This window comes from Heteronotia binoei, chromosome 9 (genome assembly GCF_032191835.1).
Source record: "Heteronotia binoei isolate CCM8104 ecotype False Entrance Well chromosome 9, APGP_CSIRO_Hbin_v1, whole genome shotgun sequence".
NCBI lineage: Eukaryota > Metazoa > Chordata > Lepidosauria > Squamata > Gekkonidae > Heteronotia > Heteronotia binoei.
The window spans coordinates 88,082,067-88,370,424 of NC_083231.1; the positions used below are offsets into that span (position 1 = coordinate 88,082,067).

At 42.8% G+C, this 288,358-nt stretch overlaps 3 protein-coding genes across 8 annotated transcripts; 1 reads left to right on the forward strand and 2 right to left on the reverse strand.

Moving 5' to 3' along the window:
- Positions 1 to 71,892: 71,892 nt before the first annotated feature.
- On the forward strand, positions 71,893 to 218,332 carry LEF1 (lymphoid enhancer binding factor 1). 6 transcript variants are annotated; one of them, XM_060246940.1, is made up of 12 exons: positions 71,893 to 72,389; positions 73,100 to 73,331; positions 76,142 to 76,205; positions 77,840 to 77,973; positions 157,263 to 157,395; positions 176,379 to 176,466; positions 182,104 to 182,187; positions 183,849 to 183,971; positions 185,633 to 185,795; positions 193,391 to 193,498; positions 196,290 to 196,338; positions 217,176 to 218,332. In XM_060246940.1, the coding sequence occupies exons 2-12, from the start codon at positions 73,119 to 73,121 to the stop codon at positions 217,253 to 217,255; spliced, it is 1,239 nt and encodes a 412-aa protein (XP_060102923.1). In that variant the 5' UTR covers positions 71,893 to 72,389; positions 73,100 to 73,118; the 3' UTR covers positions 217,256 to 218,332. The 6 variants fall into 6 exon arrangements, with proteins under 6 accessions (XP_060102923.1, XP_060102924.1, XP_060102925.1 ...); XM_060246941.1 differs by lacking the exon at positions 71,893 to 72,389 and adding an exon at positions 72,814 to 72,934; XM_060246943.1 differs by lacking the exon at positions 71,893 to 72,389 and adding an exon at positions 197,352 to 197,392 and having other exon boundaries at positions 72,977 to 73,331.
- Positions 218,333 to 220,239: 1,907 nt separating this feature from the next.
- HADH (hydroxyacyl-CoA dehydrogenase) lies at positions 220,240 to 241,678 on the reverse strand. Its single transcript, XM_060246948.1, has 8 exons — positions 241,367 to 241,678; positions 236,366 to 236,494; positions 233,382 to 233,539; positions 230,286 to 230,412; positions 228,815 to 228,904; positions 225,587 to 225,659; positions 222,431 to 222,547; positions 220,240 to 220,704 (listed from the first exon to the last, which is right to left on the reverse strand). The coding sequence occupies exons 1-8, from the start codon at positions 241,481 to 241,483 to the stop codon at positions 220,586 to 220,588; spliced, it is 930 nt and encodes a 309-aa protein (XP_060102931.1). The 5' UTR covers positions 241,484 to 241,678; the 3' UTR covers positions 220,240 to 220,585.
- Positions 241,679 to 247,660: 5,982 nt separating this feature from the next.
- On the reverse strand, positions 247,661 to 270,363 carry LOC132577274 (cytochrome P450 2U1). The gene is made up of 5 exons (XM_060246946.1): positions 269,895 to 270,363; positions 263,578 to 264,213; positions 255,171 to 255,332; positions 251,788 to 251,955; positions 247,661 to 249,984 (listed from the first exon to the last, which is right to left on the reverse strand). Exons 1-5 carry the CDS (start codon positions 270,046 to 270,048, stop codon positions 249,806 to 249,808), a joined length of 1,299 nt encoding a protein of 432 aa, XP_060102929.1. The 5' UTR covers positions 270,049 to 270,363; the 3' UTR covers positions 247,661 to 249,805.
- Positions 270,364 to 288,358: the final 17,995 nt, after the last annotated feature.

Below are 288,358 nucleotides of genomic sequence, written 5' to 3' on the forward strand. Positions count from 1 at the left end.
GACAGCCTATGTAGAAGCTGCAGGGAGAGGGAAGGAGATGGAAAGCTGAAGTCAGAGGGGCAAATAAGGGGAAGGAGATAGGTTGCCAACTCCAGGTTAAGGAATTCCTGGATATTTAAGGGGTGGGGTTTGAGGTACAATGCCATTTCCTCCTAGGGAACCACTGGAGATCGCTCAGATTTACAACTGCTCTCTAGATAGCAGATATAAGCTCCCCTTGAAGTGGGGGGAAGTTAATGGGTGGGAAGACAGTAAGGGTGGCAGGCGCTTGCCCAGAGCCTACTTCTAGAGCCATTGTATTTTTTTCACAACGGGCCTTACTCCTCGTATAATATAATATTGCATTGTATAATAGGCAATATATAATAGAGTCCATCCTGGAAATCAGTTGTTATTCCAAGAGAACTCAAGGCCCCATGATGAGTCTGGTAACCACATTTCCAATGAACTAACATTCTTTTGTGCTACAAACCAATGAAGGGATTTTGTTGCTAGATGGAGACTCTGAAAATGTTTGCTTACTGGTGTTCAGGACCCTACATCTCCATACTTGTTGCCAAATCTCTTCTCCTAGTGAAACACTTTAACTTATATAAATCCTGCATTTATATCCTGTATGCTTCCTGCCAGAGATGCCTGAGACTCTCATGAGATCACAGAGAAGGAAATTTTTTTCTGTGCTTGATAAGCCAGGGGTGGCTGCCCTGCTCATCTGGCCTTCAGAATGAAGATGATGGTCTTGGTTTCCTTCATTTATGGTAGAAGGATTTAAGCTGCAGCTGAATCCTGACAGGCACTTCCTGTCCTGCATACACACCCTTGTCAGAAAGCTCTACGGAAGATATCAAAAGAGGATTAGCAGTACTATGTATCTGCCTGTCACTAGGAGTTGAAAATCTCAAACAGCACTAGCTGGGTTTTATTTTAATAAATCTCTAGCCCTCTACAGTGCATCAGTTTCTGGAAGGAGAGCTTCATCATGAATATGGACACGTTCGTGAATGAATCATACAATCCTTGAAGAAAATAATTTTTTAATGGTCAGGTGAAATATCCATTGGGCTCCACTGTTGTCATTTAAATAAAAGAATGCCGCTTAAGTAAGGACTCAGTTTGACTCTCAGTTTCTCAATGGGACCTTGCATAAGCCTCTTGCTGGCATAAACCCTGCCCCCAAGAGCTTCTATTCCCCATCTGACCACCTGACACCATGGTATTTCCAAATGCTATTAAAGTGTCGTATTATTATTACTATCATCATCATCATCGTCATTGTTATTATTATATCACCCATTCCCAGCTCACACCAGGCTCTAAGCAATGTATAACATATTATGTACAACTGTCTGGATTCTGCAAAACCTTTGGGCTCTTCCTCACACATCAGATCAGCCTCTGTGTTGAACTGGTATCTAAATTCATGGGGGCTGTTTAATGGCCTTTGATCCTTCAGATTATAGCAGCATCTGGTTATTTGATACTGAATGACTGGAACTGTGAGCCACTACATAATTATGCTTGATTTCCTACACACCTGGATTGCTTTTCAATCCTATATACCGTACCCTTTTCTTTATGTCTGGGAAGGAAGGTAGTACATTGCCTAAGTCTTCTGAAGAATGGCCCAGTTATTCAGATCGCATACAGATGGTTGATATAGTACTCTAGTAAAGGTTGATCAAATAGATAGTCAAGCACCAGTAACAGGAAGCTGACCTTGTAGGTAAAATGGTATAAAGGTTTAAGTGTTGATCTAAGAGTAGAGACACCAGATTCACACTTCTACGCTGCCATGAAGTTCAATGAATGATTCTGAACCAATCTCTCAGGCTCACCTATAACACAGGGCATATGTGTAATATGCAGATCAAATAGATTGGGGGAGCATAGGCAATTCTGGTCTTCCGTATGGGGCCACTCTGGTCCAAAGCAAAGTGTGGCCTGAGACCTCAGCTGGGAGGGACAACTGAGCTCCTGCCATGGTTGCTGAATGGCCTGATCCCTGGGCATGAATCAGCCACCATGGCAAGTGAGTGGCATAAGCCCCAAATGATGGGACAGTGACTCACCTGCTTGGCAGCAAGCAACTGACCAGAAACCCAGATGGAATGGGTGCAACTCAACTGCCATGGTGAGCAGGAGTCTGGGACAGGGTGGTTGCCACTCAGCCACTGTTGTTGCAAGCATGTAGAAGTGAGCAGCTGCTGTAGGTGATGCCTACCTGCTTTTTCTACCTAGAGGTGGTTCAGCCAATCATGCACTGCTGCCTTGATCTGTAGCAGCATGCCCTTATGCAGCTCCTGCAGATGGCACAGCACCCTCCTGTCTGTACTACCCACCTCAGCTCCCGCAGAGATGACACCACCTCTAGGCACCAACCTGCACCACTAGGACAACACCAAGTTTGAACAGAATACTTTGAACCCTAGACAACAGGGCCAACAGTGGCCTGAGCAACCATTGGATGCTACAAATCCAGAAAGGTTGTCAGCAGCAGTGCCACATCAGCTGGGTGGTCAAGGTGGGCTCTTCCCCTCCCAGTGCAGAGCCTAGGCAGGGCTGGCCCTAGACTGTCTGGCACCCTAGGCAACATTAACTCCTGGCACCCCCCCCACACACACACACACTGATAGCATCACCAAGTCATATGGTGGTGCCCAATTCTGCGCCCTGGGCCTAGGGCAGTTGCCTTGGTTCCTATGGAGCTAAGACTTCCTATAGCTCCTTAGACGGAAGGTCAGATGAAAATGAAATAAATAAATTAGTCCTGCCAGAGTTGCTGTTTTTTTGTTTTGTTTGTGATTGATAGGTCTGGGATCACTATAAGTAGAATCATTCCAAAGATGCCCACATGGATTGTGTGATGTATGGTTCATCTCTGAAAAAGAATTATGTGGTCATGCCCAGCAGCACATTGATTCCTATGTTTTATTCCCAGAAGTAGGCGATTCCTGTCACCTTCCCTCCCATATCTTGTTGATATTAACAGCCATAGCTCCGTTTCAAAGATAGAGGCAGCTGGCCCTACCAAAGCATCTTTCCAGAAGTCAAAGCAAGGCATAAAAGCTCAGCTAATAGGACTGTCTTAGAAAATGTGCTACACAGTGATTATGTCTAAACCATATTATGGCTTGAGGCTCAAGTGCCCATCCCTAACTTACTCTTTCCTTGGCTGGAACCATGCCAACTGGCTCGTAACTGCATACACAGCAGGAAGAGTTGTTGTTTGACAAGAGAAAACACGGTTTTCTCATTTTTATTTTTACAAATTACACCAATGTGAAACTCTTCTTTTTCCTTCCCCCTTTAATGATGAGCCTCTTGGAAGGGACAGAAGTATAGTTTTGTGGTATAAGAGAGCCAGTACTGCATAGTGGTTAGAAGCCTGGCCTAGGATCAAGAGGACCTGAGTTCAAATCCCCATTTACCATGATACTAACTGGGTAACCCTGAGCCAGTCATTCTCTCTATAACCTACTTTACAGTGATGCTAGGATGATAAAATGGAGGAAGGAAGACCCGTATATCCTGAGCTTCTTGGAGAACAGTGGGATTTTGCAGCTTTGGTATGCAAGACTGGAAACCCAGGTTTGTTGCAAGCAGGCCTTGATTTCAGCAGGAGCTCACAGGAGCACAGCTCCTGAACCTTTCTGATGCCCCCCTCCTCCTCCCCATCTACCTATCTTGTCCATTGAATAGTAGGTGCAGCTGCATAATAACAATCCCTGGATTAGGAGAGCAGGCAGCCAGCCAGCCACCAGGAGCTTTGTCATACCCCCAGCAGCCCTCATTAACCCCTGGAGAAGCCTGCACCACCCTTTCTCCACTTCTTATGTGATTCTGGGTGGCAGGTGGCTTGCTGGCCTTTTAACTGGGGGTAGTGGTCAAAGAGAACCTCAGGCGAGCGAAGCATGCTTGAGCTGGCTGGATCTCTCTTTCTTGCATTGGGTTGCTTTTGGCTGGTGAGGGGCACAGCATATGCTAATGAGTTATGGTTATGAGTTCCACCACCTATTTTTCTACAAAATGACCCCTGGTTGCAAGTACATATTTGCACATACTGAAGCTTGAAATATGCATGTTGCCCTGTTCTCATGTAATGGTGACTGCATATAATGAGGATCATGTGCAGTATGCTCTCATGGTACCCAAGGTAGGAGCTCTGAAAGCTTAACATCTGAACATCCTTTCTTGGGGAAGAAAAAAGCTGTACATGGTCAGACATATAGGCTGGACTTCAGGAAAGCAAATTTTGACAAATTTAAGAGTTATGCTGGGTAAAATCCCATGGTCAGAAATACTAAATTGGAAGGGGTATCAAATACAGCAGAAGACAGAGTCAGGATACAGGATGATCTTGACAGGCAGGAAAACTGGCCTAAAACCAATAAAATGAATTTTAACAACGATAAATGTAAAGTTCTGCATTTAGGTAGGAAAAATCCAATGCATTATTATAGGATGGAGGAGACTTGTCTTGATAGTAGTATGTGCAAAACGAATCTAAGTGGACCATACGCCAAACATGATTTTGGGCTGTATCAACAAAAGTATAGTGTCCCAATCAAGTGAAATGATGGTATCACTTTGCTGGGCTCTAGTTTGACCTCACCTAGAGTACTGTGTTTAGTCTGAGGCACCACGATTTAAGAAAGATATAGATAAGCTGGAACATGCCCATAGGAAAGCAACAAAGATGATGAGGGGTCTGAAGACCAAAACTTATAAGGAAGGTTGAAGGAGCTGGGGATGTTTAGCCTGGAGAGGAGACAACCGAGAGGTGATTTGATATGTGTTATGTATTGAACATAAGTTACCCGGCCGCATGGCGATCGCTACTGAAGGCGACCCCCTGGGTCCCCGGATGGAGCTCGCCATTCGCCCCACCCATCAAGATCTGTGGCGGGAAGTTTGACCGACCAGGATTGGCCTGGTCGGATGAGGGGGCTGTTCCGGGTACTGTATATAAGCGGGGCCCGGCCCGCGTGTTCTCTCTCTTGTAATGTGCTACGGAATAAACTATGTTGCCTTCAAACCGTCCCGGTTCTCAGTACATTACAATATGATTCTATGATTCTGTCAACAGGTGGTAGGAAACAATACAAGCCTCTTGGTGACACTTACACAGCCAAGTTTTCAAGCTTCTCTTAATACCAGTTCACTTGAGCCCTGTTCATAAAATCATAAAGTTGGAAGGGACCTAGAGGGTCATCTAGTCCACTCCCCTGCACAATGCAGGAACTTCACAAATACCTTCCCCACAAAAATATATATCCCCAGTGACCCCTGCTCCATGCCCAGAAGATAGCAAAAGCCTCCGGGATCCCTTGCCAAAGTGCCCTGGAGAAAAACTGCTGACTGACCCCAAAGTGGCAATCAGCATTTCCTTGGATGTGTAAGAAAGGGCCCGAGAACTAAGCACTGATGCAACCCTTCCTGCCCTCCTTCTCATGATCTGCCTAATTCACAGAATCAGCCTTGCTGTCAGATAGCCATCTAGCCTGTAAAAACCTCCATGTATGTGCCAGACTTGGACCCACAGTGATGCAAGCTCTGTTTCTATGAAGATAAGGAAAATAGATGGATGACTATCAGCCAAACAAGCAAGATGGATAGCCTTCTCTTCTGGCTCTGAAGATGCAGGCATGTACTTTTAAAATGGATTCATGCCCTTTAATTAAGCAGTTGGAAGGAAATCCTTTTGAACTAATGTTTTTGTTTGCCTTGTTAAATCTCATTTATCAATAGATCAGAGAATGTGGCATCCTCATACATGCAAAGAAAGCTGAGCTGAGAACACAGGGAACATACCCCCAAGCCCCCACCCTTCCAGGTTGGTTAGCCACAAGTCGAAGTTTGTGACCTGTATCCAATCATGCAATCTGAGGGCATAAAAGGAGTGCCAATAGTCAGCACAATCACATAGTATAGTGTCATGGATAGAGACATCCCACACAACTTTAGTCTACCATATTTACCCCCAAAAGATGACCTTGAATGTTACACATCTCCCCCCTTAGGCTATACACAATTTTATTGCTCAGCATACCTTTAAGTTGAAAATACTACATTTAAGACTACCTCCAATTTTTCTTGACGGTTGATAGATTAAATACTTTAAAAAGTTGGCAGCCATGTCAAGTAAGCAATGAAATGAAATAAAAACAGTAAGTATATAAACATTAAATTTGTAGGTAAGCCCACAGCTTATGCAGAATCAGCCTTACTACTAGGTAACTCTATACTGACCTGGCCTGGATGACCCAGACTAACCTGATTTCATTGGACCTTGGAAGCTAAGCAGGGACAACCCTAGTTAGTACTTGGATGGAAGGCTACCAAGCCAGTCCAGGGTTGCTGTATAGAGGCCAGCCATGGCAAACCACCTCTGAAGTCTCTTGCCTTGAAAACTCCATGCAGTCATCAGCTGTGACCTGAGCACTTTCTACACCAACAATATACAGAGAAGAAAAAGAGTTTGGATTTATACCCCACCCTTCATTACCTGAAGGAGTCTCAAAGTAGTTTACAATCTCCTTCCCCTCCCCACAACAGACACCCTGTGAGGTAGGTGGAGCTGAAAGAGCTTTCCCAGAGCTGCTTTTGAGCAGAACAACACTGTGAGAACTTGCGACTGACTCAAGGTCACATCAGCAGTTGCAAGTGGAGGAATAGGGAAACAAACCCAGTTCTCCCAGATAAGAGTCCATGCACTTAACCACTACACCAAATTTGCTTTCTCTGCTGTCTTAGAGTACATATCTGTATTCTGCAGTGGCAGGGTATCACACAGAACTTCTTTCCAACCCAATTTTGTGCTGTTGCTTCTCACAAACAGCGGTGTGTAAAGGAAGGAAAGAAAGAACTAACAAAGAAACAACAAAGAAAGAAAAATAGGTCATAACTGTAAGAAGAAAGTGTCACTCCAGTAGCAAATGGTTCACAGATGTGTCACATAAGCATGCTTGGATGTGCCACACTGATCCATTCTTCGCCTGATTCCATGCCCACACCAATCCCTAATGACTTAGTACTTTTGTGGTATCAGGCACTAATTTATACTGTTGGAACTATTCACCTAGTACTGAAAACCTTAGTCCTCTCCACAAGAAGAAGCTTTTTGTTTTATAACAATGCCAGACAGAAAATTCAGCAGGTATAATTCCCATTAAAGGGGACAGTGACAAGAAAAACTTTTGGGATTATTGAAAGATGTGCTCATACCTCATTGCTGCAGTCCAGACAGAAACACACTCATTACAAATTTGTTTGCGGTCTTAGTATTTTCTACATAATTATTGCTCATCTTTCATCTTAGATATTTGGACCAAGTAGGACACAGCCATGGATCTGCTTGAAGCAATGTTTTATGGGCAGATATAAAACTAAGAAATGAAGGTTTATTATGAAAATGCTGGCATAGTCTCAAGGAAGGTGGGACAAACTGGCGCCTCTTTAATTGTGAGTAAACATATTTTTAAAAGAAATCAATATGGTGCCCCTCTGAATGGAAACTTCAAAGCTATTGGCCCATCCTTCATAATACCATATTTTTCAAGATACAACCTCCACTCTCTCTCTCAACCACCACATACCTATCTTTCCCATCAGATTTCAGGCTTTTATGTGGTTTTCTCCTCTTGCATGATATTCTGAGTGGCCCAAGTTCTTAACTGAGCTTCATAGCTAACTGAGGAGTTGAACTAGGTAACTTCACTCTAACTAGTACATGGCAGAGGCTCTCAAAATAGGCTAACCTTAGTAACAACTGTTTCTTAACATTTTAGCTGGCTCTGAGTAGGGTTACCAGCCTCCAGGTGGGGCCTGGAGATCTGCTTTTACAACTGATCTCTAGCTGGCAGAGATCAGCTCCCCTGGAGAAAATATACAATAGCAAAGGGAACAGTATATTAAGCACAATATATCCTACAAAACCTCACCAGTTGAATTATCACTCTCACACAAAAAGTGTGTAAACAAACATTTAGTGCACAGTTTATAATAAGTCCATACAGCAAAATAATAGAACAAACACCCACATGATGCTCCCCCAGACTGTTTTCTAAAGTCACATCTCAGAGGCACTGCCTTCAACCGCTTATTGCCGTTCAGAATCTGGGTGAAGACAGGGGTGTCGTTCTGCACAACTTCTCACAAAGAAATCAAAAGACCGTATTTCCTGGATTTCCTGTGGTTTTGTTGGTTTTACCCTTCGTCGGTCTTCTCTCAATGCTGTTTTAACTGGAGCCACAGTACAAATCATGGATCAATGCATACATGCTCAAGTCTCTGCTACTGGCTCTCCAGTACTGTGTTATGTTTTGTGTTTGTGTATTTTTCAATCACTAGCATGAGGATGATGTATTATACCTTCAAAATTTCAAGCTATCATGCTCAAGGGATGGCAAGCTCACCCACTGTATCTCCCTAGTATTGTTCTCTAGATAGTAGGACTTAACAGGCATGGTGTGTTTAGATCAGGCTTAGAGCATCCAAAATGTAAGAACATTTAACGAACAAAAATAAAAGGGGTACACATGGTCATCTCAAGCATCAGGCTGAGCAGGGATACAAAGAAAAGGTGAATATATGTAATCCTCTAAACCTTACACCCTATACTCAGGGCTTTTTTTGAGCAGGAATGCACAAGAACACAGTTCCAGCTGACTTGGTGTCAGGGCCTGTGGCCTAATATGCAAATAAGTTCTTGCTGGGCTTTTTCTACAAAAAAAGCCCTGCCTATATTTATCCTAACAATGCTTAATTAGGATAGGCTAATAAATCTTAAAGCTATAGCATTAAAAAGTCCTCCATTCCCTTAGTTCTCAGAGTAGGGATTTCTCCCCTATTGTCCTTTGTTACATGGATGAGGTTGAGTCCCTAGGCAAAGGTTTAGCTCTTCATGGCTTGCACCTTCTTCATGGCTTGCCCAAAGGTAAGAGCAAGCTTCTTCATCATGCCCTGAGAATTTACAATCCTTTCTTTGAGAGTCCATCCCCTGGAATGGTCACTCCTGGTCTTCTTGCCTGAAGAGGGACAAATTACTATCTGACCTTTTGGCTGTACCAGTCTCAGTCTCCTTTACTTGTGACATACCAGCAAGATGAGGATGCAAACCATTTGTTCTTACTTAGGCCAGAACTATTAGCATAATCAAGAGCTGCAGAGCTTAATGCTCGGAAGAGATATATGACTCATCTCCTGACGTTTTCCTTTTGTCAGTGTTTTACTAGCATTGTAACCTCTGGAGCACCTGTAGGCTGTGGAACCAATTAAAAAAATACTGAGGTGGATTGGAGTGGGATTTCACCACATCTTGCATAAATAAGTTATTTTATTTAATTTCTCTCGACTTTACTTGCAAGCAATTGTACTGGGTAACCTTGATTCCTGAGACTGTACAATGAGAATAATTTCTTTGTTTGTACTGTTTATACAGGGTCTGTAATTTTACAAACTGCTTGCCATGGAACAGAATGATCACTAATAAACTCTGGCCCAATCCAGTTCTAGTTAATGGGCAACTAGTTGCACAGGAAAGTAGACGGTGATGCACATTTGAATACATATTTGAATATGCATCTCATTCAACAAACTGCAATGACTCCATGCATACACAAATGCATCTTTGAATGTGTATTCCTTGTTGTGCATATGTAACCAGATCAGGGCATTTGCTTTTAGGTTTGGGAGTATACTTAAACTAGAAGATAATTTAAGTTATCAGTGTGCTGTTGAATTGAATGGCCTCATCCTGTACCTAACAAAAAGTGGTCCACAGAACCTAAATCAAAATTTGTCTTCTACAGTTTGCATGGGATTGGTAAGCTATTTTTTTTTACTACTATAAGTTTGGGATCAGTCCCCCCCCCCCCAGCATGAATCTCCTTTCTCTCTCTTTAGATGTCTTCCTCATAAATTTAAAAAGCTCCTTGCTTAATGCCCTTGGGAAAAGCGAAAGATGAATGAGGTTTAAAAGTAACGGAAGGTGAGGATATATCTTCAAAATCATGGTAATACTAATTACTCTTTAAGTATGGTGTCTATAAAGCACATGTGTTTACCCGAGGCAACTTAATGCCCCCCAATACTTGCACAGATTTCCATTAGAAAAGTGCTGGAAGTTAACTTTCTGTGCCCTTCTGTATGATTATTTTTAAAATTCCAAGATGTATCCATAGGTTACATGGGTTACTTCGCTAGCAGTGGTAGAGTCATATTATCCCTCCTTCACTTGAACAAATTAAATGAACAAGAGTAAGTTGTCCTTTTTTATCATTACAAGTCTTGTAAATTGATGCCATGAAAGTTGAAATACATATCAAACTTTAATTCTGCACAACTATAACATCTCAACATATATGCTGCTCTTTTCTCAATTTTCTGCTGGTATTCACTAGAAACTCTGCCCTCTGGGCACCCATTCACAGAACATATTGGTCCCTACTATATCTCCTTTGCCTAGAAAATATAATTTGCTGTATTTGGTATGTATTCTTATTCATAAGAACATAAGAGAAGCCATGTTGAATCAGGCCAATGGCCCATCTAGTCCAACACTCCGTGTCACACAGCGGCCAAAAAACCCAAGTGCCATCAGGAGGTCCACCATTCTTTGGCGTCCTGATGTAATTATGGTCATCTCAGCATCCAAAACTTTCTCTCAAGAAATCATTGGCACTTTCTGCTTCTTTCTGTTACATTATATCTGGAGAATCTAGCCTTTCTGTATCTGATATAGGTCTCTCTACATTGTCAGGTGTTTCATATGCCATTGATTCAAGACTTTAATACTTTACAGATTTCTTCTCCTCTCGGAAACAGCTGCATCCTCTGTCTAAACCAAATATGATCTTTGTTTTCATTCATTTGGGGAGAGACGGAGGCTCAGTGGTAGAGCATCTGCTTGGGAAGCAGAAGGTCCCAGGTTCAATCCCCAGCATCTCCAAAAAAGGGTCCAGGCAAAATTGTTTACATATATGGTGTTCAGTTATTTCTTTGCTTTATCTTTTATGGTTCTATGATTTTGACATTTTAAAAATTAATATGCCATGTACCTTTGTCTCTTTGTTTTCATGTGGCAAGGATCTCTTTGGAAATATCCCCTCCAGCATTTTGTAGTGGTTAAGAGCAGGGACTTTAATCTGCAGAACTGGGTTTGGTTCCCCTCTCCTTCACATGAAGCTTGCTGGGTGACCTTAGACCAGTCACAGAAATCTCTCAGCCCCACCTACCTCACAAGGGGCCCATTGTGGGGAGAGGGTGAAAACTCTACGGTAAAACTGGCTTTTGCCAAAGAGTTTTTGCCCAAATACCAGAGCATCACCTGGAAGTTGCTGTTGTGATGACATCATTTCCTATAGGATGCTGGCAACATGGCCTATGTCTTCTTTCTACTGATAAGTCTTCCACCCCCCACTGATCAGTGGCTGGGGGGCAGGGTCTGACAATGGGGGACTCCCACCTCCAATGGGGGGTGGGTCTGGCAATTCTAGAATAATAAGACATTTTGGACATCATTAAATCACAGGGTCGCCACAAATTGGAAGCAACGAGACAGTATATAACACACACACATGCTAAAAGATATTCTATTAGGAGTGCTTTGTTCATTAATCTTCAAAGCAGGATCATTTCATTATTTTTTTCATACCTAATTTAAATGAATCACAGTCTTTGACCCAGTACAGCTTATGCATTACAGTCTACTGCCTGAACTCCAGTGGAATTGCTTTGTCTTCCCAGCTTTAATTCATGTTGCATTTACTAAATGCCTGCACTCCTTTCCAGAATATTACTGATCTCATATTTGGAGACTGAGGTGGTTCAGCTTGCAAAGCTTTGCACATTTTAAAAAGACATTGTTTGCTTCCCCTCTGTTAATTTACAGTTTCCTGAGTAATAATCACTTGTGAGAAGATCTACATTGCACTCATTTTCCAAATCTCAATAATTTAATGAGATCCTGAGGATCCTGTGGATTTCCACCTGTTTCTTTGCCTTGAGAGTCTCTGGTTTTTACAAATGATTTTGTTTGCTATGTTTTCTGTATTCTTTTCTAAAGGCTGAGTAGGAATTTATGCTATGATGTATACAACACAGAGGAGGCCTTTGCCACTCCTGCAATCTGTATGGTTCTTGTTTCTGTCTGAGCCAAGAGCATCATTTCCTTCAAGGCTGGCTGTCTTTCTGTTTTTGAAAAGTATGTTTGGACTGTAGGGCATGATCCACCTCTTTTTCTCTTGTCCAAGCAGTTTTACAGTTATCTCCTTTACCTTGCATATATCTACTGTATATTCCAGGATTAGATTGTCTTTTTTCAGCAACATGGCTCTCAGTTTCACTGACTTTAAGCAATGTTTATAAATAATGCAATAGCTTTCCAGATTCACAAGTTCATGAGCCAGTTTTAAATCTGTCATATGTTGCTTTCAATTTTATTCTGAACACTGCTGAAGGAATTGAGTATGTATATGCAATATTTTTTCCTAAGGTGTCCAACAGATGTCAAATTTATTAATCAAAATATGATTTCTCCCCCCCCCTTTATCTGACACCCTGGGGTTGCCAACTCCAGCTTAGGAAATTCCAGAATACCTGAGGGTAGAACCAGGGGATGGCAGGATTTGGGGAGGGGAGGGGTTTCACACCATACAGTCTATCCTCCAAAGTAGCCATTTTCTCCAGAAATCCCAGCTGGAGATCAGTTGTAAAAGATCTCCAGGCCCCACCTGAAGCCTGGCAACCATACTTAGAAAGCAACCATTTTTCTCAAGGGGATCTGATCTTGATTGTCTGGAGATCAACGGTAATAGCAAGAGAACTCCAGGCACCACCTGAAGGTTGGCAACCCTATAATTCCGGGAGATCTCCAGGCAACCTTTAAAAGAATTAAATATTTTTCTTGCTTCTTTAGCTGTCTACTTACAATACAGTAGTGTACACAACTAACATCCTTGTTTGTACATTCTTTAGTATCTCTTTCAAATACCAACTTTCCTGAAGTGAGTTCATTTTTTTTGCTTCATTGTTTTGGTTTCACTTTCTCTTCTGGGACATTGTAATATTAGTTGCTGTCAACTCTGGTGTTATTCATTCTCTATGAAGGCAATCCACTTCTCTCTTGTGGTGGAACCAAGAAAATTCACTTCTCTCTGGTGGAACCAAGAATGTTTTTTCTCGAATTTTCATCTCTAACACCAATAAAACAGAGGCTGTCTAATATACACACAGAGCAGCAACAGTAGCACTTTATCTCAAGAAGCTGATCCATATAATTTACGTTTGGGAGGAAACTAAATGAGCATTAAATGAATTCAAGCTCCTGGGCTGTTCCTTTGTGAGATAACATCAGACATTAGACATAAATGCTTGGCTCTTGTTATACTAATTCTGACAGTAATCAGTTTCTTTAAATTGCATACATCTCCATAACAGTGTTAAAAGAAGCACAAGGCTTTCCAAAGCATGATTTCAGTCTGGGTTTGGGAAAGGTCTTCTCTCTGCATGACTTTTATTAGGAATGCCAACTCCAGTTTAGGAAACACATGGAGATTTTGGGGGTGGTGCCTGCAGAGGGCGAGTCTGGGAGGGGAGGGACCTCAGTAGGCTACTATGTCATCACAGAGACTTTTCTAAAAATAAATGTTATTCATTTTAAAAGGGGTATAAAAAAGGAAGGGGAAAAACAGGAATAACTACCATACAAATTAGACAAAAGCAAGCTTTAAAAGAAACCTTCTAGATTACCAACATAAAGAACAAAATGATAAGAAAAATACATAAAATACAAAGAAATATTGTTGAATCAAAGCACTGACAAAGTCAACTTTCCAAAGCAGTCATTTTCTCCAGGAGGCTTCACCTCTGTCTTCTGAAGATTAGTCGGAATTCTGGGAGATCTCCAGACCTCACTGAAGATTGGCAGCCCTATTTCATGTACCATCAAACAGCCCCAAGACCAATATGTACATATAGAAATGTAAAATATCAGCATTAAAATAATACAGATACACACTGATCTGAATTTTACAGCTAAAAATATAAAATACCACATCCCCAGAAATATTTGTCTCCAGTTCAAATCCATACTCTTACCATTTTTAATTTCAAATGCCCATGGATAGATTCCTTAAAGATAGAAGACTTTTCCTTGCTCTTTGTCCACAAGTTCAGAATTATACCCTTTCCAAACACGGGATTCAATTTAGGAATCATGACTGATTAAAAAAATAAGAAATTCCATCTAATCCTCTATTCCATTTCACACAATGGTCAACCAATAAATAAGGCATAGAGGCTAAGGCCTTCCTGCAATGCTGCCTCTTAAAACTGGTATTTAGAGATTTACTGCCTCTGAATGTCCTTCTCTCTCCCAGAGTTGTTTCCCTGGGTCCTAGTACAGAGCCAGCTGGCCTGCAAGACAGAACACAGGCGAGAGCTGCTGGGAAGGTGAGGGGTTTTGTTTTGGTTTGGTTTTGGGGAGGGTTTTGCCTATAAAGGCCGTCAGAGTTCACTCTCTGCACACTTAACCACTACACCAAGCTGGCGTGAGTGAGTGATGAGCCAAGATACTTGATGTTTCCAACATACTGCATTTATAACAACAAATACCTCCATGTTACTGTTTTCATATGCTCTTTTTGTTGCTGTTCAGTTGCACAGTCGAGTCCGACTCTTTGCGACCCCATGCGGGTTATTAATTGGTAAGTGATAAAAATGAGGATGATGATACTTTGGAATTATACTTTGCCCTTTGTTGATGATACTTGGAATTATTGAGTTTTACCAATGGATAAAAAAAAAGTTATAAGGATCATTTTCAGCATTTATGTTTAATGTGGTTTCTGTGATGTGTGTTTTACTAACCACAAGAGCAAGAATTTAAAAAGTATGTGTTTGTTTTATGCTTCACATTTTAACTTGCTGGACATTGAAAGGTAATATGGATAGCCATACCCTGAAGGTGAAGTGGTGTCTGTTACATATGAAAAATGTATGAAGAGTAAGGTTTTAATAGATTTGTCACTAAAAGTTAGGATATTTATATTAGCTGACCAACAGTTCCCATTGCATCATCTACTCCCCTCCCCACTTTTGAGATGAAATGGCATTTTCTCACATCTTCAAATGGAGGTCTCACTTAAATACAGCTGTTTAGAGTGGGAGGAAGCTAGCCTAAAGACAAGGAGTTATGAATATAGCTCTTCAAGACATGTAGATAGAAACAATGGGCCCTATTCACACTGGCCCAAACTTGCCATCAGAGCCTTAACCCAGGAAAGCCGAATTATGAAAGACAAGAGGCCAGACAAAGTAATATGGATGGTAATACTGATACAGTCTTTGCTTTGTGGTTGACAATTCTCAAGTTATGTCCTGAATGTCTCATGAAAAGGTCACACAGATGTGTTCTGCCTCAGCAGGTCAAGAGAGCAAGAGGCTCCCTAAAGCAGCTGGATAGTAATTACCACAGAAAGTTCATGAAGGACTAATATATGTTAACATCTCAGGAAAAATATGTTTATTTTATCTTGTTTTGTTTCACCAACAATCAGGTTTATGTTCCTTATTTGTAGCTAAATTCATGAAGAGGCTGGGCTGGGAGAATGGAAGGAGAGATGCATTGGTGCAAATTTAGCAGCATTCAGCGGAACTAGCTTTTCTTCTTCAGTTCACTGATAGCTCCTAACCAGGGTATTTTTTGTAGCAGGAACTCCTTTGCATATTAGGCCACACACCCTTGATGTAGCCAATCCTCCTGGAGCTTACAATAGTCCTGTAAGCTCTTGGAGGATTGGCTACATCAGGGGTGTGTGGCCTAATATGCAAAGGACTTCCGGCTACAAAAAAAGCCCTGCGTCCTATCCCACAAAAAAAGGTTGTAGCCCTGTTATTCACATGGGAAAAGTTTAATACTGACCATTACCTGGAAATACTACCATGCCACTTAAGACAAATTCAAACAAACCTGAAGTTGTACATTGGGTAAGATACAGTGATCAATCACCAGAAGTGCACTATAAGTGCACAAATTTTATAAAGATGGATTTTCCAGAGGTAATCATAAGCCCAATCAAATAACCTTTTAGAAGTGGCTAGTAGTTGTGGGTTTCTCTCCCCCCCACCCCACCCCACCATTCCTTTTCTGATTTGTGGAAATTTGTTCCTGAGGTCTTGAGACCTATGTGGAGCTCTGCTGATGGAACTGAGAGGAATAACTTTGCCTTCACCTCTTCACTTCAGACACTGATCCACGTGCCTATGCAAGTCCCACAAATCCAAAAATAAAACTTACTGGGCTTGGAAAGGAATACTAGGTTAAGGAGAAACTGGTGACAATCCATTATTTTTCTGCTGGAATATAGCTGTTATAGCTACTTTAATGAGAAGCATTTGTGTGACTAGGTAAGCATTAATTAATTAGTTATATTAACAATCCTATTTGATGTCTTCTATCAGTTAATTTACCCCTGTGGATTAGTGTCTTCAGAAATAAGTGCTCTGTATGTGCTCTTCTTTTAGTAGATATCCTCTTTGATCACAAGCTAGCAAACTATAAGTGCACAAATGCTATAAAACTGGATTTTCCAGAGGTAATCATCAGCCCAGTCAAATGACCTTTTAGACAAAGGACACATTTTATAACAGGACTTTTTTTGTAGGAAAAGCCCAGCAGGAACTCATTAGCAAATTAGGCCCCACCCCCTGACACCAAACCAGCGGAACTGCATTCCTGTGCATTCCTGCTTTATTTTATTTTTTTTTTAAAGCTCTGGTTTACAGTATCCTAGCCTAGGTTAGGGTTTCAGAGTGAGGACAAGGTTATCATTGGTGCCCATAAACCATGACCATGACCGTGTCATGACTGGTCAGAGTACAGTTGAATCATACCAGGACAGTTCTACTAAACTGACTTGAAACAGGGTGAATCCAGCCAGCAGTGAAAATGGATAGAAATGCTGGTAAAATATTATTCGATTCCATTGAAAATATTAGCGAGATTCATACTGAGCTTAGCATTTTATAGAGGAAAAATTCTGACAACACCCATAATCCATCCTCATGACTAATTTGCATGACCTGAGCCTTTGTGGCTTGTAAGATCCATAACATAAGAAACGTCCTGATGAACCACACTCCAGTGTTCCATCTAGTCTAGCATTCTGTTCCAATGACCGTGACCAATGAGCTGCTCTATCGCCCACCCCAAACAGGGCATAGATTCCAAGGCCTTTCCCTAATGTTGTCACCTATACAATTCCCTAATGTTGTCTGCTAGACTGCTTCTGGATATGCACATTCACCTTGATCACTTTGACTAGTTGCCATTGATAGACCTGCACTGCATGAATTGGTCAAATCCATTTTAAAGTCACAGAGTGCAGTGGCCACATTGAATGCCAGAAATAAATATAAGATTTGGCTGCAGCATAGGATGAATTACTCACACTTCTATTCCAAAGTATTTATTTTATTTTAATTTTTGCTTCTTTTATAGTCTGCCTTTCTTCCTGAGACTCAACAGATTACAAAATATTTTTTAAATGATGAAACCGCATACAATTTCCAATAACCAATGCAGTAAGACTAGGATTACAGAACTGGAAATTTATCTAAGGCATGACATAACATAATGCGGAAAGTGGGTCGCAAAGGTAGAAGACAATGAAGTAAAAGCCAGATAATAAAGTGCAATAGGCTGCTATAATCCCATTCTCTTATAAAAATGACCTCATGAGCGCTTCTATTCCGCTACAGGTGTAATCCATTTATAAAATTACCCAACTGAACATTTCCCATCTGAACAATGCCCACATAAAAATGCCCATTTACATGCTGAGAAATGATAGAAAAATGGGAGCCTTCCTGACTGTATTGGACAGGCCATTCCTCAAGGTGGAAGCCACCAGTGAGCATGTGCGTGAACAGGCAGTTGCTGACGGAGGAGGGTGGAAGACAGGAGGGCCTGGCGTGACTTTGTCCATGGGGTTGCAAAGAGTTGGACTCGACTGTGCGTCTGAACAACAACAACAAAGTTGAGCCATTATCTATCACTTGATTCAGGGTCAACGCCAGGTTTTTGGCACCCTAGGCTAGGCCCTGAAACCACTGCCACCCCCCCTGCCTCCGCTCAGCTCCTTCCCCACTGCCACCCGCCTGCAGCACTCCTGGCCAGGCTGGATGGCAAGGTGGAGGAGGGCAGCAGAGAAGTGGGTGGCTGTGAGGGTGAGGGTAGTGGCAGGGAACAGGCACCAGAGCAATGCAGCATGGGGGGCAGTCTCCTCTGCATGGGTCCTGAACTGAGGGCACCCCTGCCCACCTCTGCTCTCAGGTGGCACATGCGGGGAGGAGGAGGAGGAAGAAGAAGAAGAAGAAATTGGATTTATATCCCGCCCTCCACTCCGAAGAGTCTCAGAGCGGCTCACAATCTCCTTTATCTTCCTCCCCCACAACAGACACCCTGTGAGGTGGGTGGGGCTAGAGAGGGCTCTCACAGCAGCTGCCCTTTCAAGGACAACCTCTGCCAGAGCTATGGCTGACCCAAGGCCATGCCAGCAGGTGCAAGTGGAGGAGTGGGGAATCAAACCCAGTTCTCCCAGATAAGAGTCCGCACACTTAACCACTACACCAAACTGGCTCTCTGGCACAGGGGGTGCTCTCTGTGGCCAGGGGGCATCCTAGGCAGCTGCCTACCTGGCCTTCTGTATAGTGCCAGCCCTAACTAGTTTACAGCAGACAATGCACTTATGATGAACAACACATTGCGAGTGCACTGCTAATGATGCACATCAGGAGTCTCCAACGCGGTGACCATGCAGGCCCATAGCTAAGGTTTCTCGCTCCCCACACCACTCCCTTTGCTGGCACCCCCAGCTATGTTTTTTGGCTTGATGACATCGCCATGACGTCATCGGCCTGCATGCACAAAACTCAAACACTCAACCTTCTGGCTTTTTTTTCTCAATAAAGAGGGAGAAGGAAAGGCAATGGATGGGCCTCCCCCCCCCCCCTGCAAGCACTCCAACGTTGCTGAAAGTCGCTCCTGAACTGCATTCAGAGCGGTGGATGCCAGAGCCCCAGAAGCCGGCTCCCTCCCCCAAGAGCGGTTTGAAAGTCCTGCTCCTGCTGCTGTCCAGCAAAGTTGAGCAGCGTTCAGGAGGGGCAGATGCCAGAGCGCCGGAGGCCACCTCCCTCCCCCCCAAGAGCGGCAGACTCCTCCTATCCCTCAAAGCTGAAGGAACACTCAGCCTTTCCCTTCCCCTGTGCCCTCAGAGGATGCGAGGGGAGGGAAACATGGCTCTTTTGACTTTGAGGGATTGGAGGAAAATCCTCCAATCCCTCAAAGCCGAAGGAACAATGTGTGCTTTCAGTCCTGGGCGTTTGCTCAGGACTGAAAGTGCCATTGTTTCTGGGCTCTGAGGGGCCGGAAGAGTTCCTCTGAAACAAAACGCCCCCCCAAGAGCCGGTGCCCCATACAATTGCTGAATATTGCCTAATTGACGTGCTGGCTCTGTGACCATGGGTACCAGCAAAGTGCTGTCAGAAAGAGGGCCTAGCTGAGGGTGGGGGAGATCCTAACCTGTAGGGCTTCTGATTGGCCACTGGAGATCTGATTGGCTATGCAGGTTAAAATAACATTGTTTCAGTAGCAGCTGCCACCACAGTGTTGGTTTAATTCTCTATCTCAGTATATTCAGTATATTTTTAAAAATTATTCCACATTTTCCTTGCACTTAGACTTTTTCTGTGTCTGTGTGTGTCACCATCTCCCATGGTGGCCATTTTGTGGTTGTACCCACATGTCCCTGTGTCAGAATAGATATGCCCACAAGTTCAAAAGGTGGGAACCCCTGAAGTACATCAACCCCTGAAGTACATCAGCATGAGAGCCAGTTTGGTGTAGTGGTTAGGAGTGTGGACTCTAATCTGGAAGAACCAGGTTTGATTTGCTACTCCTTCACACCTCCACATGCACCTGCTGTTGTGACCTTGAGTCAGTCACAAGTTCTTTAAAGAGCAATTCTTCCAGAGTCCCACCTATCTCACAGGGTGTCTGTTGTGGGGACGGGAAGGGGAAAAAGATTGTAAGCAGCTCTGAGACTCTGAGTGAAGGGCGGGATATAAATCTAATCTCTTCCTCCTCCTTTTCTACATAGAAGAGGTGGTGAATGATGCATCTAGCATCTTCATCCCTTGCAGCTTGACTGAAGAAAACACAGAAGCAAACATGATGTTTAGATATGTATAAATAATGTAACTGAAATACCTACCATTAAAAGCTGGAAATGGAGGGAGAATAAATGCTATCTTTTCATGCACTGTACGGATGGCAACCTTTAGCTAAATATAATTTCAAAGTGATTTTTGGCTCAATCTGATATTTAGCTCTTCTAAGGAGGGTTGCTGGATCCCACTTAAAAGCCTTATCCTGCCAGCGGAAAACCACTTAACCACAAGTGATTTAATTTTTAAAATATGTTTCCAACTGTAGAATATTATACTGTGTTACGCCTGACTTACTTTGCAACATAATATTAACTGCTATACACATTTTCATTTATTTATTTAAATTCTAATTGTCATATCAGCTGTTGTCTCACATGGATATTTATAGGACAAGTCCTTGCATGACCATGATTAAAATGATTATTATGAAGGCTATTTAAAAAAAAACTTGACCAAGAACAGGGCAAGCCATGTGCATAGAACAGAACACATAGGAGGAGGAAGAGGAAGATGATGATATTGGACTTATATCTTGCCCTCCACTCTGAATCTCAGAGTGGTCACAATCTCCTTTACCTTCGCCCCCCCCACAACAGACACCCTGTGAAGTAAGTGGGGCTGAGAGAGCTCTTACAGCAACTGCACTTTCAAGGACACCTCCTACGAGAGCTATGGTTGATGCAAGGCCATTCCAGCATCTGCAAGTGGAAGAGTGTGGAATCAAACCCGATTCTCCCAGATAAGAGTCTGCTCACTTAATCACTACACCAAACTGGCTCAATAGGTTTGAATTTGTAGAATTTTTAAGGAAATATAAATGTAAATCCAAGGAGTGCTGATAAGTTTTAAACTGAAAAACAAGAGAAGGTGAGGTATATATCTATGTAAGCAAGCTGTAATGTTTTTTCTAGTTGGTTGCAGATTTTTTTGGTTGGTTGCAGATTTTTTCTAGTTGGTTGTAATCTGTTGGTTGCAGATTTTTTTCTCCCCTTTTTTTGCGGGGGGTGGGGGGAATGCCTAATAGTTTTTTTCCCCTGAACATTAGTTTTTCTAAAGTTACAATCTATGCCCAAGACACAACTTTGCTTTTCAATTCTGCCCCAAAGCTTGACAGACAAGAATATTAATACTGGTCTTGTATCTGTTAGCCAAGCCACATAAATCTTAAAATTCTAGCACTTGGGAGATGAAAGAGGATTCCTCAAAACCAGAAATACAAAGATAATGTTACAACTCTCTCTGGTTTAGGAGGAAAGGGAGACGAAGCAATGGCTGTTTGCCAATCAAAATGAAAATCTGCTCAGTACAATAGAGGAAAAGTGTTTATGCAATTGAACATAATAAACTGTGGAAAGTCCAAAAGATTCTCTAGCCCCCCAAACATGAGATCACTCAGTCCTAACTTTTGATCAGTCTAGACCACATAACAGCCTGTCATGGTGAGGATGAGTAAAAGGCAAACAACCTGCAAGCTGGACTTCAGGATGACAATATATTAGTGATGCCCAACATTATCCATGTAGAACAGAAACTGTTCTGGGATGCTTCTGTTCACAATACAGGTTATCTCTTATCCTTAGGTGAAGTAATTTAGTTTGTTTGTGCCTAAAACTTTAGAGCAGGAGTGTCGAACTCATTTGTTATGAGGGCCGGATTTGACATAAATGAGACCTTGTCAGGCCAGGCCATGAGTATCATAAAATGTAATGCCAGGTAGTGGACATATAAACTTTATAAAGACCACAGACGCACAATTAAAGATTTTTTTTTTTACTTAAAATACAACATGCTTAAAATATTAGCACGCTTGCAATATTTTGTTTTAGTCTCTGATAAATGTCACCTCTTGCTATGAATTATTGCATCAAAAACTGCAGACAATGTCTGTGCTGTACCAGTCTTGACTATGTGCTGTTCAGGGGTGCACATCTGTAAGTTGCAAACTTACTTTTGATTAATTGACATTCATTACAGAACATCTCATGGTCAATGCTTTGAGCCTAGGAACCAGAGGAACATGAAGCAGCTGGGCCTTGCGAGCTTTTGTACAGAAGTTGCTTCACATACTAGTCAAGAGCATGTGAAGGCACCATGGCACAGACTGAGGGCTATGTGCTTGTCTACAAAACTATAATTTTGTAGGAAAATGACTACAACTCCAGGAAAATGACTACAACTCAACAAAAAATACAACTTCCCCCCAAAAAACAACTACAAGAAAAGAGAGATGGCCATGTACAGTGGTCAGTGTCAGCCTATTATCTGGGAAGTCTAAATTCAAGAACCCCAATAAAAAAAAATGTGAAAGGAAAATTAAGGAAAAGTTGTTGGGTAAAACGGGTGGAACACGCTCTCGGCCTAATGCTGATATTTCTCTTCTAAATAGTTCACATGCTTTCCTATTGAGCAAGACTGGAGGGCATGAGTACAGTGAAAAAGAGGAGAGGAACCCAGTTACACCCATAACACGCCTAACAAATCTCTCTCTCTCTCTCTCTCTCTAGCAAGACAAAAAGCTCATACCTTCACTAAAACTTTGCTAGTCTTAAAAGCACTCTTTGTAGCTCTCCTGATGGTGGGGACTGCGCAAAGGAAGCTCTGGCTCTTTCTTTCCTTCCCCTGGGCCCAAGGAATGGGAGGAGGAGCCTCAGCCATTCATTAGAAGGAAGAGCAGCTTGTCTCAGTAGCTCTGCAGGGTGATTAATTGAGCCTGGCAAACTTAATCACCCAGCAGAGCTATAGAGCCAAGCTCCCTTATTGGCTGAGGCTGCTCCTCCCTCCGCCTACCTTTGGGGAAAGGGAGGGGGGAGAGGGAAAGGCTGCTTTGCTGCTCTGGTTTATCCTGGGAGAAACACAAAATGGTGACCGACAAAAGCAGGCAAGGGAAAATGAAGCAGATGACAGCCAGTTGCTGGAGGGCCTGATTGGAGCCTCTGCGGGGCTCATCCGGCCCGCAGGCAGTATGTTTGACACTCCTGTTTTAGAGGATGAGATGCACTCTGGAAGCAATTATTGCCAGAGTGGAGGTTGGGAATTAATGAAAAACAACTGCCTCTGATCAAGTGCAGAGTGCCTTTCCCTCTGTGCTGTCTCTCCTGCTGGGTCAGAAGGTGTCATTTCCAAACTGGAAAATGCTAAAACAGACATAAGGCGGGGCTGCCAACACTGGGTTGGGAATAGGGTTGCCAGGTCCCTCTTGGGCATGGGGGTGTGGACTTTCAGAAGAAAAAGCAATGTCCAGGCCTCATCACTGGCATCACACAGGAAGTGATCTCATCATGCTACAACTTCGCCATGACACTCTGGTATTTGGGGGAAACTCTATGGGGAAACTGTCAATACCAGACTGTCAATTGGACATCACTGGTGTGATGATGTCACTTCCTGTGTGATGCTGGAAACTAGGTCTGGGCATTTCTCTTTCTCCAGGTAAGCCCCCTGCAGACCAGGTGATTGGCAGCTGGGGGCTGGGCATGGCAGCAGGGGACCCCACCTCCACCAGGGGGTATGGAAACACCAGTTGAAAAATACCTTGAGATTTGGGGAGGTGCCTGAGGACCAGGGCAGGGTTTGAGGGGGGGGGACTCAAGGCAATTGAGTACACCCTCCAAAGTCTCCATTTTCTTCAGGGAAATTTATATCTATTGTCTTGAGATCAGTTGCAATAATGAGAGATCTCAAGGCCCCACCTGAAGGTTGACAACCATAGAATAAGAAATAAAGTTGTAAACTTCAGCTTGGGAAATTCCTGGAGATCTGGGAAGTGGTACCTGTGAAGAGGGGAGTTTGGAGAAAGATTACAGCCTCCAAAATTGCCATTTTTCCCAGGGGAACTGAACTTTGTGGTTTGGGGAGCAGGTGTAATTCTGGGAGACCTCTAGGCCCCACTATAATAAGGAAGGTAGTTCAAGCCAGCATTTACAATGTAGGAAACCACAGAATAAATCTGTTAGACTCTTCAGTGCCTGAAGCAGTTTCACTGGTGCCATTATATAAAACTGCAGTCGGCAGAAGTCTTCTCCATTCCTTGTTGTACTCTTTGCACTTTTCTGAATGGTTTACATTATGAACATGCTATAGATATAACCTAATTAAAACAAGCCACTCCTTTTGCTGATTGTTGGGCAAGTCTCTGACTCAGCAGAAGCTTCTAAAGCTATTTAAATGAAATACAGTCAGCTTGTTTAAATCCTAACCAGTTAAGTGGTATATCATTCAATACTATGTACAAGACCTCAAATGGGTATTTTGAGGTAGATAGCTTCTTTGTATCAAGTATCATGCTAACGATTCAGTGTCAAGAAGGATTAGGAACAAAAGGTTGTTGCTTACTTTTCGTGAGTGGTTTTTTTTAACTCAGGAAATTATATATTACAGTTCTAATATTTGAATAAATATCATTAATGATCACTTTCTCCATGACCAGTTCCACAATTTAGGCCACTGAGAGCAAGACTTGCAGCCCTGTCCCAAAAAGGCTTGCCTTGTCATCCAAAGGCACAATAAGTACAAGGAAGAGGACCTGTTCAGTCATGGAGCCATTTCTAAGGAATTTGGGCTCTAGTCAGGATAGGCAACCAGTAGCAGAGTAAGGGGGGGTGGTAGTGGGGGAATTAAGCTGCCAGGCCTGGCCACTAGGGGGGGTAGGGTTTCCAGATCCTGGAGATTTGGAAATGGAAACCAGGGTGGGCAGGGACCTCAGTGGGATTCAATGCTATAGAGTCTACCTTCCGAAGTATCCTGTCATGGATCAGCCAAGCACAGGCAGCCTTGAGGAGGCAGAGGCCTCGGTGGAAGGGAAAAGTGCAGCTGAAGCAGGCTCCAGCCCACAGTCAGCTACAGATAGCCGACCACTAGAAGTTACTGCTACTCTGACAAATAAGGAGCTACCGCCAGATAGCAGCATCCCAACTGTCCAGGTCCATGATTCAGGATTAGACAGCATTCTACCACCCACCTTGCCTCCTCCATCTCCAGAGCCAGTGGAGCACAGGTGGAAGAGGGTCCAGCAGGAAATACTGGAAAGAAGACATGTTTAGCAGCCCAGAGACACCTGGATCTAAGCAGTAAAGAGGAGCACACACACATGGGCCAGATGCAGCCCAGATGCAAAACTAGTGCCTGAGCTATAAAGGATGAAGAGAAAGAGAGACCTGCTGTGGAAGCAATGAGTCAAACTACTTTTGACCCTGCTGCCCCAGATCCTGTCTCTACCTCATTCCTGACCTATTGGACTGTTTCTGGACTTTGACTTCTGGACTTGCCTTGAACCTGCTTTAGTGACAACCATCTGACTCTGTGTATGACCTAAGGACTGAATTCTGACCATGCTGTTCTGGTTTGCACCTCTTTGCTTGCCCAAACAGTAATGCCTCTGAACTGCCTAGCACCCAGAAGGAACTGATCTCTGTAGTCTCAAGGTGAGCTGTAATTCCAGGAGATCGCCAGGTCCAGGGCTTTTTTTGAGCAGGAATGCACAGGAACACAGTTCTGGCTGGTGTAGCCTAATATGCAAATCAGGGGTGTGGCCTAATATGCAAATGAGCTCCTTTTGGTCTTAGGCTCAAAGCATTTACCATGAGATTTCTGTAACGAATGTCAATAAATCAAAAGTAGGTTTGCAATTTAACAGATACACACCTGAACAACATCTGAACAGCTTACTCAAGATTGCTACAGCACAGACATTGTGCAGATTTCAATAATTCAGAACAAGAGGTGTCAGTTATCAGAGATAAATAAACAAAACATTGCAAGAGTGCTAATCTTTAAAGCATGCTTTAAGTTTTTTTAAAAAATGTGTTCTTGTCCTTTATAAAGTTTATCTCTGTTACCTTGGCATTACATTTTATGACATACATGGCTTGGCCTTACAAGGTCTCCTTTATGTCAGATTCGGCCCTCAGTTCTGGCTGGCTTGGTGTTGGGAGTGTGGCCTAATGTGCAAATAAGTTCCTGCTGGGCTGTTTCTAAAGGCCTGTGTGAAACAACGGTGATGTCAGGGGGTGTGGCCTGATAGGCAAATGAGTTCATGATAGGCTTTTCCTACCAAAAAGCCCTGTGAGAAACAATGGTGAAATTTGGGGGTATATGCAAATAGGTTCCTGCTGGGCTTTTTCTACAAAAAAAGCCCTGAACAATTGAACATATGAACATGTGAAGCCGCCTTATACTGAATCAGACCTTTGGTCCATCAAAGTCAGTATTGTCTTCTCAGACTGGCAGCGGCTCTCCAAGGTCTCATAAGAACATAAGAGAAGCCATGTTGGATCAGGCCAACGGCCCATCAAGTCCAACACTCTGTGTCACACAGTGGCAAAAAATGTTATATACACACATACACTGTGGCTAATAGCCACTGATGGACCTGTGCTCCATACACTGTGGCTAATAGCCACTGATGGACCTGTGCTCCATACACTGTGGCTAATAGCCACTGATGGACCTGTGCTCCATATTTTTATCTAAACCCCTCTTGAAGGTGGCTATACAGTCTCAAGCTGAGGTTTTTCACACCTATTTGCCTGGACCCTTTTTTTTGGGGGGGGGGGGGGGAGATGCCAGGGATTGAACCTGGGACCTTCTGCTTCCCAAGCAGATGCTCTACCACTGAGCCATTGTCCCTCCCCTGAGGGAATGAACTGTATGCCTAATTCACCCTAATATTTGTTGGAAGTACCTGGTGCAATGCCCCTGTGCCTCAGATCCTCAGAAGCAAGTTGCCACAAAGTAGGTAGAGCAGTCAGGCCCACACTAAGCTTCCTGTTTATGCTCTATTGTAACCTTATTCCTTTGAAGTGCAAATGAACACTCTGAGGGAAAAGCAACTTCCTTCCTGCTCTCTCTCTCTCTCTTCCTCCTTCCACCCACACAAGATGGGGCTGCAGGATGCTTCCCTCTACATCCCTCCCCTTCTGCCAGATAGTTAGCACAGAATCTTTATCTCTTACCCTGCACTCAGAGGTGTATTTCTGTAACAAAGTAGATATTGTTTTGTTTCAACTAGAAATGGTGACTCTGTGTAACTTTGCAACTGCATGGTCTGTTCTGATTCAGTACAAGTACCTCTGCATTAAAACCTTGTGTGCTCTGCTAACTAAAGGAGGATCTGGATCACCAGACCCAGTACCCTTCCCAGCTAGGGTTGCCAATCCCCAGGTGGGGGCAGGGGATCCCCCAGTTTGGAGACTCTCCCCCCGCTTCAGGGTCGTCAGAAAGCGGGGGGAGGGGAGGGAAATGTCTGCTGGGAACTCTGTTATTCCCTATGGAGATTTATTCCCATAGAAAATCATGGAGAATTGATTCAGGAGTATCTGGGGCTCTGGGAGGCCCGTTTTTGGGGGTAGAAGCACCAAATTTTCAGTGTAGCATCTAGTGCCTCTCCCCAAAATACCCCCCAAGTTTCAAAAAGATTGGACCAGGGGATCCAATTCTATGAGCCCCAAAAGAAGGTGCCCCTATCCTTCATGATTTCCTATGGAAGGAAGGAATTGAAAAGGTGTGCCATCCCTTTAAATGTGATGGCTGGAACTCCCTTGGAGTTCATTTATGCTTGTCACACCCTTGCTCCTGGCTCCGCCCCTAATGTCTCCTGGCTGCACCCCCAAAGTTTCCTGGCTCCACCCCCAAAGTCCCCAGATATTTCTTGAATTGGACTTGGCAACCCTATTCCCAGCAATACCCACCCCTTATTATACTTCTTTAAGATACGCTGTCTTTAGCAATCCAGTCTTTTTTACACAAAGAATGTTAACATAGATAAAGTTAGTCCATAATAAAAACAATGTAGAAAATTGGGTGTGAATCTACCGGTAACCTGGATGCAATGTTATTTTTATTTATTATAATATTCATCTACAGTCCACCTTACTCCTGGAACTCAAGGTGGATTACCAGTATGATAAAAACTTTTCAATAAATCAATGAACGGATTATAAAATATGATAACACTTGAATCTAGCAGCAAAGATTCCTTATAAAACAAAATAACGTACTTGGGCTGGGATTATAGAACAGCATGGGGGGGAGAACAACACAAGCAAATGTATCTGTTTAAGGCAGCAAGATCATCAGTGTAGGAAAAACTTTATCCTAATAAAAGTCACCTCCTGAGCGGATCCATTACACTGCAGCTTAGGAGCAGCTTTGTAACAGGAATAGCAGCTATCTAAGTATGCTATCTTGTCAAAGGCATTGTACTCCATTTTTCTGCAGGTTGGTCAGATTATGCCATTATAGTTGGGCATTATGCATCTTCCAGAGCCTTATAAATAAGCCTGCTACAAACCTGCATAGGAAAGTCTGACTTTGAGCAGTGAAGACCTCATATTCCTATGAAGAACAGATGCAGTTCAGCCATAAGAAGAGACAAGAGAAACCCAACCGTGGATAGTTTTGAACAGCGATGTTGTCTCAAGAAAGCTGTGTGAGTCCGCAAAGTTCTACAGACCACAGAGGGAGTGTCTATTACACATGTCCAATGGGTTGAAAAGCTTTATTCTAATTTTGTGTAACTAGATGCATAGTCATTAATCTCTCCTAGTTCTCTCCAGGCCAAAAGCCCCAGTCTTTGTGTGGCTTAGGATTCCAGACTCCAGTTGTGTTACTTGTAGAGTCATGTCATTTCCATTTTAATTTCACAAACAGATTCAAAAGACTCTTTAAGAAGGGGGGGGGAATGTGAGGGGATTCCTGATATTGAGAATGTTTCCAAAAATGACTATCCAGAAAACTCCAGTGTTTGAGAAACTTTGGAGACTGGACAGTGATTAATGTGTTGTGCTACGACCAGGGAGCCTATGTTCTAGGGTTGCCAGGTCTGTGTTGGAATACCTGGAGATTTTGGGGAATGGATCTGGAAGACAGTGAGGTTTGGGGAGGGGAGGAGAGGAGAGGGGCCTCAGCATGGTACAATGCCATAGAGTCTACCCTTCAAATTAGCCATTTTCTCCAGGGGAGCTGATCTCTGCCAGCTGGAGATCAGTTGTAAAAGCGGGATATCTCCAGGCCCCACCTGGAGACTGGCAACCTGGAGGCTGGCATCTTCAGACCCTCATTTGGCTTGATATTTAGTGAGTGACTTTGCTCCAATCATTCTCTCTCAGGCTAACAGAATACACAAAGTTGTTGAGTGGATAAAATCGAGATAGGGAAAGCCCAGTATGCTGCCCTGAGCACTTTAGAGGAAGGGCAGGATAATGATGCTTGAAATAAGCCGGTGCTTTTTTGGCTTGTATCCTATGCAACATGAGCTGAAATTTGCTGCATAAATGGTTACTTTCCTGCCTCCTCCTCCTGCTGCTGTAGTGGGTGCTCCCTAGACCTGTGTCCTTATGAGTCAGAGGACCCTCTGGAACATCACAAGGGCCAGTGGGGACTGGAGCATCAGCAAAAGCCATCTCCCTTTACATGGGCAGAGGTGTCTGCCATAGGCAAAAAAAAAGGATGTTTAGAAGCCACACCTTTGTTTTCACAGTATGCTAGCAAATGCTCTATTTAACAATGACTGCCTACCCACTGGTTATAATCCAGCAATACTGGAGAAGCAATGATGATTAATGAATGTTGCGAACAGTTGTTGACATCCTTTTTTTGACTGGTGCTTTCAGGAGTTAGTAAAGTTGGTGTCTGTGATTAGTACCTGATGATGTGTGCTGATCGAAGCGTTGGCCAGATCTGACAAGCCGTGTCTGGACCGTCTTCTAGTGGATGGTGTCCTTGGACAGTTTTCAAGCAGACGGCGTCTGTGGATTTAAGGAATGTCTTGTCTTTTGCTGAACTCTGAGCAGCTTCAAATAATTAGCTAAGCCCATTGGACTTCACCAGTCATGTACTGGCTGTGTTCCATTTGGTTGACTGTACCAAATAGGGGGCATGTATGTCCATGTATAGAAATATTATATATTATGGTGTATGAAACAGTGAAATTGTCCTACACATAAATAGGTAAAATATAGAACTTTTTATTGCACACATTGGATTGTGACACAGTTTATAATGACTTCTTGATTTATTACAATCCAGCAATAGATTAATCTGAAGAGCCAATTCTTGTGTGAAACGGGATAAGAATATTTTATTTATTTATTTATTGGGTGGGGTTAGGCCCCCTTTCCCTGCAAGCGGGACTCAGGGTGGCTTACAATAAAGGAACATATAATAAATAGTTAAAAGTAAAATACATGACAGATACATTAGTAATATAATCCACTCCAAGACGGCATTAAAAAAATTCAAATTTCACAAGCCTCCTGAGGTGGGGTTGGGACTGCAAAGAATGGAGGGTGTAACAGTGCTGGAGTACATGTTGTAGTCTGAAGACGACCTAGATGCACCCACGGTCCAAGCATTGGCACCTTATTGACTACATTCTGGTGTGCCAGAGAGACCTTCGAGATGTCTTACACACCCGAGTAATGCCCAGTGCAGAATGTCATACGGATCATCATCTTGTACGCTGCAATCTCCGTCTTCACTTTAAATCTACACCCAGGAGAGGCGGTATCCCCCGGAGGAAGTTTCAGGTTGGCAGCCTTCAGTCAGCCGAAGTTAAAGCTGCCTTCCAGGCAAAACTCCAGACAAGAATTGAGGACCCCAGTTGCCTCACAGATCCTTCTCCAGAAGCACTCTGAGAACACCTAAAAACTACCATCCTGTTGACCTCTGAAGAAGTCCTCGGGTTCTCCACAAGGAAGAACAAGGACTGGTTTGACGAGAACAATCAAGAAATCCAAGAATTACTGGCGAAAAAGAGATCTGCCTACCAAGCACATCTTGCTCAGCCCTCCTGTCCCGGGAAAAAAGCAACCTTTCGCGCTGTATGTAGCAACCTCCAGCGCAAGCTTTGAGACATTCAAAACGAGTGGTGGACCAAGCTTGCAGAGAGAACCCAGCTGTGTGCAGACACTGGTAATTTAAGAGGGTTCTACGAAGCCCTGAAGGCAGTATATGGTCCATCATATCAGGCTCAGAGTCCCTTGCGTAGTGCAGACGGCCAAGTGCTCCTCACAGACAAGGCATCCATACTGAACTGGTGGTCGGAGTATTTTCAGGTTCTCTTCAGTGCCAATCGCGTAGTTCAAGATTCAGCAATCCACCTCACCCCACTTCAACCAGTGAAAACAGAGTTGGATGAGATCCCCACCCTAGAAGAGACTGTTAAAGCCATCAAGCAACTGAAAAGTGGCAAGGCAGCGGGAGTTGATGGAATCCCACCAGAGATCTGGAAGCATGGGGGCATAGTACTACATAGCACACTTCACAAAGTACTTGTCTCCTGCTGGGAACAAGGCAAACTACCACAGGACTTTCGCAATGCAATCATCATTACTCTATATACGAACAAAGGGGAAAAGTCAGATTGCTCCAACTACCGGGGGATAACCCTGCTCTCCATCACAGGCAAAATCCTTGCTAGAATACTCCTGAACAGACTGGTGCCCACCATTGCAGAAGAACTCCTCCCAGTGTGGCTTCAGAGCTAACAGGAGCACCACCGACATGGTATTTGTTCTCAGGCAGCTCCAAGAGAAATGCAGGGAACAGAACAAGGGTCTATGTGTGACTTTTGTCGACCTTACCAAAGCTTTTAATACTGTTAGCAGGAACGGCCTGTGGCAAATCTTGGAACATCTAGGATGTCCCCCAAGGTTCCTCAGCATGATCATCCAGCTACACGAAGACCAGCGAGGCCAAGTTAGACACTGCAATGATCTCTCGGAGCCCTTCCCAATAGGCACAGGTGTAAAGCAAGGCTGTGTTCTCGTGCCAACTCTCTTTACGATCTTCTTTAGCATGATGCTTCAAAGAGCCGCAGTAGATTTAGATGATGACGATGGTGTCTACATCCGCTATCGCACCGATGGCAGCCTGTTCAACCTGAGGCGACTAAAGGCCCACTCCAAGACAATGGAAAAACTTAACCGAGAGCTACTGTTTGCTGATGATGCTGCACTTGTCTCCCACTCGGTATCAGCTCTGCAGCATATGACGTCCTGCTTTGCAGAGGTTACAAGCATCGAGGCACTGCTGTTGAAGACACAGCTGCGCTGGGCAGGGCATATCTCCAGGATGGAAAACCACCGCCTTCCCAAGATTGCCCTGTATGGCGAACTCTCCACCGGCCATCGAAATAGAGGGGCACCAAAGAAGAGGTACAAGGACTCCTTGAAGAAATCCCTTAGCACCTGTCACATCAACCATCACCAGTGGTCTGACCTAGCCTCAGATCGCAAAGCATGGAGGCACACCATCCACCAGGCTGTCTCTTCCTTTGAGAACGCATGCATAGCTGGTCTTGAGGACAAAAGGAGATTGAGGAAGAATCGTACTGCTACAGCACCAACCCCAAATCAGACTTTTCCCTGCAGCCACTGTGGCCGGACCTGCCTGTCCCGCATTGGTCTTGTCAGCCACCAGCGAGCCTGCAGCAGATGTGGACTACTGCACCTTTCTTAAATCTTCGTTCGCAAAGTCAAGCCGAGAGAGTACATGTTGTACTGTCATTGCTCTCAACTAAATGCCTGGCAGAACATCTCTGTCTTACATGCCCTGCAGAAAGGTCACACATTTCCCAGGGCATGGATGTTCTCTGTCGGAGAGTTCCACCAGGCATTCCACCTTGTTGTTCAAAGATAGCCAGATCTCTCTTGGGCCAGGGGCCACCAGGAGGTTCTTCTAGGGGCATACAGTCCTGAAGGTATGTGGGGCCCTGACCTCTAAGGGCTTTAAAGGTCATAAAGATAGAAGAAGATATTGGATTTATGTCCCGCCCTCCACTCTGAATCTCAGAGTCTCAGAATGGCTCATAATCTCCTTTACCTTCCTCCCCCACAACAGACATCCTGTGAGGTAGGTGGGGATGAGAGGGCTCTCACAGCAGCTGCCCTTTCAAGGACAACTCCTGAGATAGCTATGGCTGCCCCAAGGCCATCCAGCAGCTGCAAGTGGAGGAGTGGGGAATCAAACCCGGTTCTCCCAGATAAGAGTCCGCACACTTAACCACTACACCAAACTGGCTCTCTTCTGGACAATTTCAGAAAGAATCTGAAAGTATCAGAATGGCTTTGGACCTCCAGAGGTTTGAATCCCTGTGTGCCAGTTGCTGGGGAGGGGGAGAGAAACAGCAAGAGGAAGATTTGGCTGTAGCCTTCTGGGGGAATCTGTGTTGACAACGGGATGCTGGACCACTTGAGTCTTCAATAGATGAGGGAGAGAGAGAGAGATCCAGCATTCCCTTTAAAAGTATCAACTTATTCCAGAGGAGCAAGTATTACAAAAAATGCTCTTATTTTAGATATACTCAGGGCTTTCTTTTGTAACAAGAACTGCTTTGCATATTAGGCCACACACCCTTGATGTAGCCAATCCTCCAAGAGCTTACAGGGAACTTACTGTAAGTTCCAGGAGGATTGGCTGCATCAAGGTATGTGGCCTAATATACAAAGGAGTTTCTGCTGGAAAAAAAATAAGCCCTGGATATATTACTGAATTCTGACCAAGGAAATAAGAAAGCATAAAGGTCATGCATGTCTTAGCATCTATGCCTATTGGATGACACAAACACAGGGGCTGAAATCAGACGCTATAACAAACAAAGGTTTGTCCCTGATAGCCATTAACATAGATAATCTGATGATCCTGCCCTTGTGCACAGTTGGAATCTACTGAGTTTGGAAAGCCTTCAATCACCTACCAATACACTGTGCCATCCAATGCAGGTGCTGGGGCAAATTAGAGTTTGTTTCCATCCCACAAACTGAGATAAGGACAGACCTTGCTTTCTCCTTCACTTGCTGCAGCCAGGGCCAGCCCTGCCACTAGTCAAACTAGTTGATTGCCTAGGATGCCAGCCTTCTGGGGGCGCCAAACTGGGTGCCCCGCATGTGTCTCAGTGACATTATCAGTGCAGAGGGGGGTGCCAGAAGTTAGCCTTGCCTAGGGTGCCAGACAGACTAGGGCCGGCCCTGGCCACAGCAGCTTCCTCAGCCTCCCCATCTGCAACCCAAGAAGGAAAGACAGGCAGCTGCCTCTCCTGAGCAGCATCAGTTCCTCTTCCAACACTCAAGGTGAGTGTTGGCCTCAGCTATCATTCACCTCCTCCATTGGCCAGCCACACTCACTGCTCCTGGCTCTTGCTTTCCCTCCAGAGCAAGTGGTCAGGAACAGCATTCTCCTCTTCCTCTTCCTCTGTGCTGCCCTCTTCCTCATGGTCGGTCCAAAGGCTTCATACTGCCCGCCAAGTTGCAAGGGCGGATGTTGCCCACTCGTATTCTGTTCCTGAGAAAAAGGCTTTGGAGACTCAAATCCACATCACCAGCCAAGGTCTCCACTCAAAAACATTTGGTTCTCAGCTTGAGCCCCCTCCACCCAACAATATTAAAGAAGGGAAAAAACAAATGCTTTCCATTGTTAAAGATAAAAGTGTTCTCGTTTGATTTGATTGAAAGCTTTGAGTCTACCCTTTAACTTATTCTGCAGTATAGATATATAGAGATATACAAACATGCACACAACACTTTTATAGATTCCAGCAGCCTTGGTGAAAAATAGGATGGCTGGAAGGATTATACCATCTCCATATTCTACATTTATGATGACAGGTCTGCCCCCTCCCAAAAATGAACAGGATCTGGGCAAAGAGTGGAAGGCTTTAGCACACCAATCAAACTCTCCCTGTTTTATCATCTGAAATAGGCCTCTCTGGAGCCAATTTACTGGGACATAATGTATACCAGACATTTGCTGGAATAAGTCACGCTCTCTTCTCTCCTCTGATATCCTGCCAATAGGGAGCTCTTTCTAGCTTGGTACGTTTTTATTCAGAGATGCAAATACAAAATTCAACATCCGGAGACATTACGTGCATTCATGACACTCCTTTGAAAAACATTTCATGATCCATAAATCAATAGATGGACTAGGCACATATCCAGATCTCCCCTACCCCCACCCCACCCCTTATATGTGAGAGATAAAAGATGTTTTCAACATTCAGCAAACATTTATATTACAGAATCTTAGGTTCAAAGTGCAATGAAGGTGGCCCAATATGCTGAAACGTGTATCTGTCCCAATCACATAGCAAACGTCCAGGGCCTTTTTTGTAGCAGGAACTCATTTGCATATTAGTCCATATACCTCAATGTAGCCAATCCTCCAAGAGCTTACAGGGCTCTTAGTACAGGGCCTACTGTAAGCTCCAAGAGGACTGGCTACATCAGGGGTTTGTGGCCTAATATGGAAAGGAGTTCCTGTTACAAAAAAGCCCTGCAAACGTCCAATTTAAAGAGCAGAAGGGGTATGCAGATGATAAATGCACTCTTTCCACTATCCCCCCCCCCCCTTTTACCACTGGCCACCTTCAGTTGTTCTTCCAATTGTAGTCACTTCTAATACTAGAACTCAGCTGTGAAAGTTGTAGAGCAGAACAAATGGAGTGAAGGGAAAGTTGAGCAATTCCATTCAATATGGTCCGTTTTATGTTAACCTAGACCTACCATGCAGATCCTATCATGACGGTTATGTAATGCAAAGGTTTTTGCTCAAATAAAAGCCAATAGTTCTAGGACACCATCTGCAAGTCCAAGTGTTGATCTTTCTCCCTCCCCCAAAACGCATGAGAGCATTAAAAACAATTAGGAGATTGTGCAAAAAGGGATCTGTACATCAGAACCTAAAAAAAATGTGCGGAGGGGCTGTGGCTCAGTGACAGAGCACATGCCTGATATGCAGGACCACCAGATTAATCCTGAACATTCTTTCATTTCCATTAATCCCTAATTATCCAGTTTAAGGGTGGCAGGTGGGTGTAGAGAAGTCCTTTCTCTACTTGATGTCCTAAACAGCCATTATCTGTCAGTCTGTCAACGTCTATTGTGGTAGATGGACCAATGGCCTGACTTGGTATCAGGCAGTTTTGTATGTTTAGATATGGTGTACACATATCATGGAAAGAAGTAAAACTTCAGCATAGTGCCCCATATCTGTGCAAGGTGAATCCTACTTCAGTGTGTTGATTTCAGTAGGTAGTATAAGTATAGATTTCAGGTTTGTCCTTATCTAGTGCCTGTTATTCTGCCATGTACGTAACATGTGCCCTATGTTGTTGTTTTTGAAATAATTTCAGGTTATTTAACAGTAGCAGAGGGGCTTTCATCCCATCTTGTTGCTCAATTTGTACCTGCAGCAATGCATCAGTACCTCCACATCAGCCCCAAATTGCATCCTATGTGCTGCTGAACAGCTGAACTCAGCCTTTGTGCTCTATAGTCAAAGGGGTGTTTTATCACACTTTTACTGATACCAAAAGCAGCAAGGAAACCTGGTAAATCTGTACAAGGAAACCGTTTATAACATGAGACTGAAACCAGGTGACTTCAAAATGAAAACAGAAAACCACAAAGAGCTTAAGCGCCAGGTCCAGGGAGGTAACTAGGAGAATTTGGGGCGGGGGGCAGAGACTCACCGTCTCTCAATATTGTGATGTAATTTTTGGCCCCGTAACTGGAATTAGCATAGCATTTTGGGTAGATGCTGGAACATCTGGCAATGTGATGACATCACTTTCACTTATGCAATCAGAAATGATTCCACAACATCACACAGTGCTGTTCCAGCCCTTGTATCCCCCTATCACTTGCTAAAACAAGACCAGGAAACAGAGGGGGGTGGATCCCTCACTCTCACATGGCAAATGGCAACTCTGAAAGCTGTCATTCCTAGCAAGGTCACTCTGCAAGAGAGGCATGGGCAGAGCAGACTACAGCTGAAAAGAAAATGTCCTCTCAAGGCTGGTTTTATAATGAAATTATATGAGAGAATCATATCAGGCACTATGTGTGAGGGAGGGGGAGGGTGCACCCTCTTGTCTCATTTGCCTAGTTCCTACTTCTGTTGAAGATATGTCTCCTTAGCTCTTCACTCCACCAGGTAGGGTTCCCAGCTAGCAGCTGGCAACCAATGGGAGTTCATGGGGATAGGGCCATTGGGTAATGGGATAACACCACTTCTAGGGAAAACTCAGAAGAGGCACCATGCCTTTCTGGGAATCACAAGAAACTTTGTGGTAAACTTTAGAGCAGGGGTGTCAAACATGCGACCCGAGGGCCAGCTTTCAGAGTTGCCATTTGCCAGGTGAGAGTGAGGGAACTCCCACCACCACTCTCTATTTTCTGGTCTTGTTTCAACAAGTGATGGAGGGGGGATGCAAGGGCATATATCGTGTAGACACATGAAATGTTGTATCAAGCAGAAATTAGCAAGTGGTCAGAGCCTAAAACAGCTCAATAATGCTACACAAATTGTATCCATACTACATGGTTCTCCAAAGAATCAGGGTTTTAGCTCTGTTCACAGTAAATGCATGTGCATCGTGCCTCTATGTGTATACAGCTATTTGTAAGAAAGAGCCAACATGTGTTCACTTTACAAATGAAACCAGAGACTGGTACCTGGATAAATGTGGCAGCCAATGCACATACAAAGGGCAAGCAAAGTGACCAAATAGCAAGATTGTACATGTGATCACTGTAATTTATGGACAGGGCTTTTAGCTTCCTGACAGCAGAAGTTTACATCCTGCTTTTCAAAATTTCTTTCAAAAAGAAATCAGTGTCTTGGCTTTTTATCCAATAGGTTTTAGTGACAGAAAACCTTCCTTCACCCCCACTCTTGAATGAGAAAGGAACATGTCACCCTCAAGCAGTTCCATCAAGGGATGAAATTTTAAATCACATCATGTCTCACACCCATTTCTTAGTGCAAAATAAATCATTCTAACAGAGTGCAAGCCAATTTTTACTTTAAAAAATGTTGTGTCCTAAGGCTGTCTTCTTGAACTTCAAAAGCACACTTCATAATTACTCTACCTATCAAAGGAAACTCAATATTTCACCTCCAACCTCATTCTACTTCTGTTATAATTTTTTAATTGTTAATCAATGATATTAATTTTAAAGTGGTTATTCTGTCTTGAAAGTACATGTTTTTAGAAGCGTAGTCAAACTTTAATCAAAATGAAAACATCTCCCACAAAGTTATACAGCAGTGAGTTGTTTATAGAGTTCTTCACCAGGTAACTTCTGTACTGAGGTTTTTTAATCTCACATTATTGGAATGATTCTTTTCCCTATTTTTCAAGCGACATGTTTCATTTTCAAAATCATTCGCTTCCAGAAACTGCAGGTCTTTGTAGCTTTTATTTTTATTTTTGCATTAATGTTTCAGAGTAAGTTATCTGGAAAAAAATTTAGATGTATGAGTACTGAAAAAAAATGTTAATAATAATTTGTTTTTTGGGATGTGACAGAACTCACCAATGACCTAGTATTTGAAACAACTGGAATACTCCCATGGGCCGTCTGTGGTCTTCAAACAGTCTCCATCTTGTGGTACCCTTTTGTAGGCTTGTCTATTTGGCAACAGTCAGGTCATGGACTTTTTCTGTGGTAGGTCTAGTCCTTTGGAATGGTTAGAAGAACAAATTGGATTTATACCCCACCCTTCACTATCAGAAGAAGTCTCAGAGCAGCTTGCGAACTCCTTTCCCTTCCCCTCTCCACAACAGACACCCTGTGAGGTAGGTGGAGCTGAGAGAGGTCTCCAAGAATTGCTGTTGAGATCAGCTCTGACAGCATTTTGACTGACCCAAAGTCACTCTAGCAGTTGCATACGGAGGACTGGGGAATCACACCTGGTTTTCTCAGATAAGAATCCATGCACTTAACCGCTACACCAAACTGGCTCCAATTTCTCCTCCTCTGGAATGATTTACCAGAGTGAGTATTGAGGGTGCCTTCATTTTCTGCATGCAGAAAGGCAAAATAAATTGCTTTATTTCAGGGGACATTTGGTGGAAGGGAAACTCTTTGGGCAACTCTAAAATGTCTTTTATTCTTACGATGAGTTTTCATTCTGTGCAGACTTTATATCCTGTTGGTGGACTGTTTTATATGCTGGCAACTTGTTTTGTTAGCCACCTTAATTCTAAGGAGATAAAGCAGGGTATATATATTTTAAATATACCAGAGAATCTTGAACTGTGGGATCTTGTGCTGTTGCTTATCTGTATGTGTTTGTGCATGAATACATAGCACATGTGTAAACAACAGCGGTAAGCAGCAGAGCTTTTTTGTAGAAAAAGCCCAGCAGGAACTTATTTGCATATTAGGTCACACACCCCTGATGCTAAGCCACCTGGAACTGCCTTTGTGTTCCTGCTCGGAAAAAGCCCTGGTAAGCAGTGAGTCTCTTTGGTGTAGTGGTTAAGTGTGCAGACTTTTATCCAGGAGAACCGGGTTTGATTCCCCACTCCTCCACTTGCAGCTGCTGGAATGGCCTTGGGTCAGCCATAGCTCTCACAGAGCTTGTCCTTGAAAGGGCAGCTTCTGGGAGAGCTCTCTCAGCCTCACCTGCCTTACAGGGTGTTTGTTGTGGGGAAGGAATATAAAGGAGATTGTGACCTGCTCTGAGATTCAGAGTGGAGGGCAGAATATAAATCCAATGTCGTCTTTTTCTTCTTGACAAAAACATTACAAGATAGATATTGAATACCTGCACAGCAAAGGAGTCAACCCTTCCCTTATGCACCAACCTATCCACTACACTCTGTCCATCCATGGATGTGGCATGCTTCTTTGCATACTGTTAAGAGAAGAGTAGTCATGCTCACATCCCTCTGCTGTTCTGATCTTTTAATGGGGGCATTGATTTAATTGAGCAGATACTGAAAGGGCTGGCAATATTAGCTGTATCTACTAATTAAGGCCAAACTATACAATACACTTTTCCCAGGTGTGTCCCTGGGTTCAGTAGACAGATATAGTTTAGGAAAGATTCCCAGATTTGAGTTGGTGTTGAACGGTGTAGGACAGGAGAGTACAAGGTTACTTAGCCCCATAAGAGCAATCAAGGAAGCTAAGGAATGACAGAGAAACAGGCTATCACAATCCATCACCACTGTAAAAAGAGAGGAAGAAAAGGGGAGGCAGTGGTTAGATTTCAACCCTTAGCCCTATTATGCATGCACAGCTTACTGCAGATTTTCCAAACAATAAGCCTTTAAGTTTGACTTCATATTCTGGGCCCACCTTGTATACCATTCTTTTTGCTCCGGTATATTTATTGTGCAGCTACAATTTTTAAAACACACTTTTCTCAATCAAGGTGGGAACATCACTTGTGATGTGTGTGGAGGTGGCATCCATTTTTAAAAAAAAATTACACAATTGCCCTATCACAGCTCTGCAGTAGTATCCAGCAAGCTCCTTCCATATAAATCCTCATAGTTCAGATTTTGCGCATATACTTTAGCATTAGTTTGTTGAATGAAAGGGGACACAAAGGAACTCAGGCAAAGGGGGGAAACATGATGCTGAAACTCACAAAACTATTTTTGAAACTAACAAGCAGCTTGGAAGCCCTGTTTTCCATATTGCCAAGCACTACTAAGGGATTTTGTACTGCATTATTGGCCACTGTGAAAAATGGAAATCACATGATCTAATAGTATGAAGGAACACTCTGAGTGTACAGAATGCATGGTAGAACGCAATGACACCGGCACTACAAGCTTTGATTATTGGCAACGTGTGTGCACGTACATGCCTGTACAAAGCCAGCTACAACTTTACCACATTTTGCACAGGGCTGCAATTTATATTTATTTATTTATTTATTTATTTATTTAAGATTTATATCCCGCCCTTCCCACAAGTGGCTCAGGGCGGGAGAGGAGTCCTCTGGCAGAAGCTCTGGAGAATTTTTCGCTCTGGAGAATTAGTGCAGCTGCATAGTAATGCTAATTTCCTGTCTTCCCTTGCAAATTTGCATGATTTTTCTTTGCGATTCTCTGATTTGATCCTGCACACTGGTTGTGATCATGACAGTTTTTTGAAGCCTCTCCTGTGCCGATTGCATTCTTTCTTCCAAACAGATCAATCCCAAGCAATTCTTAAATCCAGCAGTTTGCAGAAGGTCCATGTGGCTCAGCTGCCGTTTTAATGTTAGGCTTCTAGAGATTGCCAAAATTGCACACACACGCATATCTAGCTTTGTTCACTAGAGCATTTAAGGAATTTTTTCCCCCAAAGCTTTAGGCCAGGGGTGTTGAATTCATTTGTTTTGAAAGCCAGATCTGACATAAAACTCACTTCGTTAGGCCAGGCCGGGCCATGCGTGTCATAAAATGTAACACAAGGTACTGGAGATATAAACTTTATAAAGGTGATTTTGGATGCCAAATGGCAATAGCAGGTGAATGATAACAGCAGATTTGATTGGATTAGGTGTGATATGCAGAGTAGTAGGAGTAGAGATACCTACATTGGTAATAAGATCTGAAGCCTCTCAATTTGGTCCAGGAGGATTCATTCCAGTAGGATGCAAAGAATCTGACATTAGGGCATGTCTGACATTAAAAAACAAAACATTCAAAAACCAGTGGGTGAATATTTAACCTTCCAGGACATTCAGTTGCTGATCTAAGAGCAACCATCCTCTTACAAAGGAATTTCAAAGGGAGGTTAGAAATAGAAAGACTGTTGAACTGCAATTCATAATGAAGTTCAATGAATCCTTCAGGACTAAATTGAGACCTAGGTTTCCTGTCTCATTACCAAAACCTATTGTATTGTCATTATAACTCCACTCTCCAATATATAGGGACCAAATGACTCACATTCTAGCTTTATCTGAAGAAGTGAGCAGTGACTCACAAAAGCTCATGGCTTGCCACAAATTTTGTTAGGTGCTACTGGACTCCTGTTGCTTTCCAGTAATAAAGATTGCTATTAGGTTTCTTTTTTTCCCTTCTTCATCTGTTTAAACTGTAGACAGGCATCTCTCCAAGTGAAATAATGTGTTGATTTCAGACTGGGCAAAATCAGTGCCAGTGCATCAGTGCTAGAAAGGCAGCCAAAGAGGGAGACATGTTAAACTGGAACATATGGGACCATAAATGTATTTTTAAAATACTTAGTCTTCTACTTCCAGTCATTAAATTATGGAATCATATCCAAGTGTTCTAATTCCTAATCAGAGTCTTTTTCAAAGAAAATAAAACCCCAGATAGGCACTGAGAAATCTAAACTTAAAAAAAAACAACTTTTCAGATAATGCCAAAATAATTTTTAATTCTCCTGTCCCTTTATCCCAATGTGCCTCTTCCTTTTAACACACCTACATGTGTATGTGTGTATGAGTGAGTGTGTGTGTGTGTCTGAGAGACCAAGTCTCAAAGAAAACAGCAGAGCACAGTGATCTCAGTGTGAATTGTGCTTGAGAGAAGAATCCATTCATCCACCCTCCCTCCCTCTGAAGAGTAAGAACAAGAGTGAAAGCTAAGATAAAATGTTGTCATTCTTAATGAGCCATGGGAGTAAGGCTGTGCCCTTTTTCTGCTGCACCAACACTGGCTTTCACTTTCCCTCCCCCTGCCTTCCTCCCAAAGGAGGTGAGATCAGCCAACAGAGGGAAGGGAGGTGTGACTTGGTTTGGTGTAGTAGTTTATTTATTTTATTTATATATTTGTAATTTATATCCCGCCCTTCCCACCAAGTGGCTCAGGGCGGCTTACAACATGTAAAATCTAACATAAAAATATAAAATTATGCATAAAAATTAATCATTCACAATGTACCTACTAAAAATCTAGACATCACATAGTTATACTTAAAACATTCAAGACATACGGCGGTCTTACAGCTACACTCAGTTTCAGTTTCAGTTTCAGTGCTGGTTAGTTGTAGGCCAGCCGGAAGAGGACTGTCTCCCACTTAGTTAAGTGGGAGAACCAGGTTTGATTCCCTGCTCCTCCACATACACCTGCTGATGTGACCTTGGGTCAGCCACAAGTTCTCTCAAGGCTGTTCTACTCAAAAGCAGTTCTGGGAGATCTCCCTCAGTCCCACCTACCTCACAGGGTGTCTGTTGTGGGGAGGGGAAGGAAAAGGAGATTTGTAAGCAGTTATGAGACTCCTTTGGTTGGCAAAAGGTGGGGTATAAATCCAATCTCGTCTTCTTCTTCTTCTCCTCTCCTGCACAAAACAGGAACCAGGAAGATGAAGTAAGTAAGAGGGAGCCAGTTGCCCCGGGGGCTAGGTGGGAACCCTACAGGGGCTGGATATGTCCCACAGGCTGCATGCTTGACACCCCTATTTTAGGCTTCCCATCCCAGAGTCTCTCTTTCTTTGCAGTTCATGTCAATTTCATTCCCTGATTATTATTCCCCCCCCCTCTATTTTTTTTGCAGGCAGCACTGAAATATTTTTGCTGCCTCCCCAGAAACCTGATCAATGCAGCTCACTACATAAAACAAAATAAAACAATGAAAGCATGCAATTATTAACGGAACCATTAAAAAAAAGAATATGCAAGTATATAATAACACAGAGCATAAAACCATACTGAATACTGAAAAGATTATACTGGGTTAAATCCAGTCAGTTTTTTCTCTCAATCACTTCTTTTCTTTATGACAGTCTCTGACCCATGTGGCTTTTGTCGACAGAGATCCCATGATCTCAGTGACTACATTTGGATTGTCACAGGAGATCCCCTTCTCCCTTTTCCACCAGCAGAAAAGCTTGCTTGAATCAAACCCATGGGTTCTTCCTACAGCAGATGCCTTCCAGCAGGGATAGCAGAGATACAATTATTGCTATTATTGTACATGCTTTATGATGCCTTCCTTAAATTCTATATCAAGGAAACAATGTTGAAAAAACATTTGTATATGTGTTATTGTTTTACATTGTCTACTCTACTTCTTCAATAAAGGACTTTGATGAACTTTTTAAACTGTTATTTAGACCAGGAGGGAACTCTGTAGATATTGTGGATAAATTCACTGTAGATGTGGTGTCCAGGGAACAGAAGATATGCAAAAGGAACAAGCATACTTTAGTCTCCCTGACCCTGAACAGTAGATGCTCTGTTCTGCCTTTGCTGTTGAAATTTCACTGGGCACAGCCTACATGTTTACAAGGGCCAACCGTGTGGTTTTAAATCAAGTCTCTATAGGCAGCTAAAGAGTAGGGAGGCACATGGGCCTGACAGCTCCAACCAGCATGCAGTCCAAACTAATAAGCAGTTGGAAGGAACTGAGACAAAACACAGGTTCTAACTCTTCAAAGAAAAATTCACTTCCTGTTGCCTTATGAGACTATAAAGCAATGAAGCAGTGGCATGGTAGTTCTCAGCTTGAACTATATTCCAGTAGTTCTCCTGTTTAACAAGCAACGTGAAACATTCTTCCTCAATCCTTTACTGCCGGTGGCTGAAGCAACAGATGTGGCATACTCAGGATCCTGAAGAAAAAGAAAACATCTGTTTGTAGTAGCTTGTTGGACTCTCAGGATAGAGTTTGCCTTATGGAAAGCCCTCAGATACTTGTAACCCTAATTTATTCACTGTTGATTTATTTATACTTCCTTATTAAAAAAAAAAAAACTTCAATAGCTCACATATTCTAGAACAAAGATTACAAGTGAAGTTATCTGGGAAATCCCTCGTTCAAGTGCCACTTTAGCCACAAATTTGCTGGGCAACCTGATCAGGCCATTCTCTCTCAGCCTCATTTCCATGTCTCTAATAATACAGCCCCATTTTATTAGGTTTATGAGAAGATTTTGATGTGATGGATCAACAGTCATGCTAGGATCTGAAAGATCAGGCTCATGGCCATAAAGCTTGCTGGGTTACTTTGGCCAGTCACTTTTTCATAGCCTAAACCTACTTCACAAGACTGTCATGAGGATGAAATTGGGAAGGGAAAACCAGGTACATTGTCCTGAGCTCCTTCATGAAAAGGATAAAAAGGTATAAGGTATGTATGTGCTACGTTTTGAGCACTTAAGATAATGTGCTCTGTCTACTAAATATCATTATTAAAGCTGCTTTCATCTTATAAGGAAATGGTCAGTTTTATTAATTTGATATCAATACTGCTGGAAGCCTACCCAATATAGGGAAGAAACAGATCTGGCAAGATGTAGGCTGACAGTCCCAATCTCTAGTGCGTCTTTATGTTAATAAAACAAAACCCAACAATTAGAATTCAGGTCTGCTTACAGCAGAAATAACATACTTTGATGTTGGGTCAGTGTTGGTAATTCATATACATTTGCCAAAAAAAGGTTAATCAACTTAGTGCAGCAAATTAGGCAGAGCTAACCAGAAATCTATTTAATTACCATTGCTCCGAAAGAGTTGGCAAAGCACAACTGTTTCATTTCTTTGATACACACAGTATTTTTTCTTCTAACCACAGCAGAGGTAAGATGGATGATTCAGCAGTGGTTAATACACATATGCAATTGTAATGAAGGGTTAGCCAACTTTGAAGTCAGAACTCTGTATCCATTTGTAATTTACTGACTTTTAAAAAGTACCCATGATTGTTTCAGAGGTTATTGATAGCAGTTTTCCCAAAATGCCTTAGTATCTAGATAGGTACCCAAATTCATCCAGCTCATAATGCTTGGCTGCATTCCAAACCCAGTGCCATTTGTCTGAAAAGTTGTTTTTTTGGCTTGGACTGTAAAATTCTGAGTATATCCATATTAAAACCAGGCATTCAAAGCCAACTGTTTTGTAGGCACATGCAATTCTGTAACAGTAAGCACTGTCAATGGAACTTGTTGATGCTGAACTTCAAGACCATCAGGCCAAACATCCTTTGGCTAATACCTTCACTGTTTGGGCCAATCAGCTATCTTGATAGAAAGCCAGTTTGGGGTAGTGGTTATGAGCGAGGATTCTAATCTGGGAGAACTGAGTTTGATTCCCCACTCCTCAACATGCAACTGCTTCTGTGAATTTGGGTCACGGCCCCCCAAATTAAGATACTATCAAATGAACTGGAACATTCCTGTTAGTGACCTTGGATCAGTCACAACTTGTGTTAGAGCTGTTCTCTCAAGGCCAGTTTCTGTCAGAGTTCTCTCAACTCTACCTACCTTACAGGGTGTCTGTGGTGAGGAGGCAAAGGGAAAGGAAATTGTAAGGCACCCTAAGACTCCAAGGGAAGGGTGGGGTGTAAATCCAAAATCTCCTCCTCCTCCTCCTCTTCTTGCAAATGTTTTATATTATTAATGTTCCCTATCCAAATCTAAAAGCTCTTTGTTGTTCTCACCTGAGTCTGGCAGACAAGGAAGAAGCAAAAATTTGAATTCCCATGCATTTGCTGGAGAGTGTTGAAAGAATAATAATTAAGTGCTGTGAAGTGACAACCAATTTATGGCAACCTCAAATGGGGTTTTCAAGGCAAGAAATGAGCAGAGGTGGTTTTGCCTTCTTCTGAGCAACAACCCTAATCTTCCTTGGTAATTTCCTATCCAAGCATTGATCACAGCCAACCCTGCTTCTCTGCAATGGGGTCCCAAAGCTGCTTACATCATTAAATTCTCCTCCATTTTATCCTCACAACAACAACAACATGTGAGGTCAATTAGGCTGAGAATGTGTGATTTGCTCAAGGTCAGTAAGCTTCCACAGCAGAGTGGTCATTCAAATCTGGATCTCTCAGATCTTCATCTGACACTCTAACCACTATATAAAACTGGGTTTTGTGGGCTAGCTGCTGTTAAACAGTAGCAAGTAGCCAGTCCTGGATGAGTCGCATAAGTCAAGTGGTAATTCACCCAGTGGTTGCTGACAGGCCTGGCCCTGATTAGTCCTCCCTCAAAGGCCAAAACAACCCTGGAAAAGGCCCTGCCCCCCCCCTTGCCTTGACGGAGATCAAGCCTGTGACTTCGGAAACACTGTTGTGGTTGCCTAGCCATGGACACTGAGGGCACCCATTTCTTAAAGTACTCCTTTTATCCTTAGTTGTTGTAGATTTTCTGGGCTGTATGTCCATGATCTTGGCATAGTAGTACCTGATGTTTCGCCAGCAGCTTTGACCAACATCGTTAGAGGTATAGCACAGAAAGACAGAGTTCTCTCTGTGTCAAAGTGAGAGGAAATAAAAAGAAAATAGTAGGAATTTATATCTACTCAGGAAGGTGGGGTAGGGATTTCAAAGGTTGTGACATGGTAATGGAGGAGCTTTCCTGATGAGGTTCTTTTGTATGGAGTTTCCCTGAGGAGGTTCTTTGCAACTGGAATGGCTGTTGTAAGCTGTACAGCATTTTGTGTTTTTCAGGATTGGAAATCATGGCCTACTCCTTTTATCATTTGAGGGTTTTTTTTGGGGGGGGGGGGGTTCTAAACACCTAGGCAGTTTTCGGGTTTGTTGAAAGATTTGTCTGACCAGACCATGGCTTCAATCTCTGGATTTATATTCTCCAATTTGACTGAGCTGATAATTAGATATACTGATACAAGAGGTAAATTCTGAACAGAGTAATTTGCTCAGTTTTCCCCCCTCCCAAAAATGTGCTAAGTATGTTTTCAGCTTCTGCTTTGATCTGTAGAGTTTGACTGGCTGTGCTGAGAACCTGTCTGATCAAGCAAAAGCTATCAAAGTTCATCCTGCTGATATTTTAAATAGTGCCTAAAATCATGTTCCCCACTTGTAAAATATGTGGCGTGTACAGACTGTATGACGGTTTGTATCATATTGGCACTCATTCGACAAGGCCGCCATAACTCAATCATGAATTCACCGCACCTGGGTGATGCCTCCATCTCAACTTCATGCCAATAAAAACTGAGCACACCAAAGTTGCATTTATTTTGTGTTATACCTTTAGGCAGAGTTCTGTAGACTCACCTATTTGTAATTACCCCCTCCTTTTTATTTTAGTTCAAGAGATCATGAGGTTTCCCACCAACATAATCAATCTTTTTCTGTTGTAAAAGGAAGAGCTGACACAGATTTTAATAAATTCTTGTGGTGATCCTATTTGTTAAAGAAAGACATCTAACTAAAGCACCAGGCCATTTTGATATCCATCCTCATGATAAGGTAGAACTCCAACTAGGGCTATGCAGAATAGATAGGAAATAAGTTGTGCTGTAATACTGATGTCCCCAATGTGGTGCCCATGAGCACCACATCACCCACCAACATCATTCCTGGTGCCCACCAAGTGTTTTTAGAAAGTGGGCATGGCCATGTGGGGCTTTTGCCCAGCAGGGCTTTCAGGTCTCCATTAGAAATTTGCTTGGCTGTGCAGATTGTTAAAAATGCTGCTTTGGCAGCAGCTGCTGTAACAACACAAGGATCTTCACAGCATGAATGAAGGTAAGCTTCAGCAGCCATTTTGTGACAGACATTCAGCAGCCTCTGAGAGATATTTTTGGCAGTCATTTTGCGGCTGCACCCACCACACTGCTTCAGAATTCCAAAGGCACCTATAGCCTGAAAAAGTTGGGGACCCCTGCTGTAATGCAAATGCCTCCTTTATGAGCATACCTGACCACTATGGTAGTCTTCAGAGGCCCTGCTTTGGGTGCTCCCATCTTCTAAGATCAGGTGGATAGTAACCCAGGAGGGATTGGTCACAGCCCCAAATCTCTGGAGCTCTCTCTCCAGGGAAATTTGTCTGCCCCCTTTTGTTCATATCCTACTGAGCTCTCTCCTCAACTTCCAACAGTGGGGAAAGACCTTTTTTGTTTCATTCAGCATTCCCTCAGCTTTCCCACCCAATGCTTTGTCTTAAATTTTTATAATTTTATTTTAATTTAATAATTAAAGGCTTCACTTTTTTTGTTTTGTATCTATTTTAACTCTTTAAATAATTTAATAGATTTGCCAGGTTTGTTTTGGAAAATACCTGGAGACTTTGGGGGTGGATCCAGGAGAGGGTGGAGTTTCAGGAGGGGAGAGGCCTGAGCATGGTACAATGCCATACAGTTCACCCTTCAAAGCAGCCATTTTCTCCAGGGGAGCTGATCTCTGCCAGCTGAAGATCAGTTGAAAAAGTGGGAGATCTCCAGGCTCCACTTGGAGTCTATTAATACAAAGACACAGGAGAACACAAAAAGAAACCTCAAGTAACAAAGTAGTACACTCAATGTTCTAAGACTCTAGTCAAGGTTCTAAGCAATATATTTCACAGTATTTCTTACACAGTGTTTCACAATATTTAACAACGAAATGTATCTAGAAAAATCAATCGGGAGCATATAAAATGTTTTAAAGGTATAGAAACCTTTACAAAAACAGTTCATCTTAAAGAGGTTGCTGAAATGCTTCCATGAAGAAAGAAGTTCTAAGCAGTATATTCCACAGTATTTTTTTCACAGTATTTTACAGTATTTCGACACAATTTCCAGATAAGTCAGTGTTTCAGGAATCAAGCCAAGGCCCTTCTTCAGGCTAGCATCATAAGAAGAAGAATATCCCCTTTCCATTAACAACTTTACTTCATTTAACGAGGTCCCAACTGTGCTCTTCAGTGTGGCAAAGCTCAACTGATTCAGAATCTCAGGTGTAAGAAATACTCGGTGTAAGAAATACTGTGAAATATATTGCTTAGAACCTTAACTAGTATCTTAGAACATAGAGTGCTATATTAGTGATGGCAATACAGTGGATCTTCTTCAGATATTAAACATTCATATCCTCCAAATGCAGGTCAGAATGAAGGGCCAGGCTCTATGGTGACCAGTTCAGTTTGGTTCAGACAGAGGTTCCAGATTTAGCAATCAAAGGCTTGGTGGAACAGCTCCATTTTACAAGCCCTGCGGAATTGTAGAAGATCCTGCAGGGCCTTAACATCCTCGGGGAGCTCTGACAAAAGGAGCTTTGATTCTTAATAGCTTACACACTCAAAATCTTGTTGGTCTCTAAGGCACTATTGGATCCCAATCTAGTTTAACTATCCCTATAGTCAAGGCTTTTTTTGTAGCAGGAACTCCTTTGCATATTAGGCCACACACCCCTGATGTAGCCAATCCTCTTGGAGCTTACGGTAGGCCCTGTAAGAAGAGCCCTGTAAGCTCCTGGAGGATTGGCTACATCAGGATGGTGTGGCCTAATTTGCAAAGGAGTTCCTGCTACAAATAAAGCCCTGCCTATAATAGGCATAGATATCCAGCTGCCACACAGCAACTTCAAGCTGTCTGCTTCTTGCTGGAGAGCAAAAGTAAACTCTGTACACTGCTGATTAGGAAAGGCCTGGGCAGGAAGCTGGTGAGCAGAATGGAGGCAAGGAAGACAACAGAGCTTGCCTGCCCACCCAGTAGGGTTGCTAAGTCCAATTCAAGAAATATCTGGGGACTTTGGGGGTGGAGCCAGGAGACTTTGGAGGTGGAGCCAGAAGCAAGGGTATGACAAGCATAATTGAACTCCAAGGAAGTTAAAAGGGACAGCACACCTTTTTAAATGCCTTTCTTCCATAGGAAATAATGAAGGATAGGGGCACCTTCTTTTGGGGCTCATAGAATTGAAACCCCCTCACCGATCCAATTGTTTTGAAACTTGGGGGATATTTTGAGGAGAGGCACTAGATGCTATACTGAAAATTTGGTGCCTCTACCTCAAAAAACAGCCCCCCCCCGAGCCCCCGATACCTAAGTTCCCATTATACCCTATGAGAATCGATCTCCACATAGGGAATAATGAAGTGCCCAGCAGACATTTCCCTCCCCCCCCCCCCCGTTTCTGGTTGGACTCTGAAGCGAAGGATTGGCATCTCTACTCACAAGTTGCTGCCAACTTCTTCAAAGTAACACAGACACACCATCCCAAGAGGAAGACTTTCCAATCGGAGACTGAAGCCTCCGGAGGTGGAAAGGCACATGGTCCTCTGGGGGCGGTGCTTCCCCCCACCAGCCAGCTGACTGGGGGCAGGAAGGAGCCTGGGAAAACAGAAGAACCCCCGCTGGGACCTGGGGATTGGCAAGCCTACCAGCCAGCAAGGGTGACACAATAACCTCTATGAATGGCTCTCTATCTGGAAGCCATAGCTAAAAGGCAGGGATTGCAGCAGAACAGCACATGGAGTTCTTGGTCCACCATGCTGCACATACAGAAAACAGGACTGGACCCCCAAAGTAGACTCAGATGGCTTTCTATGTTTAAAATGTCAGTCACAGTATAAGATGTTTTTCAGTCTAATCTAAAAGCAGTGTCTGGTAATAAGCAGAGTGGCCATATTCAAGTTTCCCAGATCTGGGCAACCCAATATACATATTATTCAGATTGTCTGTAAATCAAATACACTGTATTATCTGCATTTCCTTATCAGCTACCACAAACAAAGTCATAGACAGTATATCTTTACCTCATCTTCTGGTTTATGCCAAGGTTTGCTTCCTTCTGAGACAACTGCAATCTCCAAAGGTGTTGCTCCTGTGGTAGATGGCTCTGCATCTCTTCAGTTCACTTACTAGTAGAAATTCTAATGTTGGATATTTCTGTTTGCCCTGAACATCCCACAGCTTGTCTCATTTAGTCCTGCCCCCAATTAGTAAAAATTGAAAGCCCTCAGTCAGCTGAAGTAAAATTTAGGCTGCTGTTCTGCACAAGCACTACGGTTGCCAGCTCCTAGTTGGGAAATTCCTGGAGATTTTGGGAGCAGAGCCTTGGGATGGGAGCTCAGTAGGGATGTGATTTTGGGAGCAGAGCCTTTGGCACAGGAGCTCAGTAGGGATGTGATGCCATAGAGCCCACCCTCCAGAGCTGTTCCATTTTCTATATAACCTGGAGATCAGTTGTAATTCTGGGGGAACTCCATCCCCAACACAGATATTGGCAATCCTAGACTGCACATCTACTGCCTATAGATTTGAATGGGGCTTAATTTGTTTCTGTGAAACTCGCTGCCAATGGAGTTCAAATGAGACCACAACCTTAAAGTCTAATCCTACCTTATTCGGAAGTGCATCTTATTCTTTTAAATGTAACAAACTTCCAGACAAGTGTACATAGTAATGAAGCCTTAAACATCTTAAATACTTTCCAACAACATGCACTGATATTGAGTCTTAGGAGTTTCTCAGCACAAATAATTAAGAACTTAACTTGCAGACTTCAAGACAAATATATCAATCAACCACCTTATTTAACTGAAGCCCCAAGAGTGCATTCAACAGACTCATTGCCAACAGCAGGCTATATTGCTACTCAGCCATCACTCCATCTCCAAAACCTGTCCTGAATACTTTCTCCAACCATTGATTTTGGCTCTTTTGGATTTGTTAGTGTACCACCTCCTCACAGCATCCTGTTGTATTCCTTGAAAAGCTGTTACCACAAATTGGAAGACTCTTTGGGAACTGTATTTTGTATGCATGGGAATAATCCTTAGAAGTTGACAAAATGTTGTATGCACTGAGATAATTCAAAGAAGTTGGCAAATCATCCCCTTATGCACAAGGGTCCCTACATCCAAGCCATTGTTTTAACCTTTGGAAATATTGTTGACATACTTTCCAGCCTAAAGAATTAAACTTTAATGCACCTGTGTGAGATCTTGTTAGATGTTGTCTCCTCTTCTGTAAAGTCCATTCCTAGGTTCTTTTGTTGCAGAGTTTCCATTGCCTGACCTCTGGTAACCTAGCAGGGCTGGGAAAACCCCAAACATTTTGACATCCAAGGCAGAAACGTTATTTTATGGGAACACCTTGTGAAAGATACAGAAAATCTGCTATCATAAACAGTACCTGAAAATCTACCACCTGAGCCAGCCACCTCACCTTGTCTCATAGTAAGCCCAGCTCTGAATCTCTCTTGATATCCACATAGTTGGGTATGTATATTGCTTAAAAAGGTAAAGGTAGTCCCCTGTGCAAGCACCAGTCGTTTTCGACTCAGGGGTGACGTCGCATCACGTTTTCACGGCAGACTTTTTTACGGGGTGGTTTTGCCGTTTCCTTCCCCAGTCATCTACACTTTCCCCCCAGCAAGCTGGGTGCTCATTTTACTGACCTCAGAAGGATGAAGGGCTGAGTCAACCATGAGCCAGCTATCTGAACCCAGCTTCCACTGGGATTGAACTCAGGTCGTGAGCAGAGCTTAGGACTGCAGTACTGCAGCTTTACCACTCTGCGCCATGGGGCTGCTTATGTATATTGCTTACTTGAATCTAAGTTTGCCTGTTTGGGCTTGGGAAATTCCTGAGATTTGGGGATAGTGCCTAGAGAGAGTAAAGTCTCGGGAGCTCAGCAAGGATTGGATGCCACAGGTTCTGCCCTCTGAGCTGCCATTTTCTCCAAAAGAACAGATTTCTATAGTCTGAACACCAGTTGTAATTCCAGAGGAACTTCAGACCCCATCTGGAAGTTGTCTATAGCTACTGGCCATAACATTGATGTCATTCCTTTATTAATTTGGGCACAGATGTAGCAATGAGGCTGATCACTCCAGATCTTCAGCTCATAGCTTTTATAACATTATTGTGTTGTAATCCACCCTGAGTCCATCTTGGGAAAGGGCGGACTATAAATTCACAAAATAAATAATAAATAAATAACATAAAAGTAACCACTATAATAATGCCTCTCATTAATACTCCTCAAATAACTGCAAGAGGCCTGAAATGGACCCATTAGAATGCTTTTCATAAACATATCTGTTCTCCAAAGTGCTTGCTTATCCAAGTGCACTGTGTGTCCACTATGTAAGTCAAAGTCATGTGCAACATTTGTTTTCAAAAAGGAAATCTTAGTAGATTTGTAATGTGTGAGTTTCTTTTTATAAATGTCCACAGAGTATTCCATATTTATCCTCCCATGTCACCAAGAGTTGAACATCAAAGAGCATCTTTGCATTTGTATAATAGATAACAGCTTAGGCTCCAGGGTTCATACAAACTATAAACTGAATTAACAATCTCACATTTGTATACCATAAAGATTAGGCTAAGGGGGAAAAAAACTTGCCACAGGTGAAGGAATAATTTTAAAGCCTTTCCAATGCCACATTTTTATGGTTACAGTATGAATCCAAGAGAGCAATATACTGCTTTCTTTAGCAACACTTTCTCTCACAAGCCCAAAAGCCAAAAAAAATAATCCTAGATTTTATTATTCCATTATCAGAACCTTGGGTCATTTTTACATTTGTTATAATCTATATTTCATTGACTATCCCTCACATAGCAGACTGGCCCATAAGACCTTCTGGTTCTCTTGTACAGGTCCAGCTAACAACAGAATGTAGATACAAAAGTGTAACAGGTCACAAGGCAACCCCCTCAAAACAATCTCCAATCTAATTGGGTTGCAGCAAGGTCAGCTAGGATTGGCTGCTCAACTAGTTAATACGGAGGTTGCCCAGATCTCCCTGCTCTGTTGCTGTTTGCTTGCCACCAGTGGGGTCATGTTCTTGATCCTCAGGAGCTGAATGACAACTGTTTTATTCTAGTGTCATAAATGCAAAGCAAAAGAATAAGTTGGTTCTGGCACTCTGGCACAGCTATCAATCTGTCATTATATCCTGTTGTACTCACAGCTGTTATAACTGAATGCTCAGTTTGTGTTAAAGCCACAACTACATATTTATCTATTTAGAAAAGGTATATTGTGCTTCTCCAGAGACCAGCTCAGCTTGGCACTAAAAGAATAAAACAAAACAAGGCAATAAAGACAACTCAAGATCATAAAATCAAGGCAAGGTATAAAAACAACATAAAACAAACACTGATCAATCTAAAATGATCATTGTAAAATAGTCCTAAGGCTAGAAGCAGACAATACAATAGCTTAAAACGATGACAATCTGAGTAAAAAAAAAATAACTAACTTAAGATCTCATCAGTGTTATTTCTAGGAATGTTTAGCCCAGGGCTTTTTTTTTTCCCCTGCCAGAGCCCACAGAAGCAGAGTTCCACCTGGGCTGGCTAGGGCTCTAGCTGGCCCAGCCCACTATGTGGCAGCCACATACTCCCAGGCCAGGCGGCATGGCCTTATATGCAAATAATCTCCTGCTGGGCTTTTTCTACAAAAAAAGCATTGGTTTAGCCCAGTGCTTAGCATAAATGACCTGCCTGAGTACACCCAAAAGAAGCCGACTGGCCCCTATTGGAAATGAAATGCTGGGCTAGATGGACCTCCTTTCTAAAGTACCTAACAAGTGGGAGAGACAGAAACACATCAGAAACTGTTTGTGTATCATGTTTTAAAATGCAAACTACGGTAATTTGCATTTATCAATTTTTAAATTATTGAAGACACAATATCAAACAAATTGAAATGAATTTTATCACACCCATTGTAAAAGCCCTGGGCATTTTGTAATTCCCCTATAGGATGGATAACTTGGCACAGAATCTACAGGGAGATGTTGCTGGCAGAACAAATACTGGGTCTCTGACAAGAACATGGAGCAGTAAATGAAAGAAAACAGAGATATGGTGTTGATGGGAAATGGTGAAAGAAAAAAAATTCATATTAGTACATAGCAGACTAAAACCCTACCCCCATACCCATTTCCTTAGAAAGAAGGGCATCACTGAAATCAAGGATATGTTTAATAAAACAGATGGGTCAAATTCATAGAAGAAGGGTGTTTTAATAGCTATTAGACAGGATAGCTGAATTTGTGCACACAAGTAGAAAACTTTGAATGACACAAGTCAAGGCAAAAAAAGGATGGTTATTAACTTCAGGATATGTTTCTAAGGGTGCAGTCAGACGTACCATTAAAAGTGGGTGTGTAGCGCTCAAATTTGAACCGGTGAATATTGATTCGATGCAGGGCCATTCAGACGAACATCCAAGAATGCGACTCATTCTGTTGTTGAGTGATCAGACATCCAATACTATCATGCTCTTTTCTTGGAGCATGCATGATCGGATGGTGATTTCTGGGAGGGGGGGTCCATTGAACATGCGCCCAACTGTTTGGAGGTGGGAAATCAAACATTGCTTCAGAAGCGGGGGGGGGGGGAAAGTTTCCGGAATTAATGTTGCCGATTCAAACCAGGGAACTGCCAGGAATTACTTTCCTAGAAATTGGCAGTGACAATGATATCTGGAAATCCTCCACATTGAAAAAAAATATTTTTCCCCCTTTTCTGAATAGTGGGATAACGTTTCCCACCCCCCTCCGATCCTGTGGGAGGGACGGTGGCTCAGTGGTAGAGCATCTGTTTGGGAAGCAGAAGGTCTCAGGTTCAGTCCCTGGCATCTCCAAAAAAGGGTCCAGGCAAATAGGTGTGAAAAACCTCAGCTTGAGACCCTGGAGAGCCACTGCCAGTCTGAGAAGACAATACTGTGTTGATTGGAGAAGCAGAAGCGTCACCTCAGATTCCCGGATGATCTGGCAATGTGCATGTCTGCTGGGGCTTTTAAAAAAAAAAAAAAAAAGGTGGGAAGGGCGGTAAACATTCCAAGGGGCAGTATCGCGTGTGAGCTGTCCAAACAGGAAAAAGCCAATTTTGTGCCGCTTTTTTGAAAAAGGGCCGGACTTTCTGCACTGTCAAATTAATGTGGCATTGAGGCGCAGCAAGCTGGGATGGTCCTGGATAACACTCGATTGCCAGAAGTGGATGTCTGAACACATTTAATCCATCAGCGAGACGGAGCTGTGTTGCCACTAATGGTACGTCTGAACACACCCTAAGGTTATCAGCTCAGGTGCATCTGACTCTACATCTTGGAAGACAATTGTGGATCTTGGTTGGTTCAACAGTGATTGGCCATGTTATGATAGACAGGTGTCCTTCATTTTTTTCAAATGACTATAGTATGAGCACTAATAAACTAATAATAATTACCATCTATAATTTCTAGCATACAAATTCTGAAGAGAGGACCTTTTCCACTACAATGTTAAATTTCTAGGACAGTGGTGATCTACCTCTGTTCATCTCTTGCCCTGGACGCCCTATAGGGTTGCCATAAGTCAGCTGTGACTTGAAGGGCACTTTTTACTGCCACAGTGGTACTTTACAGTGGTAGCCCCTCACAGAGAGCCACATATGCAAGTACTATTAGGTGTACATAAGAAAATACTTGAGTCAAAGTTATATACAGAAATTGCAGTTTGGGTCATGACTGTGATGTTTCAGAATGGTATTAGAAATCCAGGATTCTTAGTGAAGAAATCTCTGTTGTTTTTTAGCTTTGGGTACTGCAGTGGTAGCAAGCAGCATGTACTCATGTCCTTCCTTGATTCCTTGAGCAAAGGCATTTCTGCCTTCCAATCAGATCCTTGTAGAGGAGGCAAAGAGTAACATCATTGCATCACCGTTATACATGACGCTCTGGATTTTGGCTAAGACTCTAGGGTTGCTGGCCCTCACAGTTCTTTTCTTTTACTTTTGTCTTCTAGTCAGCATTTTCTCAGTTTTAGCGTTTGAGACTGCCTGCTTATTGCCTGAATAGAAATAATTTTTGTTAGAGTAACCAGCATTGTGCGCACCTGTGGCTTGGAAAGGAACACATACTGTTCCTAGGTGTAACATGCATAATGCTCACCCAAAAACTTGACAGTCTTGACAGACTATATACCGACCCACTGATGGGTACGCAGAGTTTCTCTTCCAGTCCAGGCTTGCTCGTCCTTTCACCAACTGATCTTCTGTTTGACGCTGAGGGGGATGAGTGCCTGGGATTCAGATGGCTGACTCTGACACACTTGCAATCAAATTTTGGTAGTAACAACAACACTGTTGGAGGCTTCGGTGACCTCAAACTGCACTGACATGCAAGATGAATTAATGAATCAACTATTCATAGCTCCCAGTGGAGGGTCTAGTAATTAAGATGTAATGTAAACTACCCGGATAGTAATAGTTAGTGCTCTAGCATGATGGCCTACAGCCCCTTTGTTATAATTGGTCTTCCTAAAGCAAGACTGCTTCTGATTTTTTTTCCAGATCTAAAAATGCACTAAGAAAATAAATTCAACCCTTTCCTTTCTCCAGTGAACTGCCTACATCCTACCCTCCTCTTCCATTTTATCTGCAGAGAAAACCTATTAGGTAGAGATAAGGTTGCCAATTCCAGCTTGGAAAATTTCTGGAGATTTGGTGTAAGGATGCTTGCCAACCTCCAGATGGGGCTTGGGGATCTCCTGGAATTACAGTTTACCTCCAGACTACAGAGATCTGTTCCCCTGGAGAATCTGGATGCTTTGGAGAGTAGACTCCAATGTCAGTATGCCACTGAGATCCCTGTCCTCCCCAGGCTCCATTCCCATATATCCATGAATTTTCCGACCTGGAATTGTCACACGTGCCTCCAGTTGCCAGGGGGGACCTGGCAATCCTAGGCAGATGGGAAGGAGGGAGATTTGGAGCTGTTGGAATTTGGGAAGCAGAGGGAACTCAGTGGATATATTATGCATAGAAACTACCCTATGAAGCTGCCATTTCATCCAGGGGAACTGATCTCTGTAGTCTGCAGATCTGTTGTCATTCCTGAAGAGCTCCACACCACACCTGAAGATTGGCAGTAGAGGTATGGCTGGAGAGTATAAAAGCATAAGAGAAGCCATGTTGAATCAGGCCAATGGCCCATCCAGTCTAACACTCTGCATCACGCAGTGGCCAAAAACCAGGTGCCATCAGGAGGTCCACCAGTGGGACCAGCATAACTGGCCCAAGGTCACCAAGCAAACTTCATTGCAAAGTAAGAATTTGAAACATGGTCTCCCAGAGCATTTCCACAGACAAAAGGATTTCCATCCATCGAGTATATCTTTCCTGCTTCTTTAGGTTGGCTGTTGTGGGAAGGAGATTTGAGGGGAGAGGGGAGCCCAGGGAGGGTGGGTATAATGCCATAGACCTCTTGCTCCAAAGCAGCCATTTCCTCTGGGGGGACTAGGGTTACCAACCTCCAGGTAGGGGCTAGAAATCACCCAGAATTACAACTGCTCCGCAGGTGACAGTGATCAGTTTCCCTGGATAAAGCAGTTGCTTTGGAGGGTGGATTCTATGGCAATATATCCTGCTGAGGTTGCTTCCCTCCCCAAACTTTGCCCTCTCAAGGCTTCATCCCCAAATCCCCAGGAACTTCCCAACCTGGCCCTGGCAACCCTAAGGGGGAACTGATCTCTGTAGTTGGGGGCTCAGTTGTGATTCCATGAAATCTCCAGCCCCCACTTGGAGATTAACAGTTCCCCTAACCTGAAAGCCCCCACAGCTTCTCCCCTTTTCCTCCTTCAGTCAAGACAGAAGGAGGGAAAGGGCAGAAGCTGTGAGGGCTTTCACAGAAGGGGAAGAGGAAATAGTGGGGGAAGGGGAAATGAGATGCCTCCCACAAATCCTTGCATGTTCCCACTTGTTACATTACTATTGTCTTCCTCCAATAGCTTTTATGGTCTATTCATTTTTATCCCACCCTTCTTCCAAGGAGATCAGGGCAGCATAACAGGCTGCTGCTTTACTTTATTTAACCCTTACAAAACACCCCTACAAGGTAGGTTTGACTGAGGGACAGGATGACTCACCCAATTAGCATCATGGGTGATTAGGAAAGACCTCACCCCATCATCTCATCAACTTCCTTTGACAGAATCACAGTTGTCTCACCATTTCTAAAATCTCTACAACTGAACATGGAAATAAAGCCCACGCAGCTATGCTGACAAAGTTATCAATTCTATAGCTATATCTAACTCTAAATGGCAACATCTGATGCCTACTAATTTGTGAGGCTCACACATACACAGGATTTATAGAATGAAATATTCTCGTTTGAATGCCTGGTAAAATCAGCTAACTACTTCTTAAATATTTCAGATTGTCATTTGCTTCCTACAGTTTAATGCTGTGAACATGCTGTATATGATGCTTTCCAGGGCATTTTTTATACTTGAAGCAGAAAATCTAGATTTCCTTGGCCCCATCCACAAATGCATGTAAGAAAAACAGTATAGGCAAAGCTTAATTTTGACCCTGCCATTGAAATCAATAGTACTTAATATTGCTCAGATCATATCCTTAATCAATGTGCCACCTTTTCACAGAACCCCATATCTGCTGGCTGTAGGACTGGGGAGAAATCACCCTGTCCCTTCAGTAGAGGCTTAATCGTGTATTATTTCCCAGATGATATTTATCCCAGTGACATGAAAAGCTTCAGCTGCCCATTTCCACACAATAAGTCTCTATTAATGGTGCAGGAGTTTTCTTTCTTCAAACCGTTGGCAACTGCAGCAGTCCCTCACACTCTTGTTGAATCATAACATCAAAACGAGGCTGAATTAGCCACAGACAGCAGCCTTGATTTGTGTTGCTTTATGTTGTTTTCTCTTTGGTGCCATCTCCATTCTAGTCACTGTCAAGCAGCCCATCTCTGGAGCATTACCAAACTTCAGGTAGAATACCTGACATTACAGAGATAAGAAGCCATCTGAACCATGCTACAGACCTGAAACCAATATTGTTCATGGCACATTCCTTTGGCACGTGGTTCTGCTTCCAGCCAGCATCAATTGCTTCCTATTCATTTAAGACCTTGGTTGAAGAAATTAGGGTCAGTTATTTCCATCAGGATGAAGAAAGGAATGAATTCCTCTCCCAAAGAAAACCAGCATCTCAGCTGTGGCTTACTCAGGTTATACATACTTTTCTCACACACCAGTTCTGCATTTTGCCCATGTGCAGAAGTCTAGATCGGAAACAAGTTCCAGGAATCTCAAGGGGGAAAACTGCTAATGGGGAGGTGATGAGAGGTCACAGATTCAGAGGAAACATGCAGATTCCATCGCACTGCATTGCTGACTTGCTTAACAAGCACAAGATTCCTGAGTTTTCATGCCTTCAAGGAGGCAGCTGCATCCTCTGTCGTTAGCTTGCTGTTTCTCATGGCGCAAAGCAGAGAGGCAGAACTGAACAAATTAGAGCAGGGCGGGGGGACCAGGTTTGGGGGCAAGATGACTTCCAGCATCCCCTCTGTCACAAACACATGATGCTCCAAGAGGAAGGAGTGGAGCTTGAGTCCTTCACACCCCTTGAAGCTTCTTTGGTGTAGGCAAGGCTAGAATAAAGGCATGAAGAAACTGCAATCCACAATTTCCCTAGGTGTGTGCCCCAGAAGAAGTGGGAGGTTGCTATAGAGCCACAACTAAACCTCCTACAAGGACAGGGAAGACAGCAACACCTGCAACTAACCATTGCATTCCCATTTTACAGAGGAAGAATTCAGCCTCTTACACACACACACCTTGATAAGTCAGTCTTTGAGCTCCATGGACTCAATGAAAATCAAGTCTCTATGTACAGAATAGGGGTGGCCAGACTGTGGCTCAGGAGCCACATGTGGCTCTTTCATACATACTGTGTGGTTCTTGAAGCCCCCGCTGCCCCGATGGCTGGCTTGGAGAAGCATTTGTCTCTTTAAATCACTGCTCTAAGCTAAGCCAGCTGGCAGCTTGGAGACTGATTTAAAGTTGCTTTCTTTCTATATTTCCCTCCCTCCTTCCCACATCTATTTGCTTTCTTTCCACCTTTCCTTCCTTCCTGTCTTGCAGCTCTCAAACATCTGACATTCATGTCTATGTGGCTCTTACGTTAAGATAGTTTGGCCACCCCTGGTATAGAATCACACTGATTGTATTAAGAGGGAGGGAACTAAGGCAAATTAAGCTTTTTGGGGTATTAAGAGCCATTATTAATTTTCAGCATTTGCTCTGATTTCTGGAACATGATTTATTTAACTTCTGAAGACATCCTCCATTTGACCGAATTCCCATTCAGCCACTACCACAATCTATTTTTGACACAGATGGGTCAGTGCCATTCTTCATGCCAACTGACTTGCTGATGAGCCTGTGTGTGTTAAAACAGCTTCCTTGTTATCTGAGCTCAGGCCAATTTCAGTTCAAATCAAAGAGTTTCACATTGGCTAGCTTCCTGCTTCAGATGCTGCCTGTCACCTCCAGGTCACAGGTTCAAATCTGCCCCACCTCTATGGTGCCAGGAAGCTGCTATCATCTGGTGACAGCTCAGAGATCTGTGTGAAATGAGTGAGGAAGCTGAAGTTTTTTTTCTTTTTTCTTTTGCAAGGAAAGAGGTGTTATAATCACACTGAGAAACACCAGTTGGTACTTTTGGTTGCTAGATTGAGCAGAAGAGGCCAAGCCTTCCCCTCTCAGAGTGCTCTTGGCAAGGGAATATTTAAAAGTGATGTCAGTAGTGGGTGAAAGGATTTTTTTTTAATCACCACTACAAATAGCACAGCAACAACTGCAGTTTTTAAAGAGGAGACAATGGGACAGGAGGCTGAAGACACCTGCAGGCAGTGAGGTAACCCAGAAAGCAGATCCTAGGTGACTCCAACCTTCCTGAGATTGGAGGAAGAACAAGTGGAACAGAGCCAGAGAAGGAGTACTAGGAGGGTAGCTACACTGTGTTCGCATGACACTTCACCCACAGCTCTATGATAAAACCAAAGAGTGCTGGAATCTTAAAGCAAAATGGCATGCTGATGTGATAAAGTCATTTTGGGTTATTTACCAGAGATTTGTTATCAGCAGAACATTTTAAACAAAAAACAAACAAACAACCCATCCCTCTTCCTAATTCACATCCAGAGATAGTAAACCTCTGAATATCAATGCTAGGAGTCAACCGTAGGAGAAGGCCTTGGTATCTATGTGACGATGCCCTGTTTGTTGGCCACTGTATGAAACAAGGGATTAAATGGACAAATTGTCTAATCCAGCAGGATAATTTTTTTCTATAGGAACAAAAGTGTTAAGTATATTTGTATGGCATTCCTTTGGCATTTGTTAGTGGGCCAGTTCGTCAGCCCATTTTGCACTTTGTGTATTGGTCCAAATTAGTCATCAAAAGCACAAATAAAGATTTAGGGAGGATAGGAAGATTGTCTCATCTTTTGTAGATCACAAGTGATTATTTTTCTGTTACATCTATGTTTATGATAATTCTGAGATTATAAAGTGTAACTTCAACAAATGCTGTGTATATAAACAAATCTTGACGCTACCCAAGACCAGGCCATTAACCTAATCTCCCACCCCGTCACTGAAATCTTCCTCTCTCCCTCCACCCCCTTCCTAATTTGAAAGGTCCCTCCAGCTTCCTAATGCAGGTTAAGTAGTAGCAAGCAAACTTGTGATTGGACAATTTATGTTATCACTGCAAGCTAGGATAAGCATCAAGCCAGTGTCTTTGTGCAGAGCAGTTGTGTAAACTAAGCCAAACATTCTGGAATCCAGTTTGTTTTTTTCTTTAGGGGCTGCCTTTCCACCTGACATCAGACCTCTAAGGCAAGTCAGAAAAAAAAATATGATGCAGTAAATGGAATAACGCTTAAAAATTAAGAGGCTTATTGGCCAATCCTAAGAACAATTTCTGGTGAGTAAGCCACATTGACCAAAACGGGACTTACATTTTTGTAGACCTTCTTAGGAGTGCTCTCTAAGCAGCACAGTCCTCTCCAAATTCACTCAGAAACAAATTCGACTCAGTTCAGTGGGGCCTGTTCCGCTGTGCATCATGTGACTACAGAGTGATTTACATTGCCAGGCTGTAATTCTAGACACACTCAGTTGAACACATAATATTCTACATGCTAGGGCTTTTTCTGTACATATTAGGCCAAACACCCCTGATGTAGCCAGTCCCCCAAGAGCTTACATGGCTCTGAGTACAGAGCCTACTGGAAGCTCTGGGACGATTGGCTACATCAGGGGTGTGTGGCCTAGTATTCAAAGGAGTTCCTGCTACAAAAAAAGCCTTGCGCTAAACTGATGCTCTACTGTTGAGCTACAGCCCCACATGGTAAGCTCCATTAAACTCAGGGCAACTTATACTCAGCTCCACCACAATACAAGTTGCTGGGGAAACTGCTATTTTGCTACACAGTGATCGTTGCATAACAACCCACAGACCTCAGCACAGGCATCTATTGTGTTTAGATAAGCCACACCCTCCTTTTTGTCAAATGTAGATAATTGCCTCCCAAATACAAGACTTTGGTGAATATAATAAGATAACATATAAGATAACCAACCCTTGCCTGAAGTCTTAGGCGTAGGGTAACTAAAATCACCTGCAGCTTCATCCAGCTTCCCAGGAAATAGGACTTATTCCCAAGCGACAGTACATATTACTGCAGCTTTGGTGGCGGAAAGGGCCATTAAGTCACAGTTGACTATGGCCACTCCACAGGGTTTTCAAATGAAGAGACAAACAGAGGCCGTTTACCATTGCCTCCTTCTGCAATAGCAATCCTGGACTTTCTTAGTGGTCTCCCACCTGGGCTAACCTTGCTTAGCTTCCAAGATCTAATGAGATTGGGCTAGCCTGGGCCATACAAGTCAGGACACTGTAGCTTTATCCTAGCTTGATGAAAGTTTCATTTAAATTCAGTTTATGATTCTTCACTTTTATCTACCTTAATTACCAATTTATTTCACAGTATTCTATTCATTTGAAAGTTATTTTGAGAGGATTAATTCTATGAATGTGATACTCATTCTCTCTCTCATATAATTATATTTACAAATCATTTCTTATTCAGACAAAAGCTTACATTGCTCTAGTGAAGGACTATTCAGAGAGAATTTACAACAATGCCTCTGCGTTCATTTCAGATTAGGGTATGTATTTATTGGAGGGGGGGGAGAGAACTATATTTTAGTGCACCCTGTGTATAGATGCTGCACTTCCTTAGTGGTCTCTTATCCAAATGTTGATCATGGCTAACCCTGCTAAGCAGCCAAGAGTTGACCCTGGGCTATCCAGGTCAGGGGTTTTGTTGTTGTTGTTGTGCTGTCAAGTCAACAGCTGCCTTATGGCAACCCCATAGTGTTTTCAAGGTGCTTTGCCACTGCCTGCCTCTATGACACAACCCTGGTGTTCCTAGGAGGTCTCCCATCCAAATACTAACCAGGGTTGATCCTGCATCCATTGATTCCAGTAGGTCCTATTCCCAGGAAGCATGCCTAGAAAAGCCACCTCACTTTGCGTTCCAGACATTCTGCCCAATCAGGTACTAAAAAAAACAATCCCCAGGTGGGTGAACTACTGAGGATCCTACCCAGGTCTACTTGGTTGGTGTGGGGTATTCCAGGACTATATATTTTAGGATTGCATTGCAGATCTCTGGCGGTCCAATTCATGTATTGCAATTTTTTTTAGCCCACATGCAATTGGAAAGCAGTGTTAGAAACCGTGGATGAATTAAGACATTGCTACAATTTTAAAATCCATGTTATCCAGAAAACACATATTTCTATGGACATTTTTAAAATCATAATATTCCCCACGGATGCCATGCACAATAGAGGTCAAAGCCAACTAGCTTCCCAGGTTTGTAAAGTCTATGAACATCAACAACGTTCCTGGTTGCATGGCTAAAAAAAAATTACTTGCCCCGCTCTCCCCCTCCCCTGTTTTTAAAGGGCTGTTGCTAGATGGTCTTCTCAGACTCACCCCACCCCCAATCGCTGCAGATCTGCCAGGGTTTACTGAGTCTGAAAGGAGACTCCCTAATTAGGGATTAATCCGGGAGGCAGTTTTCCTTCCAGCGTAGTACTGTTATGATGAAGGTTTTTGCAGTGAGTCACTGGGAAAGGGGGGGGAGGGGTATAAAACGTCGGCACCTTTGTTCTGATTGTTTCAGCTGGAGAAAAAGAGACAGGCAAGGCATAGGTTTGCTGCTAAAATAATATTGACAGAGGAAGACACTGAGCTACACGGAGTGCGAACTGCGGAACAAGCCGTTCTTCTCCTCCTAAAATAATGGCCAAAAACGCCAAACAGAAATCTGGAAAAGGAGGAGGGGAGGGGAAAACTCGCCCGTTTCCGCTGATTGCTTTTATTTTATTTATTTATTTTTTTGCACCATGTGCTCCAAGCCCCCTCCAGTACGCCTGTTCAGGGGCTGGAAAGAGTCCAGGTTTGGGGGGGGGGGGGGTTCTCTCTCTCTTTTTCCAATTCACATTTCAGATCCAACTCCCCAAACTCTTTGATCTTCTTTTCTGTCTCCTTACCCGGAAGAGAACCCTTGCCTGCTCAGCTGGGAGCTCGAAGCACACGTGGAAAACCTGGCCCGGCTCCATGATCTTGCCAAATTTAGTCATACAAAGAGGCCAGAAAGGAGAAGAAAAAGAGGATGAAAGAGACAGCCGGCGGGACATCAAAGGGAGCCGCCGCTCCGCCCCTGCGCGCCCCAGAACCCCGCCCTCTGCCTATATAAGGGCAAGCTCGCCGCGGGGGCCTTTTCTCACGCAAGCCTGCGCCGCTCGTCGCCTTGCAGCCTGCGATTCTCTGGGTTGGTTGTACTTGAGTACGCTTTTCTCTGCCTTCCGCAATTAAAAAAAAAACAAATAAAGCTGTTTGGTTTAAAATATTTTTTTTAAAGCTGCAAGAAGATGGAGCGCTGGCCATTACATTTGTTTCACAAACTTATTTCACCTTTTTCATCTCTCCCCCGCGTTTGTTTTCTCTAAAAACTGTGCCTCCGGGCAGTCCTCTGTACATGGTAACTTAGTTCGAAGCGCAGCTGGATTTAACGCCCACCTAAATATGCACACAATGGGCATCCGTCCTAAAGAGTAATAGCCCACTCCTTTGCAGAGTTCCTGCGGTATAAACCCATTAAAATCGCCGGGCTCAGTCTGAAGGAACTCCGCCTGGGATTGCATTACAAGTTCCACTGAAATCAAGAGTGTTTCACCCTAACGCACCCTCGCAGCCCTCCGCGTCCCACTGTTCCCCCACCTTCCCGCTCTGCGTATAGTCAATCCACCACCGTGCAGGTAAAGCGATGAGAACCCTTCTGGGCATGTGCAGAAAGTTCGGGCCCTAACAACTGCCCACCCTCCCCAGTTGCTCGTTGGCTTCCGGGCAGCACCTCTCTCTTGAGAGATGGAGCGTTTCTTTTTTTCTCATCTGCCTGCTGAAAGTCAGAGTCTTTCCAACTTTTCCCTCCTTGATGTTGCCTTGTCTGTCTTACAGCAGATTTAGTCACATCCTGAGATCTGCCTGTGGCTGCGATCCTCGGCTCGCTGTCCCCGAGGACAGATCCAGTGACAGGAACTTCGACATCAGGGTCGTTAAATGAGCACCGGCCCAGTCACTACAGTGAATCTGCCCAGTGGGTCCATTTCAGGGACTATGACTCACCTCGCTTACAAAACAGGGAGCAGTTCCTTCCCTGCCCAGGACTGTCCTCCCTTTCCTCCCACCCCCCTGCGGTTTCACAATTTAAAGCGGCCCAAACAGGCATTTGCCCAAATGTATCCTTTGCTTCAGTTTCTCTCGCCAAGGAGCATCCCAACCCGACAGAGTTGCTAATCTTTAACTGGGGCTGCCTTCTTTTAGCTGAAGAATCTCTGCTTGATGGGAAGTAAAAACACCAAGACGTCGCAGGTTTGCCTGGTTTGTGTGAAGGCGCGATCTAGACGATTTACATACTAACTGGCACTCCTGCTTTAATGCCCCGGCAGATGTAGATGGCGCCTAGATAATGCATTATTAATATCCCAAAACTCAACCACCAGAATTCGGCGGCCTCCTCTCCTCCTCGATTTTACGTGTCCTCTGCTCATGTGCAAAAGCCCGCTCGCACTCTCTTCGGTGGTCCGCGGGTCCCTTGTTTAAGCGCATTTCCTACCAAGGTCCATGAAACTGGCGCCTAGCAAGCGCGCTTTAAGGCCCCAGCGGCACACTTCCCGCGAAGAACAGGTAGTTCTGAGTCCAGGAGTCCCTTCGAGACCAACCAGGGTGAGACTCTTCCAGAGTTAGACATACAGTAGAACAGAAGTGGATATCTTCTCCCTTTCTCCTACCCCATGACATTTTCTTCCTGGGGTGAGAGAGAAAAAAAATCCCATTGAACTCTGTTGGTAGGACCATTGGGGGGGGGGCGAAGGGGCGGGGAAGATGCTTCATTTTAGGGGTTAGATCAGCCGTGGTGTAGGGGTTAAGAGCACAGACCTCTAATCTGGAGAACCGGGTTTGATTCACCAGTCCTCCTCCTCTGAAACCAGCTGGGTGAGCTTGGGCCAGTCACAGTTCTCTCAGAGCTCTCTCAGACCCACCTACCTCACAAGGTGCCTGTTGTGGGAAGAGGAAGGGATGGTGTTTGCAAGCTATTCGGAGACTTCTTTGAGTAGTGAAAGGCGGCTATAAAACCAACTCTTCTTCTTACAACCTTGAGACGTCAGAGCACCTCAGACCCCTGTGCAGCCCAATTCCAGTAGGCTAGAGGATGCTTACTCTAAAGCAAGCTATGGCAGATCAAACCCTAGGCATCTTTACTACGCCTAGTCCTATGGAGTTGTTCATTCGAAGTCGATTACATTCTTTGGTACCTCTGTAATCCGCCTCGGGCCTCAGCGGGAAAGGCGGGCTACAAATGAACTAAATAAATCCCCCTTCTGAAATTAGCGGAAGAATCAGTCCCGCAAAGTCCAGTGGGGCTTGTATGCCCCAAAAGAAAGGCACTCTGCTTTGCAACAGCACCTTTTCCTTTCTCATACGCCACCCCCCTTCTTCCCTTTCTCTGCTATGGGGAGTTCCGGCCTTGGAAACAAGACTCTCCTGCTTTTTCATTCCACCTTATGAACCCAGAGTCCTGACAGCTTCGCCTTGTCTCCAGTCAAATCTGGTGTTGGAGATGAGGTTTTGCTGAGTTTAATCGCTTGTCATAAATCTTTAAGCTTCTCTTTCCCTCCAGCCACTACCCCCTTTTCTCTCTTTGGAAGACTCCCCCCCTCGTAAAAAAAATGGTTTTGGAAAAACCTCCAACCCACATGAAAGGGAAGAGGGGATCCTTTTTGGCTTCAATTCAAAAGAAAAAACAACCTAGGAGGGGCCCGGCTCTTTTCTCTTTAATTAAACACACAGTTTATTTGGCTGGCAACTAATTGGGCAATACACCGCTGCTGCTGCTGCTGAGATTGTGGCCCTCCAAGGTCCATGCAGAAAGGCATCTCTGCAACTCCCTGTTACTTTCCCAATTACTCCTTATCTTTAAAAAAAGAAGCGTGCCATTTGCAAGACATGATGGTGGCGGAGGAAAGCAGTTTTTATCAGTCTGTGGGTATGCAAGCGAAGGAGGAGGGAGGAAACCACATACATTCAGGGCAAACTTCAGAAACAGGCACAAATCCTTCCCCTAATTGTTTTATTAGAGGGATCAGATTAATACTAAACCTCCGTGTGAACAGAATTCCCTGGAGGAAGCGGCTCCCCCTTCCCACCTCCTCAGGGCCAGGGAACAGTAAACACCACTGAAATTGACGCAAATCTCGTTGGAACTGGAAAGGATTTTGCCATCCCGTCTCGATTTTTAATGGCAATTCCAATCGATTAGACACGTGCTAATTGGAGACTCAAATGCTAATCGTTGCGGCAGCTAAAGAGTTCTGCCACCTCTTTCTTCTCCTAGGGCATTCTAATTTTTGTAGGTGTTCGATCTTTCATAAAAAGATTTTCTGACGAGTATTGCACCCCCCCCCCAAGACGTTCCCTTAAAAACCTACTTCTGTTCTCTCTGGCATGCCTAAAAGTGGCCCCCATCTAAATGGCAACGTAAACAGCAAGAGACAAAAATCACGTGCGCCTGCAAGAGAAAATCCTGAGCTCATCTAAAAGGTCTTGCTCGGTTTTCCAAGGCAAAAGAACTCTGCTAGAAGACATCAAATGGAGCCTCTCCTTTATGCACTAATTCTCTCCCCCCCACCACCCTTCCTTAAGTGGTTCCCATTAGGTAGTTTAAACTACAATAATCTCCAGGGCAAAGGGAGGGATTCTGCAAATGAGAATGGCAGTCCAAACAATTAACATGAAGGGGAAAATAGGATTCGAATTAGGCGGAACAAGATCAAAACTTCACAAATCGCCCTTTAAACGTCTCCCTGTTCCAAGGAGCAACCGAGTGCTTTTATTCCACAGGAAAAAACCAAGTGGTTTTACACAGCAGCCGCACTGCCCTGTCCCGCACACACCTAGGGGGGAAGTCTTATTGCTTGCTACACATTTGCAGCCCATACTCGCAATGGGTGTGATTCTAAGAGGAAATTTCCAAGCGAGTCTGCAGCATTTCCTTGGGAGTACACTTCACAGATCTCAGTAAGACTTACTTCTGAGTAAATGCGAAGAAGCAGATCGGCCTGCAATTTGTGCCATGGGGGGTCTCAGACTTCGGTTCCCCCACCCTTTATTTCCCCTTTAGAAAGCGGGGGCCGGCATCTTAGGGCACCGCTTCGCCCCCCCCCCCCTTTCAGGTGGATTTTGCTTTTTGCATTTCAACTTGATGTTCGAGTTGTGGAAGGGAAATGATGTCACGAAAACGACTCAGGTGCTCATTTCAGTCCAACTTTCATCTTGTCACAAGTAGCCGCTCGTTCTCCATATCAGGCCGGATTGGATGGCTCCCGTTTCCCCCTCATTCATTTATGCACGCAAAACAGAGGCTGCAATCCTAAAATCACCTCATGGGAAATCCTCAGTGAGGATCAGTGAGACCTACTCCCGAGTAAATATGAGACCTTAAGAGTGTGTTCTGTTTCCTGTCCCCTCAAAGCTAACGTTATTCCGCTCCCCCTCTCCCAATGTAACATGTTATATACCACTTTTCCAATAGGATATTTAAATAATATGGTTTTTTCTTGTTGGTATGAAAGTATTCGGCTGAATGCACAGGGCCCACAGCAATTTATTAGCGCAGCCCGATCCTACATGTTTCTCAGGCAGCAACGCCCTCTTAATTCAGTTTGGCCGTGCAGTCAATATGCACACGATGGCGACCTTAAATTACAGAGGAGGGTGGAGTCCCGTTCCCAATTTTCTGCTCCTCCTTAATCAGAAATCTTCAATACATTGACCAGAAGTCTGTTTTGCTCTGTCCAGGATTTCTTTGTTGCTTCCTCCGTGTTTTTAAATGAAAGCCCCCCCCCCCCAGTTGGAATAGTATAAACAATCCACACACACCCCCACACACATTAAAATCCCTCTTTTCAGATCAACAAAACAAATTTTCCTGTGTAATTCGCTCCCCCTTCTCTCCGAAAAGGGGGAAGTCTGAACAAAGCAGCGCTAGAAAAACATCCTTGTTCCAGATTTGTATGAAGATGTTTCGATAACTATTATTTGCCCTCTCTGGAGAGGTCTCCTTGGGGAAGGGGCGCGTGAATTAGAAACCTCCACCCCTCGGAATGGCAATTCCCTCCCTTGACTCAGTCATCTAGAATAATAATAATATAATAAATAATAATAATAATAATAATAAACGATGCCAGGAGAATTGGACGGCGGGGGGAAGGACGCGAGGGGCAATCATCAAAGGGATTCAAGTGTAAACAAGAGGAGACTTTCTTGAGCAGGGCGGAGAAAAATACATTTTTGACCTATTTTCTGACTTTTGATTGTATTTTATTTTTGTTACACGCAGCCGACCTCTCCTGCTTGACGACTCTGGCATATACCTATGCCTTAGGTGGGACTTGTCCGGGGGGTGGGGTGGGGGCTTGTTTTAACTTCGCTCCCTTTTCTGTGGCCGAAGGGCTCTCCCTGCGCCAAGGTCTGCGGTGCGTTTAATCAGCGCGCTGCCATCCCAGCCTAAGCTGGGTTTGGGTTGTTTTCCTCCCCTTCTTCTTCTCCTCTGCGTGGATACATTTCCTTTTCTCTCCCTCTCTCAAGAGCGTCTATCAATGCGCTGTCAATCAGAGCGTCGGCTTCTCTTTCATCTTCTTTCCTCCCGCCCCCACCCTTTCAACCGAGCCAGCAAGAGCGCGAGGGGGGAGAGAGGAGAAGGAGTGGGTGGAGGGGATGTTAAAGTTACATTGCTGGTGTGCGGGGAGAGAGAGAGAGAGAGAGACGCACAGGCGCTCTCGGCTGGCTTTCCACTTCACGCAGCCCGCGCAGCAAGCTCAGTCAAACTGCGCCCGAGGTTCGGGAGCCGCCGCCTCCGCCTCTCTCCCCGGCGCGCGCGCAGTCTGCCCAGCCGCCAGCCGCGCAAAGCAAGCCAGAGGGCGAGAATTCGTGGCCCTCGAGAAGGCGCGCGGAGCCAGAGCCGGCGTTTTTTTTGGCGGCCCCGGCGTGCGCGCCTCGGTGGATTGCGATGGCGCGCTAATTGGATGAAGGAGAGCAGCTGCGTGGCTTGACAGGCGAGAGCGCGGCGGGCGGGACCCGGCTTGGCCGAGCCTTCGGGGAGCTCGCTTCATCTTTGGTGAAGTCACCTTTCTCCTGTCAAACAAGAACTTTCTTTTTCACGCGTCTTCCTCACCTGAAGGATTTTCCTATACCGTTTGCAGCTACTGCTTCCCTTCTTGGAGACAGCCGGCGACCGAGCAGAGTGGAGCAGAGGCCAGCCAAGAAGAGAACTCCTGGCCCAGAGTCCTGGTGTGTGTCTGCACCCTTCCTCTCTTCTTCCGCCCACAACACCCCCTCCCCCCCTTCCCCCGGTGAAGTGCTCCTCTGTTGGCATGGCCCTTCCATCTCGGAGGTGTCGAGGAAAGGGAAGCCGCGTCGAAAACCTCCAGCCGCACATCCCCCCCCCTTCCTTGTTTCCAGAAGGGGATCAACGACGCTGAGGAGCTTCTCCTGCTGAATCCTTCCACTCTTGTGGGAAAGTTCTTCTTTTAAACCGGACATTGATATTTTCTGAACTTTGCAAAAGAGAGAGAGACACACACACACACACATTGGGGGGGGGGGGGGATAAAAGAAGAACCGGCAGGCTGCTGAGGAAATTGGTCGTCTTTCAAAAGCCGAGAGAATAGAGACAAAACAAAACTGTGGAAGGGACACCAACTTGCCCAGACTTTGCTGCTCTCTGCTGCTCCAGACACAACAAAAACCGGGAGGGGGTGGCGCGTGTGTTCCTTTTCCTCCCCCCCCCCCTTTTACAAAAAGCAGCCCACTCTTTCCTCTCTCCCCTCCCCCAGGTGTTTGCATATGGAGAGGGTCGTGGGGCGGGGGGCGGTGTGTTCAGGCTGCGAGGTGTGGGGCTGAGAGCAAAGCGATCGTAGAAAGACTTTTTAACTTCCATCCTTCCTCCCTCTCTCTCCTTCCTTGCCCGCCCTGCTTTCTCCCTTCGCGGGGTGGAGCAGCCTCCGACGAGCAGCTACCATGCCTCAGCTCTCGGGGGCCGGAGGCGGCGGCGGCGGCGACCCAGAGCTTTGTGCCACCGACGAGATGATCCCCTTCAAAGACGAAGGCGACCCCCAGAAGGAGAAGATCTTCGCCGAGATCAGCCACCCGGAGGAAGAAGGAGACTTGGCCGACATCAAGTCTTCGCTGGTGAACGAGTCGGAAACCATCCCCAGCAGCAACGGGCATGAGGTGAGGAGGCCGATGGGATGGGATGGGGAGACCCTTCGGCGAGAGTTTATGTGAAGGCAACAGCTGATGGAGTGGAACAAACTTGCGGAATTAGCGACAGCCCAAGTGTTAGCAGCTGGGAGCACCGATGCAAGAAAGCTGTGCTCAGAGAAGAGCCCGCTTGCGCTCTTTGGGTGGGCTTGGGGGAAGGGTGAGCGGGGAAGGAAACCCCCGGTGCCGCAGCCTCGTGGCTGTGTAAGACTCCCTTATCTGAAACAATAAATCAGATTTGTTGTTTAGTAACTTGGGAGCTCTGCGCGCCAGTGGGTGGCTGTCACATTTCTGAGGCCATACATGAGTTGGCTCTTGAACGTTCACTTAGGGATTTCTTTTTGAGTTTGTTTCAAGTGCCGCCGACAGAGATTTCAGGCAAGCTGGAGAGGAAGGGTGTGTGCAGCGTGGAAAACGGGAAACTGTAAGCCGCCAAGTGGGATACTGTTTTGACCACGGCGCTTTGAAAGCCGATACTCCACAGTTCCCCATGAATGAGTAGCGCTTGGCGTGTGGAGGAGGAAGGGAGTGGAGTCTGGCACTCGGCTCGCGGCAGCTTTTCTACTCTTTTTTCCTTTGGAATGGGGGGGGGGGGAGCAGGCATGCAGGCTGAAGAGCAGCGGTTGTATTGTTTATCCGAGGCTTTCATCTTCCTGTTCTCCCTTCCAAGTTTAAACATATTTTGGCAGATATTCAAGTCGGCTTCTCCCATCTACCTCCACAGGGCTCCTTGTTTTCTTGTGCATTTGCTATCAAGGTTGGAACGTAAGCCTCCAGCCTGGTCCAAGATTAAAACTTTTAATGCCCTATAATGAATATTATCAAGGTTACTCCAGGAGGTGCCCTTGCCTGGATGTAAACACTAAGCAAGGAACAAAATACATAGCAACACGTGTGTCTCCGCCAGAGCTCTCTAACTCCAGAGGGGGAATGAATGGGATGAGGGCATTGGAGCAGGGTGGTGGTGAACAGCTGGAAACATCGTTTTCCAAAGGAAAAGAGGGTCTTTTGGTAGGACATTACAAAACTTTAAAAGCGAACCCCCAAATAGATTTGCTGAAGCCAAATTAGCTCCAGGCAGGCAAACCACCTGGTTGCCAAAAGAAATATCTGCAGACTGAGCTGACTTGTGCATTTACAGAACTTTCAAGTCAGAAGTGTTAGGGCTTAGCTTATTTTGCTGGGGTGATAGGTGAACTGGACAGCATCAGCAGTTTTACTCTCTCTCCCTTAGTCTTGGAGCCTCAGATGGTTAGAACTAGCAGCAGCTGCTTGTTAGGAGGGTACCCCTTTTTGTTACCATCTGTTATGTTTTAAAGTTCTGGGAAAGTAGATAAGGTGGCTGCTGGTGGGAACAAGGGTAGTCAGAGCAGGGTCCTGAACAAGCATACCCGAGCAAAGGTCCACTAAAAAAGAGATGATGTTTACAAACAAGGGTCCTGTTTTGAGAATAAGCCACATGGAATTCAAGTAGGAATCTAGAGTAACATTCTGCAGGATTAGGCTGCAAAGGTGCCTGTATTTGGATTGCTCATTAAACATCTAATGCTTAGATTTGGGTTTCCTGTTTTCACAGATCTGGGTGCTTCTAGGTTGCATCTTGCCAAAAGAATGAAAAGAGGCACTTTAAAGATTAATTAATTATTATTTTAGCAGGAACCTTTGTAACCCCATTTTGGCAGCTACATGTTTTGGGCCTTACTGAGAAGATACATGTATTTGAGATTTGGAAGGAAAAAACAATTGTAAAGAACTGGGTCAAAGTGTGATGAAATATAGAAAGTTCAGGATGAAATATAATTATGTAATAAGGAACTATTAATTTGCTGAACATATTTGGTTTCTGTTACTAATGAATGCATATCAGTGTGCTGCAGTTGGCTTGTACTTGTGTAACTTGATACACAAATGCTGTAATGCATGCATTTTTTTCTTATGATGATAGAATTTAGTGTGAGAGCTCTTTTCCTCCTAAATCAGGTTTCATGGCCCAGGAAAAGGCAGGTTTGTATGAATCACAGGATCATATAATAGCATTAGTCCAGAGCAGCCATGAAATTTCTTGGGTTAAAATCAGCAAGGTCAGAGCATTAGTCGTAAACTCTTTAAAGGATTAATACAAACTGTTAGGCAATTTACCAACATTAAACCTAGTTAAAGGAGGATTTTTTTTGGAAGTTTAGATAAGTTTACAATGCCATTTTTGATTTTAAAATGAAAAAGTTTCTTGTGTAAAAATAATAATTTGAGCAAACACTATTCTGTTTTATTGGAAACAGTGATTGCAGCCACAGCATTCATTTGATAGAAGGGATTTCCATTTGTATTAATGGGGGTGGCAGTTTCCATCAATTCCCTCCTACTTCAGACTCCCAGTTTGCTCAATAAATAAGTATGTAAAACTGAATGGTAATTATATGTCATAGTTTATAATTCAGACCCCCCTGTTTGCTTCTTATGACCCCTGGAACAGACCTAAGGGTCTGCTGACCCCTGGAACAAAATTGAGGGGGGCTCAATGGGCTACAGAAAGAGAGGAAATGTGAAAGTCTTATTTGGGGAAGTCTGTAAGGTAGCTAAATACACATAAGTGATGTTTTGTAAGCTGAATTCTTTTTTAACGCAATCCTCTCCATCCTTGAGGGGGGGGGGGAAATAACATTCTAAAAAGTGCTTCTGCAGGATTTAGTACATTAGCCATTTTATCATGGAAAAACATAAGATATGAAATATGTAAAACTGAATGGTAATGATATGTCATAATTCATTTTTTAAACTAGGTATCCGGGCAAGGCCAAGCTCAGGAATCCTACCACGAGAAGGGCAGAGATCATCCTGAAGAAGGTGAGATGGATAAATTACTTATTGCTATTTTGCTCTTGTGGAGATTAAACTATAATGTTGACTAATAGATAGATACAAATGAAGTAGGTTTTGGGATTTCCATGTTAAATGTTCAGATTATAATCATGCAGCTGGCATTCATATGTAAAACCATTGTGCACATCATTATTATATACTTTGGCAATCTGAATATGGGTTATTTGATTTTTTTTCTTACCTGAACAGAATTCTCTGTGGCAAGATAATCCTGTGGGTGTGTTCCTTTTCTTATGTTATTATGACATAAGAATACTTCCACCACTCATTCCTCTATTTAAAACATTTTAAATATAGCATATGTGGTTTAATGTGTATACTTCTGGACCACCAAGGATGACAATGGTATGTATCATCTCCATGTTAAGGTTGTAGTATTGTTGATTTTAAGTTCATAAAAGGAACAATTATATCTCTTTCAAACAGCATGCTGATTATACAAACTGCTAATTATACAAACGTTTTGGATGTCCCTCAGGCTATTTGCATAGGATTTTTCAGTTAGGCAGTTTTACTTAAGGATGCGATTTTTCAGCGATGCTGGTGAAGCAGTTGTTAATGTAGAATGTACCAATTTAGAGTTTCAATGTGAAATGTTCTCCATTGGCTGAGAATTACTTGGCAACGAGAGTGAAGGGTCAGGTGACCTTTTCCTATAAATGTAACATGAACTCAGCATAAAACTCAGTGCTTCAGTTAGTATGCTTTCAAAATAGCCATTATTATTTAAATTGGATATTAAACAGATTAAAAATGGAGCCCCCTGAATTGAATAGGCCTGCCACTACCAGCAGGGTATTGTTGTACACTATCCTGGACTGATTCCACTCCCCCCCCCTTAATTGCCTCTAATTGGCATGACCAGAATGAACTTGTTCATGCTGCATATATATAGATTACCAGGAAGAAGCTGAAAACAAAAACAGTAGGGATGTTCCATCTTCTCAAGAGCAAACTGAACATTCTGACCACACTTCATAAATAACTTCTTTTCTTAGATATGTGAGTATATCAACTAATTTTGAACTGTCAGTGTTGTAAGATGTCAGTAGAGCAACCTTTGTAGAAACTGTCACTGCATACCAAAATTTTATGTCAGAATTCATGTACTGAAGAGCATGCTGAATTGCAGAGTAGATCTTGCATAGGCCACTTTCCTCCCAGAGATACATTTAAGTAAATGAATAAACAAATGCCTACCTATTTTAATGTGCTCCTTTTGGGGTTGCCAGGTCTGTGTTGGAAAATACCTGGAGATTTTGGGGGTGGAGTCAGGAGAGATGGGGTTTGTAAAGGGGAGAGGCCTCAGCATATTACAGTGCCACAGAGTCCACCTTTCAAAGCAGCCATTTTCTCCAGGGGAGCTCATCTCTGCCAGCTGGAGATGTTGTAAAAGTGGGAGATCTCCAGGACCCACCTGGAAGCTGGCAACTGCAGCTCTTTTGTATATGTCTAAGAACGTTAACGTCAAAAACACTGACAGCAAAAACAATTATTTCCCCTTCTTGAAATGTAAATATTAAACTTTTTGTGTTTTTGGTTTCTTGTGCATTAGAAACTTAAGCAGCAGTTTGATTAACGCCTTTTGTTTTTCACAGGGAAACACACAGATGGCGGTTTATACAGTAAAGGACCTTCTTATTCCAGTTATTCTGGGTATATTATGATGCCAAATATGAATAATGATCCATACATGTCCAATGGATCTCTTTCTCCGCCCATCCCTAGAACAGTAAGTGTTTTGATTTGTGTATCCTTATTGAAAGGGCTGGGGAACTCTGCAAAGACCAGCTTTGTTTACAGATTAGCAATCCTTGGATTTTGGCAGGATTTGAGAGGAATGCTTACCTCTAATTAAGGTACTGACAGTGCATTCCTGCTGCTCAAGCTAATTTCTAACTGTGTAAAAGCTTTCTAGGAATTTTGCAAACCCAACAACAGAACAAATGGGTTGAACCAGCAGCAATTCTGAATCATAGGGAAACAGATCTTTGACATGATTTTAATGGCAGGTTTGATGAAGGGGGGGGGTGACTTTTGTGAAAGTGAGGTCTCCCTAAGCAGATGCCAATAGTTGCAGAGGCTGAGTTACTTGTAATGGATACTGTTGCTGCATTAGAGGCAGCAATGCAGTCCTAATCAGTACCTTAAATATGTTGGTGTGAAGAGAGAGTAACCACTGAGGCAATTGTTTAGATTTTTTGTTTCTCTGACCACTTGAAAGCAAGTTTTGGTTTGCTCTGCATCCCTTTCTAACGTGAAGAATTTAAGCAATATCATATATGGAAGGTGATTTTGAAGGCTGGCTGCACTTAAATGGTATTAATAATAGCCCATGTTTCTTTCCAATATTTGCGAATGTTTCAAGGTCCTAAATGTTCTTGATCATACTTCTATGTTCAGTACTTACTAGTAGGGATTTATATTTCCTCACTTAAATAACATGAATGTGTTGAACTGGAAGACTATCTTATCTTAGGAATGTTCTCATATTTTAGAGCATTGCTCTGTAACTCTTGAGTGAAATAATGCACAGCAAGTGCTGTAAAGCAAAGAACATGCCTTTGCGTCCTGATTGCATTAGAAGAGCCCTGAAAATACACATTGCCCAGTGTTTATACATTTGTTTTTAAAGGTGTATATGTAAGAGATTTTCAGTAGACTTGACAAGATGAACTTGATAAATTTCTTGTCAGTGATTATCTTTTAGAGAGGGAGTTGGAAATGGATAGACCTATTACATTTGCAAAGCTGATGTCAAACTTATTTTGCCACCTCTTAATGTTTAAAATGACCTTATAATGAGTAAATTATGACTTAAAATGCCATTATTACTTTGAATTATACGGGCAGATAAACTTGGCTGTGTAGTGATTCTCTGTAAACCTACCCTGTTTATACATTGTAGGCTTCTTAATATGAAGCTAGCATGCTAAAAGTTTGTAAATTCTTGAAATCATTCTCATTTAGTCTGTGAAACAGCTGAGGTCCAACATTGTATTGAAGTTATTTCTTGGTTGAGTGTTTTTTCATTTTTGTCATTGGCTTACTCTAGAGTTCAGTAATTGCTTTAGCTAGGTCTGCTTGGCATTTGAGATTAGAATGAATTTTAGTTGAGAAACTGGAATACTTGTAAACTGAATGATTGTAGAGATGAATTTAGTGCATAAGGCTATTAGTGGATATTCAGTTGACAGAATCATACCAGACAAACCAATGTTTCTTGGTGTTCTAAGCATCTAGAGTTGTCTTTAGCATCATAAAAAGGGGAGAAATGTTATTAATGCATATGAATATGTGTGTGTGTGTGTGTGTGTGTGTGTATGTTGTTAATATATCCATTGCCGACAAATACATACATGTAGGTAGAAACCGTCACAGCTAGTATTTGAGGAATTTTCTTCAGTTAAAGATAGTCATCCCAAGATGTGAGTTGGCTTTTTCAAATTTCTGCAATCATAAAATGGTCTACAGTTTTAAAAATTGTTATTTAAAATATGATTTAAATGAAAAGGCAGATAAGTGATAAAATTGTATGCTTTGGCATTCTTAAATGTTTTGAAGGGCATTGTTTATAACAATGATGAATGCATAAATGAATTTTGCAACACTGTTTTTTATATATTTCTGTCCTATTTACATCACTTTTGTTTTCTGACTTTATCCACAAGGCTACAAAGGTTGTGCTGTGAGTCTGGTTATGCAAGCACTGTGTTAGAAAGCCCAACATTTAAAGAGGCTTATTCTTGTTCAGTTTCCTGTAAATACAGATATATGTGGGGCACTTGAAGAGGTAACTATGAGAACTATTGCTTTATTCTGACCAGCAAATTGCACTGACCAACTTCAGCCCTGTGTTTATTTTTCCCCTGAGCTTCTTCTGCAGAGGTAAGCATGGCTGAGCTCTTGTGGTCTGCAGAGATGTTTAGGATGGAAAATTGGTTAGCAATTAAGCATCCATCCTCCAACCAATCCTTTTCCCCCCTACATCCTTGCATTTGTTTTGCCTTGGCAAGAATAGGTTTGGCAACACACATTTGCCAAGGTAATGCAAGTTCCACCTTTAGCACTATGGTTTTTCAGGTTGGTTTCATTATTACAAGCTCTTAATTCTCTAGTGTTAGTCTTGTGGTCTCTGAAAAGCTAATAATATTTTATTCCAACATAAGATTTGGTGAACTAGAGCCTACTCCTTCCTTCCTTTTTAATTCATGTTATGTAGTAGGGCTCAGGCAGGGTGAGGGGACAGCAGGCCCAAAGAATCATGAAAAGGAGGAAATACAGAGTAGTAGAACATGCTTTAAAGTTCATATCTATTTCAGAAGAAATAGCAAGTCTAGGTATGGGCATGAACCGGGGAAATGGTGGTTTGATTTCCTGAACTAGTTTGTGGTTTGTTTGGTTCATTTGGTTTAGATCAGCCCTCTTGCGTTCATATCTATTTCAGAAGAAATAGCAAGTCTAGGCATGGGCATGAACTGGGGAAATGGTGGTTTGATTTCCTGAACTAGTTGTGGTTTGTTTGGTTCATTTGGTTTAGATCAGCCCTCTTGCGAGTTTAGAGGCAACAAACTCACCAGGAGTCTCCTCCACCTGCCCTCCAAAGATTGGATTTGGAATGTCCAAGTTATAGCCCTCCAAAGAAGGTGCCACCAGGAAAGCTCAGCTTCAGCTCTAACAACAACTCTTTTCTCTTCATGCTGCAAAGTGAAAGCAGCTGAGTCAGGGTGTCTTCTCCAATAGAGCAGAATGGGAGTTCCATGTTTGGCTTCCAGAGCTGCCAAGCAAGCGATGGCTAACTGCTGTGGGTGTTTTTAGGGCTCTCAGAAGTCTACCCCCCGTGTTGCCTAGGAATGGACTGAATCATTGCCAGGCTGTCTGACAAAATGAGCCGCAAAAACAAAATAAACCACCAAGGAAAAAAAGTGGTTCATTTTCCAGTTGGGGCATGGTGTGACCAAATGAATCAATTCAAAATGAACCACAAATGGCCTAGCTCCTGTTTGAGTTGTGGTACCTTTCTTTGTTCATCCTGGTCCCTAATCAAAACTACTTTATAGTTAATACCTCTATTGTCACAGGTTTTGTTAAGATTCTGACAATTACAGTGTGATAAAAATCCTATGTCTCAGTTCAACCTAGGAAGGAAGGTAGTGTGAAACTGGTGATTAAATCCTAGTTCAGCCTTTCCATGCTATACAGTTTTCCTCTGAAGTTTTTTTGTTGAAGAATTGTCACTTCTGGGTTAGAAATAGCACCTTGGTAGACTGAAACATTCTCCTATTGTCTCTTAAGATTGTGGCTTTTATTGTCACATATGTGTCTATTTACTTTTAATATATCATTTGCAGAGACATTTACAGGGTGTTGTTGAAGATAAGTCCATAATGGCATAACTGAAGTTATGTCCTATAGTAGTATTGCCTGTATATATGAGGATAAAGTTGGCATCTTGGTTTCAGCAGGGTTTGCTCTGAGGATACTCCATTGTTGAATGAGTTCTTTTAGATTAGGGGGTTGTAGTTCTGTTGGTGTTCAAAGTCAGCCATGAATGTAGTTGCATTCTGTATTACTACGTGGGTACCAATGGCTTTATTGGTAACCTGAAGGCTTGAGATGTTGCTGAATCTGAGCAGGACAACATGACAAAGTGTGGCAGCAAGGTGTACTATTATATAGGGTATAAATTATAATGTTCTTGATGGAGTATCAATTGTCTTTGCGGGGAATGTTGCTGTTGGCAAGTAAGTGGGGGTGTTCATAGATAGGACAGGAGGATAGAGGCCATATAGCTGCATGCCCCTACAATGATTGTGGTGATTCCTGGAACTACTGTTCTCAACAGTATTTGTGTGGTGTTAAAAATGATTCCTGGGGTGTGTCCATATAGTTTGTATATATTTAAGCTTTCTAGTTATTCCTTCATGTTGTCTGACATTAATGATTTATAAAATGTGCTATTGAAGAATTGTCTCCTGTATATAGTCCAACTTGATAACGAAAACTGTCTGTTCCTTGTTGGCCTCTGATTATGAGGTCACAATTGCTTTTGAGCTTTTTGCATGTACTTCTGCACTGCTGAGGTTGCATTGTAAGCAGGGATGTAGCCAGAAAATTTTGGGTGGTGGGGCACTGGGAAATCCTGTGGGGCAGGGGACCCAGGGAATGGAGAGAGAGTAATAAGAGTTGGAAGCTGCAGACAGAATGGCTCCTCCACCCACAACCAGTAGAAGAGGAAGAAGACTTGGCTTCAAAGGGGCAGAAGGCTGTTGTCCACTCCTTCCTTCTGCTGCCCTTGTGACTGTACTGGCTTTCCCATCTACATGAGTTGAGGGGGGGGGTCTCGTCCTACATGGGTAGGGGGGATCTTTGACTTTCTATTTTGCAATTTTATTTTGTTTTGCATTTTTAAAAGCCTATTTATTTTTGGTCTGGAAAAAAATTAGACTGAAGATTCCCTTACTGCACCCAGGGTCAGTTCGGAAACCCCACACATATCTTACATTTTTAAATATATATATATTATTATTTTCCCCATTTTTCTGTGGTGTTATGCTCATCTGTGTGTGGGGGGGGGATTGACCCAAATGCCCCCCTCTGTTGCTGTGGGTCTGATTGTGAGGATGCTTCAGCTTGGGCTTGATGATGAAAAGCAGAAGAGTAGCCACCGGCCCACCGCAGCAGTCTACTGTAGCAAAATGAAGCCAAAGGTTCAGCTGCACTTTAAAGACTAATGATGCTTATTCCAGTATGAACTTTTGTGAGTGAGAGCTCACATCTTCAGAAGCAATTGAGATAAAATAATTTTCCTTGTGCTTATCAGAAATCTAACAGAGTGGAGAAAGAAAGAAGAGGGCACAGAGTGACCTGGTGTCATGAATGAGGTGTTAGGGACTAGAAGAGATTTGGTGATGCACAGTGGATGATGAGTGAGGTTAGTCTTTAAGGTGCCACTGGATTTCTGTTTTATAATAATGCGCTGTGACCATAAAAAGGGATCCGTGTAGCATTGGAGGGATGGCAGTTGATGCACTCTTCATTGCTATGTTCTTCTGTACAGAACTGTAGCTTGTCTCCTTTTGGGAAAGTCCTACCAAATGCAAAATTGTGCAGAGCGTTGTTGTTTTCGATTGACTCTTGTCTTTTCCTTTTTAACATCTATTTCGAATGAATGTACAGTCCAGGTTAACTCAATGTCTGAAGAAGTAGGCTCTAGTCCACAAATGTTAGTGTTGGAATAGAATGTTTTCACTGCTGAAGGTGCCAAAAGACTGCTGCTTGTGTTTTTTTGTTTTTTGTTTTTGCTGCAACCAAACTACTCCTCTGGACTCATTTTAAAGAAAAAAATTATAACTATAGTGCTAGATTTAAAGGCAGGCAACTCTTGTGCAATGCATTGAACTGGCCATTTGTTTATGGATGTTCTTTATGGTAAGTAGGTGTGGAACTCCATATTAGCATAGCAAAGTATCTTGGCTACATTTGTAGCCCAAAGGTGTTAGACAGGATTTGAACCACCTTGGGGAAGTGAATTCTCTCTCCCTGACATTCCTTTGCAAGGAAAATGATGAATTTCAGTTCCAGAGGAGTAGCCATGTTACTATCTTGCAGCAAAATTAAACAAGCATCCAGACAAAATTTATTCCAGCATAAAATTTTGTGAGTCAGAGATCACAAATTAAAATATAAGAACTGAGATCTGACTCACAATAGTTTATGCTGGAATAAATTGTTAGCCTTTACAGTAATACTTGACTCTTGTTCAGTTTTGATGGATATCAGTATGTATTTAAACAGATTAGAACATTACTAGATCATGCTTGTATAAGTTTTTTCCATGTGCACACAAATTGCTTATTAACTGCCAAAAATTAAATTATGATCACTCCCTCTCATAGGACAATCCCATATTCAGTCCTACTGACTGCTGTGGCTTCAGACTTGATAGTTAGAGTGGGGGAAGCTGCTATAATAATGGAAGTATCTAGAAAAATGGTAGAATGGCTGTTCTTCATAACACCTCTGCTAACAAAAGATAATATATATGTAGAGGATGAGACAATTTGTGAATATAATGTATGCATATTATTTGGTGGTTTCCATCATAGTATATGTGTTTAATACTGAAAATGCTAGAGAGAAAACTAATCTGAATTTTGGAGTTTCTAGGCAGATTGTAGTCTCTTATGGAGCATTTTCTGTCTGGATTTCTGGAAAATTTCCTTTAATGCTGATTGTTAGGCTATTATACATATCCCCATCATAAACATGTGTGTAGCATTTAAAAAAAACTGTTTTGCTTTGCTTGGAAGCATCTTGGGTTAGGTTTCCAGTTTGAATGAGTGAAATGAACAAAGATTATTGTAGCAACAATGAAAGAACCTCCTATGTTCTACTGCTAAGAAAGTGGATGTGAAAATAAACAGCAGTTTTGACTTACGTAAATGTAATTTGTTACTGATATTGAAGCAGACTTCCTACCTTATGGCTTTAACAGTTTTAATGATGCCCTAATGTTTTTGGCTTGTGATTGTTTTTTTAAAACAGGAGTCTCATAATTTATACTAATTATATTAATAGTGCATTTTGTTTGGGAGGTCTTCACTTCTCTTGTTTCTAGAAAATCTGTAGCCAAGGAAAGGGAAAAATATCTTTCTTCCTTGCAGGCACAATAACTTGTGCATCTTTTTTTATCCCTTCTTGCAATGGTCATAGCATGGGACCCTGGGGGAAGCTGCCCCAATGCCTATTGGCAAAGACTATTGTTGCCAATCTCCAGGCAGTGACTGGAAATCTAGGATTACAACTGATCTCCAGACAACAGGGGTAAATTCAGACAGAGAAAATAGCTGCTTTGGAAGGTAGACTGTATGGTGTGATGCCTCACTGATGTCCTTCCCCTACCCGAAACCTACACTCCTCAGGCACCACCCTCCAGATCTCTAGGTAGTTCCCAGCCTGGATTTGACCACTCTTGCTATCTTTTGGCCCTCGTTCTGGAATGAATGTCTATGGGAATATTGCTAACTTTTCCAGCTAGGAGATGCCTTAGGGTCAGTTCATCTTAGTAAGTTATATTTTTTCCCCTCACTTCAGAAAGTTGTGAACATCAGGAAGTGAGGTACTAGAGTAACTCTAATTTCTGAAAACTTATAGCGGTCATTATATTTAGCGTATTGATATATTGGTCGTATGGAATAAGTATGATTTTAACTAGAAATGTGCATCCCTGGTCTGCAATTACAGTGCTTTCTTTTTACTAATCTATAAACAATAATGAAAGGATTATAACTTTGGTGGTATGTCCAAATGTTATTCAATGGGTCTCCTTGGCTTGCTGTTTCATATGACTGGACATGAGATTGGTCAGTGATGGGTCAGGATGGCTTTTGTATAAGAAGACAAGAGCTCTGTGAACTGGCCCTATATAGTTTGCATAGAAATCAAGTGTGTTTTTATGAGAGTGGGCATAGTGATACTACAAGAACTGATTTATTAGTTGATGAACCATGAGCTTGGCAGGCATAAAAATAATAGTTGCTATGTTGAATCTTTACTGGTATAATTTTAAAGTAGAAAATATGCCTTGAGGTTGGCAATTCCTGGCATGTATGCCAAAGTGTGGCATGGCAAACCATTGCACTTGGCAATCACAACTGCTTCTCCACTTTTAGGGTGTGGGGAATCTCTGAGACACCAGCAGTTCTGTAGAAACTTGGCTTGCTACTAGTGAGTGTGGCCAAGGGCAACCCTCATCTTCTGTTTGCCAGCATCGCAACATCTTCACAGCTAGACATTGCAATATTTAGTTGGGCCAAACCTTTGCCCTACTTGTGATGTAGCTCTTCTGTGGTTCTCCATTCGGATGTGTCAAATAGCAATGAACAGCACAATACCCTGTGCATGAGCGGGGTTGTTTTCTTTAGCGAAATTGTTTTAAAAGCATGCACCAATGAAAAAAAGCATAACTTGTACAATTCCTTTGCATGGAGCACTTGTACTTTTAGCATTTATACATGTATAATTTTTTTTCCTGAAGTTGTTTTGATTAATCTGTTTTCTGCAATATTCTTACTACAGTCCAAGCTGCTGGTGCTTTTCCTATTTTTTGATAGTGGTTTTAACTGTTTCAGACAATCAAATGTATATTTCCAATTATTCTTCAGGGAGAGTATTAACCTTGTAATGGTTTCACTTGGACCAGAACCAAAAATATGTGCATGCTTGATGTATTGAACTTCTTCTGGCTGAGGTTTATAAAGCTCCACCAGCATACAAAGGAATACACTTTGTTACTTTCATAAATGAAAGCCTGGCAGACACTTGCCAGTGGTGAAAACCATTTCATTCCATGGAATTATGTTGGTCACTTAAGTATAGCAGCTTGCAGCACTTAAGTTTTCCCCAAATCTACAAAACTTTATACCAGCCTTCACACTGGCACTTATCTAAAAGCTTGTTAAAAACAAATGTGCAAAATTATATTTAGAAATAACACATAACTGTGTTTTAACATGTTTTTCACTGAGAGCCAGTGTGGTGTAGTGGTTAAGAATGTTGGACTAGGATAAAGTTGCCAGGTCCCCGGTCCAGGTGGGTGTTCTCACTTTTGTGGGCCCCTTTCTACTGCCAGCCAGCTGGCTGGTGAAGAAAAAGTCTCCCCACCAAATGCCCCCAAACATGACATTATAATGTCACCGGGAAATGATGCCATCATGTTGCTGACATCAGGGGGTGACACTCTAGTTTTTGGGCAAAACGCTATGTTGAAATTGGGCTCCAACAATAGTTTTCTCTAAAAACGAGAGCGTGACCCCGCCCCCAGCATTGGCGACATGATGATGTTAATTCCAGGAGAAGACATTGTGGTTCACATGCAAGAATATCCCAGAAAGGACAATGGAGCCCCCCACCAGCAGCACAAGGTAAGACCTGGCAGCCTTAGACTAGCATGCCATGGAAGCTCACTGGGTGACCCTGAGCCAGTCACACACTCCCAGCCTAGTGTACGTCACAGGACTGTTGTGAAGATAAAATGGAGAAGGCAAGAATGATGTAAGTTGCCTTTGGATCCCCATCAGGGAGAAAGGTGGGGTATAAATGAATTTAAATAAACAGAAATGGAGCAGAAGGTGCCACGCTAGATTCCAGGTATGTGGTAGATTTAGTGGAATTATGAACTCTAATGAGAATGGCTAGAGCTAGATCAGAGAATGTTCCTGCGCCTTTAATGGTTATAGTGAAGAAGAAATTTTGTGAGTGTGGCTTTTTATGCAGGAAGGAAAATGCAGCACCTGACTTAGAACTTCTGGTTCATGTGTCATCTCTTTTTTGCTTCAAACTGCTATGAATCTTACTGTAAACAATGATAGGAAAAGAGAATAACTTGCAACAGAATTGCCATGTGCTCTGAAACTATGGGGTAAATAAAAAAGGTCCTATAACACTTTTTTTTAAAAAAAATTAAAAATTGCATAAACCTAGTACGTGTTTTGTTCGCATTTAGAGTTGGTCAGAGACAAGCAGCCCCATGCCAGGTGGCCAAAGTGTAGTACAAGTAATGGATCAAAAGGTTAACAAACTCTCTAGGCTGGTTCATGCCACATAAAACCATGGTTTACTTTGACTGGGGTCTGTTTTGAGAAACCAGGGTTTGGCTTGCATTTGATGAATGAACCTCAGGTTTGGTAAAACCTGCTTCAGTGGCTTTGTTGTTCCCTTTCCTCCCCACCAGTTCCATGGCATCCAACAGTAAGTCAAACTTTGCCATAGGAGTCCCTTGTTATTAGCTGGTGGCAGTGTCAGGGTGGGGAAGCTACACTAGGAAATCTTCAGCCATTGAGCCACATGTTCCTTCTGGAATGGTACCAAATAAAAGTAGTAGGCTTTTTCCTCACAAAAAAAATCCAAGCAAAACAACTTCTGCTGCCTGTTTAGTACACAGATATAACTACAACCAAACACACCCTCCTAAGCATCCAAAACCTGCTCCATGTTGCAGAAGATGCTTGCAGCAGATCCTGTTTGCCTCAACCCCCACCCTCCAAATTATTCTGCAGACGCAATGGACTTCATGGGAATCAAACGAATAAACAAGGTGCTTGTATATACCACTTCATTGTTGGCACGTAGGTTGTTAAGAAAACCAAGGCTTCATAGGCATTGCTATCCTCCTCCCCTGTTATGCATGGAAGGGTTGTGCCACATTGCTGGACCTTTAAGAAGATGGCGGTGGGAAGATGAGTCTGTTGTGAGTAGGGTTGCCAGGCCTGTGTTGGAAAATACCTAGAAACTTTGGAGGTGGATCCAAGAGATGGCAGGGTCTGGGGAGGGGCCTCAGCATGGTACAATGCCATAGAGTCCATCCTTCAAAGCAGCCATTTTCTCCAGGTGTAAGTTTGTGCACTATAACAGGTGTGATCAGAGAACTAGTAAATCTATTTCAGCTGGAAATCAGTTGTAAAAGTGGGAGATCTCCAGGCTCCATCTGGAGGCTGGCAACCCACAGGGAGAGGAAGCTTCTTAGTGAGAAGTGGATAAATGAAGGACTGATTTCACTTTTGAAGTGTTCTTACCAGGTGTGGCTGTAGCCAGGAGTAGTGTGGAACAACAGCAGGGGAAAAGTATTTATTTAGTATATTTTGGTCCTACTTTTCTCCTCAATAGGGATCCAAAATAGCTACTAATACAAGGGGAGGTGGGAAATACGATAAAAAGGAAAAGTGATTTCAAAATATCAAGCAGGTCCTCTCTCTAGGTGATATCCTCAAACTCTCAAGACAAGAGTTCTCTGGCTCTCACCTCTGTGTATGCCTGTGCTTTAGACACCTGTGCACAAAGAGGACAAATTCAGTGAGATGTTACTCAGGTGCTGCTAACTAGCAAAATCTTCCCCAATCCCGTCTCTGCCAAACTATGATTAAACCTGGAATTTGCATTTGTACATATTGCAAAACAATGTCAAAGGCTAATAGTAGTTAATAAGCCAGCTTCACATCCTAATTTTATTGACCTAACTAGGTATAGTTAGTTTAGTGGTCCATGTTCAGGTGATTTGCTTACTATGATTAGTTCAATTGTTCTCTTGTATCTGAACTAACCTTAATCTGTAGGACAAGAATATTGTAAACCATTTGAGACCAAGTAGGTGTAAGTCAGTTTGTGCACTATAACAGGTGTGATCAGAGAACTAGTAAATCCCTTGCTTCATGAGACAGGTTGCAGATTAGAGGCATCCAGGATTGGAGGAGGTAGAAGTATAATGCTTGCAGGTGCAACAGCTTTGAAACTGTAACCTGATTGCTAAGAGGTGGAGACCACATGGCAGGTGAGTTGAAACTGAAGGCTAGATAGCACCTGACTGTTGGTAGATGCAGCTCCAAACACAAGTGTTTCTGTGGTCTGGAAATTTAACTTGATTTTAAGTTATTCTTTCTGATTTGTTGCTAAACCTTTGTTGTTACTTTTTTGTATATGCTATTAACAGGTGAAATAGTGTTAGTGTAGCTGGGAGATCTCTTGTGTAATGTAATGTAATGTAAAATTTTATTTGTATCCCGCCCTCCCCCGCCGGAGCAGGCTCAGGGCGGCACAAGTTGTGGAGGAACTTGTGAATAGTCAGATAGTGCTTTGAGGTGGGATATAAATATTTTTTAATAAATGTTAGTCTTAGCCAGTTTTCAAGTAGAGAAAACTAATATAAATATCCTGGGAACTCTTGAGCAGGATCTATATTGCACCCACAAAAGATGAATGTATTGCTGTATTTGTATACATAAGTGAGATTGGGTTTGGGTTAAATGGTTTCTGTAGGGAGGTATCCCTCTACCTAGCCAGAAGTATACTTTAAAAGCTTTAGGCCCTTTCAGAAGTGGAAACTAGTATGGAAATACTTAATCATCATCATTCTGACTCTCATATCTATTCCGATGAAAGTCACAAACATAATTTTGTTTCCTCAAAATGTGCATAAATTTCTGGTTATCTTCCTGTTTGCTATATTATTATGTCGGGGAAAGCCATACTTTAAATAAACTTATATTTGTTGTGTTTGATATAGCTACTATGTTTTTTTAAAAAAACTTGTTCAAGTATATTGATTTTTTTCCATAGGCATATACTCCCCACACAGTCCTCAGAAGAATACACAATGGTTATTAGAGTTGGAAGGGACTTCTAGTTCAATCCCCTGCAAAATGCGGGAAATTCACCTCTCCCCACACCCCTAGTGACCCCTGCTCCAAGTTCAGAAGATGCGGGGGGAACCGCTATCCTGGATCCCTGGCAAAACTGGCCTGGAGAAAAATTGCTCACTGGCCCCAAAGTGGAGAACAGTATTTCCCTGGGTGTGTAAGAAGGGGCCACTGATGCACCCTTTCTGTCCTCCTCCTCATCTGCCTAAGTTCACAGAATTAGCATTGCTGTCAAATGTCCATCTAATCTCTTTTTGAAAACCTCTGAAGGAGAGCCCACTACCTCCTGAGGAAGCCTGTTCCACTGAGGAATCACTCCTTAACTGTCAGGAAGTTCTTCCTAATGTTTAGTTGAAAATTCTTTTGATTTAATTTCAACCTGTTGATTCTGGTCGAAACTTCTGGGGCAACAGAAAACAACTTCACACCATCCTTTATATGACAGCCCTTCAAGTACTTGAAGATAGTGATCATATAACCTCTCAGTTGTCTCCTCTCCAGGCTAAACATACCCAGTTCCTTCAACCTTTCCTCACATGACTTGATCTCCAGACCCTTCACCATCTTCGTTGCCCTCCTCTGGACATGTTCCAGCTTGTCTATATCCTTAAATTGTGGTGCCCAAAACTGAACACAATACTCTAGATGGGGTTTAACCAGAGCAAAGTATTAGAACAGGCAGTTGGATATGTAATTGTTCATTCTGTCATTCTGAAACTGAGTCGCCTTAAACTGAGATTTGCAATTGTTACATGAAGCAGGATGCTTAAAAATTCTTTGGTAAAGAATTTTTTTGTAGACTTGCTCAGTCAAGCCTGCGTTCTGTGCTACAACACCGCCCCCCCACAGCTCTTTATGAGTTTTTTCAATGTGTATTGGTGACTATTGTTTTTTGTTACATATTTATTTATTTTTATTTTAAACATTTGTATGCTGCCTTTCTACCCTGTTGCCAAAGTGGTAAACATTCAAACCATTAAAAGAGCAGTTAAAATACAGATAAATAAATATACTTGAAACAATTCAAATATAAATACAAATGCGCAAAGAGAGAAGAGGGCCAATGAGAGTTACTGAGGGAAATAATTTAATTTTACCAATGTGGACTATTTTAAATATATGTTAATTTATCCGGTGCATAAAAGTGTTCTAACATCCCCCAGGGGATTAAACAAGAATTAATTTGTTGTTGAATAGGTTTTTTTTTCTGCACAGGTGTCTTTCTAAGTAAGAGTTAGCATTTTTATTGATCACTTGTAATAATTTATAATGGTAGTTCTGTATAGCCAAGAACTGCTCTAGATCTTCCACAGTTCTATTTTGCCTTCAGGAAATGTTTTATGTTTGATATCACAAGTGGGCCAGGAGCAGAATAAAGCAGGAGTCCACAGAGCCACCACAGACAGTTCCTTTCAGTATAATTTTTCATGAGTCAGAACTCGTTTCATGAGATACATGAATCCACAAATGGTTGCTGTCTGAGCTGATAGTTTTATAGTCTGGGAGAGGCTGGGTCATTTTAAAAAATAGGCAATAATAATGTATGAAAAAAGTAGTGCCAAAATACTACTTTGCAGGGGAAGTCCCCCAAAATTCATAGCCTATTTCATAAATGTTATTGTCCTCATATGTATGTTATGTCCAGCTATCACAATTAACTGAAAGACTTTACTTGCAGTTTACAAATATTTACCTGTTAGGAGGTGATTGTTGCTCACCTTGGGAATAATGAGCCTTTACAATCTTGACCTCTAGTTTCCAGGAAAAATTGAAATAAGATGTTAGTCCCTGACTACCCTTGCATGCAAGCACCATGTGCCAGACTACATTTCAAAATTTTTATTTGTATGCTAATTTCTCTTTAAATGCTGTGACTTGCATCAGTAGACAGTGCCCTCATATAATCATGGTAGTTGGCTGTGGCTAACAACAGATATCACCATATCAATAGCTGAAAGCTATGGTAAGGAAGAGCAGTAACCATGAAATGGATAAATGGGTGGTTCTTCCCTTCCTGCTGTGGAACAAGCTGCTGAGTTCCCTTCATGCTCTGTTTGTGAGCATCTTGGAAGCATCTGGTCAGCCACTTTTGGAAACTCGATGGTAAAGTCAAAGGCCTGTCTAGTCTAATTAAGCAAGGAATGTTCCCCCTCCTTGCATTATTAATCTGGAATAAGTGAGTGAGTTTGAGCTGAAATGGTTTGGGGATCTTGATATAGCAATTCATGACAAATTCAACATAGATAATCATAACCTCAGCTCCACACTGCCATTTTATTAATGTATTATCAGTAACAAAGGTTTTTTTTAATATACTAAATTTCTTACTTGGGGAATCCTGTGTTATTCTTTGTTCAAAAACCAGGCACTCCCAAGGCTCTAGCCCTCAAGTGTCCAGAGAAAACCTTGGAGTTGCATGAGATTTCCAATTTAATTGGGGGAGGGGGGAATGTTCCAGTAGCAATGCCTGTTGAAGTTCTTTGTCTGTCTCCTCTTGCCCCACTTCTCAGTATTTATGCATACTTATTACTCCTTCCAGAATGACTAAAATTTTCTTCCTTCTCAGCTGCACTTTCTATCTGCTTAAAAGCAGACACACTGACTGCTAAAATGAAGCTGCATAAAATTTTTGTCAAATGCATCTTCTAATATTGTCATGAATCCCTAAAGGCATTACTGCTCTAGATCCCCTCAACTTCAATACGATGTTCTGGTAATTGTACCCTTAAAAAAGAGTGGTTATAGCTGGATAATTTGTGAAAAGAAATCTACAGAATCTTAAACTGAGATGTACCACTTTGCATTCTAAGCTACTGCCCACCAGCTATATGTAGCTCTGCTCACTGTACCTTATTCCTCATCTGAAGAGGCTTACATTCTGAATAAAACTTTGTTGGTCTTAAAGGTGCTACTGGACTAATACTTTGTTCTATTGCTTCAAACCAACACAGCTGCCCACATGGATCTCTGAGATGTCACAATTACTGAAAATGGGATTATCATAGTCTTATTATTTAATTTATTTAAGATATCTGCTGATTTCCTATGAATTTCGCACTCTGTGCACTTGTGGCATTTTTTGAAAAACTGAGAATTTAATTGAGCTGTATAATGTAAACATCTTCACCACTGGAAAACTGTTCCCTGAAAGACTTAACTGTGGATTTAGAAGGAGGTCTATTAAGAACAGTGGCAGAAGTAATGACAATTTTCAAAGAATGGAAATATTGAAGGTAAGAGAATAAACAGTTACTAAATACGTACTTAAGAATAAGACAAAAGGATGTGAATTCTGTATTTCAGGTGGACATAGGTGTCAAAACACTAGCAGTGCAAAACCTTATGTAGAGTTACTGTGGATCAAGCCCATTTATTTAAAGTGTGGTAACTTTGTATATGACTGCACTGTAGGAGACATTTGTTGAAAAGCCAAGTTACCTACTGAAGTTATTTGATTGCTTTCCTAAGAAGATACTTGAAGAAATACTTGTAGGCATATGTTAATTTTTTTATGTGTAAGGTGTCTTGCCTTTGGGCTGGGGACCGGTCTAGATTATGTCATATGAGATTTTTTTTTAAAAAAGTTTGAACTATCACAGGTTATTCTTTATAATACTGAAGAAAAGGCAGTTCAGAGAACCTGGTGCAATTTGGTATTCAGTTAGATAAAATATTAATTTATGGCTGGTAGAAATTCACTAATGTGGTCATTCTTAATACATTTTTGCTCTTTTGTCCATTAAAATAGAGGAAATCTGACTTCAGTGAATGAAGTCATCTTGAGCTGAGCTCTGAATTTTTGCAAGTTGTGACAGATAATAAACTGTACTTATAGGAGATCTGCTGTGATTCTGAGGTGGAGGTTGTTAGCACAAGTGTTCTTTGGTAGTGTGCTTTTTGAAGGTGTTACTTCGGCATTTCCCCTCCTGTTACAGAAGGAGGAACTCCAGAGAGATTAGGTGTGGAGAGACTTTTACCTTATGTGCCCACAGCATCTCCTAGCTTGCTCCATCACCGAGAGATGAACCATCTGAAGCCATGTTTTCTTGTGTTGCATTAACCTGTTATAAGACACCTTGGAGATAAATTGATTATTGGAAAAGTAGAGTATAAACAAAGATAGAAGAGTAAAAAAGACTTGGAATGCAGCTGTAGATGCTTCTTCCACAAGAAATTGTCCATGGTGTCCAGATCTACTTTACCTTCTTGGCCTATTTAGCAGTATTCAGTAGCTACGCTAGAGTTGAAAAGCAAAGGCAATATTATTAAATAGGAATATTACATTGCCACCATGACATAAATACAATCAGAAGAATTTGTTGCTGTTGCTTTGGGAATTTAACTTTTCCCAGTCTTACCAAGAAATAGTCTTTCCTAAGACTAATCATTTGGTTGTCTTAATACACATGCAATAATATAAAAAAAGAAGTTACAGCATGTAGCTTGGCCACTTCATAAGGCTCCCTTCACAATTAAACTACAAGCCCACATCTGTTCCCTGTTCCCACTTGGTCACTGCTGCTGCCCCCTTTTCTTCCACCAGAGAATGACAAACAAAGCACCTCATAGTTTTGTCTTCAGCACTGAGCTGCAAAGTGTTCTGTTTTCTTTCCCCAGGTGGAGGAGGGAATAGTATTGGACAGGAGAAAACAACAGCTGTAGAAAGTGAGACTGCCAAGTGGGCAGGGCTGTCTGACAGTTTCATTGTCAATGCCCAAGCTCATTTATACAGTTGTAACATGCTGTAAGTTCCTCATCTGTTGCATCCATCTCCAGTCTTGTACAGACAGTGGGTTTTTTAAATGCACATTGGAATGTTAAGTGTGTTTTAGAGTTTGCATATTTCGATTAATGATAACATGACTGCAACAAATGTATAAACTAATCTCCAAGGTGTTGCTACTTTTTTAATTAGCAAAAGTAAATGTGTTCACTTACAGCTGTGTTCCCAACCAATGTCAGTAGCTTTGGCGTCTGCCTGTCCCCCCTAAGTAAAAAAGCTGGAACTGTGTTATATTGGTGTGATGCAAAGTAGCTAGAGACTGTACAAAGTTTGAAGGGAGAACAGAAAAATACTCTGGCTGTTAAAGGCCGTGGTTGATGAATAGGAGATATGAACAGCTGGAATAAAGCCCTGATAATGATGATGAGGAGGAAAACCACAGCTAGCCCTATAAAACATATTTCAAACATAGCACACAAGAAACGGCCTTGGCCTGGATGGCCCAGGCTAACCCAGTCTTAACAGATCTCAGAAGTGCTAGGGCTTTTTTTGAGCAGGAACGCACAGGAACACAGTTCCAACTGGCTTGGTGTCAGGGGGTGTGGCCTACTATGCAAATGAGTTCCTACTGAGATTTTCCCACAAAAAGCCAGCTCAAAACAATGTTGCCATCAGGGGTGTGACCTAATATGCAAATGAGTTCCTGCTGGGCTTTTTCTACCAAAAAAGCCCTGAGAAGCGCTAGTATTTGGATGAAAGACCTCTAAGAAATACCAGTGTCGTGAATGCAGATGCAGGCAATGGCAAACCACTTCTGAAATCTATTGCCATGAAAATTCTGTGGGGTTGCCATAAATCAGCTGTAACTTGATGGCACTTTCCACCACCTAAGGGATGGATTGATGAAGCTAGTACTCTCCTTTCATAAAGTACAAATAAGCATGCAGAAAAAATCACTGAGGAAAAGACACAGGATTGGGTTTTGTCTGCTCTAGTTATGCATTGTATTTTCTGGCTTCAATCTGTTTGAAATAATGATAAATGCTTAAATTCAGTAAATGTCACATGTCTCCAATGTGTAATCATTTTGGGAAGTAAATTTCACTGAATCAAATATTAATTGCTTCAAAAATAATTTGTAGGGTTGGGTAAGCCCTTTCTGAACAAAACTGATTTTAAAGGACTTATTTGTTAGAACACTTATACCCCAGCTTTCCTCCATGGATAAGTGATGAGCAGGATTTCAGTCTTTGTCCCATGAGCGAGGTTTGTAACTCTCCTTGTCTCTTTCAGCAGAAACTCAGGCTAGAAGAAACATAAAGGAAATTGAAACACGTAATTGTGGGGAAAATTTGGAATGTTGTTTTATAGTGTCAGATGTCGGTGTAAACAGGCTTTTAATACAAGTACCATTGTAGGTATTCCGTTTAATTCCCTAATAAAGTGTAGGTATTCCCTGCTTAGTAGCGCAAAGAGGCACTAAAAATCTCTGTTTTGCATTTGCAAATGAGTGTTTGGTCCTATGAGAATGTGAATTTAGTTATTTTATAACAAGGAGTGTTTTCTTGCTACAATGAAGGTGCCCTTTTAGGAATCCCTATTATTCTACTGTAGTCAAGATGCTTGAATTGCACTGGATTTGGATACTTTAAAACAATGGTCCCCTCCCCCTGGCCGTTTGACTTTCTGTGTGCAGTCATTCTTTATTTTACTCTTAAAGTCACAAAATGCATTTGTATAATATGCAGTTCATTTTGTGTGGTCCAGGCAATAAAAATGCCCCTTCTGTTCTTTCCATCCAAAAAAACATGTTTTTCATTTTGTAAAATTATAAAAATGTTGTGTGCTCACATGCTTTTTCTTCTGTATTATTTCAGATTGAAAACAAATGCTTCCCTCCCCTAACTTTGCATGTTCCAATTACTGAGTTGTGAAAATAAGTCATCTTTCAGCTTTTGTTTCTTTTAAAACAGCTATCGGTGATGTCAGAGTCAATACTAAAAGCATTAAGAATGCTGGCAGAATGTAATGCAGCTGCAATCCAACATGATGTTGGAAATGGGGTTGAGAACATAAAGGCTTTCCATATTCCCAGGGCGCACAACTGCTTGCGGCCTTGGCTTTGATCTCTTCAAAGGCTGCTGCCTCCTCCTAGATGGAGAGACTTGGCTGCCACTCGCTTGCATTGAAAAAAGGCAGAGGTCTCTATTCAGGCAGAAATCAATCACTGTGCAGAAACAATTATGTGTAATTCAACCATCATGAAAACAGGACGAGATTATGGGTTTGTTACCTGAGTGACTGTGTAGAGATGAGGGAACTCTGAACACAGGAGTCCTGCTGACATGCCACATCTTGATGACAATTATAGACACATGAATGATGTAGCGGGTGGGGGAGGCATGATGACAAACGCTGGTCAGGCTGTCCAGCAGAGCAGAAAATGAGGTTACAACTGGGAGATAATGTTTGCATATGTAACCATATTTCATCAAGCTGGGCAACTTCAGGAAACAGACAAGATAGGCTGCAGTTAAAAAGTGTGTGTGTGTGTGCATGTCTTGGAGAGAGCGCCCCATACTTGCTATCATTTGTTTTATGCACTGGAAAGTACTGGTGAAAAATTAGAATGGCAAATATCCGAACAGTTTTTAAAGGTGTGAAGTGAAAGAGGGAGAAAGTGGATCTAGAAAGTTTGATGGGATAAGAGGAATCCTGAGTAATTTTTATGAAGATTATATCTGAAATATATTCCTAAAATGGACTTCCTGCTTTCTCCCCCTACCACCAATGCTAGCAGTGCTCTGATAAATTGTAGTGTGTTTGAATTGTATGTAAGGGCCTCCCACTGCTTTCCCATCCAGGATGGACATTCAGAGAGCTTCATAACCATGACTGCATAGAACAGAGCATTTTTTTTAATGTGTGGGAGGCCTTGAAGTTCCTATCAAAATATTTCATCTGTGACACTTTAAAATACAGTGTGCATATTTAATATAATAAAAACAAGTTGCATTTGAAATGGTAAATACTGATAGAACTATGTAGCAGAATCTTTTAAAAAAGAATATTCGCAAAGAGAGGGGTTTTTAAGTATTGCTTTACCCTAGAATACTTGCTTCCCCCTCCCCTCCTTGGAAGAAAAATAAAATGCAAAGACATGCCTGATTATAAATGGCATCACAGCTCAGTTTGCTACACAGGACTAGGTTTACCTTTTATGCTGCTCATGCTTTAGACATCAGAGGCGTGAGAGCTGCTTTGAGTTACAGATCTTCAAACAATAAGTCAAAACAAAAAATCAATCCCTCCGGTCCCTGGCTGCAGTTATCTAAAGATAAAAGAGAAAAATAAAGTTATGCTAAAGCAGATAGAGGAAAGGAACAGATATGCCAAGGAAACACAGAGGACAAGTGCAGAGTTGAAGTGGGCCCAGTGTGAGCCAACTTCAATGCATTTTTATCTTATCAAAAAAGTTTTAGTGTTGCCAATTCTTTTCAATCTGGATCTAGTCTGCTCCAGGGCAGCCTGAAGCATTGGCTTCAATAAAGTCGCTTTCTTCCACTCTCTTAAACATAACCACAGAGGAATTATAGTACACTTCATTCAAGTTATAAAACTTTGCCATAGCATTCAGTGGTAAATTAGAGATTGGAATATTCTATCCTTGCTGTCCTGAATATAAATGCATATCTCAGTTTAAAATGTTTAGCAAAAGGGGTGGGCTAACCAGGGCAAATATGTATGTTCTCTTAAAATAGTTGTAGGAAAATTCTCATCAGTTTGGATGGAAAATGGTCTTTTTAAAAAGTTAACTTGGAGGGAAAGGTTTATACTGCAGCTTTTAGAATTTTTAAAACAAAGACTTTCTTCTATAACATTCTTGACCTGTTAATGTGTCTGGTGCTGCTCAAGTAACTTATCACTGACCCATGTTTTGTTACCTTTGCATCTGCATGCATACATTACTATCACAACTATGGAATAAACCCTTGGTTGTGCTGTTGCACTTTCCTGGGCAGAATTATTCACCTATGAACTCTAATTTCTGGGACTGGTGTAGCAGGATCCATATGATACCACTTAGTATTTGAGAGTGGCAAGCGCAGCATAGAATTGAGTGAACTTGCATGGTGTAAAATTAAACACATACAAATGTATATAAGACAAGACTTCATATTGAGTCACAGGTGACTTATGATAACTCATAAGGGTTTCAGGACAAAAGACAAACACAGGTAGTTTGCCTGCCTCCCTGTAGTGACCCTGGATTTCCTAGGTAATCTTCCATCAAAATAATGACCAGGGCTGACATTGCTTAGTTTCTAAGATCTGATGAGATTCATTTAGCTTGGGCTAAAAAGACAATAGACATAACATTTTCTCTGTTCATTTTTGTGAGCTTGTATGTACAGGGTTTTCTTTTCTTTTTTTTTTGTACTTTGCATAGGCTAAGTTTAATTTTTGTCCTAGGCTGATTTGCATAATAAGAGAGATGCTATTCTGCAGTTTGTACTGCTGTGAAGTAGTGGCTTCTTAAAGGTAGGCTTGTGGTTACCTGGATATAAAAGCTGCAGTTGCCTCTTGGTATTGTCCCTCTGAGTAAAATACATGTGAACCAAAACCAGAAACATAGTTTTGTTTGATGTGTGTTTTTTCAAGTAGGACTAAAAATAACTATTAAAAGAGCATATACTTTCCTTTCAAAATTGGACAAGACAAAAACAAAACGACATTCAGTCACACTAATGCAATTAAAGATCGTGATTGTCTGCTGCTTAATTCTTACCCCATGCAGCCTGAGAGTTGGCATAGTTTCAAAAGGAGGGAGCAATTATGGAGGCATAACCTTAAGAGTGTGTTGCTGTGCATGTACTTGTGATTGGAAACCATCAGATGAACTGGAGTCTTTTGGCACTTGAAGACTAACAGAATTTTATTTCAGCATAAGCTTCTTTTAAAATACTTTTAACGATTATATTCATTATGTTTTATCTTGTATTTTCTTTTAAATCCTACTGTATATTTTAATGTGGTCATTGACTATAAATAAAACTAACTAGCATAAGCTTTTGTGAGCTGAGTTCACTTTGCTAGATGTATGGAGTGAACATTAATTGGCATAGGCTTGCTAGCCCCCAGGTCCTGGCAGGGGATCCCTGAGTTTTACAGGCTCCTCCTCACCACCAGCCAGCTGGTGGGGGGGGGGGGAGCTGTGCCCCAACAACCATGATGGGCCTTTCCATCTTAGCAGGTTTAGAAACTGCAAACTAATTGTGGTTTGGAAGGTGTGTGTGCCTTTAAATCACAGCAAAACTAAAGCTGGGGGGGGGGGTGAGAAGGCAAAGCTGTGTGGCTGTTCCTGCTGAGTGTGTGAGAGAGGAAGCCCAGTTCCTCTGTTTGTTTTACATTCCTTTCAGAAGCCGTTGGGATAGTAAAGAGTTAACCAGAACCTGATATATGGGATGGAGGAAAACTCACCCCTTAGACAGCTCGGCTTAGTACTTTCATTTTCCTGTGTTAGTATGAAGAAGTCAGTTGATATACAGCAGATTGCTACATCCAGCAACTCACATGAGGAAACTGTCCCAGTGAAATCAGAAAAGTGTGGGCTTGCAAACTGTTTATTTTGGCTGCTTTGTGAGTGTGTGTGTGTTCACTTATATTTAATGGAAGTGCAGCTGCTCAGGAGCCCTTTGAAGGCAAAAAAGAGGAGGAAATGAAGACTGTATTGAGAAAAATTGAACTGCTGTATTTTTATTTATTTGGAATGGGAAAGACTCCCGACATCATCCCCAACGTCCCCTGAGTTGGACCTGGCAACCCTAACTTTGCAAAAATGTTTATAGTCAGAATTACCACATTAGTTTAAATCCTGCAGATAGGGACTGTCACCTGATTTTTACATGATTTGTTTAATTGCAATTCTCCATCCCTTTGCCTTGTATAATTCTGGATATAAATGTTGCTGACAAGTAAATATTCACTTCATGCATCTGATAAAGTGAACTGAATTCACAAAAGCTTTTGCCCAAATTAAATTGTTAGTCTTTAAGATTCTACAACACTCCTATTTATTTCTGTTGCCACTATGCCTAAAGAAGTGTATAAATTATGTTTTATAAAGTGTTCTTAAACTGGGCTTAGCATTTGTCTGAACAGCACATTCTTTGCTTCTACCCTCCATGCCACCAGCCTAGTCATCAGATGTGCACTCACAAGGCGGGTGGGGTGGATTATGTGAACCTCGATATACGAACATGTGAATGCAGTAATTTCTGTGATTGCACTTTCTGAGGGAAAAATAATGCTGTTTAGTTTCCCACATGTGATTACAGAATAGCTGCAGGCAGCATGTGTGTAGAAGGAAAGTTCTGGGTGAATTAATCCTTAAAAGTTGTGATGGTGCAGACAAATATGTTAGGTCAAAGCTTTTTAGGTTTTTATGGGTCAAATAGGGTTGGCAGCCTCCCGGTGGTAGCTGGAGATCTCCTGCTATTACATGTGACCTCCACGAAACAGAGATTAGTTCATCTGGAGAAAATGGCTGGCTTTGGAAGGTGGACTCTGTGGCATTAAACTCCCATTGAAATCTTTCTCTTCTCCAAACCTTACCCTCTTCAGGCTCCACCCCCAAAATCTCCAAGTATTTTGTAACCTGGAGCTGGCAGCCCTAGAGTCATGCTTATGACACTATAAATCCAGTCAGGTGCTGGAGCAGTAGACTTTAGTTGGGGCATTGTATTTGGCTGGTATTATGAAAAGGATGAAGAACAGCCTCAGGTATGACTGTTGTTAGGCTATGCTAACCTTAGTTTTATGGATAGTGGATATTTGGGACTTAGTTTATGGGAAAGGAATTTATCTGGAATAGTCTAGACTTTAGCAGTAGCAATGGGCACAAACTAGCTCACAAACAAAAGTTCATGATGAATTTTGGGTGGTGTGTGGTTCGTGAAATGAAGTTCGTGACACGTCAACCAGCATGAACTTTCCATGAATGTTCAAGTTGTTCATGGTAGTTTATGAATGGATACATTTTCTGATTGTCTGCTCTCATTCTAAATGTTTACCAAACTTCAAAACAACAGGGGGCCGGAACTTGAAGGGCATGTAGAAGAGCATTTGGAGGAGGTCCCCTGCAACTTTGATGTCTCTAGCTTCCTTGGGATCTGTTCTGTGCACTCCTGAACCTGTGCCTGTCATTTGCCCAGAAAGCATTTTTCTGGGGACATCTCCTTTAAGGTCCATAACTTCATCTCTATAAAGACAATCCTTACCAAACTTAGAGCAGGTAGAGAAGAGTCATCCAGAGATGCTTTGCAAGATTGGTGACTCTAGCATGTGGGAGTGCCATTCTACTGCATCACAAACCAAACCAATTCATTTAGTAGCTAAACATTTGTGACAGTTTGTGGTTCATGAACTAGGCACACCATGAACTCTGAACCACATTTTCCTGGCTAATGCTCATCCCTACTAAGTAGACTCATTGAATAATTTTCTAGGTTCATACTGGTTTATCTTAAGTATCTGATGTTGACTCATATATACTATGGCACATTTTTTTAAATGTTGTGACCTTTTGCTAATTAAAATTCACCAAGTTTTTCTTCAGTATATATTAGAGACTGTCATGCTAAAGTATCAAGAGAATAGTTCTAAGTAATGTTTTAAATCCTAATTGCTATTGTTGAGTTGGTGCAGAAGGTGTAAGGGCTGCATCCACACATCATTCGAGAGTCAGTGTGGTGTAGTGGTTAAGAGCAGTGGACTTTAATCTGGAGAACTGGGTTTGATTCCACATTCTTCCATGTGAAGCCTACTAGGTGATCTTGGGCAAGTCAGAGATCTCCGAGAGTGCTCTTAGCCCCACCTCACAAGGTGCCTGTTGTGGGGAGAAGGGTAGGAGTTGCAAGATACTTTGAGACTCTTTAGAGTAGAGAAAAATGGGATATTTAAATGAACTCATCTTCTTCATTAGGTCATGCACTGTCATTACACTGTAGCAATAATTTGCAAACGGATTGCTTTGCTCACACAGAAAATTCCAGTTGTGAATGGTTGCTATAACACAATATCTGCCAGTATGTGTATGTTTGTAGTGGTATTCATGGCTTAAAATGGGGGATTTCTAGTCTACCTATCACTTTCAGGCCCTGCTTATGATTTTCAGAGGCATCTGATGGTCAGTGTTGGAAACAGTATGCTGGACTCGATGGAGCTTGATTTCATCCTTCCATGCAATTGTTATGTGTAACGGTGCACTTCACCAGCTGGGCATCATGTAGGAAAAAGAAAATCACTACAGTCAAGCAGAAACATAAACAGACTTAGTGTAGTTCAAATTGCACAAGACATTGTGCAACACAGCCTTGTCAGGCTGGGCCATGTGTGTCATAAAATGTAAAGCCAAATAGCGGAGATATAAACTTCATAAAGGGCAGAAACACAATTAAAGATATTATTGTTCTACTTAAAATACAAGCATGCTTTAAACAGAAACACTCTTGGGATATTTTACAGTCTTTGATATCTGACACCTCATAAACCTTCCCCTGCTCTTAAAAAATGCCTGCCTAAAATGGAAAGGTAGGGGAATAGTGGGATTTGGCAATGTGATTTTTTAAAATAAAACATCAAAAAGTATAAGGGTTACAGCAGAAACTAAAAACATAAAATGCCATTGCAAACTTCTCTCTTCCCTTAAGTTTGCAGAACTCTATTTTAACTGTGGTTGGTCCCAATCCCCCCTCACCAACCCTTAAAAGATGCCTGCCTTAAATAGAGAAGTAGGAGAATAAGGGGATTTGGCAATGCAGTTTTTAAAATAAATCAAGAAAAAAGCACCAAGATCACAACAGAAAATAAAAATATAAACTAAAAATGTTTTTAATGTATTTCATCCTATGTGTCTTATCTATGTTTGTAACATGCCTTGAGCTCCATAAGGAAGATGGCTAATAAATGTTTTAATTGAATAAATATAAATAAAATCTCTAGGCTTCACCTGGAGGTTGGCAGCTCTAGGTTCCAGGTTCAATCCCCTGGGTTCCTCTACAACTTGATCCTTCAAAATGGAAATGTTAAAGACCTATGCAATAAGTCCCTGGAGAATCACTGCCAGTCTGAATGGACAAGACTGACCTCGGTGGATCTTCAGTCTCATTCGGTGTAAGACTGCATTATTCAGTATAGAAACCAAGTTATAGGACAGGCGTGGCCAAATTTGCTTGAAGTAAGAGCCACATAGAGTAAACTTCAGATCTTTGAGAGCTGCAAGACACAAATGTCAGATGTAGGTAGGTAGGAAGGAAGATGAGAGGGGGAGAGAGAGGTAGAAAGAAGGCAACTTTAACTTTAAATGCATTCTCCAAACTGCTGGCTGGTTTGGATAAGTTATTTAAAGAGAGAAATGCCTTCTTCAAGCCAGCTGATGGGATGAGGGGCCTTCAAGAGCCACACAATATGTGTGAAAGAGCCACAGTTCGGCTGCTCCTGTTATAGAAGGAACTTTGCTGAAACTGCTGCCTGTGACTACAAGTAATCTCAATATTTGTAGGATCACTTTTGGAGACTAGGACCCCTGTGCTCTTTAATATTTATATGTGCCCTCTCACCCAGTTAGTCAAGAGGTTCAGGCTAGGGTGCCATCAGTATATTGATGACACCCAGCTGTTAATGGATGGATGGCAAGACATCACCCCAGAACATCTGGTCAGTTGTCTGGGAGGCATGGTGAGATGGTTAATACAGAGCCTCCTGTATCTGAATTCAGTGAAGATGGAGGTCCTGTGGCTAGCACAGGGGAAGCAGGGCTGTGATTTCAGCTTCCCACTCTGGATGGGGTACAGCTAGCACCAGCTCCTCCATCAAGAGTTTGATACCGCTCTTACTTTAGAGGCACAGGTCACTTATACTAGGATGGTGCATTTCCATTATAGCCAGGTCTGGCATCTGGTCCCCTATTTTTCCCATGCTGATCTGGCCACAGAAATCTATGCAACAGTCGCCCTTTGAGTACACGTGTACAATCTGCGCTCCATCAGCTGCACTGGCTCCAGACTGAATACAGAATCAAGTTTAAAGTTTTGGTGCTCACCTTCAAAGCCCTAAACGATCTGGGACCATTTTATTTGTGGGACCTCCTTTTCTTATATACCCCTCAGAGAGCTTTACACTCAATAGGTACCGAATTGTTGGTAGTCCCTGGTCTCTAAATAGCCTGGCTGACCTTGACCAGGGTCTGGTCCTTTTTCAGCCCTGGCTTCAGCCTGGTGGATCTCTCTTCTTAGTGAGAGGCAGACCTTGTGGGACTTGACTAATAGGGTTGACAAGTCTCCATGGGCATGATGACGTGAGGATACTCTAGCAATTTTTTTTGGGGGGGGGGACTCAATAGTTTTGTGTGGGGAACACACTAGCAATATGGGGCAATATGGCACTAGAGTTTCCCCTCCCCCCCCATTTCTAGATTATCCGCACACAAAACCACTGAGTTTTCTCCTAATTGCTAGAGCATCCTGGTGCAATGTGCCCGGCACAACGATGTTGCTTCTGGGTGATGTCATTGCACCATGTGCACCGTGCATGAAGGAGCTCTTTGGGGGTGGGAATTCCCCCAGCAGCCCACTCTGTGCTAGTGGGTTGGGGACACTGAAATTGGGGGAAAACCCACCCCCAGCTGGAGCTTGGAAAGCCTAGTTTCTGAGGACTATAAGACCAAGATGTTTCACTCGGCATATGGTTGAGAACAGCAATGGCTAGTAAGATCAGTGGCCTCCAGGGTTTCTTTCCCCCCACCTTTTTATTCTCATACTTCCTGGTTAAGAACTTTTCTATCAGTGGAATATGATGTTACAATAGCCACCCCAGTTGCTTGCAAGAGAGATGTCATCTAATTATGCTGGAATCTGAATGTATTTTTGTTTTATTCATATTTATTATATGCTTTTACTCTCTATTGTTTATGTGTTGTGTGCCACCTTAAGCCCAATTTCAGGAAATGATCAGGATAGAAATTAAATTTATTATTGTTAGTGGACACAGAGGGACCTCAAAAGTCATCTTCTTCAATCTCCTGCACAATGCAGGAACTTCACAAATACCTGCCACACACACATCCCCAATGATCCCTGCTCCATGTCCAGAAGATTACAAAAACCTCCAGGATGCCTTGCCAAACTGGCCTGGAGAAAGATTGCTGACTGACCCCAAAGTGTCACTCAACATATTCCTTGGCATGTGAGAAAGGGCCATGAGAACTAAGCATTGATGCAACCCTTCCAACCCTCCTTCTCATGATCTGCCTAATTCACAGAATCAGCATTGCTGTCATGTGGCTATCTAGCCTCTGTTTTAAAACCTCCAAAGGAGAGCCCACCACCTCCCAAGGAAGTCTGTTCCACTGAGGAACTACTCTGGAAGTTCTTGCCAGAAACTCTTTTTATTTAATTTCAATCCATTGGTTCTGGTCTGACCTTCTGGGGCAACAGAAAACAATTCTGCATTATCCTCTATATGATAGCCCTTCAAGTACTAGAAGGTGATCATATCACCTCTCAGTCGACTCTTCTCCAGGCTAAACATACACAGCTCCTTTAGCCTTTCCTTATAGGACTTGGTCTCCAGACCCCTCAATATCTTTGTTGTCCTCCTCTGGACACTTTCAAACTTGTCTATGTCCTTCTTAAAATGTGATGCCCCAAACTGAACACAATACTCTAGGTGAGGTCTAACCAGGGCAGTGTAAAGCAATACCACCACTTCACTTGATTTTGACACTATATTTCTGTTGATATAGCCCAAAATCACACTGCCTTTTTAACTACCGCATCACACTGCTGACTCATGTTCTGTGTCCACTAAGATCCCTAGATCTTTTTTTGCACATACTACTGCCAAGACTAGCCTCCCCCATCCTATAATTATGCATTTGATTTTTTTCCTAGCTAAATGCAGAACTTTATATTTATCCCTGTTAAAATTCATTTTATTTGTTTCAGCCAAGTTTTCCAGCTTGTCAAGATCATTCTGTATTCTCACTCTTTCTATTGTATTTGATCCCTCCTAATTTAGTTTCACCTGCAGATTTAGTAGGCATTCCCTTTATTCCTTCAGCCAAATCATTTATAAAGATATTGAACAAAACTGGTCCTAGGACAGGTCCTTGAAGCACTCCACCAAGTTACAGTAATGCCTATTAAGTCATAGTCCCTTTCCTGTGTTAGGGCTTCCAGTTCCTCCTGCATGTTTCCCATACTCTGCATTAGTGTACATACATCTGAATCCATGTTTTATGCACACTGCAGTTTTCATTTCCACAGGTACCTGCAGGTTAATGTTACCTAGCATACGTGCCACTCCCCACAAAATTTTAGCATTCTTATCTCTAGTTATTGGCATGATACTAGGCTTTGCATTATTGTCTCACTCCCCCGTACAATTAAGTTTAAAGCCCTCCTTATTAGGTTAGCAAGCCCTTTTTTCCTACCTTCATGAGATGCAAATCATCTCCTGATAGAAAAGCTTCATCTCAAAAGTGTAAGCCATGGTCCAAAACCCCCAAACCTTCCTGATAATACCATCTATGTAGCCCATCATTTATTTGCAGTATTCTTCTTTCCTGTCCTAAGCCATGGCCTTCGACAGGAAGAACGGATGAAAGCACAATCTGTGCTCCCAGCTCCTTCACCTTCTGATCCAGAGCCACATAGTCTCTTTTATTATGTTCCAGGCTGTGCTGGGCAGTATCATTTGTTTCCACATGGACAGAAATGATCATAATCCACGGGCTTGATGAGACTTCCTACTCTTTCTGTCACATCCCAGATGTGTGTACCTGGTAGACAGCATACCTCTCGAAATGACAAGTCTGGTCAGCACATTTTGGTTCCACCCCTCTGAGTAGGGAATCCCTAATTACCAGCACATGCCTCTTCTTATATTGGGGAGCAGAAGCTCAAGTCTTCTCATCTGCTGGGTCCTGAGAAACTTTCTTCAAGCTTCATGGAGTAGTTACCTGGATCCTACATTTTCCGCTTCTTGAAGATGGGGACAACATTTGCTTCCAATCTTCTGGCACCTCACCTGTTCTCCAAGAATTCTCAAGAATAATGGACAGAGGCTTGTTCTAGTAGTTCAGAATCAGTATCTATGGGGAGATCCTGGAACTGACTTTTTAGCAGCAGAGCCTCAGAATGTCTCTTGATTTTCCTGCTCGTGCAGGTTACAATTTTCCATATGCCCTCTTCCTGCATTGGGTTCTCTTCCATTTACTAAGATACCTTTTCCTCTTTCCTCTCAAGAGTACTTCATGTGTTCCAGGGCTGACGTGTGGGAGTCGGTGAACTAGGTGATTGCCTAGGATGCCAGTTCCCGGCGGGGGCCCCCTCCCTGCTCGCACCATCCCTGAGCCTCCGACTCGGCTCTGAGGGGTCGGAGTGGCTCCCCTGGCCTCTCAGCACCCAGAAAGAACAGCACATCCCATCCTTGGTGCCCTCCAAACTTGGAGAGTGTTGGGGAGGGGAAGCGCCGTATGTTCTTTCTAGGTGCTGAGGGGTTGGAGGAGCTCCCCCGGCCCCTCAATGCCCAGAAAGAACAGCGCTTCCCATCCTCACCAACCTCCAAACTTAGAGAGTGCTGGGGAGGGGAAGCACTGAGTGCCCAGCATGATGACGTCACCTCTGCTTGCATGTTTTGAACATGTGCAATAGCTTTTTCCCCAGGGGGTGGGGGTGGGTATGTGTTGGGGTTCTGCCTTGGGCGGCAGAACCCCATGCACCGGGTCTGATGTGTTCTATCCATGAAATACTTCCCTTCCCTTATACATTGTAGTGTGGACAAGTGTGCCGTATGTCCCCTTATCTTCACCTGTAGGGCTACCAACTTACACTTGTTGTAAGTGTAATTGCTATTACCCTCAGGTAAGAATGCAAACATCCCACAGACTTTACATGTCACTTCCTCAGCTCCTTCACCAGCCATGCTGCTACAATCCATTTCAAAATTAGTTCAGTTTATCTTGACTTTCCTGAAAACTCCACTGCCAAACTGCCTCTTGAGACTATTTGAGCTACTCACTTTCCTACAGGGCCTCCAGGCCAGACCGGAAGGCTAAAAGCCACAGGGCAAGAGCCCTTGAACTCTTGCCCTTCAGCTCACACTTCATCTTGCACCAAAGGGTCATGCCTCTGGCAAGAGGGAGTCTTGCAATTTAAAGGTTCAGAGCCTCCACCTCTGACTCAACAGCCAGAGCAACAGTAGAGGGCAGGACCAGCAACTGCCCCCCAGGCAAACAGCCCCTCTCTCTCAGTAACAAACCAGAAAAAAGGCACACAGAAGCAATCAGAAGTCCCTCTGCAGCAGGCTCCAAACACTCACACAATTCATTAGGGTTTGTAGTATCTTTCGGGCTCAAGTGCCTTGTTCTACTGAGCCCGAAAGATACTACAAACCCTAATGATGTTACCAGCCGTAAAAACCTGAAAAATTTGATACACAATTCTCTCACACAGCAACCTCAGTTAATGCTCTCCAGCACTTTAGGGAAAGTAAAATTAAGACTCACCTTGCCAGCAATTCTGTCCCAGTTGCTAGCACCTTCCTCCAACCCAGCTAAGTTGTAAATGTAAGTAGGAAATATTAATGGCATAAGTATTCTAAAATCCTAATCAATGTATAATTTTGAACTTTTGCCCGTATCTTCAATGCATTCCGCTTGTTCGCCTAATTTTTGTCCTCTGTGCTTTGTCTATAACAGGACATCACTTTTATACTAGTTCTTTTTACCCAGAGACTTTGAACTGAACTGCCATTGCTATGACATTCTATAATGGGGGTGGCCAAACTGTGGCCCGGGGGCCACATGTGGCTCTTTCACACATATTGTGTGGCTCTTGAAGCCCCCACAACTCTTGGCTGGCTTGGAGAAGGCATTTCTCTCTTTAAATCACTTCTCCAAGCCAAGCCAGCTGGCAGCTTGAAGAATGCATTTAAAGCTGCTCTCTTTCCATCTCCCCTTCTCTCTCTCTCTCTGTCTCTGTCTCTCTGTCTCTGTCTCTCTGTCTCTGTCTCTCTGTCTCTCTCTCATCATCCATCCATTATCCACCCATCCACCTTCCTACCCACCCACCCACCCATCTTCCTTCCATCTTCCTACCCACCCACCCATCTTCCATCCTCTATCTATCATCTATCCCTCTATCTATCTATCCCCCCTCCATCATCCATCCATCCATCCTTTCATCCTTTCTTCCTCGCAAACACCTGATGTTCATGTTTTGAGGCTCGCAGACATTTGACATTTATTCTATGTGGCTCTTACGTTAAGCAAGTTTGGCCACCCCTGTTCTACAAGGTCATATTACACAACTCCTTAGTCAATCTTTTGAATGTAATTAAAGCCTAAGTTGTCCCTTCTTTAGCTTCCATCCCTCTGGTCCCCTCTACAGCTTCCTAAGGCATCCAGGTTGGTCATTTAATTACTGTAGTCAGTCTGCCAGCAAGCTATTATACGCTGAAGCGATTTCAGTTTGTCATTTCTCCACAGTGTGCAACAAATCACAAGTATAAACTTGACTCTGAAGTGAAATGGAATAGTTTCTGTAATGAAGAAGTTTAAGCTCCAAGTTTAACTGTGAAAATGAGCTATTTTTCCTTTATTTAAATAATTCCCAGAGTCCTATGAATCTGGTGTACTAGAATTTTTCCAATTTTGTTTCTATTATACTTTTATAACCATTTGATATGCATCATAAATCTACTTACCTGAGGTACAGGGAATAGCAAATCTTTAGGAACAAAATTAATAAAATAGTGATCATTCATGTTCGTTCTAAACTTTTGTGCACCAATTATTCTTTAGAATCCTTAAATGAGGTGATCTGGATAGTCAGCTGTGATAACTTGCCTGTAACTTTTTAACGTTTGGTGAATGCATTACTGGAACATGCTACACTTGACTGTGCCAATAATGTAGCTTGAAATATTATTAGTCATTAGCATAACTGAGCTAATAGTATATTGTCTGTGAAGGGAATAGGGCTTGAGAATTAAAAGATGGTATGATGGAGCCATCACAGTTTTGTGATATGCATCCTAATGGAGATGGAGTTATTCCACTGTACAAGCATGCAAGCTGAGGCACAGTACAGGGATGCCTGTATCATGACTGACTGCTCAAAACTGTATGATGGGGAAGAACCATAAGCATATGTTGGACAGTAATTTATATTATATGCTTCATTTAGCAATTGTGAGAGTGTCAAGAGTCAGATCGTTTTGATAGCTTTGCATTCTGAATAGTATTTGTAAAGTCTATTGGGCTATATGCACTGCCCTTATATACCTTACATATATGGACTCATGCTGTGAACTGGCTCCATAGCATCAAATAATGATAACTGTTTACAGAAGCCTCAGGGCCACAATTTCAACTGCTATAATCAAATGACTGTTATACTTAGGCACTTGGTATAAAATGGAATGGGACAGCAAAGTAATTAAGAATTGCTACATTGCCAAAGACACTGGAGAGGGTTGGAAATTTTTATTTTATATAGTGACTTGCCAATTGCTTTCATTTATTAGGTTTTATGCTTGCTACTTTTAAGCCAGTTAACGTATCCAAAGAGCCTATCTGAGCCCTGCAGTTTCCTTTGTAAAGAGAACAGCTACAAGTGTAAAAGCAATTCTGCACTAAGGTATAAAGAGAGACTCCAGGTGGGAACACTTGAGATACACTTCATTATCTACATGGAGATAAAGCCAGCTGGTCTCTTGTGAATGGCTTTGTACATTGAATGGATGCTGTAAGACAATAATACACTACAGATGCAGTGCCTGTTGTTTTGGTATGGCTGCACCTTCTAGTTGCACTTCTTAAGAAATGGATTGTAGGATTCAGAAATGGTTTCTGGTTACTTTACAAAATGACAGATGGATAGCAACATCTTACAGGTGCTGTACTCAAAGCCACCATGTTTGTCAGTTACTAATAAGCAGCATTCTTTGACTTAAGTGATTACAGAACGTGTAAGGAAATATAGCTAGTTAAGTAGTAATATGTTTCCACAAAAACATGATTTTTTAAATGTTGATGTGATCTATTTTTTTACCCTATTTTTTAACCTCATAAGTAAAACATTATTTTAGTTTGAGGAGCAACTTCATCTAAATGTTGGCTTCCCTAACTGGAATCTTATCTGCTGCCCTTCCTCCAATGACCTTCGAGTAGCGTATACAGTTCTTGCCCTTATTGTGTCTTCATAAAGAGTTTAAGCTGACACTGGGACTGATTCCGGCGTTGGAGCTCTCCCCACCCCCCACCGATGCTTCTGTCCAATTTCACACAAGCTGCTGCGGGGGCTGCAACTTGCCACACCTCTTTCCCCTGGCAAGCATGAACTGGTTTTCAGAGGATCTTGTTTGCCATGGGAAAGAGGCATGGCAAGTTGCAGCCCTGCAGCAGCTTGTGCAAAATTGGATGGAAGCATTGGGGGTGTGGGGAGAGATCTGACACCGGAACAAGCCTAGTGGGAAATCGGTGTGGGTAACTAAGTGAGCCTCTTAGTCTTGCATCTTCTACTCTGACCCTCTAATTGCTACAGTATACTAGTTCTCCATACCAGCCTGCTGAAAACAACAGTAGGGGAAATCCTGTCAAGGAATCTTTAATGCCTTGGTTTATTGTTTCAAGAAACCCTATGTAATGTGTGACTTCACCATTTATTTTATGCCTTTGGCACAGTCCCCTAACTAAAAAAGGAATTCTAATTAGCTTGAATGAATGCATATTATTTTCATGTTTATCCCCACCTCCTTCCTCTCCATTTATTGTTTCCATCATGTAAAATTTTAGATTGGAAGCTCCTTGTGGCAGAGACTCATTGTGTCCTGCACTCTATAAAATGCATTAATTGCACAATATAAATAATGAGTCACCGGTGCTAAAAAATAGTGTTGCATATGGACAAAAAATTGTTGTGAATGTCAGCAGATAGATTTCATTTTCATATTTTTCCACTTGGGACTTTGCTACAGTTATATTTTAAGCCAGATATTGCTTTTTGCTGTTGTTAATTTTATCCAAAGAGAGCCTGCTTGATGTAGCAGTTAAGAATGGTGGACTCTAATCTGGAGAACCAAGTTTGATTCCCCACTTGAAGCTAGCTGGATAACCTTAGGCAAGTTGTGTGTATAAAAAATAGCTACAGCTTTGGCAGCCAGACCCTTTGGGATCTCCTGGCTATTCCACGTGCAATGCCATATGATAATTTCCATTTTAGCAGTGTCCATCCTTTCTTTGGATAGGGAACTTACCCTGCTGCTGCTGATAATGAATCTGACTTCATAAATGGGCCCAGCTATCTTCTGGATGTCTAGCCGTTGTTTTGATTCAAATAGTTATTAGATCAGGGAAGAAAAATGCAGCCTAGTCACAAACTATGAGAAAGAAATGGCATTTGGTGGCAGCATTCTATAAGTTTGCTACCAAGAGAGGGTTGATCAAGAAACAGCCTGGAGGCTAAGAAATGCCGCTATTAACAGGAAGAGAGGAATGTGCAACAGCATTATGCTATTATGTGCATATCTCAAGCAGTCTCCAAAGCCCATTAGAAACTGATTTGTTTTGTTATTATTGTTAAGCCAAATTGTACTTGCAATATTTGTTCTTCCTGGGGACAGAGCACCTAGGTGTTTGTGGGAATTGCAGCACCACTATATTTAGAATATATGCAGCGCTGGTTCAAGGTTTCGAGGAACTTTCAGGCAGATGTACACAGTAGGTCCTACTTCTTCCTTATGGGAGTACATAATCTTAACACTAATTTGCTCTCTCTCTTTCTTTACAACCACCCATAGGAGAATATAGGGCTTTCAGTTCTGGCTAGGGAAGGTCCTGGAGATTTGGTGGCAGTGTCTGAAGAGAGAGCTCAGTAGGAATGATTCCATAGCATCAGCTCTCAGCAAGTACCATTTTCTCTGGGCATGCTGATATCTAGTCTGGATATCAGTCATAATTCTGGGAGAATTCCAGGCCCTGCCTGGAGTCTGGCAGCACTAGAAGAGGAAGGGATGAAAGCTGGTAGCTGTCCCTTCCTTCATTTGTCACTGCTCACTCAAAGAGGATAAACAAGTGGGAACAACTGTAGAAAAACAGCAGCAGGGCCAAGGAGCTCCAAGGGTTCACAGTGCACCTCCTGGGACAAGGAGCTTTGACTTACTAAGCCAGTCCCGCTACCACCGTGCCTCTGATCAGGGGTGGCCAAACTTGCTTAACGTAAGAGCTACTTAGAACAGACATCAGAAGTTTGAGAGCCACAGATCATGAACATCAGATGTTTGAGAGCTGCAAGACAGGAAGGAAGGAAAATAGATGGGGAAAGGAAGGAGAGGTGGAAAGAAAGCAACTTAAATGCATTCTTCAAGCCACCAGCTAACTTGGATTGGAGAAGAGGATGATGATGATGATGATGATATTGGATTTATACCCCGCCCTTCACTCTGAATCTCAGAGTGGCTTACAATCTCCTTTAGCTTCCTCCCCCACAACAGACATCCTGTGAGGTAGGTGGGGCTGAGATAGTTCTCTTAGAAGCTCCCCTTTCAAGGACAGCTCTGTAAGAGCTATGGCTGACCCAAGGCCATTCCAGCAGCTGCAAGTGGAGGAGTGGGGAATCAAACCTAGTTCTCCCAGATAAGAGTCTGCCACAACCCCTACACCAAAGTGACTTTCCAAACAAATGCCTTCTCCAAGCCTGCTGATGGGGTGGTAGCGGCTTTGAGAGTCACACAGTATGTGTAAAAGAGCCGCTTGTGTCACCTGATCCACAGTTTGGCCACCCCACTTCTGATTTTGGATACATACAATCTAATAGGTCAAAAGAGGCCATGGGCCTGTAAAAGTTTTTCCTGTAGCATAGTGGTTCCTTGCCTTTTTGGTATGGTGGCCCACAAGTCCAAATGCCAGAACGGTGACCCAGCCAGGGCTGGCCTGAGGTTTTTTGGCACCCCCGACAAACTATGACCTTGGCACCTATCTAGTTCAGCATTCCATTTTCTAGTATTGTTAACTGGTTGTTTTTGAGAAACCAATAAGCACTGTGCAAAGTGTACAGCACCCCCCCACACACACACTATGAACACAAAGCAAGTGGCCTTCCAACATACACAGCCTCTGCATATGTAAGGTACATTTCAGACTTTGACCACCCTCTCCTTCTCTATTACTCTCCCCCTAAGATTCATTCTGGTAACCATCAGGACACATTTTACTTGATACATTTATATGCATCACACTGCTGACTCATTCAGTGAAGGGTCTTAGTAGGCAGCCATTAGGAAGATCTGGCCTGTGACCTACTTCCAGAGGCTTTTCAACCCACTTCTGGGCCCTGACTCACAGGCTGGGAAAGCCTGCCCTAGCATACACTACTGCTGCTGTGGGGACTTGAAACTGCTGACACCACTTCAGCAGACAATTAAGGTAATGCTTTTGAGCTGTAGAGGCGGCTTTGGGTAGGCTCTGTGCAGGTTTTGCCTTTCCAGCCCCTAACTTATTTAGAGCATTTATATAAAACAGAACTTCTTCATTCTCTCACAGTCAACTTTTGGCTGGAGGGGGATAGACATGTCTGCCACTTGCAGTTTGCTTGCTGACGGGTCCATTAAAATGGGCTAATAAGAAGAGGCAGGGGTGACACAAACCAAGGTATAAAAGTAGCAACAGTAGTGCCAATGCAAATAGCATTTGTGCTAGTAGGATCCTCTTTGAATTATGCCCTATTCAGGAGTTTTTATTAATGCTGGAACTTCTGCCTGGAATGCCCTTAATGGTCATGCTACTGAGGCTAAACTGACCATCAGCCACCATTATTGTGCTTTGTCTAGCTGGTTTTCAAATTAAACTTTGCAAAGAAAATCTTTATCAGACTCCTGCAACATGCTTACTGTTTCTTTTTCAGAAATAAAATATAGGCTTCCTAAGGAACATACTAGCTCAATGTGTCCGAGGATGTTGGTGAGAGTAGGCTGATAGCTGCAGTCATCCCCTGCTTATGATGTAGTGAAGTGGTTCTCAGTTTGGGGGCTGGGGACACTTTGGAGTCTGTGGGGTTATTGCAAAGAGTCTGTAATTCCATATGCACATTCAGCATAGTTGTGGAAATCTCTGTCATTATGTTTTTTCTCAGTGGCCTGGGCTAGCCTAATCTCATGAGATGTTGGAAATTAAGCATTGTTGGCCCTGGTTAGTACTTGCATGGGATGCCACCAAGGAATTCCAGGGCTACCGTAATACTTCTGTGACTTGATGGCACTTTCTACCACCATTTCACCAATCAACAGATACTGAGAATACAACTACTATCAAAGTTGGTGTGTGGGTGGGGGAAGCACTGTGAAATTATTTGATGCTAGAAAGGGGTCCTTATACCAGAAAAGGTTGGGAATCACAGGTATTATTTAGGGGAAAGGGGTGGAAGAGTCCTTCTTGAAGAAATTTCCAAGTTTGAATGGAGTTTTCATGTAGCAAAAAGGAAAGAGTTGAGTGGTAAAGTGCCTACCTTTATTTTCTGGCTTGGCTGAAAATGGCTAGTGCTGATTAGAAAAGGCTCTGTATATAATAAGCATCCACTTTCCACCCCGTTGCAGTCTTTAAAAGTAAGAATTCTGTGATACTGATGTGGCAGCACAGATACATCATTATTCTGATAGGCATAAGAGTAGCATTACTGTGCTTTCAGTGATGTTTGGGTTTTTGGATGTGTGTTCTGTGGCTAGAGGAGTAATCACAGGAGCAGATGCCTGCCTATGCAGATCACTTTTCTGGCAGCTGGTTAAAGGCAAATGATGAGCAATTGCCTTAGAATCCAGCATTTTGGCCATAAAGCCATCAGGAGATAAGCCTGCTGATACACAATGCCAGAGCTGGGTCTGACTTCTCTCTCCCTGTTGTCCTTTGGCCTAAAGAAAAATGAGTGCTTAAACTGGAACCCACACATTTTTTCCCCCTATCCAGAGAGGATGCATGCAAGAAAATGTTAATTTAAAATTTTTAAAAAGCAAATTTGTATGCATGGTAAACAAAGTTTTTTTCATTAAAACACACCAGTTTGTTCTGTTTTAATGTCTGTCCTAATGTTTATTGTAGCTTATGGCTGGGAAAGACATTTTTTAAACTAAGAAAAAATTACTACACTCAGCTTTATACAGCATGCTAAATTGCAGTGCGACATCCCTTCTCGTGCCCTTAGATGCCCCTGCATTTCTCCACCCAGTCTTTCTCTGCTAGTATTTCATTAAAATAAATAATGTGCCAGTCTAATTAAAAAAAACACACACACAAAAGCAGTATTTTTAAATGTGCATAAAAGCAGTACATCAGCAAACACAGAAGTAATACAATCAGCCAGTTAACTGTGGAAGATTGGGTGGGGGGACTTTCAATATCCAGTATTGTAGCTGGTATTTTTTATTATTTGTTGTGTGTCTGTAATCTGTGACTTTTTTATGCTGTAAATCACCTTCTTAAGGTGGCAGTATAACTTTAAACATATGTGAGGAAAACTGCAACTAAGAATTCAGTCATAGAACATTATCAAACATAATTTAAAAATAAAAAATAAAGAGGATTCCTTTCTTGTGTTCTGATAAAGAATGATCTCAGAAAATATATAGGCTACCATTCAAGTTAGAGAAAACTTAACACAATTTAGACAGCAGCTATTTCCGTATCTTTTTCAATAATTGCATGTGCTTCATTTAAGTATCCATTACAATTGTACATCTAAAATTATGTAGCTGGAAATTGCCATCTGAATCTATGCACAATGCATACATGGCTTCTGCGTAGACAAATTATTAACATGCAGTGCTCTAGACACACAAGACAGACGCCACCAAGAACTGTAAAAGCTACACTGTTTTGCTGAATTGATCTCAAAGAGAACTTTGTGAAGCCAACCCAGACATGAAACGACTGCACTCAATGTGTTGGGTTGTGAAAAATCCTTTCTGTAAAGTTCCCTGAGAACATAACCCAAAGAAAGACTTGAACTTGCACTCAGAGTCTGAAAGTGTGCATTGGCATTATACAAATTACAGGATTGTTCATTCTTTAGACTTACAACCAGAAACACATCTACAGTATATTTTCAATTTAATTAGAACTAGGCCTAATGGTGCTGGAGGAGGAGGGGAATGCAATGTATATGTACTTTCCTTCCTTCAGAACCAACCAAGAAGAGACAGCAGCTTTGCCTGGCTTTACTCAAAAGTCTAATCTGCAGGTTCACCTGGTAACCAGATAAAGGGCTTCAGTAGGTGCCGGGCTGCAGCTTCTGCTGTGAGAAATGTAGGATGGGAGAGTGCTTGCAGGCATCAGTGTCACTCCGCATGGAATGCCTGACCTTTTGTGGAGCTTTGATCATGCAGGCTCGCAGTTTGAGATAATGAGCCCTTTGCAGAATCTGGAAGGGTATGTGTGTGTGAGGGAAGAGCGTGGCTTTTTTTTTTTTTTAAAGCAGCTTTGAGGGCTTTTTTATCTGAATGTGTTACCTGTGTAACCCCTTATCCAACTATGGAAATATTCTGTCTTTGGCAGTGGTTTTCTTTCAGTGAACTCTTTTGCTAAATTGTTATGTATACTACTAGGTAAGCTACTTCCAGAGTATCTTGTGAGACTTTTAAATATATATATTTTACAGATATATTTAAATATATATATTTGACAAGAGGGAACCTGCAACAAAATGTTGCATGCCATGTTGCACTTCACTGCCCCTCACCCTTCACATTCACTTACCCCCCCCCCCCCCACTATTGCTATCTTCTCACCTCCCCCAACCTTGGTTTCTTCCCACCTCCCTCCCCCCTACTCTTGGCACTCCATTGCCCCTTCATAATTTCCTTTTTCCTTTCTTTGCGTCCTCTCTCCGTGTCACAAGCATGGAGGGGCTTTCTACTGGCTGCCACCACTCTGGTAAGGGCCTGTATGGTAAGGCCCAGAGCACCCATCTGTTCCCTGTCTTCCTTCTCAATAAGCACCTTTTTTCTGTGACTGAAGAGGTGTGCAGACCCAGTCAGTATAACAACAATACGTTTATTGTAAGTGCTCAAAAACAAACTAGTGGTTGTAATTTTTTAGAGTAATAGTGAAACTGTAAAGGCGATGCAAACAAAACAACAGCCCTAATGTGACTAACTAAATGTTTCCTTCCTCTAATGCCTACAGACTTACCACTTGGGTGAGGGAATCCTCCTGCTGCAGCCTTTCCAGAGAAAGCCCTCCTGACTACAGCCTCTCCAGAGACAACACTTTTCTATCTCTAGCTAGGCCTTTTATTTCCTTCTTTCCAGGTCCCACCCCTCTGGTGTCCACTGGGCAAGTTTTCCCTCCAGCACTGCTGCCCACCCAAGCAGAGGGACATAAGGAATCTTGAGAAATGTATGCCCTGTAGCTACTTTAACACAGGCTTCCTTGGAGCCTGTAGATCACACCAGGATCATGACACCCTGTAACAAACTTCTCCTTCTTTCTTCTCCCCTTCCCTTATCTGTCAGTGTTCCTTCTCTCTATTATTTCTTCCCCTTACCATCTTTGGCAATCATCCCATTCCTCTAGCTTTACTTATTCCCCTCTCCTAACACCTTTTCTCAATCTCTCTTCTTTCTTCACCCACTCCTTCTCTTATTTATGTTTCCATTTCCCTCTTTCTCCATTTCTTTTTCTTCTCCCCACACCAAGTCCCCCTTTATCTTTCCTGACTCCCCATGCCAGTTCCCCTTTCTTTGTCTCTCTCTCTCTCCAAAGCCAATCCCTCTCTTTCTCTCTCTCTCTCAACCCAGTCTGTCCTCACTTCTCTGTCCTACCTCAGCTAATCCTCCCTTCTTCCTCTCCCATCATTTTTGGCGGTGGCTCCAGTGGTGGCTTGAGAAGCCATTGTCCTGACTTCCTGTATATTGGTGGCAGTCCTTGCAGTGGCAGGGAGGGGTCTTGCAGCAGTGATGTAATCAGCAGCATGGACAGTAAATTGTAGGCATACATGTTGGTGCCAATCCTGGGTGCAGCAGGGAAGGGTCTTGCAGTAGTGGGGACAGGTTTTGGTGAGGAGGCTTTCCTTGTGCCTGCAGTGTCTTTTTCTGATGATCCCAGCAGGGACGGTTGTTGCCATGGCAGCTGGAGCAGTGGTAGGGATGGTTAGGGCCACAGCGGCTGACCACATGGGTGCAGTGGCTGTTCCCAGTTCTCGTTGAGTGAGTTCTGTGCACGTGCTGAGAAAGCAGTTTTAGTTTGCATGGAATTTAAGCATCCCCTATATAATTTTTTAAAAACATGTAAGATTTTTCTGCACACCTGGGAGTGCCCCAAGTGCGCAGGAAAATCTCTTTGCCCTCCATTTCCCCCTCCATGTGTTTTGTCCTGGTAGCTAAAAGAAAGTAAAATCGATGTTTCAAGAGGGAGGGTGTTTCAGAAGTGATGTGCTGGCACAGAACACTTTGTCTCTGGTTGCCACCCACCTAATCTCTGAAGGCAGGGTCACAGAGAGCAGAGTTTGTAAGGCAGGCTTGATAGGATGGGAGGAGACAGTCCTTCACATTCTGGATTATTGAAACGACATTGGTCTTGCATGAGCAAAAGTGTCTCAAGAGAAATGATTTGTACCATAAATTTTGTCCTACTTTAAGATTTGTATCAGAAAAGTACATAATCACAAAAGGACAGTACTGCAGCTAATACTCTTTAAAATGTTTACAGTTCATCTATGAAATATTAGAAAAACATGCAGTGAAAAAAAACACAACTTGCTCTTATTAGCTATAGTGACTACTGTTTACACAGCTAAAGCAATGCAAGACCTAAACTTCAAATAATGTCCTTTCTACCTGAAATACGGGTATATCCTTAGGAATAATAACCGTGTATTTTAATGTCAGCTCCTGCATCTAAGTATTACTATGTTTCCAGTTGACAGCTCAGTCTCTCACTGTAACCAAGAAACTAGAATCACAACAGTTGTATTTGAAAGAGAAATTCCAATATTAGGCTGAAGTTACCAACGTCGTGATGTGACATCACCCCAGAGTTGAAAACAACTGGTGCTTGCAAAGGGGCTACCAACTGGTACCTTCAGAAAGGAAAACAGCTGCTGTTACAGCATCTTATTAAATAACTAGAACTTGAGGGTATGTAATTTTTTTAAATGCTAATTGTCTGTTTGCCAAAGAAAATCTTACAGCTTGAGCAAGATTGGTCTCAAACTGGTCGAGACATGAAAAAATTGCTTTTAATGTCACAAAAAGTGCAGGAGCAAAATTTTAAAAAAGAAAAACATTTTCAAAGGCTGAGTTTCTAAGTGGCTTTAGCTAGACTTTAGGAAAATTAGTCAAGATCAATGCAATGAGAACATTCCCGCCAGCCAGATGTGAAACACTCATCTCTGTTTATGTTTGAACAATAGCAGTGTGACTAATTGTGATGAACAATATTTAACATACAAAGATGCAATCAGATGTTAACAATCGGAGATGCTTGTCCTATTCCAGAATGTCATAACTAAACTAAAAGGAACAGTAAAATAACTTTTTGATTTTCAAATTTTTATTAAGTTTGGGTATAAAAAAGAATAATGTGGGGATACAGAAGCAAAAAAAAAGAAGCAAGGAGGGGAGGAAAACAAGGTAGAAAAACAACAAACAGAAAAAAGCAGCAAATATATCAGTTACATCTCTACCTCAAAGTATAATACCAAATTCTTTCTACCTGCAAGTCTTTAAATTTTAATCCAATATAACCGTTAAGTTCTACAGTCTTATTATTTCCTTATACACTTTTTTACTATTCTATTGCTTATGATATAAATTCAAGCTATTCATCTTCAGTACATACAAATGAGAAAAGCAAAAAGAGAGGGGAAAAAACCCAATCATAAGATATAATTAACCCGTTAACTTTAGAAATTTTAAAGATAAGAACTAATTAGTTAATTTGACAATGTTGAGAATAAACATGAACAGAAAAGATGAATATAATTTCTTTATCCTTAATACTAATTTAATTATTTCTAGCAGGAGAAAAAAACCAGACAGAAAATACAATACTTTGTCTATTTCATTATAAACTGATTCTCAAGTCAAAAATATCAGGAGCAGATCTTAAAAATATAAAATATCTATATTGTTTACCTTATTATAAATTGACCCAAATTACTTGTTTGTCTGATTTGAATATTTAAAATTCTTTAAAAACTTTTAGAGATTATAACTCTTATTTTCATATCACTCTAAGAGAAACAAGCTTGATAAACAGTAACAGCCTCATCTCCCACACTTGTTTATTTTTGCCTAGGGAAGAAATCATACAGTCTCTATAACCCACTCTCTATTAAATTACTCTATTTAGCTTTAAAAATATACGATCCATAGATGAAAGTGACAAACAGAAAAGAAACATCCAGATTCTAAAAAAACCTTGCTTGCCATTTCAAAGTCACACGCCAGTTCCCTTTTATTAGTTCAATAGTGACAAGTTACATAAAAAAGAAACAATTTATAATCCTTTCTTTTTGAAAGCTTTCCAGGTCTTGATCTTCTTGATAAAGTCTGCCTCTTCTCCCTTTGGCACATTCATCCGTTTTATTAAAAGATGAGGCCTCCACGCCGTCACTTCCTCCTGTAAAAACTTTAATCAATCTTGATTTTCGCCGCCTCTTTGTAACTGCGCATGCTGTCTCCATTTTGATTTCTTTCCGCTCCTTTCCCAACGGATCCTTATCCACTTCTCTCGACTCCGTAGACATCACTGGGGTCTCTTTACTACTCCGCTCAGGTAGATTTTCAATTTCGCTGTATTACAAAACAGGATGGAAACTTTTATTTTGAATCCGCTCTGTCAACAAACTGATTTTCTGCTTTAAAGAGAATATGGTAACCAAAATATCTTTTTTATTAGTCGCTTCAGGTTGCAACGCCATTTTCTCAACAGTATAACTCAGTCTGCTAATCAAAGTTGAAAAATAACTCAAAGTCCCAGATAATCTATCCTTCTAAATCTCCTCCAGCTGTGTGCTTTTCTCTTACATTCTGGTTGTAATCATTTCAGTCCTGATCAAGTATCAGATGCATTTCTCTTAAAGGTATATGCAGCTTTTATTCAGACCGTATTGTAATAAAATAATGTTCTCGTTATAGCTTGTTTTGTTGTAAGCCAAATCTGTTTGAAATATCTATGTTTAGTCCAATTTAAGTCATTGAAATTTCTTAAGTATGTTCTCTGTCTTTTTGAAGTCTCCTTTGCGGGGAAGGGGGGGAATGGCCTCCTCTTCCCCTTTTTTGAACAGTCCCAATTGATGTTAGAGTAGAAGATCCATTAGTCGGTAGTATTAGAAAATAGATTTACTTGCATGGTAGTATTTCAGTGATTAAGGTAGAAGAATGATGTATTAGAAGCATGTTAGAAGAAAAAAGCTGTTGGGCATTCATCTCTAGCTGCCATCATGGCAACCATGGTGGTGGAGCATCAGAGCGAACAGGAGGAACAGCCCACTGCAACTCAAAATCTTTGTTTTTGTTTTTCAGCACAATTAAGTTGCCCTTTCACCTCCTCTGCTTGATTCTAAAATTTGTGATCCATAGACTTGCACTTTCCATAAGCCCAGTGCCACCTTTTCTTCTTTCCTTTCCCATTTGTATTTTTGTTTTGCTTGCTGCCTCCTGTCTGAAGATGTTAAGATACTGAGATCTCAAAAGCTTGTTCATTGCTTTTTAAAGAATCAAAACTATGTGCTCCCCATAATAATATGCTTGGAGGGGACTACTTTGTCCTGATAAAAAGTTATTAATTTACAGACTTCCGGATTTTGGCATCTTGAGCTCAGTGGAGTCCGCAGAGCTCGCCTTCTAGCTCTGCGGACTCCACTGAGCTCAAGATGCCAAAATCCGGAAGTCTGTAAATTAATAACTTTTTATCAGGACAAAGTAGTCCCCTCCAAGCATATTATTATGGGGAGCACATAGTTTTGATTCTTTAAAAAGCAATGAACAAGCTTTTGAGATCTCAGTATCTTAACATCTTCAGACAGGAGGCAGCAAGCAAAACAAAAATACAAATGGGAAAGGAAGGAAGAAAAGGTGGCACTGGGCTTATGGAAAGTCCAAGTCTATGGATCACACATTTTAGAATCAAGCAGAGGAGGTGAAAGGGCAACTTAATTGTGCTGAAAAACAAAAACAAAGATTTTGAGTTGCAGTGGGCTACAGGGACAAAGGTACAATGATACTTCTTCCTCTGAAAATATAAAGTAGCAGCAATTCACATCTGTCTGCAGAACTGATCAAACACATGCTTTGTATAATAAAGAACCCCAAATATTTAGTAATCCGTATGCTTAACCTGACAGATCCAGAGGTCTGTGTGTTCCATCCCTCCCACTGAAGTATGTGTTTTGATCCAGGGAGAGGTGAGGACTTAATGCCAATTTAAGCTTTAAAGGAATGTTATCAACAGAGTTGCTCCCCGTTAAATATGAGTTTATTCTTCTCTCTTACATTTAACACATGAATGATGGAGCACTTATCAATGTAGTGAATCAGACTGTGATCTGAGAGACCCAAATATGAATTCCCACTCTGCCATGGAAGCTTGCTGGGTGACCTTGGGTCATTCGTGCACTCACAGCTTAAACTTACCACACAGGTAGAGTTGCCAACTCTGAGTTGTGAAATACCTGAGATTTGGGGGCAGACCTTGTGGAATGTGGAGTTTGGAGAGGGTAGGCAGTTCAGAAGAGATGTGCTGCCACCCTCTGAAACTGCCATTTTCTTCAGGTGAACTGATTTTTGTAGTTTGGATATCAGTTGTAACTCTGGGAGAGCTCCAGCCCTCACCTGAAAATTGACAATCCTACTCATGGGGTCATTGTGACAATAAAACAGAGGGAGGATGATTCTGTAAGCTACTTTGGAGGCCCATTAGAGAAAAGGTACATATTAACATATTATCTAAATAAATAAATTGGTCTATAAAGTATCATACAACTTTCAAATGGCAAAACATGGTAACTTATATGAAGTTGTTCATAACTACTAGTATAAAGCTGCCAGTGCTTAAATTTATTGTTTTTTAAAAAATAAGCAGGGCAATAATTTGAATTCATTATGAGGAAGGAATGCTAGAATATTATGAACATTATGAACAAAAATCTTCTTCATAGTGTAAGAAAGGAAGCATAAAGAAAATAAGAAGAGTTCATCTGTTTCCATCCACATCCCATGGAATGCTATCCCTGTAGCCATTTTTTCCATTGTTGGACCTTGTTTATTTCACCTGTTTTATAAGTAGGATTACCAGCTCCAGCTGGGGAAATATCTGAAGATTTTGGGGGTGGAGCCTGATGAGGGCAGGATTTGGGGAGGGGAGGGACTTCAGTATAGAGTCTACCTTCCAAAGAGGCCATTGTTTCCAGGTGAACTGATCTCTGTTGCCTGGTGCTCAGCTATAATCTCAGGAGCTCTCCATCCACCACCCAGATGTTTTGAACAACAGTAATAGCTGGTGAAAAAGTCTTAAAGACCACTTAAATCCTTTACGCATCAAATTCTGTTATATTCATAGAACACATCAAAAGAGCATATTGTGTTTCTCATGTTACATACATAATTTATATCATTGCATTTGAAACATAAATTCTTATCAAAGTTCTTAAAGTTACAGTCCCATGCACTTGCACGCAGTGTATCCTGTAGTCATCACTCCACACTGAATATCCAGCACAAAATTCAGTTGCCAACTTTTCTTCTCTGATGGGTGATGTTGTCAGATAGCACTAGCAGACTGTAAAGTAGCTATATTTCTTTCAAAAAATAAGCGGCAACATGAATCCTAGGTTGACTTCATGTTTCTGTAATCCTTCTCGGCCGCAACTAAGATTGGAACCAGTGCTTTTTACTTATAAGTGGGACAAACTACTAAGCCTTTTAGAGAAAAGACATTGGGTGGAGCCAGGAGCAAGGTTCTGACAAGCATGATTGAACTCCAAAGGGATTTTTGGCCATCACATTTAAAGGAACTACACACCTTGTAAATGCCTTCCCTATATTGGAAATAATAAAGGATAGGGGCACCTTCTTTGGGGACTCATAGAATTGAACCCCTGGTCCAATTTTTTTGAAACTTGGAGGGTGTTTTGAGGAGAGGAACCAGATGCTATGCTGCAAATTTTGTGCCTCTCCCTCAAAAAACAGGGGGGGGGGGCAGAGCCCCAGATACCCACAGATCAATTCTCCATTATAACCTATGGGAATCAGTCTTCATAGGGAATAATGGAGTGCCCAACAGACATCCCCCCTGCTTTCTGATGACCCTGAAGCGACGGGAGGGCCTCCAAACCAGGGGATCCCCTGCCCCCACCTGGGGATTGGCAACCCTAGTGTTCTGGGAAGGTGCTTTGGTTTGGGGTTCACAAACTGAGAAAAGTTCAGCCTAGACTTTGGCTTGGATTTGGGTCTGTACCCATCCTAGGGTTGCCAAGTCCAATTCAAGAAATATCTGGGGACTTTGGGGGTGGAACCGGGAGCAAGGTTGGGACAAGCATAATTGAACTCCAAAGGGAGTTCTGCCCATCATATTGAAAGGGACCATGCTGCTTTTAAATGCCTTCCCTCCATTGGCAATAATGAAAGATAGGGGAACCGTCTTTTGGGGTTCATAGAATTGGACCCCCTGGTCCAATTCTTTTGAAACTTGAAAGGTATTCTGGGGAGTGGCACTGGATGCTGTGCTGAAAATTTGGTGGCTCTACTGCAAAAAACAACTCCCTCAGAGCCCCAAATACCCACAGATCAATTCTCCATTATACCCAATGGGAATTGGTCTCCATAGGGAATAATGAAGGGCCCAGCAGACATTTCCCTCCCCACTCCCCACTCTCTGATGACCCTGAAGCAGGGGGAGGGCCTCCAAAGCGGGGGTTCCCCTGCCGTCATCTGGGGATTGGCAACCCTAGCCCATCCCTAATGAACTGCTTCAAGTGCTAAATATTACAGTTAGCTGAGTTACGAATTTCTTGATGACACTGATACCACACACAATGTTCACATTTATAACCATCTGTAACAATATAAATTTTTGATTCAGTGTCTATCATACTGAATGGACTACTCTTTAAACCAAATTAAAAGTCCTATGAAAACTGACAAAAGGATGAATCTCACATCCTGAGCTAGGTACTAGAGTTTGTGAATAATGGGTTTAGTTAGAGCATTAATTAATTTCGATAGACCAAAGTAAACATGTCTGAAGAGCTATCTGAAAGAACAATTATCCTGTTTCTAAGACCTTTTTGATCTAGATTGTTAAATCACCCTGGGAAACCCCAGTGATGGAACTTGTGGCAAAAATTGATCAGCATACATTTCATTAGAGTAATTACTCCAATCATAAAAACTGACTGAAAGGTAAATTGTCTTTAAGAGGCTTGGGATGATAGCTGCCATAATTAAGAATGGGGTTTCTATTTGTGGGTTTAGAATATCCTTTAGCACATGTAATAATATATTGACGCACCATAATAGCAAGAAAAGAAAAAGTGTATTGAATAATGTCTAGCCCATATATTTATATCTTGACATGGAGTTTTGCAGTTGTGGATAGTTTGCAGTTGGACATGCAGGTATGTCACTCCTTTTGTAATATGTGTGAAAATGGCTGCTGCATACAGTTGTACACGAATCTGCTTTATATAATCAGACTACTAGTTTTTCTCGTTCAGTATTTTTTTTCTGAGTATCAGTGGGTCTTGAGCAGGGAAAGTTATTTCCCAACATTTGCTGACAAAGATCCTTTAACAGGAAATTCCAGAGGCTAAACTTGGGAGGGGATTTCTGTATGCAAAGCAAATGCCTTATTTAGGCTTGTCAACTCCAGGCTAGGAAATTCCTGGATGTTTGGGGAGTAGAGCCTGAGGAAGGCAGGTTTTGAGAAGGAGAGACGTCTCAGTGGCAAATAATGCCATAGAATCCACTCTCCATAGCAGTTATTTTATCCAGGGGAAATGTTCTCTGTAGGCTGGAGATCAGTTGTAACTCCAGGAGATCGGTTAAAAAGAAACCATTTTCAGATTTGAGTTTCTTGGCGAAGAACTTTATTCATTAGCTGATTCTTTGAGCAGTTTGGGTTGAACAGTATCTTCAGCCTATGTACATCCCTAAGAAATATATTTTATATAATAGTATAGCATTAATATTTCAGATTGGCTCATGATTAATACTGTTTCCTCTTGGGGGCTTGAATATTTTAGTCCAGGGGCGTCAAACATGCAGCCCAAAGGCCGCATCAGGCCCGCAGAGGGATCCAATCAGGCCCTCCAGCAACTGGCTGTCATCTGCTTCATTTTCCCTTGCCTGCTTTTTTCGGTTGCCATTTTGTGTTTCTCCCCTGACAGGCCAGAGCATCAAAGCAGCCTTTCCCTCTCCCCCCTCCCTTTTCCAAAGGGAGGAGGAGGGAGGAGCAGCCTCAGCCAATGAGGGAGCTTGGCTCTATAGCTCTGCTGGGTGATTAAGTTTGCCAGGCTCAATTAATCACTCTGCAGAGCTACTGAGACAAGCCTCTCTTCCTTCTAATAAATGGCTGAGACTCCTCCCCCTCCTCTTGCCCTGGGAAAGGAAAGATAGAGCCAGAGCTTCCTTTGTGCAGTCCCCACCATCAGGAGAGCTACAAAGAATGCTTTTAAGACTAGCAACGTTTTAGTGAAGGTATGAGCTTTTTGCCTTGCTACAGAGGGAGAGAGAAAGAGAGTTTTGTTGGGCTTGTAACTGGGTTCCCCTCCTCTTTTTCACTGTACTCATGCCCTCCTGTCTTTCTCAATAGGAAAGCATGTGAACTATTTAGAAGAGAAATATCAGCATTAGGCTGAGAGTGTGTTCCACCCCAGGTTTACCTAGCAAATTTTCCTTATTTTTTCCTTTCACATTTTCCTTTGATTGGGGGTCTTGAATTTAGACTTACCAGATAGTAAGCTGACACTGACCACTGTACATGGCTGTCTTTCTGTTCTTGTAGTTTTTTTGGGGGGAAGTTGTATTTTTTTTTTTTTAGTTGTAGTCATTTTTCGGGGGAAATTATAGTTTTGTAGACAAACACCTAGCCCTCAGTCTGTGCCATAGTGCCTTCAGATGTTCTTGACTAGTACTTGAAGCAACTTCTGTACAAAAGCGCACAATGCCCAGCTGTTGCATGTTCTTCTGGGTCTTAGGCTCAAAGCATTTACCATGAGATGCCTGTAATGAATGTCAATGATTCAAAAGTAGGTTTGCAACTTACAGATGTTCACACCTGAACAGCACATATTCAAGACTGGTACAGCACAGACATTGTCTGCCGTTTTTGATGCAAGAGGTGACATTTATCAGAGACTGTAAAACAAAATATTGCAAGCGGGCTAATATTTTAAGCATGTTTTATTTTAAGCAAAAAAAATCTTTAATCATGTGTCTGTGCCCTTTATAAAGTTTATATGTCCACTACCTGGCATTACATTTTATGATACACATGGCTCGGCCCGACAAGGTCTCATTTATGTCAAATCCAGCCCTCATAACAAATGCGTTCGACACCCCTGCTTTAGACAAACTAACACGTTAATGGCCACAATGTTGACTAATAACATAATGGGAATATTAATTACCTGTGCCTCAGGGTTGTTGGGCTCAGAAACAGTAACATCCATTTCCCCATGTGGACTCTGCTGGAGAACTACAAGGAAAACATGCATGTTGTTTTCTGTATGCTTTAATAATACTAATTGAAAAATTTGTTTTAAAGAACAAAAAGACATCATAGACTGTAGATTTTCCATTAGTTCTTTATACTACCTGTTGTTAGGAGCTCCATCCTTCTTCAGCAGATGAGTACTGTGCCAATATTTCTACAGACACAGCTCTAATCTGTAATATAGGATGGGGGAATACCTTGACTGAGTCATAAACTGACTTTTCCACTTCCTGGATTTCTAAGTATTATATAACTGGGCAGAATGAGACCCTGAAGAGCAGATGTCAGTCTGTATAGACAAATACTGACTTTGATGGACCAGTATTCAGTATAAGGTAGCTTCATGTGCTCATGCTATTAAAAAGGTGACTACTCTGTTTTCTGTCCTCTTTGATTAATGAGTGCCTCGTCATAGAATTAACAGTAATTACTTGCAGGCATCTCTCTGCACACAAAGGATTGCTTTGATGCAAGCAGAAATAAAGTGAGAATTACAGATAGTGAGATGATTTTGAGGTGCTTGTGTGAGATTGGGTGGCTGCAGACAATGAATGGACATGTGATGGATGTTTTAAGTACTTTCCTTTTGCCAGCTACGTGGCTAATTAATGCGATAAATTGAAATGTTGCCCTAATTTTCCTAGTAGTACTGAACTGGGCTTCTGTTCCTTGTTTGTTTTTAACCAGCATTATCTGTAAACTTTTGTGCATATGAGCACCGCACACAGTAGTAGTACTAGTAATTCTGCCTAAGTGAAAATGTTTTACTTAACATTTTTGAAATGGGAAGTTCTGTGTAGCAACACTGGTTAGAAACAAAATCTTTTGATTTTTATTATCACCAGGCAGAACAATATATGAGCTTTAGAGTTATTTAGAACCCTTCATCAGGTTGTGTTTTTTTTTAAAGGCTCTCTTTTCATAAGTTCTTCTTTGAAGAGACTTGAAGACCTAAACAGCTAGAGCACAGGGAAGGACATAAGAACACTGACAGGACAGCACCTACTATGATATATTAAATCAGATTCAGACTTCGCCCCCCAACAATACATAAATATGGGCTTGCCTGAATGTGAACCAGGCTTTGTTTTGGGCCATATCCTCACTACCAGTAGTCAACCTTGCAACCAGGGCTTTTTTTGTAGCAGGAACTCCTTTGCATATTAGGCCACACACCCCGATGTAGCCAATCTTCTTGGAGCTTACAGTAGGCACCGTACTAAGAGCCCTGTAGGTCTTGGTTACATCAGGAGTGTGTGGCCTACTATGCAAATAAATTCCTGCTAAAAAAAAAAAAGCCCTGCAATTTATTCTCCTAAAATTGGTGGTGGTCTTACTTTTTCCCCTTGGACAATAGGTAACAGTTCCAGGTGAATGCCTTCATGATTCATATTGTTAGAATAAGATCTGAAGGGTCCCAAAATTATTTACATAACAACAACATAATTTTGTGTTGTCTTGTGTGCATGTGTGTGGTTCAGATACTCAGATGAAAACGTACCTTATCTCCGTTAGACTTTTAGGTGCAGAAAAAATTGAGTTTTGCCACTTAAACTCCTCTTCCACAACTGCTTTAAAAAACCCTTTCTGATCCTAATGAAGCTTTTTCAGCAGATAGAGCCTCCTGTACTTTTTCTAATTTGCACCTTTTTAGATGATTTACTTTTAACATACTGTACATTAAACCATTGATCATGCCCACAGCCACTCACTGATATCTTGGATGGATTTTTACCTTTTCAGCATGTGACTGTATTGTTTATACTGATGTATGCTAAAACCTGATTTGCTAAATCTTTAGTAATTAACATACTTCCATTAGTATAGAAGTCCAAATCTCTTGGAGCTTAGATTTTTAAAGTTTTTTTTTTTAAAAAGAAACCCAATTTGCAAAAGGATGGATAAAGTTCTTAATACATTTAATGGATGTTTCAGTTAGCCCAGATAGATCATAAACTTCTACTTTTTTGCTTTATGAACCAACTAAACCAAACTAAAATTTGTGAATTTGTTTCATCTGAAGGAGAATTGAACTTGGTATGGAGCTAGTGATCATCAGTAACGTAGTTTGTTGGTAGTACCAGTATAATGTTGATAAGAGCTGAATGGTAAATGTAATCTCTGTTCTGAATGAAGGCTGTTCCAGACCTCATTTGCATATTAGGCCACACCCCTGACACCAAGCCAGCTGGAGCTGCATTCCTGTTCAAAAAAGCCCTGGTTTTATTATTTCAAAGAGCTCTAGTGTGGCAGAGATAACTAGAACTCTGATGGCTTATAGATAGATAGCCTATGAGAGGTAGATATGTGTTAGCTATGGAAAGCAGAACAGTGGTGGAATGACTGCTTTCTTTAAAAAACACACACACCAAGATCTCCAATTATTTTTCATGGTTTCTTCAGCAAGACATGGCAGCAGGACTCTTGTCAGTGACTTATTTGACCATGCACATGTACAAAATTACTCATCCGTTCAAATGAAAATACACTTTCAAATGTTGGGAAGTTTGAATTCAGCAGCACCTTTAATGCCTTCAAAGTTTAATTCAATTTAATAAAATTGTGTGGGTCTTAAAGGGGCCACTGAATTCAAATATTATTTACAACTTCAGACCAATACAGCTGCCCAGCAAGGTTTTCTTTTATTACTACAACAATCAGACACAAAATTTTCATGCTGTCCTTGGCTAAGCTTGGAGCATAGGCAGAGATAGATGAGAGCATCTTACTGGCTTTAATAACAATTAAAAGACTTTATCCAAAATATTGCTGCTGTCCAAATGATTAATCTCCAAACTGTTCTTTCAGGAGTTGAGTGAGGATAGTACCCTTGTGATGCTGTGGTTCTTAAAGGGTGTGGTGGCTGCTGCTGTAGTTTCAGAATGTTTTACCTTCCAGGTTTTATAACTTGCTCCTTCTAGAGTTCTACTAACCAACAATGCTAATAAAAGTTGCCCATTTTTTTGTTTCTCCATTTATACTACAGCATTCAATAGTTATGGATGGGCTGATTCCCTCATGAATCCTGTGAGCAGGCAATGTATGCTCTTTGAATCTTGAATAATCTTAATACAGTTTGTCAGTCCAGTTTCCATAGCTGCTCTGTTTATTATCCCTGCTGCTATGTACAAGTATTCAGAGTTGTGAAGATTGCCAGATTTTGCCCCTGTATGGGCTGGTTCCATGAGATTCAACACACAACTCTGAGCTCAGGGTAGATGCAGCTTTATGGTCAGCACAGACTGTTTCTTTCATGCATGGTCATAAGATTGAAAAGGTCATGTAATGCTTTGGCCTTTGTTCCTGCATACACTCTGAACTCTCCCTGGACCAGCCAGTCACAACTGTTAAGGTCAGGGCTGGCCCTAGGCTGTCTGGCACCCTAGGCAAGGCTAACTTCTGGCACCCCTCCAGCACCAAGACACATGGGAGGATGACCAGTTTGGTGCTCCCAGAAGGCTGGTGCTCTAGGCAGTTTCCTAGTCTGCCTAGTGGCAGGGCCAGCCCTGGCTAAGGTTGTGGGCAAAAGTTTTGCATTGTTTCTGAAACAGGATTTTTGTACTTGCCATGTTATCAGCAGCCTTCTGTGGCCTGCTTTTCTGCCTGGCTCTTAGGGTTGTGAATTCCAGTTTGGAAAATTCCTGAATATTTGGAGATGGAGCCTGGGGGGTGCATTAGGGAGGGGAGGGACCTCAGTGGGGTATGATGCCACCAAGCCCACCCTCCAAAGCAGCCATGTTTTCCAGGGAAAACTAATCACTGTTGTCTGGAGATCAGTTGTGATTCTGGGAGATCTATAGGGCTCACCCGGAGGATGACAAATCAGCTGACTTTGCAAGCAAGTTCCCCTTCCATCCTTGAACTCCTGATTTTTGCAGTGCAGGAGAAGCAGAACGGAAATATTCTGTTTCAAAAACAGTTGAAGTACACTTGTGTAAAACTGTATAAATTGTACACATGATTTGCACAATTCATTCTAATGTGGCAGGAAACTTTAGGGATTTTTACTACATTTTTCCAGGTGACTGACCTTAAATTTTCAATTTTCAGCTGAAATACTCTTTTCTAACTCTTTGTTTTTTCTCTTGAAAAGAGACTCTTAATAAAGTAATTTTCCTGTGTTTATTAGGATGAACCTTCTTCCAAAGTGGCTTATTATGCATTTCAATGTATGCAACTACTTTTGGGTGATGTTATATTTCCTCTGAGTTTGGCCAGGCAGCTTCTCCCCTGACTTTTGGCATCTGTACTTTGGGTCTGAGATAGCGTGTGTGGAGGATGCATTTATGTGGCTCTTGTGTTCTAGGGCATCATGTGGCACAAGGTAACTATGGGATTCTAGGCTGTAACACTGTTCATGAGCTGATCTGTGAACTATGAGCCACCATTTTGGAGGGGGTATATGTAACATTTATATCAGCATTTGTGTTTCATTGCTTCTGTACTTTCTCTTAATAGCGCTGGTGCGGGTTAACTTGTAAGGCACACATACAATGTATGCATACAATGATGATTTTTGGATACAAAGTATGATGGCTGTCTTTTACAACTGGAAGATACAATTGTTTGAGAGTAGCGCGCCGAATATACAAAACAGCAAGGTCTTTAGTTTGGCTGCTATGTTCTGTTGTTTAAAAAAGGAATGAGCTTGCCCCATGCTCTTTGTACAGAAAACTGCTGCTAGCTGCCCTGAGCCTATTAGGGGAGGGTGGGATACAAATTTGATAAAATAAATAGAGGCCTGAAAAGGCTGCATTAGGAATTATCTGGAATCCGTTATAGTCCCATACAGGACTTTCTTTGTTGCTCTTTATTTGTTTTATGCTAGTGAAACGATTTGGGAAAAGTCAGTGATGTTTTTGGATGACAGTACATTCAAAGCAGATAGTGTTGTACGCTTATTTTTATGCCAAACACATTGGAGAGTAATTAATACCAGTTTGTGGTGGGTAAATTGTGCCATTTGTTGTTGCCTCAGTCACCTTAGTTTGAACTTTTGCACAAGGTCCTAGGCACGTGTTCTGATCACTGTGTATGTAGGAAAGTCATGAGGTAGGCACAATGTTCCTGTCTGCTTTTTTGACCATTTCTACATATTGTCTTATTCACTTGAGCCTCCTAAGACTTGTTTTATGTATTTTTACCTCCTCTAATTTGCATGAACTCAGGGCTGGATTCAGGGCTATACATTTACAGGGGTGTCAAACTCAATTGTTATGAGGGCCAGATCTGACGGAAATGAGACCTGGCTGGGTCATGTGTGTCATAAAGTGTAATGCCAGGTAGCAGAGATAGAAACGTAATAAAGCACACAGACAAACACAATTAAAGAATTTAAAAAACGTAAAACATGCTTTAAACATTAGCACTCATTGACCTTAAAGGTGCTTTCTTTATATCTCTCCTGTGCAATCCAGGGAATTGGGCAAAGGACACTCTGGCTTTCCTTCCTTCCCCAGGAGACGAGGAAGGGGAGGAGCCTCAGCCAATAGCAGGAAGAGAAACTTGGAACAGTAGCTCTGTTGTACAGTTGAGAGAGCCTTGCAAAGCAAGCTATCCCTCCCCCCATCTCCCCTGAGGAGCCTCAACCAATGGAAAAAATAGAGGCTTTGCTCTGTAGCTCCTGTGGGACTGAGCAAGCCTGGCAAAACAAGCTGTGATGCAGAAGGAAGCAAGAGAGGGAGAAGGAAGCAACCAGTTGCTTGCAGGCCTGATAGGAGCCCTCCAGGGGACTGCTTAGATCCCTGGGCCGCATGTTTGACACCTCTGATGTAGGATATCTGTGATTCAACCTCTTAGGAGTGTTCATTAAAAAGCACCCTCACAAAGGAAAGCATTTAGAATGACAGCCATATTATACCTATTTCTGATACCTACAGGAGGCTAATAACAACTAGGGCTGCCAACTGCAAATTGGGAAATTTCTGGAGATTTGGAGATGCAGCTTTAGGCAGAGTTGGGTTTGAAGATGAGAGGGGCCTCCTCAGCAAGGTATAATGCCATAGAGTCTACCCTTCAAAGCAGTCATTTCCTCCAGGGGAACTGATCTGTGTTGTCTGGAGATCAGTTGTAATTTCAGGAGCTCTCCAGGATCCACTTGGAGGCTGCCAACCCTAATAGCAACCCAGAGAAGCTCAGATTTGATTGTGGACCTGAAAATATTGGTAGTGGATGGAGAGCAAGAATACAAAATCCTGACTCTGAAAGGTTGGTCTGTTGCTAAATTTGCAGAGACTTGGAGATTATTTGCATGCACTGGAATAATGGTAGAAATTATCAGGATGTTCAACAGCAGGTGTTTGAATTTGTATGGCTTTGTGCATATAGAGACTGGTAAAGTATGGATGGCAATATGAAACATCAAGTTAGGTTTAGAATTTTGTGGTGGGATTACAAAAGTTATTTAGAGGGCTGGGCATGTTTTGTCATATACTGTAATGTATGTTTAAGTAAATTTTAGATAAGAAATATAATGAGCCTATAGTTGTGTTGTTTATTTATCATTTTAATAAAGTACCCAGCTTGCTGGGGATAAAGTGTACATGACTGGGGAAGGCAATAGCAAACCCGTAAAAAGTCCGCCATGAAAACGTCATGATGTGACATCACCCCAGAGTCGGAAACGACTGGTGCTTGCATGGGGGACTACCTTTACCTTTTTAATAAAGTGGTAATAATAATAATAATAAACAAATAAAACAAAAACAGCCACTAGAAACTTTAATCAGGAATAGAGGATGGATAAGCGAGGAAGGATCAATTAACCTTTCCCTGTTGGCATTTTCCCTTTTCTGTCATCTCTCCTTCAGGATTATTTTCTTCCTGCAAGGGAATATATGGGCAAATCTGTGTGTTTTCCCTTGCAAGGGAGAAGGTCAATTTGGGGGTAATGATTTTGAGCACAAAAAGAGAATGGGTTAATTACCTGATGCCTGGCCACCCTTTACTCTCAGCTGAAGCCTCCCACAGTTGCATTCATTAGATTTTTTTGAAAGTTGGGATAAAATTGTACAAAAATTATTGGCTGAATGTAATTAACAAAAAGAAAAATTAAATAGCAGTAAAACAAAAATTAACACCTTATTTACTTGAGAACAGCACAACAAATAGTAGTAGCAATAAAACCAAATGGAAGGATCAAACCAAACTTTCCTCTGATCAGAGCAGTGACAAATCTCTCACCAGGTCCTGAGTCATCTCCCCTCAATCATGACAAACTATACCGAGGCACAGTCATTTACAGTGTCTGTATATTTTGTCTCTTTTTTCATTAACCCAATCAAAGTGAGAATAAAGTTTGAGTCTAGTGGCACCTTTAAGACCAACAAAGTTTTATTCAATAAGTGAATAAAACTTTGTCGGCCTCCAAGATGCCACTGGACACTAACTTTGTTCTGCGGCTTCAGACCAACATGGCTACCCCCCTGAATATTTTATGTTAATACACAACTTTATGTTCTGCCTTAGTATTTCCTCTGTTCCAGGATCATTTGATAAGGTCAGCAGTTATAGGCTCTAAATACTAATTGTTTTATAATTGATTCTGGCGTGCCACAGAGTATGCAATATTTTTTAAATTTTTCCCTAGGCCACAATGCTGTAATACTGTTAATAAAAAAATAAATAAAAATAAAGCAAATGGCACAGCAGCAAGACTGTGAAATCTTGTGCAAGTAACAAAAAACATTTGCTTGCCTCTGAAAATATGGCAAATTGTCCCAAAAATGGCAAATTATTCCAAAGTTCAGGGGCCACTGATGGCACTTCACATAAGATGGTACTTCAATTTAAATTTTTAGCACTGGGATCCCAAGGTATGGAAATACATTTGAAAGTTTAGATGAAGACAACAAGTTCTAGGACAGCAACCAGTATATTTGAACTGATAAGTGGAGATTAAATTGGAGGCAATTCTGAGTGTTGAATTGCATTTGAGTTGCTCACTAAGGTTTTCCTTGAGGCAACTGAAATAACAATTACCAGACTCACAGGACTGTCATCAAGGCAAGACGGTAAAAGCTGTGAAACAAGGTGTGTCACCCTCTATTTGGAATTCAAATTAGCCTCTCATTCTAATTCCATTTGACCATAAAAACCAATTTAAAATGGTCGCTAAATTTGGTTAACAAAGCCTCATTTTAAAAATTAAAATGTTTAAACATACCAAGAAATGTTTGTAGGTAGGGTTGCCAGCCCCCAGGTCTCAGGGGGGGGGTTCCCCTGCTTTTGGGGGCTTTGATCCCTGATGCAATGACATCACTTCCAGGTGATGTCATTGTGCCAGGGATGTCCTGCAGTGACACTCTGTTTTGGGGAGCAACCCCCCCTATAGAGTTTTGCCCCCAAACCAGAGCATAATATCCCCCCAAACCAGAGCATAATATGCAACATGATGCTGACATGATGATGGTATTTCTGGGTGACATCATCACATTGGGGATGTTGTGTATTACGTCCAGCCCACCCCGGAATACTGTGAGGGGACCTGGAAAACCCTATCTGTAGGAGTTCTAATTGTGGGTAGGGAAGGGGAATTTGTTGCTGTGAAGGGCATTATTTATTGGTCTAAATGCAGGGTGCTCATAATTTTTTTAGTCTCTGATATTCGGAAGAGCCTGAGATTTTATGTAACAGAAAGCGAGAGAGAGAGAGAGAGAGAGAGTGCTAGATCCATTACTACTTAATGTGCTAAATGCCTCCTTTTCAGCCTGGTCAGTGGGGCCATTATAGAAACTTTTTTTTAGGTTAACAGCCTTGAGTGTTCCTTTTCCGTTAACCTTTAATGTTCATAATACATTATGACATCCGTGTGACAAGGTGCTTTAAAGCATGACATGGGGCCATTTAGTTTCATCGACCTGTGAAGTTTTGCAAATTTCTGCTGCTTCTGCTTTGCTCATTGGGGTCTGAATGTGCAGTGCAACCTGTAGCCTGCACTCCTCTAGATATGAACGGGAGAGAGTTTTTGTTTACCTGCAGTGCTTTTGAAATGGGCTGTTTAAAGTCCATATTAGTGAGATGGGTGGCAAACCGACACTTCTTTCTTGCAGTTCTTAATTATCTTTAAGGCACATGTGGGCACTAACTTCTCATCCTGCTGTGACTGTTATAGCCAGAGATCCTGCAGTGGAGATTGCTCTTTTCCTCTTTCACACCTGAATATGGCAGTGGGGAAGTTAACAGACTCCTGTTGTTCAGTGCTATCACCCTGAATTGAGGACACTGAAATTCACACAACATAACTTCTGTATTTGGGGGCGGGTTGGGGGGGGGGACTGAAAAACAAAACTTGTGCAATACATTTTGTTCAGGGCAGCCAAAATATTACAAAATGCTACAGAAGCTTTTCACTTTTCCCCAAAACTATCCACAAGGCCAGTTGTTTACTGCAAAGCAAAAAAGGGGGAAGAAATAGGTATGATGGCTTCCAAAATGCAGGATGTGTTGCAGGCTTGACTCAATGTTTTGATGCAAATAGAATTTTGGTAACATCAGGACAGAACAGGAAAAAAATGGTCACATTCTCACTGTAAGTTCAGCAGTTAATCCATAGAAGGAATTCAAACAGATACATTGCTTGTAACTGGTTAACATTTAGGGCTGATAATTTTGTTGGGTAGGAGTAGTGTTTGATTCCCCTGTATGCCAATAAAGGAACTGAACTGAAATGATTCCATAATGGAATGTGTGCTCTTTTAAAGGAAGGATATCTATGTTACTATTATGGAGGGCTGTGCATTTGTTTTTGCAAATGGCTGGATGTCCAAAGACTCTTTATTAGAATTTTGAATATGATGGCTCTGTTACAGTTGGGGTTACTAACAGGCCTGGAGAACAGGTCTCTTTTACAGAGGCTTAAGGTGTTGCTGAAGCTTTTCCTGGCATTGAGGTGAATAACATTGACTGATATATAACTAGGATTGCCATCTCTGTGATGGGAAATACCTGGAGATTTTGTGCCTGGGGAGGGTGGGATTTGGAGAGGGCAGAAACCTCAGCAGGGTACAATGCCATAGAGTCCACCTTCCAGAACAGCCATTTTCTCTAGAGGAACTGATCTGTATTATCTGGAGGCCAGCTGTAATAGTGGAAGATCTCCAGGCACCACCTGTAGGTTGGCAGCCCTAAATATCTATTAAAGGGAAATGACATTTTTCTCTGAGTAATTAGCAACACTAATTACATGCTGCTATAAAGCATCTGAAGAGCCCCGTGCCACAGAGTAGTAAAGCTGCAGTACTGCAGTGGGAGCCCTCTGCTCACGACCTGAGTTCGATCCCAGCAGAAGCTGGTTTAGGTAGCCGGCTCCAGGTTAACTCATCCTTCTGAGGTCAGTAAAATAAGTACCCAGCTTGCTGGGGGGAAAGTGTAGATGACTGGGGAAGGCAATGGCAAACCACCCTTGTCTGCTATGAAAACGTAAAAGCAACATCACCCCAGAGTCAAAAACGACTGGTGCTTGCACAGGGGACTACCTTTGCCCCCCCAAGTCGGAATAAAGAGGCAGACACAAATAAATTGGTAAAACTATGGGCCACTTTATTAAAATAACACAGCAACGGCAAGGGCAACTGAACTGCGGCCAGGTCAGGGCCAGGGGTCTCCTCAGACCACTCTCCTGCCTTTTTCAGTGGGTGAGAGACCCGCCCCCCAGCCGGAGATGTGCGTCACAGCTCCCGTCAGGCAGGCCTAGCAGGGAGGCTCGCACCGGAGGGCCCAGACGCGCGTCTCAGCGAATGGCACCCGTCCAATTGAGTCTCCAGGACAGTCTGCATTCACACACCTTGGGTCACAAATACCCAAAGGTTGTTCCTGCCAGACTCCTAACTCCCCCAAAGGGGGAGGCTAACCGGTCCTCCCCAGGCCGCATGGCACCATAAACCCAGTAAAACATGCCCCCAAAAGTGACCGATCTATAAGAAGGCATCATCCCGAAGCCAATTCCTCAATCCACTGATATGCTATGCAGGGTAGGCAAAAAACACCCCTCGGTCATAAGCCAAACAGCCGGGGAGTAAAAAATTCCTACCTGGCCCCTCAAAAAAGAGGCGACCAGCAATTGCCTACATAACAAACAGGGTGGGCGGAAGGGCCGAGCACCGCAGGAGGACTGCACAAGAAGGGAGCGGAGGCTTCAACAGGCACGCTGAAGCTCCGCCCCCTAAAGACGTGCCTAAACGCGCGCCAGAATTCCTGCTCTTCCTCCGGGGGGGGGGCAAAATCTCCCTGGCAGCCAAGCCATGATGCAGCAGGCCAGAGGTTCCATTGCCCCCCCCCCAAGTCAGAATAAAGAGGCAGACACAAATAAATTGGTAAAATTATGCTCCACTTTATTAAAATAACACAGCAACGGCAAGGGCAACCAAACTGCAGCCAGGTCAGGCCCAGGGGTCTCCTCAGACCGCTCCCCTGCCTTTTTCAGCAGGCGAGAGACCTGGCCCCCCAGCCAGAGCTGTGTGTCACAGCTCCCGTCAGACAGGCTCAGCAGGGAGGCTCGCACCGGAGGGCCCAGACACCAGACGTGTGTCTCAGCGAAAGGCACCCGTCCAATTGAATCTCCAGGACAGTCTGCATTCACACACCTCGGGTCACCAATACCCAAAGGTTGATCCTTCCAGACCCCTAACTCCCCAAAAGGGGGAGGCTAACCAGTCCTCCCCAGGCCGCATGGTGCCATAAACCCAGTAAAACCTGCCACAACTAAGGCCAAGTCTCTACTTAGGGCTTAGCACCCACCAAAAGGCCCAAAGCCAACACAAGCCCTTGCCAAAGATCCCTCAGGAAAAGCATATTATCCTTTTCCGAGAGATGCACCCCATCCCCTCTGTAGAGGTCAAGATATTCCGTAGAAATATCCGGATGGGGCAAATAGTGGCCCAAACCCACCCTCCAATGCCTTACGAATCTCCTTATTCGCTCTGTAACGAGCACTCTCTATCCCATCTGGAGTCTAAGCACTGCGCCACACCAAGCGCGGAATCATGGCCGACCAAACTACAATGGTACCAGGCCATCTCTTCTTAATGTACTTGAAATCATCTCGAGCTTGCAAGATCAAAGCCTTGCCTTTAATCAGCCCGAGATCATTCCCCCCCAGGTGAATAATTAAAACCTGAGGAGGAGGGCCCACACACCCATGAAATAAAAGCGGGAGCAAGCCAGGCTACTGAAGACCCCGGCGCCCCCGCCATTCAACCGTAACATATTTGCTGAGCCCCAGCTGAGAGCCAACAGCAGTTCTCAGAGCTTGATGTGCCGCCCAAAACACATAACTGTGCCCGCAGATGAGAACTCTGCTCCTCCGGCCGGGAACAACAGCATCTAAAAAGAGAAACAGACAAGTTATAAAACCCAAACCTTAAACTACCCCAGCTCCTAATAACAAAGCTAAGAGTGGAGCAAAGGGCGGATATAATCTTTATAAGCCTGAGACCGCCAACGGCCAAGACGCTGGATGGATGAAGAAGAATAACCCAAGGCCGTGGCCGTAGAGGCCGCCCCAATTCAAAAGGAGTGAGTACCAAACCTCACTCCAGACAACCCCAACAAAGCTAAAGCCCTAGACGTTACTGCCCAAAACTGATGTTTTGTCAGAGGACTGCCTCCAAAATGACACAACAACAACCCTTCACAGCCTCCCCGCACGGCCAAATAATCGGCCAATGCGGAAACTGGGCAAAGCTCCACCTCTGAACACGTGCCCAACTCCACCACAGTCCCAATGCCCTGTTGATCCGTCTTGGATCGGCGGATGGTAAGAGCCGCCTTACCTCCCATTAACCTAATATCCCTTAGTGACAAGGCCCTGCCAGAAACATCATTCCTGGAGCCTGCCACCAATTCACTAATCCTCAGCGCCCCAAAGAAGGCCACCAAAGAGGCTGCATGAAACAAAACAGCCTCAAAATGAGATGCACAGACTGCTCTCCACACCGCTTTCAAGCCCCTAAGAATCTCAGGAGACATAGGGTTCCTGGTATCAGGCTTAGGCCCAACTTCTCTGGACCACCCTTCCAGCATCTTTCGAAAATGAAAATCTGTTATTTCCTCCTTATACCCCAACGACTCGCTAGCAAAGGCCAGCGCAGACATGCGTCCTCTAATTGATTGCATGGCCAATCCCCTACCTTTTAATGAAACACAATAATGGAGCAACTGCCCCACCGGGAGGGGCCAAACCATGCGATACCCTGCCTCAGCCCTAAAGTCTTCAAACTGCTGCATAGCACGTTCATAAGACTTCCTGGTGCTAGGCGCAATGGCTAGGCCTATCACTCTGCAGGCCTTGGCTCTCCAATCAGCCATAGCTCCTGGGGCATTGGCGCTGCCTCCTGATTGGTGTCTGGGGCCAACTGACGGAACCTCTCCATCTGTTTACGAGAGATAGCGTCAGCCACCCCGTTATTCACCCCAGGAACATGCTTGGCCAAAACCAAAACGTTAAGCCGCAGGCAACGCAGAGTGAAGGCCCTCACCAACCTCATAACCTGTTGCGATTTGGATGAAAGGGACTTAATAACATGAACAACAGCCATGATGTCGCACCAAAAATGAACAGTGTGATCGACCATATCACTCCCCCACAACCAAACCGCAATTAAAATGGAAAAAAATTCCAAAAACGTGAGATCTTGGCTCAAACCAGCCTGCACCCATGAATCTGGCCGCACCTCCATGCACCAGTGTCCATGAAAGTAGACCCCAAAACCTAATGACCCAGCAGCAGCGGACATGACCTGAATCTCAGCCTCAAGCCTCATGTCCTCTCTCCAAAAAGAAATCCCATTAAAGGATTCCAAAAACTCCTGCCACACCCGCAGGTCCTCCCTCATGCTGCTAGTAACCCTGGTCCTGTGCTGGGGCAAGCGAAGGTCCGCCATAGCGTCACAGAACCTATGAAGAAAAGCCCTACCCGCGGCAACCACTTTGCAAGCAAAGTTAAGGTGCCCAGCTAACTGCTGAAGCTCAAGAAGCGTAACCTTCTTTTTGAGGAGGAAAGTACTAATCCTAACCCTCAAATCCTCCAGCTTCTGGGATGGGATCCTGGACGATTGCGCTAAAGTGTCCAGCTCAGTCCCCAAAAACACAAGGCAAGGAGCCGAGCCCTCTGTTTTTTCCTCAGCCAATGGCACACCCAACTCAGCAGCCAGCTCAATAAAGCCAGACAACAACTGAGCGCAGTGTCCAGAACCTGCAGGGCCCACAAACAGGTAGCCATCCAAATAATGAACAACATCCTGTAAACCCACTTTCTCACACACAGCCCATTCGAGGAGTGTGCTGAAACATTCGAACGCAGCACATGATACAGAGTAGCCCATAAGCAACGCCCTGTCCATGCAAAATTGCCCTGCAAAAGAGAAACCTAAAAGCTCAGGGAGAAGGCAAAATGCAGATTTGATATCGCATTTAGCCAACTCAGCCCATACCATACCAAACCTTTAATGGCATAAAAGATTCAGATAAAAATACACAGAATATAAAAATTTAAACATTGGAGATAAAATCAAAATAAAAGCGAGCTTACAGATGCATTCAAACATGGTCAGAATTAAATTTGAGGATGTCAGCCAGAAATTTTGCCACAGCCTCACTAACCACCCCCTCAGTATCACTCAATAAATAATAACAGGGTGGCAGAATAGACAAATCTGGAGAAAAAGAAAGCTTGCCAAATAAATCTTTACGGAGGTTATGGTATAAAGAACAATCAAGCAATATATGCTGGATTGAGTCAGGGGTATTTGCTCCACAGGAGCAAAGTCTGTCGGCTAAAGGGACTCGCTGATATCTCCCTTGTAAAACTTTGGAGGGAAACGCGTTTAGTCTAGCCAACATAAATGCCCTGCGATGACTTGGAGTGGTTAGGTCTGATAGATAATTGGGCATTTTGCCAACTCAGCCCCCTGACCACAGCATCGAATGACGCCCACGGATTGATTGAAGGTAGTATACCTAACTGAGCATAGTTCCTCAGGTATCCCATCATTAACGGAAGAATCCTTGGGGTAAGAAAGGTGGTGAATCAAACGAAATTCACCAGGCGCCTTCTTTGGTACCACCCCTAAAGGGGAAACCCTAAGGTTAGCCTCTGGAGGACTAGCAAATGGGCCTAAAATCCTGCCCTCCGCAAGCTCCTTGGCAATCTTAGCCTCCACTACGTGCTCTAAACCCTTAACTGAACTGAAGTTCGGAGACCAAGTTGGTACCCGAGAACCCTGAAAAGGAATTCTAAAACCTAACGTAAAACCGTTCAACAAATATAAACTGTCAGCCCTACGTGGATACCTATGAAGCCATTGTTCAAGAGGTCCCACCTTTATCGGGCTGGGGCCCATTTCCTGCTTGGAAAGGACCACCACCCTGTCTTTTCTGACCCTTACGTGGCCGAACTCTTGGACAGTTGTTAAACGAGTGTGGGCCAGCACACAGGGGACATTCATGCTTGAACTGGCAAGCTTTCCGACTGCATGCCCCCTGAGACCCAAACTCCCAGCAAAGCAAGCGGGGTTGAACTGCCTGCCCTGCAGAACTGCGAGAAGATGATGATGAAATAGAAGGGGAAGAGGAACCCTTAGCAACAAAGTGACCGCTGTCAGAGCGGTCCCCCAGATTGGGTCGCGCAGGTGACATCACCTGCAGCCACAACTGTTGGTGAATCCGATCTCAAGGGAGGGAAGGGTACAAAGCGGCCCTCATCCTGAATTCCTGGTCGTATTGAATCCAGGCCGGACCGCTGAACATCGTATACCCTTTGTATATGATGTCTATGTACTGGATCAGTGCAGCCGCCCGCCAGGGCTGAGCATGCGCTATCACTCCCGCATATATAAAAAACCCTGGAAGCCAATTGGCCCAGGTCCGATCAACCTTCCTCTTCTTAACCTTCTCCTTCTCTTTATCATCAAGCTCCTCCTTATCCTTCTTTTCTAATTCCCTAAATAAAAGGGAGAATATGTCAACATATTCCCCCTTAAGAATTTTGTCCCTTGTGGCAGGCATCAGGTGATCGCCCAAAGGTAAGGCAACCTCACCAAAAGGCATAGCACCAAAAGGGACCACCCCTTAAGGAGATGGGAAACCCCATCTGCCAGTTAGAGCCGCAGCTGCCCCCTGCTGCCCTGCCCCAGGCCAATTACCGAATGGGCCAAACTGACCATGTGGCCACATCCAGTTATTCTGCTGTCCTACGCCCAAAGTTGAAGGAGTCCAGGAACCACCTGAAGCAGCACCAGCCCCATTAGGTGCGGCAGATCCCCAAGACCCCCAGGGCCACACAGGCCCAGTATAGGGCAAAGAACCATCCCCCGACTTACTAGGAGGTACAGCAGGCACCAATTCTGTCCCCGCACCAGCCACATCGGACGATGGGCCCGATCCAGCATCTGAGCCACCCAGCCCAACAGCTCCTCCATTAGCAGTCGCAGCAGACCTGCCCTCTAAAATAGACAAACGGGTCACTATATCTGCCTGCAAAGCCAGCTTGGGAACCTGCCCTTTTCTTGGCGTCTGAGAAGGTGGAAGTCCAGATGCCCGTTCCAGGGCCTGCAGCCTCTGGAAAATGACTGCATTCTTCTCGTGCTCCCCCTCCTCATCTGAAGACAAGGGGGGCGGAGGACGCTTCTGGGGCAGTTTAGGAGCCTTGCATGCAGGCTGCTTACCCTTTGATTTTCCACCACCTTTACGCCCCAACATATTCACAACCCTAAGGGATTACGGCACCAGAAAATTAAAAAGAGCTTGAACTGCAGTAAAGCAGCTTTACCACTCTGCACCAAGGGCTAGGAATTTCCTCGCCTAAAATGCCTGAAGCCCACCACTAAAATGGCTGCCGCCTCAATAGAAGTTAAAATGGCCACCAAGGACAAGATGAGAGGAAGAAGAAAAGCACCCGTGCCTCCCAAAATGGCCGACTCTAACACACCCAATGGCTGCTGCCTAAACCCCACTTAAAATGGCCGCCAAGACCATGAGGCCATGCAAAGAGAGGATAGATGCATAAAAAGGGGGGAAGGGGGGTTAGCTAAGCAAATCCCCCAAACGAGGCAGCCCCCCGCTGCCCGTGAAAATGCCCCTGCAATTCCCCCCTCAAAAAAACCACCAACAAGAGGAGAAAATAAACGCCCCACCACGCCAGTAGAGACTCCCTTAAAAGCACAGGTCCCCCAAGCAAAGGTCCCCCGACGCAATCTCCCTTAAAAGCACAAGGTCCCCCGACGCGATCAGCCACAATGACGACCAGCGGCCTCCAAAAAGGTGGGGGGGAGGCCTAATCTCCCCGATGCGGGCTACGAGCGTCAAAGAACGCTCCCACGTAGCCGAGCACCGCAGGAGGAAGCACAAGAAGGGAGCGGAGGCTTCAACAGGCACGCTGAAGCCCCACCCCCCAAAGACGCACCTAAATGCACACCAGAATCCCCGCTCTTCCTCTCAGGGGGCAAAATCTCCCTGGCAGGCTGCCAGAGGTTCCATTACCTTTATAAAGAAGTTGAGAAGCAAAATGCCTATGTAGAAACAGCCCAGATCTATTAGCTGGATATATTTCCTAAATGTATGTTTGAAGGAATCCTCTCTTCTGTTGGTAGTAGTTCTCTAAATTACATACTGCACTTGGGTAATTTTTATTTTTGATATACCTTCCAGGTAAAACAAAATATTTTCATAACTTTGTCTATACTAAGATCGTTCTGGTCTTTGGGCTTTGGTTAAGCAAAACCCAGTTAACAGATATCTTTTAGAAGGACAAAATGCTATATTGTGTGATTGGTTAGCTGAAGAAAGATGGTGGTCAGTCTGTCTGTGGTTCTGGCCTCCATTCTTCTCCCCCAGAATAAGTAACTCAAGCTGTGTTTCAGTTCAAGGGAGATAATATGCAGAGGAAAGAAGTGCAGTCTTTGCTCAGAGCTAATTCCAGGCAAAGACAGCTCTCTGATTTGTACACCACTGTGAAATTCATTTGAGCTCTCTGAATTGGTTCCTAAGGGAAAGTTATGTAATCATGCTCCTGCTTCACGTATAGTGGAATACAGCAGAAAAGGTGGTTAAACAGGAACAACCTGGTATGGGATGACTCTTAGCCATTGCTGCTTTTGCTGATCCCTGCTGGGATGGCCTAGCATTTGACCCTGAATGTAATGCAGTCCCTTTAATATTAAATGTGCGTCGTCTGATAAATCTCCATTGTCATTTTCATCCATGCAAGTTCAGTTGATTCTGACCTCTTTAGTATTCTGGGCAATGCTAAATGTGATGATATTTTCATATATTCGATTGGCACATCAGTCAGAGCTTGGAGAGGTGGGGTGGAAGGGAGAATGTTGCTCATTTTTATATCTGAATTCAATACGAATTTTAACCTTAAATAATGTGTAGTCTTTTGAAAATGAATAATAAAATCTATGCTACTGGTTTCTGCTCCATGTACTGACAATGCACTCTCTACACACACAAAATGTATATTTGCAAAACTGGAAATACCTTAAATTTAGAACAATCTTTCCTTTTCTTTTCTGAATTATGAAAAAGATATGTTTGGCTTTTACGTTGAGATCTGCAGTATTGTGTGACTGAAATTCAGGGTGCCTGCCTTGAATTATTTTCAATTTTAGTCTTTCTTTTTTGTACTTCCGTCTTTCACTTGCTAATAATGAAACTAGGTTTCCCAAACCCCCTGTTTGGGACCCCTGGATTATAAGCTTCCTCCCCCGGCAGGGGACCCCTGGATTATAAGCTTCCTCCCCCGCTCTCCAAAAATCTGGAAGTGGGGGGTGGGGAAACGGCACCGTGTCTCTTTCCCTGCCTGCCTCCCTCCCTCGCAGGCTTTAGGCTTCTCCCTTCCTCCGGGTCACAAAGACCCGCCCACCGCCGGCCTGCTATTCACTCCAGTCCAGCCTCCCTTCGCGAGGTGCATGCTGGGACTCGTAGTCCTTGCATCCTCTCCGGCTAGCCCAGGCGTCTCCTCGGGGATTCTGGCTGGTGGAGGGAGGGGGGGAGCTCCGTCCCCAGAGGACCATGTGCGTTTCTACCTCCGGAGGCTTCAGTCGCTGATTGAAAGGCTTCCTCTTGGGATGGGGTGTCTGTGTTACTTTGAAGAAGTTGGCAGCAACTCGTGAGTAGAGAGGCCAATCCCCCTTCAGTGTTGCCAGAAATGGGGGGGGGGGGGAGTCTGCTGAGTACTTCATTATTCTCTATGTGGAGATCAGTTCTCATAGGGTATAATGGGGAATTGATCTGGAGGTTTTGGGGGCTCTGGGGGCACTGTTTTTTGAGGTAGAGGCACCAAATTTTCAGTATAGTATCTAGTGACTCTCCCCAAAGTACCCCCCAAGTTTCAAAACGATTGGAACATGGGGTCCAATTCTATGAACCCCAAAAGAAGGTGCCCCTATCCTTCATTATTTCCTATGGAAGGAAGACATTTAAAAAGATGTGCAGTCCCTTTAAATGTGATGGCCAGAACTCCCTTGGAGTTCAGTTATGCTTGTCACACCCTTGTTCCTGGCTCCACCCCGCAAAGTCCCCAGATATTTCTTGAATTGGACTTGGCAACCCTAAATGAAACTTGTCTAGAGGATACCCAGGAATTCTAGGGAATACAAACAAAATGACCAGACCTTAATGAAAATGGTAAATATCTCTGAAATTGCTTTTCTGGAACACAGTACTGACTTTTCCATGAAATGGTGGGAAGGAATTCCTACAACTAGTGTGAGGCTGGGCTTCACAGAATCTTAAAAAAACACTTGAGGAACTTAGTGTTGTTGGTCTGTTGGACTAGATAACCAGTAATCCTGGGTTGCCAGCTCAGGGCTGGAAAATATCTGGAGATTTTGGGGGGGAGGAAGTTTGAGCCTGTGGAGGGCAGGTTTGGGGTGGGGAGGACTTCTACGAGCCATAGAGTCCACCTTCCAAAATGGCCATTTTCTCCAAGCGAGCAGGTATCTGTTGCCTGGAAATCAGTTGTAATCCCAGAAGATCTCTAGTCACCATCTGGAGGTTGGCATCCCTAAGGTACTGCTTCATCACCTTCTATTCTTCACAGGCCACATCTAAATATGGATGAGTGAGAGGCTGTATCGTAGTGGACTTAAAGATTGTTTCTGTGCTCATGATACAGACTAGGTAACTTCTTGTACCAATCCAAATTTAGTATACAGTAGCAACCTGTACAAATGCTATGACAGGCATGTTTGGAGGGCCTGGTCTGTTCCTTATTCCCCCCCCCCCCCTTCCATAGTTCTAGAAACACTGAGTTCCTAGTAGTGACTTGTGTATGTGAATTTTCCCCTTGAGTGATGGATGAGAAAAGTATTGTGAATTTATGTTATCCATGCTGCTAATTGCTGGGTGCTGTTTTTCCTCAGAAGTCAAAAGTATTGTATTTCAAAAACATAAGACTGATAGAGTTGCCAACTATTACTTGAAATTCTTGAAGATTTGTGAGTGGTGCCTGGGAGAGTAGAGTTTGAGAAGTAAAGGAGCTTGGCAATGATTTAGTGCAGCAGAGTCCACTGGCCAAAGTTGCTATTTCATCCAATGGAATTGCTCTCTGAAGCCTGGAGATCTGTTGTAATTCTGGGAGAATTACATCTGGAAGTTGGCAGCCCTAGTTTTAGGGCATGTGACATACAGTGTTTGTGCTATATATTAACATTGTGGCTTGTGAATGTGTACTGAATGGGCTCACCTATACAGTTACACTCAAAAACAGCATGTATCTTTAGCATGGTCAGTAGCTACCGTATGTGGCCATCCCCTAGCATTTCAACTAATATGTCATCATTTGTTCTGAAGTGTATCTTTGTAGAGCCAACATCACACCTCACCACATTTGCTCTAGTCATAGTCCAAGTTGTTTATATTTGTGAAGGTATGGCCCTTGGAACTGATTGTTTAGTTTCTCTTCCCATCTGCTCAGCACTGCTCTGGATAAGCACCTCCAGAGACAAAACAATGACCTTTGTTATAGTGGCTGGCCCTGCCACTAGGCAAACTAGGTGATTGCCTAAGGCACCAGCCTTCTAGGGGTGTCAAATTGGGTGTCCCCCATGTCACTAGGTGAAGTTATCAGTGTGTGTGGGGGGGGCAGAACGTAGCCTTGCCTAGGGTGGCAGACACCTGTTGACACCTACTAACATGGGGTGCCAGACACCTGTTGACAGAGGTCTTCCTCAGAAGCTCTTATCTGGATCTCCTTGCCACCAGAAGCCAGGTGAATGACCGAGAGAGGACCATGTTTATAACGGCATCACATGTTTTTTTTAAGGGGGGGAGTGGGTGGGTGGGTGTTTTGCTGGACTGTTATGCCAGGACTCTCCTGAAGGCAACTGGGTCCCCTTCCTTTTTTTCAGTGTTATTTATGCCCTCATGTTCCTGTCTTTCTTAGCAGGAAAGCAATGTAGACTATTTAGATAAGGAATAATAATAAGCCAGTGAGGTGGATTAGACTGAGAGTGTATGTCCAGACAAAGTTCACCTTGCACATTTCCTTTGTAGACTGAGGGTATTAAACTTAGACTTCCCAGGTAGTAGGCTGATACTGACCACTATGCATGGCTGTCTCTCTGTTCTTGCATTGCCACATAGGAGTTGTAGACAAACACATAGCCCTCAGTCTGTGTCATGGGGCCTTCATATGTTCTTGACAAGCACATGAAGCAACTTACGTACAAAATCCCCAGTTGCAATGCCCAGCCATTTCATGTTTTCCTCTGGGTCTTAGGCTCAAAGCATTGATCATGAGATCTCTTTAATGGATGTCAATAAATCAAAAGTAGATTTGCAACTTAACAGAAACACATCTGAACATCATACTCTGGACTGCTACAGCACAGACATTGTCTCCATATTTTGATGCAATAATTCAGAGCGAGAGGTGTTGTTTATCAGAGATTGTTAAATAAACAAAACATTGGAGAAGTGCTAATGTTTTAAGCATGTTTTATTTTAAGTTTTACAAAAACCTTTGTGTTTGTCTGTGTCCTTTATAAAGTTTATATCTCTGCTTCAAGACATTACATTTTGTGATACACATGGCCTGGCCCAACAAGGTTTCATTTATGTCAGATCCATCCCTCATAACAAATGAGTTTGACACCCCTGTAATATTGGCTGAATGGGGGTGGGGTGAGCTGGGTTTCCTGTGTTAGTCTGAAGAAGTTGGTGGAGATACATCAAATTCAGCAATTCCCATGAGTAAATTGGCCCAGTGAGATCACAAAAGTGTATGCTTGCAAATTGCATTTTGGCTGCTATGTGAGTGTGTTCACTTTTATTTAGTGGAAGTGCAGTCAGCTACAGGGGGGTGAGGAACTGAAGATTGTATTCAGGGGAACTGCACTGCTGTATTTCTATTTATTTTAGGGAATGGGGAAGTCTCCTGAATCCACCCCCAAAATCCCCAGGTATTTTCTGTGTTGGACCTGAAAACCCTAATGTGAACTGTACTGTTTAGTGTGGGGGAGGGGATTAGAGGGTAAATTCTTACAGACTCTGTATTAAACAAACAACTCAGTTTCTGGAGTCACAAACAAGGATGTAAATATTTCAATTTATAAATTCCTGCATTTCCAGCTTTGGTTTGGGAAATATCTAAAGGTTTGGGCGGGGGGGGGGGTAGAGCCTCTGGAGAGTGGGGTCTGGGGAAGGGAGAGACCTCAGCAGAGTATAAGGTCAAATCAAAGCAGCCATTTTCTCCAGGGGATCTGATCTTGGGATCTGATCTTGTTGTCTGGAGATAAGTGTAATAGCAAGAGATCTCAAATTGTCACTTGGAGTTTAGCAGATTACGTGTACTAGAACTGCAGTTACCACTGTATGGGAAACAGAAGTGTTTTAATTCAGACAGCACATGAGACATGGTTGAGGAAGCTTGTTTGTGGTTGGTAATGTTTTATAATGTAGGATAAAATGTTAAGTCAAAAGGCAGGATATGAGCTCTGGAAGTAGTAGATAAATGATAACTTTTGTCTTCTTTTATAAACTTGCAGGTGAAAAATAAAGGTTTATGTAACTTTAAATTGCCTTGAAGAGTCTTAAGCTACCTTGGTATGAAGCATGTGGGCTCCTTTTCAAAAAGTACCTTTTAAAATGACATTTTGATTTGATCAAGGATTGAACGTTCAGAAACATTGGCTGCATCCATCAACTTGTTTCTGCTCGAAAAGAGACACAGGCAAAGAACTCTTTAAAGCACATTCCTTCCTAATACGAGCAATCTTATTGTACACCTCCGTGCTGCGTGACCCAAGCGAGGGGAATTGGACCTGAGAACCTAGAAGTGTGTAATTGGAGAGCCTTGCCTGTATAGAAGAGGAAGGAGAATAAAATAACCCTTTGCTTTATGTCTCAGCTTAGGCAGAGGAAAGCAGCTAAGGTGCATAACGTGTTTTCTTGGTTTGGATTTTTGATGCACCCCCACACCCTCTAGCAGTCTAGTCCTAAACTAGCAGATTTAACAATGAGGACTCATGTGGTACTTTAAAAATTAATATATTTTAGTGTAGGTTAAAGTTTTTGCAAAATATCTTCCATTCGAAACTGAGTGTGACAGCCATAAATCTAATAGTCTTCAAGGTGTCACAGGGTTCCCTTTCCTGTTTGTTTGTGACAAATATAACATGGTTGCCACTCTGGATATCTCACACTGTGAGATATCACTGAAGGTTTTGTTTTTTTCATGACACATTTTGTTGTGTTTAAAGTAGTGGCGTAAAACTTCAGTGCTCGTTTGTTGATGTAAGACTGAGGCCGTAGTTACAAATAATGAAAAACTCCGTATCCATTACTGTGCATGGTAGAAGAAAAATGTGTGGCAGTTTGAGCTATCTTCCTTGGAAACAACTCCTATATCTTAATGGGAATTCATGCTACTTGTATTTGGTCACAAATAATGGCCCTAATGCTTGTTGGCTTTAAAACACCTATGAGTACTGCTGCTTTTTCCCCTCTCCTCCTCATACTCTCTCTCTCCCTCTTGCAAAATATAAGACAAGGCCAGAGCTTAAATTAAAATCCTCAGGTTCTTATCTCCTTCCCACAGGAAAGCAAATCTGTGTTGAAAACCGTAAAATTAAGAGGAGAGCAAGGATAGCATAATTTAGCAGAAATTCATGGAAGAAGATTCTGAGCTATATGACTGGAGGGATAGGTCAGACACTAAGATGATACCACTTGCTAATGCAAGTTCCTTAAGGTGGTGCTCTAAAAACAAGGGAAAGTATGCAAAGGCGGGGGGGGGGGAGGAATGGCGTCTAGGAGGAGACATGACACACTGGTTTCTTTTTGTTCATTCGAAACAAGAAAGGCTTATTGCGTACAGACATTTTTGTATCATATTAAATACAGCCCAAGAAATTTATTATCACATTGGTACTCAATAAAACCTGGACGAATTAAAATTCATCTATTTCCATTTTTAAAATATTTATATGTTGAACATTTGTAGAGCAGTTCACTGCGCATTGGCTAGAATCATCATTGTCTTTTATACAATGTTTTATTTGTGACTTTATTTTTTGCTGAAATAGGCCAGCATGGACTCTGTGTGTGAGGATCCCCCTCCCCTTTTTCATAGTGCAGCCCATCCATGGAAAAAGAATTAAATGATGGCACATGGAGTAATAATGCAAATGAGGCCCAGCATTTCTTTTCTTTTCTTTTTCTTTTTGCATAGACTGATGCTGTGAAAAAAGGAGTAGGAATTTTTTTGGTAACTCCAGCATTTCTGTAGCTTGAGGGAACTGCTATGTGTTACAATAGCATGGGAGCATTTTGGGGGGAGGGTTGGTAATGTATCTGATTTGATCAAATACTGAAGTCAGTGCTGATTTTTTAAAGCTATGTTTCACCATAGACAGGACAGCAAAGAAATAGCCAGGACTTTTTTTGAGCAGGAACACACAGGGACACAGTTCCAGCTGGCTTAGTGTCAGGGGGTGTGGCCTAAAATGCAAATGAGTTCCTGGTGAGTTTTTCCCACAGAAATCCCTATATGAAACAATGGTACCATACAAAACAAGCAGGCCGCCCCCCCCCAGGCTTATCTGACTCAACATTCCCTACCCTCCTGTAACTCTTTTCAGTACTTTTCCATACCTCCTGTCTCCATGCATTATCAGCTTCAGCAAGAAGCTTCTCTAAGGCCTCTTTGTTATCTAATACACATCCAGAGGCCTCAATGAGGTCACTGTCTTGAATCTAATTTACAACCTTGAATTCGCACCCATTTGGGCTGCGTGGCTTCTAACGAAGGGTTGCATCAGACATCCTCTTTTTGAAGGCATAAGCATGCTTTATTCATTATTATAGGGGTATTCATTAATTATTCAGGGATCCCCCTTCATTAGGTGGAGCTGAAGAGCTCTGACAGAAACTGCTCTTGAGAGGATCAGCTATGAAAGAAGTTGTGACTGACTCAAGGTCACATATACAGGTGTATGTGGAGGAGAGGTGAATCAAACCTGGTTCTCCCAGATAAGAGTCTGTACACTTAACCACTATACCAAAGTGGGTCTCATAGAGTTGCCATAGGCCCAACTCATACTGTCCAAAACCTTAGGGTTGTTAGGTCCAACTCAGAAAATATCTGGGGACTTTGAGGGTGGAGCCAAGAAATTTTACCATTCTTTAAAATAAATTTAAAAATACAGTGGTGCAATTTCCCTGAATACAGTCTTCATTTCCTCATTCCACAGCAGCTGGCTGCATTTCCACTAAATGAAAGTGAACACACCCAAAGCAGCCAAAATAAATGCAGTTTGCAAGGACATACTTTTGTAATCTCACTGGGGCAATTTACTCATGGGAGTTGCTGAATGTAACTGTCTACTGTATTTCCACCAACTTCTTCAGACTAACACAGGAAACACAGGAAACAAAAGGTTCTAGTTCTAGTGTACAATGCATGTGTTTCAATAACACTTCTTTTAAAAAAAGCTTATAAATTGATTAGCAGTTTCCAGTATTCTAATGTACAAGTTGGGATATTCTTAGGTATTTCAAAAGTGTGATGTAAATCACTGTATTTTTCCTATAATATAATTCTCCAGATAGACTGGTCACAATCTCCCATTGGCTGAGCTGACTGTCACTTAGTCTCAATGGAGAACAACCTCCCTCCAGTCGTTGACCGAGCTTCCTGTCACACAACCTTAATGGAGAGCAACCCCCCACCCTCCAGTCATTGACTGAGCTTCGTGTCGCTCAATCTCAGTGGAGAGCAACTCCCACCCACCATCCCCAGGACAGACAAGGATTGAGCCACTACTTCATAAAGGAGAGAAAGAAACCCATTCCTCGATTAACTGAGGGAAGAGGGAAAGAGCCAGAGAAGATCTTTCCTTGATTGACCGAGGGCTCTTTTCTCTCCTCCTCTGGAAGGGAAACAGCCAGACACAGGGGCATCCTGTGGCAGCAGATCAGTTGAGGGGGAGGGAAAGCAAGAGAGAGAGAGAAGTCCTGTGCTTGAGACCAACAACATTATCAGAGAGAGTGTGTTGATCTGAAAGGTGTAACTAAAGATCTCTGAGGGAGAACTCATTGGGGTCAATCCTGATTAGGGCTGCCAGTTCTAGGTTGGTGGAAAATTTTATGGTGCAGTTTGAGGAGAGAAGGGTTTGGGGAGGGGAGAGGCCTCAGCTGAATAGAATGCCACAGAGTCCACCCTCCAAAGCAGTTATTTTCTTCAGGGAAGACAGATGTTGCCTGGAGTTCAGTTGTTATACCAGGAGGTCTTCAGGCTCCACCTGGAGGCTGGCTACCCTAGGCCTGGCTGCTTGCTCTTGTTCAGCAGCAGACCCCTGTGACAGCCATAGGAGTAAGGGCTTCAGAGCAGGGTCTGCCAGGGAGAGAGAGAGAAGGTAGGGTTGCCAATCCCCAGGTGGGGGCAGGGGGATCTCCCAGTTTAGAGGTCCTCCCCTTGCTTCAGAGTCATCTGAAAGTGGGGTGGGGAGGGAAATGTTTGCTGGGCCCTCCATTATTCCCTGTGGAGACCAATTCCCATAGGATATGATGGAGAATTGATCTGTGGGTATCTGGGGCTTGGGGGGACTGATGGACAGCTGAGTCAACCTCAAGCCGGCTACCTGAAAACCCAGCTTCCACTGGGGATCGAACTCAGGTCATGAGCAGAGCTTAGGACTGCAGTACTGCAGCTTTAACACTCTGCACCACGGGTCTCTTTTTCTGAAGTAGAGGCACCAATTTTTCAGCATAGTATCCAGTGGATTGCTATAAATCTGCTGTGACTTGAGGGCAGTTTGCATACAACATGAATGTGATGGCTTTTCTTTGGTTTTGTGCATGCACAATGGTTATCAGTGCTTTTGTTTTGGTTGCAGTCAAACAAAGTACCAGTGGTCCAGCCTTCCCATGCGGTTCATCCTCTCACCCCACTTATCACCTACAGCGATGAGCACTTTTCTCCAGGGACGCATCCTTCACACCTTCCCTCAGATGTCAACTCAAAACAAGGTGGGACCTTAATTTATTTCAGTCATGGAAAGGGCATTAGCACAACAGCCATTCGTGTTTGATGTGAATCCTGCATTGTCAAGGGAAAACACTTTTTAGTACTATTCTTAAGGGTTTTTTCCTAATCAAGAAGCCAAATACCTGGATTTTGTCAACATTCTACCTCGTTGATAAAATTTGTTGATGGCTAATTAATAGGAAACAGAAAGTGAGTATAAATGGGCAATTTTCGCAGTGGAGGGTGGTAACCATTGGGATATTAGTTGAAAATCTGAGACTTTTATGGTGTAGATCAGAGAGCCCATTATCTTGGATTCTGAAAACATTATGGCTAGATCCCTACTCGCTACTGGGTCAATTGCTTTTTAACTTGTTCATTAATGATTTGGAGTTGGGAGTAAGCAGTGAAGTGGCTAAGTTTGTGGATGACACTAAAATGTTCAGATGGTGAGAACCAGAGAGGATTATGAGGCACTCCAAAGGGATCTGTCAAGGCTGGGCAAGTGGGTGTCAACAAGGCAAATGAGGTTCAGCGTGGCCAAGTGCAAAGTAATGCACATTGGGGCCAAAAATCTTAACTATAAATACAAGTTGATGGGGTGTGAACTGCGGAGACTGACCAGGAGAGAGATCTTGGGGTCATGGTAGATAATTCACTGAAAATGTTGAGACAGTGTGCAACTGCAATAAAAAAAAGGCCAACACTATGCTGGGAATTATTAAGAAGGGAACTGAAAACAAATCAGCCAGTATCATAATGCCCTTGTATAAATCAATGTTGAGGCCTCACTTAGAGTACTGTGTACAATTCTGGTCCGCACACCTCAAAAAAGATATTATAGCATTGGAAAAAGTGCAGAAAAGGGCAACTAGAATGATTAAAGGGTTGAAACACTTTCCCTATGAAGAAAGGTTAAAACGCTTGGGGCTCTTGGAGAAACATCAACTGAGGGGTGACATGATAGAGGTTTACAAGATTATGCATAGGACAGAGAAGGCAGAGAAAGAAGTACTTTTTCCCTTTCCTCACAATACAATGGATACTCAGTGAAATTGCTGAGCAGTTGGGTTAGAATGGATAAAAGGAAGTACTTCTTCACCCAAAGGGTGATTAACCCATATAATTCACTGCCACAGGAGGTGGTAGCAGTTACAACCATAGACAGCTTCAATAGGGGATTGGTTAAACATATGGAGCAGAGGTCCATCAATAGCTATTAGCCACAGCGTAATTGATGGAACTCGCTGTCTGGGGCAGTGATGCTCTGTATTCTTGGTGCTTGTGGTGGTGGTGGGGGGAAAGCAGTGGGAGAGCTTCTAGGGTCCTGGCCCTACTGATGGACCTCCTGATGGCACCTGTTTGTTTTGCCACTGTGTGACACAGAATGTTGGATTGGATGGGCCATTGGCCTGATCCAACATGGCTTCTCATGTTCTTATGTTTGTGAAGCTGCAGTTTTAGCCCTTAGCATCCCTTGTTGTACCAAAGTATTACAGCACTGATTGTTTATAATAGCTGTGTTTTGGTGGTTCTTCAAAGAAGAGAGAAGGGTGATATCACCTTTTCTTAAAATGTGCTTCATATTTCAGTATTATATTAAATGTTAAATTTCATCTACAGTTTGTTTGTTCAAGAGTAAATCTGATGTTAATTATTGACACAGTATTAGTATATCTATATGGACCCTATTTTTGGATACCTAAATTCAGAGACTGAAGCTGTGACCAGACAAGACAGATCTTTCTACGAACCAGAGAAAACTGCCAGGTTTGCAGAAAACTCTGAAATCTACAAAAAGGGTTGGGGAGGATCAAACACTCCAATATAATAGAAGCAGACCCTGTACCTTTAAGAAATGATTGCCATCTGAGATCTTGGTGTGGAGGTTGTAGAGGTTGCTAGGCAACCACAACAATATTCAACAATATTGTCAGCTTTCAAACCTTAGGTTCTTTAATTAGCAGGCAAGGGCCTTCCAAAGGCTGTTTTAGCCTGTCAGTCCACCCCTGCTCCCCTCCCTTCTGTCTTGGAATGAGGAGCTCATTGGGGCCATAGCAGACAACTTGCTATCATGAGATTTGCACAATTTACCCAGGTTTGGTGGTGGCCATTAGATTACATAATGTCCCACAATGCTTCTGGGCCCAACAGTAGCACCTGCCTATTTGAGTGACTTAGGAGGAGGGAAGAGTTCTGATTGTCAGAGGTAGTGTAAGGGTTAGAGTATCAGCACTGGCAGACCCAGGCTGAAAACTCCCTGGCTGACCTTGGATCAGCCATTCCCTCTGACAACCCAATTGACCTGATAGGGTTGTTGTTGTATGATAAAGTGGAGGAGAGGAGAATAATATAAGCTTCTCTAGGTTCTCAGTGGGGAGAAAAGTGGGGTATAAAGTAAAAATAATAATAAACCTGAAGACTGGGGAAGACAGATAAAAGAAAGGTTGGCCGGGGAGTGGGAGATGACAAGGAAGCAGGAAAGGGGAGAGGATATGGGACTGCCAGGAGGAGAGAAGGAAGAAATAGTGTATGGAAGGTGGCACAGAGGGAAAGTGACTCTTGCAAATCCTTGTGAGTTCTCCACTTGTCTTAACTGTATATCTAAAATACACTCAAAGTAATTTTGACCACTTCCTGACTTCAAATATGTCCACAGAAGTAAGAAATCAGTTCAGATTAAAATCCTGTTGGCTTATAGAATTTGCAGGTTAGCACATCTACAACCTTTATTTCAAAATGCATGCACCACTCTTTCCCCAAAAAGGACTCAAATGATCTTGGAGCTGTTATGTTTTGCCAGTCATCCCTGTCCATTAAAATTCCAAGAATAAGAGGAAAGTATATCAACCTGGGTTTTGCAGCATTTGCTCTATATGCATACCAACATACCTGTGGGACTGACATATTTGTAGAACCACCTCTCCCCATATGAGTTCCAGAGATTATTGTGATCAGCCATCCAACATCTTTTGGCTATCCCTGGCCCAAAGGATGTCCGACTTGCCTCAACCAGGGCCAGGGCTTTCTCAACCCTGGCCCCGACCTGGTTCAGCTCCCCATGGAGATTTGGGGACTTACTACCATTCCGTAGGTAAGTCCTTACTACCATTCCGAAGGACATGCAAGACGGAGCTATTCCACCAGGCTTTTGGTTGAGGCAAGCGGGCGTCCTCATTTCACTGTTTATACCATCTATTGTCCTCCCCTACAATGAATATTAATTTGCCATCTTGACTATTAGATTCGGGCCAACATCTATGAGATCTATGTTTTAATCTGTAAAATGTGCCTGCACCGCCTATGTGGTATTTTATCTTGATGTGTTTGTTTTTGACTATTTTATTATTTTAATGTTGGTTTTAACTATTTTATTATGCCTGTAATCCACCCTGAACCCGTTATGGGAAAGGGCAGAATATAAATCTACAAAATAATAAAAATAGTAATAATACAGCGGCCAGTCAGTTGAAGATCAGCTTCTACTTGGAAATATCAGTAGGTCAATTTGCAAAGTTACCTGGTTTGGAAAAAAAACCCAGATTCTGTGACCCTGGTTTTGGCTTAGCTTTCTCCCTCAGAGGTTGTCGGACATCTCTGTGGGTTATTCCTACTGTTCCTTCAGGGAGGCAGGAACACTTTTTTCACCTTCCTGTTGGCGCCTTCGGAATAACCCCGCCCTCAGTTTTGTTCCTGCCTCTACAGGGAGCAGAAGCACAAGGCTAGGCTCAGCCTTTTTTCTCTGTTTCTTTTTCTAAATTTCCTTCCATATCTCTCTTTTCCACATCTATTTGCCCCTCCTTTCCTTCTGCCTTTTACTGGCCAAGACTTCTGAGGAAACTTACCCGGGTCGTTCAAAATGGCCTGCAGTAGGGACGGTTTCCTATCTGACGAGGAGGGAGAGTCGCGCGCCGCGCTTCTAGCAGCGATGACTCACGCCGAAGGAGCCGACTTGCCTTCGCGGCTTGTTCGCGCCCTTCCCGACGCGGCCGCAGAAGACTCAGCTGCTAGCGCCAAGAAACGGCGCGTAATGCAGGCCCAGGCTACGCTCCTCGAGGCGGCAGAAAGCAGCGGCGGCCATTTTGGAAGTGCGGAGCATCGCTCTCACACCTTCCACCCCCCAATAGCAGGCACTCCGGAGGATCGGAACTACCTGCACACGCACATCGACGGCTTCCAGGCTGGGGGTAACGTACAAATGGGCAACCCTCTGAACCCAGAGGCTATGCTATTTATTAGAAGAGCCATGCAGGAAGAAATGGGCTCCTTTTGCGCCCGTATGGGGCTTCTCCCTCAGGGGCCAACCCTTTCTTCAGAGCTTCCCCATTCCTTCTCCTGGCCCACCAAGGCAGCGCGGAAGGCCCCAGTGCAGTCTTCCCAGTCCCTATCCTTTGAGCCTGAGTCTATGGCATCTGGCTCTGACCAGGAAGACAGGGAAGAGGGGGAATGTTTCTCTGAGGAGGAACAGGAGGAGGTCAAAATTCCTGAGCAGGCTAGTCGTTTCTTCCGTCAGGAAGATTACCAGTTTCTACTGGCCAAAACGCTGTCGGCTTTAGAAATTCAGGAGGGGCCCATAGACGAGGAAGCTAAGGGGGCTAAGTCTAAGAAGTTTAAGTCTAGAACCAGCGGAAATTCTGAGTTCTTGCCCAGGGGGGAAACGTCTGAACAAGTCTTCCCTTTTCCAGAATACTTTGAAAAACAGGTTAGAACAGAATGGGAAAAACCAGCTTCTCTTAAGCAGTTTCCTCACTTAGTGAAGAAGTTATATGCCCTGCCTGCTTATACCAACGAGTTGTTACAAGCTCCAACTGTGGACGGACCAGTAGCAGCTTTACAGTCCTCGGGACTGGTTTCAGAGGATGGCCAGGGTTCTCTTAGAGATCCCCTGGACAAAAAAGCTGAGGCGACCTTGAAAAGGTTGTATGAATCTGTGGCCATGATAGTCAAGGCGTCCTCTGCGGCCTCCCTGGTTTCCAGGGCATCCATCGTCTGGGTACGCAAGTTAATCCAGATGCTACCAGAGGATAGCAGACGCATGTTAGAAGGTGCCTCACGCATCCTTAAGGCAGCGTCATTTACAGCTGATGCTACGTTAGATATTCTAACATTTGCTTCCAAGATCATGGCCTCTACCACTGTGACTAGACGCCTTCTGTGGCTTAGGGCCTGGCAGGCTGACTTCCTCTCTAAGTCCACGGTGGCAGCTTATCCTTTTCAGGGGCACCGTCTCTTCGGGGACGTTTTGGACAAGATCCTAGTAGAGACTAGGGATAAAAAGAAGGCCATGCCCAAATCCATCAGGAGGAATGAAAAGAGGGGCCCTCAGTCCTTTCGGACCCAACATTCTTTGGCCAGATATCGCTCTGAATCCAAAAAGTTTAATTGGGAAACACCAAAGAGCTCCTTCAAAAGAGGTTCATTCGGCTCCAAATTCAATCGCAATAACTTCTCCAAGATGGACAAGCCTGACAGAGAGGCCAAGTCCAAGCAGGCATGACTACAGTCACTTACCGGTGGGAGCTCGACTACTCCACTTTGCAGAGACCTGGGAGACCTCCCAGGCAGACCAATGGTCTTTAGAAATCGTGCAAGAGGGGTATTCAATAGAGTTCCATCGCATTCCACCAGACAGATTTGTCAGGTCTCCTACCCCCAAACAGACACACAAGCTTCTCATCACCACAAAAGTGATTCAACATCTCATCGACATTCGAGCAGTCGAGCCGGTCCCAGGGTTGGAGAGGGGGAAGGGAGTGTATTCCATCCTTTTCACCATACCCAAGAAGAATGGGGACTGGAGGGCCATCTTGGATCTCAAGTTTCTAAATCGCTACGTCAAAGTATGTCACTTCAGGATGGAAACTTTGAGGTTCATTATGGACTCTCTCTTGACAGGGGAGTACCTCACTTCCATAGACCTGACCGAAGCTTATCTGCACATACCTATCCACCCTTCCCATCGTCGATTCCTAAGGTTCGTGGTACTCAATCAACACTACCAATACAGGGCCTTACCTTTCGGTCTGTCAACAGCGCCCAGAGTTTTCTCCAAGATGTTAATACATCCGATAGCCCAGCTGAGGAAGCAGGGGATCCACATTCACCCCTATCTGGACGACTGCTTGGTCAGATCCAGCAGCAAAGAGAAATCTCTTCAGGGTACATCCCTGGCAATTCAGTGCCTTCAGTCACACGGGTTCCTGGTGAACACAGAAAAGAGTTCACTTCACCTGACACAGAGACTGGAACATCTAGGTGCAATGATCGACTCCACCTGCAATTCGCTGTTTCTGCCTCTGTCCAAGGCCAAGTCCATCAGGGATTTGGCTACCAAGGTCATCCAGAGCAAATCAGCACCACTGATGTTGCTTGCCAAACTAATGGGACTTTTGATATCGACCATAGACATGGTTCAATGGGCCAGATTCCACTCCAGACCTCTTCAATTGTTCCTACGACCATTTCAGCTTCAGATAATGGAGAGAAGGGTCTTAAATCTGTTAATTCCTTTAAAGGTCAAGAGGAGTCTGCTATGGTGGACGGATCTGTCTCACCTTCGCCAGGGCAAATTGTTCCATCCTCCTTCTTTCCTAGAGCTGTTCACGGACGCCAGCCTGGGGGGCTGGGGGGCCTCTCTTCAGGACAAACCAGTCCAAGGCAGGTGGTCACACACCGAGAGTCTACTCCCCATCAATCTTCTGGAAATCAGAGCCATACCCCTAGCTCTGGTGGCCTTCAAGACCCAAGTGTTCCAGAAGCATGTCCTTGTCAGAACGGACAACATCACAGCCAAGGCGTATCTGAACAGCCAGGGGGGTTCCAGATCCTCGCAATTGCACCGGGAAGCATCAAGGATTCTGACATGGGCAGAAAAGAATCTGGCCTCTCTCAGGGCGGAACACATCAGAGGCCAGGACAACATACAGGCAGACTGGTTAAGCAGACAGGAAATCTGCGAGGGCGAGTGGGCCCTCAGCTCAGACATATTCGATCTCATCTGCCAGCGTTGGGGTCAACCAGAGGTGGATCTGTTCGCTTCAGATACAAACTCCCAGTTACCAAGGTACTTCACAAGGTTCTTCCATCCAGAGGCCGAACAGACAGATGCCCTGTCAGCCACCTGGCCTCCAGGTCTCTTGTATGCGTTTCCTCCGGTCCCTCTCATTTCTTGAGTTCTGCGGAGGGTGAGAGTGCTTCAGGCGGAAATCATCATGGTAGCTCCCTATTGGCCACGGCGTCCGTGGTTCTCAATGTTGACAGAGCTATCAATAGACCTCCCGATGTCGCTACCAGTTTCTCCCGACATGCTCCATCAGGGTCCGGTGTGGCACCCCGACCCGGAGTGGTTTCATCTGACCGCGTGGAGATTGAGCGGGAGACGTTCAGAAGTCTAGGTTACTCACCGGAGGTGACGGATACTATGCTAGCGTCAAGAAGACCCTCCACAGTCCGCATATACAACACTACCTGGAAGGCCTTTGTCCGGTGGTGTCGTAGAAAAAAGGTTTCCTCGCTTAATTCCTCAGTGGTGGAGATACTAGCATTCCTACAGGAGGGACTAGAGGCCAAGTTAAAACCAGCTACGTTAAGAAGGCAGATAGCTGCCCTGTCCACGGTTTTACCGGTCGTGGGAGGATACAGACTATCTCAACATCCTCACATTCAGTTGTTTTTGCAGGGGGCAAACTTGAAGTCTCCTCCGACGGTCCATCGCTTTCCATCTTGGCGGCTCCATACCGTTTTATTAGCGCTTACTAAGAAACCATTTGAACCTCTTCGAGAAGTGGACTTAAAATGGGTACGAATGAAAACTCTCTTTTTAGTAGCCATTACATCGGCTCGTCGGGTTTCGGAACTGGGGGCCCTCTCAGTGAAAGCGGGTCTTTGCGTGTTTCACAAAGAAAAGGTGGTTTTGCGCACAGACCCCTCTTTCATTCCCAAGGCTGCTTCTAGGTTCCACCGAGCACAAGAAATCTATTTACCCACCTTTTGTCCAGATCCCAAACACCCAAAGGAGGTAGTCTGGCATACTCTAGATGTGCGCAGAGCCTTGAAGATTTTCATTCTAAGATCGGAGTCAATTAGAAAATCTGACTATATGTTCATTAACATTTCTCCTCCTAGAGCTGGAGACAAGATGTCTAATTCTTCAATTAGTACAGTTTTGAAGGCCTGCATTAGCGAAGCTTATAGGGCATCAGGGTTACAGGTACCTGGAGGAATCACGGCACACTCGCTTAGGAGTGCCTCCACAAACGCGGCACTGCTGAATAGGGCTTCAGTCGAAGAGGTGTGTAGAGCTGCTACTTGGTCCTCTCCGTCTACATTCATAAGGCATTATAAGATACATTCCATGGCATCAGCAGATGCAGCATTTGGAAGAAAGGTATTGCAACATGTCCTGGGGGAAGTCAGCGATGAAGACGCACCCGATTAAAAGGGGACTGCTCTGGTAGGTCCCACAGAGATGTCCGACAACCTCTGAGGGAGAATGGCCCATTGGACTTACCGTGAGGGGCCCTTCTCCTCAGAGGTTCGGAGGACATCTCGCCACTCCCAGGTTCATTTCATCGCTTAGGTTTCTTTTTACAGCCTATCTCCCTTGTACTGTGTTTCTTTCAGTATTATTGGAGTTCAAGTTTACAGTTTGCATTTTAGTATGAATTGTTAGTGTGTTTATAGTCCTTCTAGTTAGAGGGAAGACGATACTGCTTTCGGAGTCCCACAACTGAGGGCAGGGTTATTCCGAAGGCGCCAACAGGAAGGTGAAAAAAGTGTTCCTGCCTCCCTGAAGGAACAGTAGGAATAACCCACAGAGATGTCCTCCGAACCTCTGAGGAGAAGGACCCCTCACGGTAAGTCCAATGGGCCGTTCTGTTGCCTGTTAAATTTGTAATCTTGTAAATTATCATCCACTGCATCAATATTATGAAGATAATTTATTTTCAATAGCCATGAGTGTTGTACTCTGATTTGTTTCTCTTCCTTGATGCTAAGTGGAAAAGGTCTGGCAAAATAACTAGGGTATCCAAACATGACTGAACAAAACTGATTCTGCTGGCATACGTGCATAATCCTGATAGTATCAGCCACATCACTTAGGGATTCACTAGAACCAGGGCTTTTTTTGAGCAGGAACACACAGAAAAGAAGTTGTGGCTTGCTTGGCATCAAGGGTATGGCCTAATATGCATATGAGTTCCTGCTGGATTTTTTTCTACAAAAAAAACCCCTTTGTGAAACAACAGTGATGTCAGAAGGTGTGGCGTAATATGCATATCAGTTCCTGCTAGACAGTTTCTTTTTTAAAAAGCCCTCACTAGAATGTGAAATGGCAGGCTTGGTGTGTGATCTTGTAGGTCGAGTTTTGAGAAATTAGATCTGTAGAGAGCAGGAGGAAGCAGGGAGCTGTTGACTTGACACACTGAGAAAGCAATCCTAAGCAGGTCTACCCAAAAGACTTCTCATGTGAATTCAATGGGTTTTAATCCCGTTGGAAGTGTTCCTAGAATTGCATTCTCAAAATATTTGTGCTGGGCATAGTTAGCTAAGACAGCACAGATATTTGAGTGTTTGTAACAAACATTTCATTTTGGAAGCTTTAGATAAAAAGAGAATGAGCCACATGCATAAGTAAGCAGTAGAAATTGGTCCATTTGACATTGTTATGTGAACACCTTACAAATACAAATAACACACTTGAGAGAACTAAGAAGAGAATAAGAAGTCTTCCCCTGCTGAATGATAAATCTGACCATCTGTCAAGTTCTTGCGAGTTTTAATCCGGATTCATCAGCAGACAATTGACTTGATGTTTTATCGTTGTTGCCCACTGAGAAGAGCTTTCTAAAACTGGACCTTTCCCCTGAGTTTCTCTTTATTTTATAGTAGAGGTAGCTGAAACCATAGGTGGTACACCAGAGCGCCAGTACTTGATGGGCATATTGCGTTATATGTGTTTCAGGCCTTTTGTTGTGGGTGTCTAATGGCAGAGGCAATTTAATGCAGTGATAGAAGTTGTATGGTTTTTGAGTGGATATTGATAACATTGGATGGCATCATATGTGGTAAAACAGATCCGTCTTTTGCTATTATTACCCAAGACATTCCATAATTAGGTAGACAGTGGGAGATTGCTTTTTTTCCTCCTAAAGAGGAAATAGAGTAGGTTAACAGAAATGGATCTTCCTCTTTTAATTCATGGTGCATCACCACACGGGAGGACTGCTGACATTGAGCTAAAACCCTTTTAAAAAGTGGAGGTGGAAATAAAGATTACTAAAATATAAATTGACCATTAGTTTCCTTTTAGCTGTAAGCCAAACTAACACTTAGAAAACCCCAAAAGGAAATAGGAGCAGACCCCAGGTAATAATGTCAACTATCTTATTTTTGCTTGGCTGATAAACTGAAAACCAACCAAAGAGTATGTAAATCTTCATGTCTATTTGCCCTGATAGCTTGAGTTCCAGATGAAATAGTTATGTTGACCATTGCTTTTGTGTGGTGCATATAAGGAGATGGGAGATGGAAGTAAAGTGGGTCAGAATTCAGATGATTCTTTTTTAAAGTGAGCGACAGGAGTTGGTGAAGCAAATTGTTCATTGCTCAGTAGCAAGCAGACGGGTGGCTATTTCAGACCTGTTCTGTTTGCAGTGTAATGTGGGTATTGTACTGTTCTGTAATGTAAATCTTTTAAAATGACTAGATCTCTTGTACAACTTCTAATTTCAAATAGCAGGCTTTTCATATAAAGCGAGATCTGTATATTCACTAAATAAATCAATGGTTTAGTGGTCTCTGTGACCATAATACTGTGTGTCTCCTTGGGGTATGAGATTTAGGTACAGCATGAAAACCATGAAGGCTCATCTGGGACTAGGATTAGTTTTAATCCTTGAGGTGGCTTTAGAGTTTGTACCGGTTTTTGTGTTTTGGGGAATGAGAGCTGATGGATCATTTCCAGTGGGACTCTTAGCCCATTGCAAAAAAAATACTAACCAGTACAAAAGACTGACCTTGGCGCCCACAAGAGTCAACTTGATGAGAAGCTTAGTTGGAGCTGGAGCGACAATCAGAGGCTGTATGAATCATATCAAGTGTGACCATTACAGGCCTGAAAACGATTCTTAATTAACCACCGATCCTCTGTGGTAGCAAATTTCTAAAATCTATGAGTCACGAGGGAACCACAGAAAATGTACAAGTAGCAATTTACCTAATTTAATAAATCCTGTGCTGCTTGCTGTTTGGACTGCTGAAGCTCTCCTCTTCTTCCAGTTTCTCCTTTTATATGATTTATTTCAGAACAATTTCTCGAAGACTTAATTGCAATAAACTTATATTTTATATTTATGGATTGTAGATTCTTTCTCTCTTTTTAAATGTTAAAACACTGCGAACAAATAACAGTGAAATGTTTAAAAAACAATGAATTTCATGGCTAAGATGCAAACAAAACCAAACCTTGTGACATAAGCTTTTATACATGAAGAGTTCACTCAAGCTGGAAGTCTGTTTATGTGCCCTGAATCTGGATACATAAAATTAGTTTGGTTTATAAACTGGAGCCCAGAAGGGGTAGCACAAATGAACACAGATTCTAGTCTGATTATCATCCTGATCAGCAAATTTTTGTTGTTCAGTTGCACAGTCAAGTCCGACTTTTAGCAACCCCATGGACCAAGCCACGTCAGGCCCTCCTGTCCTCCACCATCCTCCTCTGAAGTCTGCTCAAATTCATGTTAATTACATTAGTAATGCTACCCAGCCATCTCATCTTTTGCTGTCCCCTTCTTCTTATGCCTTCTGTCTTTCCTAGCATCAGGGTCTTCTCCAGTGAGTGCTCCCTTCTCATTTGATGGCCAAAGTATTTGAGCTTCAGCTTCAGCACCTGACCTTCCAGGGAACAGTCAGGTTTGATTTCCCTTAGGACTGACTGATTTGCTCTTCTTGCAGTCCAAGGGACTCTCAAGAGTCTTCTCCAGTACCACAGCTTGAAAGCATCTATTTTTCTGCGCTCGGCCTTTCTTATGGTCCAACTCTCACAGCCATACATTACTACTGGGAATGCCATTGCTTTGACTATATGGGGAGGGTAGGATTAATAATGTCTTGTGTAAAACTGATATGCCACACAAATGAGCACTTGCCAGAATTTCTCAAAACAGGACAAACCATCTACAGTGCACATTTTGTTTTTCTATAATAAAAGGTTTCCCACAATAGTGGTATTCTTAACTGTCTCAGCAATATTGCTAATCGATCCAGTCACACACTGAGCCAGGAAAATCTGCCTAGTCTTCACAACCCTACTTCTGTTCCCACTCATCTACACACATGATACCATTCTTCACAGACCAGAAGGCTTACTTTCTGGTCTGATTCAAGAAATACTAATATTATCATCTTTGTGTTTCAGCAAGGAGACATTCCACATGGAATGTAGTTACAATTCCAGCCTTGAATATTATACTGACTGTATCTGTCATAGTGCTTATGTTGATATTTAAAAGCAGTTTTATAAACTCATTGGTGCAGAATATAATAGTATCCATAGCATCAAACAGTTTTGATGTCTCATTCCAAGGCTATCAAGGGGAATGCTGTGGTCATCGCAAACAGCAGATTCTATATGGGAGCCTGGGTGCTCTCTCCAGCCCTGTTCTGCATGACACCAGGTTTCGACTCTCTCATGAGGCCCAAAGAAATTAAGTGACCTGTTCAGACTTTCTAAAGAATTTCGGCAACAGGTCTATGTCTACCTGAAGGACCGTCTCTCCCCGCACGTTCCCCAGAGAGTACTGAGGTCGGGATCACAAAACTTCCTTACTGTCCCTGGGCCGAAAGAAGCCCGCTTGAAAGCTACAAGAGAAAGGGCCTTCTCTGTTATGGCCCCTACATGGTGGAATCAGCTACCGGAAGAGGTGAGGGACCTGCGGGACCTTGTTCAGTTCCGCAGGGCCTGTAAAACAATCCTCTTCCGGTTAGCCTACACCTAGCTTGAGAATTTTAATGCAACCTGCCAGATCTCTGTATATATTGGAATATTTATTAATTTTTATGGTTTTATCTGTTTTATCTGTTTTAAAGTTATTCCCTTACATGTTTAAATATTGTTTAATTTATGTTGGATCTAATGCTGGAAGCCGCCCTGAGCCACTTGTGGGAAGGGCGGGATATAAATTCTAAATAAATAAATAAATAATACAGGCCAGGTTTGAATCCATGCTCTGACATGGAAGTTCACTGTGATGTTGGGCAATCATACTCACTCTGCCTATATGGAGGAGGGGGGAATTATGTAAGCTTTGGGTCCCCTTCATAGAGAAAACAAAATTCTTTCAGGATGTCTGGAAGATTCCTTTTCTGGACTTCTCTGTATAGCTGTGTGATGCCATAATACCATTTTTTATACTGGCAGCCAATTAACTACTACAATTATCTATATCAGGGGTGGCCAACAGTAGCTCTCCAGATGTTTTTTGCCTACAACTCCCATCAACCATGCTGGCTGGGGCTGATGGGAGTTGTAGGCAAAAAACATCTGGAGAGCTACCATTGGCCACCCCTGATCTATATGCTTCCAGAACTACTACAAGATTCATTGTTTCCTGCCAAGATATAAGTGTATTTGGTCTTGCATCAGGAATTCTGATGTCTGCCATACTCACTTGGGTAACTGAAGAAACAGATGAACAAGGCCAGATTATTATTTTGGAGCATCTGCTCCATGACAGGCCCATAACAGTATGCTACTCATCACCTACAGATCCCAGTGAAACCTCTCCAGCACATCATGAAGGCTCTACAATCCATTCTGAAAGCTGATCATACCTTCTCACAGGTCTTTTATGGGAGGTCTGTTTTTGCTTATAGTCAGTTTTCCTGTCCAGTGTAGCTCATGAACAACACTGGGCCGCCTGTTGAACAAGATGCTTTGCCATTTATGTAGCCCATATTTACGAATGAAGATAAATGGATCCATTCTGTGAATTACAGTGAAGTTAAAGAAAATGGGAGGGGGAGTTTATTAGGCTCCCAGGACATTGTTGCAAAAACTGAAGTTTCCAAAGACAGGTTGCCAAAGGGTGTTCTTTTGGGAAGCTACTGAAGCTATTGTGATTCATTGTCAAATTTAACACTATGGAATTTTGTCTTGAAAATCCTAGATAGGTCAATAAACAAAGTAACCATTCCTTTTTAAAAGCATGTTTATAAAGTTATGTTGTGCCTATTCATCACCAGTTGCCACTAGCAGCTGTTACATCCATGCTGATTCGCTCATGCATTAATTTTATTAGATTCATTGTTTATTACTCTGTGCTCTGCTTTGCACTATGGTGCACAGCTGTCCCTTGCTTTACTTGACATTTTGGACTTGCTTTGTAAACCATGCTCACTTCTCACTTCCCAGTCACTTCTCTCTCTGAACTGAGGTTATGCATGTTACCCACTTAGCTTTCATGCATTAGAAGAATAGGGTTGTGGCAGGAGAAAGCTTATGTCACAGTAAGTCTTTACATCTTTAATATGTCACAGACTGTGTCTTGTGTATGTTACATCCCCTCTAGAACACGAAACAGAAAACCTGGTGCTTAAGAGTTTATACTAGCGATTTTTACAATATGTTTTAACTGAAAAACAGTCATTTTATTTGTTCTTTGGGTGTGTGTATTTAAACATGTTATCATATATAGGAGAAACCCTGGAAGGCACTTGCACAACTGCATTCTGTTCTGGAACTTAATTCTTTCTACTTGCCCCAATTTATCATGACACCCATTCTTCTTCCTCCAGTAGACTTCTTTCACCCATATATTTCACAACCTTGAAATCTGAGAGCCACACTAGATGAAATCCATGTTCGGAGATCCATGATCAGATCTTCTGCAGGGTGTTTCTTCCAGGGGTGGAATTCTAGCAGGAGCTCCTTTGCATATTAACCCACATCCCCTGATGTAGCCAATCCTCCAAGAGCTTGCAAAAAAGAGCCCTGTAAACTCTTGGAGTATTGGTTACATCAGGGGTGTGTGGCCTAATATGCAAAGGAGCTCCTGCTAGAATTCCACCCCTGGTTCCTTCCATTCAAAAGAGTCCTGGCATAAAGCTATGGCTCTATGGGAGGGGTGGGTGGCAAACTGTATTGTCTTAACTATAGAGTTTTATCTTTATACCAGGACTTTTTTTGAGCAGGAATGCAGTTCAGGCTGGCTTGGAGTTGGGGTGTGGCCTAATATGCAAATAATTCCTGCTGGGCTTTTCCTACAAAAAGCCCTATGTGAAACAATGGTGATTTCAGGGGGTTTGGCCTAATATGCAAATGAGTTACTGCTAAGCTTATCCTACAAAAAGCCCTGCTTTATACTATTTAACCCTTTGCTGTAATGAATTTAAACTAATGTTCTGATTTCAATAAAACTTATAGCTTATATGTGAGGGCCAAAACAACCTAGAAGTGCACAACCTTGATTTGGGGCAGGGGTGGGAGCAGAGGGGCTTTAACTCTTCAATCCTTACTTTGCTGTGGTAATTGAAGCTGCCTCTCCTCACATTGGTGGTGCTTCAAAGGTTTAAAAGTGAGGGATTAAAAGCTGATAATGGTGTGGGGATTCTTTCTTTTTGTTTAGTGAAGCAGAATAATTAAACTCTATTTCATGCTTCCACATAGTCTGGATCAGGGCCATGCATGCTTGGAGTTTACTGCTTATTTTCGCACTGACCTTCAAGTAGCGCGACCACCCTCTTCACACCGGAGGATCTGCCCGGATTTCGCACAAGAAGCGCCGGCGCACCCAAAAGAGCCGGCTACTTCCGTCGCGAAACCCGCTCAAACGGAAACCGCCAAGAAGCAGGAAAACGTTTGAGCGGGTTTCGCGACGGAAGTAGCCGGCTCTTTTGGGTGCGCCGGCGCTTCTTGTGCGAAATCCGGGCAGATCCTCCGGTGTGAAGAGGGTGGTCGCGCCACTTGAAGGTCAGTGCGAAAACGCCCAAGATCATCATGCCTGCTTTGGTCCTTCATATGTGGAAATATGTATCAATCCACTCCCAGCACTGGAAATTCTTTAATTTAGGAACAGATGTTTCATCCTTTGTCACTAGAAAAACTTGGTATCTTTCTTGACTTTAACTCTTCCTGTCTGACAAACAGCTGAAACTCTCCTCAAAAGATAATGCGATTTGCACCTTTGCTTTCCTTCCAGATCTCTTGTGTGTTATCTGCCTTAATTCTAGCTTTTCCCAACAGAAGGTTAAAGTGTAAATCCTAGCCCCTCAGAGGTGATCTCTTTAAATATAATCCACCCCAAAATATAGTTCTTGTTTTTGTGGAAAAATCTTCTCTACTCAAACAGAAAGCTTTCTTTCAAGAAAGCCAACATTTATTCTGAAGCAGAAATTTAGCTTTGGCAACAGGAAGGGCTGAGGAAAATCACCAGGCCCATCATGATGGCTTAAATGTGATTTCCTGTTTTAACTTGCCTATTTTGAGTTATTTTTTCCTTTTCTTTTGTATTTGGGTACCAGAGTAGACTATCTTGAACTCTTGTTCTGATTTGCATTCCAGGAAAACCTGTCCCAGAAGCCTTGTTGCTTCAGCATGATTTTAGAGAGAGGGAAAGGTAGCTTGTCCGACAAGGGTCTTGTATATGTACCCCCAGTTCTTTCTTTTTAAAATTTCTTCAGTCTTGGGGGGAGATAAATGAGTTGCTGACAATGTATTTTAATTAAAAACTGTGTGGACTGGCCTGGACCTTGGCCAAGGTGATTCTGATCCATCACAGGTTTTTAACCTTTTCTTCTTGCATGATTTCCCTGTTATAAATTATTCCCCCATCTGAAGATATTTGGCCTTTTGTGAGAGGAAGGACATACACAAAACAGATCTTAGTTTGACCCTGATTATCTGCACAATTTGATTTATCATTCTTCCATTCTTTCAAGCTCCCACTGCAGGCACTTACATTGGTGCAGAGGAAAGCCACACTTCAGTTTAAAACGTGCACCGAAATCACCTTACAAGAGACTCCTATGAGGCCTCTAGGCTGCCTTCAATGAGTATCGGGAGTTACTGTATAAAAAAAAGCTCCTGGCACAGACATCACAGTGTTGTGTCAACTTATAATATATATGGGATAATCTGACCTCAAGATGTCCTGCAGTTAACAGCCTGGACTGGTAGTGTTTTGCACGCATGGAGTTATTGACGTAGTATGCTTAATTCAAACAAAGTATGCTTCCCCCCTCTTCCTGACACCAGGTTGCAAACACCAATGTAACAGCATGTTTTGAATTGACTTCAAATGTGTGTAAATTGGAAGACATGTACCTCCTAACTTCTCAAATAAAGCTGAGTTTTAACAATGGTAAACAGAACTTTGCCCAGGTTTTCATGATTCCAAGCAGGCTTCGTACATTTAATCCTTTCTGAGCAATCATTCTGTTCCTTTCTTATGCTTTTTAATTTTTGCAGTTGTTAATAATCTCTCTAGCCTTCTAAACACAATGAAAACAGTGAGGGATATAGGTTAAGAGTTATGCCTTGATCTCTGTAGAGCTGGCTCACACCTCCTGTGAGACTTAGAGCTTGCTGGATTCCACTACCACTGCTGCTTAAAGCAGAGGCTAATTTAGGAAACAGACAATTTTTAAATTGAAATATGTAGTATTTAAGACTGTGACACTGTTTATTGAATGAACTGGATTTAAAGCAGTTCCTATAAAACAAATGACTTTAATTATTGGTACCCAATAAATTTATTTTCTTGAGGTTTGGGTAGACCAAACTTGTTTCTGTCCAGCAAAAGTGCTCCATTTTGCATGGGCTGCATCCCAAGTTTAACTGCTGCTATAAAATAGTAGAGTAATTCAGATAAGCCCACAACAAAGGATTTTTGTTTGTTTGCTTAGAACATTTCACTCCTGCCATTCAACAAAATAATTCCATAGATGAGAAAAACAAGAAACATGATTAACACCCAGAAAATCAATATTGGAAAGTAATAAAAACAGTAGAATGCAGAAATTAAAACAGTCAAAAGGGTGAGGAGGAGGGAATTACCTCCTGCCCAGTGTCTGGGAGAATAAACCCTGGGCGTTTTCGCACTGACCTTAATCAGCAGCGACGCCCCTCTTCACCGCTCAGCATCGGCGCGGATTTCGCACTAATTGCCGCGGAGCACCCGGAAGAGCCGGAAAGTCCCGCGGCTTTTGCGGCGCAAATGGAAACTGGTTTTTGGCGGTTTCCGTTTGCGCCGCAAAAGCCGCGGGACTTTCCGGCTCTTCCGGGTGCTCCGCGGCAATTAGTGCGAAATCCGCGCCGATCCTGCGCGGTGAAAAGGGGCGTCGCTGCTGATTAAGGTCAGTGCGAAAACGCCCCTTCATTCACTACTGCCAGAACTTAGAGAAGATAACAGGTAAACAAATGTCAAGTGGGAGTTTCAGACTTGGGTGCTGTAACAGAGAAGACACCTCCCATATCCTCCTTGCTTCAGAGGACATTAAGAGAGAGTAGAGCCACCATCAAAGATATTCATAACCAGGCGTATAGGAGGAAAGCCTGGTTCCAAACTAATTAGGGCTTTAAAGGTAAAAACCAAGGTTTAGGATTGATCCTAGAAACAAAATTGGTGACCAGTTTCTCTGAGAATTGGTGAAATGTGTTCCCCATAATATATGCCAGTCAGCCTTGATACCATAATTTAATTTAATTTGGATTTATATTTGGTCCAGTTATTGTTTCTTAACAATCTTCAATGGCAGTCTAGAAAACAATATAGTAGTTTAAGAGTTAAATACTATTTATAGCCTATTTATAGCCTGAGTGGGGTAGAATAATTTTGAATTCGAATATTTGAAAGAAACAGTGAATGCAGTTGAAAATTTAAAGATAATCCTCTCTCACAATGTTCTTAATTTGTTGGACTGATGATGGACTCTTTTCTCATAGTATATGATATGTCGTTTTACATTCTTTCTTTTTTAACAGGCATGTCCAGACATCCTCCTGGTGATATGCCCACCTTCTATCCTTTGTCTCCTGGTGGTGTTGGGCAGATAACACCACCTCTTGGCTGGTAAGAGCCTCCTACTGCTTTTGAAATGTGTGTGCATGCTTGCATCTGTTTTTCAGAAAAACGAATTGTAGCATTTTCCTTCTCCAAAAATGGCTTTTCTGAATTTTGAAGAAAAAAAGTACACCTTTGCAAAGGAATTTCAAATTTTAAACAAACAAAATAGCAATTGGGTGCAATGAGCTTTGAAGTTCAGATATTGGTGGCTTGACTGGGATAGGAAATAAGTGTTAAACTATCTCAACTGGTATTTTGAAGAGTAATGTACAATTAATGAACCATATAGCTTATCTGCTGGCCAGTGGGGGAGATTTACCCTGAAAAAGAATGATGCCCAGTCAGTGTTGCACTGATGTGTGTATCACTTCTGATGTGACCCAGAAGTAACATCATCACGTCAGTGATGTTGGGGCAGTGCTCTGGTATTTGGACAAAAACTCCATGGCTGAAGTCAAATTTACTCTAGAGTTTTGCCCAAATACCAGGGCATTGCCCTGGCATCACTGTGTTGACATCCTGTCTGGGTCATGGCGGAAGTGATGCAGACATGTCACTGTAATTTTGACTGGGTCTCCTTCCTGCTCCCAGTAAGTCCCTCCCATCCTATCCCCTGCCAGTTGCCAGGAGGGACCTAGCAATCCTAGCTGGAACACAGAAAGAAAGATATAGCATAGAGCACTTTCTGACCTGATAGTTGCGGTTGGCTTGCTCACATCTTGATTTATGTTGTTGGCTTCTCATTTGAAAATACAAACTCCAACTCATCACTTGCAGTCAACTAAGACCTTTGTGACAGATGGTGTCAATAAATGTTTGCAGGAGTGAAGCATTGGGGAATTGGAGGATATTAAGAGAGTAGAGCTTCCATCAAAGATATTCATAACCAGGCACATTAGGGAATAGGAGGAAATTTTCTCAAGCCATTAGTCAGCCTGCACTATGGCCGTTTTCGCACTAGCGTTTGCTCCGTCGTAGCGCCCCATTTACCTCCGGACTAATTTGCGACTGCTTGCCAGACCTACAGATAACCTATCCAACAGAGTTGCCAGCCTCCAGGTAGTAGCTAGAGATTTCCCATTATAACAGTAGATCTCCAGGTGACAGATCAGTTCACCTGGAGAGAATGGTTGCTTTGGAAGGTGGACTGTATGGCATTATACCCCATTGAAATCCCTTCCCAAATCCCAACTGTATCAGGCTCCACCTCCAAAATCTCCAGGTACTTCCCAATCTGGAGTTGGCAACCTTAAACATATAATACAACGCAACCAGAACTTTAAAAACAGATTGTTGACTGCTTGGGGAACAGCTGTGTGTATCTGACTTAAGTAAATCATCTCCCAGTCTTGTTTCCTATCAAATCCATCCCTAAGAAGAAATTATCCAGGGGACAATACAGAACTTTTTAGGGGAGGAAAGTGATCAACTTCAAGGTGGAGCCTGCAGTTTTTCTGGTGGTACAGTGCCCAAATCAGGAATTTCCCAAACTGGAGTTGGCAACCCCAGAAGGAGATCATGGCATCTTTTTGGGGGGTCATTCTGGGAGAGGGCACATTGTCATGCCACCAACTGGCAGAACTACAATAATGCATCTGAAATTAAAATTTCTTATCTGTTAGGTTCGCATTTTTAAACATTTACTAAAAGGTAAAGGTAGTCCCCTGTGCAAGCACCAGTCATTATTGACTCTGGAGTGTCGTTGCTTTCACAGCAGACTTTTTATGGGGTGGTTTACCATTGCCTTCCCCAGTCATCTACACCTCCCCCCCCCCAGCAAGCTGGGTACTCATTTTATCGACCTCGGAAAGATGGAAGGCTGAGTCAACCTTGAGCCAGCTACTGGAAACCAGCTTCCGCTGGGATCGAACTCAGGTCGTGAGCAGAGGGGTCTGACTGCAGTACTGCAGCTTTACCACTCTGCGCCACGGGGCTCTAAACATTTACCACATGTGTGTTTTAGAAAGGAGCTACCCACACAAGGGGGAAGGGGCAAAATAGAAATAAACTAACAACAACAACAACAACAATAATAATAAATGTGTAAAGAAAAAAAGTGCAACTTTTCAAAACACATATTGGGAAAGAATTTTTTTAAAAGAATGTGGCTCCCATCCAGAAGCAGGCTGCACAGCCTTGCTCCTGGGGATCGTTTTGCCTCCTTGCAAGGAGGAGGAACGGACAGGGCAGCATCAGAGGTGGAGGCGGAGCAGGCACACCTAAAGGTGGGCTCCACTCCCTCCTCTCAGTCTTCACCTCGTGCTCGGCCCTCCCTCCTGCCCTTGATGCAGTGTGGGCAACCGCTGGTTGCTCAGTTTTTGGGGACCGGGTAGGAATTTTTTCGCCACTTCTCTTTCGGCTGTAGGAAGTGGTGTTTTTCGCCTGCCTCACACTGCTTGTAGAAGGGATTGTGGAATTGGCTGGGGTGTGGCTGGTTAAATAGGTCGGTCACTTTTAGGTTGGCTGGGTTTTGGCTATTAGCCACAGTGTGTGTGTGTGTGTGTGTGTGTGTATATATATATATATATATAAATTTTTTGCCACTGTGTGACACAAGAGTGTTGGACTGGATGGCCATTGGCCTGATCTAACATGGCTTCTCTTATGTTCTTAAACTTCCGTTATGCAGCTCGGTGAGCACCTGTAGCACCCCAGTTTTGGGGTACGGGGTCTCGCTAAATCATTCCTGGACTGTGCGGGACGGTTGAGTGATGAAGCGGACTGCCTTGGGTTTGCATGGATTGATTCGCCCGTTAGCCATGCGGCTAGGGGTTGGAACTCCAGGGCATAACCTTTGCTAGGCCACCTGGGTACGAGCCGTGTATTTTGGCCAGACCTAGGGGCAGAGTGGCTCGCCTGTCATGCGGCAGGGGAGGGGTGTTTCGTCCCCTGGCCCTGCCGTGCTGCCTGTTATGTTATAGCCCTTGTGTTAATGTAATAAAGAAAGAAAGTGGCCCTTTAGTTACCCAAACCCTCGTGTCAGACTCTTCCTTCTGTCTGGGGGAGGGGGGGGCAAAAGAATGATGTCTTTTTGATGCTGCTTTTCGATGAATTGAAAGATTTTTGCTGGATTGTATTCCAACTTTTTGGGTTGACTTTGTCCTCAAATGAGTTCTTAATGCTAGGATTTTTGCAAAGAGTGACAAATGGAAGTGGGGGTGGGGAGAGATACAAATAGAGAAATCTTTGATACATTGCTTTTGTGCTGTGCTTACCTAACTAAACATGTAATTCAGGATTAATATTAAGTTTTTTGCTTTTCTCACCTTGGAGTACTGGCCTTCTCTACTCGCCCATGCACAGAGCTTTATTTAAGTGTGGAGACTGTCATGGTGAGCATAATAAAGGGCCAGCAGCTTTGGAAATGCCAGTTTCTTAAAACATTAAATCTGTCGATCAATAACTCTGCTTGAATTGAATTGAACGTAGTCTTTCAAGGGCCGATCAATTATTCTCTCTGAAGTTTGTTACTTAAGTGTGTTAAATCCTGCTCAGAAGTTGCATCAATGCAAACTGCAGGAAAAGACAATGTAAACTAAGCAGAAAAAGTTCAAAGTAGCAATCAATTTGTGCAATAGGGATGACATTCTGTACAAGCAAACTTCAAGCTGAAGAGTTTTTCTTTTCATTTTTGCTCTTTTAATATTATAGCCAAGATATTTAGGTATTTATTGTAAATAAAAATTAAATGTCTAGTCTTCCTAAACTGCCACCATCTTTGTGTGGAGACAGGTGATATGCCCCTCTTTTTTTCCAAAACAATTTTGATAAAGAGGGGTTTTTTTTGTAAGGTCTGGCAGAGTTTTGCTGTCATCTATATAATATTTTTAGGTTGTAGAGCAGCCATAGTTAATCCCTGTCATGTATGCCAAATAGAACACTTCCGGCCATTTTGCTTAGCACATAGGCTTAAGGAACCAAGGTCAGAACACAAAGTGCTGACAGCACCTTTAGGACTCCGCTTTCTCCCATTGTGGCTACCCTTAGCCCTTAGTTTTCTGGCACACCAGCATCTTCATATTGTAACATCTTCATAACATCTTCATGTTGCAAAGTGGTATAGAGGGGGAAGGCCTGGACTATAAAAGTTGCCTATTCTGGTAGTAGATAGAGAAATGGCCAGTCAAAATAACATCTTATGAAGCTCATAAGAACATCTGAACTGCCATGGTTGCACTCCAATGACTGTATTTAGGAATGTAACATATGTGTTCCTTTGCCTGCCAGGTTAAATTGCTACTTTCCTTTTTGGCTACTTCAGTGCCAGCTTGGAATCCTTCCTGGATCCTGATTAGAATTAATTTCATTCTGAAGTCCCATGGACATACACTCCTGTAATTCCAAGATTCAAGGATACTGGGGAAAGTGCTCCATGTTTTGAAACAGAAGGATAACAAAATAGTCTTTCAAAACTAGTCGTTTGTATGATGCAAAGCAGTGGTATGCAAGAGGGTAGTTTTGAAGAGTTTATTTTTTATCTATTTTACAATATACAAATGTGCATTTCCTGGGATCTCTGAATCTCATGATTGCTGTGTGCACACCCATGGACTTGAGGTTAAACCCCCCCCCAATGTTTGCAGTCCATGATGTGACTGGAAGAAAACAAGGAGTTTTGTTGTTGCTGTTGCTTTAAAGTCACAGCCTACTTATGGTGATCCTGGTGGGAGTTTCAAGACAAGAGATGTTCAGAGGTGGTTTGCCATTGCTTGCCTCTGTGTAATGATCCTGTTATCCCTTGGTGGTCTCCCATGCAAACGCTAAGCAGGGCTGATCCTACTTAACTTCCAGGGTCTGATGAAATTGGGCTAGCCTGCGCTGTCCAGGTTAGGTAGGGAAATTAATAACACTACAAAGCAAACATAAAATTGGACTGCTTGTCAAATTTCATGAAGATTAGGTTTCAATACAAAGAACACTCTGATGATAGAGGGCCAAGATTCAGTTGCAAATCCATTAGTAGTGTTTTACTCCTTTGACTTGCCCATCCCTATTATTATCTGAATCAATGACAGTATCTTTAGGTAGAGGCTCAAGAGAACATTGTGTGTGTGTGGGAGGGAGGGAGGAAATGTTAGTAGCTTTGTGAATAAGAATAACGAAGGTAAGGCAGAAGGTAATATTGTACCCCCATTTGGTGCCATGGGGCGAAACTCTGGTTCAGCAGGAGAAGATATGGCCACTTTAAGGGTATTCTGCTGTTCACCCAGAGTTTTCCCACAGTACCAGCTGAAGGGTGTCATGTTTATAAGCTTCATGTTTAGCAGGGGATGCTGATACTTTTCCATAAAAGCAGTGTTAGAGCCAAACTAAGATGCTATCCTGTTAATATTTCAGACATCTGATTCTCTCAGTGGGACAATTTAACCTTAACATAAAGGAAATTTCTACTGATTTGAATCCATTCCTTAGGAGATGTTAAGTTATTCAGTTCTGATAAATCTTCCAGAATTCTGTTATTAGTTTCTAATAAATCTTAGAATTCTATGTGGTGATTTTTTCCCCTTCTCCTAAGAGCAGGTAGGGAATCTGCCAGACACAATAAGAATATAACATACTTTCATTAGGTCATTGGTGTTGGTAAAAGGCAAGTTCACGTCTATTACAGTATTATTGATGGGTTCCTTTCTTCTGTGACCTCAGGCAAGGTCAGCCTGTATATCCCATCTCAAGTGGATTCAGGCAACCCTACCCATCCTCACTTTCAGTCGACACTTCCATGTCCAGGTAGGTGTAGGAGCTGAATGACTGACTGGCTGGGAAGTAACCACTGGAACTAGAGGGGCAGTTTGCTCTTCTGCTTGCATCCTGGTGTATGCCTCTGCTTGCTTTTTTCAGTCAGCTAAAATGCATTTATTTATAATGCTGCTGTGCATCTACAGTTTGCCTTCATCTATTTTCTGAAGTCTCTAATTGACAAAACAGCCTTTTAAAAGTCACTTGTATCACACTAATATAGTTTACATATTGTAAAAAACTCACTGTGGCTGTAACTTCAGTCATTTTAGAATGTTTAAAAACCCAGTGTAATTATGGCAGCACAAGGAAATATTAACGTTCAAACCTGCTTTAAGATAAAGGCAAAAGCTGTGTACGCATGGTTCTATCTGTACTGGTGTGTGAATGGGATGTTACTGTTAGTGCAGGGAAGTAGCACTAATTGGGACCTGGCAACAGAGACCATTTTCAAGTCAGTCTATGTGGTGATTCTGCACTATGGAAAGATGGGTTCTAGATATTGTGCTTGCCGTATCCAAAGTCTGCATTGTACCTGTGTGTTTTAAACAACAGACTTATGCATACACAATCAATCACTCAGGTTTATTATGGTCAAAAGACCAGCAAGTGCATAGACAATCAAAAGCATACATGTTAATTGCCTAGATAAGGGTTTGATTTTGGTGGGCTTCTATGACATAATTGATTTTTAGTGGCTTTCCGTGTATACCCCCACATTCTTCCAATTGTACAAGACACTATTGAATCTAATATATTACATTCTGTGGCAGCCCCTGTTCACTATGATATAAGTTTCTTGGTGGACTGTGCAATTGGTTAAGCTATACCAAGCAGGCAAGAACAATAGAAGGAAAATAGAAGAAGACTTAGACTAGCATTGTTCAATTCCACTATAAGTACTCAGTGCAAACTTTATGTACATGTGTGCCTAGGACAAAAACAAGACACATGGTATTCTTTTGATTTCAAAGGATACCTAATAGATTGTCATGTGATCAAACAGTGCTGACAAAACTTGGGTCACATTGTGTAGGCTATATACCCTATCATGAAAATAGGATGTTATGCCTTTGTGTAATGATATACAAGTTTTCTGGCTGATCTAGTTACAGGTTTTCTTTTGGGTGTTGTTTATTGGCTTATTCTTCCAAATAAAATGGCCTAGGATTTGGAGTCCTGTTCAGCTGAAAAGCAGTAGATTCTTTAGTCAGTATAAGCATATGGAAACTGCTATTCAGCTTTTAATTTTCTGCATGATGATTCTCTCCTTTTGGCTGGTGGTGGATTCTTTTTTTTTAATGTCTTCTGTACTTGTGTGGAAACTTGTTTTGGTTAAGAGCTATTTGGCTTTTGAATTTAGTGATCCTATTAAATTCCCTTGTGTCTTTCCCCAGAATTTTCACAAGGTTTCTAAAGACGCAAAACAATTGTTTCCCCACACAGATTATATAAAATAAGAACCATACTTAATAAAAAGGTCTTAACCAAATTGTTTCATACTTTGGTATATCACCGTATGTATGACTCTTGCAAGAACTGTATGAATGAATTGACTTCTAAGGAATATGCTTTAGTTTCTGCAGGTTTTCTCTTCTGTGTCCAAGTTGCCATGATGAAGAAGGCTGCCTTCTTCTGTTTTCTTTCTCTAGGTTTTCACATCATATGATTCCTGGACCCCCAGGACCTCACACAACTGGGATTCCTCATCCAGCTATTGTCACGCCTCAAGTCAAACAGGAGCATCCGCACACAGACAGTGACTTAATGCACGTGTGAGTGAGTCTTCTCTGGGATAGTACTTAATCTGCAGTGCTTGGATAAATAAGGCAACTATGCAAATGTGGTGTGACCATGCTGTTCACTAGTTCTAACATGCTCAAATTTGAAAGGGCAGTAGGTTGAGTACTAGTTTATGAAAACCTTTAGTGCCTGGTTTGAGTGTGATATATACAAAATGAGACAATGTCTGTATCCCTCTACTAAGCAGTGTATAATAGTTCTTCTCTTGCATAATTTTGAGGTTCAGTCAAGAGGAGGCAAACAAACTGAGGTTGTATTAGGGTTGCCAGGTGGGAGGCTGGAGATCTCCCGCTTTTACAACTGATCTCCAGCTGGCAGAGATCAGCTCCCCTGGAGAAAATGACTGCTTTGAAGGTGGATTGTATGGCATTGCGGATCCCCCTGCTCTCTCCCAGATTCACCCCCAAAGTCTCCAGGTATTTTTCAACACAGACCTGGCAACCCTAGGTTGCATACAGAGGGTGTACATAGAAACAAGAATGAATGTGGAATGTATTTACTGCAGAGTAAGCTTTGCTTTCCCACTCCATTTGTTCTCCTGTCCTCATACTCTAGGCTATTGCTTTGTGCATTTATGTGCACACAGTCAAACACTGAATTTTGTGTGTGTAATTTATTTCCTTTTTCAAAAACTTTGAAATCTGATTGGGCAGAAGGCTTTTTAATTGATGCAAGGCCTGCCAGCCAGTGTTGTGCAAAGTTCTGACATAAGTGCAATCCAATCTATGCTCTACAAATCAGAGTCTACTTGAATGAAAAAAGGGTTCCTTTCCTAAGCCCTTTCCTAAATATGTGCTTCAAGACAGATTATGGCACATACCCACTTAAAAGTAGCATCAGAAACAAATAAAGTTGCCTTCAGTGATGATATTCATAAACCCTCTGGGCTTAGACCATCATACTCTCTTTAACACATATAGAACAAAATGTTACAGTAAGAAATAAGTCATTTTTAAAATGTAAATATAATCTAGGGTATTGGTTGATTCCAAAGTAGATGAGTATTTCATGCTTCCAATATGGTACTTGCCAACTTTTAAAAAAAGAATGGGTGCAACTATTAGACCTGTACTCATTATCTTGAAAGGTAGAGAGAATGATGTGGAAAGGTGAAAACACTCATGTATTTAAAAGGACTTAGTGGAAGCATATTTACCCATCTCATTAAGGGTACTAGGTACCAGATTTTTGCAAGTTATGAGTCATTACAGGAAATTCTGTTCCTCTATAACTTTGCTGAAAGCTGTTTCTAGCTCAGCTGTTTATAGGAGTGTTCCAAAGTCTCTTGCTCCTGCGATCAAATTAGTGATTCTGAAAGGTCTGAAACTACTCTGTGTATACAGATCAGGCATGGGTATGTCAAGAATCCTGAAAATGGTTTGTGAAAGAAAATAGCTTGTATTGGAAGTGGCTCTGAGGCTTACTGCATAATACACAGAGGAGTAATGCCATGCATGATATACACTGTGCTTCTAATTCTCTCTCAAGGCAGAAACACTGCAATATAATCGAGTATAAAACTCAGAAGCAGGAAACACTGATCATCTGCAGCAGATACACCTTTCTTGTACTTAAGCTGGTAATTGTAACAAGTGCTCTCTTTCTGTGTTTTCTTTCCTCCTGCTACCTTCAGGAAGCCTCAGCATGAACAGAGGAAAGAACAAGAGCCCAAAAGACCTCACATTAAGAAACCTCTGAATGCTTTCATGTTATACATGAAAGAGATGAGAGCGAACGTTGTAGCAGAGTGTACTCTGAAAGAAAGTGCAGCTATCAACCAGATTCTCGGCAGAAGGGTATGGCAGAGCAATGTGTGTGTTTGTATGCATTCATGTACAATATTCATCACATGTTATGTCCCCTCCTTCCCTTTCCTTCAAATGCAGCCAGGCAGCCTATTCTTTAATGCATTTACTAAACAATTCTTAATTAGCCAGTAAAACTGACATCTGATATGACAACTTAAAATAAAGTTGAGTTGCTTTGTCATGCCACAGGCCTGGTGTCAAGTGATCAACCAGGGGTGGCCAAACTGTGGCTCGGGAGCCACGTGTGGCTCTTTCACACACAGCGTGTGGCTCTCAAATCCCCCATCACCCCATTGGCCAGCTTGGAGAAGGCATTTCTCTCTTTAAATCACTTCTCCAAGCCAAGCCAGTTGGCGGCTTGAAGAATGCATCTGTAGTTTAAATCTTCCTTCCTTCCTCCCTCCCTCAAACATCTGTCATATCTTCTGTGTGGCTCCTACATTAAGCAAGTTTGGCCAAGTTGCAGGGCCCAGGCTTTGTCCCCAGCCACTCCAGACATTAGGGACCTGTTGCCAGTCAGAGGAGGCAGTCACAGAAATAGATGGACTGATATTATAAGATAGTTTCATACACTCTTTTTACATTTAAAAGTGCTTAAACAGACCAGTCCCACCTAATTAGTGCCCTCAAGGTAGCAAACAATTGAAAACAACCAATTTTAAATACTTTAGGTTTTTTACTATCAAGCTGCAGCAGACTTATGGTGACCCCATGGGGTTTTCAAGGTAGGATACATTCAGAGGTGGTTCACCATTGCCTGAAAAATGATTGTAGAGCTTTGGGGATGTTTGCTGTTTGTCCTTGTATCCAGTGCCTGGGTTATACAATATATGTATATAAAACCAACAATTAAAGACAAACGAAAAGGAAGATCAGTTGGAGTATGCCAAACAAAACAGAAGTCTCTAGCTGCTGGCAAAAGACAGATGAACCTGTCTGGGAAGGGAATTCCATAGTTTTGGTTTCATGACCAAGAAGGCATTTTCTCAGGTTGCCATTCACCTAATTGCAGATGATGGAGGCACTTGCAGCAGGGCCCCCCGAAGATAATCATAGTTGTTGGGTAGGTTCATATGGGAGCAGGTGGTCCTTAAATTTTGCAGGTCCTAAGCCATACAGGACTTTTAAAGGTCAGTGCCAGTACATCTGTGCTGATATATTGGCCATGTCATATTCTGATGTGAAATGGTATATAATTTTTATACTTTGTCCAAACTGAGAATTGCCAAGACAGACAATAAAATCATTGCTGAAAACCATAGGTACTATAATGAAATTCCTAGGTGCTGTGATGACCTGGCACCTGGCATAACCAAATGGTTACCTGAAATAAGTTGCATTTTTTGTGCCAGCACTGTTTAGTTCATGTAAATTTCCATGTTAGAGCTAGTGAAGTCTCCTATTAAAAAATCCCTAAAAGTATGCTCTGTTCACACCTAAGCAAGAACAGGGAGTAGCTTCAAGAGCAACGCAGAAAACAAAAGCGATGCATAGGACAATAGTTCTGAAGTGCCAGGACTGAGTGTTGTGGTGTGCTTATGACTAGTATCAGTAGTTTATCATAGGCAACAATTCTGCAGCACTGTAAGAACCTGAAAATATCTGCCTGCTCGTTGCTTAAACAGACCACTTCAATCTGCCTGTGTAGTTTACTGTGAAGCAATTGACCATAACATAAAATGAATTAAGTTTAAATTTAAATAGATTCAGGTGGGTAGCTGTGTTGGTCTGAAGCAGAACAAAATCCAATGGCACCTTTAAGACCAGCAAAGTTTTATTCTGGGTAATCATTTATTCTCTCTCACACAGACACAAATAGAAAGAGGCTAACAGATGATAAATGTACATTACAGAAATAAAATGGGAAAAAAACCCATAAAGCATTGGAGGAAAAGACTCAAGAAAGCCAGTTTGAAGCTGCTGTCAGGGCAAAGGCACTGTTCTGGATCCATTCTTCTCGTGTGGAGATCTTGGAAGGTGACCATGGCCTCTCCAAAATCCTGATCCATACATCAGAGCAGCTTCAAACTGGCTTTCAATCTACCTTTCCCTTCCTAATGAAGCCTCCCCCTCCAACTCCTTCCATAAGCCCACACATGTGAGATGGGGAACACCTGGGGTCATTGAATGTGATTTCAGCTGGATGGGTGGGCTGCAATGATGATAATTAGCAGATTCCTTCCACCCTGTTCGCACATTCTTGCATGAGCTTTCATTCTGTTGGCAGAGCTTGTATAACTTCTTTACAAATGGGAAGGTATATGAGTGCTCCAAGTAGGTTCAGCTCATTGTGGTTGAATGATCCCACTTTGTAATTTCCATGAAACTACAGGCTAGTAGATGAGCACAACAGTAAGACCAAATAGACAATTTATGGTGGTAATGGAAAGTGCTGTCAAGTTTCATGCCGCTTACAGCAACCCTGTAGGGCAGGGGCACAGCCAGGATTTTTTTAAGGTTGGGGGGCTTTTTAAAAATTTAAGGGGGCACCCACAGTTTTAAAAAGTCTCCCCAGCCTTAAAAAAGACAGGGTCTACAGGCCAAGTCTTCCTGCTTCTCACAACTGGCGGACTGTGAGAAACTTAGAGACCTGTCACCTCTTGCTATCCCTTCCTGCTTGCTGAGCAGGAGGAGAGAGAGGTGGGGCCAGCTGCAAGAAGCATGGAGACCCATCACCTCCCATTCTCCTGCCATCCTGCTTGGCTGAGCAAGAGGGGAGGAGAGAGAGGCAGGACCAGCTCGGGGGCTCTGAGTTGGGAGGCCTCCACAAGAAGCCAGGGGCAGGGCCCCCTGAGCCTGCACCCCCATAGCTATGGGCTTGCCCGTAGAGTTTTTAAGGCAAGAGATAAACAAATGTGGTTTGCCATTGCCTGACTCTGCCTAACAATCCTAGACTTCTTTGGTGGTCTCAAATCCAAGTACTAATCAGGACTGACCCTGATAAACTTCTGAGAGGCAATGCATCTAAAACTATTATCTTCACTTTTCTTTAAAATACAGTAAACACAGGCCTCCAGTACAAATTTTGAAATTCCTCCAACTTGAGTATCCAAAGGTCAGAGATCTTCCCCACACCATGACCAAATTAACACTTTACAGTTCTCTCCTGTGGCTCTGCTCCTTTCAGGATGAAGCCAAGGGTATGGATTCCTACTGATGGACTCCTACTACAATGCTAGTAGTGAAATCATTCACATGTCACCTAGCCTTATTTATAGGTACCCACGAAGCTTAAAGCACAGTGAAATTATCAGTATATAGGTTTATAAATAAGGCTCAAGTAAAGATGTCCCTGGAAGGAAAAGCCTTCTCCTTGGGATAAGGCACAACACTAGTAGCAGGGTGGGGGTGGGGAATCACAAGTCACCTAGCCTTATTCATTGCAAAAAATCTCTGCCATGAACTCACTGGTTTGCAGAAAAGTTGGATCCAAACCATTGGTAAGAACTTTGAAAAGCTTGACTCTGTCACTGCCTTTGGGGGAGTAGGGAGTTGGTATTTGCTTTGCTAGAAGGTCCTAAATTTAATCCCTAGGATCTTCAGTTAAAATAATTGGGTAAGAGGTAATGTGAAATACCTCTCCCCAAGAATTTGGATAGTAAGAGAAGGCAACTGATCTTGATAGATCATTTTGTCTGGCTCCGTCTAAGACAGCTTCATATTTGCATGTAATGTAAGGACTTGGAATAAGGCACAATACTGGTACTGAAAAACATTCACAAGTCACCTAGCCTGATTCATAGGTACATATTAATGTACCCACAAAGTTTATGTAGCCTAGAAATATGGCTTTCATGTTACATGCCTCCTGGCTCTGGGATTCAGAGGCTAAGTGTCTCTGAACAAGGAGGTTCCTCTCACCATGGCTAGTAGCTACGGATAGACCTATCCTCCATTACCCTAAAGACTAACAAGTTTGTATTCTATAATAAACTTATTGGTGTTGAACAGGAGTTTTATCATACCTGAAATTCTGATACAGCTTACACAGCTATCCTCTGTAAGTATCCCTCTCCATTTGGAATGTGATCCTTCTCTCCTTCCAGCCATTTCTACATATGATGGTTACCAGTGGTTTTTACTGTTACGCTCGCACTACTACACTGTTAGAGAACTGAAATTCACAGTTAACATTCCAATATTTGAAATTCCTTAGCAGCCAAGGCACTGTTCCAGGCTTCTCCAACACAAGACAATTTTAGGACAAGTGAACTGTGCTTCTCTCTTTCTCTCTCTCTCTCTCTCTCTCACACACACACACTCATAAACATATCCTTTTCTTAGCCACAGTGACTTCTGCCTCTGCTCCCAAGTAGCAGATCAGTCTAGCTCTATCCCCTACAGCTGCCTCTCAGCTGTTTCACAGCAGGAAGCAAGGGAAGAAGCTTGCTTCTAAGACTCAGGGGGAGGGGGGAGAGAGGGGCCAGATGAAGCACAGAAGGCACATTGCTTTTTCAAAGGGTCCCTGGCTTTTGCAATGCAATTAAGAGTTTGAGTTTCAGAGGAATCTCTTTCCAAAGGTTAGAATATCTCCTCTGCATTTTAGTACTTTTGAGTTGTGTGATTCTGAATAATTTGCCATGATTGTCCAACATAGGGTTGTGATCTCCTATTTTTGGCACTTCCTGGATTTTTTACAAGTTGCTCACTCTCAGTTGCTGATAGACAGTTGTAAACATGCACAGATTTAAAGTATGATTTCAATAAGTAGTTTTAAAGGTTGTTTTTTTTTAAAGCAGAGCAAGGTCAATTCTAACCCAGGGATTTTGAAAATATGAAGCATGGCTAACATTGGCTTCTATATTGCACAGACATAGCTTTTATACATTGCTTTGTTGAGTTCAGAGTTGAATGGATATGAGTTGTTGTCACGGGGATTTCAGTTATGTCCCTGCCATTCAGCTTGTGGCAAGCCAGTTGTGTACCATCTGCCACCATATTCAAGGTTGGACTTTTACCATACCATTGCAAATACTAGAGAAGGGATATTTTATATGGCATGCCAGCAGCCAAATCCTGTAATGTTGGCAGATACATACAACCAACTGGCCTTGAGCTGAAGAGAGACAAAAGTTTTTCCTGTGACTGCTGTGGACTCAAAAAGCAATTCAAGTGATCCAACAGTACACAGTGTGATTTATACACAAACTACTCTATGAATATTACATCTGTTCAATGGCGCTAATAAGTGTTGGATCCACGTTACTTGTGCAGACCATGATCCATAGAGGGGTGTTTATGCCTGAATGTGGAATCTGGAAGATTCCTTTTCACAGTTATCCCTAACAAACTCCTCAAACTACACTGTAAACTCTCATAGTAAGAAATAAAATCAGCAATAAATGCTAGTACACTCTCAAAATGTTCTTATTTCAAATCCCTAAACAGTTTTTTCAAATATAAAGAGACATTTGGAGTTTCTGCAGGAGCAACACTCAACACACAGCAAAACTCAGAAATATGTGGGTGAGTGCATGGTAATTTGGTTCATGGTCATGCTCTTGATCCACAGCTGTCCCACTTAGACTCTGGCCTACGTTCTATCCTAAGTATTAAATTATGAGACTACTACACTCTTCCATGAAGGACACAGGAATTACTTTGGCAGACAAGAGGCAACTGAACTTTTAAATAATGGAGAAAGCTGTCAAAGTACAGACAAGCGTTTAAGCTAATTCAATGTTTGTGGAAGTCAGAGCAGGAATTTTCCTTCCTATGGCACATTTGGACAGAAACATAATCAAACACACAGACAGTGCTTTGGTGGAGCCAAGCAATAAACTTCATAGTATTCCTTTGCAAATAGAACCCTAATCACTCTGACGCCAAACCCCATTTTAAAAGCCAAGGGTTTAGGTAGCTGGCAAGCACAGCCTAAGCTAAAGAGAATGAAAACCCAATCTTAAAGAAAAGGTTTCATCTTGTAAATAGAGAAGAAGATTACATGTAATGACAATATGTTGAGACTCATATCCTGCTATGAAAGTCTTGAAGGAATAAAAAGGAAAGATCTACCCTAATTAGTAACTTTAGCATCTGAGACATGATTTAAATCTGCCTTCTTTGAAACCTTTCAAATGCTGCAATGAAGAACAATACATAGCTGATTCTAGATAAACAGGTAACAGAATATCAATGTACCATCTCCAATAGCTGACAATTCTATCCTGGTAGCAATCATTTGGGTACACTACAGCCGACCAAGTATGGACCCAGATTAGTCACCTCTGTTGAGAACGGTTCCCTGACTTGCTGGAGAATGGCCCTGTCTGACACTCTTTTTTAGCTCTTGTTTTACACTAGAGTCCAGATAAGCCTGACCTTAACTGCACAAGGCATGCCAGAAAGAGCCTTGAGTTCGCTCTCTACCTTGAAAGGGTGTTCATTATATTTTACATTATGTTCATTCCCTCAGAAAGTGAAATCTATTTTTCCTTCTTCTAACATTATTGCTATATATATATACACACACACCCCCCCCATAACTTTCAGTTCTTGAGTGTTAAGTGTTGTAGCTACGCATGAGATGTTCTGTCCTTTTTGAATCTTATATTGTGATTTCAGGTGTCCCTCAACCCTAGACTGTCTGAGGGCAGCCTAGATTTGAAGGTTCAACAAGGTCCTGTAATATTCTGATTTTGTAAAAGTTCATAACCTAGTTTTAATTGGAATGCATTTGATGGTGCTGTCATTCTGAGCACATGTGGTTGACTTTCCTCTCATGTCATATGGAAAACCTCACCTTGTTCACCTTAACAGTTCAAGAGCAAATCCTGTGGCATTATTTAAAAAACTGGACTTTTTAGTAGAAGAGTTTAAAGGTTTGAACTCTGCAGAGTTAATAAAAACCTGTGCTGTGCTGTATCCACTTCTGTATAATAATCTTGGTAGCAAGTTACTGCTCAGAACGGAACTGGCAGGGTGAGGAGGCAACTGGATGCCAGCTTGGGGGTCCAGAGCACATGGACACCTATATGCAGTTTATAGTGTAATAGCAATGAATGCTACCGAAAAAGAACTAGCACTGTCTGCATGAGTGAGGTTCTTCTTTGATCATAAACTTCCTGAATAGAGACAACTGAACACAGTAATGAGACAATCATGGGTATACCAACAAAGGAAAGGAAAGGTGCCCTGTGCAAGCACCAGTTGTTTCCGACTCTGGGGTGACATTGCTTTCACAACAGACTTTTTACGTTGTGGTTTGCCATTGCCTTCCCCAGTCATTTACGCTTTCCCCCCAGCAAGCTGGGTACTCATTTTACCGACCTTGGAAGGATGGAAGGCTGAGACAACCTCAAGCCGGCTACCTGAAAACCCAGCTTCTACCGGGGATCGAACTCAGGTTGTGAGCAGGACTGCAGGACTGCAGCTTTAACACTCTGCGATGATGGCATTAATCCCTCTACTTACTTCAGTTGTAATTTCATGAGTGGTCCTGTTTCCTTACTCTTGGCGACATATTGAACTCTTGGAATCGTTGAAGTGGCTTTCCACTCACCAGTTAGACCTCTGCTGCCCATTAGGTTGCCTTATGTGTATCATAATACAACACTGACTCTTTTTCTCACTTTTATTTGCAGTGGCATGCACTGTCCCGTGAAGAACAAGCTAAATATTATGAACTAGCTCGGAAAGAAAGGCAACTACACATGCAGCTCTATCCAGGCTGGTCTGCAAGGGACAATTATGTAAGCACCCTATTTGTGCTTTATTCAGTTAATAGTTGCTGCAGCTGAAACAGGAAGGAAGTGAGGGAACAGGTACTATGTAAGATCCAGCTGTGTCTGCTTTGAGAAATTATCTTACATTCCCACCTGTTTAAATAACATTTCCATAGCTCAAGCATTATCCCAAGCCATCTCTGGATGCATTTCTAGTCCAGCTTTGTGCCATATTGTAAATACATCAAAATGGCACTTCGGTGTTGGATGGTTTGCAAACATCTGGAGCACTGGCCTCACATCTGTCCTCCATCTGATCACTGTTCTGACATGTGTTTATCACATGGTTAATAAATGTCCATGGCAGTATTTGTTCTACTAGAAGCCCTGTTGGGTTACTCTAAAACTCATATGGTCTCTGTCTTAATTCATTACAGTTAGAATAGGGTGTGGGGTAAATTTCATGTCTGGATTTGAATGAAATAAAATCTTTGTCTTAAAATCTATTATGAAGTAAGCAATGAAAAATTTAATTTGCAAGTTTTTAATTTCTGGTTATGAGTTTCAATTGTTAAAGATTTTAGGTAGCCAAGTTGATCTGTCAAGGAAAATAATCCTTCAAACAGCAGCAGTGTAATACCTTTCCTCTGGAACCAACCACATTTTTATGGAATAATAAACAAACTTTCAGGCACACAGAACACTTCATGAGACTAGATGTTCAATACAAAAAGAAAGAAATAGGGAGGGGGGCAGAAATATTCTAGGTCATTATGGAAAAGTCTAAAGTTTGCAGATGGTAGCCTTTTAAACTGAGACTGGCCACTTTTCCTTCTGGATCCCACTGCATTCAGAATTTGTTTTTACACCCAGTGCCATCTAATCTAATCTGAAGCATCTCCTGCTCTTCATTTCAAAAGGCTACAAGCTGTAGACCCTGGGCATTTCCCATCATTTATTGAAAGTAGTCTTTATTTCTCTTTCTGTCTTAACCCCCTGCCCCACTTCCTTTCTTGTGAACATAGTGAACATCCAGTTTGAAGATTTGTCGGAACTTCAAAGTATGTAACGGTTATCCCAATAATATGCTTTTGTTTTAAACTGTAAATCTTAAAGCAGAGTTCTTAACAGAAAAAAATCTAAGTGTCATTCAGCTACAGTGAAACTCAGTTGACATTTACACTTGAAAATTTTCTCTCTTAAAAAATAAGTTCCATACTGATGACTGCTCAAGAACTATTTGCATGGGAGTTAGGTAAGGTTGTGCCATGATTACTCCTACATAAAAAATTAAAGGAGACGTCTAATCCCAGTCCCAGTTCTTTGCTTTGAGAATCTAGAGTGTCTTGCACACTCATGACAGTTTCATTCAGCAGTTGGCTAAATCCATAAACAGTTTGCCTAGATAATGCCAGGTGTAAACAAACTTACCTCTAAAACAAATTTCAAGGAAAGTTGCTTTTTTATAAACCTGCAACCATTTAACAACCCCTCTTTCGAGCATCCTTAAATTTAGTCCCATTTGAAAATACTGTTCCACTTTGATAAATTATTCTAAAATAGAAGGAAGGTGGCAGTAGCCCATCCATTCATATTCTATTCATCACATGTGTAGTCCTTTCAGTTGGCTATATGAGCAGTGAGAAGTTTGTAAATAGAGGGGCTTCAAATGAAGGTAAACAGATATTTGTTAATTTTAGATAAGTTTGTCTGTTGGCTGTTTATTTGTATCCCACCTTACCCACAAGTGTGCTCAGGGTGGCTCATAACACAGAATGAACCATTAAATAATAGTTCATAAAAACAGCATAGCACTTCATCAAGATAAAATACATTAAGTTAATACCTAACAGCAACTTAAAATTCCTAACTACAGTGAAATCCCGTGACAATGTCAGGTGGGACATTACATTTTCCTCAGAATAATTTAGTGGCTGAGCCCACACCTCAGAACTGGGTCTTGTAGTGATCCTTCAGTAAATCCTCCTACATAAGTGGCCTTTATAGTTGATATAAACATTATGCATCATTTCTTGCAGCTTCTCTAATCACTGCTTTCTGGCCTAGTCTACATGTACAGCAAAACAAGGTAAAATTTGTAGGTTGCTAAGTGAGCAGACAACTTTTAAGTGAGGAAAGAGTCACATTTGTTTTAAAATGCCTCTTAATGTAAAAAAAAATCCTTACAAATAAAAAAAAGAGCCCGTTGGTGAGAGAATTTCTAGCACAGCCTTTTATATGCTATAATTAGTTTCTTCCATAACAAAAAATCATTAAAGTGGGGGAACTTTGAAGAATGTGATCTTTCACCTGCAGTCTGAAATTGCACAATCTGTTCTACTGCCTTGGCACTGTGCCACCTAATTACAACCTCACCTGTTGCATGTCTAAACTAGGTGATAGTTTGCAGTAAAGAGGACTCACAAATACAGGTCCAGAAGTTGAACATGGCTTTAAATATTACCATAGTTTGGCTAATAACCAATATAATTAGGAATTGCTACATTTTTCTGACATATGTTCTTCACAGTTTGTCACACTGAAGTAAAGGGTGTTAAGAGTCCCTTGAAACATTTTTGATGTCCTTTGATCGACTGGAATTTGTCCCGAAAGCAAACTTCAGTTTCATCTCCTTTAGAGTTCAGTAAAGTTTGCAGGATTCAGTCTTGTAAACACTTTGAGGATTATTAGAATGCAGACAACTGTCCAAAAATCTGGAGGATCATAAAATATAAAAAATATTTTTTGGTTTATTGTCACCTATCCACAGAGATGATGCAGGGTTTTTAATGGGCTCTTTTTGCCTCCCTCTGTGTAGGGAAAGAAAAAGAAAAGGAAGAGAGAGAAGCTACAAGAATCAGCATCTGGTATGTTTCATAACTGGATTAGATATTCTGTGTGTGTGTGTTCAAAATGCAACACTTTGTGTCAGTGCTTCATTCTAACATTACACATAAAATCCATCACAGAAACAGCTTCATAATTGATATATTGAGTCTCATGTTAATTCTGTGATTGCTTGTCTTCCAACGCCCAGCAGAGTGTCAAATTCTGAGTCTTACTCTCATGGTGAGAGAATGTGTGGAATCAAGCTCCATGCCACCTGTTTTCAGAATCTGGAAGAAGGGAACAGACTCCATTCCTTTGGAGGCCACAATGGCTGGGGACTGCTTGGTAGTACCTGTGACTGTAGGAGTAATTCCCAGCAGCTGTTTGGCAAAGCAATACTGAGCTAGAGCCCAAAGTGGGGAGGAGTGGGGGGGGGGCAGTACAGGCTCCATAGTGGCCCTGGCAACCAAAGATGGTTTTGAGCAGCTGTTGAATCACTACCTCCTTGACTACACATATAGGCAGGCAACCAATAATAACCAATGACAACTCTTTTGCTTGTCCCACTGACTCTGCTGGTCCTGGCCTGGGCTTCAACAAGTAGCAGCTGGGAGTCTTTCTCCTGACACTTGTAGGTGCTTTGAGTGAGTCTCAGCCCCATTGACCTCTGGAATAATGGAGAAGGTTTGCTTCTTGCTAATGAAATAGGTGGTAGAAAATTTGAATCCATACATTTATCCCCACAGTGAGTATAGTGGGTAAACTCTATGTGGGTTTGTTGGGAATATTTCATTGACATTCCTATAAACCAGTGTGTAAACTCTTCTTTAAAAAAAAATGATACACTCAAACAGCTCCCTAGTAGGTTGGCTCAAAGCATCAGTGAGGTCTTTTCCACTTATTATTATTAAATACAAAATGGCTGGTATAAGAACCATGAAAGGCAGAGGAAACAAATCGGCATACTATTCTAGCATAAGACTTCTTTTTATTTGGAATGTGGAAAAAATTCTTCAGTGGAAATTTGTTAAAGAACAACAATCTTCTACAGGTGCAGCCCCAAGAATGACAGCTGCCTACATCTGAAGCATGGTAAGAATATTTCTAAAAGCCTTTCTGCTAAACTAAAAAAAAAGACATTTGTAGGTCTTTCTAGCTTTAAACTCTTGAACAAAACATGACTTCAGCACACATTTTTGAAGTGCTTTCTCCTCGAATGAATGCTCTTGTGATTGATGGTTTTTATACCGGCTGTGTTTTTAGCCTCTAACTATTTTTCTCCTTTAATTTACATACAATCTGACCATACCTCACTGAGTAGCTGTAAGTCTACCTGTGATGCACTAGAATGATTTCACTAAGCAGTCAAACCATTTTGGCCAGTAGTGTGATGCAAAAATCTTCATTAAAAGAAGCTAGAATTGTTTCTCAGCACCTGAGATAATTTGCACTAATTACTACTCACCTAGTGCTCTCTGGGCAAGGGGAGAATTAATTTGATTCCCTGGTACATTTTTCCATTTGAATTTCATATTCATGGAAGTGGGGTTTTATTTCAACTCAAGACTTTGTTTCTGTTGTCACTGTTCTAAGTGTTGGTTGTGTAAATCTTGCTACAAAAACTAAAATATAATAATAATCTAAATGTTTGCTAAAAAAAGGATTTTTAGATTTGATACCACCATTCAAAGCTTAATGGTAGACATCAACTGCTATGTTTGCAAATTCTCTTCTGCCTAGTTTACTAGCAAAAGTTCCGCAGTGGCACCTTTAAAAAAGATACTACAGGAATTTGAGGAAGTGTCAGGGTTAAAAGTGAATTTTTCAAAATCTTCAGTGATGTGTGTTAATGTAAAACCAGGGTTACAATTAGCAGCTTCAAAAATTTTGGGTATTCCCATAGCAAATAAAATGGTGAAATATTTAGGGGTTAATATTCCTAGGAATATTAAAAAAATATTTGAGTATAATTATAAAAAAATCTGGAGTGGAATTCAAGTTAAAATGAGAGACTGGAGGAAGAGGAAGGAGTCAATTAGTACAAGGAATGCCATGGTTAAAATGTTTCTAGTTCCTAGGTTGACTTATTTATTTTATGTATTGCCTTGGCATATACCAGAATACGTACTGAAGAGATGGCAAGGAGATATAGATAGATTTGTTTTTGCATCAAAGAAACCAAGGACAGCCAATAGGTATAGATATTATGGTATTAAAGATGGGGGATGGGGGATTCCCAATATAATTTACTATTATGATGCATATCAATTAAGGCACTTAATGATTTGGTTGGAGGGAGAGTTAGGAGAAGAGCTGAACGGGATAGAAAAGGAAAATTTAGAGGTAGTAGGAGGAAAGGAAAGTTTATTTGATAGAACGAAAAGGAGGAAGAAGATAGGTGATAAATTATCAACCTTTATAGGGCCCAGTAGGGTATGGGAGAAGTGGAAGAAAGAACTCGCTCCGGAGATATCATCTATTATTAAAATGTGGTACTATGATAAATTTGCTCCATTAAGGGGATCACTGTCAAAGGAAGTAGGAGATAAACTGAAGAGGATTACGATTCAAGAATTGAAAGAGGTTTGGGGTACTGATGGGGTGAAGAAAGAGGAGTATAATATTTTGAATAATATTAATTGGTTGTTAAAAAGTCAAATCTCCTCATTGCTGAAGGAGGAAGAACTTAAAAATATTGGTAAAAGAATTAATACTCCCTTTGAAAAATTGGTGAAAGAGTATAGAGAAGATAAGTCAAAAATAGTTTCAAAATTGTATAAGATTTTATTAGGTACAGGGAAATCCCCGAGAGAATTTTTGAAGGAACATTGGGAAACAGATATTGGAGATAAAATTTTAGATGAAGATTGGGAGAGGATGTTTAGATTACCTCCCTTTGTTACAACATCTAGGTTAGTGCAGGAGCAGGGATTGAAGATGATACAGAAATGGTATTATACACCCATTAAGATGTATTATATTTCTAAATCAGGGAGTAAAAATTGTTGGAGGAAATGTGGAGAAATTGGATCTTTCAGTCACATGTGGTGGGATTGTCCCTTAGTGAAAAAATTCTGGATGCAGGTTGGCATAGAGATGACAAAGATTATGGGATGGAAAATAAGTATATCCAAAGCAATGGCAATTATTAATTTGGATGGTGTGGGATTAAGATCAAAAGAGGATAGTAAATGGATTAATTTGATGTTAGTAGCAGCAAGACAAGTGATAGCAAGGAATTGGAAAGAAGCTGAGGAATTGACAATTAATCACTGGAGGGATAGAATGAATAATATAATTATTTTGGAGTATTTAACGATGAAGATACGAAGAATGAACGGATTAAAGGTTAGGGAACAGGAGGAGGGGTGGTTTAGGAAGATGGTGAGATATTTGGAAAAGTTTAAACAATTTAAGACGATTGGTTGGTTAATAAGAAAATGAATGGATAAGATGTTTAAATAGAGTGACGGAGTTGTATTTGGACGAAATGTTAATAGTTATAAATTTATGGAATATTATAATGTATCTGGCCTGGGACTCTCACAGAGGTGGATTGGTGGTGGAATACATAACAATAAAATTTTTTATAAAAAAAAAAAAAAAAAAGCAAAAGTTGAAAGCTATTGCCGGCTGTTCTTGCAGGGTCTGTCTTAGATACAAACTTCTAAAATTGTTCTAACATCGTGCTGGCATTGAATATGTTGATGTTGGGAATTAACACAAGTTCCTCCACTCCCCCCCCCCCCCCCCGATTATCTTCTGGCTGTCTTGAATAGTATGTTCTATATAATCAAACTTCAGATTTTAAAAAGCAAACCAGCTTTTTAAATAGAAACAAAATGAGAGAAGTTTTTTGCTTACTAAACCCCCAAAATATTCTGTTCCCAGCAGGCAGGCATTACCTTAGTTTCCAGTATTTACTATGGGAAACATGCATAGTTTCAATTGCCATGAGAACAGTCTTTGTCAAAAGGGAACTGGCAAAGGTGTCATACATAATTTAATGATACAAGAAGTTGGCCCCTTTTTTTCAAACAGAAATGTCATTAGTCTCTTACAAGAGAAATGCATGTTGTATTCATTGCATGTGGCTCCAGATAGTGGTGCCTAAGAAAAACATCTTGGAGGAATCATGTGTTTTTCCAGCTACAGCTGATTGCCATTTGGGTTCTGGGAAAATGCAGCATCCTGTAGGAGAAACTGTTCTCTGAAGATCTCAACAACAGATGAACAACAACTGTTAGGATTTGTGTGTGCGCGCGTGTCACATTGATAATCTAAACAACCCTCTAAGTTTAGAAACCAGATGAGATCCAGATTGAGTTGCCAGGGAGGAAAGCATTAAGCTTCCTGGATAGCTCCCTAATACTCTGCTATTGCTTGTCTTTCTGACCTTGCTGGGAAGCTAACATCAACCTCAATTCCCTTGTCTTTCCTCCATTTCCCAGTGCCATCTTTCTCCTACAAAAAAAAATAAAAAATCCCAGGGTTTCAAAATTCTTCTGAATCCTGGAAACAGATAGATTATGCAAAAAGGAAGATACATGCAAATTGACTTGATTTTCATAATCCTGTTCAGAGTTCAGATTTTCTTGGCACTCTATAGACACAGCTGTTATAGCTGGCCTCAAGCAGAGAACAAGACTAAGAAGTACCCCCTGTATGAAAGAGGGTTCTAGGACAAATTTAGCAGTATAAACACAGATAGAAGTCTACTAGATGTCCAGTGTGTGTGTGGTTGTGGGGGAATCCTTCCCTGATTCTCTTCTATTTCTGTTACTTGGGTTACTCTCATTCTGAACCTTTGAAACCTAGATCCAGCTGATACATGGCATAGTAGAATCATAGTATAATCTTATTTGTAAACTGCCTCTGGAGAGGTAGTGTATGATTTTTTTAATATAACTAAATAGCTTGGAAGAGGGGAAAGGATGCTATGGGACTGTAGGTGAGACAGCTTTTAGGTCATGCAGAGACAAGACAGCACAGTTGTGAATTATTTTGAGTTTCTTCTTTTTCTGCTTAAAAAACTACTTTTCTGAAATCTGGTGCAGTACCTGCATGTGCTCCTTTGTTTTGGCAGCAACAGAAGAGTCATCTCTAGAGAGATAAAATCTGTGGAAATTTTGAACCCATCAGGTTATGGGAATGGAAAATTCAGACAACAACAAAATAAAAATATATGTGATACTTCCTTTATTTATCAACCCTAAACTTATTTCACTGCTGTAACACTGTAATATTTATTTATTTGATTGATTGATCAAGCAGGCTCAGGGCAGTTCACAACACATAAATAAGCAGTTTAAAGGATAAAAACATAATACTATAAAAATTAAAATTCAATTCCATACAAAAATCACAAGATGGTGACAACATAATTAACTATCAAAGATTTCAGGTTTTCACGGCTGGTAACATCATTAGGGTTTGTAGAATCTTTCGGGCTCAAGTGGCGACCCCCACGAGAGCCGGGACTGCCCGTACCACAACATGGATTGCCGAAGTTGCGGGAAGACAGGCCACATCGCTTGGGCGTGCCGGGCCAAGAGCAGCCGGCGGCGACAGTCAGCACATCACGACTCCACCGAGGCTCACATGACGGCGTCAACCAGCCTGCAGGTACTGAACTTGGTCCTCATCGAGGGCAGCCCATGCATGATGGAAGTGGACTTGGGTTCCTCCATCTCAATAATATCGGAGGAAACCCTTAAGAAACTGTGCCCCCACTGGCGCCTCCAAACCAGGCCGGCCGACTTTGTTCTGAGGGACTTCCAAAAAAACCCTGTGCACATCGTGGGCTGGGCCCGGGTACGGGTGGAGAGAGGGAAGTTCAGGGGGTCTCTGGACATCTTGGTGGTCAAGTGGCAGCTCACTACCTTGCTGGGACTGGCCTGGTTCCAACCCCTAGGGATCCAGTTAGTGGGGGTGGATCAATGCAGGCAGGTGGTTTTGAAGACGACTGCCGGGAATTCCCAGCTGTTTTCGATGGGACCCTGGGGAGTTACAAGGGACCACCCATCACCCTGCCGCTCAACCCCATGGTCAGGCCGATTTGGCTTACGGCAAGGCGCGTCCCGTTCGCCTTAAAGCCAAAGATCGAGGCGGAGCTGGACCGCCTCACAGCTCAGGGAGTCCTTGAACCGGTGTCCTACGCGGCCTGGGAAACCCCTATAGTAACGCCGGTCAAACCAAATGGGGACGTGAGGATTTGTGCTGATTACAAGTGCACAATCAATAAGGCTCTCCAAGACAACCCCTACCACGTGCTGGCGGCCCTGGCCGGGTCCAAGATTTTCGGCAAGCTGGATCTAGCGCAGGCGTACCAGCAGTTGCCGGTCGACGCCAAGACCGCTGAAGCCCAGACCATCATGACCCACAAGGGGGCTTTCAAGGTGCGGAGGCTTCAGTTCGGGGTTAGCGTGGCTCCGGGGATCTTCCAGAGTATAATGGACTCTCTCCTTAAAGGGATCCCCGGAGTGCAGCCGTTCTTTGATGATGTTTTAATCACCGCCCCGGACGCCAGGAGTTAAGCAGCCGCCTGAGAGAAGTACTCCGTCAATTCCAAGCGGTGGGGCTTAAAGTCAAAAAGGAAAAGTGTTTACTGGGGGTGCCGAGGGTGGAGTTCCTGGGGTTCGCCGTAGACGCAGCAGGGATTCACCCGACGGAAGACAAGACCAGAGCTATTGTCCAAGCCCCAGCCCCCACATGCAAGGCAGAGCTCCAGAGTTTTTTGGGGTTACTGAATTTCTACCATTCATTCTTGCCCCACAAGGCGGCCATAGCGGAGCCACTCCACCGGCTGTTAGACAAACAGGCCCCGTGGGTTTGGGGGAAGAGACAAGCAGCGGCGTTTCAGGCAGTAAAAGACCTCCTTGTCTCTAATGCAGTCCTCCACCATTTCGATGAGGCCCTACCGCTAGTTCTGGCCTGCGACGCTTCCCCATATGGGGTGGGCGCAGTCCTGGGGCACCAACTCCCAGACGGGAGGGAGGTGCCGGTAGCCTATTATTCAAGAACCCTGTCACCGGCTGAGCGCAACTATGTGCAAATAGATAAGGAGGCTTTGGCTATCGTGGCGGGGGTACACCAATTCAATGATTATCTCTACGGTAGGCGCTTCACCATCGCCACTGACCACAAGCCACTCCTGGGTCTCCTTGCTCCGGACAGACAGACCCCACAAATCGTCTCACAGCGGGTCCTGAGGTGGAACCAATTTTTAAATTCATACACCTATGCCTTGGTACACCGGCCGGGTAAAGCCATGGGCCACGCAGACGCACTCAGCCGCCTACCCCTTCCCTCAACAGAACCCGACCCTGCCCTGGCCCACATGATAATGCTCCTGGAGTCCCTGCCGGAGCGGCCCCTCCACGCTGCGGAGGTAGCTCGGGCCACGAGCAGGGACCGCACACTCGCACGGGTTCTGGACTGGGTGGGCAAGGGGTGGCCAGCGGGCAAGCTGGACAGCGTGTTCTGGCCCTTCGCATTTCGCAAATACGAGCTATCCTCGCATAAGGGGTGCCTACTCTGGGGAAGTAGAGTGATGATCCCTCCCCCGCTGCGCAAACAGGTCTTAGACGCCTTACACGAAACCCACCCAGGGATTGTAAGGATGAAAGCTCTGGCCCGCAGCTACGTGTGGTGGCCAGGCATGGACAAGGAAATTGAGGGGTGGGTGAGACGGTGCCAACCGTGCCAGGAGTCTAGACCCGATCCGCCCAGCACACCAGTCCACCGCTGGGAATCCAACCGCCGGCCGTGTTCCCGCCTCCACCTAGATTTCACCGGGCCGTACCAGGGGCAGATATTCTTTATCCTGGTCGACGCCTACACGAAATGGCTGGAGGTGATCACCGTAGCATCCACCTCCACAGCAGCCGCGGTCAAAGCCTTGAGGAGGGCTTTTAGCACCTACGGGATCCCCGATACCCTGGTCATGGACAACGGGACCGCATTCACCTCTAGGGAATTTAGGGAGTTTCTCAGCCGGTACCTGATACACCACATAAGGTCCGCCCCTTTTCATCCGGCCACCAACGGCCAGGCCGAACGCATGGTGCGTACCACCAAGGAGGCACTAGGTCGCATCATACAGGGGGACTGGGACCGACGGGCTGCCTTCTTGTTCCTCAATAGGGTCACTCCCAACACCGCAACAGGGTCAAGCCCCATGGAGCTCCTTATGGGACGTAAGCTAACAACCCGGTTGGATAGGCTCCACCCGGACCGGGCCACGGATGTCCGCCGCTCACCAGAAATCAGGGAAGCAACGCGGGGGTTCTTTCCGGGAGAACCAGTGTTCACGAAGAACTTCGCAAGCGGCCCTGAGTGGGTAGCGGGCAGGGTACTGAGAGTCACGGGGTCTAGGTCGTACAAGGTAGCGACCGAGGGGGGTCAGATCCTGCGAAGGCACATTGATCAGATGCGCCGCCGCACCTTGCCCAAGGAACCACCTGGGTCGGGGGAAGCGGAGAGCAAATACGGGCCAGCAACGGACACCCCAGCCGCGGCATTGCCGACCCTACCAACCTACGATGCCCCGAGACCGGCCGATCCCGATCTGCCAGCAGAACCGGCCAGTACCCCGACGGAAATGGAACAACAGGGGGAAACCCCCTCCACGGGGGCTGCCCCGACACCGCAAGTGGCCCCAAGACGATCGACGCGGGAGCGCAGAGCCCCCGCCTACCTACAGGACTATGTACATTAACTAGGGAGGAGTGTAGTGTATCGCACTCAATGAAGCACCGCGCGGCACAGGCGACCAGGGGAAGTCCCAGGTCGCCTGGCGCAGCGCGCGAGGGCTCTCCGCCAATCACGATCAGTGGCGGGAAGTTTGACTGGCCAGGATTGGGCTGGCCAGTCTGGGGGCCGTTCCGGGGTGAAGTGTTTATAAAGCGGGTCCCGGCCCGCGTCCACCATTCTTGTGATGTACCAGCTAATAAAGGACATTGCCTTCAACACGTCTCGTCTCCGAGTACATTACAGTTATCTTTAAAAAATTCAATCCAAAAGAAAAAATATTATTTAAAAAATTCCAAAGAGGAAAAAAATAAAATTTTTGAGATCTCTTTTAAAAAAATTCTTCAGGGTAAAAAGGAAGCTACCCTTCCTTTCAGCCCTTCATACTTCCAGTGCTATGAAAAGTTTAGATGATCAAAAATTGTTGTAGCATAAACTTTTTTGTGTTTGAGCCCATTAAAGCTTGTGGTGTTGAGAATGTGCAGTGTATAATCAAATAACCCCATACTATCATACTAAACTTTAGAAATATGGATCCAGTAATCAGAGCCATGTCTGTGTATGCAAGCCATACTTCTTTCTGTCTATTCCCTATCAGCAAATTTATTTTAATTTATTTAGCAATTTATATTCTGCCCCACCCACAAACAGGCTCAGGGCAGATTACAACAAAATTGAACAATTAAAAGCAATAAAACCCAACAGTAAAGCATTTAAAACCACTTATAGCTATATCTACTTTCTGAATAAAACTTTGTTGGTCTTAAAGGTGCACTTGACTCCTGCTTTGTTCTACTGCTTCGGACCAACACGGCTGCCCACTTGGATCTAGCTACATCTACTGTCTCTGTTCCCCCCTCCAATCTGTCCTGCCTGTCCATCTGCCAGCACGTACAAGCAAATTTTGCAACTGCGTAGTAGCTGCAATTCATGGACTGGAATAGGTCACACAGGCATAGGAATCATACTTGTACATAATCTGAAATCCCTCCCAAAGTCACTGAGAAGGTACAGTGATTGGCTGGAAAGGGAAATGCTGTTTAGAAATGTCAGTCAGGACAATCCTGTTTAGTAGGAAGACTGACTGACATTTCTAGTTGGACAGCGTCATGCCAGGTATGTGTGTATCTGCTAAATCACACTGTCTCCTTCGTTCCCCACAGATTATTAGACAGTGAGGCACCAGAATAACTGTAAGATCATGATGTTTCTAATTACTCCCAAATATTGGGATGGTTTTGTATGGATTCAGAACATTTATTATATTTTACAATGGGCACGGTTAGACCAGATCTTGATTAGTAAACTGCTGACTATATTCTTTGTCAGACAGAAACACTACCAAACTAATTAGGTATTATGTGAATCAACCCATAGACTATCTTGTGGGTATGCAATACTACAGTGTGATTCATATATAATGATAAGCTATGTTTTGTCATTATAGGAATGAACCTTGGAAATCTTTTGCCTCAGAAAATAATAATTTCCATTTTCACAGCAAACCAGTTCATCATAACTGAACCAAAGACTACAGCTTGTCTTGGAAGTCCAGTTAGGGTTAGACCATGGTTTGAAATCTAAGTCACTGTTTGAATAGGGTAATACTATGAGCCATCTTGAGCCATGGGAAAAGGCAAGATGGAAATATTTTAATAAATAAAATGATTTATTTCCAACCTGTGTGAAATATGTGCATGCTTGAGGATTCTTAGGCATAATTTCTCTCACAGCAAACCATGATTGTGATTGTTTCTGGCATGTGAATTCTGCCTATACCTCAGTGTTGTGCTTCAATTTAGGTCAGATTATATGTTTGTATTCCAATCAAATACTCTCAGAACAAAATTTCTGTGGTAAAATCTTACTTTGTGACAACTGTGCATCAAAAGATTCTAGTGGCAAGACTCTGGAATTGACTATACCATGGTATATTTAAGTGTATGTTCAAAGGAAGAAATGCTTTTGTAAAACTGTGGTAAAAGCACATTTTACCACATTAAAGAAGTACAATGTGAATTGGCTCTGGGTAGGAAGGGGAATCTACTAAGAAGCTGGATGTCCCATAATACTTGTGTCTTTTTAAGGGCCAGTGATTGCATGATATACAAGTAGTCAGGGAAGAGTAGGATCTTTCTTTGAACAGCTGAAAGATGTTCTTAATCTCCATTGTACAAATGAGCTTCAGGTTTTGAGGTGCCTTGTGACAACAAAAATTAGTAAATTAAAACTGTGCTTACTGTGACTCAGCATAGGATTGCTGAGTGTGAACTATGATTGTTAATACTTTTATTAATACTTGTTTTGAGAAGAAATCTGAAGTGCAGGAAGAAGCATGCTATAGAAGTTCTCCTCAGCAAAAGTTGAGCAACTAGCTCCCATTATTAAAGTATAATGCCCCAGAACTACCCAATGTGTTTTGTTCATGTATAGCAAGCTGAACCTGCTGGGACGAAGGGGAATGGAAAACACCATTAGTATTGCAATAAGAAGCATACTGCTTCCCCACATGCGCACACACACAGTATAATAGTGCTAAGGCAAAAATTGAAAAACAGTCTTTCATGTTGGTCTTCAGTTGAACAGCTAGATTCAAGTCCAGTAGCACTGTAAGAAACTGACAAGATTTTTGGAGTATGAACTTTCAAGAGTCAAAGCTTCCTTTGGTATCTGACAAAAGGAACTTTAATTCTCAAAAGCTCAAACCCCTAAAATTGTTGATCGTTAAGATAACTATATTTATTTGCCAGATCATACCAAATCTGTCTGATCCAGTTAAAATAACAGACACCAGATCTCTTCCTCTCTCCCCCTCTTAAAAGTTGCCTGCCATTCAAATCTCAAAAGCCCTGGCAAACAAGCAGGCCTTGCAGCACCTCCTGCCCTCTTCAAGGAGCCATTCCACAGAGCCATAGCCACAACAGAAAAGACCTTGGCTCCTCAACAGAGGTGTTGAACTCATTTGTTACAAGGGCCAAATTGGACATAAATGTGACTGTTGTGTCATGTGTGACCTTAAATGTAATGGCAGGTGCTGGAGATATAAACTTTTTAAAGGACTGCAGCTGATAAATTCTGAGTTGTTGTGTCCAAGGCACCGTGGGCTGGGAGAGGGGATTGCAGAGGTAAATCATCATGGACAGACTGAGAGCCAGTGGTGCAGCACTGGGCAGATGCTCCTGTGCTGCCCGGAGGAGGGGAAAACCCCTTCCCCAGCTTGCTTTCACCACCAAAGGTGTGAACCCCAGGCCCCAGAGTGAAAAAAGCAAAGCATCTGGGTGTGCACTCCCCCTGCCCCCAAGACACCATGGAAGGGGACTGGAAAGACAAGTTGAACTAACCTCCCTGCCTGCAGAAGTGGGGAGACCCAGGCCAAGTAAAGCCTGATAAACCAGAGACACCCATGTGGCTTGAGTATGACAAGTCTTGAGTGTGGCAGAGGCCCAAGGCCTCCAATAAACAAATATAACCAGAGCTTGCCAACATCCTCCTCTCAGCAGCCACTACTTACAACTAAAGGCCTCTGGCTGAGCCATGAAGAAGGGAGGACCAGCTACTGAACTGCATGCTTGGCAGGACTAGGCCTCTGATATGTGGAAGAAATGCTGAAGAATGCTCCCGTATGGGCTAAAGCACACCTCATAAGAGGGTCAGATTCAGATTTATGAGGGGGTCCAAATACAGTGGCAGTGCTGGCTGCCTTCAGGCCCAGTAAAGGATTGTCTGCACCCCATACCTTTGGCCATCTGGGACAGCATCCCTGGAGTCTGCAGGCTGAGAGGAGAGGCATGCAACCTTGCCTTAGAACCCTGAGCTGGCATGAATGCAGCAATGGTGGCTCTCAACTTACCAGCAGGGTTGCCAATCCCCAGGTGGGAGTAGGGGATCCCCCAGTCTGGAGGCCCTCCCCCTGCTTTAGGGACATCAGAAAGTGGAGCAGGGGGAGGAAATGTCTGATGGGCACTCCATTATTCCCTATGGAGACCAATTCCCATAGGGAATAATGGAAAATTGATCCATGGGTATCTGTAGCTCCAGAGAGCTTTTTTTTTTTTTAGATAGAGGCACCAAATGTTCAGTATAGCATCCAGTGCCTCTCCTCAAAACACCCCCCAAGTTTCAAAAAGATTGGACCAAGAGATCCAATTCTGAGCCCCAAAAGAAGCCCCCCCCCTATCCTTCATTATCTCCAAATGGAGGAAAGGCATTCAAAAGGAGTGTGGTCCCTCTAAATGTGAGGCCAGAATTCCCTTTGGAGTTCAGTCATGCTTGTCTCCTGGCTCTGCTCCTGGCTCTGCCCCCTCAAAGTCTCCTGGCTCCACCCCCAAACTCCCCAGATATTTCTTGAGTTGGACTTGGCAACCCTACTTAACAGTGAGGCTATCACTGAAGCAAAGGAGTTCTGCTTGATTGCTGCAGATATGAGGTTCCACTGTGCTGAAGTCAAAATCAGCTGGCTCCGCCCACTTCCCCAACAGCCTCCTGTTCCCTCCTTCATACCAGGTCGGATAAGAACCCCGGATAGGCTGGTTCTGTCCTTTGGGCCTTATGTTGGATACCCCTGCTTTAGTCAATGCCAGATGGGCCACCCTAAGTGGTGAGACAGCACACAGATGGCTGCCTGGCAACTGCAGTTGGAGCTTAAGGGCACATGGAAGGAGATGGCCCTGTTGCCATCAGAGGCCAAACAGATGCCTCAGGGAAGCTCACAAGCAAGTTATGAAGGCAACAGTCTTTCCTTGTTCTTAGTCTCCTTTCCACCATTTGTTACTTGAAGGCAGGCCTCAAATTCAGTAGGAGCTCACAGGAGCACAGCTCCTGAACCTTTCTGTGGGTTCCCTCTCCTCCTCCCCACCTTGTCCATTGAATAGTAGGTGCAGCTACATAACAATCCCTGGATGAGCTCCATCACCTATTTTTCTACAAAGTGACCCCTGCTTAAAGGTATGGTGTATAATTGCCTCTGAATGCGGAAATCCCACTTATGTTTTGTGTGCTACAGCTGTTCATCCATCCATCCAAATTAAAATTAATTTTAAAAGAATGCAAATCATGCTGTTTTAAGCATGGATTACTGTAACACACTATATGTGGGGCTGTTGTTGAAGATATTCACAGAAATGTGGAGGTCTGTCTCTTATTGGGGTAGTCCATTAGGACATTACACCAGTCTTGGGGCCTCTTCACTGGCTGCCAATTTGTTTCTGGATCCAGTTTAAGGTACTGGTATTAGCCTTTAAAGACGCTCATGTCTCTCAATATCAACCTGTGTGGCAGTTGTGCTCCTCACAACAGGGTCTCTTACCTCTCAAGGATGCTAACTGTTAAAGCCCAGGATTTTCCTGCTGTTCCTCTGCCACTATGGAATGGCCTCCCATAAAGGGTGAGGCAAGTACATATCCTTGGGAACTTTGGGTGAGGTTGTAAAATGGAGCTATTTAAGAAGGCTTGTGGGTTAACTTGAAGGCTATGGCAGTAAGCTCTCAATTAACTATTTTAATTAAATGTTTTAATGATTTTAATACATGTGGGGGGGTTTAAACTGTATTTATTTTTGCCACTTGTCTTGGGTTCTGGCTATGCCAGGAGAAATATATTAAATAATAAAAAGCTTATAAGTTGTTGTAAATTGTGGCAAGAATGTCCAAAGGAGGGGAAATGTCACATATTTACAGATGCCTCTGCATATACAAGCATATACAAGTAAAGTATGATCAGCTATGGGCTTGAGGGAGAGTTGCAGTCTTTATTGTAGGGATTGAATGTTAAGTGTCTGATGGAAAACAGCTTTTGCCAATATGTTGTTTTGCCACACCTGTCGTTGCTGTGAGAGCTATGTAAACCCAGTCCTTTCCAATAGGCCAGACCCATTGAGTTTAATGTGCCTTGACTAAACTGGGCTATTTTTGGTTCAGCTAGCAATAATGCCATCATGATCATGTTACTTAGTTCTGACCTGGAAATAGTATGGGTCAGCCAGAGTCCATATAAATAAACCCATTCAAACTTAACTTACTTCAGATACCATGTTATAGGAATTATTTAAAAAAACCCTATACATATTGGCAAATAGTCTTTCAGCTAGATATCTTGGTTTTGATCAGAACCTTTTTATTCTTTATGTCCTGCTAGATATGTGACCAAATGTAATTTTTCAAAAACCCTATACTTTACAGCAGTTAGTGTGTTGGGCTAGGATCTATAGGGTTGCCAGCTATTGGCAATGTTGGCTGGCAAACAACAGGAGCGGGAGGGATGGGGAGAGGGAGGGATGGGGAGAGGAAGGGAGGAGGATGTCACATTAACAGTACAGTGTCACTTCCAGTGTAAACCTAGAAGTGTAGGTCATCCCACCCCCCACCAAACCTCTGTTTTATCATAGCATTTGGGGTATCCTAGATAATCACACTGACCTCATTTCCAGGTTTATACTGGAAGTGATTATTCTCATTTCCCCCTGTTGGTCACTGGGCAGAGAGGGTCTTCTGCCACAATGGGACACTTGGTAAACCTAAGAAGACCTTCTGCCATGGAAGCTTGCTGGGTTATCTTGTGCCAGTCACACACTCTTGGCCTAACCTAACTCACAGGGTTTTGAGAATAAAATGGAAGAAAGCAAAAAATGTAAGCAGCTTTTGTTCTCTATAGCAAGGGCAGCCAGTGGTAGCTCTCCAGATGTTTTTTGCTTACAACTGCCATCAGCCCCAGCCAGCATGGCCACTAGAGACGCTACTAAATCATCAGTTTTTAAGATTAAAAAACCAGGGGGAAGGCGTAAAGGATGGCAGTAATTATTACTTTGGAATGCATAACAAATAAGGAAATGTTGGAAAGAATTTCCTTCAGATGTGGAAAGGTTGGTCTGCAGCAGTTCTTAATATGTGTAAGAGTAGGCAATAGGTAATAAAATACCCCCAAACCCTGGATATGTTTGATTATTGATAAGCCTCTACTAGAAAATTGTAGAATGTGATGTGTTGCCAGGGGAAACTAAAGAATACAATCTGAAGTCCTTAGACAAGAGAGGATGGTTGTTCAAACTGAGATTCCTGCCATGGGGAAGATTGGTTAAACCTACTTTTCCTTGTCCCTTTGAGCTCAAATTCATCCATACATGTTTAAGACAGTACATATTTATTCATTAGCAAATCCAAGTTACACAACAACAAAATGACCCTGCACTGGCTTCTGCGTCACACACACCCTTTCGTAATTCAGAGTGCAGAAAAGAGCCATTTCTGGGGAAGGGGAAGGAGGAATCAACTCAGTCTCTGATCTCTGCATGTCAGAAGTCATCTTAATGCCAAAATTTCAGTGTTACCTAATAACTTGAGAGCATTTTTTAAAAAATACTCAATTTTTTTTCCTGTGCACCAATTTCTTGTTTCTTTGCGGCTGGCAGATCTGTGCTCTAGCACAAATGGCAGAGACGGCGGATCTTGTGGCTCGGGCTCAAGGCTTCGCATATGTAAAATGTGACTCCCAGCGCTTTGCTTTGAAGCCTAACCACAGCCAGGGAGCTGTAATTGCCGTCTTTGATTGCGCCGACTTCACTTGCGGGTTGGGCTTTGCTCGGGCATGCCTGGCTTGGCGAGACTTCAGCTGCAGCCCTCCAGTGAAGCCTTAGATGTGGGAAGTCTTCAGTCTCTGAAGCGCATACCTGTGGTTTCTTGAAAAGAATCCTGGCTTGACCTGTTTTATATCTGTAAGGCAACACTAGAGCTGTTCCTTTAAGGCTCTGATCAGCTTATTGGCAGGGAATGGAAGCAACTTCCAGTTTTTTAGCTCATGCTTGCAGAGACTTGGACTTTTAAAGAAACAGTTTTTAGAATAAGGAAGGTTTTTACTTCAGAGACCACTGCATCAGCATGGAAGTTATGACACTGCATGCCTTCCTACTGAGCTACTGTAGAACAGGGTCATTGGAAGCAACATGAGGGCAAAACCTGCAGTGAGAATGGGTGTCAGCAAAAAGCCACCCTTTCCTCTATCACTGTGGAAGTGGTTATCACCAGCAGGGAGGAGGTTTGAATCTAGCTCACTAATATTTGATAGTCAATATAAAGACTAAAATAAAGCAGTACAAAGGAAATCCTGAATCTCACACTGCACAAATTTGCAATAATATTTGCAGCCTTTTTTCAGTCTGTGATAGAAAAATGGGGCCGTTATTAACGTAAAAGTCTAATAAGTGCTACAGTAGCACTTTGAGGGAAAATTACTTTTTGTTTTTAGTAGAAAAAAACTGTCCACTTTGAGGACAGAAGGCCAGAGCAAGGCCGTGGACATTATTTTAACCTCCTCACTTCAAAGACAGGCTGCTGGTAAGAGAAGAGGGCGGCAGTGGAGAAACTGGAACCATCTCAACAGAAGGGCATTTCATTTCCTTCGGCAAGGAATGCATTCCTGGCTGGTAATGGAGAGTCAGTCTGAATTGCAGCGCTTGTGTCAGACCGCTGTGAACCACTGGCCTGGCGCCTCAAGGCCGTTCCTCAACAGGAAACAGAATGTTTTAATGTAGGACTGAGAGGAAAACCTTCCCAGGAAGAGCAACCTGGACCAAACCTTTGAAATTCTGGGATGAAAAGGCCCAAAGTAAATATAAATCGGCAGGGTGCTCTCTCCAGTGTTCCTTCACTGTTTGCTTGGCCTCTCCTTCATGCTCCTTGGAAAAGTAAAGCCCTTCATGACTCTTTGATCCCAGTCTTCTCGAGGAGCTTAAAAAAAATAAGGCAGGAAACCAAGGGATGCTTTAAAAAAAATAGAAAACCTGGGGGTAGGGTAGCTTTATGAGGAAATAGGAACTAGATTAGTTAGCTGCAGACGACCACCTTGGTTGAAAGCAACTCTTTTCTAGGGGCACTTGACTTTGTATTTTGAAAGGTCATGGAGATTTGAATGGAAAAGGGAGGACAGGAATTCCACTCTACTCCCCATCACATAGGAACAGGTGTACGTTTCCTCTTCGTTATAAAGGTGTAGAGAAATGGAAATATGCTCCCTGTAAACTCAGTCAGTGAAATGTGTTTGTTGTGCAGCGGTTTACCTGAAGTACTCCAGCTGGCCTACATACACAGCTTATTTGACTCAGAAGTTGCCACTATATTGGCAGTTGTTCGTGTTATTATAGGGATAAGGCTCATTGTGAGAATAAGTACAATGGGCTCTAGAAAGAGACTCTGGCTGTGGGCACTCAGCATCAATTTGCTGTGGCATCATACCATGACGATGATCATGCAGACACTGAAGCTCAGCATTCCTTTCATGTGCAGTAGGTTGTTGCTGCCTTTTCCTGTGGTATTCAGCCATGCAGCTTTTAGCATCAGTGTGTGCTTGTGGTGTATCCTGCCTTTTTTGACCTGGAATGGTGGTTATGGTATGCTGTAGAGTGTACACTTGAAGGCAGCCATTTTCTGTAGGGGAAGTGATTTGACTTCAGCTTTCCATCTCCTCCCCTCTTCCTGCAGCCTCTACCTAGAAAAAGTGCAGTTTTTCTCCGCAGTGGGGACCAAAGCAAGGAGGGAAGCAACTTCAGCAGAGTATAATGACACAGAATATACCATTTTGTGCAAGGGATCTGATCTCTGCTATCTGGAGAGCAGTTGTAATTCTTAGTGATCTCTAGCCCTTACCTGGAGATCGGCATTCCCTGGGAGGAAATGGCTGGTTTGGAGGGTGGAGTCTGTGGCATTATACCTGTCTGAGGTCCCACCCCTCCTCAAACACCACCTTCTCCAGGCCCCACTCCTCGCATTTCTAGGGATTTCCCAACCTGGAGTTGGCAACCATATCTCCTTCTCAGCCAACCACCAACTTACCTTTATCTGCCCCTCTGACTTCAGTTTTCTATCTCCTCCCCCTTCCCTGCAGCCTCTACCTAGGAAAAGTAGTATTTCTCTGCAGAGAGGACCAAAGCAGCTTACATCATTCTCCTCTGCCTCTTTTGATCTACACAAGAACCCTATGAGGCAGGTTAGGCTGAAATCACCCAGTTAGCTTCCACAGCAAGAACCTGGGTCTGGCAGACCCTGCTCTGAAGCACTAACTGCTATGTCATACTGGCTGTCATAGGGAGGCTGCTGCTGAATCGGAGCAAGCAGCCAAGCCTAGTTATATCATTCCAGTCAGGCGGCACCAGGTCACCCAGAGGATGCTGCCAGCCCTAGGATAGCCAATCTCCAGGTAGAGCCTGAAGATCTCCTAGTATCACAACTGATCTCCAGACCTCTCTCCCCCTGGAGAAAATAACTGTTTTGGAGGGTAGATTCTCTGGTATTATATTCAGCTGAGGCCTCTCCCCTCCTCAAACTCTAGCTTCCTTAGAGTCTACCACAAAATCTCCAGGAATTTCCCAACCTGGAACTGGCAACCATAGTCAGGATTGGCCCCAATGAGTTCTCCCTCAAAGGCCAAAATAGGCCTGGAAAGGACCTCCTCTCCTTACCTTTTACAGACAGAACCAAGCTTGGAATACTAGCAACAGCCACTGAGGGAAAATGGAAGATCTGGTGGGGCAGGCCAATAGGACATGAAGACAGCTTCCCCAGTGGCCCAATTCTCGTTTGTCCTGGGGCTGGAGGAATTGAGTGACACACAGCTCAGTCAAAGGGAGGGTCGGTGCGTCGTCACCAGTATGGCTTGGCTTTTATAACTATAAGATGATGGCTGCAAAGCATGGAGCTTGGCAGGGGAAGACAGCCAAACTGTTTAAATAACTTGGGATACAAATATACAAAACCATTATCCTCACATGTGTGGTTGTGCAAATAGGTTCATGAGGATCTTGTTTCCCATTCATTGGCTGTTCCTCACAAAAAACGTGCAAAAAAAATCATTGAATTGATACATGGATTTGAAAACATCAGGATTCTTAAATGCTTAAAATATAATAGGAGCCTTATTAGGCATCTCACTAAAATCATATGGAGACCTTCATTCCCCTCCCCCAGTAATACCTCTTGTGCTTAATTTTGAAGGGAGAGACCAATGTAGAGAATGTGCAAGCCATTCAGTTCTGGGGCTTGACACTGGACAGTTGTGGTGGGGCATCTTCTAATACTGTGTTCTGCCTCATCAAGGCTGGGCTGGTGGCAGATCATCACTTCCCCCGTGCCCATCAGTTATAGCTGTTTCTATGGTGAATGAGGGTAAGGCCCACATCTCAGTGGAAGAGCCTCTGCTTTGCCTGAAGAACATCCCAGGTTCAGTCCCTGGCACTCATCAGAGTGTGGATGCTAAGCAGTGTCCATACTCCAGCTGGCCTACATACACAGCTTTGGATAAGACACCACTAAGGAATACTCTACCAAGGAAGGCAATGGCAAACCACCTATGCTTCTCACTTGCTTTAAAAGCTGCTTTCTGGGGTCACCGTAGGCCAGCTGTGACTTGACAGCACACATGGTAGTGACAGTAAATACATTTCTCTGAAAACCTGGAGAGTCACTGTCTTGGACAGATGGTCTGATTCAGTCTAAGGTAGATTCATGTGTATTCAAGGCATTTTTAAAGGAAGGAGCAACTGCTTGGTGGGAAAGTACATGACTTCCATGCAAAAGGTTCCAATTCAGTCCAGTCTCTTGAATTAAAAGGAGAGCTGGGGAAGATCTCTTGACCTTAGAGAGCTGCTGCTAGCATAGGCAACATTAAGCTAGGGTTGCCAGCACTGTCTTGGCAAATGGGGGATTTTGAGGGTGGTGCCTGGAGAGGGTGCAGTTTTGAGATGATGTTATTTCTGGTTGAAGGGTAAAGACCATAGAGACACAGGGAATTGCTATGGAGGTCATTTTTCATCTACTTTTTCTCCTGCTTAGTGATTTGAAAGCAGAGGATTGGGGCCGAGGACAAAGGGGGTTTAGTTGTTATGGGGTGGGCAAATGGCAAGCCTAAACTGAGTGGTCAAGTACATTCGCTCAGCCCTGTCATCTAGTTTCGTGGTAGTGCAAGCCCAACTTACAAATTGCTTTGCAAGCATTATAGAAGTTATGTACTTTGAAGCTTTTTGCAATGCTCTCTAAAGCACTATATAAATGTAAAGCAGCATTGCTATCAATTAATGAAATGTCGATGCATCAAAAATGTTTTTGTTTCTCTAAATGTTTTTTTTCATTCTCCTGTGTTTCAGGTGGAAAGAGAAATGCATTTTCGACATGCAAAGCAAAAGCAGCAACATCAGGGCCCCTTCTTGAAATGGAAGCTTGTTAAATTTCCAGGCATGTCCTTCACCTGCACGGACCACCACTAAGGAGTATGTCTCGGATGTCTAAACTTGCCCTATTGTCACTGCTAAGGACGCTGAACCATAAAGACAATCACTGCCATGTCCTTTTCGCTACCATGGACCCCTAAAACTGACACCCTAAAAACAAGCAAGATGAGCATTTCAGAACTACCCGTTTGCAGAGAAGCTCCTCACCCTCCCTCTGCCTTACGCACTCCTTCAGTTGTATGTCACACGTGAGTCAGCATCAAAGTCCTTCAGCTGTGTTGTTTTTGCTTCAGCCAGCAGAGTGGTGTGACCAGCCAGCGGTGACTCCCATTCTGGCTTTTCACAGAGGAGGAATAGAATTGATCTGATGAGGAAGGCACAATCCAATTTTATTTAACGGTGTAAAAGGATCAACCTTTAGCTTTTTGAAAAGAAAACTTGAATGCTTTTATATTTTAGTTATTTCCTTTGTGTATATTTTTATTGTCCTTGTGGTTTTGAAATAAGCATCAAAAGTCTTGAATCCTTTTTCTTTTTTTAATAAAAGGAAATCCCTAATTTTTTTTTTCTTACAGAAGAGGAACAATTGAGATGAGTATGTGGCTTTTCTTCCTTGGTTAAAAGTTTGTAGCATAATTCCTCATGTTTTGCATATGCTCTGGAGTCCTATAATTGCACCTATCAGCTGGTCAGTAGCTGTGTTGATTCCATCCCACCCTGTTCATTTCCTCTGTACGTGTGTAGCCAACACACTTCATCCTATCTGATTGCAGTGAGCTTTCCTTCTCCTTTTTACCTACCCTGATTTCCTTGTACAAAAGGCCCAGCACTTGAATTATTATTACTTCAATTGTTCTGTATTTGTATCTGTTTTTGTTAGCCTGGTTAGTGGGATTTTATGCCAGTTGTTGAAATGAGCTTCGATGTATCCATTTTTTTTAGTCGAGGCACAGCCTTTGCCAAAAAAACCCCGTCAATTGTTATATATTTTTTGTCATTCCAGTTTGAGTTAATGTGCTGAGCGTTTGTTTTTTTAAAAAAATAAAAGCTTTGTAATAAAACTATAAATACTTTTTGATGGGTTGAAAATGAGTCATCATTTGATTCGAAGGACCAATGGAAGAATACTTATGGAATTTCTGTGTTTCTGGACTTTTATGCTTTTACTCTCTTGGCACAAGCCATTTGGGAAGAAAGTGCCCATGGACATTTAAGTGAATTTTGACTACAGTTGCAATATTTAGGCATATTTGGGATTAAAGCCCCTTAAAATCAGTGGAAATCTGTATAAACATGGGTAGGGTCAGGCTGCCACTTTGTGTTCTTTTCTACAGAGCATGTTGGCAGCTTCTGTATAATTGTGACTAGAGTCACCAGCTGAATTCTATAAACTTTTACTCTGAAAACCAGGCTTAGCCATGCATGCAGCAGGATACAAGAAGAGGAGCTATATATTTTTTAAATGATTCCTTACATTTGAAAGCTACCTTCAAGTAGAAAATGAACGCAGCCAAGAGTGGGTTCAACTTGAGCCTCTTCCCCTTCTGAGCCAGTTTTGCAGGGGTGGTGACACTTACACAGAGAATTGGGTTTACTTCCCCTCCTCCACATGAAGCCTGCTGGGTGACCTTGGGCCCGTGAGTCATCTAGGAACTTTCCACCACACCTACCTTACAAGGTGCCTGTTGGGGAGAGGAAGGGAAGGCCACTGTAAGCTGTTTTGAGACTTCATGTAGAGAAGGGAGGCATAAAACCCTCTTTATCTTTACAAAATACCATATCCTACTACTAGCCTGCAAAAGGGGCTGTGGCTCAGTGACAGCATCTGTTTGGCATGCAGAAGGTCCCAGTTTCAATCCCTGGCGTCTTTAAAACATCTGGTAACTGGTGATGTGAGACCCTAGAAAGCTGCTGCCAGTCTGAATAAACAAAACTCACCTAGATGGACCAATAGTCTGATTCAATATAAGGCAGCTTCTATCACTCCATTCTGCTGGGTGCGTACACGATTCCATCATCTCATGTCCCACAGAATTGGGACCAAAAAACCACAAGGAAGCTGTGCTGGTGGAACTCCCCTCCACGTCTTCTGCAGCTCTGCTGCTGCTCAAAATGGCTGCTCCTGAGAGTCTGGGAAGCCTTGGAGAACAACATGGACAGCACCTACTGTGGAAGATTGCAGATCTTTCCCATTCCACATTTGATGCTCACCAGAACCCTGTGAGACATGACCAGGTGTTCTCAGCCTAACGCAAGTTCCTTATGGCTGCCTACAGTCTTTTTTCCTTCCCATACCTATCCTGCTGCCTTAGCGCCTCCTCCTACCCATTAGAAGTCTGTAGAATACAGTAATGGGGATTTTCATGCAGTGACTAGCTAACCCCTTGTTAATGTGGGCCACTGCCAGGCCCATACAGGCTAAGGATCCTGAAAACACAGGAGTGAAGGGCTGCTCAGCCCATGAAGGAGGATCATGCAGGACTGTGACTTTTTCTTCCAGGCATGGTAGTATGTACACTGGTTTACATGGAACAACTATCAGCAGTTAGAATTGACCAATGCTGCAAAATATCTCTGCATCTGCACTTATTTTTTTTAAGAGTTGTATCCCACTTAAAAAAAACATGCATAACAAAAAAAACACCAACTCTGACACTAAACTAAGGAGAAAAGCTATTCCATCACAACCTTAAATGTTGCTTCCCAGGACAGAAACAGAATTTTGGGCCACAGTAGGAAGAGAAAGGTAAGGATGCACTACAGTCAAAAATTCTTTCATCTGCAGAAATGCTCTGTTAAATCCAAGCGAGAATACAGATACACAGAGAGTACCACACAGCCCTTGCTGTGATGTCTACTTAGATATTTAAAGAGGTGTCGCTAGCCAAAATGCAGAACTGCACAAGGATTCAACAGTGCCACACTGCCACCCAGTGGACAAGACCCAATGTAACTGAAAAGCAATAATATTCATTCTGTATCAAGATGGTCTTGGGTCTATTTTATTTGCCTTGAGACTTGGACTTTTTGTTGTTCAATAGGTTGTTACAAATCCATGAACTCCATCTGGAATAATATCATAAACCTGAATAGGCAGCTTACAAAGAAAGGCACGGTGGTGTATGAAGCTCAGATCTCCAGGAAATCAACTCTTATCCAGGAAAAAAAGCAATTGCCTCAGACACTACATTCAAAACGTACAGCATAGATAATGTTGTCTTTTTTTTCCTGTAGGCCATGATTAAGTGGCATTCCGAGTACACAGGAAGTGGGACGTGGCTCTCCCTTCCTGGGATCAGCCTGGTACACACTGCAGATCATGTAGTTCATTGATATTTGTAAAATCCTTCTCCAGTTTTCCTCCCCAGTTTTTTCTCTTCTACTAATTTGTTCAGCAGGTCACTTGGAGCAAAGAGAGGATGGTCAGGTTCCAACTGATGCCACCCTATCAAAAGAAGAAAAAGAAATATCCATTCGCTGAATTCATGCTATGGCTATTCCTATACATCCATAACAAAAAGATAAAATTTGCATGAAAATGCAATTTGGCAAAAGTATCACAGATACTTACACAGCTGCAAGTAAAGAAATGTAGAAATAAGTGTTTTGAGAATGTAGTAACCATTAAGGGGTTTGGAGCACCTTTCCTATGAGGAAAGGATAATGAGTCTTGGATTTTTCCGTTTAGAAAAAATACATAGGTATATATTGTAGAATTCACTGCCAGTGGATGTAGCAGCTTTAAAAAGAACTTAGCCATTCATGAGTCTCTCCACCATGAATCTACTAGCCATTGTGCACAGAGGGAGCCCTCAGTCAAGAGAGAGCAAACCTCTGAATACCAGTGCCAGGAAGCAGCAGCAGCAAAGTTCGGTTCTAATCCCTGCTTTTTTCTACCATATGGAATCTCAAAGCAGCTTACAATCGCCTTCCCTTCCTCTCCCCACAACAGGCACCTTGTGAGGCAGGTGGGGCTGAGAGAATTGTGACTGGCCCAAGGTCACCCAGCAGGCTTCATGTGGAGGGCTGTGGAATCAAACTTAGTTCTTCAGATTAGAGGCCACTGCTCTTAACCACTACACCAGTGGTGGAAGCAGCAGGGGAAGGCCTCAGCCTCTATGCCCTGGGTTTTTGGAGGGTTTTTTTGCCAACTGAGGCAACCGGTTGGCCACTATGTGAAACTGCTGGTCTAGATGGACCATTATTCTGATCCAGCACGGTTCTTGTTATGTAAAACCAAGATGGTGCTACACCAGCACAAATGAATTCCTCTACTCTAAATGCTACAGGGTTTAGATCCAACTTAGGGACAGGTTCTCTACCCTCTTGGATATTCAAACCTTGAGGCAAGCCTTAAACAATCTTGGTACCTATGCAGATGGACAGATCCTTGGATTTATTCCTTTGACCCAACAGAGCCCCTAGGTGAAAAATCAAATTACACAGCAGCCCTCTATGAAGAGTGCTATACAGAGTATACCTTATTTATTTATTGCACATATCCAGGCCTCGGATTCAGTGGGAACTCACAGGAGCACAGCTGACCTTTCTGAGAGTTCCACCTCCTTGTCCACTGAATAGTATGTGCAGCCGCATAACAATCCCTGGATGAGCACCACCTATTTTTCTACAAAATGACCGCTGCTTATATCCCACCCTATCCCATGGTGGGCTCAGCAAAACAGACTGTGGAATGGCAAACACAGAGAGATATTTCTTAGACATGCATTTTTCCTGCAAGTCTTCAACATAAAGACCAAGAAAACTATTAGTGAGATGACACTTAAAAGATTTTTTTTAAATTGCACTGATATGGACTTTTCTGATCTAGGCCACTGTTTTTTCTCATAAACATCTCAATTCCTTGCTCTCTGTACTGTTTTCCTAAGGCAGACAGTTCCTAAAAGGGTCAAAGATTCAGTTCAGATAAAAGCTTAAACTATGGTCCCTTCTGTTAGGAAAGCTCAAACTCTCCCTTCTCCCACTTGCACATCTGGATTTCTTGCTGACCTTCCCAAACTACAGGAAACCTTTGTATTATCATTGCTTACCTGCAAACCACACAAAACCAAAATAACCATTTGCAAGAACTTGGGGGAAAGTCTTAGGATCAGCACATTAGGGGTAGCAAGTGGCTTAACAAAAGAAAAGATGACAGAAAAATGCCATACCATCTATAATATATTTACTGGTATCCAAACCAACATAGTCCAAAAGTTCAAATGGACCCATGGGGTAGCTTGCCCCCAGCTTCATGGCAACATCAATGTCTTCTTTTGATGCATCTCCTAGAGCAAAGATCGACAGCCAGATGAACATAGTTGTGCGTGCATTCTCTCCCTTTCAATAATTAACAGGGCAGATCATTACAGAGGTTTTGCACAGCAGACTCAATAAAGCTTGAACTTCTATGGTGACAGCAGCTAATGATGTCTTGCTGTAGAGATAACTGCTTACCTGCAGACCTGCACAAGGATTTCAACTTCCCAGTACTTTTGAAAAGGGGCTAAATAGCCAGCCAAAGTAGATCTGGCTCCAGTAGGTCCATAGGTACTTGTAGTCAGCCTGTCCCTATCCAGCCACCAGTGATGGGGCCACAACCCTGGAAGCTACATCAGGAGATTATAGAAAGTATGGCAGCAGCCATGCCTACTCAACTGCAAAAGTTGCTTTGCCTGAGAGTTAGCAAGCTAGTGAGCACAAAGCAACTAAGCCATCTGGAGCTAAATGTTCAAATAGCTGCTGAAGTCTACTCATTGAGCTTTGTCCAAGAACCTTCCCCACCCCCCACCCCAAGTTACAATCACTGAAGCCAGGTGAAGGTGGCATCATCCAGTCACCCATCGATCATGCCTAGACTCAGTTCCTTGCAAAACAACTTTTAAAATTACATTTTAATTGATATTTGCACCAGTTTTTAAATTGCTGGAAGTCAGTTTTTGGCTGAAAAACAAGGCAGAGATGTAACCTCCAAACCACCACCAGATAATGCCACACTGTACTGATTTCATGCTTATTATGTTCAGGGCAGTATTACAGTTCAAACTGAGAATGCAGGAAATATAGCATGGAGGGGTCTACTCAATTCAACGTGATGACCAGGCAGAGCAAGCAAATTTCCCCTGAAAGACAGCTTGTCCATCACAACTGATCTTCCCCTGAAAAATACATAGCAGCACTGCCAACCCAAGTGATGATAGTGTGTCACCTAGCACAGTTCAAAGAGGCTAGGTCAACAATCCACATGAGCTCGGCCTCTAATAGTGCCCAAATCTTTGGCAAAGAGCCGGAATTGCACAAAGAGGAATGACAATATTCCTATATTTTATATTTTACTGTATTTTGTCAACTAGACCCAGTCCACAATAGCCAAAGACTGGAGCTTAATACCACCTCGGGATTTTTTATTTAGTAGGGCACACATAGCTAGACACTCAGGTTTCATTTGACAGATGAATCAACATGGAAAAATAATACTTTGAAATACAAGAAGTTCCAAACCTCCTGAACAATAGTATCTTCCTGCTCTGGTAATGTAAAAAGCAAAACAAAAAAATCTGCAGTTAACCTGTCTAACCACAAACCTTCCCCTTACTTAGCACAATAATAATAAACAAACAAAAATCAAACTCCAATTATGTTACAGTCAACCTACCTTTTAAATGTTAATAGTTTTCTCCCCACATATTTGAAAGTCCCTACTTTTGTATTGTTAAAAAGCCACAACAAAAGCTGAAATCAGAACACTACCTTCCCCCAAAAGAGAGAGATCCAATTAAAAATGCATTTCATCAGAAAAAGTCACCTCCGGTTTTCCTGCCTTGTAAATTTAAAGCTGTTACAGATTTTCTGTACTCTGGGAGGCAATGTTTAGCTGAGGCCTTTTATATGGTGATATTTGAGACAGAACAAAAAGTAACTTCTACATTGCCACTCATTTGCTTAAAAATCACTCTAATTTGCTCTTATTCTGTCTTTGAGAAGTAATTAGCCTTATTTGTTGATAGGTAAGAAGCAGTATGCTTAATTTGTTTTTCAGAAACTGAAGTCAGTTTTTAAACTACAAAGGGAGGGTTTTTTTTAATATTTAAAAGAGATTTACAGAGTCCCGGATAATGGAAGTCTTTCATCTATAAGGAAAGGCTGCTTTCCTTTAAAAAGATTTGAAATAACATCCATAATCACATATAATAACACGCAGTCGTGAAAAGTGCTTACGCCCGAGCCGTTTTACAAAAAAGTTTTTCTTTTGTTTTTCATGCAGTGTGTTTGTTATCTCTGAAGTAGACAAGTCTCTCCCCGCACCCCCACCCGAAAAAAAAGAGTTTTGGGTTTTTTCACTCTGAAAGTCTGGAAGAGAAGGCTTCCCTGCTTTCCTGAACACCACTACAAAACAGCTGAGACAAGAAACATTCAGTACTTCACACTATCAGTTAATCAGCTGAACAAATTCCTGAACTGTGGCTACATGGATCGTGGCATCTGAGTGCCAGCAGAGCATGGGAAAAGAGAGCCAGTTTATGTCCTATTTTTAATGTAGCCTTTGGTGTTGAACAAGCTGACTGCAGGGAGCCAGAAAAGAGTGATGCTGCAAATCTAACAGTGAAGAATCTTGAGAAGAAACAACAGATGAGGAGGAACAGTAGGTCAGAAAAAGATTTGGGCTGCACGGTCTAAGCAAAAGCTTTCCCCTAACTAAGATTCATCTCACAGTCTTCTCACACACATATGCATCACTTGTGAAAAGGTCAATTCAACCCACAAAGAGGAATGACAAGGTTCCTGTCTTTTATATTTTACTGTATTTTGTCATCTAGACCCAGTCCACAATGGCCACAGACTGGAGCTTAATACCACCTCTGGATTTTTAGTTTAGTAGGGCACACATAGCCATGCAGAAATTAGGGATTATTAAACAGTAATTCTGAGCACAAGAAATAAAATTTAGAAATTGGAAGTTGGAGTGGTAAGTAGTGGAGCTGGGCCCCTAGGGGCCCCATTGTAGCTGTGGGCCTGTCTCCCTAGATCTGATGAGATCAGGTTATACCATAATGCCTTCCCTCCCTCTGTGGCCCTTGCATAAATACCAAAGTACAGAATACATTGTTAAGATCCTACGAAATGCCCCTCCCAATTGGCCATCAGGGCACAGCTGACTTATGGTGACCTCATAGGATTTTCAAGACAAGAGATATTTAGAGGTGGTGTTTGTCATTATCATCTTCTGTGCTGCAACCCTGGGCTCCCACCCAAGTACTAACCATGGCCAATCCTGCTTAGCTTCCAAAGTCTGATGAGATCTGGGCCATCCGGTATCTCATATTTACCTCTCTCATAAAGCCGAACAGCTTCCATCAGGTATGGCACAAGGAGTCTATTGACAACAAAACCAGGAGTGTCCTGTGAACAGAGAGACAAGGCTAAGAAATACCCAATGTTCCAATCCAAAGATGCATCAGAATATTAAGAAGTGCTAGCTGGTACAATTCCCAGGACAGGGGCAAGGAAGAGAGAAGCCCAGTGAGGGATGCACCAAGAGGAATTAAGCACTTCTGGTCAAAGATCATGGCTTCCTCGCAGTACAGAGTTCCATAGTTCCTCCATCCAATTTTTTTTTGTTTGCATGGTGCTTGCAAATCAGGCAAAAATGTAAATCTAGACTATTAAAAGAGACACAGCAGCCACAACGTCCATTTAGTGATCCCTTTCACGCCAATGTTTGCTACTAACTGAAGCATTCTGGGATGGATCAGATGCAGTATCAAGCTACAGTCTGGAACTACATCAAGGGTGGTCAAACTTGCTTAACATAAAAGCCACAATGAATAAATGTCAGATGTTTGAGAGCTGCAAGACATGAACATTAACATACCTCTTTATTAAAACTCTTAATATTTTCTTTGCACAGAAAGATAAAATACATATGTGTGCACTTCACAACACGACAATACTAGAAGAAGACTTTTTAAAAACAAAAGCTGGGAATAACAGTCCCCATAAAACCAACATAGGGAAAGATTAGGGAATTATTTTTTTGGCACCCGTTGGAGAAGGAAACACATATGTACCATATAAATCACTGACCACTGTTTGCATCATTATGCATCTCTCTTTGCCTTGACACCAAGGTTAATATATACAGCTCCTCCAAGAGCTATGAAAAAGTAAGGGGGAACCCTGCACCACCTTCTTTAATTGGAGGGCCAGTTTGGTGTAGCGGTTAAATGTGCGGACTCTTATCTGGGAGACCGGGTTTGATTCCCCACTCCTCCACTTGCACCTGCTAGCATGGCCTTGGGTCAGCCATAGCTCTGGCAGAGGTTGTCCTTGAAAGGGCAGCTGCTGTGAGAGCCCTCTCCAGCCCCACCCACCTCACAGGGTGTCTGTTGTGGGGGAGGAAGGTAAAGGAGATTGTGAGCTGCTCTGAGACTCTTCAGAGTGAAGGGCGGGATATAAATCCAATATCATCATCTTCTTCTTTAATCCGTCCCTCCTTCCAGTGGCTCCCTTGGCTCTTGCACTTTCTTTCCTCACTCTAGGTGTCCAGGCGACTTCTGTGGTGGTGGAGAAGATCTTGCAAACCTGCCTATTTCCCCCTGCTTCACACACAGTGTCTACTTATGGGTCAGCGCTCAGTGGGTGGCTGAGGTCCCATTTCTAAGCATGCTTACTTAAGAGTAAGACTGCATTAAGTTCCTCCTTGGCATCCAGGAGCCGCACAATCTGTCTGAAAGAGCTGCATGTGATTCCTGAGCCACAGTTTGGCCATCCCTGAGTAACACGCAGTCACCTTGTGCTTTCAATGTAGCTCATTTCCTCACAGAAAATTAGCAACTCCTCATATAAAACAAAGCTAGCATGCTTCCGTTTGTGTCTTCGTCTTCCTTTCAAGGCATGGCTGCAAACTGGTTTGCTCATCTTGGTTTACAATCCAAGTCTGGAGGTGAAAGTGCAAGCCACACATGGACAAAAGGGGACATGATGGAGTTGGGAATTCATGGAATCTGCTCTACTACGAGAGGTGCATTCTCCTGCTACCTTTTGCATCAGAAGGCACTGACATCTGCAGGATCCACATTGCGCCAAGCCACAGTGATTCATCTCAGTCATCCCTGCTTCTTCAGGAGCCATCTCTGCCCTAGGATATATCTCTCAGCAAAGACTTCTTCAAGCAGTTGATCTGCATCTTTCTTGGTGTCTAAAAACTTTCCATTGAGCAAGTTTCTGAAGAGGTGTTGGGCAAGAGTTCTAAATTAATAAATACATTATAAAACTATTCCAGTCCACCTTCATAGTCTGTGCTGCTCCTATTCCTTTCAGTTTTTTCATCCTTGGTTTGCTTTTGGTTCCACGTGCCTTGTTCTTTCCATAAACAACTAGGAAAACACTTCTGCCTACATTTCATAACTCCTTTCACTTCTGCCCAGGCTTCCAATAGGAGCTGGTCTATTGCTATGGGGTGCCCCCTTGTGGCCACCTGCTGCTACTGCTTTAGAACTGGAAAACTTCCTTAGAGAGGGTTTCAACCTCCCAGTGAAATCAGTTTTAACCTTGCATTAAAATCCAGGTTCATAGCTTGTGGGTGTTGCTGGACCTAGGCCAGGGGGACTTTTCACCACCTTGTGCTGGTGAGCTAGCTGAAGCCCTTCCTGGGCAGAAAAGATCCACTGTGATGCATGCCCTGGTAACATTTATGTTAGATAACTGCAATGTACTCTCTGTGGGATTGCCCTTGAAGCCTGGAAACAGCAGTTGGTAGTCAAAAGTGTTGTGGCCAGAGTGTTGACTGAAGTGGGTCATAGGGACTATATCACTCCTGTCTTCTCTATCTACCCTTGCTTCCAATTTACTTCCAGGCTCACTTCAAGATGGTGGTATTCATCTTTAAAAAATATGTACAGCTTGGGACAGACATACCTTAAGGACCATCTTCTCCTATATGAACCTACCAGCACATGCTCCAGTCATTTTTGGACACCCTGCTTCAGTTGCTCCCATCATCTGAAGCTAGATGGGTGTAACCTGAGAAAGGGCCTTCTTGATTGTGGCACTAAAATTATGGAACTCCATTTCCTTGGCGATTCAGCTGTTTCCCTCTCTTGATGTCTTCTGCCAGCAGGTGCAGACTTTTTTGCTTTGTTTGGAATACCCCCAATAACTGTTACTTGGCCCTCCTCCCTGGTTCTGTGGTCAGTGTATGTTTTCATTGAATTGGTTTATAATCTTAAATGCTGCTTTTTGTTGTTTAAACATTTTAATGTTTTCATGTGGAGTGACTTGGGGACCCTGATCAGGTGGAAAAGTGACATTAAAATGTTTTAAATAAAACCAACAAACACCTGCATGCTCCCAGTATGGCAAAAGAATGTGCTGCTATTTGCAAAGAGATTTTATTTCACTCACTACCTAGCAAGCTGTTGCCCTTGGATGGTTTTTTTTTTTAAAAAACATATACCCTTTATAGGTTAGAGCAGAAAATCCTTACTGTAAAAAAAAAAACCCCTGTAAAAATGAATTTCTTTTTCTGCTCATAGCTCAACTTAAGATTTACTTACTTTGCAAGAGACAGGTGTTTTCCCCAGTGCTCTGGTAAAATCCACAAGCGATTCAAGAGTCTTCTGGCTGGTCATCGGTGCCTTGACAACCTAGCAAAAAAGTCACCGTTTGGTCTCAATGGGGTTGTCCACTTGTGTCAATAGGAAAAAGTCTTCCAAAAGCTAACCACTTTGTGATACACTTATTAAAACAGACATTCATACTTAATTTGTGCCTCAGACTGGAGGATGAAACCAACCAGCTTTTCCATTGGTAAAGTAGTGAGGAGGGGGTTTCATTTCACCACCAAAAACGCTATTTTGGGGATAATGGGACCTGCACAAACAAAAGTCATATGAGTGGAGGGTGTAGTAAAGGAGGGGAATTTGGTGAGCTTGATCCAGGAAAGCTGGATGGATCCAACCTTAGGAATTCATATTTTCCTTTCAGTCAAGGCACAATATTGCCCTGTCCTGGATAGGTGAGGCTCTCATCAAAAATGGCTAGTATTGGACGGTAGACCTCCATTGAATAGCAGGGTCATTACAGAGGCAGGCAATAGCAAACCACCTCTGAATGTCTCGTGCCGTGAAAACCTTCCAGGGTTGCCATTAGTCGGGGTGGGGGAAATGAACATTAATAACTATGATACACAGAGCATTAATTTCCGGTGGTATTTTCATAAGAAGTTTGGACACAATGATAGTGGGCAGCATTAGTAATGATCCCATAACATCCGTGAGAGCCAATTTTTTTACGATTCAATTAACACTTCAGAGAGTGAGGTTAAAAAATTACCCCCTCATAGGTATTTCAGTTCTTTAAAATGAGATGAAGCAAAAAGTGCATCTGTGATTATTTGACTTTGGTTTACTGTATCACCTGGACTATGACAAGAGCTGGTGGTGAGGACATATGCAAGAAGCACAGGCTCCACCCTTAGCTGTGATTCTGTTTTCTAGCTGTTCACAATGTGCTTTTAGCCTCTGTCTCTGCAACAGAATTTCAGGACCACAAGTGGGATGTATGGAAAAAGGCGCAGTGTAGTGGGTAAAGAGTCAGCCTAGGATCTGGGAGATCTACTTTTGAATGTCTGCCCCGCCATGGAAGCTTCCGGGGCGAACTTGGGCCCGTCACACCCTCTCAGCCTAACCTACCCTCATAGGGTTGTTATAAAGCTAAAATGGGGGAGAAGGGAACAATGGAAGCAATTTTGGCTTTTCATTGCAGAGAAAAGTCAGCTATAAAATAAAATAAATAAATGAGGAGAAGTGAGAAGGGCCTTCTTCCACCCTACTTAAACATTGTCCACCTTCATCCATCCACACTCTTAATAAAGTAGTTTTTACTTTCCTGGGGCCTCAAGAACAGACTTTTGTATCAGATTAGCACCAAAAGTACCCCCTCCCCAAAGCCTGAACACCATAACAATAGCAATGTGTATTTCTAAACTGATTTTTTTTTCATATAATATTTGAGAAGACCCCTTACTTCAACAAGCTTCATCAAAGGCACAGGATTGAAGAAGTGTAGGCCCCCAAAACGGTCCTGCCTCGTAGTCGCATTGGCCATCTCTGTAATTGGCAAGGATGAAGTGTTACTAGTAAATATCGTGTGTCTGTGGGGAAACAACATACAACAGGTGTTAGATACAATTCAAAGGCGGAAAAGCTACGTTATGATTTAAAATAATAAAACAGATTGACCCTTGTAATCCATGTAGGCCTTTTTGTAAAGGAAAAAAATCCTTTTTTTTCTCCTTTCAAAACACAGCAATATGAGAAGTGACTTCACCAGACTCACTCACTTCCTGAAATTCCCTCTCCTACCTTACTGTGTTGTATTGTTTCAGAGGGTATTCAGATTCACTTCCACAAACTTCTGTTTGTGCAAGTTTGGACCTAATCTAATTATAAAACTGGAGGAATGTATAAATACAGAATCTAAATTCAGACAATTCTCTACATTTTACCACAGGGCGAATTTGTGGTCACAGTGAGGACACTTTTTAAAAAACAAAACCTTCATCAGAAGGCATCTTTATATATTGGAAGCTCACTCTCTGAATGTATGCATGAAAGATTGCATCAAATGTATAAAAATAATCTGTATATTAACTGAAGTGTGTCAGAGATGCTAATGACACCTCTTTGATGATTGCGATAGCCAAGTATTCCTGGATTTTTCTCAACAGTTTGCAGCCAAATTCTAGATAATAAGACAGATTTTGGCTTCTTAAGAATCCAGTGATTGCTTGAACCCTTAATGGAACCCCCCCAACACATTTTCAGCATCACTTACTGGGTTACTAAACAAGCAGCTGATGAAAAAATTATTACCATTAGGACACCTCTGTGGGGGGGGGGGGGAGAGGGAAGCTGAGTTGAATGAACTAATAACCCTAGAAACTGAATCTGATTGCACTGAGAAAACAGGCATCAATCTGTTACCACTCAATAGTTCCCAGGGAGTGTTGTAACTCAAGGACACCAAATGAAGAGAGTCTGGGTGGAAAGAGAAGCTTGAACATACTCCAGAGACATGTAAACAGAGCTGAAAGATTTACCTGATTATTTGGTGCAATGAACTAGAACTTCAGGTTAACCTCTTCCTCAATTGATGGGGCTGATGACGAGCACAGACTCTAGATTTTTCAAAAGACCACCAGGCTGCCCAGAGGCAGTGGTGAAAACCTATTTTCACTGTTGCTATAATACTGTCACACAGTTAAGAGCAGCTCTCCTTTTGCTTCAGGATACAGAAGGGAGAACCTGTGTTTTATAGCATGCTCATCTAGTGTTTTTAAATCAAATAAAGACTAGACAGTTAACTGCAATTTTAAAGTCTTGTTAATCTCCACTGGATTGTTCCTACCACCTAACAAGAGAAAAGATCATTCCCTGTGTCAGACCCAATGCTAGACAAAACAGACAATACTCAGCTAGTTGGACTACTGTTTTCTGACTCACTAAGTTGCAGTTTCATTGCAGTCTGTATATACGAAGGCTTTGCATAAGGCAGGCTTGATCATTCTCCAACACCTGCAGCTCAAGATCCTTTAATCTGAGCTGCCAAGGACTGAGCCTCCATTCACTGAGCCATAATCCACCCACACCAATATACTCAGTACTCACATAGTCAGCTGCCTGGTGTCAAGTGAGCAAAACATGATCACATTAAGCTGCTTTTATACCAAATCAGAACACTGATGGATTGCTTCGCTCTAAGTGGCCAGCATGATGCAACAGTCAAGAGTGTCAGACTAGTATCTGGAAGACCCAGCTTCTAATCCTTACTCATGAAATGAAAGTTTGCTGGTGACCTTGGGCTAGTCACACTCTTTCAGCCTAACCTACCTCACAGGGTTGTTGCGAGGACAAAATGGAGGAGAGGAGAATAATGTAAGCCACTTTGGGTCTCTATTAGGAACAAAGACGGGGTATAAAAGAATCAAATAAATAAATAAGTTTCCCAGGATCTCAGTCCCTAACCTGCTCCCTGGGAGCTGTGCCAAGTCTAAGCCCTACATTCAGATGGGCTTTGAGCACCCTTAATAGCGGGCCTATCTCATGAGATTGGGGAAGGCTAGGCCACAGAAACTGATTCACCCTGAAAGCTAAAGTGATTGGTGTCCACCTTCTACCATGGAAGAAAAAGATTATGGCTTGGCTCCTATGACACTGTTTCCCTTGCTCTTCTCTCCAGAGGCTGTAGAGGCTTTCTTGTGCTGTAGTGCTCGCTTCCACTGCCACAAGGACTTTTGTATATGTGAGACAAATGTTTTTCAGGGAGCCCTTATGCACACGGGAGTGCCAGAAGTAGCAGAGGAAAGCCTCCACAATGGTTGGAGAGAAGCGCAAGGGGAATGATGTGACAGAACTCAAGCCAATTCAGTCCACTACAGATATGAGTGCAGGCACAAGCTCCAATATGCCCTTTGTGCTGAAGCCATTTTTGCTGATTATTCTATTAGTCCGGGGGGCGGGGCAAAGTGTGTTCCAATGCTGCTCATTTAAGAGCATAAGACTTCAGATCCTACGATAGCAATGAATATTGAACCTTTTCAGTACAACATAGGTGGGACTTCACTTAAATAATTCATCAGTGGCGGTTCTCTGGAATCTTTTAATCTTTGCTTGCAAGCAAGATACCAAAGCATTGCTGTACTTTCACTCTCTCAGAAGTTAATACCTTCACTTTATTCCTCAAGACTTCCCTAGAGAACAGAGGACAAGGTGATCTTCAAATGCTAATTTAATCACATAATGATCAGAATGAAAGAATGGCAGTCTTTCTGTGTGTATGGGGGGGGGGGGATAAAATCTATGAGTCTTGCAACATGTTTTTATTTCTGCATTAATGCCCACAAATTAGAACCCACAACAAAGTGAGCTCTAATCTGCAAAAATTCATGCTGGTATAAAAATGTGTTACTTATTTTTTAAAGTGCTGTAAGACTCCTTGGGATAGGAGTCAGCCTGCCTACTTACCACCCTTCCCCCCCAAAAAAAAACATACTGCAAAGTCAGCTAACACAACAGCAACAATGGGTTTTGGCATTCATTTCAAATGATTTTAAGAACATACTCGGGTGCAAACTTATCCAGCGTCTTGAAAAGCTCATTTTTCACTGCTATGTTTTCCACAATGGCCTCCACAACAAGGTCAGTGCTGTGTACGACAGAGACTGGATCTGTGCTTGTTGTCAGGTTCTTTAAGACCTTCTCAATGTACTGAGTGCCTTCCTGAACAGGTGAAAATTAAAAAAGAACAAAGACCTATTCATTTCTTTTCATAGGAAGATTCTTATTCCAACTATAATTAGCTCAAAAAGAGAAGAGTTTTAATAATTTTACTAAAGTTTTTTTTAAAGCAAATGCTAAGCATGGAAGACACCAACAGTATTGTTCAACCCCACCTCAAGCAAAAGCCTCAATTCAGAGATCTTGCTACATGCAAAATTCTCCATGTGCTCATCTGTGAAACCGACAAAGAGGTGGGATTCAGCCTCATCGCCTTCTCATCCAACAGGTGTTTTGGTGTACAGTACCATGCATATAATTCCTCCAACATTTAACATTTTTATTGCATTCTTTCTACAAGAAGCTGTAGGTGGCATACATGCAGTATTCTACGAAGTCATCTAGTCTCATACAAAGGGGGACAAGAAGGGTTCTCATCTTGGTGATTTAAATCACAGAATCAGGATCGACCGCAAGATGAGGCTTGCCTATGGCCACCGAACAGGGAAGAGCCCTATGGGAGCAGATGGCTGTACTTCCAGTCCATGCAAGCAGGCATTAGGTCTGCAGAAAGAGAGGCTGCCCCCTGCTTAGCCCAATCCAGCAGAAGACATGGAAATAGAGACAGGAAGAACTCTCATTTTATAGAACCCTCAGAATCAGGGGCAGGTTATTACTTCAGCACCTCCAGAAGCTGGAGGGACAACAGTGAAACGGGGCATTTTGTAGCCTTGAGCAGTTCAGGGCACGCAGCATCAGGAGGCAAGAGGAGGAAGGGAACATAAAACAGATATGGGAGGTAGGGATAGAGCAGGAAGTAGTCTCTCCTCTCTGAATTGCTACATTCTTATTAAATCAGCTTGATCTTCCATGTGAATTGAATGATTAAAATCTGGGTGGATAGGAAGCACAAAACCAATGCGGATATTTTGCAAGGATATTGCAGCAGTCAGTATTTTGCAAGGCATCTGCATTTGGGGGAGATATGTTCAGCATAGACAATGCTACAAATGGTGGGTGTCCTTAACCAGTTCCAGATAGAGCCAAATGGAGCCAGAAAGCCACACTGATTTATTTCTATGGGTCCCAACAGCTGCCAATGATCCCAGTAATTCTCATCCAACACCACTACAAAAAGTACCACATTATGTCCCAACCATTGTGCTATCTAGTAGGCTAGGGTAGAGATTGTTCTTTTAAACTTTTTAAAAATCAGATTTGCCACTGATTTCCTACTGAATTTTTTTTTCAGTGATTAGGAAGTTTCTAGTTATCAGCAGTTTGACCCTATGTCTATTTATTCAGAATTAAGTCTCACTGGGTTTAATAGGGTTTATTACCATGTAACATTTCATAAGAACATATAAGTTTGCCTTGTAACTAGTCCAACAATTGGTCCATATAGCCTTCCAGTGCTCATTCTTCTGCTGGTGGATTTTGCCATCATAACCATTCATCAGTCCTGCTTCCTGTGATGCTTTTACCTGTCAGCACCTGAACCTAAAGATCTTCTGCATGTGCTCTAACCGCTAACTGTGGACCTTCCCCTAAGTACAAAAACCGTATATGAAAAAGTGGACTGTATTCTATGAATTCTTGTCACCCAAACTGCAGTAGCCTTTAGTGCATTACAGTCCTCCTGTTCTTGGAAAATGTATCTTTCTTCTGCACCTTTGAACTAAAATTAATATGAACAGGCATTTAAACTAAGCATTGTGCTTGCCCTTTATATAATTTCCTCTGTTTTTTTAATATAGACTGGAGTTCTTCCATCTGTGCCAGGAGGGCAAGTGATACTCCTAACCTGAAATGGTATAATTTATATGTGCAACTGTGTATAATAATAACTCTATATTCCTGTTTACAATAACTAAACATTAAGATTCTATTATTAACAAAGTTAGTATAAGGTATGGTTATTCTAGGAGCTACCTCATTGTTATAACCAATATTGTAGTGGGATTGGGCTTTAGAGATGACTAGTAGAAAACAAAGGCTGGCAACCAAGCCTAGACACAATTCTGGGGCCTCTGTGCACATACAGTTACTCCTCCTTCCATTTCATTCTTCAAACAACCTTCCAAGGTATGTCAGACTGAGAGAAAGAACGAGCCAGAAATCACCCAATAAGTTGAATGGCCAATTGAAATTTAAACCTTGGTCTTCCCAGCTGTAGACCAAAACACTGTTCCATTACCCTTCCTGTGTATATGGAGCCAATCCAGCAAGAATCAATGCATGCAGAGTGGCTGAAGGGTGGTTTCCGTGTTTACTGCTCCCCTTTCTGAACGCATGAAGAATGCCCAGAAAGGTGAATTACAAATGGAAGTCTGTTTATGGTTGCAGGCTGCCTTTGACAGAGAGACAGTGTGGCGTAGTGGTCAGAATGTCAGACAAGGAACTGTGAGATCCAGGTGCAGACTCCCACTCTGCAATGGAAGCTCACTAAGTGATCTTGGGCAAGTCACAGACTCTCAGCTGAACCTACCCTCACAGGGCCATTGGGAGGATAAAATGGAAGAGAGGAGAACAACATAAGCCACTTTGGGTCTTCACTGGGGAGGAAGGTAGGGTAGAAATTAAGTTAATTAATTAATCCAGAAAGGTGAGTTACACATGGAGGCCTGCTTATGCTTGCAGGCTGCCTTTTGACAGATATTGAAAAAGTGTGCACCATTCCACAATTCATGTCAGCAACTCAAAAGGAATCTGTTAAGAACATTTTATTAATTTGACACTGCTGTACTTGTCTGTCTAAACAGTGGAGATCAAAAGGAACACAGAACAGGTTTGTCACATTTAACGACCATATAAATACTAAGATGTTACCTCAGGTTTGTCTGCAAACTTCTTCTTTGCCAGCTTTTTCAGACTCTCCTCAATTCCTTTCTTGGATTTATTTAATATTTCATCTGTTTGGTCCACCAATATCACAGTGTGGCCAGTCGCTGCAGCAGTCTAAAGCAAATATTTTTAAAAGAGGTTAATCTACAACGACAAAGTCCTTCAAACAGCCAACAAAAAGTTTTAATTCTGAGAACCTTTAATAGCACAATAGCTTACAGAAAGAAATGAGCATACAATTTGCCCATATGTCAAGATAAAACAATATAGATACATCAAATTACAACGGCAATTGATAATTAATAATAATAGGGATAAAAAGGATAATAATCTTAATCTTCAGTATCACAGACAAAAAAAGAATAATTTTTTTACAGTAAACGGGCTTAACAGAAGGGGAGACATGATTAAACATTACATAGACTTTCACTCACTCTCCCCCTCCCTTTTCCTTTCCCCTCTTTCTTTTCCTTTTTCCTCTGTTTCTTTCTTCCTCAGAACAAAACTTAAAGTATGAATATGACCTCATTGCCAGTGATCTTGATTCCCTGAAGACTGCTGCAAACAGCCCCACAAAAACGACCCAGCACCCTGAAAGGCCCTGCCAGGATGGAACGAAGTAAGGATGGTAAACTTCACAGGACATTTAGAAGCAGGGTAAAAATAGATTAAAAATACCAATATAAAACTAATTATCTACATAAAATCTCTCCATACATCACTCAAAATTAACATGCTAAAAGTGCTCTATTGTCAGGAAAACACAAGCTTTGCAGGCACAGATGATCCCAGAATGGACAAGTAATTCTTTGCTAGCCTTGTTAAAACGTGTAAACATTCACAGCAGCAAATAAATCACAAACAAATCCTTACCATTTAATGATTTCCATCCCTAGAACAAGAAGCTACTGATAGCTTTTCTGACCCAGTGCCATCTACTCCAACTGGCAGTGGTTTCCCAGTGTCTCAGATGGATCTTTCTCCCAGTGCTGCTATTGGACATTCTTGTAAGGAAGACAGTCATGACCAAACCACGCATTTCATACGTGAAAAGAAGGGCTCTGCCCATGAGCGGTGGCATCTCCACATAAACAGGTTTGCATTCCGAGAGGCTAGAAAACCTCCACCACCCATGAAATTTTCAAAGTTATGAACTCGAATCAAAGCAATTTGTCCAGGCAGTGGATGGTCATGGCACCCTGCTCCCACTTCCCCCAGAAGTATTTGGATGGGAGACCTCCAAGAAATACCAGGGTCATGAAGCAGAGGGCAGGCAATGGCAAACCACCTCTGAAATTCTCTTGCATGGAAAACGATGGGGTTACCATAAGTCAACTACGATCTGGTGACACTTTCCACCCCCACCAAAGAGCATCAGGCCTGCTCCTTTCAACACCACCCCAGCTCTGTTTCTTGCAGCCCAAAATGCAACAAGTAGATATATTAAAGCCTGCATTACTTAACCTCTTACGTGGATCACAAAGAGGAGCACAGATGTATTCAGATGACAGAGACCACAGTTCGTTCAGGACTTTGACAAGTCTGAAATCCTTGGCCTCAAAGGCTCACTCACTTTCGCTGCCCTTCCTTCCTTCATGTGCATAATTGGAGACTTTCTGGTTGGTGCGAAGGTTCCCTCAACCAAGGTTGGCTGACATGTACCAATTCATATTCTTTAATACAGTGGCTCCCAACCTTTCTGGCACCATGGACCTATTTCGTGGAAGACAATTTTTCCATGGACCAGTGTGTGTGTGGGTGTGGGATGGCACTGGGGTTTCTGCCGCCCAGGCTGCCCCCCCACACCCCATCCCTGCCCCCCATGGGGGTCTTTAAAAGGGGAGACTGGAGTTGTATCTGCTGCCTACCTGCTAGGTGGCCAGGCGGCAGAAGGTCAATCTGCCTCCCCCTCTCATTTAAAGACCTCCGCCAATCAGCTGATCAGAGGGGGTCTATAAATGAGGGGTAGGCTAAGGTTGCAGCAATGCTGCCCCTTCTGCTGACTCAGACAGGTGAAAGAGGTGGTGCGGCCTCGCTCTGAGGCCGCCTCCCCTGCGAGGCCACGCTACCTCTTTCATCCTGGGTGGGTGGAAGAGTCTGCTCTGCCTCTCTCCGCTGCCTGATTGCTAGCAGGCCATGGACTGGTACTACCGTACTGGTCAGCGGCCCAGTGGTTGGGAACCCTGCTTTTTATTTTTCTCTTGTCTACAAGCTAGAATTGCAAGCAAAGTTTTAATCATGGTTTAGAATTCAGCCTGTGGAAAATAAGCTTTTATATTTGTTAAAAGCACCCAATTTCAGAAGATTTACACTGTGTAATCCCCACCTTGAGTCTCAATGATAAAGGCAGAGTATAAATTTATTTATTTTTCATATTTATATCCTGCCCTCCCCGCCGAAGCAGGCTCAGGAGAGGCCTGACATGAAGAAGACAATAACATGAAGAAATAAAATAACCCACTTTGGTTCCTAAGCCAGGAAGTCTTCCAGCACAGTTTGACATGAAAGAGGAGAAGGGAGCATGTGAACCTCGGAGATTTTAGGCTTGTTTTCCCAGTCTTGGGGCCAGGGGACCTGAGTATTCTTTAGGAGATCATGGCAGAGGAACATGACCCAGGTCTGGCTATTTAGCACTTTACAGGTAAATTCTGGAAGTACATATAGGACTGTAAAGCGCCAGTCTGAGCATGAGAGCACTGGTGGGACATGTTTCTGATGACCCAGCCATGCCAGGAGCTTCAGGTCACCCCACACAGAGAACATGTCAAAAATTTCAAGGTTACAAAGGCATATAAAAGACCGTGGCTTGGATTCAACAGCATCTGCAGAAATAATGGAGGGGGGGAGAGGGCAGATGGTCACTCAGACATTACTCTAGTTCTCTTCCTGACTGCAATAGTATATGTGTCAATAAATGTGGTAAAAAATAAGTAAATGTAGGATTCCAAGAGTGGGGTGAGGATGGAGCCATGCTTGGATGTTTCTCCAGACAGAAACATGGAACACAACTTTCTCGCTTCCCCCACACTGCAGTCCTCCTCTCCCCCATGCTGGTTCTAGAAAGTCACAACCAGAAGCCCTGCTGTCCACAGAAGTGTTCAGGTGGATCTAAGCCCATAGTTAATTCTAACACGACTGGTATGTATTTTGACTAAGAGCACACACACACAAAAAGTATCTTCCCAATTCTGCTTGACACAGGCACACTGAGAAAACCCAATTTTCCAATTCCATTTCAGTTAATCTCTTATCTTGTTTTTTACCTCTATCAGCATGGACTTGAATTCCTGCAAATAAGCTTGCAAAGCAACAGTGCAGATAAAAATCCTAGTTTTTCATTAACTATCTTGGAGGAAAAAATCCTCCGGAACACTAGGGCAGGAAAGAAGTGTTTCAAAGTGCAAAGACACTAATTTGTATCATTTGGCTTGGCCAATATAGGTAAATTGTTACCATATATTGCTTTAACCTGTTAGCACAAGACTTACAGGTATGTGCAAATTTCCAGGCTTACTTGCAAACAGTTGTTTAACTTGAACCAGAGGCACACCAACAAAGATTCAACCACAAAGAAATGTTAAGCAATTCTGAGAGATAAGAGGCATCTTCTAAAGCAAGAAGACAGAAGCATGGGAGCTCCTGAAGTCAGTTTAGTATCGTTTCTTGGCAAGGGAAGAGTATAGGAACATTACTCAAGTTTAAGCCCGGGGCTCTCTAGGGCTTGCTGAGACCCATTTTCACTATCAAACTCTAATCCAGATACACTAGTAACAATGCCCTTTTCCTAAAGATGCTTCCCCTATTAAAGGAATGCAGCTCAGGGCCCTAAGCAATGATCTTAAGGAGATGGCCCAGCAAGCCCATATAGGAGGAGCACATTTAAAAAAAATTTTTTTTTCCTAGAAGACGTGGGTACAAGATGGACCAGCTCTACTGAGCATTATCAGCTACAATGGAACCCACAGTAGAATGAAAAGGTTTTAGTTCCAAAGGCAAACCATTCAAAGGACAACCCTAGGCAGTGAAAGCAATAAGTAATAAGCCAAATGACTGACCAATATGATGCCCTGCAATTATGTCCTCAATCTGCTACATTGGGCAGGCTGCCACTCCAGCTGTGAGTTTTTGCATGGGCTTGGGGTGACATTTGGAAGCTGCTGGACAATGTTTTGTTTGTTTTAACGAGAAGATCCTCCATGATTTGCTTCTCCTTCCCAGAATGCAAGCACTGTAATCTAACATCTGCAGCAAGCTGTGAGCCTGCTGGTATCAAGCATCAAAGGCTGGCTGACAGAATCTTAAGATTTGGACCTGGAAGATTTTTCTTTCTTGTTCCTTTATTAAGGAAAAAAAATTGTAACGCCTGCTGATAAAGGATTCCACAGAAATGAAAGCCTGTGAATTATTTTGGGTTGGCCTCAATGAAACAGGTATGTGTGTGATTTTGTTTCTTTCTTCTGGTTGTTGCATGGGCTAACACGGCTGTTTTACAGCCTTCACCCTAATGCTGGCAGGTCAAGCGGAGTTGGAGACATTCTGCAAAACCACATCCCACAAGGTCACCCCCCCCCCCCCAAAAAAAAAGTCAGTGTGGTTACGATCGCGCCACATTTGCCCACGGCCAAGAATGCTGTGCTTTGATTCCTCAGATAACACCGCCGGACCACGGGACGGGAAAGAGTCTGCACCAGAAGAGACTCCACCGTGCACGAATCAGGAGCTGCGGTGGGGGAAAGCGCCCAGCGGGGAGGACGACCACATTTGGGACCAGCGATGGGGGCGGGCAAGCAGCAAAGAGTCCTTCATAGTTACTTATTAACGAATTCCCCGAGCAAGGTGCCTCCCTCCCCAAGCTGAGACCGCGCGGCGAGGCAGTGGGCATTCTTGCCTTGGAGATCCCGCCCATCCCACCCAAGGAAGCCTCCCCCGCCAAAGGCCTTGAAGGGGAGCAGTCTGTCGCCCCTTCTCCTGCCAAGGGGCGCTCACCTGGGCAATCCCGGCGCCCATCAGGCCGCCCCCGATCACCGTCACATGCTTCACCACCAGCTTTTTGGCGGCCGCGGTGGATGCCGAGCGCAGGAGCTGACGGGTGGCGAAGGCCATGGCGAGGCGCGCTGCACTGGCGAGGAGAGGAGGGCCGGCCGCGGAGAAGGCTGCGGCCAGGCCCAAGGCGGGAAGCCCCGCGGGCGCAGCTGAACGAGGGAGGGCCGAGCTCCTCGACGAGGCCTTTGATTTGTCCCAGGCGGAGAAGGAGGCGGGAGGAGGGCTGCAGCTGTCCCCGCCTCCCCAAAGTTTTGCAGGGCTGCTCCTCAGCTTCTTTCACGGCCGGAAACGGTTTTCCTTCAGGTTTCCAGGCATTTTGGCATAGGATTGCTCGATTAGTTGCCTGGTGTGTATGCCAGCAAGAAAACCAAGGACACTTATGATCGTTTTAGCAGCATGAGGTGCACTGGACTCTAATTTTATTCTTTTTCTCATATACACGCTTCAGCTGTTTCATATGACAGGCTTTTGACATACTCAGGTTGAGAAACTGAATGGTTCAAGAGAGGTTTTCAGATACAGATAATTGGGCTGTAATGTAGCAAAATGTTTTAGAAAGGTATTTTAGCAAAGGGCTAGAAAGGGCTTTTTTTTTGTAGCAGGAACTCTTGCATATTGGGCCACACTCCTGATGTAGCCACCCTCCTTGTAAGAAGAGCCTTGTAAGCTCTTGGAGGATTGGCTACATCAAGAGTGTGTGGCCTAATATGCAAAGGAGTTCCTGCCTGCTACAAAAAAAGCCCTGGGATTAGATATTGTGGTCTATACTACTGTGCATAGATATGTACTGTTTACTGCTCTATGTAGGATCTTACTACTATGTGATTTTGCATTGCATCATGTTAATATGTTTTGCTTTGGTTCTATTTTCCGATTTCCAGTTGGTTCCGGTTTTCTACAGGCCTAATCCTATTACAGGTATGTATTAAAACATCCCATGTTGCATTGATTGGATGTCCCATCCTGATTGTATTGACTCACTCTTTGTAACCCACCCTGAGTCCCAGTGAGAAAGGCAAACTATAAATAGCATAAATAAAATACAAAATAAATCTTCAAGCATTTGTTGGTAGTAAAACCAAAGAACATAAGAGAAGCCATGTTGGATCAAACCAATGGCCCATCCATTCCAACACTTTGTGTCACACAGTGGCAAAAACACAGGTACCATCAGGAGGCACACCAGCAGGGCCAGAACTCCAGAAGCCCTCCCACTGTGGGCCCTCCAAGCACCAAGAATACAGAGCATCACTGTCCAAGACAGACTGTTCCATCTATACCTTGTGGCTAATAGCCACTCATGAACCTCTGCTCCATGTTTATGCAGTTCCTTCTTGAAGCTGTCTATGCTTGTAGCCACCACCACTTCCTGCAGCAGGGAATTCCATATGTTAATCACTCTTTGGGTGAAGAAGTACTTCCTTTTATCTGTTCTAGCCGGATTCCTCATTAATTTTATCAAGTGGCCATGAGTTCTTATGTTGCAAAAGGGAGAAAAGTACTTCTTTCTCTACCTTCTCTATCCCATGAATAATTCTGCAAACGGTTATCATGTTACCCCTTAGTTGTCATTCCTCCAAACTAGAAAGCCCTAACCTCTTTAATCTTTCTTCATAGGGAAGGTGTTCTGTTATCTTGTTTTAGTTGCATTGTCTGCACTTTTTCCAATGCTATAATATCTTTTTTTTAGGTGCAGTGACCACAACTGTACAGTAATAATGACCATGTGTCAGACTTGCTAACTCTAAGGGGGCATTTAAAAAGAAATATGCTTCATTGATATTTTGCTTACAATCAACCCAAATCGAATTGAAACTTTCAGATTCTCCAGAACTCTTCATCAGGCTCATAAGGGGTATGAAGAGTGTTGTGGGCTTTCATCTTAAAGCTTCTTTTCTGCATCCTATGCAGAATACTGGGCACATCTGAACAGACAGAAATGCTGGGGAGATCTGTTCTCAAAGTGCACTTTTAGTATTTTAGGAAGAAAGAAGGAAAGTAGAACAGAAAATAGAAAACAGCACTGAAATCAAACGTGTCTCTTAACACCACACAGGCCCCTTTTAAGGCTGGAAGCAGAGGGAAAATGTGCTTGTCTGTTAACAAAACTGGCGATTGCTTTTAGATGATCAATCAAGTGAAACCAGATTGTGTTACATCACCCAATAGTGGGGGACAAAAAAAGCCTCATTGGCACAGACTCTTTCCATGTGACTTTCCTCTAATTAAAGAATCCCACTCTTTAAAAGCATGAGAACATGTGTTGACTTTTGCAGCCTGAAACCTCACTAGGCCAGTTCGTTTTAGGTACAAGGTTCTCTTGGCCTTTCCTCATTGTTTCTTCAACAGGCAACACAGCTATCTTCCCTGAATGTAAACAGATAAGGAGATAGAAAAGGTATTCTCCCCTGACCACACACATTAACTTGCTCTCTTAGAAGGAATCATAACCTCAGTGTTTTTCACACTGACCATGTTAAATGTGGGCTGCTTTGCATTTTATTTTTTAAAATCCATACAACTAATCCATATATAATGTTCCGCAACATAAGCTTTTGTGGACAAGATCCTAATTTTTTAATGATCAGATGCCCTGTACATGATTTAGACTTCACAAAGTATGCATTATGTGTAGAAAACTACATAGCCCTTGTGCAGAACATGTGCATAGTAGCAATTCTCAGATTTTTATTTATTTTTTTGCTGTCAAGTCACAGTTGACTTATGATGACTCTGTAGGGTTTTCATGGCAAGAGACATTCAGAGGTGGTTTACCATTGCCTGCCTCTTCATAACAACTCTGGTATTCCTTGGTGCTCTTCCATGCAAATACTAACCAGGGTTGACACCTGCTTAGCTTTTGTAATCTGACAAGATCAGGCTATCCAGGACTACTTGTGCCAGGCCTTAGCAGAATACATCCAGCAAAACTCTGCATGTTCACACAGGACTGTCTAAACACAAGTTGTTTGAAGACATGAGTCTTCCAAAAGTACAAACCTTCCAATGTCAGATTAGAATTATTTTTTTTAAAAAACAACTTTCTAGCAGTATATCTGTTTGTCATACATTAAGCAACCTCTTGGCAAGGCCAATAATGTACCCTCCCTTTCTCTTGCCATTTCATGCTTCAAAATGCCCCCACATACCTTTATAACAATCATATCCACTCACTGGCTTGAGAGCCAATTGTCGCTTTTTGGAGCCTAGTCTCCTACTTACTCCCATGCCCCAGGAAACTGGGCAAGGCAATAGCCCAGTAGATTTTTTTTCCTTTACTGATGGTTCATACCTTGAAACAGCCCTCACCAGTGGGAGTGGAGGATGGCTAAGTTGTGAGCCTTCCAGAGATGAGATTGTCATGCCAGGACTGGATGTAAAGGACACATCCTCTCTAACATTCCCCCACCCTTCTCCACAGCCTCTGTACGTTCACCACAGCACCAGGCAGCTACCAGAAAAAGAGCATACTGGCTGCAAAGAAGAGAAAGTAAAACCACCTGGGAAAGGAGCAGGTTGGGATGGTGGTTTTATTTCCCTTCCCCATAGCCAGCTTTCTCGTCTCTGTGCACCTTGGTCGTCTTGCCCAATGTGCTATCCCTCATGCTGAAGAAGGAACAGAAAGAGAGGGGACGCTTCCTTACTCCAGACAGACTTCAGCACTGGCGGAACAAGACAACCCAACATGTGCAGAGGTACTGAGATAATTTTAAAAGTTGTCATTATTAATAACATATTGTATGTATGTGTTTAGTGCAGCACTTAGTAGTCATGTGGCCCTTTTAGTTGATGGTAATCATGAATGCGGCTCTCTGTGCCACAGAGTGAACCACAGTGCACTCCTATGAGGAGATCCTTCAGCCTAAACCCACTGATATCAGTAGATTTGAACTGAAGTACAGAATTGTACTGATAGACTTGGAACCTTCCCTCTTTAGCTCTTGAAACCAAATTTCAGAAGTAACAACAGTTGCAACACCGAAGGAAACAAGAGGTTTATTCCAGTTGTACAATGAGTTAAGGCTTTGCAGGATCAACTATGCAGAGATTCAGTGAAAAAGTTAAGTATATTCTTGGGAAGGAGTAAAGTGAACTATAAGCCAGAGAACAGCATATTTATGTAACTGGCATAAAATTAACATGAACATAATGACTTCCCAGACAGTTCAATGAAATACATTGCACTCTTATGATGTCATTTTTGCAATTTCTAGCATGAGCCTCATATCCTTATGCTAAATGAACAGACTTGAAAGTGAGGTTCAGTGCAATCAAAGCCTGCTTTGATACCAAATAAATCAGACAGTAAAAAAGGCAACTTTTGGATGCTCAAGAACTAAAGCACCACTCAGTTACTTTATATAGTTTTTAAAACTCCAATTAAAATGTTACTAATATAGTATTGCAAGAGCCCTGCCAGATAATAACAAAAAAGTTCCATCAAATAGTTCCATCTCCAGCAGTGGCCAACTAGATGTCTTTGGGAAGTTTATAACTATAAGCAGTGCATGAAAGCAACAGTTTATTCCTGGTGGGGAAGGGATAGGATGGGCTGCCTGTGTCTGAGCTTCACCAGATAACCCAGTCTACTAAATGGCAGGTAATAGGTAGAATCCACTTATTTCATATTCATACATTTTAGATCACTGTGTTAGGCTCCAGTGACCATGGCTGAACAGCTCACAAGCATTTAAAATTGAAAGCCAGCATGGTGTAGTGCAGCATTGGCCATGCTGGCTGGGGCTGATAGGAGTTGTAGGCAAAAAACATCTGGAGAGCTACCACTGGCCACCCCTGGTATAGTAGATAAAGAGTGGCAAACTCTAATCTGGAGATCTGGGTTTGATTCTCTACTCCTCCACAGGAAGCCTTCTGGGTGGACTTTAGGGCAGCAACAGTTCTATCAGAACCCTCTCAGCCTTGCCTACCTCACAAGGGGCCTGTTGTGGGGAGAGGAAGGGAAGGCCATTTTGAGACTCTAAGGAAGAGAAGAGCAGGGTATAAAAACCAACTCATCTTCTAAAATACTAGTTTGGGATTCAAAAATATAATATTGGTTTTATTTCACTTGAACCATTTTGGATTCCCCCAAAGAAATACAAGACCAGGAAATTCTCAGTCAGGGATGCTCAGTACATCACTTCCTTGCCCAGCACATGCACAGAGAATTTCCAGGAGTCTTTTGGAAATGTCTGTTTAACTAATTTAAGTCCTTAGTGTGAATACACTCAGAGAGATGGGAGGCAGACACTGAGAAAACTATGGAGGATATACCAAGGCTGCTTCCACACAATAGTTTTGCTCTGATCTGGCTCTCAAAACGAAATGTGTTTTCCTGGAGCATTGGCTCTTCATAGTTTCCCCTGGTTTGCTCTGATGCTTTCCAAACTTGCTGTGGTATGCTGTTTCCCAAAGGATTAGTCAAAGCAGGTTTTCCTACTGAGCGGACCCGAAGATGTCAATTTCCAAACTTCCTCATCCACATCGGAGCCATTTCACCTCTTGCACCTGTCAATGCTGGCTATGATTGCACAATAAGGAATCTTTGCAGTGTGAAAGCAGTTCATTGGAAGAGTAAGAAAGGCAAGAAGTCCCCACTGTAGATGAAACAGCAGCCCAAATGTACTTGGTCTGGAATGATACGTAAGAAACAACACCAAAATCTCTGAAATAAGATATGTATACATTTTTTGCTGGTAAGTCGCAACCCTGTAGGGCAGGGGTGGCCAAACTTGCTTAACATAGAATAAGAAACAATGTTTGAGAGGTGCAAGACATGAATGTCAGATGTTTGAGAGCTGGAAGGAAGGAAAGCAAATGGATGGAGGGGAGGGAGAGGGGTGGAAAGAAAGCAACTTTAAATGCATTTTACAAGCTGCCATCTGGATTGGCTTGGTGAAGTGATTTAAAGAGAAATGCCTTCTCCAAGCCAGCCAGCGGGGGAGGGGGGGGCTTCTAGAGTGACACAATATGTGTGAAAGAGGCACACGTGGCTCCGGAGCCACAGTCTGGCCACCCCTGCTGTAGGGTTTTCAAGTCGAGGTGAACAGAGCTGGTTTGCCATTGCCTGCCTCTGGATGGCAGCCCCATACTTCTTCGCTGGACTGACCAGGGCCAACCGTGCTTCACCTTCTGAGATCTGAGGAGATTGGACTAGCCTGGGCTACAGGACATAATAAGACACATCCAAAACATATTTCACAGAAAAGCAAAAATTCTGCTTCCAGACCATAAAGCTTTTAAAATAAAAAGTTTATTTAGACAAAGGGATTCACACTGAGGAACAGGATCTCAGGTTGTATGAAGAAGTAGAGGCACGTTTTCAAAAAGCAAGTCTCAAATGGTCATTTCAAATGGGAATGATATCTTACATTGCAAAATTCTAAACAAGGCATTCATTGGGTGGGAGTGCAGGCAGAATAAACATCAGCACAATACAGGCAACCTACATATATCATTAACAAGGCCTTTCAAGCCTCCTAAGGTAGAAATACAGGTCTTTGGATCCTGGACAAAAATGATAAAGTGCATCATTAAAAGGGGGCCTTACTATAGGAGGCGAACATGCTGTACAAAGTTGCACTTCCAGCTCTGCAGTGCAGTTGGTCTGGTTGTTTAACAGTAATCATCTTGAAATTAGCAGTGCAGTTTTTAACTTTCCTATTGAAGATTCCAGTCTTTTAGGAACTGTCCCAGAACTTCCAACACCCCTTCCCCCCAATCTCCAAGGCTTCTCCACAATGCAAGTGTATTGTAGCTTAAAGCTGCACAGTGTCAATTAATAGCCTTGTACTACCTTTGCATCAGCTTGCCAGTACCTTTAACTAGCAATGAATTAGAAATGGTGTGCTGTATTTACATTGCAGTAGGTTCTTCCCTGCCAAGAAGGCCAGCCCAAGGCTATGGCAGTGTCGTTTCCTTCCTAGGAGATACGTGTGTCTATGATATGAGTGCACACAAATGGCGACTTGATCTCCCATATTCCTAGATGGCCCTGATGCAATTGTCTCACCATTTGTAAGAACATGTGATTGCACATTGCTGCCCCAATGAGTAGTACAAACTCAGGCTGCAAGCCTGCCAACAGAATCCATGAACAAAACTGAAAATAAACTAGCTGTAGATACGTGCATTACTCTTTGTAATGCTTATTTCTCACTGACAGCAGAAGAGGGGAAGGCAAGGGAGAGCACATGGACAGAATTCATCCCACATACAGCAAAACAAGCAAATGTGAGATTTCTCTTTCTGCGTGTTTTGTACTGTGTTGAGCTGAGTGAGAGAAGTTGCCTGTCTTCACAGTAGTACAGTTTGAACCATGTAAACGCTGTTTCCCAGAGCACCTACACAGATCCTCAAATGTTTTCAGAGTAGGTATGGTAGGTCTGTTGCTGGCTATATCAGCTTCAGTTCAGCACAGATCTGCAGTGAATTTATAATGCAGGCAAGTCCAAAGTAGGGGAAGGAGACAAGTGTCACTACTTCAAAGTATCAACTTTCAAGTAATTCCATAAGATAAATTTCAGGTGCATAAAGGTGTACATGATATGACTGGTGAGTTCTTCCTGCAGTGGAACTTATGTTTGGACCTCCTCTCCCAAATTGAGCGTAAGAAAAACACCTTCTGTGTGATTGCACCAGAAACCAAATCTGCACAGTTCTGACTGGCTGAAACCAGTGCCTTCAATGACCTAGTTGTTCCAGCATTTTAAAAATGATTTAAAGGGTCACAAATATACAACTGAATATTGAGTCACAAATATACAATTGAATAAATGTACATGCTGAACAAAACAGACAGCCTGCCTGAAGTGTGGTGGGAGGGGGAAGACTGAGTCAGTGTCCTGTACCTCAGTTATTTTCACAGTGAAGGTGGGTAGAAGCCAGGCTCAGCCTGGACGATGAAAAACTGCAGAGAGTCCTCTTTTTAAGGTAGATCTGCAGGCACCCGCCATGTGTCTTTTGAAAAGGATGTTCATGACTTGTATGAAAAAAATATATCCAAATATACCACGACTTTGTGGGGTTTTTTTTTCATTTTGAATCCACTGTTAAATTATATATTAAGAATTTAATATAAAAAGCTACTTACCAGTGAGATTTTTCTGCACCAATTTTTTAAAATGCATCATTCTGCAACAAACATGATTAGAAAATCTCCATTCCCATCTCTCCCTTCATAAAAAAGGTTCACAATTCTTACTCAACAGTCCCCATGCCGTGGGAAAAGTGCTTGATGAGTTTGGGGCAGCCTGTGGGCTACAGGTCCCCCTATTCCTGCTCAGGGCTGGTGATTTTGCTAGTGAAGTGCATTTAATAGATAGCCCTGAAATTTCATAAGAGTAACGAAAACTTCATGCAGCATTCTCCTACGGTGTGCCTTCATCTCTTTAAGGCAATTACGTTGAATGGAAATGGAGCCAAGGTCAGACCAAATCTTCCATCCATTGAAGGCTTCTTCAAGTCCTCTGGATACAAGAAAGTGAAATGTTGCAGGAGGCTTGTCACCATCAAGAAGAGCTCCATCTTGGCTAGCTGTTCTCCCATGCACACACGTTTTCCTTTTGAAAATGCAATTGAGAACAGAGAACAGTGAAACATCTTTTAAGTGAACACCAATAATACTATCAGCATGTGACAAGTCATGATTATAAGCGGGGCTTTTTTGGTACAAAAAGCCCAGCAGGAATTCATTTGCATATTAGGCCACACCCCCTGGTGCCAAGTCAGCCAGAACTGTGTTCCTGTGCGTTCCTGCTCGAAAAAAGCCCTGCTTATAAGGGATACCACAGATTTTATCGTAAGCTACCTTATAAACCCATTAAGGGTACCTCACATTTACTGGGTACAGAGCCATATTTGTACAACAGAAGTGGAGTAAACAATACTCTTCCTAACTGACAAAGCTCTAAGAATACAGGTGCTTAAATCAGTGTGGAAATATATCTTTAAAAGGTCTTCTCCAGGGTTTCCATTATTAAGAAGACTTGTAACAAAGCAGTCTGGGGGATGAAAAACCAGAAAAACCTCAAACCATTCAATGGTTGACAGTTTGCAACACTAAGGGCTGGTGTGATGGGCTGATGAGATGCTCAGGACTGTTATTATATGAAAGATTCCTAGGATAAGATCTTTAAAAAAGAATGAATATTTAAAAAGTCATACTACCAGTGGCTACCTCCCCCCCAATGATTTTAAGAGTGAGATAGCGATTTCTGCCAATTCCCTTCTCTCACAACAGCTTACAGAGCTGGGCTCCAAATTTTGTTCCCAGGAGAAGGGTTAGTGGACCCTCAGGTACAGCCCAGGCGGGGACACTTTCCTGGGAGGAAATCCTACCGAGTAAACATGAGAGTTACTTCTGTGCAAAGCTACATAGGATTGTCCCCAAACTGGAAGTCAGAAAAGTGATGGGAGAGTCACTGGAAGTCACCACTCCCTCATAAAAACAAACAGGTGCCCTTATATTTTCAGAATAAAATCATATACAAGCTATTGCAATGGAGCCAGATAGATTTTCTACTCAGTTTCACCCAATGCCCCTCCATACTACAACCCTCTCCCCTCAAGGCCTTTCCATATGCAGGTTTTCTAGATGGCCTTTTTGAATGGTCAAAGAGGACACCACCTTCCTTTTAGATAGATCCAAGTGGGCAGCCATGTTGGTCTGAAGCACTTGAACGAAGCAGGAGTCAAGTTGCACCTTTAAGACCAACCAAGTTTTATGCAGAACGTAAGCTTTCGTGTGGTCTCTAAGCACACTTCATCAGACGAAGGGATCCACAATACCTGATCCCCTTGTCTGATGAAGTGTGCTTAGAGAGCACACAAAAGCTTACGTTCTGAATAAAACTTGGTTAGTCTTAAAGATGCAACTTGACTCCTGCTTCGTTCAACCACCTTCCTTTGACAGCAGAAGAAAAGACAATTGAATCCAACCCACTGTATCTGAAGGATCATGGTATAAAGTATCAAAAAGCCATTAAGAATAAGAGTAATGTTTTTAAAGACATTCTGAGTATGTGTGTACACACATGTATATGCACAATAACATTTTGAAGAAAATTCTGCAATGTGATTTGATACTTACAGCGTTGGATTATGTTGGGAATTGGAACTTATTTTGTTACTCAGCTAGACCAGAACAAAATGGATACTAGGTTTTATAGATTTTTCAGGAATACTTAATGCACACAATTTTAAAAGTCTCACACCCTCAAGACAACATTTGTCCCCATATATTTCTAACAACAAACAAGAGAGATGCAAAAGGGTTTTTGAAATATTTCATGGACACTCTTAAGAATCAACCCTTAACATAGTAACATTTTTGCATACTGCCCCTCTAAACACAGTTCCATTACCAATTCCAAAAGGGATGAAGGTTTCTTTTTTGAGAAGCTGGCCATTTTCATCCAGAAACCTTTCAGGGTAGAAATCATCTGGGTTTTTCCATATGCTGGGATCTCTGTGCACTGACCACAAGTTACAGAAGATTACACTTCCCTTTGGAATAGTGTAGCCCTGGAACACTTTAAAAACAAAAAGATTGTATGTTTAACAAAAGGCATTACTCAAATGGATAGCTTTTACTGGCAGAATCAGTAAACTGGCAAAGTCCCGTTGAAATCAAAGGAACTTAAAAGTACATGAGTTCAACTGGATTGCTTTTTTGACTGGTCCTGTTGCACAAATCTGCCAGTGTGAGTTTGTGCCAATGTGTCAAGGCACACTGGGATGTTAAAACAGTCTTGGAGTAAGCTAAGCCAAATGGTCCCTGTAAGAACCTTAGAGACCAATTGTGAGGCACTCCAAATGGATGTTGAGGCTGGGTGATTGGGCGTCATCATGGCAGATGAGGTTCAATGTGGCCAAGTGCAAAGTAATGCACACTGGGGCCAAGAGTCCCAGCTACAAATACAAGTTGATGGGGGGTGTGAACTGGCAGAGACTGACCAAGAGAGAGATCTTGGGGTCATGGTAGATAACTCACTGAAAATATCAAGACAGTGTGCGATTGCAATAAAAAAGGCCAACACCATGCTGGGAATTATTAGGAAGGGAATTGATAACAAATCAGCCAGTATCATAATGCCCCTGTATAAAACAATGGTGCGGTCTCATTTGGAGTACTGTGTGCAGTTCTGGTCGCCACACCTCAAAAAGGATATTATAGCATTGGAGAAAGTCCAGAAAAGGGCAACTAGAATGAATAAAGGGTTGGAACACTTTCCCTATGAAGAAAGGTTGAAACGCTTGGGACTCTTTAGTTTGGAGAAGCATCGCCTGTGGGGTGACATGATAGAGGTTTACAAGATAATGCATGGGATGGAGAAAGTAGAGAAAGAAGTCCTTTTCTCCCTTTCTCACAATACAAGAACTCGTGGTCATTCGATTAAATTGCTGAGCAGTCAAGTTAGAATGGATAAAAGGAAGCACTTCTTCACCCAAAGGGTGATTAACATGTGGAATTCACTGCCACAGGAGGTGGCGGCGGCTACAAGCATAGCCAGCTTCAAGAGGGGATTGGATAAAAATATGGAGCAGAGGTCCATCAGTGGCTATTAGCCACAGAGTGTATGTGTGTGTATATATATAAAAAAAAATTGGCCACTGTGTGACACAGTGTTGGACTGGATGGGCCATTGGCCTGATCCAACATGGCTTCTCTTATGTTCTTACCAACAAGCTCTGGAGGCATGAGCTTTGAGAGTCAAAACTCCCTTCTTCAGATACTTCTAAGCAGGGGTTGGGGTTTTTTTGGTAGAAAAAGCCCAGCAGGAATTCATTTGCATATTAGGTCACACACCCCTGACACCAAGCTAGCCGGAACTGCATTCCTGTGTGTTCCTGCTCAAAAAAAGCCCTGTAAAAAAAGCCAGTGTTCCACAGCAAGCTTAGTGGCTGCTCTGCCCCAGGAGTGCATGCCTGATCCTTCCCAAGCACAGTTCAAGTAAAACCCTCACACCTTGCAAAGAAAAGCATGCTGGCAGAGCCCAAGGGCAGCCTTTGGGTACAAGATACTGAACATCTGAATAAACACAGGGTCACATTCAGTTTGTCAGCAAATGAAAGTTTATCAGAGCCAAAGGTGAAGCAATCCTGCAGAGGTCTGAGCTGCAGCATAACTGCAGCAGAGGCAAATCTTTAGTAGGTTATCTGGGTTGCTTTAGCAGGTTACCTGGCTGATTTATACCAACAGATGCACAAAATAAGAGAGCTGGATGCAGTTCACAGTCCAAGAGCTCTGGCTGATCATAGTTCTTGCCCTTCATTCCCATATCACTCTCTGAAACAGATAAGCTATTCCCACTGTCTCTCTGTCTACAATGGACAATTTATTGGCTCATAAAGTTCCATGAAAGCGACTCCTCCCTAACTGCCCCATAACAAGTTTGGTTGGCAGGCTTGGTTCTCAAAGCCAAAGTCCCCCTCTGCCATGTTCTTAGGACACAGCTAAAGAAGATCAGCATCTCCTGCAGTTTTATGTTAAAAGCAGCATATGGGGTTATACTGTGAAGGGAGGCAACCCCTGCCCTGTGTCTGTAATTATATACACTCACACACGTACATATGCATGCCTATATTATCTTTCTTCGGGCAAGCAGCTTCAGGGCTTTAAACTGAGTCCTGGTCCAGTTCTCTCTCACACACATACCTCCATCATGGCTGCTTTTAATTTTTTTTTTTTTAAACTGAGGGAGCGGTTCTGATCACAGAACTGCTGTCTTTTCTTGTCTGATCCTTAGACCAAAGAACTCATTTGAAACACTTTTGAACCTCTAACTAAAGGTAGTCCTCTGTACAAGCACCAGTTGTTTCCAACTCTGGGGTGACGTCGCATCATGTTTTCACGGCAGACTTTTTTACAGGGTGGTTTGCCATTGCCTTCCCCAGTCATCTACACTTTCCCCCCAGCAAGCTGGGTACTCATTTTACCAACATTGGAAGGATGGAAAGCTGAGTCAACCTTGAGCTGGCTACTTGAACCCAATTTCCACCGGGATTGAACTCAGGTCATGAGCAGAGCTTGGACTGCAGTACTGCAGCTTACTGCTCTGCACCATGGGACTCTTGTGGAAAACTATTACTTGCTTTTATTACCAGTTCTTCCATTGTCTGAGTGCACACCCGAATGGCTGTCTATCTTGCAGGAAGCTGGATTATTTCTGAGAGTTTTACACATAAAAAACTATCAGGTTGATGGATGCCAACACAATGTTCAAAACTGCTGTGACTCAGCAAGATTTTAGGCTATGGTAGACTGGGATGAGGGGAAGACACATTGTAGCATAATGTACAGCTTTTGCTTGCACATTTCACCTGTGGCTTGGGTTGCCAATTTACAGGAAGGGCCTGGAGCTCTCTCAGAATTGCAGCTGGTCTCCAGACAACAGAGATCCGTTTCGTTGAAGTGACAGTTTTAGATAGCAGAATCTATGGTATACTAGGTGAAATATCTCCCTCATTAAACAATACCATAGATTCCAGGAGAAACCTCTCCCTCTATAGCATCCCCCCCAAAAAAAAAAATCTCTAGGAATCTCCCAGGCTGGAATTGTACCTTTCTTCCAAGTTTGTTTCAGACCTCACTGCAGACAAGATCCTGAAGAAAGCATGCACTTCACAAGTTACAGAAACAAAGGAGGCACAGTGCATGCCCATCAAGCTTTGGCTTTATTTGAGTCTCTGTAATGTATAAAACCACCTCTTGGAGGCACAAGGAACAGACCACCACAAGACCTACCAGTAGTTTCCGATGCCATCCGAGGAATAGAAAGAGGGACAACCACTGTCATTCTCTGAACTTCCATGATGGTGGCTTCTGTGAAGGGCATATGTACCTTGTCAGCAAGGGTAGGACATCTATCCCGGCCAATGACCGATTCAATTTCTTCTTGGACTTTTTCTGTTGAAAACAAAGACAGTGGGGGAGAAAGCAGGGCCACTTCCCTAAAGAACCATGTCCTGCCATATAGTTAAGATCCTGCTCACAAACTCTGCTCTGAGTGCCCCAACTGCAGAGGTGAGGGTGGGTAGTGACCAGAAATGGGGGTTTTTCAGTGGAGGAGCCCTGCCTGTGGAAAGCCCATGTCCTTGAGGTTTGACAGGCACGTTCCCTAATGTCTCTTAGGTATCAGGCCAAAACAGAATTTTTTTACCCTAACTTTTAAATAACAGGTTTTGCTCTTTTAATAGTAAACACTATGTTAAAGCCTGAGGATAGTTTCACAAGGATCATTTTAAGCTGCTAAATATTTTATGCAAGTTTGTATGCTCTGGTTAGATACTCATTAGCTGGATTTTAGCAGTCTGTTATGATTTATCTCCAGCCTTATAACTTTTAACTTCATAAGCCACCTTGAGCAGATTCTCAGAAAAGGCATTATATATTTTGTACCATAAATAAAGTAGCATGAATGGGGTGGGGGAGATGTTGATTCATGTGCAGCCCTACTGAAAAAACATAAGATTTTTTTGTGCTACAGGCCATGGGAGAAGAATTTGATTTTGATTTCCCACATTTGATTTTCCCACATTTTTCTTCTGTTGATAATATGTCCTTGCCCGTTTAAAAACAGAATTCATATTAAATATAGGACTTCAGTGTTTACAATATAATCCTATGCAAAGCTATTCCAATCTTAATCCTTTGAATCTGGAATTAGGTGACATTCTGCCCCCGCTCCCCCCTCCCAAAAAAAAGTCTTGATCACCATACTTTTTAAAAAATGAAGTAGTTGGGATTAACTGCTTGGGATTTCACTGTTAGTTGATTTTACTGAATTTTAAAAACTGGGTCAATAAGGTACTGCTGGAATGTCAGACTACACTAGCATGTCAGATTAGGATCTAGTATCATTTGTTACTTGCATCTGGACTCAGGATGCAAACTTCCAAAGGAAGTTTTGAGCTCCAGACTTTTTTTTTTGGGGGGGGGGGGGATGGGACAAGACAAATTAAGTACAAACTAAAAGTAAAGTACTGCCCTCCTGTGGCAATCAGAAATAAAGACATATTCCTAAAAACACTTGGAAGAAAACTCCTGAACAAGTCTGACTTGTTCTTAGATATTATCAAGACTGCCAACCTGCACATTAAATATTTTAGTTAGGGCCATTTTACCGCTTTTGCAAAAAAAAAAAAGAATGTATGCTTTTGTTAAGATGAGGCAATGGAATTCTGGCTGTGGATCATCCATTCTATCTGACTCCACTATACAGTTCTTTCAGTGTTTCTGAATGTTTTCCCAGAGATGCAAGCATTCAGTCTAATTTATGATAGTGAAGGAAATGGAGTAGTTTTGATGGTTATGCCATTCATTGACTTTAGCACCATGCTTTGCACAGAGACACAGCAACTGGAAAGAATTTCTATGTCTCTTTTAAACCAGGGAGACAGTGATTGGATTGCTGAATTTCTGCCAGTTGAGCAGCTGCTAAAGGCACAGCACGCTGCCAGAAAGGACTGGCAACCCTAGCAGAGAGGTCTGTTCTCTGCCATCAGCCACAATGCTCTTCTGTCTCTTCTTCATACAAAAATGGCTACACAGTTCTCATTTCATTTTTTTTGTCTTTGTCTATCAAGAGACTCTTATGTTCCTGTCCGCTTTCTTCTTTTTTTAACCCTCCCATTCACTGGCCTTCCTATCCAGGCTTGTGCAATTTATAACTGCACCCACAGGCAAAAACATGCAAACAGCTACTTGGTTTGTTGAGAGTGTATCAAAGAAGTCCACGGTCCTTTGAATCTTGCCATCAGGTGCAGAGTTCAGTGACAGTACATTGGAATGCTTGATATAATACCTGAGTTCAGGAATCCAGCCAAGGGAATGAACAGGTAATAGTAATTAAGGTCTGGGCTACTTTAACCAGTAGGTAATTTTCAAATACCACTGGAGGTGGTGGTGGCTGCAAGCATAAACAGCTTCAAGAGGGGATTGGATAAACATATGGAGCAGAGGTCCATCAGTGGCTATTAGTCACAACATATTGTTGGAACTCTCTGTCTGGGCCAGTGATGCTCTGTATTCTTGGTGCTTGAGGAGGGGCACAGGGGAAGGGCTTCTAGTGTCCTGGCCCCACTGATGGACCTCCTGATGGCACCTGGGGGTTTTTTTGGCCACTGTGTGACACAGAGTGACGGACTGGATGGACCATTGGCCTGATCCAGCATGGCTTCTCTTATATTCTAAGGAAGTCCAAGGTAGCCCACAATCAAAGTCTTAACAACCAATAAGCCCCCAACATAAAGAACTAACTGCTAATTAACAGGAGGTTTTCCTAAAAAGAGTAACATAACAGTTTGCCTATGGCCATCCTATAAGCCATAGGCAAACTGTTCCATAGTGTGAGGGCCACTACTAAGTAGACTTGAAAACAGGCTAAGTCCATTCTAACACTGGCTAGAGTAGAATTTGAAGATCTCCCTGCCTCCCCTCCAAAATACAGGGCACATCAAGCCCTAGTAGTCATTAAGGAATATGCTGGTTATCTACAGTGATGTTATTTCAGGATTGGTGAAGAGGGGCCTTCAGTCATTCTGCATTCAGAACCAATGTGTTGGATGTTGCTTTATGCCAGCAAGACTGAATCACATTTTAGAACAAGGGTGTCAAACGTGCAGCCTGGGGGCTGAATCAGGCCCTCGGAGAGCTCCTATCAGGCCCCCAAGCAACTGGCTGTCATCTGCTTCCTTCTCCCTCTCTCTTGCTTCCTTCTGCATAACAGCTTGCTTTGCAAGCTTTCTGAATTGCACAGGAACTACAGAGCAAAAACTCTCATTTTCTCCATTGAGGGGAGGAAGGGGGAACATAAGAACATAAGAGAAGCCATGTTAGATCAGGCCAATGGCCCATCCAGTCCAACATTCTGTGTCACACAGCGGCTATATATATATATATATATATATATATATATATATATATATATATATATATATATATATATATATATATACACACACACACACACACACACACACACACATACACACTGTGGCTAATAGCCACTGATGGACCTCTGCTCCATATTTTTATCTAACCCCCTCTTGAAGGTGGCCATGCTTGTGGCCGCCACCACCTCCTGTGGCAGTGAATTCCACATGTTAATCACCCTTTGGGTGAAGAAGTACTTCCTTTTATCCGTTTTAACCTGTCTGCTCAGCAATTTCATCGAATGCCCACGAGTTCTCGTATTGTGAGAAAGGGAGAAAAGTACTTCTTTCTCTACTTTCTCCATCCCATGCATTATCTTGTAAACCTCTATCATGTCACCCCTCAGTCGACGTTTCTCCAAGCTAGAGCCCTAAGCGTTTCAACCTTTCTTCATAAGGAAGGTGTTCCAGCCCTTTAATCATTCTAGTTGCCCTTTTCTGAACTTTCTCCAATGCTATAATATCCTTTTTGAGGTGCGGCGACCAGAACTGCACACAGTACTCCAAATGAGACCGCACCATCGATTTATACAGGGGCATTATGATACTGGCTGATTTGTTTTCAATTCCCTTCCTAATAATTCCCAGCATGGCGTTGGCCTTTTTTATTGCAAACGCACACTGCCTTGACATTTTCAGTGAATTATCTACCACGACCCCAAGATCTCTCTCTTGGTCAGTCTCTGCCAATTCACACCCCATCAACTTGTATTTGTAGCTGGGATTCTTGGCCCCAATGTGCATTACTTTGCACTTGGCCACATTGAACCGCATCTGCCACGTTGACGCCCACTCACCCAGCCTCAACAGATCCCTTTGGAGTTCCTCACAATCCTCTCTGGTTCTCACCACCCTGAACAATTTAGTGTCATCCGCAAATTTGGCCACTTCACTGCTCACTCCCAACTCTAAATCATTTATGAACAAGTTAAAGAGCATGGGACCCAGTACCGAGCCCTGCGGCACCCCACTGCTTACCGTCCTCCACTGCGAAGACTGCCCATTTATACTCACTCTCTGCTTCCTATTACTCAGCCAGTTTTTGATCCACAAGAGGACCTGTCCTTTTACTCCATGACTCTCAAGCTTTCTAAGGAGCCTTTGATGAGGAACTTTATCAAAAGCTTTCTGGAAGTCAAGGTAAACAACATCTATCGGGTCTCCTTTGTCCACAAGTTTGTTTACCCCCTCAAAGAAATGTAACAGGTTAGTGAGGCAAGATCTTCCCTTACAGAACCCATGCTGAGTCTTCCTCAATAACCTGTGTTCATCAATGTGCCTACTCATTCTGTCCTTGATAATGGTTTCTACCAACTTTCCCGGTATTGAAGTCAGACTGACTGGCCTGTAATTTCCTGGATCTCCTCTGGAACCCTTTTTAAAGATGGGGGTGACATTTGCTACCTTCCAGTCCTCAGGAACAGAGGCAGATTTCAATGAAAGATTACAGATTTTTGTTAGAAGATCCACAAGTTCAACTTTGAGTTCTTTCAGAACTCTCGGATGTATGCCATCCGGACCCGGTGACTTATTAGTTTTTAATTTGTCTATCAGTTGTAGGACCTCCTCTTTTGTCACCTCAATCTGACTCAGGTCTTTCAACACCCCTTCCAATATTAGTGGTTCTGGGGCGGGCAAACACTTCTCATCTTCCACGATGAAGACGGAGGCAAAAAATGCATTCAGCTTCTCAGCCATTTCCCCATCCTCCTTCAGTAATCCTTTTACCCCATGGTCATCCAAGGGCCCCACTGCTTCCCTGGCTGGTTTCCTACTTCTAATATATTTGAAGAAATTTTTATTGTTGGTCTTTATGTTTTTTGCATTATGCTCCTCATAGTCCCTTTTTGCCTGCCTGATCACAGTCTTGCATTTGATTTGCCACTGCCTGTGTTCCCTTTTATTAATCTCACTTGGACTGGTTTTCCACCGCTTAAAGGAGTCCTTCTTACCTTTTACAGCTTCCAGGGAGAGCTTGCTTTGTCAGGCTCTCTCAATTGCACAGCAGAGTTACTGAGCCAAGCCTCCCTCCTATTGGCTGAGGCTTCTCCTCCTCCTGGTCCCCTGGGGAAAGAAAGCAAGAGCCAGAGCTTCCTTTGCCCAGCTCCCTGGATCCCATGGGAAAGATACAAAGAAAGCACCTTTAAGGCTAATGAGTGCTAATGTTTTAAGCATGTTTCATTTTAAGGTGTTTTTTAAAAATCTTTAATTGTGTTTGTCTGTATCCTTTATATCTCTGCTACTTAATCTTAAATACATACACACACGGCCCGGCTCACCATGGCTCAGCCCAACAAGGTCTCATTTTTATCAAATCTGTGTTCAACACCCCTATTTTAGTTTGAGTTCGACACCCCTATTTTAGAATTTAATTGTATGTTGCTGGGGGAGGGGGGGGGGAAGCACTGCTTTATTTTGCCTTAAGAGGGAAACTACACATTACATTGGCTGCTGCATGTAATCACTGCAGGGAACTTGCAGTGAAACACTAGCCGATGATTCCCTTGGGGAACTCCATTTGAAAGCACTGCAAGAGCCCAATTTGGATTGAGTGTGAGATGGGGAAGTGGGGGGGGGGGAGAAGAGGCTCTTCTCTGACCTAAAATGTTCCCTAGGTGCTGAGGAGCAAATAACACCCTCAGGTCCATTTTGGGTTGGGATAATGACTTAGATGAAAAGCAGAAGCCCTTTCTCCCCTTGCGCCATGGTTTGGATTCAAATTGGCCCATGCAGAGCTTCTGAACTGAGTTCCCTTGGGGAACGTGCTGTGGGAGTCCTGCCAAAAGTCTCCATGGTGATCATGTGGCAAATGTAATGTGTGATCATGTGGCAAATGTAATGTTTCGACCTCAGTGGCCCTGGTCACTTGATTTAGGCTTGAACTAAACATGCAGCATAACAAGGTGGGACTGAGACGACAGCTTTCTAAGGTGGTGGACGGTTATGCATCTTTTAAAAAATCCCTGAAATTGATAAGTAGCATATTAAGGCTTCAAGAGGGGTAGCCTATTTAAAAGTAAACCAGAAATTTTCTTCTGTATTCCAGTTGTATATAGTAGGCATTCAAAAGCAGCTCTCCCCTTGCAGTTTGAAATGGTGCAGACCTTTTCTGTAATCTCATTGTGCTCTACGTGTAGAATCAAGCCACCACTGAGAAGGACTGCAAGCGCCTGGAAGGACACCTCCACCTGCAACAATATTTTGTAAACCAAGCTATGATATCATCCATCACATGGTTTACAGCAACTAAGTTACCAGGCAAATGTAGTTTAAGAAAGTTTGGATTTCTGGGGGAAATCTATAGGTATCCATATTTGCCCCCCTGCCATAGGCGTAACAGCAGCTCAGGGTAACCCATTATTATTAATAAAAGTTCCTTTGGCTTACTAAAAAAACAACATTATGTAGCATTTTCATCTTCAGAAGTTTTAATCTTTATACATTTTATTTATGATTTAGGCGTATATGCATTTTATTTATTATTCACTGTGTTGGAACTGTATTGTTTATGATTTCTGAGCTAATGCAGTAAAACTTCTGAATGAACAAATACTATAAAGCAACTATTATATAGGTTATAATATGATGCATGCAATTTATCAATTTAGGTGTGCTGGGGTTTGGAGGCAAGCTGCACTCCCTGCAGGACCAGAGTGGAGCCAATGGGAAGCTGTCTGGTTACCCCACTGTGTGGCAGAGTTCCAGCCATGGTGGGAAGCCCCACTGGCTACTTAGCCAGGAGCCAACAATTTGTTTTTATTATTTCTAAAAAGATATTTTTGATGTTTTCACTTCCTCAATTCTATTTTGATGGCCTCTAATACTTTTGTGATGTAGTTTTGTTAAGAGACTGATCATATGAGGTAATATGGCCATGTGTTGTGAAATGTGGTCAGAGACTGTGGAAGGATAATTAATATTTAAGCCTTAGCTATTCAAATGGGTACATGCTCAACATAGACATAGCAACACTGAATACTGTCGAGCAAGAACTGGCGAAGGCTGTGGTTTTCCAATTGTATTCCAAGTAACCTTAGAGTTCCTTGAAAGCTTATCAAGAGCTTCTCAATTAACAGATCAGTAATGGCAGACACGGCTCTCTGAGGGCTCAGTTACATGTTAAGGTTTCTTCTGTGTACATTTTAAACAACTTCTATTTTTCTGCTTTTGCAAATTCAGCCTCCAGGACTGCTTTATCAATGGGGGGAGGGGGGGGGAGATGAGGAGAGAGCAAGAAACTTTCCCATGCCATTTCCTTGCTGGAAACACAGTGTTGTCAGCTCTGGGTAGGGAAATTCCTGGAGAATATTTGGGTAGAGCCTGGGGTGGGCAATGTTTGAGAAGTGGAACTTCAAGAGGGTAGAATGCCATGGAGTTCACCTTCCAAAGCTAACAATTTCTCCAGGGGAGCTGATCAGCTGGATTTCTGGGAGATCTCCAACCACCACCTGAAGTTGCCAACCCTATGGAAAAGCCACCCTGGGGGAAATTTATTTATTTATTTTATTCGATTTATTTTATTCGAATCTATATGCATCCATATTTGCCCCCTCCCATAGGTGTAACAGCAGCTCAGGGTAACCCTTTTCTGATATGAAAATAGCAGAGGAGGAAAAGGCTAGATTTCCCCCCTCTCACTCCAAACCCATCTTCTCTTTCATAAAGCAATTCTAGAGGCTGCATTTGCACAAGGGGGGAAAACACTGTGCCTTGCTGAGCCCTGAGAATTGCCTTACCCACTATTACCAGTTTTTTCCAGTAACGTGCCGTGGCAAAGGAATTCTGGATAAACTCTCAGTTTGCATGAGGGAATGACCAGTCCCTCCAAAGCCTGGCCAGTACCCCACTTGACCTGAGGATGCTCCTTGAATTAGAACATGCTCTGGAGTTCTCAGCTACCCACCAAGATTCCATGGCAGACAAATCCACATTGAAGGTGTTACCTGAAGACAGGAGATTTGATAATTACTGGCTGAAGGGCAATCCCAATGGAGGGGAAGTGCTTGGTGTGGTGGGGGGGCAGTATACAGTTTTCATCAAGGGAAGAACTGTTGCCACCTGCTCCACACACTATCCATTTGCTTTGTGACTAAGTCTATTGATGGTAAGCAAAATTTGTTGTATGCATATTTTTTGATATTACAAGTTGCTTTGGACCTACCTTTCAGTGGAAAAAAAAACAGGTTAAATAAATATCGGTTTGAAAAGACCCCATTTACCTTGTACTTGTGGGTGAAGTGACAAGTACAGCAGACACCAGAGGATTGTGTTAGTTGTAGTGTCTGTGCCTGCAACAAAAAGGTCTCCGATGATGTAAAACAGGTAGTCTTCATTAAAGCTGCTTTTGCTGTTGGTCTTTTTCTCCTCATCCACTTGAAGAAGGTACATATCTATGAAGTCCTGGGGATTCTGGGCATCCAGGTTTTCCCTGTGCTGTGCAATTATTTTCTTCAGGAAAGTTGTGATGTCAAACACAATCTGCCTGAGTTCCCGGTAGGGACCAAAAGGGAGGTAGTACAGCCAAGGGCAGATGTTCACCAGAATGACATGGATGTTGAGGCTTATCTCCAGGCCCCGTGACATGAGGCTCAGCAAGGTCTTAAACTCAACATTGTCATAATCAAAGCGCCTGCCGAAGGCTATGGAACAGATGATGTTGGACACTGCATTGCTGATAATGGGGAAGGGGTTAAACTGTTTCTCCCCATATTTCAAAATTTCTTCCTTCACAAACCTGAATTCCTCAGTGATTTTTGGCTCCAGGCTGTGCTTTCCTAATCCAAAATGACGGAGAGTGGAATGGGAGAACTTCCGTTGTTTTCTCCATACTGGGCCATAAGGCGCAAACACCACACCTGAATGAAAGAGAAGGGGGGGGGGGGAAGAGACTGGAATCATGAACAGAGTTGCTCATGTGCGCTGGAAAAGGTTTATTTAACCTCTTGTCCACTGTAAATATGGCACAGACCCTCTCCACTGTCTATGTGACAAAGCAGTTTTGCATGTGGAATAGGAAACACAAACAGCAAGTGCTCCACAACACTGTCACCTCAGGAGGTAGTCAGAGTTCTCCAAGTACTAGCTGCATATTCAAGTTAATCTTTGGGGAGTCAATGGCAGAACTAGACTTTGAATGAAAAAAAAATTATAAATTCAGTCCCTGATATGTCCTGTATGGATTAGAAGAATGGAGAACATTCTTGAGCTTCTAAGCTCAATTTATAAGAACACAAGAGAAGCCATGTTGGATCAGGCAATGGCCCATCCAATCCAACACTCTGTCACACAGTAGCAAAAAGACAAAAAAAAGCAAACACAGGTGCCATCAGGAGGTCCATCAATAGGGCCAGGACACTAGAAGCCCTCCCACTGCCGCCCACCAAGCACTAAGAATAAAGAGCATCACGTGCCCCAGAAAGAGAGTTCCATCTATGCATTGTGGATAATAGCCATTGATGGACCTCTTTTCAATATGTTTATCCAATCCCCTCTTGAAGCTATCTGTTTGTAGCTGCCACCACCTGCTGGGGCAGTGAATTTCATGTGTTAATCACCCTTTGGGTGAAGAAGTACTTCCTTTTACCTGTTCTAACCTGACTGCTCAGCAACTTCATTGAGTGCCCATGAGTTCTTGTATTGTGAGAAAGGGAGAAAAGTACTTCTTTCTCTACCATCTCTGTCCCATGCATAATCTTGTAAACTTTTAATATCACCCCTCAGTCAACGTTTCTCCAAGTTAAAGAGCCCCAAGCACTTTAATCTTTCTTCATAGGGAAAGTGTCCCAACCTTTTAATCATTCTAGTTGCCCTTTTCTGCACTTTTTCCAATGCAATAGTATCTTTTTTGAGGTGTGGTGACCAGAATTGTAACACAACACTCCAAATGAGGCCACACCACTGATGTATACAGGGGCATTATGATACTGGCTGATTTGTTTTCAGTTCCTTTGCTAATAATCCCTAGCATAGTGTTGGCCTTTTTTACTGCAGTTGCATACTGTTTTCAACATTTTAAGTGAGTTATTTACCACGACCCCAAGATCTCTTTCTTGGTCAGTCACTGATAGTTCGGATCCCATCAACATGTATTTATAGTTAGGATTTTTGGCCCCAATGTGGATTACTTTGCACTTGGTCACAATGAACCTTATTTGCCACAATGACACCCACACACCTAGCCTCGACAGATCCTTTCAGAGTGCCTCACAATCCTCCTTGGTTCTCACCACCCTGAACAATTTAGTGTCATCTGCAAACTTAGCCACGTCACTGCTTACTTTCAACTCCAAATCATTAATGAACAAGTTAAAAAGCAATGGACCCAGTACTGAGCCCTGCGGTACCCTACTGCTTACCACCCTCCACTGTGAAAAATGCCCATTTATACTCACTCTATGTTTCCTATTTATTACCTAGTTTTTGATCCATGAGAGGAATTGTCCTTTTACCCCATGACTCTTGAGCTTACTTAGGAGCCTTTGATGAGGAACTTTATCAAAAGCTTTCTGCAAGTCAAGGTAAACAATGTCTACTGGGTCCCCCTTGGGCTTAAAAAGTATATGTTGTAATTAATTTGCTGTGCTTTTAATAGGTATGGTCCCTTTAATGTGGTGATGCACAACAGCTGTGGTAGAATTTATATTGCTTATGGGTGAGTGCAAATCAAGCCGTCTTTTGAAAAAACGTCTAAAGAAATGGGCGTGTAAAAGTGATGCTTGGAGAGGTATTTTTGAAAGTTTGTTTCACAATTTTCTTTCTTTAATGACAGCGGCTTGGTTTGTAACTTTTTTTACTTTTTCATAGCAAATAGTAAGAATGTTATTCGGCTTGTGAAAAAGTTTTGTATAGCGGAACGTGGGTCTTCTAGCCAGCAACTGCGTGAAAGAAAATTACCCTTTGGTGCCGAACTCTGGCTATTGACTCTTCTTTGTGGATTGAACGTTGAACAGTAGCCAGCAGCTGGGCCTGGCTGAATCATGCATGTCATGAAGTCTCTAATTGCCTAACTGTTGCTGGTGGCCCTGGCTCATTTAAAAGCCAAAATAGTTCTTGAAATTGCCCTGCTCTCCCTCCCCTTGCCAAGACTGGCAATCCCGCTTTAGTTTCCTAGCAATGGCCACTGAAGGAATTCCATTTCTTATAGCTACAGGTACTGCTTATACTATTTTGGTAGGTATAACCACCCAATGTATTCTTTATTGTCTCAGATTTTTGTGTAAATCTGACTTTTGTCAGGTTTGTAGGAGGTCTGTCTTGTCTGTTCATGGCTCCAGTCTACAGATTTAAGAATCCACAGGTTTTGCCACACTGAGATATAGTGATGATTCTTAAAACTTCTAAATGTGTATGTTATGCCATAAAAGGTCTGGATGGAGGAGATTCTTAAAACCAGAATATCCAATCAGTGATATGGTGAAACTAACTGACAATAGCAGACTTGTACTCAGCAACATACTGCAGGACAGAGCCAAATGGTAAAGAACAGCATTACTTAGTTCTGATTAAGTTCAGGACTTAATTTGTATAGAAGAATTGCAGATTTATACCTTGCCCTTCTCTCTGAATCCGAGACTCAGAGCGGCTTACAATCTCCTATATCTTCTTCCCCCACAACAGACACCCTGTGAGGTGGGTGGGGCTGAGAGGGCTCTCACAGCAGCTGCCCTTTCAAGGACAACCTCTGCCAGAGCTAATGGCTAACCCAAGGCCATTCCAGCAGGTGGAAGTGGAGGAGTGGGGAATCAGTTCTTTAAGTCCACGCACTTAACCACTACACCAAAATGGGTGTACCCAATCTGGATCAGCACCACAGAATTTAACATTTCCGCCTGCACCATTTTCCCAACCTAAAACGGCTCTGGGGAGTTGCTGTTTGCCCTTTTGGGGAGAATTATCAATAGCCCAACAGTACAAATACATTTTCCCAACATGGTAAATAGTGGCCAAGCCTGGGGCTATTTCAGGTAAAGAAAATGATACAGAAAGGAAGGTCACCTCTGCCTATGACCCCAGTCCTAATTAGGTCCCAGCACATCTGGGAATTAAGTTCCAAGAACAGAACTCTCACTTCATGTATACAGATGCAGGGGAAGAACATAACACACAGGCCATGAAAAGAACTGAACTGCCCAAGGCCACACGGAAAGCTGCTTAAGCAGTTCACAACAATGCTTTACATAGGCAGTACAGATTAGTTTGAAAATGTGATAGCTAAGGGTTCATAAACCCTACACTATAGATAATAACCTTAATTATCTTATGTATCATATAGCCTTAAGGTTAGTTTATATAAGAACTGCATAATACAGAATAAATAAACTTGTTATTTCACAAGTGCTCATGGGGAAAAAATCTGCTGTAACTTGGGGAAAATGCTGTAACTTTAAAGCAATTTGTAGATAAAATGCCAATTTTGCTAGTAACAAAGTGGCTTTGATGGTAAGGTAGACACAAATGTCTCTGCCAATATAAAAAAAATAGTACACACAGCAGCAATGACAAGTTAATAGAGGTACAGGTAGCTAATGCTGAAAGTCACAATTCAGAAGTTGGAGCTCATTAGTCAGTTCTCCAGTTCAACATCATATACAGTTTTATAACTGACAATTGAATGACTTGTTTTATATTACATTCTTCTCAATTCAGGTCTGGCCAAACTGCATTGCAGTATGATTGCTGAGATCAGGGCTCTCCAACAGGTCAGCACCCCTCATCAGAATGTGCACCAACTACCAGATCCCATTCGGATTAGTTAGTGCTGATGTGCTGAGAAGCTGGCATCTCCATTTTCCTTCTGTTTGTCGAAGGGTATATCAATCCCGAACAAGCGATAAGAGACAACCATCGACTCATCTATCAATTCTGCACTGTGTGCATGAACACACTCTAACGATAGTTTGGATCAAAAATACCAAAATGCTCTAAAAGTAAATGTTCTGCACATCTCTTGCTGCAGACAGGGCTGTTTCTGTTGTGGTTCATCTCTGGGATTTCTGTGTTTAATAAATCTTGTAAATATCATCAGCCTTGAGAGCTAGAAACTTAAAACAAAAAAATCATACTCCTGGAACATATTCCAGATACCATGGTAATGCAACGCATTAAAACAAAAAACCAACACTGCCCCACCAGAACTTCACGTATCTGCAGCACTTCTTCACCTCCCAAGTTAATTTTCCTGTCAGAACTGGTTGAGTCCCCAGATATCTAGGGCTCTTCTTGCCTGCTATTTTAAACTGTTCAGAATGGTTCTAAAACAAGCAAAGCGTCAAACTAGCAACCAACCATTTAAAAAAGAAACCTGAACCATAAGAGAATTCTCGCCTCAGTTTTAGCCAGAGCATACATTTTTGTTTCAGAACAGACGTGGCATGTTGTACTCAGTATTTTAACATGCACGTGCTGAATGTTTTCTTTTGCAGCATGTTCCCTGTGATTTTACACATAAGTAAGAGAAAATAGCTAAATCCATTTGCTTCTTTATATCTATTCAGCTGAGACTGGCAAAGAGAAAGTTAGCAATGTGCCCATTTCAGCCCCCAGATACAGCCAGCAGTATCACTAGTACAGCATGCCTCCCCATTATTAATGAAACAACCAGTTTGCTTTAATCTAGAGATCAGATATGGAAAAAATGCACTGAGGAAAAGGCCAAAGACGTTTTTCCAATCTTCTGCTAGAAGCCCTCCCCCCCCCCCCCCCCACATTCCACAAGAGACAGTACTGGTAAGAAACTGAATTTCATTTCACTCTGCTATGATGAACATGTATTATATCTCTAGGGGTCCCTCAATTCCCCAAAGTAGTCCAAGACCAGGCCCAGAAGTGTAGTTCCTCTTCCTATATAGCCAGGTGCTCTAATGTCAGCAAAAAAGAGTGCTATGAGCCCCGTTGCACAGAGTGGTAAAGCTGCAATACTGCAGTCCTAAGCTCTCCTCATGACCCAAGTTCGATCCTGGCAGAAGCTGGGTTCAGGTAGCTGGCTCGAGGTTGACTCAGCCTTCCATCCTTCCGAGGCCGGCAAAATGAGTACCCAGCTTGCTGGGGGGGGGGGGGAGGAGTGTATTTGACTGGGGAAGGCAATGGCAAACCACCCCGTAAAAAGTCTGCCGTGAAAACGTCGTGAAAGCAACGTCACCTCAGAATTGGAAACGACTGGGGCTTGCATAGGGGACTACTATTTTTTTTTTTTACGCAGGAATTGATGTGCCGCCACCACAGCACACAAAAGCTTTTGGCGGCAGCATCCCAAGTATAATTTTTTTTTTTAAAAAAAATGTTGCCTTTGGATTTAAAGCAGCTTTTATTTTTGGCAAGGAGCACAACGCAAGCACTCTGAACTAGGGGACTCCCCGCCCCCCCCCCCCCGCGTGCTCCCAGTGTCTGTTCCGACTCTCAGCCGCAGGGCAGGTCCATCTGCTCTGCTGTTTTCGCAATGGGGGCTTATCGTGGCGCCCGGCCTGCCCGCTGCAGTGGCGCACCTGCAGGTTTCGCTCTCTGGGGGCGAGGCGCGCCCTCCAGCTCCCGGGCCCCTTACCCTTTTTCTTCGTGATGAGGGCCACCAGGGGCAAGCTGGGCCGGTCGCTGAAGACTTCGGCCTGGTTGACGAGGGCGTCGCGCACGACCTCGAAGTCGCTGAGGATGATGATGGGGCGGCTGCCCACGAAAAAGCAGAAGATGTTGCCGTACATCTTGCCCAGGCTGGTGAGAAGCAGGTGCGGCGAGGTCGACCGCGAGGAGCCGCTGCTGCTGCCGCCGCCGCCGGGCGCCGCTTCCTCGACGGCGTTCAGCCGCTGGACCCCCAGAAACTGGGGCAGGATGGCGAAGGCGAAATTGCCCACGATGGGCCACGGCTTGGGACCGGGCGGGAGCCCCTGCCGCGCCCGGCGGCCCAGCAACCAGAGCAGCGCCAGCAGCAGCCCCACGGCGGCCAGCAGAGCCGAGCTAATGGGATCCCGCACCAGAACGGCCGGCCAGGCCGACGGCGGCGGCGGCTCCTCCGCGCTGCCCATCCCGCTCCGTCGCACAACCAAGCTGCCCGGCGGCTCCCTCGCCCCACTGCCTCGGCCGGCTGTCAGGCTCTCCGGCGCTTCCCCCTTGTCCGGCGGCGCCCGCTACATCCTCCGCGCCCTGCCCGTGGACAAATAAGCATCCCCCTCTGCCAACACCTCCGCCTCTGGTTGGTTGGTCGCCGGCGGGAAGGGCGGAGCCACGGGGACGTTGACCTTGGAGGAGCTGGGGGGAGGCGGGGCAGTGGCCAGAAGAAGAGGCTGCCTCGCTTTGCTCGCGCTGGCCGGCCGCTGCTCTCCGGGCTGTCCAGGGCAGCTGGCCGCCGCTCCGGCTGCACCAAAACCAGGAAGAGCGGAAGAGCTGTGTCGGGCCGGCCCAACTGGCCGAATTATTATTATTATTATGACCGCTTTTGCAAAATGCAGGCGTTGGCATAATTCATTTGTTACTATTTAAGATACCGCCTCTCATTTTTTGCTGCAGTACATTAAATAATAGGGCACTTTCACGTAATGCAGTTTCAGTCCACTTTCACATAATGCAGTGCTACATAATGCAGTTTTACTCCACTTCAGTGATCCTTTGCAAGTGGATTTTGCCATTTCACACAGTAAAATCTAATGGCAAAAGGGCATTGAAATTGGAGTGAAAGTGTGCTATTTAGTGTGTGTGAAAGCACCCTGAGCAGTCTTATCCACACTTTCCTGAGAGTAAGCTCCCACTGAGTAAATGGTATTTACCTCTGAGTCAACATACACAGTATTGTAAGACCGCAACCCCGTTGGAAGCAACAATAGTACTTGCCATTGATTTATTAACTTCATTGACACCCTGCCTTCCTCTCCCAAAGGTGCCCCAAAGCGGCTCACATCATTCTCCTCTCCCCCATTTTATCCTCAGGACAGCCTTGAGAAGTAGGTGAGGCTGGTGGCATGTAGAAGGGGGAGGTTTTGCGGGGGGGGGGGGAGATAATGTGTGGGAAAGAAAGTCAGAGTTAAGAAACCAGCTGAGGTAGGTCTTCCTCTTTGGATCTGACAGACTTTCTTCAAAGTTTAATTTGCTGAAATCAGCTGCATGTAAGGTTCAAACCGTCAAGCAGTGTGCAAAAGAAGCAGGAATTATATACCAACAAAAACATAGTGGGTGTTCCACTCATGTTAACTAGCAATACATTATCAGAACGATATAGAAGGAGCCAGTGTTGTGCTGTGACTAGAATGTTACACTAGGATCTGATTCAAATCCCAAAACTGCCCAAAAGTTTGCTGGGGGATAAAATGGCAGACTGAGAACCACATATGCCATCCTAAGCAAAGGGCAGGATAACGTTGTGCTAATAGGAGAGTTGTGGGGGGGGGGGGAGCATATGGTACCAAATTATTAAGGATGGAGAACCCCAGGCAGATTGCAAGAATCCCCAAAAGTCTAACTCCACTGTAGGAATGAGCCACAGAGTGTCAATGAAGTTCGTAAAAAGGTAAATCAATAAATGAAAAGGGTCAGATCTGAACTAGTGGTGACTAATCAGGAAAGAGATCTAGAATAACTCAATAAAAATCTTGACACAATTGACAGCAGTAGTGAAAAGATTAGTTTCCATGACGTATCATTAGAAAAGGGGCTAAAAATAATAATCCCCCCCCCCCATTTTCTGGATGCCAAATCACAGATGACATAGGGTGACCCGACCCCATGGGTTTTCAAGGCAAGAGACATCCAGAAGTGGTTTACTGATTGCCTAGCTCCACATCACAACACTGGTATTCTTTGGCAGTCTTCCATCCAAATACTAGCCAAATTGTTGTTCAGTCGCACAGTCGAGTCCGACTCTTTGTGACCCCATGGACAAAGTCATGCCAGGTCCTCCTGTCTTCCACCATCCTCCGAAGTCTGCTCACATTCATGTTTGCCAAGATTAACCCCAAAAATCTTCCTCTACCTGATGAGATCAGGCCATCCTGGGATATCCATGTCAGGGCAATACCTTTACATAAATATGCATGTGGCCACATTTATGTGCTGGTTGCCACAAAAAGGGTAAAACAGAGTTTGGGGCTTACTGATGAGTAAGCATGCACCTAAAGCACTTCCTCAGGGAGAAAAAGATTTATGTTTAGGGAAACAAAATAAGTTGAGATATGATATAGTGTTATCAAAACTGATGTATTCTGAAAGCTCTAGTTTCTTCAGTGAAACTGATTGGCTGTAGCTTCAGGGCAGACTAAAAGAGTAGTGCAGGAAGGTAATTTTAGATTCCGGTCTAACGTTAGACTGACTGGCCTGTAATTTCCCAGATCTCCTCTAGAACCTTTTTTAAAGATGGGGGTAATATTAGCTACCGTCCAGTCCTCAGGAATGGAGGCAGATTTTAATGATGAATTGCATATTTTCATCAAGATATCCATAAGTTCACGTTTGAGTTTTTTCAGAACTCTTGGATGCATGCCATCTGGTCCTGGTGATTTGTCAATTAAAAGAATTACAAGTTGAGGTCTGATAATTGTCAGTTTGTGTTGACTTGGCAGAAAAAACAGCAATGGAAATAAACATCAGAATTGGAGATTGATGTCTATGTCATTAGGTTTCCTAGGTGTGGAGTGTAATAAATAAGAACATGACAACATATTCTTATTTACTACACTATTTATTATTATTATTTAGTCTTTTAACCTGCTAAAAACATTTCCACTATTTTACATACTAATTCACTACCCATTCTCTCTATATGTAGAACTGCTAATTCCATCCCATACTATTGTCTAATGGAGTGTGCTTCTAGCAGACGAAAGCTTACATTCTGAATAAAACTTTGTTGGTCTTAAAGGTGCTACTGGACTCCAACTTTTTCTTCCACAGTGAAGACAAAGGCAAAATATTCATCCAGCTTCTTTGCAGTTTCCCTATTATTATTTAATAATCCTTTTACCCCAAGTGTCCCAGTACCTCCCTGACTCGTTTTCTGCCACTAATGTATTTGAAGAAAATTTTGTTTGCCTCTGTGTTTTTTGCAATGTGTACCTCAAAGTCCCTTTTTGCCTATCTGATCACTGACTTGCATTTTATTTGCCATTGCCTGTGTTCCCTTTTATTTACCTCACTTAAACTAACCTTCCACTGCTTAAAGGAATTCTTCTTACCTTTTAGTGCTTCCAGCAGTTTGTTAGTTAACCATGCAGCCCTTTTTAAATTCCTATTTGCACCTTTTCCTAACCTGCAATATGTACGTTTTATCTCAGCTTTTAGGATTCTAGATTTAAATAGCCTCCAAGCTTCCCAAAGGGATTTGGCTTTCCTTACCATTCCTTTAAGTTTCTTCTTCACAAGCCCCCTCATTTGAGAGAAGTTACCCCTTCTAAAGTTAAAAGTGGGAGGGAAGTGTTGGTCTTTTGGGGCAACTCCCTATTTACATATATGTTGAACTTAATAAGATTGTGGTCACTGTTCTCAACCGGTGCTATCACAGTTACATCTCTCATCAGGCCTTGAGCATTACCGAGGACCAAGTCCAGGATCACCTCTCCTCTGGTAGGTTCTGTGACCTTCTGCTCCATGGCACAGTCATTGAGAGTATCTGGAAGCCCAATCTTAGTGTCATGGCTTGAACACATATTGACCCAATTAATATGATCCAATCAACATATGGGTATTACAACACAGCTGTTTTGGCTAGCTGCTTTCCTTAGTTCTTTTGCTCTTTTAAGTCCATCCTCTAACCTTCGATCTGGTGGGTGATAATAAACTCCCAGAATTAAATTTCCTTTTGGGCACACTATTTCCACCCATAGCCTTTCTGTTAAGTGAATCTATTTCTCTCATATTCTCAGTCTTACCGGACCATATACCTTCTCTGACATACAGAGCCACTCCACCTCTGGCCCTTCCCTCCCTGTCCCTCTGATATGTTATATCCAGAAATCACTTTATCCAACTGATTTTCCTCATCCCACCAAGTTTCTGAAATGCCCACAATGTTTTCCTCTGACACTAAGCATTTCAGCTCCCCCATTTTACCTCAGACACTTCTTGCATTTGTATATAAACATCTGTGATTTCCCAGACACACTAGGCTTGCAATCTTCCTCCTGTGGCTTCTAGATCTTGCCAGGCAGTCAATATTGTTTATCACCCTCTCAATGGCCCACCCTAATCCATTTGCTTGTAGAACAGTAACAGCTACCCCTTCAACTCTTTGAGATGAGGCATCCTGAACCAGAGACATTTCATCTCTTGTCAGCTTTCTTTCAAGATTAAGTTTAAAAACTGTTCTTCCACCTTTTTGATTTTAAGCACCAGCAGCCTGGATCCTTCTTGGGACAAGTGGAAGCCATCTTTTTTGTCTGCTAGCTTTGCACCAGGCAGGCAAATCACCATATGATCAGTGCGCATGTTTACCACTCATCTATCTACATGACTAAGGATCAAATCACCCAACTACCAAGAGCCCCCCTCCCTCCCTGCCCAGAGATGGTTCCTTGGTGCAAACGGATACCTGTTCACCAACTGAAGACAGGGTCCCTTCTGATCCCACTTTCATCAGCATGGTGCCCTGTTTCCCCATGACCCTCAGGCTCCCTGACAGCAGAAGAGGTGCCATTCTCAGTGGGGCACATCTAGCAAGTCCCCAAGAGTCTTATCCATGTGCCTGACTCTCTCTGCTTCCCCAGGTCAGCCGCTTTGGCCTTGAGGGTACAAACTCATTCCCTGAGAGCCAGCATCTCTTTGCACTAACACACACCCATAACTTCTATCCAGTTGACAGATAGTCATACATGTTATACTCAGTACAGTACAAAGGATAGCTTCCAACCCCCTGCTGGCACTTCCTGCTTGCAGTGAACCAACACTCTGTGCTAATTCTGAACTTGCACATGGGATTAAAAAAAAAAAGCCACTAGTTTCCTGTAGTAACAATGAGGCAAACTCTATTTTTAATTGGTGTTATGAACTGCAGTATCTGTCATTTTGTAAAAAAAGCAACCAAACAGAAAAACCCCAAAGACATGTTACAGCACACAGTCAGCTGTAAGGCGTTAGTGAGATACTGTGCTGGCAATGTGACACATACTCACAAAGTTTACTCAGGGCACTGGCTGTGCAGATTTACTGTATTTGACTCTTTCAGTGTATACTGAACCAGCTGATGGAGATAACTGTAGGATTGGGAGGTGATATATTTCTGCATCAAATGAAGGGATAGGTTGGAGAAACCTTGTGCTGCAGCACATTAATGGATCCCATTTAATGTTGCCCTCTCTGGGCCAGAGAATTCCTGGAGCTTTGGGGGATGGATCCTGTAGAAGGGGAGGGAGCTCCGTGGAGTGTAATGCCATAGAGTCCACTATCCAAAGCAGCCACTGTTCTCCAAGAGAACTGCTCTGTAGTCTGGATATCAGTTGTAATTCCAGATCTCCAGGCCCCACCTGGAGGTTTATTAAAAAAACACAACCCTCAGATTGTAGTGACCATAATTACTAATTGTATTGTAACTTCAAACAATAACAGGTGGAACAATATTATAATAAAGTCCAATAAATATGTAGAGTCCCAATGTACAGGAAGTCGTCTTGATGCTCCTGCTTCGAAAGTTCTTCCAGCAAAGGTGTGCTCCACTTTTTCTACAATAAAACAGCTTCAATAAATGAAGTCAATTTTCACAACCTTCTTCCTTCATACATCAATAGAAACAGTTTTTAAATTACTTCAAAATAGGCCTTGAGCCATTTGGAGCTGTTGCCCGTCTTAAGATTTTTTTGTATTGAGACTTTGTGTTCTGTTTTGAAGTAATTTTAAAATTGTAATTATTTATGTATGAAGGAAGATGTTTGTGAAAATTGACTTCATTTATTGAAGCTGTTTTACTGTGGAAAAAGTGGAGTACACCTTTGCTGGAAGAATTTTTGAAGCAGGAGCATCACGTCAACTTCCTGTACTTTGGGACTCTACATATCTTTTGAACTTTATTATATATTGTTCCACCTGTTATTGTTTGAAGTACAATACAATTAGTAATTATGGTCACTATGACCTGAGGGTTGTGTTTTTTTAATAACCCACCTGGAGGTTGGTAACTCTTCTCCCATTTTGCACGTCATGGTGACCAACAAGAACCACCATATTGCACCAAGAGAGTCCTATAACTAGTATGAAACCAATTTGAAGCTACCAAAGACTTGTGAGAAATGATATTTTGTATAGGTGTTGAATGTTTTCTTGGAAATCCTAGATTATAACTGCAAATTCCCATGACTCCTTTACTTGAAATTGACTTAAATATATCATGTGGATGTGTGAGTTGTTAGTGAAGCCAAGAGAAAAGCACTCAGAATTAAGGCCCACCCAGTTCAGTAAGACTTCTTCCCAAGTAAGTCTGCATATGAATAAATCTAAATTACTCCCCTCCAAAACACTTGCTTACTGTATATGTGACCACTGAAAATCTCACGTACAAGAAGTATCACCCCCCCGCCCACAGGATGTTTACCTTGGAAATCTTAAATATGCTTAACTGCTGGCATAGTTGCATCTTACCTTGATCCAGAGAGCCCTAGCTAAGTAGGGTCAGCCCTGGTCAGTATTTAGATGGGAGCGCACAAAGCAGGGCTTTTTTTTGGTAGAAAAAGCCTAGCAGGAACTCATTTGCATATTAGGCCACACACCCCCTGGATTTCACCATTGTTTCACACAAGGCTTTTTGTAGAAAAAGCCAATCAGGAACTCATTTGCATATTAGGCCGCACACCCCTTGGCCAAGCCAGCCAGAACTGCGTTCCTGCTCAAAAAAAGCCCTGGCACTGAGGAATACCAGGGTCTCTATGCACTGGCAGACAAGGCAAATCAACTCTGAAATTTCTTGCCTTGAAAACCCTCTGGAGTCACCATAAGCCAGCTGCAGCTTGATGGTAAGAAGAAAAACAGTTACATGTTAATGTCATGTCTTGTTGTCAAAGAGAGAAACTCCTCTTTTTAAGAAGAGCAATAAATCAACTGATCTTTTCCCCCTGGTGGATTTTGTACTTGCAAAGCACAAGCATTGATAAGTAGACTTTTATGATTATGGCAAAGTCTTCTTATTACAAGATTATAGTACCACACACAGTTATACCCATACAGCCTGCATCTATCCATCTGGTGTTTTGCAAGAACAAAAGGATATGAGGGGTCCAAGTCTGCAAACAGCAAGGTATTTATGAAGATAAGCAACTTTTGTTTTGTTAGCAAGAAAAATTTTAAAGGCTAAGGTTGTTGTTGTTTTTTTAATTCTTCATTAAAAATAAACTTTAAAGACTTCTCCAAACAGATTTTCCTGTTTGTCATGACTACAAATAGAATTGTTAATCCTCAACTGGGGACAGAAGTTTTTCTAGTTTGGAGGCCCTCCCCCACTTCAGGGTTAGCAAAAAGCAGGGGGAGGGGGTGGTATTCCATTGGGCAATCTATTATACCCTATGGAGACCAGTTCCCATAGGGTATGGAAAATAGATCCATGGGGATCGGGGGGGGGTGTCTGTTTTTTGAGGTAGCAATACCAACTTTTTCAGCATAGCATCTGGTGCCGCCTCAAAAATAGTTCAAAAAGATTGGACTAGGAGGTCCAATTCTGTGAGCCCCAAAAGAAGGTGCCCCATCCTCCATTATTTCCAGTGGATGGAAGCAATATTCCCTCTACAATGTTGTGAGCAGAAATTCTAGCCATGAGCAAAAAAAGCTAGTAGCATTCAAGTTGTGAACAAGTCTACACTTGACTATTGCATAAATTAGTTTTTAAATTATTTCTATAACCTTGTAAAAATGTCAGAATAAATTATTTTGAATTATATTTAAACTATATTTTAAAAATAATTTAAACATTATAAAACAGAATCAAGTCAAATTTCACCCACCCCTTTCTGCTATGTATCTCCTGACTTCTGGAGAATAGGTCTTTTCCACTATGTTGCTAACCCGGACTCTGGAGAACAAGTCTACCCACCTCAGTCCAGTATATTGGTAGACCTGGCCCTGGAGAACATGGCTACCCACCCCTTTCTATTATATTGGTAAATCTGGCCTTGGACCCTTGCCCTGTGCTTAGAAAACATACCAACATTTTTTGGGGGGGCGGGGGCAGGGAGAGGAGGGACTCCTGCTGTTTACTTTGTTATTGTTTTTTAAGTTAAATATGACAACCAGCATTACAGGTCAAATATAACAGAGGAGTTACAAACGCTGTCAAAATGCTGCCTAAGCTGAAAAACAAGAAGTTGCTTAATGTTATCATCCTGCCCAAACTATTGATTTATTCAAATATTTATGTCCCATTTTTCCCTTCAAGGCACCCTACAAATCATACTGAAAAGCGTAATAGGGGTGCGCTAAAAAAAAATAGTGGCCTATTGGGACCATTATAGTCAAGGGGCTCTGGGGTTTTTTTGCTTTTTGAGATAGAGCCACCAAATTTTCAGCATAATTGCTGGTGTCTCTTCTCAAAAACCTTGCCAAGTTTCAAAAAGATTGGACCAGGGGGTCCAATTCTATGGGCCTCAGAAGGAGGTGCCCCCATCCTCCATTGTTTCAGATGAAGGTTGTGATGGGAGCAGAAATTTATTTTTTATTTTATTTTTGTTAATTTATATTCCACCCTGTGAGCAGCCTGTTGAAAATTTGTGTGCCAGCTCCCCCTAGTGCAGCTTAGAGGGAACTATGGATGGAAGGCGTTTAAAAGGAACATGGTCCCTTTAAATGGGATGGCTAGAACTCCCTTTGGAGTTCAATTGTGCTTGTCACAACCTTGCTCCTGGCTCCACCCCCAAAGTCCCCAGATATTTCCTAAATCTGAGCTAGCAACCCTAACTACAAAACATTGCACAAGCACTGTGCAGAGAAGTTTTAAACTTGATTATTTGAAAGGGTTTCCGGTTGGCCGCTGCAAGACACCTTTTGGAGAAACTCTGGCAATTCACGGTTTTATAACCTTTTATCTTCTTCTGATAGGTCTTTTTGATTTAATTTCAATCTGGATTATTTGAAAGATTCTGGTGACCTCAGATATCTGCATGAATGGGGCTTGTTGGCTATTAAATATATAGGTAGAATAAGGACTTCAAATATTTTTGCATATTTATTGAAATTTTAAGACACTTTAAAAATATTTACACATTTTTAAAACATATTGAGTCCTTTATGCAGTGTTTCCTTTCTGATATACTTACTATTTTATACACTGCATCCTTCTAATTATCTTTCCTGAATAACAAGAGGCAGGATGTGATTTGGTAATGCAAGGATAGTCATGCATGCACTATTGATGCTATAATTATGCAGCATACCATACTTTTAATGCTGAATCCTAACATTTGCACAGGAAACCAGGTTGGGGGGCATGGTCCAACAACTTCCTAATATATGTGTAAATTCAAATTCCTTTTTATCATTGGGACTTTGTTTTTAAAATCAATGTACATTTGAATCCAGCACATGTCAATACCCCCTCTCCCATTTATCTTTTTATTTTTAAAAATATGCATTTGTTTATACCATGTTCCATAAGACTCTACCCTGGTTCTCACAGTAGCCACCACTGGGTCTGTATCTGCTCCAGGCACAGAGGGATTTTTATGAAAGACAAGAATTCAACCAGTGATCCACAGTATTTGGAGCACCAAATACCAGCAACTCTCCAGGCTTACAGGCAGAGGTCACTGTTTACTTGGCTGCATGAGAAGTGCTTTATTGGAAATGCTAAGGGTTGAGCCCAGGGGAATATTTTACATTTCAGAATTCAAACGGTCACCCCTTGTCCTGAGGGAACTACAGTTCAGTGAGATATTAATAATTCCATTTTAGATAAAATAGAGAAACAGCGAGAAGAGCTGCGACTTACATAAAATCAAAATTATAGTGTAGACCAGTCTCTAAGACTTCAATATAAGCAGAGTGTACTATGCTAACCAGGTTACTGCTCTTCCCATAGACCAGGCTGAACTGCCAGAAAATCTAAAAGGGCTTAGTTGAGATCAGCTGAAATGTTTGTGGTGTAACACTTTTAGTAAAATCAAGACATAAGAAGTTAAATGCCACAAAGTCCATTAAGTATATGGGTGTGCTGCCCTCCTGCATCTCATACAAAATTCTTCCACTCTTGATTTTTAATGGAAGCACCAGCTCTTAAGTAGTAATAGACATCTTCCTGTTTGACTTCAAAAGAGATACATAGACAGGATGGCACCAATGACTGCATGCAGTGGTACTAAGATTGCTTTAGTACAAGCTGTGTTGCTATAACATAATAAGTTAAAGGTGAAAGCTCATGTTTGAAATATTTATTCCATTCAGATGCTTAGTGAAACATTTCAGAGCTAAAAGTGAAAACAAACAAACAAACCCAGAGCTGTTTTTTTTTAAAAAGAGAACTTTATTTAGATGAGTTTGCAGATAGTGCCCAAAGAGTGCCTCCCTATAACCACTTCCCCACAATCATCCCCATAAAAATACTGAAAATGGCATATAGTTGTCATAATATATAATATGTTATTTATTTTTTCTTCCTGGGCCAAACCAGAAAGCCATATTAAAAGTAGCAACAGGGTAGGCAAAAGATCATTAAATTTCTCATTAATGCAAAATATACATGAGGAAAAATATTAAAATGGTGTGTTTTACTTTAAATTCACCAACCCTTGACAACTAAGCCATAAATATATGTTCAAAATTCATTGGCAACACTACTTGTAATCATTAGGGGGCTAAGAGGCACACTGCATAGAGATCCTACCTTACATTTTAGTGAACACATTTATCCAAGAGATCTTCTAGCTAAGTCCTAAGCAGAGAGAGACACCCCTAAATCCAATTCTGCTTAAAATGAAGCTGTAAATAGGCTTCCTGAAGTTAGGATTGCTAAAACTACTTTCAAGCCCCTGAACAAATAAGACTGTAGATTTATACTCCACCCTTCTCCCAGAATCAGAGTCTCAGAGCAGTTTATAATCTCTTTTACCTTCTTTCCCCACAACAGATACCCTGTGAGGTGAGTGCGGCTGAGAGAGCTCTCACACAAGCTGTCCTTTCAAGGACAACCTCTGAATTGTCCTTGAAAGGGCTAACCCAAGGCCATTCCAGCAACTGCAAGTGGAGGAGTGGGGAATCAAACCTGGTTCTCCCAGATAAGAGTCTGCACACTTAATCACTACACCAAACTGGCTCTAAGCACTTAAAAACAGTACCTAATGTTTCTTAAGTGTTGTCAGAGGCACTTCAATGACATCGAAGATTCACACACACAAAACAGGTCAAGAAATTATGACTGTCATCTGAAACTTAAACCTGTTTAAAGACTGTTATAAAATTCTGTAAAACTGAACCTAGGAGAACACGTTAATAAAGGATAATGGAGTGTGTGACCACCAGGATGGTCCTGAGTGGGTTCTAAGTGTTTTTCTTGCAGATACACATTATCCAACTGACTATACTGGTTGCTGACTGGACTCTGGCTCATCATCTGTTTATACAGATAACAGATTAATTTCCCTTTGAGCTGTGTTTATGCCTGTATACAATGTGATAACTAAAGATGGTGTTAATACTGATAAGCTGATATTTACATTACCAAAGCTTACACTCAAACTCATATAGTGTACATCTTTTTTCCTGATAATTTTCAGTCAGGATCTTTATGTTGTCAAGCCTTCATGGGAAGTTCTCAGTTATTTAGTAGGGAAGAGCATAGGTCAGGCCTGCAAGATTTGTGATCTCCAAAGGCAACAGCCAGCTTATCAGCCATGTAGGTGCTTGTAGATTTCCCATCTGTACAAATCCAGGCAAGCAGCAAATACAGCAAGATCCCTAAACTCCTGGTGGTGCATGATACATGACTGATGAATTGCATTCTGGTTGGTGGGTCACAAGTTGGGAACATCCAATATGATAGATTCTTTGTTACACTATATATTCCATTGCAGAAAAATAAAGCCTTCTAAGAATAAGAATATTCAAATATAACAGTATCGTAATTTTTAGCCTTCTCTTTTTTAATTCTCCAGGTTGTGAAGGTGTTCTCAAGCACAGCAAATCATCTCTAAGTCTCAAGAATGTTTGCCATCTATCCATCTGTATTTACTTTAAAGTTTAGCAGTAAACATCCAGTTTCCAATCCTGCATTAGGTGCCCATAGTTCAAATTTCAGAGTACTGGTCCTTGACACAGAGGTTAGCCTGATCAAGTTCATTCTTGTTTTTTTAAGGTACTGAGTTGAGTTAAATACTGTATGCCACTTGGACACCAGGTGTCTGTGTTCTAGACGGGAGTGCAACCCAGGAAAAGTCAGACAGCCTTATGTCATTCTGAGATCAACAAGATTTTAGGAGTTTAACTGTGAGCCGAAGTGTCATGGATTTCAGTGTGATGTGTGTGCAGCTTTATATAGATAGTTTTAGCTCACATGATTGCAGCCAAACATGCACTGTTCATGGTTCTTGTACATCTCAGGGCTACTTTCCCAGTATTTGTGTACCAAATATCTACACTACTTTTGAACCTCCGAGCAGTTTAAAAATCAGATTGGGGTCTTGTTTAGCTATGCAGACCTCTATATTGTAGCCCATGCAGTGAAGTTTAAGTAAATGGCAGGATTTTCTCCTGTAAACAGAAGTTCACTATCGCATTACTTATTGCTTCTAAAACTTTATCTCAGCTTGAGGACTCTTCAAATATGGCAGTATTCCTACACAGGGAATATTTTGTACACTATCTACCTATGACAACCCAGGTATAGATTGTATTTCAACAACACACACATATGCACATTTTGTTCTTTTACCACCACAATCATCTACACCCATGTGGCATGCCATATTGAACATGGAATATTTTCTGTGTGTGAGTTTTGTCATGATTATCTGCCTCGAGATATACTGTGGGAACGGGAGCTTTGTTTCACTTACCGTGAAGCTTCTTTCTCGGTGGTCCTGGAGTGGGTCAGTCCTTACTACTGGAATGTAGCTCCTCCTCTTCCAGGATAGGACTGGCTCAAACTTGATCCTGGAGGGGAGGGGCTTATCCCCTGGTTTCCCAGTCATATCCAAGCCTCACCTCCCAACTCCACTATTTAAAACAGGGAAGGAAAAAACATACTCCCCCCCCCCCCTAAAGGTTTTTCAACATCAGGCTACCCCTCTGTAGTCAAAGACTTACATTAGGGGAGCTCTAAAAGGAACCCAGAAAAAAAAAACAGAGAACCCTGCTCTCAGGAAGAAGGGGGAAAAGACACAGCATAATGATCTGTCTGAACCTAGACAGATCTTGAGCAAATCGTCCATACTTGGAAGCTACCCCACGTCAACGTGTGGGTAGGATTGACCCACTCCAGGACCACCGAGAAAGAAGCTTCATGGTAAGTGAAACAAAGCTTCCATTCTCCGGTGGTCCTGGTAGTGGGTCAGTCCTTACTACTGGGACATAACAAAGCAGTGCATCCCAGGGCGGGTTTAGCAGCTTCCCCAGGCAGACAGCATGCTACTGAAAGCAACCTCTGCTGAGGCCAGCTTATCTATCCTGTAATGCCTGGTAAAGGAATGAACTGACTTCCATGTGGCTGCCTTACAAATAACTCCCAGTGAAGGAAAGGAACTACAGGCCAACAGGGTGGCCACTCCCCTCCAAGGGTGAACTTTGTGGAGGATATAAATTTTCAGCTTTATAAGCCTCCCTGATACAGCCCCTCAACCACCAATGTAAGGTTGAAGCTGTGAACTGCTTCCCTGAAGATGCTCTCCTAAAGGAGAGGAGCAAGGCCTCAGTGGATCTGAGTGGGTTAGTCCTGTCTGGGCAAGGCATAGGACCCAAGAACATTCAAACAGTGCCACTCTTTCATTCTATCAAGTAATGGGTTGTAACAGAATTGCGTGTTCTGATCTGCGAAAAGGGAATTAACTTTAGGAATAACCACCAGTGCTGGACGTCACACAACCAATACTCTCTCTAAGCTGCAGAGTCCTGTAAGCCAAACCTCCACCCTGCGAGCCACCAACATCTGATGACTAAAATAGCCCCCACCTGTCGTATCAGGGTAGTGGAACTAAGGCCTTTCTATAGAGCTGTCTATTAAAAAGGCCACCAAGTAACTCATTGTGCTGCCAGTGGATCTAACCTTTATCTACATCCGAAACCGAAAGGACCCTCCAAGTGTTACTATATACACTAATGGCAGAGACTCTGTGGGGGGCTAACATAGTGTGACCACTTGAGTGGTACCAATGCCATCTAGTTGTTGCCTCTCAACATCTAGTTAGCGAAGTTGCAGCTGGGTATGATACGCTGCCCCCTGCACTAGCAGGTCCTCCTGCATCAGACATCTCCAAGAGTCTACTACAGAGGGTCTGAACTGGCCCTTCTGAGAAAGAAGGAAGCAATTGCTATGATCTCTGCTCCTTGTTCTGTAATCTACTAGAACAGTTGCTGGATAATCTGAAATGGTGGAAAGGCATACAGAAGTCCCCTTGACAAATCTTTGTTCAGTGTGTCTGTGCTACTTCCTTTTGATTTTGTAATCTGGACATGAATAGTTTTAGATGAGGATTGTCCTCTATAATCAAGAGGTCTACTCTTGGGTGTCCTGAATTTTTGATACTCCTGTAGAAAGACTTTTCAGTTGAGCATCCATTATGTTTGCTCTACCATTTGTCAACCCAGTCAGACAACTACCAAGTTGTTCTGACCACTGCATGAATAGCTTTTAGGGACTGAAGATGGTGCTCTGCCTGACAGATCAGTTGCCCGTGTGTGAAGTCTAGACATGAGTTCCCCCCCACCTTGTGGACATAAGTTTTGGCTGTAGTGTTGTCCATCTGGGCCAAAACATGATGTCCCTTCTGAATGTTCTTGAACTAAATCAGTGCCAATCTGATAGTACTCAGTTCCAGAAGTTTATGCTTTACTGCGGGAAACCAGGTCCCCTGAGTCATCTAACCTTGGAAATGTGCTACCCATCTCAACGGACTCGCATCCATCATCACCACCAACTTCTGCGGACCCTCAGGGATTGCCCCTTGAGGAACAACCTGAGACCATCTGCTACCAGAGATCCAATTTGAATTTTTCCAGAAAGTGAGGTCTCAGGATCTTTTTGTTTGAGATCTAGGTCTAGGGACCTAGAAGGGGAGGGGGAACTGCTGAGGAGGGTAAGCACGAAAAGCCTGGTCCATTGAAGGGCCCCTAATACCTAGTAGATGGGCCAGAAGCATCAGCTCTATGGAATTCATCCCCATTACCTGTGGCATCCTGTGAATTTTTGGTATCTGTTGCGAGAAGAACACTCCATCTCAAACATTGCCAATCAGAATCCCTAGGTGAACAATCACTTGGGTTGGAAACAGAATGGACCTCTACATGTTGATGACAAATCTCTGGTCTCTCAGGGCCTCCATAAGTCATCTGTAAGGATTTGAGAATCTGAGCCCAGGAGACCACCTCAACTAGGATGTCGATTGGAAAGAGAAAATGGTTCAATTTCCTGCAGCCACAGAAAGCTATCAGGGGAAAACTAGAAACTTAGTGAAGAAAACCCCAAGGGGAGGACTTCAGATCTAAAGGTAAAGTCCAGTATTGAAAATGAAGTCTGTTATATGCAAATCGAAAAGATTTGCAATGGCCTGGAGCTATAGGAATGTTGAAATATGCCTCAGATAGATCTATGAAGGCCATGAAGCCACAATGTCCTTCAGGGTCTCCATTCTGAATTTCCTGGTGCCTACACCTTGTTAATCCGTGTTAAATCCAGGATGACCCTACCATTCCTGTCCTTTTGTGGACTATGAAGAACACTGTGATTGTTACTGAAAAGACACAGGTTCTACAGCTCCTGTGTTCAGCTGATATAGAAAGGCCAATTGGAGAGGACTGTATTTGTTTGGGAGATCAGTTCTTGGGAACTTCCAGGAAAATGGCAAATACACTTTATCCCCAGCAAGCTGGGTACTCATTGTACCAACCAAGAAAAGACAGAAGGCTGAATAAACCCTGAGCCAGCCACCTGAACCCAGCTTCCGCTGGGATTAAGCTCAGGTTATGAGCAGAGCCTAGACTGTAGTGCTGCAGTTTACCAATCCATGCCATCAGGTTCTTAAGCTGGTGACAGACCTGTGCCACCAAAATGCAAACCTCTGTAAATGACCCGCCAATTCTGATGCCATGTGGATTCATGGCATAGTCACACTGAATTTGATTCTTAGTTCCCTTAGAAATTTGACCCGGTTTGCTGGAGAAGGAAAATAATGATCTATTCTCTCTGGATTTGTGTTGCCACTTCCCTTTAAAGGGTTTGTTGTAGCCTGGCCTGGGATCACATCTGTTAAAAGAAATCAGGAAAAAATTGTTAGCACCCTTGAAAGAGACTGTTGCCACTTTAGCTCTTGTTGCTGGGTCAGCATCCTAATATCTGGTGCTGTTCACATTGGTCAGGTCTGCTCTAGTGAAGGGAAAACATGTGACTGAGTCACTACAGGGATTTCCCAGTCTCTCAAGGACCCTCTGAAGGACCTGTTCTGTCCTTTAGCATGCCATCTGTGCCCATGGGGGGCACTGAGAAGGATGCAAAACAACTGATAGGATCATCCATTGCTGGAAGCTCCTGGTATGAGAGAGTAAAACTTAGCAAAAAGATTTAGCCTCAGGCTGCGCTGGCTGTTCCCATATGACTTCATCACTGAGTAAAACCCCAGCTGATAGAGGCACCCAAGGTGAATTTATTCCCTGACTTTGGCAGTGATTTTATCAGAGCCCTTGGGAAATTCAGCATCCTCATCTTTTATCCCATTTTGGGTATAAGAAAGTCCAGGGTTGCCAAGACTTCAATGAGGGTCTAATATAAAGCTCTTGGGGAAACAGCCTGGCTACTAGGGCAGTAGGCAAAACCTCTTCCTCTTCCTCATATAATTCAACTACTTCTTCAACAGAAGAGAAGGCTGAGGACTCAGAACCCCCTTTTTGGTCACTAAATGGAGGACTGCAATCCCTGGGGGGGGGGGCTGTAATTGTCTTGTTCAACTCTCTCTCTCTTTTTAAATGGGTTAAAGAATTTTCTTGGGCTTAGAGTCTGACTCTGTCTTTGAGCACTTTTTCCAAAGGTCTCAAGAATCCTTCCTGATTCAGCCTACAGGCATGAGGATTATTGGCTTGGGCACCTTCCCCCTGAAACATCCATGGTTTGACTCTCAAACTGAGTATTATTATTGGATGAAGGGGAATTTGGCAGTTAGAATTCAGTTAGAATACTGAGTCCTCCATGTTGAGTCTCTGGGCTGCAACTGAAAGTGAAAGCAGTTCCTCAGCTTGAAGCATTACTCCCTCTAGGACCCAGGGGCTGATTCAGTATAAGGCAGCTCCAAAAATGGCCACCTTTCCCTCTTTTTTTCTCCCTGCAACCTGAGGTAGGCTTCCCAACCCCCCCCCCCCCCGGGCGGGGGCCCCCCGAATTTGCAGCCTCCTCCCCGCTCTCCAAAAATCCAGAAGTGGGGGGGGGGGAGAACATGCCTGTAGGCATCATATAGTTGTAGAGCTCCTTATCCGTTTGTAAACTGTGTGCCTTTAAGGCTGCGCAGGAAACAGGAAGGGCTTCATTGGAAAGGGTCAGTAATAGTTTCCATGGAAAACGGCCCCTCTCTTTCTTTTGCTTATTTTCAGGGTGCATCCAGCTTGGATCTCCACCGGCTTTGAATAAATCATCTAAGCCGGGATTGATAAAAGTCTCAGCCTTCTGGGCTAGTGTGCCTGGGCGACGCAGTTCCAGAGATTGCTGCTGACTCTGCCGCTTACTTCTGAGTCTCCACAAGTGTGGGATCATGAAGGAACCAGCCAGGAGGGATGCTGGTGGCAAAAGCAGGAGTCAGTGAAACTCCAAGACCACTGAGGGACCAGCCTGTCGTTTCAGTGTTAAGGGAGCCGTGCAGCCGGCTGCTGCAGCAAAGAATGGGATACCAGGCTTGGGTGCCTATCTGGTTCCCTGGTTGCCTCAATTTCTTT

Bases quoted from the DNA above. Each gene is read 5' to 3' on its own strand.
- LOC132577274 (XM_060246946.1), bottom strand. From the start codon at position 270,048: ATGTACGGCAACATCTTCTGCTTTTTCGTGGGCAGCCGCCCCATCATC. The intron at 255,333-263,577 runs GTAAATGGGGTC...TGTTTTCAACAG, and splicing joins ACTTCACCCACAAGTACAAG to AAAAAGTCCAAGAAGAAATT. The intron at 249,985-251,787 runs GTAATGGAACTG...CATTTTCAAAAG, and splicing joins CTTCATCCCTTTTGGAATTG to GAAAACGTGTGTGCATGGGA.
- LEF1 (XM_060246940.1), top strand. From the start codon at position 73,119: ATGCCTCAGCTCTCGGGGGCCGGAGGCGGCGGCGGCGGCGACCCAGAG. The intron at 182,188-183,848 runs GTAGGTGTAGGA...TTCTTTCTCTAG, and splicing joins GTCGACACTTCCATGTCCAG to GTTTTCACATCATATGATTC. The intron at 196,339-217,175 runs GTATGTTTCATA...CCTGTGTTTCAG, and splicing joins GCTACAAGAATCAGCATCTG to GTGGAAAGAGAAATGCATTT.
- HADH (XM_060246948.1), bottom strand. From the start codon at position 241,483: ATGGCCTTCGCCACCCGTCAGCTCCTGCGCTCGGCATCCACCGCGGCC. The intron at 236,495-241,366 runs GTGAGCGCCCCT...TATTTGCTTTAG, and splicing joins TGGGCGCCGGGATTGCCCAG to ACTGCTGCAGCGACTGGCCA. The intron at 228,905-230,285 runs GTAAGGGGTCTT...CTTTTTTGCTAG, and splicing joins CTTTGATGAAGCTTGTTGAA to GTTGTCAAGGCACCGATGAC.